Here is a 231343-nt window from a genome sequence, read left to right as displayed (position 1 = left end):
AGCTTCAGCATGCAGTAAACCAACACCGAATCATCCCTCCTGTACTGGAGGATGGTTGGGACAGAGGAAGTCCAAAGAACAACACCATGACCAATTTACATGGGTGGTCCATAGAGTGTGGTAATGGTACATGTGTTTGTAGACAAGGAAGACAGATGATGGTGATTACTTGGGACTTTTAAATCTGGGGCCTGAAAGGAGGACTTTCAGCTGGTCCCTCACCCCAGAAAGGAGGAGTTCAAATGGCTGGAGAAATCAGTGAGGGCATTGATTCAGCTTGCAGAAATAGGCTTTAGGCAGCAGAAGAAAAAAAGGATGTGGGGAAAAAAAGTTACAATTACCTTTTTTAAACATTTAATAGTGCACTTATTGGATATATTCTGTACAGACATCTATAGCAAGTTAAACATTTTCCTTTCTCTCACTTAGTTCATAATCGTGTAAAGCACATTTACAATAGAAAATATACTTGAGGTACAAAAACCCAAAAAGAATATCTGAGGTATAAATACAGGTATATTTTAAATAATCTTTACCATGCTTTATCTATGTTTGACAGTACACTGTGGGCAAGTATACATGTTTACAATAGAATGGTATGTACAACATACAATTTTACAAATTCAGAAGTGTTTGCTGTAGAAGAATATACAAGGTTTTCCTACTCATGAGGAACACTATTACTGGAAATACTACAATATTTGCCATAATTAATTAAAAAAAAACAAAAAAAAACTTCATCAGAAAGCTTAAAATAATACTGACAATGGTAACAAAGTCTCAGTCAAAATTCCATCTTGCCACTCATTCATACTCTTGCCACAAAATACATTTATCACTTAATACTGCACCTCACTTTTACAGTAAGACCTACTGAACAACACCTTTCTGGAGGACCTCAACACTTCCTACAGTTCATATACCTTGATCATTAGGGGTGTGTGTGTGTGGGGGGGGGAGGGTATCCCAAAGGAATTAAAAGCAAATAAAACCCAAGACAAAATCCCACCCTTCTCTCTGCCCACATCTGTACCCCTTTAAATTGCTCACATTCAAGTTCTGTTCATGTAAGCACGCAGACAAAGGGGAGAGAGAGAGAAAGGGAGAAAACTCTTACAGAAGTCTTCTACCCAACTCACTCCATCTGCTGTTGCAGAAGTCCTGTGACTCCAGTGTTTAATTTTTCCTCTTGAGCTCTTAGAAGATGGTAAAACATTTAACAGCTCATCAAAATACATACATATAATTAATGAGGGTAAAATCTACAAATATTTTTTGGCAATATAACAATTGACACGACCACCTCTCTTGCTTGTTAAGTAGGTGTTTCATTTCTAAGCTGCTACGTTGTTTCAAAGTATATTTATTTACTTAAAGTTGCTATAGAATTGCCTTCACTCCCAAAGATCATTTGGCTAAGGAGCGAACAGTAGCCAGAGCAAGCCTACTGTAACATCTGCATGGGGGATTTAACAGCATTAGAGCTCAGCAAAATGCAGAACTGACAAATGGGAAGGATGGCTACTCCTGGTCCACAGGAGAGGCAACTGTATCCAGTATACTAAAATCCATCCTGGCTACCTATCAGTGTGCCAGACACGTTTCAAGTTCAACTTTGCTATCCTTTCAACCATCAATACACTCATTCACTCTTTAATCTCTGTGCAGACCTTTCTCTGCTTATCTCAGTGAGAACACATTGAAGAGTACCAACTATTCCAGTGGATACATAAGTAAGTCCCTCAACGCACTACAAATAAAATGACACGGGTATGTACATAAAGCTAAGCATTTCACATGGGAATGATGAGCCTTCACCATATTTCATAATATATTTTGCATTTAAAGAATTTTGCTTCTCAGAAGCAACTCAAACCACCTAATAGTACAATACTTTTTTTTTTTTTTTGCACAGTCCTCCTATGTATTCCAGTCAAGGCCTACACTATAGACCTTAAACAGACAGGAAGCAGCTTTAAAGTGTATGGTATGGCCACAGTCAATGCTCACAGTCAAGTTCTCATGCTGTCATTCCTTCATGACATGACTTGCAGATGGTCTGCAGCAGATGAGCCTCTGTTTTGGGTAACATCTATGTTGCTGAGGTCTGGAGTGCACAGCTGTTCCTCTTCTTCAGTAGTCACCTGGATTTTATTTCCCTGCTCTCAAGACTCTGGTGAGTGAAAGAGTCTCGTATCTTAACTACTTCAGATGCACACAAGTGTCCAAAACACTTGGTGTACCAGTCTGGCATGTGACCCCTAATGGATGGGGAAAAAACAATGAAGAAAGTATCAGCAACATTGCATACCTTTTTCTTAGTCAGAATCAAATACAGATGTAGCTGGTTCAACACCTGACTGTGAAATCTCCATGCTATTGCTTACTTGCTGAGCTCAGCCTTGCTAATACATAGATTTGATCCAAAATGAATTCGCTGCAGCAAGCAAAAAGTTTTTTGAAGTTTTGTGAGAATTTGGTCTGGTTTGCTAACTTACTTAACATAAACATGTCCTTGCATTCAAATAAATACACCGGGCAAATAAAGTGGTGGGATTATATACCAACAGCTGTGTTGGAACACAAATCAGTGGCTTGTAATGTAACAAACCCTCCCTGCTGTTTAGACGCGTGCAAAAGATAATAATCTGTGACCTCTCAGAACCCTACGTGCAGGCACTACAGACTAAGCTGCAGGTGCTGCACTGTCTACATTTTGCACTGTAAAATACATGTTAGCAGCACAAAAGGACAAAGTAGAAATCCATACCTTAAATCAATTCTGCACATGTAGGTAAGTTTAGATTTTCCTGACCCGGAGGGCTCAATCAGATACCTAGACAGGAGCACATTGACTCTGACACCTGCCACTGGAGCACGGTCATGATCCACTGAAGTTGCTAAAAGCACACAGGCTCCTTTAGGGAAGTTTGTCCTCCACGTTCTATGAAAAGGATAAAAAAAAAATCTTGTCTTTGACAAACATCTAAAATACTTACTTCAAATTGTACATAAGCAGGTTTTTTTTTTTTTTTTTTTTTTTTTGTTTTTTTTTTTTTTTCCCACTATATAACATGCTTTCTACAGAAATTCTGTAGACAAAGTTTGTGTGTGTGGAATATTAAGGCTACAGCATAAAAATCTCTTACCTTAAGATGACAAAGTCCCTGGCTGGGTGAGGAGCCATGCTGTTCTGGACATATTGGTATATATCTGTCTGACTGTCCAAAGGTTCAATTACTTTCGAGTCTATAAGATCTTCATCCCAAAGATGCTGCTCTTTAAGTAAACGATTTAAAACTTCCTCTGGTGTAGCAGCAATTTCAATGGTAGTTTTCCATAACCGGAGTGGGGGACCTTCACATGCCTGGGGAAAATGAGCATAGTCCTCAGTTTTACATTTCCTTTTTATTTTACACTATTGAATAAATACAGCAAATTAAATATACACATACAAATGCACACATATCTTGTACTAAGACTGCTGTAATTTTAGTCTGAGGTTGTTTTCCTATGAGCAAAAGGCATTCCAAATGATTTTTAAGTTATAGTTATTTTCTCCCATACGAACTACTGTTAAATTGCGGTGCTACAAAAAAAAAAACCCTGATTTTCTCAGTTATTAAAAAATATCCTAGTTTAAATCTGATTGAAACACATGTCTGTCTGCTAGCTCTGAGCTGTGCAAGATCAGAGCAGAGAAACTTTTCTCCCACTGCCTGCATAACAAAAGTCAGTCTGTCAAGGCTTTGCGCAAGTGAGTGAGGGTGTGTAAACGCAATGCAGTGAACATTCCTGGGCTATATAAACACAAGAACTCTATTCAATGCATGCTCACTGACTACTGCTGAAAGACAACTTATCTTTAGATGGTGTGCAACTGTGTCAAAAGATTATTATTTTTTCCTCAAATCTATCCACAAAATAAAGGTGTGTACTGAACTGTCTGTTATATCTGTCCCCAGAGCTGGCTTGTACTAGAGATGATGCACTAAAAAGCAGAGTGGTGGAGCGAGTTAGTGTGCATACCTTCTTATAGGCCAGATCTGCTTGCTCTGAGGTGGAACAGCTGACCCAGCCCTTAAACTTCTCCTTCATTTCCTTCAGCAAGTCGTCCATGCAGTCCTGGAGGTAGCAGTGGTAGTCAGAGGGCTCCATGGTGCTGCTGCTGCCCCGGAGCTCTTCCAGGCTGAGGGGACGAAGGTCCTGCTCTGTGTATGAGTTCCGGCCCTGGCTCATTTCTTCAGGTATCTGAAGGATGAAAAGGACAAATAATCTTCCTGCAGCTCTCTCCCTAAATCCAAGAGTTAGTGCTGCAGCTTCACAGTCATCAAAGGATGGGTATGTATCATCTCCCATTGATGAGATGCTCGCTACTCCCTTCACCCTAAAGTTGGCAGTAGTCACACCCTGTGGTTGAGAGAGAGATGCCTGCAGAGGTTTTTGTGTAAGTATGTGTGTGGAATTATGTCTGCAAATTACCTGAGCTAGCATACCAGCTGTATTCTAAAAGATATATTTGTCAGGTCTATAAGTCAATATGAAGGAATAACCAAAGTTAAGTTTATGTCTCTGCGACCTTGATTTGATGCAAATTAGTCTCTGAATTACAGGGTGCCTCTTTCCTCTCTTCCCTCCCCTGCCAGTGGAGCATCCCTTCTTTGCTACACAACTCAGACTCAATCCCACAGCAAAGTTTACCCTGCAGACCAGCTGAAGGAGGGGCAATTGTCAGCTACAAGAGGAGAGACAGGCATGCCTTCAGTTGTGGGCTTTGAAAAGGTTTGATGACAGTGAGGAAAACCAGGATGCAGACTTGTCTAGTTCTCCATGCTGGGCCCCAGAGGGAACATGCCTTAGTTGTTACAGACCTTCCAACTGGTGGTCTGAGTGTTACGGTTCAGGATGCTTTTGTGGCCTAGACTTGCTCTCTCTTGGGAATTTAAATATAAAGCAAACACTGGAACTCTTGGAAATAGCTTTGTGCTTTGTAATTAGAGCCAAAGCTCAGATCCTCATGGCCACACAATAAAAACTGGAAGACATGGTTCAAATGAAGCCTTCATTTAACAAAAATGCCCCGGACCCCACAACCACCTTGTGTCTATTATGCACCTATGTCAGCAAAACAACTCCCCTGGTGATCCTTCAAATTTGTGCGTGCACTCAGACCAGGATGCAAAGTTTTATAAGAGGTTGTTTTTCACATACTAATCCTTATTAAAATGAAGAGACATTTGTAACTTTCCATTATACAGCAGACCTAATCCATATTGGCTGGTATTGCACCCATTGGTTTTGCAGATGTGTTTTACCTGGAAGAGCTTCTTGCATTCAGCAATCATATGGGCTAGCCCTTGGGTTGCAGCCAAGTTTTCATTTAGGTCTTTTTGATCAGGTTTTCCCAGACTCGGTTTTCTTTGCATCACCCTTCACAGGAAATAGAACACACACACACAAATCCAGTTATTTAATGCAGAGCAAGAGAGATATTTGATAAGAAAATAGCCAGATTCCAGAATTTTCAGGGCTGCTTGGGACTAGATTTTGGCATGCTGTTATTGACTTCTCTTGCTATTCCCACTAAACTTTGCCTTTGGCATCAACCCCATTACTACCCTTTTGTGAATTTCCTAGTATTTCAGTACATCTGTTAAAAAAGTAGGGTCACAAGAATGTTCAACATCTGATGACTTCTGAGGTGTTCAAGATAATCAAAAGGGTCAACGGGACTGGCAGCAATGAGCTGTGTTCTCCAGAGACGTACCTTGGCGAGGAATTCTCTCTTTTGAGAGTGTTTAAATGGAAGAGGGAAGGTGCTAAGCACACTGCCAGGTTTGTTGGTGTCATCTGGTTCTCCTTCACAGCAGCTGTGACATCACTCAGGAAATAGAGAAGAATCTGGAGGACCTCCCTGTTCTCATCAGGTAAAAGCATAATGGCAGCCTTGATAGCCTGGAGACGCTGATCCTTTGGCACATCTGCAGAATATTAGTATTTCTCTCATCAGCCCATTGATTTTCCACACACACAGCATGAATGCATCCCAAACCAAACTCCAGCTTCAAATATTTAACTCAAGTTTGAAGCGATTTCCTTCAGGATGCATACCATTCATAGGAAACATGAAGGAATTTTTTTTAACCCACTAGTTTAACTACCCTCAGTTATTTCCTGTCTCACAAAAAAATGCAAGCAAGAAGAAGTTGTGCCTAGGCCAGAGTTAATTTTAGATTTAATTTCAACAGCTACTTGCTCCCACAGATGCACTAAAATGACAGAATCCTGGACTCAGGCAGTGAACAAGCAAACACAGTTCAGCTGATTTAGAAATTCTTTGGCTTTTAAAGAAATTAAAAGCATTAATGCATTTAAAAAAAAAAAGTGAATTAATTGAATAAATTGGCTAGTAAACCTTTTTAACAATGATGTCATAAAATAGCCTGAAAGTACTTTACCAAACACACTGGGTTGCTTTATCGAGCAAATCATTCAAAGTCATGCAGTGGAAAAAGAAAGTCAATGCTGTGAAGCCCCATACTATTAAACAGCTCCTTGGTTACTAACAACAAACATTCATTGGAAAAATTTGACGCGTGTCTTTATATAAGGCCTTCTCCTCCAAACCTGAAGGGAACAAATAGTGAAATAACCCAGACCAGATCTGCTTCTTATAAAGGGATTTCCAACAAGCCATCCATTCCTGAAGACAACATGAGAATCTGAGTCCCGAAGCACTCGTATCGTCATTAGCACCACACTGCCCTGACTGCACGCCCCATAATACATGCGTTGCTAACCAGATATTTAATTGGCATATGCTTTGGGCTTCAGCAATTTCATAAGGCTGGCAATTGAGTTTAGAAAGCAATTTTAAGCAAAAATTGACTGTTCTCTATGCTGTCTCGTAAATTAGCTCAAAACACATTTAAGCCATGTATGGGCAATTCCAGAGCACAGCCTGGCATGCAACTCTAAAGCAAAGAGAAAAACTGTCCTCTGTAGGGAAGCAAAATTTACAGTTGCTTTAAGGCATTTTGATTTGCATAGCAAGAACACTTCCCGACCACCTCTGGAGACTGCTCAGACCTACTGTCTGTGAAAGGAAAGGAACAGATACTTCTGAGATTCTGTGTCCAGCTTTTTCTGGCACTAACCAGAAAGAGCTGCTGCTTAATATGCACGGAAGTGGAGAGTCTGATTCAACTTTTCCACAAACTTTCCTGGGAGTTGAAAGAACACCAACACAAAAGTGTGCTCTGAAATAACAGTATGTATGTTTTTATTTTAAACTGTCACCTCCACCTCTGGAGGTCTGAGGGAAGTTCCTGGATGATATAAACCATTTGCACCATCATCACAGAGGAAGGCACAAAATACTGTAATGGCTCAAGGAAAGTGTTTTTGCAGTGAGCTGTGTCGTAGCTAGGCTACCATGGGAAGAATACATGAGCAGACAGCTGGGTTGGCCTTAGAAAAAGAAACAGGATCAGCAAAGTGCCTGCACTGCATCAGATTGGATCTCCATGAATATTTCAAGAAGCTCTGGGGTCCTGGTCAGCAAAACTAATTCATCTCTGGCAATTTTATAAAATGTTTTATAAAACACATTTAAAGCATTCCAAGTAACAACTTTGAAAGAGCATTTGAAGGGCAATGTGTTGTTTGGAAAGCACAAAACAGCCATCTGTACAGAACCTGATTTATTTCAGTCACAATACAGAATGTCTCCTTTGCTGGAGCTGGATCTGTCATCCCAGAAAGATGAATAATTTCTTTTCAGGTGTGCTGATAAATACTTGTTTTGATGCTATTTATTTTAAGAACATTCTGTTTATTGTACCTATCGGTAAAGTAGCTAGAAATTCATAACAGAAAAGCTTTCAATTTAAAAGATTGCTTTCAAAAATGATGATGAAGAACAGAATATGAATTAAAAGAAAACAGAACTACTATGGCAATCTCGTTCTTAGAAAAATAACAAAAACAACTCAGTTAGTTGGTGAATTTTGATCCCCTTGAAAGCTCCAAATTATATTAATGTACTCTTTGCACATCTCTACTTACTCACATCACATACAGCTTGAAAATATATTGTAATATCAAGGAAACAGCAAGCAATGGAGAAGGTATTTGTTCACCAAAGAAAGATGAAATTGAAAGAACTACTGCAATAAATCAGTTCCTTATGTGGTAGTCTGTAATACAACAGTTACTACACAAAGACAAGATCGGCATACACAGCATGTGTCAGGCCCAGAAATTTCTGGCCTTTCTACAGAAATGACAATTTGTTATCTAGCTTTAGAAATCTCAGTACTTACACTGGTATATCTGTAAGAAGGTCTCAGAGAGTTTGTTGGTCATGAGAGGCTCGGGCAGGTCACGGAAGAATTGCTTTAACATGTCTGCTACATCGTAGGCAGACTGGCCTTCATAGTTGACACTGTCTGTTGAACTCTCATTCATTTGACGCAAAGCCTGAATTCTTGATTTTACTCCAGATTTCCTAAATAGTCCAACCTAAACATATTTGTATATGGAAAAGTAAATACATTTACATCGCGTCTGGCAAATTTGAAATTTAAGTACATTTTTTAACCTCTTATGTATGCGTTGTCATTTCATGGAAAGCTTTTTCTTGAATTGCCCATTTTATTCTGAGCCTACTTTTTCAGTCTAGCCAAGGAACTACAAAAAACTAACAGAAAACTAGGAATGGGTGCTGAACATGTACAGGAGGGAGCAGAGCAAAACCCACCTGATCCAGGCAGTGGTTACGGAGGTACCGCATGGCTTGCTGAATGCTCTGTGGAAGAGGCTGCCCAGTGCGCTGGACATTGACTTGTAGCGGTACTCCAAATACATTTCGGTCTCTATAGTCTGGCACCTTTATCCTTTTCATAAATTTTGGTACTGCCCTATTAAGTAAAAGAAATTACAAAATTAAATGAAACCTCTGTCAACCATTTATCTCATAGATTTCCAGTAATGCAGAAAGTGAATGAAATAAGTGAAACATTTTAGTATGCTGAATAATATGAAAAGTATTGAGAATATAAGTGAGCTAATTCATTCAGGTACAGGAATAGGGGAAGAACAGAAAACATAGTTTCTCTAAGAGAAAGGATCAAAATTCAGGGCAATATGTTGTCTGTAAGTATTAATGTGGAACTACTCTATCAATATCAGTAGGACAAAAGCTACAGGGTAAAACAGCAGGGGCCGGACTGAACTGCAAAGGAGTCAAAATAAATCCTGTGGTCAGTGACCCCTTATAACACTGCTTCTTTAGGTTTCAAGAAAGATGGACATTTGTACAATGCGCTTTTGTATGTCAGCTACTTGTTCTGCAAAGTCCTCAAACAGGGTCCACCACCCACCAGAGTGCATAACAGCAGGAAACTGATGTAATACATCTGAGTTTGTTAGCTAAAAACTTCAGTTCTGTAAACAACCCATTTGAGGGACCTCCCTCCTTGTCAGGGAGTAGTAACTGTTGTTACTCCTACCTCCTACTCCAGTTTCAATTACAGGCTTTTCCATTTGCTTTTGACTCCAAGGAAAAGGTTAGTAAGTACAAAAGAATGATTTATCCCTAAGTTCCCAAGTGTTGCTTTCATGAAGGCAAAAAAACCCCAAACTATTAAAATGTGAGAATATTTAATTCATTTTCCTAAACATGGAGAAAACTTAATATATGGTACAACACCTAATAGGACATGGTACCAGTGGTGAATAGGGAGACCTATTTAACATTTCAAAACACAGTACGGCTATACAAACACTGCATTATATTTACAGCTGACTAATCAGTTATATAGGAAAACAGAACCAATTTGTATTGCCATACAGTTAAGTTTAGGGCATTATTGATATATGTATGAATAATACTTGCTTTGTCAAAAAACATGCCAAAGGAATGTGAAAAAACACATTGCGATCTCCACTGAGAATCTGAAGCATGCAGGGATAACTGGTCAATACTTATTTCTGTCTTTCAGAACAAACAACTTCTGTATTTAGAAAGGCTGACATAATAACAGCCTTTGAACAGGAGGTACTTTGATGCTGAAGCTAAATACTCTCTATGACTCCTGGGGAAGGGAGGAGGCTTGCCTGTGGTAGGGAGAAGAAAAATTTTATTGCGTCTTTTGCAGCCTGAAGGTTACATAGGCTGTATGGCGGATAGAATAATAAAAGAGCTTTCTATTTCATTCTTTCAACACACAAAACCCAAAAACCCACACTCAACTTGGTTACAAACACCTAGACACAGCAGACAGGGCTGGCTAAAAAAAACAAACCCCTTAATGATTCTCCCAAACTTTCTTTTTTTCTCTCTCAGCTTTTTTTTTTTTTTTTTTTTTTTTTTTTTTTGCAAGTTAATGGGATTATTAGGACCCAATTTATTGTGCTTTGAAGAAAATAGATAGTTGTTGGATAATGAGATAACAAGGCTCCCACTAAGTGCCTCAATACACCATCAGCAATTCTTTTTGTATGGAAAGCAGATATCTTCCTGCACAGAAAGCTGGCCAATGCTTGACTGCTATTATTTTTGCATATGCTCCTATGAACATGGTTCTCAGTCCTAATGAGATTATCCCTAACTAACGGGTTAAGGATGTTAGTACTGTCTAAGGAAACTATAAATCACTGTCAGCATAGTCTGGATGAAGACAAGCAAATATGGAAAAAGTGGGACAGAGGGGCTTGTTGTATGTTTCTAGAAGTTGCCTAGGACTAGCAAAACTGTTGTGCTTAGACAGATGGCCTGTCTACACATGGCACTGTGCCCTTACCAGCTGAAGCCGTGCTTGTTGGAAGGTGTGTACTTCTCCAGGAGAGCAGTTAACTTCAGCAGTGAGTACTTCTGCAGCAGGTTCATCTGCGCCACAGACTGGCAATTGATCTGCAGTGAGGCTGAACTGAAGCTGGGCCGGTGAGAGCTCTGGAAGCTGTGCCACCTCAGCCTGTGCCTGTGGAGATGATGGAGAGCAGATTAAGGACTAGCCATCAGGATATCCTTTTCACCCACTGTGACGCATGTGAATGAGAACATGTGTGCTGAGCTATCCTACATGAACTGTCCCTATCAGATATCCTCAAAGGGCTCAATGTTGACTTTTTTTTCCCCCCCCTCGGAAGACCTTTCAGCATAAAGAGTCAGAATCAAACAACTCCGTAAAGAATAAAAGGCCCCAAATTTCAAGACAAATCAAATGGAAAACCAAAGCTCTTTTAAAAGTCTCATTAAATTTATACATGCAACTACAGGTGACTAAATGACAGCAGAAGCCATGCCCTAAATTATTTGCACCAGCTTTAAAGAAAAACTGGAAACAGAGCTAGACAAAGTTCAGCCCCTTGCTCTATTCACAGTACAGCCTTCCATCCCATGGTGAAGATCCCAACAGGAGCTGAGGGGGGCCCTGGAGCTTCCTCAAACCCCCACAGTGCTGCAGCAATAAAAGGAAAGTAAACATTATCCATCTTCCCCACAGATTTAATGCCCAGGCAAGTTATTAGGAAACAGCCTGCTACTGAAAAGTGCAATTTTTTAGTTAGTTTAAAGCTTTTTACTATACGTTGACAAGAAACAGATCATAATTCCATTGGCTCTCCTAGACAATTTAAAAAGCAAATAATCCTACTTGAGATCCCTTACCTTCCCACAAGCCATTTCAGTTTGAAGAATTATCATTCCCCAAAACTGCCTTAACACTGACTTGCTGAGCAAGCTGTTTTTCAAGGATGACTCAAACTGAACATAAAAACATATAGCTATGAAGTGTGGGAATCACTTATCTAGAAGTGTTGAACAAATACCTTCAATGGCTCTAATTGTTTTTGGAAGCAAGGGGAACAGCACACGTATGCTTCAGTGGCCTCAAATGGTATTGCACGAAGGCCTTAAATGAGCACAGTGCAGCAACTACCGAAGCATCTGGTCTAAGAAGGACCTCACTGGGGCCACCCCAAGTCCCACAAGCTTACCTGCTGGACCGTGTCAGTGATGCACCCACTCCAGAGTCCCTTCTGTCCTGCATCCCCGAGGGCTCTTCTGTTTCATTAAGTGAATTCCCCGTGCTGTCAAGGTCACTTGGTGTTGTTCGATCATTGTCTACATCAAGGTGGATCTGCTTTGGGGAGGAAGGACATGGGGAGATGGAGTCGAGTGCTGAGTCAGAGTCCCCTTCATCTGAGAACTTCTCTGACCACTGGTTTACTATTCTCTGCATCCCTTTTACATGGTACAAGATGTCATCTAGTTCTGGGAATATGTCTTCATTTTCAAGATCGGCCAGGTCACTTGTACTGGAATACAGGATCGAGCCTGGCACATTGTCATAAATGCTCAGGCGGCTGCTCAATGAGCTAGCAGAGTTGCGCCTTTTCCCCATGCTCAGTTCTTTGGAGCTATCTCCACTGTTTTCCCTCTGAAGAGTGAGATGGCCGTGCCCATGGAAACTCCCTGTCCTCCAATTCACAGAAGCATTGCTTTCTGTTGGGGAGAAGTTGCCATTGGAGAGTGCTTTGGGAAAAGTGCCAGGCTTATGATCTTCTGGGATAAAAAAAACAGTGTCTTCTGCAAAGCTTCCCCTGTTCTTGAAATTCTGCTCCATCACATCGCTGAATGTTGACTGGTTGAAGGGGTCAAAGCCTTCCAGGTACATACCCACCCTTTTATTGTATGCACTGAGACTACGTGTGCGCGTGACGGGGCTGGGTGTGCTGACAGCACTGCTCGTCTCTGACTGACTGCTGCTGCTACTTGTCTGGGTGGAATTGGAGACACTCCTTTTTCGTACCATGGGAAGGCTGATGTGATTGCCATTGAGGGCAGAAATCTCCACACAGTTAAGTTGTTTCAGTTTATCTTCATCCATACCTTCCTGCAGGATGGGCCCACTAATAATAAGGCCAAGCTTTGAAGGAGCTTTGTTCTTTCCATGGTGAGAGCTCTTGATTTTCAGACTCTCCATCCTCTTGAGCAGACTCTTAGTTTTAGATTTTGTGTTCTTCTCATTTGCCTTTGTGTTGAAACTGAAACTATTCAACTCCCTGGGCAAAGGCAGGCTGCTGAACGAGTCATCGTTTGCGATGAAATTGCTGGATGAACAAATGCTCACAACTGAGTTTGTCCTTGTGCTAGAGGCCTCGCTCTGCAGGGTTGGCTGGTGGCTGCTAGTGCTGCTGGTGCTGAGAATAGAGGCCACCTCCTGCCGCTCGCTGAGATCAGTGAGCACACTCTCACGGCTGGCTGCATTTGGGAGGAGAGGAGCCTCTGGGGAGGAGGAGGTGTTAACATCTGGCTTTGGAGGGAACACATCAAACTCTTCAAGCCTCGACCACCTCTTGCTGTCCCTCTGAAAAGTCCATTTACCGCTTATTGCACATGGTTCATCTTCATCTGAATCTTCACTCTGCAAGGAATAACAGCTCTGAAAGTGCTGCTTGCAAACTTACAAACAGCACATTGCATTTAAATACAATGCCCACTAAACTGATTTAAGCATGACCTTGTTCTCACGAAATTTAAAGCAAAAACAGTCTCTTGCTTCAGGGAGAAGAAGATTAGACCATAAAGTCCATTACAGGAAAAGATTACATGAGACAGACAATATATCTTAACAGTTTTTAAAATACAAAGGATTTATGCTTTATAAAAAGAAACAAACAAGGCAATCTGCTTTAACTTGCTCTTTTCTGAAAACCTTAGTATCCACAGGCTTTTAATTAATTGGTCACAGTGGATAGCCTTCAGATCAATGGAAATTCCTGGCATACATAAAATTTTAAACTGGAGTCAGTCCGGGGTTGGGGTCCCCCTGGACTCTCTCCAGTTACAGTCTGCTGATAGCGGCTTTGTGTTTATACTCCTTTTTGCAATTAAGAGATGTTTCTCATCTGTTGTGAATTGTAGTAGCTTAACTCTTTACCTATTTGGGAAGTTTAAAGTCTCCGCACTGTGACTAATGAGACAGCAAAGGAAACTCTTGCTCTGCTACAGTTTGATGCCTCCAGGCTCTACCTGGTCCACTCTTCCTCCCACAGGCTAGCAGCTAACATTTTAAGAATGTCTTGCAAAGTTTCTTTCTACTTCAGTCTTGCTCCAGGCAGACTTTAACACTCACAGATAGCAAGCAGAAAAAGCTCACTTGCTGCATAGCACGTAAGTAAATTGTAAATAGCATCTCCAATGATTATGTTTGATGTACGAGTAATGCCTGAGGGCACACTTACACGCACATCACTTATGCCTCAATCTTTTCATCTAAATCCTGAAAGGGAGTGATTCTGGGACTGACATATTTGGTCTTCTAAGTATCTGGAAAATTTTAAGTTGCATGCAGTCAGAAGAATAAAACCAATGTGAGATATTTTAATGTGACACCATGAAACCACAAAATAACCTTTGGTGTAAAGAGTAGGCAAGACTAATTGCCACACAGCTCCATGACTGCTGAAGTTTCACATGATTTGTTTAGACTGTTTTAATTTAAAAACAAATATACAAGCATGGCCCAAACTGTAACTATTTGTGTGCCAGGTATGTAAACATTTATAGTCTGAAAAACAAGTAAATTACTCATATTTCTAGTATTTTACTTCTGAATACTTCAGCTCCTGATTCTTTTCTAGTGTTTTGGGTTTTCTTTTTTGTTGTTGTTATTGTGTTTTTTTGTTTGTTTCTTTCTTCCATTGCACATTTCATCAGCTCAGGAAAGTAAGTGAAACACCATATTTATAACAAAAAACATAAGGGAAACTGAGAAGTGTCATTCTCTTTGCTTCCCAATTACTACAACCAGTGTTTCTGTCCATGGCTCATGACAAAAACCTGAGAAGACTGAACTGCTTAAAGCTTTCAAGAGGAAAAATGTCTCCTAAAACTGTCAGTGGATAATAAGGATGGTTTGATGGTGAATGTGGTTTGACTGGAAAACAGGAGAAGTAAAGCAACCATAATTTGCAAGGAGGTGAGTGCAAACATAAAGAATCACATATTTCTGTTGGCACAATTTTTTCCTTAGTGTTAAAAAGTTTTAATGTAAGAAATAATGAAATGGAACAGAAATCTGCCAGAAAACAAGAGGTGAATGAAAATCAGAAGCACCCAGACTCTGGAATATCTGGGGTCTGGACCTGAAGTCAGGTCTGGTCCAACCTCTAATAGCAATACTGATCATTCCATTGTTAACAACATTCAGAAAGAAGGAGGAGAATTCTTCTGCTGGTTATAAAGAACAAGCCAATGGTCTACCCCCTCTTTTAAGGAGTTCCTATATATGCTGCCTTAGAGTGTTATCTTCTGGAGCTTGAGTGCTGTTTCCAGCATACCACAAACAGATAGGGAAAGAGGGGATTAATTCCTGGTAAACAATCCCAGAGCATTTGTATGCATTCTTGTTAAGGGCAGGGCAGCATTGTATAGCCTTAGTTTAGTCATCTTTATCTGCAGTTGGAATATCCCAGAGGATGGTATCAACTACTGATTCTTCCTAGGACACACAGTTTTAAGACAGCTCTCAAGTGGTACCTTACCAGCAAAATCCAGCAAATCAGCTTTGTGTCAGCACTGCCTTGCTGAAGTTACAGGATGTGCTCTCTTCTTTTTCACCGTGCTCCAAAAGGATCATGAAGATCCAAGAAACCCTTTAAACTCCTTCTAAACTCCATGGAGACATGCAAACTTCTAAAATAGGTGTTCAATGCATTTTGTAAACATTTTGCTTTAATTCTGAGCTATGACTCTGTGCAGCCCAAGCTCAGACAAATTGATTCTGCCTACACTATGAGAAACACTATGAGAAAAGAATACAATTCCAGTGTGATGGCAAAGAACCAGAACTGTGAAGATTATATCAAGGACGATGTTCTAACATTCAGGCCAGCTCGTTGTGGCTGATGAGGATCCCATCCATCATGCCTACTCCACAATCCTGCCTGATAATAAGCTACAACACAAACAGTCTTGCTGGCAGGCAGAAAAGCCCAGTGCCTTTCAAACTGAGAACAGCATCCCATGGAAGAGCTAGTTAGACAAATAACCTTTATCTGTGGGCAAGCCCTTCAGTTCTCACTAAGTGACAACACAAAATCAAATGTAAGCAGAGTTTTGACTATGTGTCACTGGCAGGTTCCACTCAGCCAAAATTTTACACTACAGCTAAACAATCTTCTAGTTTTTTGTTTTCTGGGTTTTGTTTTGTTTTTTGTTTGTTTGTTTGTTTGATTGCTTTTAAGTTTTATTAATACACAATGCCGTAACAGAAAATGTCAAAGTACTTACCCTTTTCCTGTGGGGACTGATTTCTAGCTTCATCACTGCACATTTGTTTAAAGTGTTTAAGCGCCTGCAAAACAAAGGAAACCATATTAAGAGAAAACTCCTGTGTTTTGGCACAAGCTATTACAGTTCAAAAGCTTTTGTGAAGTCTGTCCCTAAACTGCTTTGCATACAAATAGCCAACAGCAGGGTTTCAATTAGAGCCCTAATTATACTTAATCATTAACCCATTATATTTGGCTGTATTCTAACTTCAGAGGAGGGAGGAACTGATGACTATTTGTCACTATTACCTGAGTCAAAGTCAATAGAAGTAAACAGAAACTTAGAGTACTTGAGAATTGTGCTGTGACGGATGAATTGTAATAATTACATTTATTTAAATATGAAATGTTCAAACCCTGAAACAATCTCGACTGGCTGCAAATACAGGAAAAGTCTTCTTATTGACCCTGCACATAGGTATCTCTGTGAAACAGTGTGTCACTTTAAAATTGCACTTTACAGTCTGAAAGCTCAAACAGGAAAACTTAATTTCCCACTTACTAGGGGCCCATTTTGATTGTGAGAAGTGTGTAATTATTTTCACTGTAGTCCTGGGACCATAGTTTTTCAAAACCCCTGTGCCTGATTTTTCTCTCCTAAACTGAAAGTTTATTTTATATGTAAGAATATTTTACTCTAGGACTAAAATTAAAACAACAAAAATAAACTGCTGCAGCAGCAAGAGTTAACCACCCTCCCTGTGATATGTGAGAGCAGTCTGCATTCGCATCTTAAAGTGCTGCATGAATGTACATAAGCATCCCTTTATTCTCTGATGAGCTAACAATCCAACATCCCCCAAACAAAATAAGCTCGCTTTCTTATCCAGTCCCCCAGAACACCAGTGTGGCTTGGCAGTCGTGAGAGGCATCACGTCCTCCTTGCCCTCCTCCTGCCTCCCTCATAGTAACCCTCTGCTTGCAAGGCTGCACTGTGAAATAGGAGAGCTGCAAACTCATCTTTCATTCCTCAGTGGGTTGGATTTCACCCATGATAGCATGTGCTGAAGAGAGATAGAGGAGCAGAACCACCTCATTCATGCAAATTCAACAGGGCTAAGGCTGAGCTTTAAAAAGCCTGCTTCATTCTGAAGGAAGTGGTAGAATTTACACCTAATTCCTTCCAGCAAACTGTAAGGAAGAACTTTAACTGGAAGCTTTGCAAAACTTGGAAAAAAAAAACCCTAAAAATGCTGACTTGTCACGTTGCTTCAGATGAGTCTTTTCAGATTCCTGAAACTTGTAACTTGAATCTAGAAAATGTGTGCACAGGAAGGATTACTAGTTTCCTCTTTCCTCTCCCCTTTTATGAGCAGGATTGGTTGCAGATGGTATTTACACAGAGCTTGATCCTGAGGCCATCAAAGAAAATGGAAAAGCTCCTACTGGTGCTTTTGCTGCAGTCATGGGGTAAAAAAGGACAGTTTGATCTATAATTAGACCCAGCCACAACACAGCAGAAAAGAAGAGAAACAGGAAGAATAGCCATGGGTCAGATGCTAGGCCAGTGGCAGGTTAGGAAAGTTGTCCAGATCTCTCAGTTTCCATCTTTGCTCTGACCTAACCCAGCAGGCACAGCTCTTCCCACTGTGGAGCGGGTATGTGACCTTACAGCAGCTGTATTTACGGCATCAATGCCTATCTCACCTACATGTGTGCAAAGATTTTGTTTCTCTTCTCTTTCTGTATCATTGTTCTCTTTCCAAACTCCAGGACCTCAATACTAGGTAGTACTGAGTTGGTTTCAAGTCCTATACTATGTAATAATTTACAAATTTCACAGCATGACAACTTTTGCCTTGTGTGGGAAGAGACTACCACTGAATCCCCACATCAGGCTTTATCTAGCTCTGGCCTCTCTAATAGCTGATAAAGACCATCTCTGATTTCACAAAGATTGCATCCACAGACTTCCCCCCTACTCAAATTAAAATCCTGAAATAGGTAAAAAAAGAGGACAGATCTCCAGTTCCAGAGTATTTGAAGAAAAAAAACAAAACCAAAATAAGCCCCAGTACACACCTCACAAAAATGTCTATGAGGGCAAGATTAGGTAACCCCCAGTGAGCAGGGTTAAGCACAAAAGCAGTGAGGCAAACAAAGGCTCTGTTACACACCTGACATGATTTCATCACAAAACCAGTTTCCCTTTTAAAACCTAAACAATCTGTAGTGATTGCCTCAGGTCTGTGAGTTTTGCTATATACATCCCACAAACTGCTTTAGCTTTTGCTTGAGTTCAACAGCACTCAGTTCTTTGAGCTACACTACACCAAAATCACAGTATGTGATGCAGAACCAGAATCACAGAACCATAGAATTAAAATCACAGAATTGGAAGGGATCTCAAAGATCATCCAGTTTCAGCACCTCTGCCACTGGTGACAAGCCACTGAGTCTGTGAGTCACTCAGCAGGCATGAGAGTTATCTATGTAACTTCTATTAACATTCACTGTGCATAATGAAATACTTCTTAAATACTTCTTAAGAGCACATTCATTTTCTGCAGATCTCACCAAACTGATGCTGGGTAATGAACCTCAGTTATCTCTTCTGAATCCGGACATTCTCTCTCAGTAAGTCCACTCCCAGGCACAAATCTTATCACTTCTCCACTGACAGGCAACAGGTCATGTCTCATTATTTACATCCATCTTATTTTGACCTAATCTATCTCAGTGGCATCTTCATATGGACTCCATGGTGACTGCGGACAGAGCAGGACAGTGGCTACAGCCAGTTACACCATCTTGCTATCTCAACATCGATCACTACAAGGCCTCCTACCCCCAGCTACTGTCTCTCTGGATGACAAGATAATATTCTTTCCCATTGTTTAGGTAATTGCCTTTGGGTCAGCATTCTCTATGCAGGTCTTCATGTCCAGAGAGAGTTCACTGCAGGAGAGAGCTCCGTATCTACTCAGTCCCTTTTCCTCACCCAACAGAATGCAGAACCCTTACCCGGGCTTGCAGCCTCCTTCATCTCTGCTCTGTAAAGCCATTCTTCCTAACTAAGACCAACATGACAATGCCTGCCTTTCAGTCCCAGTCCTTGTACTGGCTGGACCCAAAACACACGGTACTGGAGCTTCCCTAGGACACAACATGCTCTTCCCAGTCATCCTATCAAAAATGGCCAAGCTAGCTTATCTTGAACTTCTTTTAAGAAAGGAATCCCAAATACGGAACACACTATCAAAAGTGTCAACTTGCATGACTAACCTATACATTAAAATGTGATCTCATAATAGAAAGCCTTCATAACCTATATACCAGTCAGTTCTACATCAGCTCTAATCACTGCTACTTCATTCTTCTCTCCTCAAATGGAGAAAATTCTAATCCCATACAGTCAAGGAAAGTGAAAGTAACACAGTGCAGGGGATACAAGCATTTTAAACTAGAATTTTCCAGCTCAATAAATGTATGATCTAGCTGTATGCTTCAGTTTAAAATATTTTCTTAATGGATTTAAATACTTTGTTCCTCATTGCAGGGCAAATTCCAGCTCAATTATACCTGCAGCTAACTGATGACACAGGAGCTTTACTGTCTCGCCTCATCGGACAGTCCATACCTTGTCCCCAGAGCTCATCTGCATGTTATAGCCTGCAATAGATGCCAGCTCTCCACCAATCAGACTGCACAAGCAGCAAGAGCTGCTCACTCTAATCCATTGCAATCAATTTCTTGGATGAGAAATCCGGCTGGTAAAAGATTTACGAAACCTCCTGCGCAGATAGTGTGGCAGTTTTCTGGTTACGTGTAAGGAGATTAAATAGGATTTCCATCATAGCTTGCTATGTAATTCGTGCTTAGCAACCACAGCCTTTAGGACAAGCATGTTTCAGTACTTAGTTTCATGAGCGCATTATGAGGGCAGTTATCCTCTGAAGATAAATTCCCAATCATTAATCTACATAGAGTCTTACAAAACCATGGCCAACAGTGCAATCACTACATGAAGCATCCTAGCAAATCAAAGCAGAATCATGACTCCTGGATTTTTAACCCTACATTCATGATAAATTCACTAAATGACATTTACTGACCATTTATCTTCTACTGTTACCAAGTACCATAAGCTATCTCTGTAATTCAAGCCTCAACTCACTTTTCACTTAGAGATTTTCAAGAAAATTATTAATGGGGTGGCTATTGAAACCTATTCCTTTCAGAAAGGAATTTTAAGGAATTTTACAAAATATTAGCAAGCTGTTATTAAAGTTATATTATTTTTTCATACTTAAATTAATAAGGTTATTAAACAACAACTGACAGTACAGTTTAGATGTAAACTATAATTTAAAATGCTACAAGCTTAAGAAATACACAGCATTTATTTATCTCTGTGCTGAAAATGCAAATAATTCCAGAATTGCTCTGATTTTCAGTAAAGAAACAGTGATAAACTTATGGCTGTGAAACAGGTCTAAGTTTTTTACTGAGTAAGATCCTTTACTGTTTTCACACTGGCATGAGTCAAAATAAAGCTGGGTCTGAGGAAGAGACAGCATTCCAAATTATGTACCTTCCCCATGCTTTAGAAAATTAAACAGGGAGATCACCCAAACCAAACCAAACCAAACCAAACCAAAATAAAAAAAAAAACAACCAACCAAGCAAACAAACAAAAGAAAAAGCAAAAATCCCCACAAAAAAAACACCAAAACTCAAAGGTAGAAATGGTGTGATTATGGACTGCTTTTGCCTTTTTCAGGGGGGTTGGAACTACATGATCCTTGAGGTCTCTTCCAACCTGTGTCATTCTGTGATTCTGTGTGATTCTGCCTAACACACATTACAAAGGGTCAAATTCAGTCGTCCAAAGTGGTTAACTGAATTACTTCAGTTTTATTTTAAATTGGGATTTGAAAGCTTTTGCAAAAAAATGTTAGCTTCAGTTTTAAAGCTATTTTGCAAAAGATCATGGAATCATAGAATCACCAAGGTTGGAAAAGACCTAAAAGATCATCCAGTCCAACCGTTCACCTAAAACCAATAGCTCCCAGATAACTGTGATATGTAAATCAGAGGCTTCAGAATGATGTGGCTCAGCCTTTAAAATCAGTCTCAAGCTGCAGAAACACCTTTAGGCTCTTATTCCCATTATACATTTGAAGATGGAAGCAAACAGGCTATTTTACAATTAGCAGACTTGTGAAGGACTGTCTTGTTTCACAAGATATATGTTTACTCACATCATTCTGGCTCAAGAAATAAGATGTCATTCTTAAGACAGAGAACTTTTGCTGGTCTCTAAGTTTGGAAGAAGTGGTAAGTGCCTTTGTTGTTTAAGTTTGCAGCAAGTCTCAAAGAGATATAGAACATGCATTCTTACTTTTAAAAGTGAGAAACAACCTGCTGCCTTTTCCTTTACATCTAAATAAATAACCCCAGGTTAAAAAGTATTCTTGCAGGAAAACAGTAGATCCAAAATATGCTGGCTTGACTATATTTTGTTTTCCTGGCAAGGGAAGACCATGCTTCTGGGAAACAGCATTTATTCACATTGCTGTACTTTCTGTTCAATCACTTCACAAGTTCCAGAGCACAAAAATAAGCAGACTGATGCATCACATTTTAATATTGATGGAAGTCGTGCCTTCCCCTGCATCCTCAGTTTGAATTTAACATTAGTGAAACGTTTCCCTTCCCAGTGACTGGACAAATCTGTTTTCTTAGTTGGAAAATCCTGTAGATATTTCTGAGCATTTTCAAAATTCCAGTTTCTCTCTTTCCCTTCCAAGTATGGCAACGATGGCAAAAGAACACTATAAATGTAAAGCCTTTCTTAAAAGGGTTTTGCAATTCATTAGAGTTACTGACATTTAGAGCTGTGGCCATCGTGCATACAGAATTCAAAAGTATTAATTCTGAAGACAATTTGGAAAGCTTCCAGAACTGATGCAATAACTGCACTCACAGATGGCTGTTGCATGAACAATTCTGCTTGCCCGTGGCTTCCTAACTTGAGAATAATAAGAGCAAGTAAAGAATAACAGTAGAAGATATACCTATGAAATAGGTGCAAAGACTGTTATCACAAATACTCTTGCCATTTTCCTCCCAGCATGGTTTTAAATAAGATTTCCAAACATTTCTTAGCTCAATATACTATTTCAATCAAAAACGCATACAGATAATAGATAATAAAAAAGTCTCACAATGATGGCTATGCCAATAATACACACTTGACTTGTGGTTATGCATTTCCCATAATATACCTCCATTTATACAGGAAGAGTTTAGTTTCAAAATGCAGTGTGATTTCTTTCCACCTACCTGCAAAGGGCCTCAATGGCATCTCTGTCCAGGAAGTCATGCTCTCGCTTGACAAGAGCGATGTCAATTGGAAAGAGGAGATCTGTAGAAATAGAGACAGATGAGAAATCACTTCTTTCCAGTGGTATTTCAAGATCACCAGCTGCCTCTAGATGAGCTAACCAAGATGCAATTGATTCTCAGATAAATAAAAATCAGCTCAAATGCCAGAGACGCTCACTGTCCATGTACTAGCTTTTATGTGCAGCTTTGGTAACTGAAAGCTGATACATACAGAGGAAAAAAAATGAGCAAAGCAAAGATGAAACAACAGAAAGGGAAATGAGGCAAACGTGAGCTCCCTATCCAATAACAAAAGCTGAAACTAGTTCAGGATAACTTCATTTAAAATAAATATACAAGTGATGCTCTAAAAGTAATGACTTCTATTTTGTTATCTTCGCCCACAATGTCAGAGGTGGATGGTATGTAGAGGTGGTGTGACAGTAGAGGTTGACTCTCTCAGCAAATATCCCATTACATTTTGTTGCCATGTGACAGATGGCAGCAGAGGTTGTGATAAAATTGCACCTGACATGGAAGTGCGTATGATGCAAAGATGTGCCACTGAATTCCTCCATGGAGAAAAAAATTGCACTGACATTCATCAACAGCTGTTGAGCACTTATGGAGATCAACCAGTGGACGCAAGAAGAGTGAGGTGGTGGGTGGTGTGTTTCAGCAGTGGTAGCAGTGACATGAAGGACAAGCCATGTTCTGGATGGTCATGCATGTACAGAGCTGAATAGCACCTTCCATGCACTGGAAATGATGGTGGCAACACTGAAATATTGCAAAGTTTGTGCCAGGTGTGTTCACAGAGTCAAACAGGAGCCAGGTCCAGGTGGCTCAAATAGGAACCAGAAAGAACATGCATGCAAGCTTGTCAGGTCTTGTAGAACCAAAATGAGGCTGAAGGTGACAGTTTCCTGGACCGCATTATTACAGGTGATGAGATGTGGCATCACCACTCTAAGCCAGAGTCAAAACGGCAGTCCATAGAGCAGTAACACATGAATTCCTGATGAAAAAAATGTTTAAGATGCAGCCTTCAGCAGAGAAAACAATATGCACTGTCTTTTGGGATAGGAAAGGGGTGATCCTTCTGGATTTCCTGGAACCTGGACAAACTATCAACTCTGACCACTACATCATGATGCTGACTAAGCTGAAGGCTCAAACTTCCAGAGTCAGGCTGGAGAAGAAAGAAAACAATCTTTCTCTTGCAACAGGATAACACCAATCCTGATAGCAGTCTGAAGACTGCAGAGCACATTGCTAATCTTGGCTGGATTGTCCTACCATTTCCACCATATGGTCCAGATTTGGCACCTTCTGATACTCATTTGTTCAGGTCAATGAAGGATGGACTTTATGACTTTCTGGACTTCCCAGAAGTGATGCTGTCACAGAAGCTGTGAAACAGTGGGTCACTTCCACTGGTGCAGATGAGTGTTGTATGCTGGCTCTTGTTCATTACTGGCAATAATGCACAGTTAATGGTAATGACTATGTTGCAAAATAGTTTTTTGAGAATTTGTTCTGAAACAGTGTTACTGTGTTTTCTGTATGTGTTGCAGTTTCCATGGAAATAAGGAGGAGGCATTGCTTTAGGATCAACCTCCATTTAAGTACTAGTATCTTATAGGAAAAAGATCAGTAAAAACCAAATCTCTGGAATGCAAAACAGAATCTCCTTGGCTGTACATCAAGCAGTTTCAGTGTTTGTTACAACATTAATGAGATAGAGACTGAAAAGAAAGAATGTCAAGCTGCGTAGAGCCCATGCTGCATCCTTTTCTTAAAAGATTATTTAGATAAACAACTGGGACAGTGAGGGGGAGGAAACAATGCTGTCAGAAAGCCATAAATTTACTACAGCTCTCAAGCAGCAACAAGATATATATTACTTACTGTCCTCCACAGATTCCTGACTGTCATTTAGGTCCTGATTTGGCATTCCTTGTACAGCCATGCCTTTCACCAAAGCCACTGGGTGTTAAATACATGCAATAATACAAGGACAAACTCTAAGGTGCTGCTGCAGTTGCAAACAGGTTTGTGTGCCCACAAGAAAACGTGGCAGAACAAAAGATAGAGGGGTGGCTAGAAGTTGATGGTCTTCCTAAGTCCTTTTTTTTTGTTACACCTAACTTACACCCATGCTATTTTTGTTGGTGTTGCTGTTAACAAAGGGGCCTGCAAAGGACAATGGCATATTGTTTCCACAAGTCTTTTCAATGGGTATTGCTGGCCTTGCTTTCACATCTTGCTCTCACTCTCTGCAGTCCCTTTAATGTTGGGCAAGAAACGGATCCTAAATTAGAAACTGTATATAAGCTTGGAGTCTCTAAAGTGGACAACTGTAGCCATGGGTAGGTCATGCTTTCTGAATGCAGGTTATTTTTTTAAGAGATTTACAGCTCATTTCATCATGAAACCCACAAGTCCATATATTCAGTTTGGAGTCCTGTCCCCACTTTTAAAAAAGATTGGAATTAAAATCTCAGATCTGCATCCCAAGAAAATCCTGACATCTCCATCAGTACCAATAGCAACCAACCAAATAAATAAATAAATGGAAGAGCATTAAGTAAGAAAAGGAAATTTAACTTCTGAACAGGCAAAGGAAATTTTTGCCAAGTGCTACTTTTGAAAGTGCTATTATCATCTCATATTGCTAATACAGCTGCAAATGAAAGTTCAGCTAGATCATTTTTCAAGGTCAGCTGAGCATTTGCTGTAATTTCCAACAGTTACTTGATATAAATAATGGACTTTCTAAGCTCATTCTTACAAGCTGGAATTTGCTTTATAAAAATGGAGATGGATAAGAAAGTGCAGAATAGTTCTGCAACAATGAAAGTAATTTGATGGGATAGAGTAGGGAGTGGAAACAACTCTGAATAATAATACATGTTAAGAAGGATATTTAAGATGTCCCTCTTTAAAACAGATTTATGTAGGTCATTCTGCATCAGAGCAGGAAATGTAAAACGGTCAGGTAAAACTGCAAGTTTCTACCATGTCAGCATGTCAGAGAGACATGAAAGACACGAGTGCTCTACTTGCAGAAAACCTTTGCACAAATATATATATATATATATATATAATTAAAAAGAAAAAAAAAACAACCAACCAACCAAAAAAAAAAACTAAAGCAGGAATTTGAAACAAATTTAAAACTCCAAGAGTGTTTCAGGGTCTCATTGGATTTGGTATGTCTATGTGTGTGGAGTGTATCAGAAAGCAACCAGGTCTCTAAGATTTCTATGGACTGGCACATCAGTCAACACTGACCCTCCTGTAATGGTGGATATAACACCAATGTAATAATGTTCCAAAACAAAGCTACATGCTTGCTCTGTATCAAAGCCACGAAGTTACCCAACAAGCCCAGGTGCCTACCTTCATATAGCTGTGCATACTGTGGGAAGCCAGCAGCTCGCAGCCAGTCACAAGCTTCCTTGGCCTCAATTTCTGGAAGAGGACAGAAACAAAGCACCCTCCCATTAGTTACAGAATCACAGAGTCATTAAAGTTGGAAAAGACCACTAAGATAATCTAGCCCAACCATCATCACCACACTCACTAAACCATGTCATCTGCAGAGCAAAAACCTCCTCCCTAGCACTTTCATTGTCCCTGTCACAAAGTAAGTGTGAAGACACATTCACCATTCAGTAACTTTCAGCTGAAACTCAAGTCTGTTTATCTGAGCTTGCTTCTCTTTACACTACCAAACATATCCTAGCATTCACCTACAGTTTATCAAAAGGTCATAATTCTGGCAGTTAGAGAAACAGGCACTGATGAAAAACTATAGGAATTACATATTAATCTGCACAAGTTTTGTAAATACTAGAGACAGCGGCATTACAATCAAAACAAGGTTTTATTGAACAGATCTTGTGATCCTCTTGGTGTAATTATTCTGTCTTGATAGAAATTCCTCACAGAGCCTTGTGCTTTAACATGTACTGGCAGTCCAGGAACAACTGACTCACTGTACTGCAGCAGATATTTACTGCCCAGCAAGAACTAAGTTTCACTGGAGGTCTTCAAGGCATTTGTGAGTGCCTTGGTCTACTACAGGAAATTCAGTGACACTTTCCCTTTCACTGCCCAAAACAGCATGCTGCAAAATGAAATTATTCACACACATAACACCAAAAGAAACATTCTGAATATAGGCTATATCAGGCTATGAATAAATTGTACACTAATTTATTTGTTACCCAATGGACACATAAATAAAGAAAATGTTATCTCATTAGCTCACAAACCAGGAAAACATACAGGGCATTTAGGGTATTTGCCAGATGTTGAGGAAAGTGATTGGGTTAATTCTGTTCTAAAAATTCAAGGAAGTGCTCCTAGGAATTTAGTTCCCTGCTTAGATCTAGCAGACAGCAAACAATCAGAAACTCTTTATGTTCGTCTGGCTTTGATTATATTCACTCTTCCTGATGAACCAAGAAAGAAAAGCTTCATTATGTCCAACTGAGTAGACAATTTTGCCACCTACTTGGAGAGGTTACCATTGCTACCTGCTGCAGAAACTGCACAAAGTTCAGTACAATTACTCAGAATACATGCTACTGCATATAGGTAAGGAGTCAAACACAACAAAAGCAAAACAACTTGACTTCTTGGCATGTTATGAAATATTCACTGTGAGATACAGGTATACTAAATTAAAATCAGATGAAAGAGCAGACACATTTTAGAGTCTTCAAAAAGATGGCAGTGCCACCTGATTTTCCATACAGTTACAACAGGGTTAAAATATTTCTACTTTGCCAGACTGCTTTGCTAAGATACAAATCCAAATCAAGGGGTTAAAGTGAGCCAAAGCAAAACATTCTATATAAATAAACAGTTAAAAACCTACTCTCGCTGGAGTCAGGACAAGCAGGCATTTGTGTAACTTGTGTTTGCTTCACCTTTAGGTTATAGAACCACATGAGAACAAGCACGTACAGACATATTGACTTAGCTACTCATTAAGAAAAAGCATTCTTCAGCTCCAGTTGCAAGGAATTGTAAAGCTTTGCTTGAAGTTGTGTTTTAATTTTGGCATCTTTGGGAAGTACATGGGAAAGATAGCAAAGGTAAAAAAAATATATATCTAAAATTGATTTAAAACATGTACAGTAAGGACAGATAACAGAATATTGCTGTATCAGATGAAATGAAAACATTAAAGTTAAAAAAAAAAAAAAAGGATTATTTTTTAAGACTACTTTTACTTCACAGGTCACATCCTGCAGAAGAGACTAGATTGAAAGAGAATTTCACTTGATTAAAAACGCATTAAATGATCTCCAACATCCAATATTTGTCTAAAAAATGCAGCTATATATAGCTATATACATACATTAAATGCTGCTACTGTAGTGCTATTGAAAGAAGTGTCAGATTCCTTACTACTACAGCATCTCTTTCATGTCTTTAAATATTTGTTCATAGGCCCTTTAACAAGCACCTCAGGAATATAGTTTGGAAAGAATATCAAAGCTAAAAAGTTAAGAATATGCATTTCCCAGAATTTATTATTATTATTTTTTAATGGAACTTTGTAGAAAGTCTATCTGTTCTCCAAATACATATGCAAGTATGGTGGAAGTCATATTTTATGGTCACCCAAGTACCAGGTGCCTTTGGGATTTTCGAAGTGTATTTGCTTCCAAATGCCTTTGAGAATCCCCCAAGAAATCTATCTAGTCAAATAAATACACAGGTTCCCCCTGTCTGGCCACAAGAACTGCAGAGCAATAAAGCACCAGTGCATGTGTCCATCAGCTAGGCTAGGTAAACATAATTTCCCTTGACAAGCATACTTCTTGAGCACATGTCACTGTCTGACAGTGACAGTGTCTGTGACTGTGATAGCTAGGACAAAGGGGAATGATTTTAAACTAAAAGATGGGAGAATATGCGACAGATGTTAGGAGGAAAGTCTTTACTCAGAGGCTGGTGAGGCACTAGCACAGGATGCCCAGAGAAGATGTGGATGTCCCATTCCTGGAGCTGTTCAAGACCAGGTTGGATGGGGCCCTGGGCAGCCCAGTCTAAGTAGACAGCAACCCTAAACATGGCTGGGGAGCTGGAATTAGATTGTCTTGAAGGTCCCTCCCAACCTAAACCATTCTATGATTCAGATGAAGACATGGCAGTTTTCATCTGAAGATGTAAATTGACATAGCTTGCTATGGGCAAGAGCCTGGTCTCACTCCCTCCTCTACAGCCTGGCAGGGCCACTTCCTGTCTGCTGCTAGCCATGACAACAAAATCAAACACCCAAGTAATTTAAAACCTTTACAATAACCTACAATTAGAGTATACTTTCCACACAAGAAATGTCCATGCAGCTTTTCAGACTTATATCCTGTCCTGCCTTCTGACTCCAACAGGAGATTCTTGTCAAGAAAGAAACTGCAGTATTTCTAAATGTTCTGATACACAAGAAATTCTCTTAGAAAGTAAAGCAAAACAACAAAAAGAGGAATACAATGAAGTCTTTATTCTTGGTGTTGTGTAAGCAAACAGCAGGCAAATGTGTTAAAGAGGAAACAGGAAATTTTTATTGGAAACAGCTTTATTTGCTAGTCCACTTCACAAAAGCTGGCCTCCATGTTCAAATCAAGGGTCGGAGTTCCTTTTGTATATAGTGGGGAACCATCAGTCCTTATTTACCCACTTTCTGGGGGATTAGGATGATGCAGTTCTTCCCCAAAGCATGAAAACGGGAACTTCAGACTTCTTTTGGTTAATTTTGGTTCCTGACACTGCAAATGTGCAGTTTCAAAGCTTTATAGCAAAAATAACTCAATCTAAACCAGGTTTTATACAGCAACTGTAGAAGAGAAAAATCTAAGACATGTATCATCTTTCACCAGATGATACCTCTCTCATCACTGAAAATTAAAAAAAAAAAAAAAAAAAAAGCATAGTTTAATGGAACCATATCATTTCAGGAGAAAAAAAATGAGAGAAAAAAAAATCACAGCTGTATAGCTAGGACTGGGAAGATCAAGACCCAAGTTATAAGGGTGTTTTGTTTTCCTGTTCTTCCTCACTTTTTGCTTCAATGAATCAACATGCAGCTTAAGCAGAAGATTAAGGGTCTTGAAGAAAAGGTGCAAACCAGATGCATCTTTGTACAGTCATGAATGGGCTTCATTTTCACCTAAGTGCTAAACATCATATGAACAGTTCTTTCAAGCAGATGGTTTCCTCTTGGCTCAACTCAGACACCTTTATGGCTACATTAACACCTCCACAAATCAGTTCTACTCACCTCACCTTTTGGCTCGTTTAAGAGACTGGATTGTAAAAGTCTCTAGTTAGATCGGTCAAATCAACACTGCTAAAATAAAATCTAAGCTAAAATGGACTTCCACTGCTGAAGGTCCCTCTCCAATGCCATACCTAAGAACCAGTTTGTCTGGGATTCTTCTTGGTCTTAAATTTTGATCTGGTCATTCTATCTGAAATTCACTTTGTCCATATACATATATATATATAAATTGATGTTAGATTCTGAAACACTATCTTGAGTGAGATATCAATATGCCCAGGACCACCCACTATCATATTTAAGGCCAACTATAGCTCAGATGAAAGAAATTTTCTTCTTTGGGCAGAATTCCACTGCTCAAATACAAGCAATAATTTTTCCAAGTGCTTGATCTGCATCCCTGACATGCAAACTGCATTTCCAGCACCAGACTTGATCAAACTATTCCAGCCACTCAGTCAACATGAACTGAGTGACACATGAACTCAGATGCAAAATCTGAGTCAAACCTGGAACAAACACTGTGGCAACTATCTACAAACAAAAGTGGTTTAATTTGTCACATGCCTGCAGCTCTTTAAAATGGGGACAGTATGACTTCTGAAGACTTAGCCTGTTATGAATCCATGATCCCAGAGGACTTTCATTTTGAAGATGCACTGCTGTAGCTTGATAATAATTAAATGCTTTTTCACAAGTCTGTTTCTTCCCAGAGCTATATAGTTAAATATTCCTTAGGCAGTATTATTAAGTTACTGCTCCACACCTTTCTTTTAGGAAAGTAGCACTTCATTAAAGAAAGCGAACATTTAATTAATGAAACACAACATTTTATAAGGATAATGCCCTTAAACACTGTAATTTAGTAAGTTAGTCAATAAATATTCATCATTTGAAAGCTAGAGAATTCTGAGAATCCCATTAAAAAGTTTTGGCCAAGTTTCTAACACATTTGGCATCTCCTTATTCTACATGATTACTTACATCACTATTCTAAAATATTATTCAGACACATTCAGTCCATGAAGGATTCATCTCTTGAAGAACCAGAAAGTCATAGAAAATACATAACAAGCATGGATTTTGTAGTGATGATGAACCTGCAGGTTTTGAATCGCAAACTAACCAACTTCCTAAGAGGGCCCCTTTCTTCTTTTCACCTTTAAAGCTCAAGAGGCCACTTTGCAATATTGGCCAACTATTCTGGTGTGCTTCCATAATCTCCATTTTACCTCCAATAATCAATTCAAGTGAATATGGATGCACACAATTAAAATAAAATATTTCTTACCAAGAAGTTTCTGGGAGGAAAAAAACAACTTCTTGAAAGAAACCATATATGGGCACCAAGTATTTGTACTGCTTTCTAGTCATGGAAGCCCTGGAGAGAAGTGGTTGTGAGGAATGTTACTCAAATATCCCTCAGCTGTGATGATCATTGAAGAAACACTCTCCTTGTTCTACTGCTGGATTTGGGTTAAACATGGGAATGGCTTTTTCAAGTTAGGGAGCCTTGCAGCAGAACAGTAACTATGCTGCTGATGTTATGCATAAACCACAGGACACTGGGAGAAGAAACAGAATATGTTTGGAATTTGTGTGGGAACAGATGAAGAAGGAGTAAGGAAACAGATGTTTAAGATCATATATTGATATTTTCTTTGAAAAATAAAAAAAAAAAATCAGGAAGCTTGAAAAATTTTTTTCAGCTAAGCCTTCTGAAAGAGCAAATGATTTAACTTTCCTTAAGGAGTTTAAAGTTTGTTTATTCACTTAAACTAACTTAAATACGCACACACACACATATATATATATGTATATGTATATCTGTGTGACTGGTTTCCAAAATATCTGCATAGGTTGGCTGCATTTAATTTTCCTTCTTACCAACTGCAGCAGGTTATATAACATAGTAGCTTTTGTTGCACATCAATCTTCTTGGCAAGCCCAGGAAACACAATGCCGCTTTTGTGAGTCAAAACCTAATTAACTTGAATCTCCTTTTCATAGTCTTCAGCATATTGAAATCAGGTTCACAGTCCTTTTAATTGTTTTCAACAATAACTAAATATCTAAAATGAGACTTCTTCCTCAAAGTCTCATCAGTTAACCCCAGCCCAAGGAGGTCTTCATTGCAACAAGAGGAATTGCAGGACCTCATGGCACTTACCATCAAGTACACTGTAAATCAGAACTGTACACAGTAAACCAGGATCACCGTTTATTTTAAATGATTTTTACATATAAAGAAAGATTAAAAAATAACCTTGTTTAAACAAAACAAAAACTTTCCTGCCAAAGAACATTTGTTTTTATACACTAAAGATGGACTGCTCCCATTCATTTTTAAAAGGCACAGAAATGGAGAGAAATAAGATGTTAAGTAACTTAAAAAAAAAAAAAAAAGAAGAAGAAGAAAAACTCTTAAGAAATAATTGGGCACGTGGGTTATTTATCTGGCCTGATTAACACAGGGTGGTCTTGGAGGAGGATTATTTGGGGCAGAGAAAGCATTTAGCCAAATCCTCCGAAGGAGGTCATGTTGACAGATTCCAGAGTGAGAAAAGAATCCTCCTCCAAAGATTGGGAAACAGTAGATGACTTTAAACTCCTCCTCCTTCAGAGATGACTTTGTGAGAATAGCCTTTAGAGGGATAGAAGGGTAGACATTAACCACTGTGACTCCTAAGCACAGCACCAGTAGCCTCCCAGAGACTGGGCCACCTGTCCATATCTAGGAAAAAATAGTGGGTATAAGGGCAGATATGTGATGCCCAATGGCTCACAGTAGGCTTTCTTCAGTTACTTTCAGATTGCTAAGACTCAATCTTAAAATCATCAGCATGCATAAGAAGGACCATCTGGGAAAAGGACCTCCTTTGCACCATAAGGATTCAGTGCTCACTCCAACAATGACCCTATACAAGCCCTGTGTGGATGGTACTAGATATCAAGGTCAGAAGCTCTAGTGGCAGTGACACAGACAAGCTAAAAGCTCGTAGGTTTTCAGCTGAACGCTCATTTCCCTTAATCAACATGAAAGGTACAAAACTGGATTTTCCCAAAACAATTATAACTATTACAGTTACAATTATAATCCAACACTTACAAGAACCTAGAGCTGCCGGTTCACAGGATCACAGAAAGAACTTCCCCAAAACACAGGAATGCAGAGGATATACTTTTCTTAATTTCAAGTCTTCCATAAGGAGCATGAATAGGTTTGGGAAGGTCAAACCATGCCCATCTCTGGCTTAAGTGAATGTCCTTCATGCATCTCATCACAAAGATCTTTGCATAGACTGAGAAGTGCACATGAACTGAGAGGTTTATATATAGATATATATAACATAAACCTATTTAAAACCAAACCTAAGGAATTCTGTACCATCTTGGACTTAAAAAAAAAAAAAAAAAATTCACTGCCAACAATAATTGGTCATCACATTATGTCATTATTAAGAGACAGACTGTTGTTCCTGATTGTGCCCAGTCTAGCCCAGCACTTCTCAAGGGAAACAAATGCCAGTATTTGAAACAATTTCCCCCTTGTGAACAGCAGGGCTCAGCATGATCTCCCTAAGAAGAGGTGCTTCAGAAAAGTGTACAGTATTACCAGTAAATGACAGATAATGAAAGCCAGAGTTACAGCTAACTGGTTAACTCAAGAATGACTTTTCCCAGTTACGTCAAGTGGCATCTTATTTTGTTAACAAAACCATGGATTTCAAAAGTTTGCTGTGCAGGAAAGGGTATCAGCAAGCACAGCCAAGTGAGAGTCCCGTGAAAAGAACCAGAAAGTTCTAGCCATGCTCCTTTAATGGACTTGCTCGTGGTGGTTATTCTTTTCCTTTAAACCAGGAAGGAGGGAAACAAAAGAAAAAAGAAAAAGGAAAAGAAGGAAAAATTTAGAAATATGCCTGGAGCTGCTGAAATTACCAGAATTACTGAAGATCAGCACTCGCTGCACAGCAAGAGATGATACAGTGTTCTGTAATTCATGAAATACTGAGAATTGCAAAGTATCCCAAACAGTAATGATACCCAGCAAAGGTGTATGAATTACATGGGGGTATCACCTCCTTACTTAGTGGATATCAAACCAGCAAGTTTTCCGTGAACTGCAGATCATTTGATTGCTGTATTTCTGAAATATGCACAGGAAGGAAAGGGAAACATCTGAAGTTATTTTTATTTCCCCAGGTCTTCTGGTTATAGTGTATGAATGTGAGGGTGGGTCTGGCATTGTCTGAAACATGTCAGGGTCCTTTTGCATAGCCTCATTTCCTTCTTCCTGTTGCTAGGAAGGATAGTTAAGCATGAAAAGTGCTTGTTTACAGTACAAGACCATCCTGTTAAGCACATGAGCTCTCCTCCTCCATCTCCTTTTCACCAGACAAGGGTGCAGTTGTGTTTATACTGAAACCAGTAGCAAAATTCCAGTCTAAGGGGATTTATAAAAGCAATTTGAATCCCTGAAGAAACCCAAATATAACACACTGAGGAATTCTGTCGAGAAAAGGAAAAACCACCAAAGCAACAAAAAATGTTATCATGCAAACTGCATCTCTAAATATTTGCAGAACTCAAATTCTCATGCCTGAAACAAATCATTGCCTAGAATGTAATGGATTAGAAAAACCAGAACAGTAAAACCAAATCACCTCTCATCCCCTAAGAACCCCAACATAAACAGATGAGATTAGTCCAGAAGGACAACCTCAGGTCTTCCTTCCCACTCTCACAAAGCACACAAGGTCCCTGGGGGGTTCTGTGCCCAGTATTTGTCCTTCCTTGGGCCCAGCAGCAAGGGCTGGGGAGATCCTGGCTTGAGAATTAACAAATCCTAGACTGCATCTGTGCAACAGATTCAGAAAAACAAAAAAGATGGCAAGATATCCTTGCTTTTAAATACTATTTAGAAACAGAATTTAACAGCAGCGCCATTCAGTTAAAAAAGAAAAAAGAAAAAAGTAGCTTCATTTCCCTTTCATAATAAGTTGATTAACAAACCAAGTTACTTTAAAGGAAGATAAAGAGATCAGAGGTCCCAGAGGTTACAAAGGTAGCGCCAAATGCTTTGATTCCTTGACCTTGTAGATGAAAGGAGTTCTCCCAAACAGCATCTACATCTTCCTTTGACTCTGCTCTGCTCCACAATCAAAGAGCCTCAGCCCTAATCAGGATTTCGCAGGCAAACTGGAGCAGTAACCCGAACCCGTATGTTACAGGGACACAGCCTTACTTCCTGGCCACCTGGATCCCTTTGGGCACAGCAGGATGCTGCCAAAGGCACATGGAGAGGAGGCAGTGTGGCACCAACACCATGTGCCCCAATGGGTGCTTCATCATCTGACACGGACCTGATCCACGCTCAAGGGCTGATGGGGACTGTGACAGAACATTGCCTCCCTTCAGATCACTAAGAAAACCATGTAACCTGACCAGAGTAGTGCCACTGGTCTGATCCTGAGAACTTTTTCAAACGTGTCACGTTTACCATCCCCGACTGACGAGTAAGATAGAAATACATTCCTTGGTCTTTTAATTCACATTCCCTATTCAGTATGACACATCAGACAGACACTTCTGACCCAGCCACAGTCATTGCTCTCATGCAGTTATTTCTTCAACACTTTTATTTTCCCAAGGAGAACAGAGGGGTGGGGGAATGGCAGGGAGGAGAGGGGAGAATGAACTGTAATACCATGCACACATCTATAGCTAAGTGCCCTTGACTGGAAAAAACACTCAATGGCCTAATGGCAACCCATCGCTCAACAGCTTCAGAGAGGCAGTGGAAATCAAGTCACTGTCCGCTGAGGTGGGGGTGACGCTGTAGCAGCCCCCGGCTCGGGTTTTCTGCTGCCCGGGTGGTGGGAGGTGATGCTTCCCCGGGTATCGAAGCCCCGGCTGACTGTGGGACGGGCTGCGGGAGGCCACCGGGCTTCTGGCGGCCACGGGGCTCGTGTGACGCACGGCTTCAAAGGCAGCGCAGCGCTTTCCGGATCGTAAGCACGTCCGGAGAGTAAAGTTTTTTTTTTGTTTTTTTTTTTAGAAAAAAAAAAAGAAAAAGAAAAAAAAATGGAAAAAAAAAGGAGGGGGAGGGGGGCTAAGGCAAAATAAAGAAAAAGCATCAAAGGGGAGAGAGAAGCATAGAAAGCGAGACTTCGATACCACTGCGCTGCCTTGAGAGGGGACGCCCCTCAGTCCCAAACCTCACCGCATCGCTCCAACCCAACCCAGCCCAGTCCCGACAGCACCCCATCACCCCTCCAAGCTTACGAGTGAGGATCATGGTGTCCCGCCCGCCGCGGAACCTCCACGGGCACCGACCTCCTTCGCTGCTGCCTCCGCGGCGGCTGGCAGCTGGCAACGCCGCCCGGCCCCGCACCGCCCCAGCCCCCGCCCCGCTCCGCCCCTCTCCGCCCCGTCCCGCTCCTCGGGGGCTGCCCCACCGCTGCTGTCGTGATCGATGCTCGCGGCAGAAAGCAAATGCAAATCTGCGCTGCGACTTCTGAGCTCCTGAGAAACTATCAGCGTGGAGAAGAGTGCCGTGAGATTTTTGGAAATAGCTGCGTCCCGTCAAGACAACTGCGTATTTTACACTGTCTGCTTTTGTTCCAAGTTTCAGTTATTCTTTCTGTACTATGATCTGTCTGATATTGAGTATGTATGGTGTGGTGCCTAAGCAGGCAATTTTCCTGAGAACAACCATCTCCCCCTCCTATGTGCTGTGAGCGGAGGCCAGTTGGCCATAGCAGTGTTGTTTCTGGAAACCCCTACGCGGCTCCAGGTCATTAATTTACTTTAATAGCCCTGAAGAAGATGGAGCTGCACTGTATCTTCAAGCCTGACTTTACATACTTTACCCACTCAATCCATCACCTCTTCATATCTGAGCTTCAGCTCCTTTTGGCACCACCAAGCTTACCTGAGTGCCTGCTGTAGGCAACAGTTAAGCGCAGACAAGGTTGGTGGGGTCTGTTCAATGGGAATTCTTGGCTAACAGGGAGGGCGGGCACACGCTGAGCCCCAGCTGTCTAACAGACAGGGTAATCCCACCTAATTGGCTTTGAGGCTGCACTCATTGTCTCTGCTCTTTGGCACTGGGTAGACTGGGAAGTGACAGAATAGTAATGCAAGGGATGGAGAAGGCTTGTTGTGGATTGTGTGTGGAGTATGCACTTCAGAAAAGAGAGGAATTTGTGTGTTCCTCCTATAATCATCCTCAAAAGGAAAACAAAAAACAAAAAACAGACCACCACCAAACTGCCCAAAACATGGGAAAGCAATGCAGTTGCAGAGGTGCTTCCATTGCAGTGCTAGAAGCAGAAGCAGAAGCCCAGTTAATTAAGCAGAAGCAGAAGTAGAGTTAATACCCATGGTAAAAAGCAGAGCTGTTGCTGTAAACACTGCTTCCTGGCCCAAGTCTGCATCCTTGCATGGGAGGGTGCTGCACAGGACCCACAGGAAGCTTTTGAAGAAGGAAAGAATGGACATTTACTCTGCAGCAAAAGTAAAGGGCATTGTTCAAGGGAACTGAAAACTGGAAGCAGGAGAGTTTTGTGTGAGGATGAGCACACAGATTGTGAGTAAAGGCAAATATGGTGTAGGCACTGGGAGAAGGGAAGCTATCAGGAGTTCAGCCCAGGGTTATCAGCCTCAACTCCACTGCTTTGTGAAGTTGCAGATGAATGATGATGATGCTGGAACACCATATGCTTTCCTGTTCTGCATGTGGAGCTAAGCAGCTCCCCCGGCTAAAGGGGAACTTCCATCCTAGTGCGGAGTCTATGGATGTTCTCAGCACTGCTGGAGCCAGGGATCCCTCTGATGGAGTGATATCTGTGGGATATGGCTCGATAGACTCTGGAGGATTATCAGTGACCCGGATTAGATTCTTGCTGCTAATCTGAAAGAGAAATGCTTTGATTCTAGTTCGTTATCAACCCCTGAAGACATGCAGTCTCTCTGGCTTGCATTTTAACTTGGAATTCTATGGGGCTGCTTAAGCAGGCATGTTCTCAACTGCAAAGCAAGGCACCGGTCTGGCATTCACTGTAAAGTGTACTCAGAGGAGCATTCCACCTGAGGCATGGGTGTCAGCGGGTAGCAGCCACCCCAATCACTCACTGGGCTGCAAGGAGCATTGTGAAATCAGCACAGCTTTGGTCTGTAATTTTTTTAGTTCTCAAACTCAGCAGCCAGCAGGCAGCTTCCTGACGAAGATGGGAGCCTATAGGCAGCCAGCATAGGAGGGTTGTTTCTGTGCAGCACTGTGATCCTTAGTACAATCAATGAGCTCGTGCTGGATGCTAAAGCAATTGTAAAGGTTTGCCTGACAGGCACAGTTATTCACTGTAAAAGGTGAATTCTCCTTCTGTAGTAACTGCATAAGGGAATGATTGGCAGGACAGCATCTCATAAGAAGGGTCTGATTGTCCTTTTTTTTCCCTTTCAAGGCCCAGATGCATCAACAATTGACTGTGCCCTCCTCTTGATGCTCCCCAGCAGCTGGCACACAGTGGGCAGCCCTGGTACAAGTGTGGGATTGTCAGACAGGCTGTGGCCATTCCAAGCTGCTTTGAATGTCCTCTGAGCAGCAGCATGATGGATTACAGCACGGTTCTGGTTTCCAGGCCTCTGGCTCTGGACTGGGATTCACTGGGGTTCTTGTGTGCAGCATTTCTGCAGCCCCAAGGATGTCTGTTTCAGTTATTGTCAAGGAAATAATTAAGTTTGCATTTTGTAGCACTTGATGTTAGTGAAAAGTAATTATTTAAAGGAGTTGTTAATTGTTCAGACCTCTTGACAATGAGTGTTTACGCTATCACTTCTTAGAGATAAGCAGTGTTACTGTTCCTTGCTCTCCATAGAAGAAAACTATTGTTTCACACAGGAGTGAATCACAAAATCAAAGAAAGCATCTTCCCAAAGTACTTGTTAACAAAATACTCAGGAAAGTGCACATTACATACATAGGGCTCAAACATAGGTGCTGCTCTACTGCCTGCAACAGATGGGCCCACTGTTCCAGAAATCTTTCACTAGAAATAACGAGAATTAGAATTATTCCCAGCTCATAATGTATGGAGAGCTGTTACTTGTACTGATCCCAGAAAACAACTCTTTTTTTTCTTCATTTTACCAGTAAATAATGAACAGCCTTGTCTTACCATTTATGATACATGTAACTGACTATTCATAGATAGTGATAAGTGAACTTTGTATTTTTATCTCTTCTGAGTGCTCTAGAATAACACAAGTTCAACAGTTCAGGCTGAAAATGAAATTAGCAGGTTCACACAGTACTGAAGAAAGGCTCTATTATATGGATGCACAAAAGGATAAGAAGTAAAAATTACACCAATGATGTAATTCAACAAAAAGATATAATTTGGTAAAGTATACAGAGAAACTGAAAAATGAGGAAGAGAGAAAATAAATACATTCATTTCAATTAAAATATGGAGGCTAAACTCAGCTTACATGGAATACTGCTGGTTTATGTGAATTAGTAGAGATGAGGGTTATCTTTTCCATATTGTTTTTAAGAAACTTCTGATGGTGATTAATTTTTGAAGTCTAAAGGATTTTCTAGTGTTGATAAGTCTGTCTTCAATTAAAGATAAGTTTAAAAGTAAAAGACTGTTAATTTAAATAAAGGTAGTATTCATAATTGATCACTGCTTAACCTGAATTAATCAGGACTTAAACCTAAGGAATAAAATCCTGATTTCCAACCACTTTTATATGCATGTGGTGGAAGTAGTCATACCAGCAAGTCCTGGTGGGCATGCAGGTCACAGGGAACCGTCCCTAACAAATGGCTGTAACACAACTTTCTTTCTGCCTATGTGGCATTCTCCCTATGTGGCATTTGCCTTGGTGACCCCATGGCAGCAGAGCTCCATACCACCAGGAGTTCTCCGTGACATTTTAATGGTAAGAATCATTTATTCTACTTAGTTCTGTGTTCATGCGTGACATCCAGCCTGGTGAAAAAAAAAAGGTAAACTTTCACAGAGATAACAGCGCCTTCTATGAAAACCAGATGTACGATGCAAGTTGCCCACTAAAATAGTTGAAAACAGAAAGACCATTGTTTTAAATATGTCAATTTAAAAAAAAAATGTAGTAATCTTTTTCTTTTTCTTTTTTTTTCTTTTTTTTTTTTTTCCCCACAATAACTAAAAACATTATAAACAATGAAAAATTTCCTTTCTAGAATGCTTTTCTTTCTTCCATCTTGAGCGATCCAAGTCTTTTTAGCTAAATGAACTTAATATTAATTAAACTTATTTCCTCTGGAGGAAATAGGCATATGCATCCACCTGGACCAGTTGATCCATTATGTGAAAGACTGCCGCTGTTTTAGCCTTGGGGAATCTCCAGGACTCAGGAAATCATTTTAAACCCATGACTCAATAAAGCACGATAACTATGGCAACTGGAACACATACACTGAGATGCCTAATTGCTCCTCAGTGTTTGTCAGGGGAGGTACTGGGTTGATACTATAGCCTAGAGAGTGGCTATTGTTAATGTAATGTGAAGCTACTGAGACAGGGAAGAGGGAAGAAGCATGTTACAAAGACCAGTGAACAACCTTGGGCCTGGTGTAAGTCAAGACAGATCGTAATCCTTTTCAGTCCTGCTCAAAGCATCTGCAGTCTTGTCCTGTTTTAACTTATGGAGCAAAATTGGTCACTCCATTTGCTTTCTCATAATTAATTTTTCTTGTAGACAAATTGGGAAAATAATGTGTTTCTTTCGCAAAGCCCTTGAGTTGTAGTGTGGAAAGTGCTGTATGAGATTATTATGTTGATACTGTGCTTAATAAAAATTGTCTTGCAGATTGCCAGTTTGACGATTTCTTTCATTGTGTGTGCTCAAGTTCTTGCTTATTGTAACTGAAAAACAGCTTACAGCAGCAATTACCTTGAGTTTTACTGGGAGTGAGGTAGATGCACACATGCAGACAGTTACTTAAGGGCACCTTAAGTAACTCACTGGAGTGTCAACACCCATAATGATATCTGAGGAAAGACGAGAGAAGTGGAGGGGGAAGCTAGCTGTCTTGCCAGTAAGAACAAACTGAGTTGGACAAGATTTATTAGGTGTATATTACCCAGATGAATGTGATCCTGACTTGAATAAGAGCCAGCAATAGCAAGGGGAGAGGGTCAGGCAGAAAGAAGTGGCTGGTTGGCCTTCATCAACAGACTGGAGACCTGGCAGGGATTAGGAGGAGGAGTAGAATTGTTGGGGTGTTCATTCTTCACTCCAAAATTTAGCATTATGAACTCTAAATGGATGGCCAGGTCAGCTGAAAAATGCTTCTTCCTCTCTCTCCATGCTACATTTCTCTTTCTATGCCAGTGTGTTACAGAGAGTATGGTATTACTTGTGAACATGATATGATGCACAGAAGTGACTCACAGGCTAATAGGAGCCTGCACGTTTTTAAAAAAAGACACATTCTGTTACATGACCACAAGAAAAAGAAACATGGAAGGCATTTAGTTTGCTTTAAAATTTCAGCAATGTCGAAGTATGAAGGGCTACAGTTTTTTAGCTTGCTTATTTATGAGGTTTTAGTTTTGCCTTCATATAATTTTATAAAGAGACATGGTAAATGAGTTTGTTCCTGAGAGAGCAATCTCTTTATATCTAACTCTACCCAGAACAAATTTTAAATATCTAATGTCCAAAAAAAGTCTTAAAAAAATAAATAAATACTAAAGAGCCTAATTTTTACTAAAACAAAACAACAAGGTTAGAGTCCTTTAGTATTCTGAAATGCCATGTTTCTTTTTTCATTGGACTTCAAATTGCAAAAACAGGTAGTGGTGACTGGAGGATGCTTCCATTCTTTGCCCAGTACATCTGACAATTTGAACTTTATTGTAGCAATCTTCACGAGCCAAGAATCTGATTTGTAACTCTTTAAAATACAATTTATTCCATAATGCAGGCTCACTCATACTATGACAACCTACCCAGCTTCACATAGAACCTTCATTACATCAACAAATGCTCTCCAAATAATCCACTTCTCTCTCCATCACCAAATGTCCAGCTGCCCTGTGAATAGAAGTGACCCCTTGGGATCTGGCATGCAGCACACAGGGAATAGATACAGCTCTGATGTTTTCCAAACCAAGTTGTAATTGGATTCCTTGAATCTTTTGTTTCTGACAGCTTGACTGAAATTTTATTAACATATAAAATGCATAGTACAAAACATAGAGTGTGCCTTATGGTCAGCTTTTAATTGATATAGAACTTAATGAATCCCACCTAAAGGTATGAACAGCTTTATTTATAGGACATGATGCCAGAAAGTGTATGGATCCTTTCTGGCCATGTGCTTCTAACATGACAGACTTCTCAGATTAACACAGCTGATTCAGCTAACCTGCTTTTTGTTTGATCACAGTTTCAGAGAGTTCATGTCAGCTGGGGCATATCTGCACTACGATCAATGAGGCAAGTGATTAACAGTGAGAGGACATTGCACCTTTCATGCTCAAACCAGGACCTTCTGTCCTTTGAAACAAGAACCTTTACATCACTCAGTAGAATTACAGTTCTTGTGAGCAGCACTAGAGTGTAGAAATATTGTTGAATTTCTTTGTGACAAATCAGTATTTTTTTCCAGATACAGAAGGTCTATTAAATCTCAAGATTACCAATACTTCTGGCATCTGATTTTTAGTCAGGAAGTATAAACAATGACTTGAAAGGTGTATGTGCAGAATTTTCTATCTGATTTACCAGTAGCTCATTAGAATCTGTCATGCATGTCATATTGACCTTACAAACTTAATTACCTAAGCTCTAAGAAACCATATGCTTCCCTCTCAGCTCCTTAATGTAAATCACTGACAGCACTAAGAAGAAACCCCACAAGATAATGCAAAACACTCTGAAAATTTAGGTCAGAATATGGAACTTCTCATCTGATAAATTGACTAGCATTATTTGCAAACAGTTTGGAAGTAAATGCCTTATTCCACTTGGGCCAGGGTGCAAATAACATCCGGATACTGTGAATCTCATTTTGAAAACTATGAGCCAGGTACTCCAAAAGTATATAGGCTATACCTTGAAAACAGTACGTTTTGAGCAATTTTTATTTACTAGTTTTGAATCAAAGACATGAATTTCATGTGATTGCCAATATGAAAAAAAAAAAAGAAAAAAAAAAAAGAATGAAACCCAAAAACTGCTGTTCTTAGGCAGGTCTCTGAGAAGTTCAGTAGCTCTTATTACTATTTCCACCACATTTCAGGAAGTGAACTGACTTTATTATGGGATTTGAGCCACATAATTCAGCTGCAAACTTGCTCTGGAGGCAGGAAGATATTTCCCACTAAGGCAGGCTTTTAGCTAACTAGGGTTCTAGGGTGCTCCCTCTGTTCCTTCTTATAGCACCTGTTTTTCCCGTAAGCCATTTAGAGAGTCATGAACATGTAGTAATAGGAGTTTCTAATCTTTATAGCATTTGTGTTGGGTATTTATTTCACAGTTTCTTCCATACATTTTTCCTTCTTTCTTGTTCCCTCTCCACATACCTGGGTGCTACCATTAACAATTGCAAGGGGTAGAAGTGCCCTCCTTAGTTTCTTTTTCTCATCTTCCTTTGCTCAGTGTATGTAAAGAGCAGGTTGAACACTAGATCAAGGGCTGTTGAACAGGGTTCTCTAAAGAAAGAAGAAGGAAAAGCACATGGACCAAAAGAAAAATGTAGGTAGTTCTTAGGAGTAACTGGAAATCAATGACTTAGAAGAGAAATATCAGAAAATACCGAGGGATGTGAGGTCACTGGTAGACTAAATGAACTGGGACTCAGTGATCCATGTCTGCAATTGTACAGCTAATGTGAACTCAACAATTAACAATTAATTTAATTGTTCCACAGAGCCAGTTGATACCCAGTGCTCAAAATCTTTGGATAGGAGCAGACATTGAAACAGGAAAGAGAGTGGGCTCCTAGCAACCTGCTGAATCTCTGCTAGAACTGCTTTATGAAGCAATTAGTTATTTTAGTGGAAATTGTCAGAGAACAGAAAGCATAGTGTAAAGAAATTTGAGAACCATTTTGTAGCTACTCCATAATGTAATGCAGAGCAAAATGGAAAGCTCAGAAAATTAAGATGGTTTACTTGTCTTAAAATAGTATTTCTCATCTTGCACAACCCTGTTTCTAGATTAGAAAAGGTTTTGTTTACTTTAGGATAAAATGGAATTTAACCCTTGTTCCTACAAATTAATGTATGCAATTCTTTTAGGGTTGAAGGGTACACAGAAATTTGAGTACATAAATGCTTTCAGGAACATGGTTTTATTTTTTTGATGATGGATTTTCAGGCTCTTTCACAGATCATTTTTATGATCTCCACCACACTCCATTTGAAACTCTTATACCTATTCCGTTAAGAATAGCTTCACAAGAATGAAAAGCTGATGCTTTATCCTCTGGCCACTCTTACCTACTATTTCTGATGTGGCTAACAATGCCAGAAATCAAAGTACAGATTCTCAGAACAGCAAGGCTTTTCATAATGGTCCCTCTGCATGAAAAGTCCATGTGTCAGCTAAGAAAATGAATTTCTAATAATACTTGGCACTGAATGAGTTGCTTGTCTCAAAGGAGTACACCAAGCACAGTTTATTTGATCTTTGTGAGACTGAAATAGGTTTAGCCTATTTGAATTATCTTTGTCTTAGCCATCTTCATATCAAGAAGCTTATACTGGATATGATAATCTCAAAATCAACACAGTGATTATTCTTTTTAATTAAAGAAATAAAAACACTAGTGAAATCAGGATTGGTTTTCTAAGTAGTTTCTCTTTGTTACACAGTGAACAAAATTTTCAGCACCTTTTATAAATTCTGGAGAATTTTGTTCTAGTAAAGGTAATTAAGAATTGCTTTCTCAAGGCAGATAAATGTTATGGAATGTTTTCTTTGCACAAAGTTAGCGTATGTTTGTGAAGATGTTCTCTAAAAGCATGATGTCCTTTCCTTTCTAAATTTAATTACCTGGTATCATTTTAGGAATGTGCTACCATGCAAACTCTATGTGATCTTTCAGCATGAACTGTTAATTTGCAATTTGCAGTATTAACAAATAAAGGGTCTCAGTTAGATTTCCTTGCAGTAGTAAGACACAGACTGTAAAGAAACAAATATCTACAATAAGATCAATTTAGAAATGAGTATCTGTATTTTACTTTAGATTTGAAATTGCAATCTTAAAAAATAAATGCGTGCATTGAAAAGCTAATTCATTTTTCTTGGTTCATATGGCAGCAGTTTTAAAAGTCAAGCACTCCTTCACAGGCTGAAGATGAATCAAAGTTCCCTGATTACTGTAAAAATGTGTGCCTTTACCCTCACAGTTTTCTCTGGATCAGTTCCAGTGCATTGTGACTGTGGGAGCTAGAAAGGAAAACTCAAGGGAGTATTTTTAATCACTTTTACCTCTATTAACAATGTGATGCTATTTCCATTGTTCCTGTTATAAAAATAAGTAGCTGACATGTTCCCCAGAATTGATTACTGTGTTTCAGTCAACAGATCAGCAGGCAAGAAATTGCAGCCTATCAGGAAAGGGAGTGGAAAGGAGCAGACAGAGAAACCTCAAAGGAAAGGACAAGACACTGTGTCTTTTGTCCTTTGTTCCAAGATGGAAATAAACTGTCTCCACTTTTGATAAGCTCGTCTTTTGATCTTTGCTTGCAATAATTAAGGTTAGACACTAAGTTATTTTATGAACTCTTTAAGATTTAGGCTTCTCTAAGTTAACATGAATAAAGAATCATAGAGTCATAAATTATTTGTCCTCTGCAAACAATTAGCTTAAAAATTAGTTTTAAGGGATTATAAGTAATATGCAAATGAACTAAATATGATTGGACTTGGAGATGAGAAGAAATTTCTTTCTGTATAATTCATTTTGCTTCATTTTATAAATATGTGAATACATAAAAATAAATACATACAAAATATATTGGTCTATACATCCATGACCACGTTAGAAACAGACTGTGTCACTCTGCAACAGCTACCCTTTTCTTGAAAGGCCCACCCCCACATCACTACAATCTCCTTTCAGGTAGTTGTAGAGAGAAACAAGGTTTCCCCTGAGCTTCCTCTTCTGCAGACTGAACAATCCCAGTTCCCTCAGAAACTCTTCATAACACTTATGCTCCAGATCCTTCACAGCTTCCTTGCCATTCTATGAATATGCACCAGTGCCTCAGGAAGTTTCTTGTAGTGAGGGTCTCAAAACTGAGCAATGTTCATGAAGTGCATCCTCACTAGTGCTCAGTGCAGAGGGATGATCTCCTTCTGGCTCCTGCTGGCTGCACTACTTCTGTTACAGTCCATGACACCATTGGGATTCCACATAGTCACACTGCTGGGTAGTGTACGGCCAGCAGACAGCTAACGCCCCCAGGTCCTTTTTCTCTGTGCAGCTTGCCATTCACTCTGCCCAACGCCTGTAGAGCTGCCTGGGGTTTTATGTCTGAAATGTACAACTGAGCACTTGGTCTTGTTAAAGCTCATACAGTTGGCTTCAGCCCATCAATCTATCCTATCCAGATCCCTCTTCTTACCCAGCAAGGAGTACCTGTCCAAGCCATGGGCTGCTAGCTTCCCCAGGAATATGCTGTGGGAGACAGTGCCAAAGTCTTTGCTGAAGTGTAGGTAGACCACATCAACAGCCTTTCCCTCATCTATCAGTAAAGCCACTAGATCATAGAAAGAGATCAGATTGGTCAAGCAGGACCTGCCTTTCATGAACCCGTGCTGGCTGGGCTTGATACCCTAGATATCCTGTGTATGCTATATGATCTCATTCAAGATGATCTGCTCCATTACCTTTCCTGGCACTGAGGTCAGGCTGACTGGACTGTAGTTCCCTGGATCCTCCTTCCAACTATTCCTTTAGATGGGAATCACTGAATCACAGATTCATAGAATTACTGAATGGCTTAGGTTGGAAAGGTCCTTAAAGACCACCTAGTTCCAGCTAAATCAACTGTTCCATCTAGTACAAGCTGTGACCCAGCTTGAAAGTGCAGGAGCTGATAGCAGTCAGCTATTTTTTTTTTATTTTTATTTTTAAAGTGTCCTTAAGATCATGATGAAGCTGGCATTATAATAAGAATTACGAGATTAAGAGCTTCAACATACACCCTACTGCCATGGACAAAATATTACCCTTGATTTGTTGAGATGCATCTTTTTTTGTAGTGGCATACTTTTTTGCCTGTAGATTTGAAAAATGTAATTCCTAGTAACTTCCTGGAGAATGTAAAGGTACAATCATTTATTAGAAAATACAGAATTCTCCTTTAAGTGATCTAAATTTCAGAATCCTTGCATCTCCAATGGAATATACTCTGTTTTTATCAGCTGAATAAGTGATGCAGTCTAAACAAAGGGTAATAATGTTCAACTGGAATTCCAGGAAAGGAAGCTTAATGAGAACTTCCTGATTTAATCTTGCAAAAATAGAAAGGTTGATAGGATAAATGAATCACTCAGAAGAACAGATCTTGCTTCACTTAATTAAAACAGAACATAAAAATGTCACAGTAACCTTTTGTTATATTTAACAGCAAAACTCACAAAACTGTGTAGAGCATCATTTTCATGCATAAGATTGCAAAGAGTCCAAGAAACAACACATTTTTTTTTTGAAAACTTATATGAAGTTCCTTTTCATTTTCTGGCGCGGAAGTCACAGTGACAGCTATATGGACATTTCTCATGCAATTTCCTGTATCTTCTGCTTTTGGTGGACCAGGAAAAGAGTATTTTCAGAAGTAAATTTGGAACTTCTGCTCCTGGAAGACATCAGCAAGTCAGAGATGCGTGGGAATTACAGAAAAACAAAATAAATGAACTATTTTGAGCCCTAAGAAAACATTTGGTTCAATTTGAGTTCACTTTGACTTCCTGACAGGAATAGTCACTTAAGTGTGAATAAACCCACAGAGAAAGTGGAACTTACTTCTTGGGTAAGATACCTGGTAAGTTAGTTGTAAGTGAGCAAGAGAGATGATCCTGTGCCACTGGGAGGATGGAAAGGAAAATATCAGAAGTCTTTTCTGTATATAGTTTCTACAAGTTTGTCACCCATAAACATTTCTGAATATAGTCAATATGAAAAGTAGCCTAACTGCAAGTCAGACAATTGACACATATAGCCTCATTCTTTCCTCCTAACAAGACAGCAGGAAAATGCGTTAAAAATGTGCGTGTGCTACCATAGCCTTAATAGCAGCAGCAAACAGAGTATCCACAGGGCTGCCAGAGGCCATCCCTACCAGAGGAACAACTGCTATGCATTTCCCAAGGGCCTGGCATATGCCCTATCCATCAGATACCTTTGCCTTATGTACAATATGTTTATTTTACATTTGAACATAGACATTTCATCTTCTTAGAATCAACTTTTTTGCACCAGTCTGGTAATTTGTATCTTCTAAGTAGTTCCAGAATAATAGAGCTCTGTTCCATGGTAAAATGGTGGATGGGAGCCTTTATGCTGTCGTGCTGAGGTCTGGCATAATTACTGGCATTTTCTTCTGGTTGTTGTTTTTTTTTGTTTTTTTGTTTTTTTTTTTAATCCCAGGTTTTTGGTTGGTTTCCTAGTTTGTTTTTATGTTTTTTTACTATCTTCTGGTTTGTTAATTTCTTTTATTTTCTTTGTGCAGTTGTAGATTTTTCAGTTTTTCTTTAGAAGGATATGAAGTTGCTAACAATGGGGAAGCAGATAGATAGGCACTTCAGGGAATAGGACTGCTGTGTGCTTTTGTGATTGAACTGAGTGATGACGCCAGAGGAAAAGAAGAGGCAGAGCTTGTAAAGTATCACATCTGTACATGTAAAAGAGCCTATGAAACTGTCTAGGGGTGGCCACAGATGATTGATAGCATCTGCACTTGGAAGACGAGCAGCTCCAGTTAATACTTCATTAGCTAACATTCACCTCTATTTTACTCATTACTGATCCCACAGACAGCTCCAAGACAGAATTAACCAGCTTACTGTAAACATTTGATTTTTCACAATACCAATAAGTAGTGAATAATGTGGTGAAGATGGAAGAAATGAAAAGTAGCATAAGAGAATTCCAGACCACGCTGATGATCTTCTCTTGTTTTGTACAGATTCTGAGACAGTGAAAGTGAAAGATTACCTCTCACATTTTAAAAGCAATAATCCTGAATAACACTAGAAATTAGGTCAGTACAAGTGAAAATAGGAAACATATCAACAGAAGCAAACTTATAGTGATCAGCAAAGAATGTGACCTCATCACTCCCCACTGTGTCTGAAATATCTGGGTGTTTCAGACAGCTGTGAGAGATGAGACACCCATCTGTGATGAGCTAAAGATGAGATGAGATCCTTAGAGTTGAAATGGAATTGCCTACATTGGACCAAAATGTCCTTTATGGGAGGGTGTGCTTTGACTGCCAACTATCTGTTTTGCTTTGGTACTTGAAATTGGTCTTAGATACATCCCTTCAGAGGTTTAGCTTCAATTGCAGATATGTTTCAAAAGATTCTTCCATTTCATGAGAAGAAAAAAAAAAAAAAAAAAGATGAAAAATAAAAGGATCATATTCATCATGTACACATTTGCAAGATATATTTTTCATACATACTTAGTAGTTTGGGTAACAATTTTCTTAATGTGGAGACTTGCAGAAACACATTACAGTGTCTTCACATCACCACTGTTTTTCCCATCAGTTTTTGATTACTAATTATAAAATACAGGAAAAACATTCACTTTTAATTATTGCAAGTAATTTCTCAAAAGTCATGAACTGTCAAACTACTATAATCTACCCAAGTATTTTACAGCTTTCCTAGGAAAATTTCAAACTAAAAACCTATTTTGGTTTATAGCTATAATTTGAGATCAGAAAATGGAGGAGATCTGTATTTGAATGTATGAATTCAAAGCTAAGCACAATGAAAAAGGCCACATCTATCTGTGCTATTACTGGATTACAGAGCCTACAAATCTGTATAAGGAAACACATTTGTTTGCATTACTGTGATACCTTTCAGTAGAGGTTTGCATAGCACACCACAAACAATGTATTTGGTCTCCAAGTAATTTTAATGCACAGGCTTTCACTTCACAGTAAGAGAAACTGAAGCAAATGGGGAGGACAGGCATTTTAACAGCTACATTCTGAACTGGCTGAGAAAACTGAACAAAACGTGGAAGCCATTTTCCTTTTCTTGGAATTTACCTTTAGGCACCACCCACAGTGCCCCATAACTCCAAGACACACCTGGTACATGCCTTGTTTTCATTCAATTGTCACAAGAGGAAAAAGAACAAAAAGTCCCAGCACAGATTGCATTTGATGTATGAACTTGTATTTGGTGTATGGTATGTACTCAGGTATGCATCCCATGTAGTTTACTTTTGCCTTATCACTTATCACCTTATTCACTTTTGTGGTTATGTTATTTGAAGGTCTTGGCGCAGGGTGCAATCTTGCCAGTGCAGCTATACCATTCTGTACCACATTACCAAAGTAATTTTAAGTATTCAAGTATATTTATTTCATTGTCATTCTAATGCTATAATTATCTGCAGCTTGCATGCACTGCTAACAGATGTTTTGGTCCTTGTGTCCAACATTATGCAATAAGACAGTGAGTCCCCAGAACTCCATGTGTCAGGAACACAAAGTACTCTAAGATAGTTCACTTTTATATTTTCTGGCATTTAGTGATGAGTAAACCTCCAAAGGGTTTATAGGTCCACTAAGCTTAGGCTAACTATCCAAAAATCTGATTCCTAGAACTCAGTTTGCTCAAACGACAAAGCCAGGCTAGTTACATAATTAGAGTAGTGGTACCACTGAGAAAGAGAGAGAAAAAGCTTTTTCATGTTTTCCAGAACTGTCCTCATTCAGTTTGAAATCAACAGAAAATTTCCCTTATTTTTCCTTTAATTTTTCCTTTTCCTTTCACTAGCTGGTATTTCACCCCTTGTATTTGCTATTGTTTTCATATTTGGGATGAAGTTTTATCTCAGCTAATTCCACAACTCTGACTACACCTGAAAGATGGCTCTTTTGTTTATATATACCTGCATAAGTACTTTGATGTAAAAGTTTGTTTGGAAATTAAATAAGGATTGTCTGAAATGAACAGATTTCAAATGTATCCTGAACAGAATATTTCTTGATATGGCAATTGAATAGGAGGGACTTCATTTGGAGTCTGTTTAAAGAAGCATTTGAAGTCACAAATAATCTTCCTGTGATGTACTGCTTACTGATATCAACTGGGAGGAACATAGTCTGCAAAAGCAGATTCTTTTTTCTCACAACTTCAGCAGTATCAAATATTAGGAAAACTAAGTTTTGCAAGGGTGGGACAGCAAAACAATTTAATCTGTTTTAAATGACTTTATCCCCTTTGCACATTATACTGCACCTTTTTGAAGGATTAAGCATAGGTAAGTTGTTACTTTAGCACAGGTGTATGAATGTACAATAACATTTTGATGCTCAAAAAAATTCCTTATTGGGGTGATTGAAATGCTTCATAGCAGATTTATTTATTTATTTATTTATTTATTTATTTATTTTCTCCTAGTGGGAGATAATTGAACACTATTAAATTACTATTTATTCATAATTTTGCAATGGTAACATTTTGCAGCCAGTGTCATTTGCTTTTTGCAGCTGTTATTTTGTTCAAGGAGTCTGTGTATGACTTGATTTTCTGTGAGGTTTCCAGAAAGAACCACTTTTATTTCCTTCAGAGCTCCAAGATTTGGCAGGACCAGTCTCATGAGAATAAATCAGTGAAGAAATTGCATAAATTTTACTGGAGTCACAAATAAGTAATTTTTCTTGGACTTGATCTCATAGGAAAAAAAACCACACAAAAACAACACAAAAAAACCAATCAAGAAACATGGAGAAACAAATGAAAGTAACAGCATAACGTGGTGCTGAAACATAAATACAGTAATCAGAGCAAACACTGCAGAAACTCTGCCGGCTAAAGACATGAAAGAAGCAACAGATGGCATTTTAGATGAGAGTTCATAAGATGTTAGGAAGCTCACATAGCACTTCCTGTAGCATGAGCAGAGGCTTCCTATCTCAGTTGCTCTGCCTGTGGAGACTGCTTATGTGGGGCATCCATGAAATCAGTCACACACATTGCCTTCACAGTACTTTCCTGGGGCAGATGCCTGCACCAAAATCATTCAGGTGGCATATAGAAGAAATAGCCACTGGGGAGATTACAAGCAGTGTCTGTTTTCTCCTGTTATTGTTAGGTGTACACACAGTGTAAGCTCAGATAGAGAGGAGTTTCTTTGCTAACCCTTTCATTCCATCTCCAAATTCTGGAGGGATTAAGCAGCTCTGCCCCCATTACCTCCACCATCATCCACTGAGGACTTCAGATCCTAACTTTTAATTGCTCCAAACTCAAGCTCCCCTGCCTCTTAGGCTATGCCTGCCACCTGCTTAGAAAGTCTTCTGTACTTATTTCTTTCTGGATTTCTCCTTTGTCAGAGGTAGAATGACCGACTCACACTTTCCCAAGCAGATTTATTGACAAACTACAGTTCCCAGGGAGGGGCTTGTAGCATTGCTGTGGGTCCTGTGAGCCATGCAGCTGGCTGAGTGCTCAGGTAACAAATCTGTGGCCAGCAGGCTGCAGATCAAGGAGGGAAAGATGCTGCACAGCTGACTGATTTACTGGGCCTGGCCTTACTGGTCTTGGAGCCATACATTCTAACCTTCACTCTTCATCCTCCCAGAACTTGGCTTGTAGAAGGAATGCTTTTCTCCTTCACTGTGTATGTGCTCAAGGTTATATTTGAGGCCATGCAGTTTCCATGAAGTCATTTCATGGAACATAGCTAAATACTTTTTAAAAAGGCTGCCTCCTGCTTAAGGAGAGAACAAAATTAAGAACTCTCTCCTGGGACTGGTACACAGCTGGGCTTGTGTGGAAGCTGATCCATGAAAATCAATACATCTGCATCTGTTCTGCAATTGGATTTAGCAGCAGAAGGCATATGCATAACAAGAAAAGGCACAATGAATATATTACATGCTGCTATTACTCAGCTGTTCAGTGCAGCACTTGGTGTTATGCCTCTGAATGGTTCTACTCCACTCATTCCTAAGTACAATTGAAATTAGAGGGGAGTGGGGGAGGGCTACTGAACTCTTGTTCAGTAGGGTAGGGAGATGGCCAAAAGTTAGGAACTGAAAGGCAGTGGATCAAGGAAGGAGTAAAAACCTACTGCAGCCAGTTTTGTTGCTGAATCACACTGCTGTGGGTGTCTGGTGGGTAAAGCAAATGCATGTGGGATTGTTAATAGTTGTAATTTATCTTAATGAATCCAGAAGTAAGGGATTTAGATTTACTTCTCTTTATTTTTCACTGGATTGGAAGAGGATCTAGCTCATGCTGTTTTTACTTGCCTCAGAAAGAGAGGAATTCATCCTATTGCTAATGGAAAAGGTTGACCTTAATATTATGCTGTAGCTTATGCTCAGTTTTACTATTTTTACAAGACCAAACAGAAATATTTAGCAGGAACAGACAAACAAACATTTATTTATTTTTCTGGAATAAAGATTCCAGAGAGAAAACAAGGAAACTGTTTTAGTGAAGAACTGAGATGGGAAGTGCTTCAGCACATATCCCTTTTCCACAGCACTGCTTTCTTATCTTATTAAACAGACAGATGCTGGAAAAAGTGAAATGAAAATGAGTTACTGAAGAGATGTGCCAGGCTATTCTTTGCAGATATATTGGTAAGTGCTCCAAAGGAAGCAGAGCCCAGTTTTCCTGTTTTTACAGCCAAATTATTGCAGAAAAGCCAATGACTCCTTTTACATACTGGGAAAAATAAGTAGGCTGTGAGTATTTTCCAGACAAGCTCTAGCCATGAACACATACAATTTAGAGAAGCTGAAAAGAGTACGCTTGCAAATGCATATGCAAGTTGTCAATATACCCTTTGGAAAATCTGCTGCAGCTGGCTGATATTCTTACAAATAAGTGTGGGGTTATTATTTCACTGTGTTTAAGTCACTTTTGGACACAACATACTGAAAAGGCAAACATTAGCCATATTATACTAAGCAATGAACTTTCCATATGTTGGATATAGCGTCATGAAAAGAAAGAGGGAGTGCTTAGTTCATCACCAGTGATCTTGCCTAGCAGAGATTCTCAGACTTGGCCTGTCACCATTCTGCCTGGTCTCAAAAAGGAGAGGGATGTTATTTCTCTCAAAGAAATAAAAAATAAAAATAGAACATCCATCAACTAAAACCAAGACAAGTATTTCTTTCTCACAGTTGAAATGGGATATTATTATTCCCATGGGGATTAATCAGCGTAGCTGGAGGAGTCTGGCTCTTCAGGAGGTCAGTGGAGGAATGCCTATGATTAATATTTTGGTCCATGGTCTATCTCTATGCTAAGTTAATAAAGATATGTATGTCATTTTTACTCTCTTTCATTAACATAACATTAAAATTCTACTAACAATGATGTTGCAGATCGCCCTTGGCTCAGAGAAGTAAAATAATACTTTATGGAAAAGATTTTACTGTACACAAATTTAACATCTCAGTTTGTTCCCAGCTCTCAGATGTCAGCATTGCCTGTAATTAGCTGTGAGCTGGAATGTGAGTTGTCATGCAGTAACCACACCAAGCATCTTCCTTCACATTTTGATTTCCTATTTCAAATATCCCTTTCAAGTTTAGAAAATGAGTTGTTGAATCAAAGGAGAGGAGAGTCTGGACCAGTGCTTGCAACATAGAATCAGCCTGTTAAACAAATACTTAAAAGAAAATAAATAAATGTAGCTTTAAAAAAATAGAAAACTTTGTAGGAAAGCATTTCTTAAACAAATAGATGTCTTGAAGAAAATAACCACAGGTATTCTGAAGTTAAAATTATGTTTCAAAGGACAGTTTCCATTACAAAATTCAAAGCTCTCAAAATGAATGACTAGAGATTACAGTGGCACATTTGCAGGTGCTTTGATTTTTTTGTAATCAAGATTAGAGGTGTGTGAAAAGCAAATGCCTCCTAAGTCCACACAAAGCCCTGTTTCCTCCCGACAGGTATGGGAAGGGTGTGTTAACCTACCCAGAAAATGCAGTCCTAACCAGTCATTATCATGAGGCTGCCAGAAATAGATTATGCTATTTGAAGCAAATGTAGGCTGCCATCACTCTACTGACTTCCACTAAGGTGCTCCATTTTGGCTTTTGAGCAGAACCATCCTCCCTCCAACATTTTGATGCTAGCAACAAAAATGTCAGCTACTGAGGTCTGTAAACATGAGAAATCTGCTGTTTTAAGTCTTATTCTGCCACAGCTTTATTTGCTGCAAAATAAATGTATTTGCTGCCTATAGAGAACTGTGAACAGTACTGTGTTGTGGCTTTCATTAGTTTCTGGTTTTGTTTTCCAAGTGGCAGAACTGTATTCCACAAATTTCAACTAGCTTGGAGAGTGGCCCTGTGGTTTCCAAGTGATTTCTATGTGCAATTGGAAGTGTACATTTAACCTCTGACATTTTAATTGCTGTGATACTGGATATCCCAAACACTAGCACTTCTGTTAGATAGAACTGCTACTTTTTACAGAAATTGAGATACACTAATATCCATTGCATTTAGTCATATGGGAGCTGTAGGGAGAGAGCTTTCCATAAAGGTGTCTTTCTTTCCTGGCTGTAAAGCTTGGACACCTTTTGAGATATTTCTGCAAAACCCATGGGTTCTTCCAGACTTTGGAGGGAGATTTAAAGAGAGGGTGAAGGGGAGGGGAGAATTTTCTCTGAACTCCCCGTTCATTTGGACCAATACATCCTCAGATGGCTGAAAAGCATATATTTACTTAAATAGAAATACATCATAAAGTAAAATCATTAGCGTTGCATCCTTAAGATACTCCTACAAACATCCAATAACGCAAATCATTTGGGAGAAAAAGAAAAAGGCAACCAAGACACAACTAGTAAGATTACAAATGCCATGATGTTAAATACTAAAGCAAGCAACTCTGGGATAAAAGTTGCAGACATGTTCAGAATGTATTGGGAAAGACATGTCTTTTCCATAATGATTTAGGGGTTACAAGCCAAGCATCCAGTTACTTTCTCAGGAAAAATCACTGTTTGAGGGGTTCCTGCTTTTGCAATCCCAAAGAACTTCCCCCAACAAAAGCTGCATTAGATGTGGTTGACTAAACGTGGGATATAAATACATGATTGTGAATTGTCTACTTGCTTTCGGACAGCTCTCCCTTGACTGTGATGTGAAAGCAACACTTTGCATTCTCATGCAGATTGCTCAGCCTGACAGCAGTGCTCAGTCCCAGGGCAGCCATGGAGCTGTTTCACCCTGCCTTACAGGGCTGGAGTGAAGCCAGCGTTTCTCCTCATGGTTCTCAGATTCTGAGTCAACACACCTGCTTCTGAGAATCTGGAGCAGCCAGCAGCCAGCGATGTCATCTTTGGCTCGGGTGCTAGAACTTGATCTGAATTATGTTCTTTAATTCAGGTTTTAACACTTCTAATGCAAGATACTAGAGGAATTTTCATGACCTAAAGCTTTTTCTTTTCCCAAAAGATGTACAGAAAGAAAGTAAAACCACTTCTTGATTTAAGTAAACCTTCAATCTTTCTCATGAAAAATGTAGTGATTGCTACTTTTAAAATACAAATAAACTATTTTACTTTGAGAGACAAGAAACAGCCTTTAAACTTTTTATTTAACAGTATTTTCTCAACAATAGTATAGTCATTTTCTGTGAATGAGTTCACATGAGTAATTCAGTAAAGGTAAGGAAGGAACTCGTGAATAATGGCTTGAAGGGCTATGGGATTTTTTGAATGACTTCTTAATAGATGTAAAGCAAAAAGAGATTTTTAATTGAGGAACTTATTTTTACTCCACAACAAAGAATCAAAATGACCACACCATTGTGTAGGTTTTCTGACTTTAAAATAAAATTGCTGCCAACCTCTACAGAAGTAGAATGGCACAGTAACACTAGCAAAGTTAGTACATGGGAAATATAAACTCATCTGAAACCTTTGTTGCAATGTCTGGGAATGGACAGCATCATACATGTGTAAATCATCACAGCCCACTGCAGAGCTATGATCTAGTTACTACCAGCAGATATTTCACTTGCAGGCTTGTTTGGAACTGGTGAGTTCCATGTGCTTCCACAGCCAACCAAAATAAACTTTAGTTTATTGGCATACTTCTTCCAAGATTTTCCAACTTTCTCCTCATTCAAAGAGAAAGGATGCCAAATAAGCTTTGCTCAGTGCCTGAAGGAAACTGCTCAAGGAATCTCCATGTCTTCCTGCTGTGTTTCCTCCCACTTATTTGGTCACAATAGGAACTAGATCAATATGCTGATGGAGGTCTCCAGATTGCAAAGCCAATAGAGAATTCAGAGCCTTTCATAGAATCATAGAATGGTTTGAGTTGGAAGGGACCTTTAAGGTCATCTAGTTCTAATGACCCTGCTGTATGCAGGGACACCTCCTTGTAGACTAGGCTGCTGAAAGCTCAATCCAGCCTGGCCTTGAATGTATCCAGAGAGGGGGGTGGGGGGGAATTCACAACTTCTCTGGGCAACCTTTTCCCATGTCTCACCATCCTCAGAGTAAATAATTTCTTCCTAAAAAGAATTTCTATCCAAATCTACCCTCTTCCTTTTCAAAGACATTTCCCCTCATCTTGTCATGACATGACCTCATAAGAAGTCCCTTCCCAGCTTTTCTGTAGGTCCACTTCAGGTTCTGGAAGGCCACTATAAGGTCCCCCTGGAGTCTTCTCTTCTTTAGGCTGAAAAGCCTCAACTCTCTCAGTGTGTCCCCATAGGGTAGGAGGTCTATCCCTCTGATCCTTTTTGTGGCCCTCCTCTGGACTCACTCCAACAGTTCAATGACCTTCTTGTGTTGGGGGCCCCAGAACTAGACATAGTACTCCAGATGGTGTCTCATGACAGCAGAGTAGAGAGGCAGAAACACCACCCTTGACCTGTTAGCCATGCTTATCTTGATGCAATCCAGGATACGCTGGCCTTCTGGGCTGCAAGTGCACGTGGCTGGCTCATGTTGAGATTTTCATCAACCAACAATTCCAAATCCTTCTCCTTGAGGCTGCTTTCAAACTATTCTCCACCCAATCTGTGTTTATACTTGGGATTGCCCTGACCCATGTGCAGGACCCTGCACTTGGTCTTGTCGAACTTCATGAGACTGACATGGACCCACCTCTCAAGCCTTTCCAGGTACCTCTGGATAGCATCCCTTCCCCTCTAGCATGTCAGATGTAGCACTCAGCTTCATGTCATCTGCAAACTTGCTGAGGATGCACTCAATCCCTCTGTCCATGTCGTTTACAAAGATGTTAAATAACATTGGTCCTAGCACCAATCCCTGAGAAATACCACTCATCATCAGTCTCTTTTGGACATTGAGCCATTGACCACAACTCTCAGAGTGCAACTCTCTTCATGAATGCCATCTATTATTTAATGCTGCAAAACAGAAATAATTTAAAAACAGAGCAAACTGATATAAGAAATATAAGAAGAGAATCACTTACTTATAAAAAATAATACAATGCAGCTCCTTTAAATAAAGAATTCTAACTTTGCTTCAGATTTCTAGACAAACCTCCCACAGCTGGGTTTTATTCAAAGGCAGTATTGGCCATGCTATTTCCTATGAAACATTTTAAACAAGCTGATAAGGATTTCTAATTCTCTGAGACTATTACATATCTGGTGTGTTATCATACAAAAAATTAGAAAGCTGTGCTGTGAAAGTCCTCTAGCATACTATTAGTTAGGCTTGAATTCAATATATCATTGAGGAATATGGATTCCGTGGTACTCCAGGGATGGTTTTATCTAGAATAATATTTAAATATATAACATGCAAGTGCAGATATGTTTAAATTGAAGTCACTATAGTGGTTGTGACTCATGTGGGTATTATTAAGTAAGCTTTAAAGTAGTGAGCTTAGGCATTTCAAGCTATGTAGTCATGCAGCACCAAAGGAGAACTGAAAATTCCAAGAAGAAAATTTAGGTTCAGACAGAGGCCAAAGATATTCTCATTTCTTACCTTTTCTGGACACAGCAAAAGATTGAGAAAAAATGAGGAAGGGAGAAAAACTGACACAGGAGGATGAAGGAAGGTAGAAATTGAAAGATAGAGAGACTAAATGACAGCAGTGTCCACAGTAATGTGAACTTTGGCTTCTCTTTCTATCTCACTTCTGGAATAATGTGTAACTTTGAGAGAGTCATGATGTTGCATCATTTCTCTTTTCCATTGTCTTGCACAGCATAAGCGTCTTGGAACAGGAAACATTTCTTAATGTTTGTAAATAACCTACCAAAATAGACTATAATTTTCAGTGGATGCCACAACAAAGAGTAGAAGACTAATATATAGAGTGAAGGCACATCTGAAAATAAAATTCAAACACTGTCTTCTTAAATATGGAAAACAATGGACATACAAAATGAATGTAAGCTGTGAGCTTAATATGCTATAAGTTAAAATATAGTTGCACGCCTCCTAATCACTGTGTGAAGATTTTCTTTGTATCTTGTTTAAAACTCCCCTGTGATCTTGCCCTGTCTTTGGTTCACTATGCACTAAACCCACACACTCCTTGCAGAATAGTTCATGTATGTTCTGGAAGCCTTTCATCCAAGTGCTGGCCCTAAACCTGAGCGTATCCCTGTATGAACGTGCATGGTAAATGCAAACAGATAATTCAGAGATATCATGTGAACCTACAGTGGAAAATCTTTGGCAGTGCTTCTCCCAGACTGGCCAAGGAAGAGGTCCAAAATTCTTAACTCAGCCTAGAGTTCTTAGCCAAATTCCTCATTTAGCCCTTCTAATCCTCTAGGGAGACATCAGTAAAGAAATTGTATGCGTGTATGCAATAAAGAGAAAGAAAAGGAAAGGATGCAGAATAAAGCAGGGACAGTTTCTGAAACCTTATCTTTGAAAGTATTTTGCTCTTTTCTTTAATCAATGCTTACCTTGTTAAGCTTGATACCAACACTAATGTACCTGCATATGAAGACCTGTCCTTGATATACAAATGCAACTAGACCAAATTAATTGCTATTTGTGGCAATAAGCATCTTTAAAGAACAATGTATTTCATGTCAACTAACACAAACCCACTGAAGCACCTTCTTCCTCTCTATTTCCATTTACCTCAGTTTACTCCTAACCACCCAGGGAACAGACAGCACCCATTTTGGCCAGCCATCAAGCCAAGGTTACTGCTCAACTCATGCTGTTGATTTTTCATTCATGGATACTTGTTTGAGACTCCTCCATATAAAACTGGTTTCTTCCCTCCCTTCCCCCCACCTTATTTTTTTATTTATTTTTTTAAAAAGCTCAAGAGTCTCCTCTAGTATCTCAGAAATATCTGACCCATAATACAGTTCTGTTAAATATGGGAGGAAAGGGTGCAGATGAATAAATTAAGGGACAGTGTTAAGTCATTTGCTTCATTCCTTTAAAGAACTGGATTGAAAAATTATATGCCTAGTATTTCCATGTACAATCACAAACTTCTGTCCAAATAACTGGTTGACTAAATTTTAATGGTTCTTTGCTGCCATGACATACCAGAGAATTCATGCTCATTTCTGTGGCCAGATCAATTGGTTTCATTTAGTATATTTTGTATAAGAAGCATGTAAAATAAGATTGACAACATTTCAAGATTGCTATTATTGTTTGAAGGGAATACATTTAGTATTAAAATTTACATAACTGAGACAAAACCTTTCAAAATTTCATCTCATTCTTTCAAGCCACATAGTAAACGAACAAATAAACTGAACACAAATCTCAACCACTTGTCTTTTCTTTATTTAATACTGATTAGCAGCTGGTTTGGGCTTTTGTCAATATTGTGGGAATGAGTTAAGTTTAAAACAAGCGTTTCCATGGCTGATTTGCAGTGTAAGTTGTTCTCTGTAATTTAACAGCCGCGTCAACAAAATGAACACTAGCAAAACAGCATTAGAAAATGCATTCTTTCTCAGACTCTTGGAGCAGGGAATCTTCAGGTCAAGGGTTCTAGGAGAAATCCAAGCCAAATTAACAGTGATTCCAAGTGAATCACAAGCATGTTCTTCTCTGAACAGAGAATCAAGCTTTTTCAGAGTAAAAGTAAACCTCATAAAAGTTCTTGTTTCACAAATAATTATATCATTATGTATCAGTAGGAATTAAAACAGAAAAAAAAAAAAGTTGAATAAAATAAATGTAGTGAGGTTGTTTAGAAATTTCAGATTTTGCTCCACGGCTTCAAAGGTCTCCCCAAGTATCAAACCCTTCCTTGCCTTCATCATTTCTGTCAGCCACTTCCTGTTTTGGTCAGAAGTCAACATGAATGTTGCATGTATGAGAAGCACAGAGATGCTGTTGTACATTACGCACTGTCATCAGCAGCTAATGCTAGCTGGGGGATTGCTACAATGAGTGAGGTTTATAGGATGTTATGGGTGATTAGAAACAGGACATTGTACTCTTAAACTAGGCCTAATGCATTCAGAAAAGTTCATGCTGCAGCTGAGAGGCTTATGGAAATGACAGTAGGGCTCTGAAAAAAGACTTGAAAATGACAAAAATAGTTTATGTGTCCAGGACTAATGAGAATTTTTTATTTTATTCTGCCTCTGATAGATTTTGCTTCCTTTAAAGAAAAGAAAGAAATATTTTCTTTCATTTCTCTGTTTTTTTCTTTATTAATTCTAGGGTTTAAAATTTTGCAAATAGTTAAGTGTATTACACAGGTGCTGACCATTTGTTAGAAAAGTACTCATTAGGAAGAATCAGTACATTCTATGTATTTCTCAAGTAAAGAATCAGTCTTACAGTCCTCACTAATTTGTACCCCAATTCTGAAATCCTTGCCCTTAATTTTTCACCCAGTTGCATAATGCATGAATATGAACTCATTCTTTATCAAGATAACCACAATTTTGGAGGATTTCCTTCTTCCAGTCATTACTGGATTTTGATAGCAAATCTACATTGAACATAATGAGCAGCAAGACTGGGACCAAATAGTTCTGTATGGTTGAGTCTGCTAGCTTGGGTATTCTGTACTTTTCCCCACATCTGTAGCTCAATTGAAAATAAATAGCTCACAAGACTAGTCCATAAATTGGCAAGAGAAGCAGATGGACAACATATCTAACATTTAGACTTTAAGCAGCAAACAACTCCAGGACATTTGCTCACTGTTTAGATTTCCCTCTCTCTCTCTCTTTTTTTTTTTTTTTTTAATGCGTGTCATGAAAAAATTCCCACAGAAACTAACATGATGCAGAGCTCATTGCTGAATGAGTGGTCAATTAATTAGATATCTTTAGAAAAAAGGCTGCCCCATAATCATCAGATTAAGCTGAGCCCTTCAGATATTTGAAGTTTGTTCTGTCACTATCAGATAAATACAACAGAACATGCTGACCTGCAGAGGTTCATGACTAAACTGTTTGCAAGGTTAAAAAGAAAGGGAGAGGAAAAGCCTTGTTAATCTTCTTCATTCCTAATTTTAATAAAAAGTAAATATTTTTGTAAAAACATTTCAAAGGTTTCCACTTTCAGCTATGTGGCAGGTCGAGATTAGGGAAAACCCAAGCAGCTCCTAAGGTTAAACACACTATTTGTCTCTGTCTTTCAAATTACATCTGAGTATATTTTGCAGATAAGTTTAGATAGGGTAGAGATCAAACTCCTTTCCTTTGACTTTTTACCCAGTAAGTTCAGGGAAATATTTTCCTCTCATTGCAGATACTCAGCTCAGTTCTTAGAAGCAATAAAATATTTTATTACAAAAAGGGTGTAATGATTTGAAGGTCCTATTCCATTATTAATAGAATATTTTGCAACTAAAATAAATATTCTAGTAAATGGCATTTTAGAAGACTGAGAAGACTTCAAAGTGCTATTACTTTTGCTTTGTGGATTCTATATTGTTTATCACATCAAATCATTCAGATATTAACTTGTTCATCAGCCTCAGTGAAAAGTGACTTCTGGTAGAATATTTGCTTAGTGTACTTTTATTCTGAGATAGGTAAACTACTATGATGATTTGAAATATATTATGGAAATTCAGCTTTTTGGCTTTGACTGGGAACACAGCATTGTAATGAAGGAAAAGGTCATCTATTCAAAGACTGAAGATAACTGTTTTCACTTTTCGATCTTGTGCTTGAATGGTTCCCCTAAGGCAGATATGGTGACAGTGGAATTAAATTTCATTTTCCTTAATAGCACTGAATTTATTTATCAGGCAGGAAGAATCTATAATGCCACACAAGAAAAATAGTATTTACAATTTCTACAGATCATTCTCTTCCAGACAACAGAGGACTAACTCCCCACAACGCCTCTCTCCCACTCACATTTTAACATATTCAGAACTCATAATTTTGTATTTTAAAATCTTGGCCTGGGAAAAGACTGTGTAAACATTTGTATTTGTCTTGAGTAGTAGGTTCACATCTCAGCTGCTGTGAACTGACAAAATGCCAACATCATAAAAGAAAACACATTTATTTATAATGATTGACTTTCTGAACCAGAAAATCTATGATTTCCTCCACCAGCAAAAGAAACTGAGTACAAGTGAGGATGGGCAGGTAAACAAATTTTCCTCTTAACAATATAGAAAGATGTGCTAGGAAGAGAAGATTCCAACAGGGGCTTCTTCCATGCAAAGTTGCAAGGCTGATGGCCAGCTGTCCCCTCTTCCTGGGGGCCATGAGTAAACCACCCAGCCAGAGACTCTCCTGGTATGGTCATTGCCACCACATCAAAGTGGACTTTAGACGACAAAATAGAAAACAACACCAACTATCAAAGACAGCGTTTCCCTGTGATGTGAAGGGAATAAATATCTTCTGCTGCCTCCCAGCTCCAAGAAGACCAGCAGCATTTGCTGTCCTTTCTATCTGCAAGGAAAGGCAGAACAGCCAGCTGGTGGACTTCAGGAAATGATCTGGCCATGCAACCCAGGAATGTGGTTAGCAGATGCTGGGGCGTTGAGTGCCCCACAGATGGTTCACACATGTTTTCCACTTCCATGCCCTAGTGCTGTGCTTTAGCTGACTTGCCACTGCATTGTCTGAGCAAACTGAATGAGAAGAGGTTTAAGAAGAAGAAAAAAGAAGGAAATATTGCACTTTACAGGTGCGAACTCTACAGCAAGTTTAAGATTTGAGAAGATTACCAGAGAAATTTTGTCAGTTCATTTGGGCAGGGTATACGCTGCCATAAAGACTACTCTCTGCAAGGACTGTTGTCTGGCCCTGCCATCCCTTTATCCAGAGAAGTGTTTCCACTGACATTATCTAAGCCTAGACTTTGTGAGAAAGTGTTTGCTACTAATCCCTGGCAGGAAGATATACAACTAATTTCCAGTCTTTGCAGAAATCTTTTTTTCTTTCCTATTGTACCACTTCTGGGAAGTGGTATCTTTTTTTTCCACTTTGTGCTCACAGATGGAAATCTCAGGTTCAGAAATGCAGTTAATCCCAACTGTAGGAGAAAGCAGATTCCATGGCTTGTTTTATTCAGTAGGTAGCTGAGGGTGTATGTGGTTCTCAACTCATGGGATGTACTTTCATCCTGCCACAGTGTGGTCAGAAAAGATGTCTATTCCTTTCATCTAAAAGTTTAAAATTAAAAGCTATTTGTCACCAACATGACATCTGTATCTCTTTCTGAATGGAAAATAAAAGTTGAGTCTGCATTTCTTAAAACTTCATATAAGTCTATATGAACTCCTGGCAGGGAAAATAATCCTGTATGTATGTCAGCATTCCACAGCAGGGTTTTAACAAAGATCACATGTTGTACATTGGAAAGCCAAAACACAGAAATGCTACAGTTAAAAACAAAAAGCCCTGCACATCTGAAGAACGCAGCCTAAGAACTATTGACCTAAACAGCTGTCCTGGGCTTGACAGGCAGTAAGGAACAAGCTCACTCAAACAAAGCAAAAAATACAAAACCTGCTACAAGAAAGTTTTATTAAACAGATCTTCTTTTTTGCACAGTGTACACTGTTCCTGATCATTGCATATAGATTATTCCATAACTGTAACTTTTTTACAAGTGCTTAATACAGTGCACCCCAAACACTCAACTGCATTATCACAAATGACAAAATTACCTACTAAATTTGATTATGGAGAATTTTAGTCCAGTCATTATTTGATTATGTTGTACCAGAATTATAGAACATACTTGCCAGAGCATATCACTGTGTTCCCATTATCGCATGTGTAAGAAATGCTATTATTGATTGAATGACAGTATTTTCATTCGTAATGGCAAGGAACTTTTTGAAAGATCAGATGACATGCTATGGGGAGGCATGAAGAGAACAATAATTAAAACCATGTTGTCTTTAAAAATTAAATAAATTACTGATTGTGAAATTTCTAGAGAGCTTTGGTATCTAAATTTCTGTATTTGTTGACAGGAGAGGAAAAGCAGAGACAATAGCTATGCATATTTGTTCAAAATGCCCTGCAAATACCTTGTTTTTGATGAGTTTTGGCAGTAATTCAGTTTACCAATTCATACCTCTTCAGCCAATTAGTGACTGTTCTGGCAGTAGGTAGATGTTGCAATGTGCATACCAAACTGTTAGAATGGAATCTGACAACATAGATATTAAGAAAGCAAATTCACAGCCACAATCGAAATCTAATTCATTCTGTATTGCAGTCTTTCATTATAATACATTTGCCCATAAAACACAAAAAGCTGAAAGCATTCAAAATACTTAATCTCCCTCCTCAGGATAAAAGATACAAGTCCACTAATAGACTGGATGATCTGGCAAAGCAAGTGACCCACATACTGGAATTTGGCACATTTATGCCTTGTGGCTGTGAACTTCAAGTTTGTGAAAAGACCTTGGCTTTCATTTCACCGCTTTTAGGAGACTGTTTATAATTTGTGTCTTTTCTGGTGTAATTCTATATAGAAGTACAACAATTTGCAAAGTTTGATTTAAAAAAAAAAAAAAAAAAAGCCGTTATGTAAATAAATAGTTATTTCTGAAAGCTTTACTCAATGCTTAACCTCAATTAATTAAGAGAGAGTTCTAATTGAATAAAATCTGCATAAGGATTTGGGGATTTAGGTTCTTAGTGTTTTCCCTCAAATTTCTCTGAATATCTTTTGTTCATGTTTGGATATTTAGTGAACATCTGTGTTTGGAGGTTTGTTTTGGTCAAAAGAGGAGTTCTGTGTGTTTTTTTTAAAACACAGTTAAACGTAAGTAGTGCAGAGATAAATAACATTCCTGCTCAGTTAAAATACTCTTCTATTGCTTCTGTACGTGACTTGGCCCAGGGCTGGTAATTATTCCCTCTGCATCACAGAAGTGTGTAGCAGATATTTTATGGCTGCTTAGAACTGGCAAAAAAAAAGGAAAAGGGTTGGGAAGGAAGGACAGCAACAGCTTTCTGTGACTTGGTCCTTGAGGGTTTGCCCTGACTTGGATGTCCTCTGAGGGGATCCACAGAACACATTCATATGAAAAAACCCTGTGCTAGTTAGTCATTTAGTGGAGTTAGTGCCACACTTAAGCCTGAAAGCAATGCTACTCAAAAGAACAGAGGTTTTATAAGGAGCTAAGTATAGGATGAGACTTGCAACAGATTGGGAACCAAGATTTAGGTAGAGCCTGATTTTAGATTTGCCTGTTTGTGAGACATGGAACAAACCTAGAGATTGCTACTTGCCCAATATCCATTTTGAAAGAAAAATAGCTAGCCTTAACATAAAACAGTGAAGTTACAGCAGTTACAGCTGCTATTCAGAATCTCTGAAAACAAAAGTCATAGACCCCCTGTGAAGTTACTGAGTTGAAAAAAAAAAAAAGAAGAGCAGTGTTTTAGTCCTCCACATTTCAGGAGAGATATTTAATCCATACTTTGCACTGAGATATATTAACAAAATGCAACTGGGCAATACTCATCTGCAACCATCTGCACCGTTACAGTGGATATGGCTTGGCCACATATCAGCTCACTCATTCATACCTTCCTCTGTGCCACCTGAAAGGGTTTGAAAATACACCTTTCAGGATTAATACTGACTGAGCTTGAATTTTCCCACTGAAGATTTCCCACACGAAGACCAAGCCTGCAGAAATCATGTAAAAGCTTGCTGGCTCTGAAGTGCCACGATGCATCTATGCACTACCCAATAGGTTGCAAATCCAGTGAAGTGCAACTGGAAGGGAGGTGGCCCAGAGGTCCTGAGCAGTGCTGTCCTGCACTACTTTAGTTATGTGGTACAGTGCTAGAAATAGTATGCTTGTCTGAATTATCTTGGATTCATAGCATAATTGCTTGGCTACTCTGAGGTAACACCACTGCTGTCTCCTGTTCTGCTTTCTCCTTAGAACTGATGACTAAGAAGATGGTTTGCTAGCATGATTTAAAAAGTCTACACTAGAAGTAAAAAATATTTCCTGATTCAAAGTGAATAAGGAATTTCTGTTTTAGTGTAAAATAGATATTTCTCCACAGACTCTTACTTTGCTTCATTCAAAATCCATTCCCTTGCTGCTTTGTTTTGATGGTTAAAGACTATACAAGTCTTCAGGACTGTGGGAAACCCTGAAAAAATCGGTGTGGGATGGTTTTAGGCCAGGCATGAGAAGAACAGTGTGGAGAGAAAGACTTTACAATGGAATATGCTACTTTTTAGCATTTATCTGGGGGTAAAACAAAATCCTGCACTGGTTACAGGACGAGTTCCACCATGGTGTCACTCCCATACTTAGAAGAAATGAATTTGAGAAATTTTGATTATCATATCTTTTCTACCCCTCTGAGTCAGAGCTTCATTCCTAGCCAGAGCACGCAGCTGACATTCCCATGTGAAATCAATTTAAACTCCTAAATGTTTTATAGTATCCAATGAACAAAACCAAATGCTGACATTTTATTTTGGCTAATCTCTTCACGTAGTTCAGAACTCTGTGTAGCAGCACAGATGGAAACAGGCAAATTGTTCAGGTAATCAAACAAAAATCCTATTAGAAACAAAAAGAAAAGCTGAAATATTTCCTACTCACTTCTCTTGGATACGTGTGCAAATAGATGAGAAATAGGTGAATTTGATAATTTGGTAACACTTTGCTAATAAAAATCATGGTTTAGTTTTTATCTAACTAAATAAGCCTTAGAGAATAAAAAGACAAACTCTGCAAGCTAAATGAAGCCAGCTCTCATTTTCCTGAAGTCTGCAGTGCAACTCTGTGGCTTGGTTGTATCTTTTAGCCAAAAATATCTTAATAGAATGTCTTTCCATAGTGAAACAGGCCAGCACATATTCAAGATGCATACAAAAACAGGGATTGCCATTAACATTTATTTTATACTGCATCTTCTGGAATAAACGCTGTTTCTGATATTCATTCCTTTACTCACTGAGCTTTAAAGTGGAATATGTTCTCTTTGAATGAGATCCTCAGTCATCATCTTTATGGTCATTTTCTTATTTCATGCTTGACTCTTCCTAGCCACAAAGCTGAAGTCTTTTTTTTTTTTTTTTTTTTTTAACAGAGAACAGAAGATGTGGGGCAAAATTCTTTCCTAACTTCAAAGTAGTCAACTATGTTTTTGAGGGCTACAAACCTGGACAGAATTCTAGCCAGAACTCTTCAGAGCAAGGAAACAAAGCAGCCATTCATGCCCCGAAAAACCTTTTGTCCCACCACCAGGAAGAAACAGACAGACCATACAGACAAATGATGGAGGCATGATCTGGGCTTGCATGACAGCAGTAAAACTGTGAAAGTAATGCAGGAAACCAGAAGCCCACAGAAGGGAAATGGTTTGCACTCGTCTTATAGTAATTAGTGGAAACCCTGCACTGCTCAGATGATCGGTGCAGATGATCTCTTCTGGCTCCAGCCAGAGAGGCAGTGCTTATAGGGAAGCTGTATTTGGCCACCAAACCTCAAACCAGTGCTGCAAGGAGGGAAATGACAACTCAGGAGGTTGTTTCTGGGACCTCCTCTCACTAATGTGGAAGACAGCTCAGACAGGACTCGCTCTTGTGCTGGTGAACTGACCCTCTGCTAGCAGAGTCTTCCTCAGAACATTCCTGTGGCATGCTGAGCTGCACGAGCAGAGAAGAATAAATCATTTCAGAAGGAGTCTCTGTGGCCTGATGGAGAAGCTGATAAACAAATCCCATTCAGTTCAGCAGCTTAGTGTGCAGACATACTTTTTGTATGCCTCAGGCTATGGAACGCATTGTTAATAATCACTTCAAAGTCCTCTATGGACATCTCAAATCGCATCCACTTCTTTGGTCTTCTGGACACTTTTGAAGTGCTGGCCCGTGGTATGCCAGCTCAGCCAGCAATACAATCTATGCTATTGTTACATGGTACTGCCACCATGTGTCAAATACTCCTGCCTCCTGTCTTGGCATATCAAGTGCATTTGTTTGTGTGTGTTTACTTAATCAAAAGTTCCCTCTGCTGTTTGGTGTGCCTTGGAAGAACATCTTTGGCAGCAGTTTCTCTAATATAAGCACAGAATGCTTGTGTACCAGACAACTGATTAATGGCTACTTTTGGGAGGTGGGGATTGTAATTATGAGTACTTTGTTTTGTATCTAATTACATCATCCTTTTTGCCTGGCAAATTATCTTAAAAATGGCTTATGAGGAGTCTCAAAGGGAAAGGAGTTACTTATTTTGTTTATTTGAGAAAGAACATTTTGAAGCATAGATCATATTAAAAAAATCCTAGGTTCATCTGACTGGACTTATAGCTGCCTGACAGTAGGTCTCAGATATTATAGTACATTACAAAATCAGTTGTGAAGAGCTTTGCAATAGAACTACCCACATAAAATTCAAATATTTTAACTGTGAGGCAGAGTAATTGTGGATCAGCCTGCAGTGCAAAATTTACTTTGTATAACAGAGGGTGCTAAGTAATGTATTTAAACAGACAACAATAAGAATGAAGAAAATGGCATGAAGAATGGAGCATAACAAATACTGCTGCAGATCCACTGGCAGCAATAGGCCAGAGAAGGGAGGAGATACTTCCTTTGTACTTCTGACCAGATGCTTTAACATCTCAGTAGTGCTCATGTCCTGAGCATTTTTTTTTTCCTACCTGTGTAGAGGCGGATGTAGTTTCTTGGCCATTTAAAGCTGATATAAATGAGATCTGGGACCAAAATGTTGCCTCCTTCCTCTGCTTTCCATCCCCACCTATGTACTCCCATTCCTGCCTTTGTTCTTCCACAGAAGTTCACAAGGCCACACAATAACTTGGATCAGGAATCACCGGGGCTGAAAACTAATCTGCTAACAAACAAACAAAAAAACAAATCAACTCTGTCTCCAAAAACTTGCACCATTTTTCAGTGAACTCATTTTCCTGCTCCAGCTCAGCACTTGGCAGCATGAACGCTGCAGAAGCACAAAGGCAGGGATGGGAAGGATGCAGTCTTTGATTTACCACTATTACTAATCTTCCAAGTCAATGGACTCTGAAGAAACAGAGCATGTCAACTTTGGGGTGACTTATAGGCCATTTCTTCACTTTCCTGCTCCTCCAGCTAATATTAGCCAAGAAAGCATGTGAATTTGCAACAGTAAAACTACTCTGGATTAGGTTTATCAGTTAAGATCTTCTTTAACAACTTCTGTTCACTGGTAAAGTGATCTACTTATCCCCACAACACTGTCTTAGACTTCACGCTGGTTTGGAAACATATCTTTCCTCATTCTATCATGAAAGGTTTCTTGGTGGACATAGGGATATAAGATTCTCCTTTCTCTTCCCTCCTTATCTAAGCTAGCATCTCTCCTGCTGTTACAAAATCTATCACCATATGACAGTGGTCTTTAGAATATATTAGGATGTAATTCAGTAGACTGTCATTGTGTTTCCTTTTTGCTTAAAGATACTTGTTTAATAATTTTAATTAATCTGCACATCTATCCTTGACTTTCTAGTTCATTTTATGTCCTCATACAGAAGTAGTCATTAAACGGTGTAATTCCTTCAAAACCCTGTAATTTTGTAATCTATTAGGTTTCTCAAAGAGCCATACTTAAATAAAGCACAGAATATCATATCTTACAGGAGTGCTCACCATCATTATGGTATTTATTGTAGGAGTAACAAAATAAGTATCTGTTGATATTGTGAAAGCCTCTGTCATTAAATACATAAACATATGCCTCTGTTTCAGGTCAACATCTTTCAAGATTAAGCAGCCTGATTTCATACCAGGTGCTTCCACTATTATCTCCTCTCACCCACAGATGGGACCAGGAAGTGTCTTGGCTGCAGGTCAGGCAGATACCTGTGCAAAAACACATGTGCACTGGTGTGCCATTTTCAGCTGCCAGATCTGGCCTTATCATCAAAGTTCATTCAGCAGAAATAACAATTTCTAATCTGTGCTGAAGGGAGGAGAATATAAATACCCAGGCAGGCTTTTAGTAAGAGAAGCCTGAAGAAATATTAGGCAAGAGGGGTAATTCTGTCTAGTGAGCTGAAGTAGTTGGTACTCATTAAAGGAAATATTTTAAAGGAGAAGTCAAAATCTGGTTATGTGAAAGAAAACAAAAGTAGCAGAAATAATAAACAGGGGAAAATGCACAGCTGCATTTGCTCGATTACTTTTGAGCACACATTTGACAACCTGATAGGATTTTTAGTAAATTTTGGTGTGAAGTGTTCTAATTCTTCCTGGAATTATGAGCTAAAATTCAGAGAAAAACAGAGAATTAATAATAGCATGATAGTGAAAATAAAAACATATATTACCAAAAGAGTTTTTGAGAACAGAAACTGCACAGCAGTGAGGAAAACAGATAAATAAGATAGCCATAGTTGCAATAGGAAGAGTGGGTGGGTTTGGGAACAGGCATTTGGTAACTTAGAGATGTTGGATGCTAATGAATAGAGTTGACTCCAAGTCCTAGGAGGCAAACCTCACAATGGGGAAGCAGAGGAGCCTTTGTAGGAGTGTCTCTGCCTCTTCACTCAGTAAGGGGCACTGACAGTATCAGCTTTGTAAGTTAACTGATTGAACAGTTGTATGAGGTGAACAAGCTTCTTACACAGAAGATCCAAAAACCAAGTCCTTGCTCTCTACTGCCCCAGTTATTTGTGTTTTATGTGCATTCTTTTCTCATATGAAACCTCTAAAGACAAATAATAATACCAGGATTCAAGTAATATTGCACTTCAACTTATAACATCTCATTTCTTCTATTTGTGATAAAATTATCAAATATAGTAAATAGAGAGATTTGCAGTCATGCATTGGCCATTTCTAGGCACCTCCAAAATCAGAAGCATGTCTCAGTACCATTGTAAAGAATTTTTGAGGTTTCAGTATTCTTCACTTCTTTCTCCCCATAGCAATGATACAGGAAAGGCATCCTGCATTCTTTAAATAGGCTATTTAATTTATGAGCAATTCAATATGAACATGGCATGCAGGTATGAGTTTTCTGATTGACTTCCAATTGACTAAATTACTAATTGTCTTTAAAAAATGCAGAAAGGCTTAAATAATAATAAAAAAGAAGACAGACAGTGGTGTCTGTTAGTACATCTCAAACTGATCAGTGAGGCTAGGATGTGTGAGAGAATGCAGCTGCTGACTGACATTCAAGTGACTGCAAGGAAGGTTTGCTGGAGGGTGTCAACAAGACCAAAAGGAAGTTGAGTGATGAAATGCAGAAACGTGGGAAGGTGATTACAGTGTAAGCCTAATAGAGAGCTCTGTATGAGGGGAGAAATGTCACAGAAGAAACTGGAATGAGGGTCTTTTGTTTTTTCAGTCCCACACATGAAGAACACACACAGAAGGTGTTTCAAAATAGCTTAAATATTCAGCATCCTGACATAAAGAAAGGCCCCTAGAGCACAGGTCTTTGTAAAGCTATTAATTTTTCTTGTAAGGCATTGTGAAGAATAAAAGTATATCTTGTAAGTCCTGTGATGGTGTAGGTAGGGTCAAATCTGGTCAAAATAAGAGCATGGTGAAAAGAGGATCTCCTCATGAGAAGCAGCTGAAGAGCTGGGGTTGTTTAGTCTGGAAAAGAGGAGGACATTATTGTGGTGACAATATTGCTCTTTACAACTACATAACTACCAACTACAACTACCTCTGGTGAGGTGGGGTTGGTCTTTTCTCCCATTTAACTGGCAATAGGACTGGAAGAAATGGCTTCAAGTTGCATCAGGGGAGATTAAGTTTAGATGTTAGGAAGTACTTATCCAAGGGAGTGGTCAGGTGCTGGAACAGGCTGTCTGAGGAGGTGATGGAATCATCAGCTGTGGAGGTATTCAATAAATATTCAGATGTACTGAGGGACATGGTTTAGTGGAAAATAGTGATAATATGTGGACGGTTGATCTGGATGATCTTGGAGGTCTTTTCCAACCTTGGTGCTTCTTCGAATCTGTGATTCCATTTTATGATTCATACAGTTACAGCTGAGGAGTGTTCTGGCATTTCTTTCAGATTAGGCAAATCTCTGCCTACACTATGGAAAACAATAGTATTACAGCTAAACACATGACCAGTATATAGTGTGATTTGGCTCAGCCTGTTTTCAGAGAAATATATTAAAATTTCTGGAAAGCATTCAGATTTTCCAAGCACTAATTTCAAGAAGATCATGCACTAATCATATAATCATATGTTTAACCTACAGGAGAGTGCAGTTTCTCTGAAAAAAAAAAAAAAAAAAGAAAGAAATCACCTTACCAAACACCTATATAAACTGACACCTTGAGCATCCATTCTGACCTTTTTAAAACCTTTTAAAAGTGTTTGGTAAATCACATTGAAAAAACCTTTTCTAACTTGTTCTTTCCATAAGAATCCAAATCATTGAAAATGATGTTATGCACTTGTAGTTTCTGTAACAAATAAAGATATTGAATATTTACTGTAGTTAGAAGGTTGATACTCATGCAAAATCTGTAATTTTTTAAACTTTTCTGACCATTTCAGAATATTTCAGATTACGTCTGTTCTTTTTGTAGTCATAGCCTGTTCTTTACTATACAATACAATGGGCAGCAAATGGAAAGAACTCCTATAAAATCTTGAGACTGTCTGAAGAAATCAACCCTTCTAAGAAGATGCTCTTCATGCAGTTTGATCAAGAAGAAAATTTCTTTTATTTTCACTGTTTTATCTTGAACTTCCATGATCTGATTGAGTGTTGTTCTGGACTGGCTGCAGGCTGTAAAGGATATGAATTCTTTGATACATGAAAACTACCTTATGTTACAAATATATTGGGAAGGGTGAAGGCTGACCATTCACAGAGACCAAGGAAAGTGTTACTTTCAGAAACTGTTTAAATCTACTAAAACAAAATTTTTATAAAATTATCATATTTTTATAGAGGAGAGATTTAAAATGCAGAAGCATTTTTGCCTTAGAAGACAAGAAGCTAACTAAGTAAATCAGTTTTTCTTCCCAGGCTGAGGCATCTTTGCCTAGATCTCCTCATCGTGTTTAGAAAAAGCTGCCCATGAAGCCGTCATTTACAATCCCAAGGGTATGGAATATTTTTTTCTTGTTGAGGAATGTGACATTCTTTGCAAAGTAGAAACAAATGGTGCAGATTCATCTGCTTAATATGGGCTGGGAATCTGAAGGGAGTCTGAGAATGTCTCAAATGCCAGTGCATTTTAGAAATATATTTTTAGTGCAAGCTGAGGGGTGCTTGTTGTGTTTTGTTGTGTGATACTGGTAGTGTGATGGTATCATGACGTAGTCTAGGTTAATTCTAAACTTGGAATTCTTTTGGTTTGTTTTCCGCATTCACTTGCTTCCTTCCTCAGCAAAGCTATTTCCTTCCAAACTGTGTTTAAATTAGTATAGGCCAGCCAGAGCACAGTCTGGGCTGGTTATCAGCAGGCCTCACAACTGGAACGAGTGTCTCTAGATTTCCTTATCCACCTCCCCAGCAGTTACTGTCATCAAAGCAACTGATCCTAGGACACAGATGAATAGTTGCTCTTAGAATAGAAGTCTGCAGCAAGGTCAATGGTGTTCAAAACAATCTGACCAACAGCAGGAAATTCCCTCCAAGATTGCTAAATCTTGTTTACAAGAGATGTCTTTCTGCAGGATATACCCGACCCAACACTCAGCTAAGAATGTCATGTGACATGGCACATTTTCATGGGTAGTCTCAGAAAGCAGATAGGATGAAGTCCTGGCAAAAGTCCCACTTACTTCAATGCAACAGAGTTTCACACAAAGTGTTTCATTAGAGAAAGGGAAAAAAAAATTCAGTATTGAAAATCAGTCCTGTCAGGTGTTGTCGAGGCTGGCAGATGTGCAGAAGCAGAAGGTGGCTTACAAAGTTTCCCTTCATGAGAATGGGTTGTAGCTAAACCACACTGGGCAAACAGATATAAAATAAATCCTGAACTAAACTATCTTGGAATAATATTCCCTGGAGAAGGCTGAGTGAGGACTAGAGCTCAGGAGCAGCCACATCCCACTACTCAGGCTTTTGTAGGAAGGCCAGCACAATGGTTAATCACTCATTTGTTGTTGGAAAGAAATTACTTATTTACAAGGTATGAGCCCAACAAACCTGGAGGATACCTCTGTCAAAAGCCTTCCGGAAGTAATTATGGTTCAGAAAGTCATTATTTGGTCATGACTATTTTACAAATTAAAACAAAGGCAAAAATCAACATATGATTTATCAGTTATACATAACCACTCTATACTATATACTGGCAATAATTTTCACTTACAAAAAAAGGAATTATGTTTTGAGACAGCGAATAAAACCTTTTATTGCTTTTATTTTCTATACATTCAGTACATAGAATCATATTTCATCTCTCCAAAATTTAATCAATAGTTCTGAATTCCCACAGCTCAGTCACCTACTTTTCGTGTTCTCAAGAGCCACTGAAATGCCTAGAAGACAGCACAGACAGGCATGTTCTCTATAAAACCACCAACACACACCTTAAGAAGTCATAAATGCTTAACACACTTTTCTCATTGCCTGAATTTTGAAAGGCCTATATGTTCACATCCATTTAATGTAGGCGTTACAGCTCTAAATGTTAGTGTGACAGTGTAAAATGCTCTAAATGTTAGTGCGAGCATTTTAGTTAGTTATAATGTTAGTGGTTAGTCTAAATGTACAGCTCTAAATGTTAGTGCGACAGAATAAAACATAGTCAAATTCTTCTCTGCCATAACCACTGCATATACTCAATGTTTGGTTTATGTTCTCAGCAAAAAGCCTGTAAGAAAAGGATAGAAAAGGATTGAGGTTCAATGAATCAAGTGGAAAGAGGACCACAGGTGATGGACTGCTAAGCTGATACTTTTTCACAACTCTTTCTCAAAACATTCACACGATTACCAAATTTATAAGTACATGGCTTAGGATCCTCATTAGATTTGATTCTTGTTTTGCATCTACATCAGTATCATAACAAGAAAAGAAATCTCTAGAACAGGAGTTCCCAGGCTGTGCCCTAAGTGCCAACACAGGAATTCAAACTCTTTAGAGTACCATTCAAGTTCTACCCCAGAAAGCTGCACACATCTTGCACACATGGCTCTGCAGGATGGTTTTAGGAAAAATCAACTTGGTGGCATTTGCACCAAGAGTAGAGTCCTACTCTATCATGAACATGTGGCTTTCTTTTTATTTGGAATATCAAAAGACATAAGATAGTATTTATATATTACAGCTTGCATCTAACAGAAGAGTTGTGAGTTGCCAAAGGTCAGTCTGACTTCACCTTTTGTTTCTCATTTATGATTACATTGCTCTCCAGCACATACTGCTAATCTGTCATGGAGATTAGCAGTCTAAATTGCATAAAAAACGATGATATCAAAACCCTCATGACAAGAATATCTTGGTATTTGTTAGTTTAAGGACAAAATGTCCATTGGTGCCATTTTCTGAATTTAAACAAGAATAATCATTTTTGAAGGAAAAAAAAAAAAAGCAGATTACAGCAATATTATGGATTTAATGAAATACTCATTATATATCTGAAAAGAAACAGCTTGGGTGAAATAGATTGTTAAGTGTATACTTTCAACATAGAGATGACCAATTTACTTCATTTCATGCCTTCAATTTCTGGACTGATTCTGCCAACAAATTTAATTTCACTGGTTATGATCAGTGTTTACATGTAGGGCATTCACAAATTTATTTGTAGGACAAGTTTTGTGCTTGTAAGAAATTACCCTAAATTTTATATTCAGATTCACATAGCCATGCCCTTCTGTACTCATTAAAAGACATAGATAAAATAAGGTACAGTTAGAGACACTGCTTGCAAAATGTAAGCTTTCATACTTGCAGCTTCAATTCTTGAATTGTGTTGTGAGGAATAGATCCTGCAAGAATTAGTTTTCCTTTAGGAAGGTCTTTGGCTGATATTTCTGTCTTTGGAAGGAAAATTCAACTTGATGTATACACAATTACTCTGCTAACCAAAGTCAGCATTAATTGAATGATTGCAATTTTCTTGAATGTATGAAACAATGCATATATGAACAAAAGAGAGCAAAATAAACAAATGGGCATTCTTCATGCATCTATTTCCCTTGAACATTTTAACATGTGTTTATGCTATTTCTGTGCTGTCCACAGGTTGTAGTTATGGCAGACAATATGTAACATTTGCTATTGGTTCAAGCCCTTAGCTTGTCTCCTGTACTTTGTCACTGAATTGGATGACCTGACCTTCATAAATAAGAACGAATAAGGATATCTTTCAAACAAGGACAGGGTGGAGAACACTTTGGGGAGTGATATGAACAAGAGGAAACAAGGAGACCTATTTAAAGTCACTGCTTGTCCTCTATATTTGAAGAAATATATTAGGTTACAAACAGAAACACTAGAATTAAAATAATCTGTTTTCCTTCCTGAGTAGAAAGAAAGGTTTCTTGACATGTTTTACATAGAGATTTATTTTTCTCAAGATATGAAGATTTTTCCTGTATTCTGAGAAATAAATGTTTGTTGTTGTTGTTGTTGTTGTTGTTGTTTTGTGAGTGCTGCAATTATTCAGAAATAAATACAATGCACAGCCTCACCATGAGATCCTGAAGCAGTGCTGACTCAGAGATGTGCAGCATTTCACCATCCTGTATGTACTGCTGAACCCATCATTTCGACTGCAGCAGGCACAGGGTGATACCAGCATAAGGCACTAAGTACCATCATTAATCACAAATGTGCAGAGCTACGTAAAAATATGTAGCACTTTTCTTTGCATTTCATTTACTGCCTCAGTTCTGTATACCAGATGGGAGGTGAGGAAAGCATTCAAAGTAATCCTGTTATTGTCCTCTCAGGCACACTTTTGTTTAATGCATTGTGAGCTGAGCTGCTCTCTCATTTCCCATCACTGCTCATTCCTATCATTGCTCATTAAAACCAGAAATGGTCTTACAGTTCTGATGGGCTACTCAGTCAAAGGCATGCAGCCACTTTCAGTACTAAGAGATTTGCCCACAGAATATCTTCTGGTACCTTGCCTAGTAACCAGCCTGTTACCTTATGGCAGACTGTGCTAATGGCATATGGGCAGTAAGTGCCGAGGGAAAGATTCCTCCTGTGCTTGAAACATCTGCTCACTCTTGTTTCTCCCTGTTGATACCCATGGCAGTGCTGTATCTATCTAGACAGATATATGAGACCCTGATTTCTTAGCTTTTCAAAACTTGTTCGAAGAAAAGTTGGAAGAAAAAAAAAAGTCAGTGTTTAAATTGGATGTTTTGATTACAGACAGCAGAAATTAATCATTTGGTCCCAGTTAATGATGATCTCACCAAATGATAATTTCATTTAATTATTTCTAACTGCACAAAAATTATATCCTTTACAATTTAGTTTTCTTTTTTAAAAGTGAGAGCAAGAGCAAGCCTACTGTTCTAATAGCAGATCCACTCCTGGGCTTGTTTGTAGCTGGGCACAATTGTGAAACACACCAGCTTTTGGTGTTATTTTGAAGGAAAGCTAACTCTAGTGCAGTACTATCTGATCTTTTTATTTACATCTAGTATAGGCAGATAAGGAGCATTGCATCTCTCAACATCCTGGTTAAACTTAGACACAGTTTTTATCAATCAGACTGGTAACTGCATGTTAAAAGCCTTTAAATGTTTTTAGACAAAGGTTGAAAACTGAAGTCAGCATTTATTAGAAAAATAATACTAGTAGCAAAAAGCTTGATTGTTGTTAACCAGACAGCATAATCGTGCATTCGATATAAAGAAAACAGATGTGCAGACACTGCTCAAGGAAACGGGGCACCTTTGATCTGCTGCCTTCTGCTGCTCACTCACAAAGGACAGTTGCTTCCATTAATGAGGCTTTTCTAGTTTATTAGGTTCACTGATTTCATGTGCCCAGAGCAGGAGGGAAATAGCGGTACTCCATAAGAAACCACTTTGATATCTTGTAAATAGAGCCATAAAGCACTCAAGTCACTTAATGCCATAAGTAGAACACATTTGTAAATAGCTGGTATGAATGCTTGGTGGTATTTAAAGCCTGTGAATGATGAGATGGAACAAAGGTAATGAGTTGTTTGATGAGCTGATATTTGTTTATCTGTAAGGAATGAACTCAGGTGAAAGAAGAAAGAAAGAACTCTTCTGAATTAGTCCAGGTTCATCAGAATAATTCTGCAGAAAACTAAGCTTAATTCTACCTAAGTCTGTATGATTTAAATAATTATAAAAGAAAAGATGGTTAAATGATGATGTCTTATTTGAAGAAGTCAGGAAGTTCCTATACACTCCTAGTACACTTATCAGTATAGCATGCATTTACCTCACCTGGTTATACAGTTCAAGAACTGTACTGTTTGCACACAGTGTCTCATTTTTGTGAGAGTCCCAACATGCACAAAAAATGCTTTTTGGAGAAAAAAAGTGCCTAAAACCAGAATTCAGAAAGAAGTTTGCAGAGCTTTAAAGGCCAGTTTCTCATGTGTGTTATTTACTGCAGCAGATGGTAAGAAACTATGAACAGGTGTGCCAAAAACAGGTAAGATAAAACTAATTTGCATTGCTGTTTACCTAATTTGTTAGCTACTGCTGAAATACTGTATTTAGATTTTCAGTTTTATTGTTAAATCATATGGCTTTACAAAAATTAAGAATTTTAAAAGTGAGCTCTTTTCATTGTCCTCCAATAAATGCCAGACTTTACCAATTTGTCAATGTGCCTTGCGTACCTGTGCATGCCGTTTTAGGCTTCTCCCCTTAATTTCCCTCTATATTCCCATGTACCTGTCTGCTAAATACACACACAGTTTGTATGTTTGTTTATTTACCTCTAGTGACATTTCATTTTGCTATAATTTCTCTAACACAGCAGAAATGTCTAAAGCACACCTTTAGTTCAAATTAATTCACAAGAGGCAAAGAGAATATATAAGTCAAGAAACTGATCTTAAATCTCCAGGAAGTTCATTGTGTTGACACATCATAACAGAATTCAGACTTGATCTTCAACACTGCTCTACTTTTTTATGCAAGATTGTTTCCCACCCTTAATTTCTCATTTTTTACTCACAACCAGTAGAATGTGAGTGTACGCATTTGGGTCTAAGAAATTCAGTGCTCTACATTTAGTTTGTAGAGTAAACCAGGAAAACTCCACCTTCAAAAAGATGTAAACCAAAAAATCAGAGCTGTTTCCTTTTGCTGCTAGCTCAGCAAAACTATGGATGGCTAGGCAGGCCTCACAGTTGCTCTCTTTCTGAAAGCAAACACCCTGTCCAAAGTGTGGTGGTTAGCAGCATGTCTCTGCCCACTGCTACCACTGCAGAACTTGATACCACCTTGGGCAAGGTGGTTTCTAGAGCAACATGGAGTTTTACTGATATTTATATCATCCCACTGAAGTTAAAGGGACATCAAATGAGATGAATTTTACCAAGGCAAGTGAGAATAATGTCAGAAAACTTTCATTATCATAAACTCACACATAAATATGCATATATAACATGAAAAAACTTCTCAGAATTAGCTTGTGTAACTGCCACTGACTAAGGATTTAGTTAGAGAGAGGTATTAAGAAAATTTCCTCTACCCCCATCCAAGACCATGCTCAGAAACTGCACCTCCACAGGGAGCTGGGAGAACTTTCCTTAGACAACATTACTGCGCATATGTGTTACTGAAAATCAGGAAGAAAGAAGATCCTACTGTCCTATGTGAGCAGCATGGTGACTACAAGTAAGGCTTTTCTGAAAAGGGCAGTTTGATGTTAGCTTTAGAAGTCAAAACTGCTGGCTGCACAGATTTTTCTCGTATGCCTTTCCACGGACAGCTGCATATCAAAGTTGGGATTATTTTTTCTGTGCACATATGCAGAGTACTGGAACAGCAGCAGAAAAACACATGGAGCTTCAAACATGAAAGGATATTCTATTTTTGATTCTGAAACAGAGACAAGAAGAACTTCTCATGCACTTCCTAACTTTATTATCTCTTTACCAATGAACATTTGGTGCAACTCCACTAAAATGATGCTCTCTTTCCTGAAAATTTCAGTTCATTCAGTACGGCACACGGCACAATCCAGACTGTGTGTGAGAGAAAAAGAAAAATATTGTGGAGTAAGATATATCTGCAACACCCAATACAATATTAGGATGCTTGGTGTTCTCCCCCTCAGTTCAATTGTGAATTATACTAGTATCTCCTTATTTTTGAAGAAAATTTTAACATGATTGAAATTTTTGTCTTGTTTATTGTGTTAATCCTATTTTCTGCCTACTATAATTCACCAGTTTCAGGCACTCATTGTCCTATATCCATAAAATTGCTACCTTGGTATAATGTATCAGGCCTTTGCATAGAAAAAAATGTATCTAGTAAACAAAGTCAACACTGGAAAGAGAGGAGAAAAAATAAGTGGGAATACTTTCTGGTTAAGAATTAGTTCCAGTACACTACTTTGGTTTGGTCAGAAGCAAGGTTTACAGAGTCACCTGTATTCCTCTATGACCATAGTTTTTTGAGAGGTTGCAAATGCTTCATGAGAATTGTTTTGAAAAGTTTTGGTTAAATGCAAGCATATATCTTACACAGACAGATGAGTTTTCAGTGTAGAAATTTTATTTTCTTTATCCTTTCTCTGAGTCAGTCCTTGGTCTTATGTTGTTGTTCTGCCTTCCTTCACAAAGCTGTGCTGGGGCACCTTCCCTCTAAAGCATCAAGCTTTTGCAACAGCACAGCAGTTTTTCATGATGAAGACATTTAATACACAGTAAGAGACAATGATGGAAAAAAAAACCAAAACAAACCAACAAAAAAAACCCCCTGTAATTTGCAAATACAGTTTTATGGGACTTCCTGTAAGAGTGATCACAAGTTTTCTCACTTTCTGCTTCAAGAGCAAGTGCCATAAAGTGTGTGTTTTCATTTTGCTTTTAAATTAATTATATGCCAGTGTTCACACAAATGCATAGAAAATGAGAACAAATCCACATGGACACTTAATTTCTGTTCCCTAATGTATGGGAGAAGACAAAAACCAGCGCTGCTGATGATTTACAAATGCAGAAAAAATTGAAACAGAAGATGAAACACTTACTTACTGGGTGTAAAATGTAGGCTGATCTTCAAGAACAGGAATAAATTTGTTCTGGCTTCATGAAACAATTCCTGTTTGGTTTTGTTTGTTTGTTTGTTTATTTGCTTGCTTTTCTATTTTACTCCTATTTCTCCTGAATAATATCTTATTATAGTGCTCCATGCTTTCTACTAAGCATTTAAGATGAAACTAGAGGATAAGTATTCTAGCCTAATCTGCTTTGAAAATACAGGAAGATATCAGTGGAAACTGATATACTCCCACAGGCACTTAGACAGATATCTCTGCTTCCCTTTGTTCCCATCTAAGCCCTTTTAATTCAATGAACTGTGACCAGTAAAACAAGTAAGAGAAAAATAAATAATAGAGAAGTACAAGATGTGCAGTATACCCATACAAGTACAATGTACTAAATACCATTGTTGATAGCATTTTTACAAAGATAATCTGCTTAAAAATACTTTTTTTCAAGATAGATTTTCCTGCTGGTGATTCTTACATCTTGCTGACAATACACTGCACAGTGTAAAACATTTCTCCCATTCAGGAAAAAAGTTATCTTTGCTCATTTATATGAATCCTCTTTCCTCAAATAAGTAAGTCCTCATCCATAGCACTGTCATTGCATGCAGAGCCGCATTAGAGGTTGCTCAGCACCTGTTCCAGGCACTGCACAAAGACAGGGCTGTTGCCAGTCCTTGTCTTGAATAATTTTATGCCTAATGCTGTGAATAGGCTGCTGGCAGAAAACAAAAATGATAGGAATGAAATGGTGCAAAGCACCAAGAACAAGAGGAGCAATGGAGTGAATGATCTTAAATGCATGGGGCAGAGAAGAGTTAAATCCCTGTGGAGATTTCCCCAGGTGGTGGATACTGAAACCTCATGTTTGAAATTACATCTTGCTGTGGTAGCTCCAAAGAAATGGAACCAGATGTGATCATCATTACCCATCAGGCCACCATGGTAAGCTAATTTTGCCAAATAGCCCAAATATACACAAAGCTGTAATGACCTTTAATTCCTAACAGCTTCAATACATCTTATTAAAAGCAGTGGTGGGCTCAGGGATCAGAAACTACCGGTTTCAACTTTCAAATGGGCTGTCTGAGGATGCTAACCCCAGTGACATTAAAATATAAGATGACTTATAAGTAAAATAAGTATTATAAATAGTACCAATTAAAATATGGAAAACTATAAACTTATGTAAAGAGAATTAGAGCTTCTTGTTAATCATTTTTGCTTTTTATAGTTCAAGGAAAAAATGGTGAAGGGAGATTGTTGTTATTTCTGTATTTAAACACAGAGATCTGATGGAATGATAGTGTGAACAATACAGGAATTCAGATGATGGGATACCAGGAAAAGAATTAGATTTAATGGTCACCCATAAACTTCACAGTGACAGTTCAGTGCAAGGGTACAAGTTACAAGCTTTTTATGTAGGCCTGTTGAATTATTTCTACTTCTCATGGTAGTTGCACAGGCTACGAAATGTGAACTATCTTTTTATTGATTTCTGAAATCTCATGAAAATGCCTATCTTGTTCAGAAACAGAACCATGCATATACTTTGTGACACTTCTTTCTTATAGACACTAAGGACATTTTCTTTTGTAATGAGAAAGAGAAGATATTTAATGTTTTTCTATGTCAAGTTGCAGATCAAACCTTTAAAGCACACAGATGACAAAATATGGTCATAACAAATGGAACAGATTTTACCAAGTACTTTCAAAGAAATCAAATTGAGAAGTGGCTTCAAGTTCTCTTTAAACTGCCATGACTGGGAAATAAGCCAAGGAGTCTGTGTTTCTATAATACTTGTGCTGATGCCAGTTATAAATATTTGTGCAGTCCTGCTTGAAATATCTCAGTGCTTGCTTGAGGGTCCCAGCTGACCACGGAAAATTTTATCTCCCAATGAACAAAATACTTCAAAAAAATCAGATTATAAAAGCTATTACTGGTGTATAAAGATTCAGAAAACAGATATCTGAACTCTTTAAACAAAAATCAAATATACAGATTTCTCAAAAAATGTGCAAGTCATTGTGTGAGTTTTTAGGACATTTAAAATGCAGAAGGCTAAAGTTGATTATAATTATCTTTCTGGCATTAGGAAAGTAACCACAGTTGTTCCATTAAATCTGAGAGGCAAAAAGATGAATTTGCAGTCCACCAATGAATAGCTCTCAGTGGACTCTGGACTGACCTCCAAATTAAATCTAAAGACAAAGGCAGAAGCATCAGTAGAGAATCTTAAAAGTTCCAACAACAGGATTACTTTTGCTTAAGAATACGTCTTATTGCATTCACTTCAACTTTTTTTCAAAACCAAAAGTCTGATCAACAGAGCATACATATATTTGTGTAAGCTTATTGTATATACTAGTATGTATTATATATGACAATATATATTAGATTGGGGAAAAAAATCACACAGAAAAATTACCTTCCCTTTCTGAATCAATACAACTTTAAGAAAAATCTCTACAAGACTGAATGTCAGGACTTTATCAATAGTGTAAATCTCACTGGGTTCTTAGGTTTCTAAAATATGTGGTGTATAGCTGTAAAGAACTAAAACCTCAATATGTCAATTCAGCAAATTTGTAAAGCACAAAAACAAACAAGTTCATTAATGTAAATGCCTGATTGCAATCTGGTTCCTTCTCGTTCTGCAGAAAAAGAGACTGTTAGGAACAAGTTCACAGTTTTTCTTCTTCAGATTTGTTACATGAATCTCAATTACTGCCGTACTGGTCAGAAGCCGATGACAAAATAAGTGTTCTGCCTTACATCTGCAACTGACTCAAAATCTCTGTCAGAGGCTTCTTTACTGTTTCTGAAACCAGAAAAATTTCATTTGAGTCTGTTCCCTATTCCTTTCCACAAGACCACTCAAAATTCTTCATGTTTTTTGTTGTTCTGGTTGTTTGTTTGTTTTCAAATTACTGATTACTCTTCAACAACTTAGTTGAGGGTAAAACAAATCACTCCCTGTCACCATGCTCAGGAAAAAAAGATGTTTTTATTTGAAAATCATCGTGCTACCTAGCCACTTTAGAACATGGTTGTGTATACCAGGACTCACTGGGGTCCAACTCTGGTGCTCAACAGAAACCAGAAATATTTACTGAATATTTATCAGCAGCAACATCATGGCAGATGAATCTCACATGTTTGAAGCTGTACTTTATCATATTTTAATGAAAAAATTCAGGATGAACAGAAGGAGGCATGGCTTGAGCTGTTATATTACAGCAAACACAATGTATCAGGAAGCTGTGTGCATGTCAGAGGGCAGAGTGTTTGATAAATTATAGATATGCAGAGTAAATGAAGACTGAGGCCAGGTTTCTTTTGCAAATACTTCACACTCATGTCTCTGTCCCCTCTGAACAATGACTGCAAAGATGTGCAAATAGCATAGAATGGCACAGGTGTGTAGAAGAAAACACATCAAGTAAAAATGATGACTGGAGAAAACTCCTTGACCTAGCCTTTCAAAGTGAAACTCTCTTTCACAAATAACAAGGATTCAGTTGCCCTGAAGAACATCTGATTAATGAAGCAAGTAAAAGCCAAAAGGAGTATATCGTACATTTAATGTTATACAAAGTATACACTGGGTGACAAAAATTTCCACTCTCCTCAGTCCTACAGACCAGAGCTGATTCAATGCCTGCAGATTTTCTGCTGTGATTGGCAGCAACATACAATGATATGTGCCAAACCCTTCTTGTCTGTGGCTTACCAAGGCAGGCCAGTTGTTACTTCAGCATGGGTGGCGGGTACTTGGCCTCCTTAGGGTAGCTGCCGATGTTCAGCTTCAGAGCATCAAGTAGCAAGAATAATATGTCACAAACTCTGAAAGGATGCTGTGACATTTTGACATGAGCTTCTCAGATAGTGACTAGAAGGCTTTTGGAGCACCCTCTGAGTGAAAGAGACAACCTAAGCTAAACATATGGAGTATGGGGTTGATTCTCTTACCTGCTCTGCCAAATGAAGCTGCACTGGTACCCAACAGAGACTTTAAAAAGTGAAAGCATAAAAGAAACACAGAATGTAGATTTTCCTTAGTCTCTATACATTTTCACTGGGTAAGTTCCTTCAAAGGTATGTGCAAAACTCTCATCCCTTCCTGTATGAAACTACAAAATATAAAACGCTCTAGTTTATATTACATTGCTATTCAAAAGCTTCAACAGTGGATGGGCTCTATACCATTATCATGCAGGAGAACATTAGATGCAACTGAAGTCAAACCGCATGAGAGATAAGGAGTGAAGAAGTAGGATAAGCTCAGAAAAGTAATATCTTGCAGCCTGTATGCATGTTTGCTGCCACCTTTTAACATATTACATTGCAAATTACTTCTCAGATCTTACTACCAACTACTGCTAGTCTAGCATATTTTCTGCTAACTAACGGTCTAGGTGCTTTCCATTACTTACTTTGTTCATTCCATTTTGGATGTTTGATTTAACATTTGGAAGCAGAATCTGCCTAAACATTCCTCTCCCATTATTTTTAATAGAGGCCTTTGTGTAAGACTGACACAGGTATGTGCACATTGAGCACACTCAAACACAGCCATAATTCAAAAACAAGCTATACTTGCTAAATGAACTTCTCACACTCTGGAGATACTGACAACAACAAGCAGTCTTCGGGAGATGTTTGCTGCATAGGGAGAATTTGGCCCATTTTGTCTCTATTCCTACTAGAGCCCCAGTCAAAATGATAAACTGGGCACTTGGTGGAACTTGAGGACTGGCAAGTTCTCTGCCTGTGCTGATCTGAGTAACCATGGCATGTTTCATGTAAATAATACATACATTTTTATAGGTTCTGAATTTATCTCCTCCCACTGAGACCTGGCACTGATTGTTTCACAGATTATATTCCCTTCAAAACAGGACTTTTACGATCTTGCTTTCTTACACACTGCTGAATATGCTGCAAAGTTTAATGCATAATAGTGTCAATCAATGTGCTTTGATACATCTCTCACTTTCACCCCTTCCACCAGTCTTGAACTGTGCAGCTACATAAAATGCAAAATGTATGTTTAGTCACAAGTTTTATAAATCTGATTCAGCCTCTTAATGAGATGTGGAAACAGGAAAGCTGTTCTGCCAGCAAGAAGTCAAGTTTTTCAGTGGGAAAAAGCTGATGGAACTAACCTTTGAAAATTGTCGAAATTCTTGAAAGTGGAATTCCATCATATAAAATTAGCAAGCATATAAAACATTTATTGCCATAGAGATGCTATACAGATGGTTGGATGTGTACTTTTTTTGTACTCTGTTTATTGACAGCATTTCAATACTACTGCAACAGTGGCATTCCTTCTGACTAATATATATTCTCTACATGGCAATTAGGTTTGGGCATGACTGTAAATGCAAAGTTCAGGAGGTTGCTGTTAATATTATCTTATGTTCTTATTTCCTGTTGTCTTCATAGCTTAACATGTTTACTGCTAAATTGGAACATAATTAGCAAATCATATAGCTCATTTTTTACTGAAAATAGCAACTCGGCAAAATGTTTCCTATCGTCTGGGGCTGACCTTCTCACAGGCTGCATATCCTGGAACAGCACATGGTAATAAGAGAAATCAGTTACCTTGGGTCTCTGCCAAGCACTAATTTCATTTCTCTGGCTGCTCCCCTCCTTTCTAGCTCTTCTCCCTGCTCTCCCCCCAGTAACGCTCACATATGTGAGTTGGAGTCAAGAAGTTGCAGTTGGTAAACAAAACAAAGACAAAACTGCTAAGAAGTTAATGAAAACATCAGTAAGTCATGGCATCTGGATCTCATCATCCCCCTCTGACGTCAGGAAGATGTCCAGATGCTAACAGAACTGGAGCAGTTGAAATATTTTTTGAGCAAGGCTCTTCCAAACAGTCAGATGCAAAGCAGTTCAGCACTTTCAGCAGTTTTTAAGGAATGTTTCAAAAGTATAACGACCTTTCAGATGTGCAAAATGTCTGCCTTGTGCTGAAATCAGAGTTTGGGGAGCTGTGTCTGGGACTCAGAAGCCCCACTTTTGGAAGCTGGAAAGCAGGCGGCTGTTTGATTGTCTATCACCAGAAGTCACTTCTAGCAGGGACACAGTGCTTGTCACATAGCACACAGTGTTTAACAGAAGAGCTTAACAGTATCCACGGTGATGAATTATGGAACAGGGCCCTGAGAGAGCAAGTCATAATTTTCATCTTTCTCACTCATTTTTAATCCCTGTCTGACAATCTATACCTCATGCAAGCCTTGCACGCTGAAAGGTATAAATGATGAGGCTGATCTACTAACAGGTGGCTGCCAGGTGTATTGCTTTTTGCTGTCCCCCATGTTCAAGCAGACTGCTAACATTTTCCATATTTGGATACTCCTTCTTTGCTTACGGAGCAATATTGCTGCTCAGTTCCTCTCAGTCATGTTTTGTGGGCTGCTAAGGCTGTGTTTTCTGCTCCTTGGTCAGTGCTTATAGAGAATTCACTAGAAGTTCCTGTGAAAGTAGTAAGGTTATTTCTAAAAATTCCTAATTGCTGAAGTGTCCTGGGACTGAATTCTTCCCTTACACATCCCTAACGTCTCAAGCACAGGACAGGATACAGAGTTGCTGTCTGTCCACAGCCGTCCTAGAAATAGCAAAGAGGATTGTGGAAAAGCAGAATGCTGAGAAAGGGTTTATTTCCACAATCCCCTCCAGCTGTTGCAACATTAATGCAAGAGGATCTTGTAGCAACCACTTTCGCAATAAGCTTAGCATACTGTATACTTTTTATTGTAAACTTGGACAAAATAGTGCCGCTGTCGCATTCTGATTCCAGAAATGACAGTGGAAGTCCATGAAATAAATGTTTTCAGTTTCACTCCTGGAAGTGAAACGTGAAAGTCAAAAAAAACCCTCTTTCTGATTGCTCAGTCTGCCACTACTGTAACTGAATTATGCCATAAGGAAACATTCATTAAAAATACAAAACAATAGACAAATGTATGCTATATATTAAGGTTAATATTTCTGATTATATTTCCATGTCTTTATATGAAAGATCATAGAATCAGAGAATCACCAAGGTTGGAAAAAACCTAAAAGATCATCCAGTCTAACCATTCACCTATTACCAATAGCTCCCACTAAACCATGTCCTTCAGTACAACATCCAATCATTCCTTGATGTAAAGATGTAAAGAATCATAAATGACATCAATGAAACTGATATTTTCTCCGAAACTTGCTTATACTACACACTTGTTATACAATTCCATGGATAACAACATTTTTGAGTACTATCAAAAGGAAGAAATTTTACCATGATAAAAATTATTTAACCATTTAATCAAATATTTGCTGTGTTTTGCACTGAATGTGCTATGCCTATTATTATAAAGATGACTTCTTCTGTTGTGACTCCTGTATGTTCACTTTCTGTAAATTACAGCCTATTTACAAGAAATCACATTGATATTCAATCATTGCTTATTTCCTGGTGAGTGGCAGTTTTGAATATTAATACAATAACCCCAGCAAAACATCAGACCTATAGGAAGTTATTCAGATTAATATCAGTCTTTTCCTAAAAACGTTCATATAGCCATAGTATCTTATCTAAGGCTACATATCAAGTGGTCTCAGGTTTTGCAATGTATAAATCTTTTACAAGTTTATTTCACCTACACACACTGTAAATCAGTTTCTCCATTCTTAGAACAAAACAAACACTTAAGGCAGTAATTTGTCTTCTCCATGAGTAGCAATTTTACAGGTACATGAAATGTAGTGCAGAAATTTTTTCTTCAGTCTGGGGTTTTAATAGGTTCCCTCAGATGAACCCTCCTTTATTTATTTCCTTTACATTCTATATACATCTGCAAATCTACGTATCTATATCCATATAACTGTGAACATATATCTATCTATATCTATATCTCTCTCTCTCTATACACATATATATGTGTGTAAATCTGGAAGTATAAACAATAGTTGGGAATTTGTTAAGAATGATGGAAGTTCTATTTTCATAGATTTTGCAACCCAGAAAAGGGTGTATTTTAAGGTATCAAAGTTAACATGAAAGTATAAATGAAAGCAGTAGGTACTGAACAAATGTAAGTACAGAAATACTTGTAATAAAGAGCAAATTATGTAATGGAGAGAAAGAGAAGATAGTGTATCAGGTGATGCCAATGCACGTAAACAAGATGCACATAGAATGCTATGGCCAGTAACAGGAAAAACTATATAATGATATAATGCTAAGCAATTATCATAAATTAAAAAATGAAAGGCCAGCTCAAAGGAGCCTGCCAACAAGATCTTCATAAGTAGACTCAAAAGTAAGCCAGTCTTTATTAAATGCATGAAGCTCAGATGAAAGCTGTCTGATTGCCTTCTGAAAGGAATCTTGAAAGGAAAATGTCAAGTAAGTGATTTTTTAGGGGGACTTTGATTGACTAAACTAATGCAGCAAATCCGGCAATAATTCATGACAATATTTTTGTCTGTAACAGATATTTCAGAAGACAACTTAGCTTTCTCATCAAGAAAAGTATAGAAATAATCGGTTGTACTCAGCAGCTGATTGTGGTTGCTAAAAAATGCTAGTGAAAAGGCAAAAAACCCATTATGATAGGCATAACAGGTCTTAGTAAAGTGCGGACCTACAATCTACCATGCAGATAATTCAGCCAACAGTAGAGGCACTGGCAGAAGTCTGACTACAACATTTTGAAGCTATGTATGATCCTGAGATGAGAGCTCTGGGGAAGCCCACCCAATGCTGCTTTCCTCCTTGTACATCCAGCCCTGGTCTGTACTGGGAGGTCTGTCTAATAAATGAACCAGTGTGCTTCTCTTCCCTGCTGAGAATGTGGTCTGACATTATGAAGGGGAATAAGCTGCATTTGGAATTCCCAAGGACATGTTTCTATTTCTCACATAAGTAGTAACAGGAAATGCTGTGATTTTTGTATCGCCCATTCAGAGATCCTAGCAACTTGAGTCTTGTTCTGTCCTCTTATTCATTGCTGCTTATTTCTTTGCCCCAAATTATATCCCATCTCTATTGGGCATCTTTTATGTCCCTGCAATTAAATTGCTTCCATTGTGTTTAGTGATTTATTTAACATTCGTTTTCCACATTTTAATATCACCAGACATGACTGTAAACATGTGTATAGATTCTTGTCTGCTCAAACTAAGAGAGAGAACAAAAGACACCAAGTGGGAAACCATGAACTCTCATTAAAAGATTGACCATGATGTGACCACACTGAACTGCAACTTACTGTTGCTCAGGAGAGGTATTTTGCATGCTGCTCCACTACAACACTTTACATTTATGCATGTGTTATTGGTTGGCCCTGTGTTGCTGAGCCAGAGGCCATTTTGCCACCTAAAGAGAGGAACATGCAGCTTCTCAGCCATTATATTAGGGCTCAGAGCCAATGTGAGAGTGTTGCACTTCATTACTCCATCATGGTCATGGTGGGACAGCATGCAGAGAGGACTTGAAAAGACAGTCACTGTTCATTTGCATTCCTTTATCACATCAGCTCAAAACCAAGAGGTCTTCAGCTACAGTCTTCTGGTTTCATGCAACATTAATAGCCTTTTGAATATTTTTTGTCCAATTATAATGTTCTTCCATTTTGTTGTTCAGACTACATGATCTAATGGAAATAAAGACATATAAGAAAAATTTTGATGATGTTTTTTCCAGAGTACATGTAGAGACTAGATGTCTCTATATAGATAATCAAACAGCCTGTTTGATGATTATATCAGAGTATATTGCATGATTTGCTATCATTCTGTGCAGACTAACAGCTTGTTTTTAAAGGCAAAACATTTTTAAAAATTATTTTTACTTGAATATTCTACAAAGAATGCATACTTCACATTTTCTTATTTCTTCTGCTCATATCGAGTTCTTTATTTGAAGGTGTGTCCTGATAACACAAATTGCTGATCTAAGTCGATTTCTTAATTCAGAGTCATGACACTTTGCCATTTTTTGGCTGTCAGCATTTTAAACTGCTGATATTCTGGAGAGTAAACAGAACAGCAACATGGTTTATTGCTGTTTTGTTTCCCTTCCTGAATCTCTGTTGTTTATGAAGTATTTTCAGGAATACACCCTGATATCTGCACTCTAATTGCCTACTGCACTGCTTATTGGGTGTTCAGCAAGATTTTCTGACTTTCTGACTAACAGCAGCCCAAATACACTAAGGGCCTGACAACCCTACATCACTGGCAGAGTCTGGAAAATGGAACTGTCACTACTCTAAGAGTCCTCTAACATCTAGGCCTTGTTTTGATAAAAACTGTGACGGCTCATAACCATCTGCCAAGCAGAATAAAAACATGCCAACCCTTATCAGCACAGTTAAGGAGGCTAAAGGGTTCATGTTCACTCCTCGTTTCTAGGAATGTGACAGTCTCAAGAAATATAATTAGCTGTTGTCTATCCCCCAAATACTGAAGGTTAAATATATATGTTTATCAAGGACTTTTATACCATGATAAAACTTATGCATTTCCATATATGGGTCACACATAGTGGGTCCAAATTACATATCACTGTATTCTTTTGTATGTGAGCCAACGAGAGGTAAACAAATTTATAGAAGACAGTTGGTGGTAGTAGTTGCCTTCTGTGGACATAGGCCAGAGGCGTGTGGAATCCATTTATGTCAATGCCATCCTGAACTTAACCATAAATTTAAAAAATTTATTTCAAAGCACTCACATAAACACCTCAAGCAGGTGGAATGGAAGCACATACCAGGGCAAACAAGTGTCCGGCTGACCAGGCAACACACAGATTGATCAAGAGCTCAAGTGCCCCTACAAGCTTCCCTTTTATATTTCTGTGACATTCATACCTTCTTATAAAGACTTTCTTCTCATTCCACTGAAGGTTCAGCAGCATCCCAAATATAAGGGCCTGCGCTATGACTGCTGCTCCATGTCCTGCCTGCAGTCTTTGAACTATCAAAGAGAACCATTTTTTAACTTTAACACACTTCTGAGATACAACATATCTGCCCAGTCCAGTTTGTCATGGAAGAGGTTAATGTCTGGCACTTTCACAGCACTTGCACCTTGGTGATGAACTGCAGAGCACTAAAGTAAATGGGTTGTCCTCATCTCTGACACATGTCCATGAAGTCTTACTGTAAGAGCACGAGGCCTTACTGTCAGAGCAGCAAAGCTGAGGTCCTCAGTCCAGCAAAGTCATTATCCCCAATTGGGAACAAAAAGCACCATGCCATTAGCACACTGAGCAGAACAAATGCCATTGTTTCACAGCATGTTACTGACCCTGTTTCACTTTATTGGTTATGGCCACTAACTCTCTAACTACCTCCTGTGACCGGTTCTGTAATCAGCACACCAGCACCAGCACCTGTGACATACCGAGCTGCTCTCATTCCTCCTAAACATAAAGCGCAAGAGGATGATGTAAAAGTTGAGTTTACATTTGTGAGCCACAAAATCTGCTCTCGGTCATCTCATCCTGATCTTATAATTGCTCACATTTCTCCTCCCTCCTCCCCCGCTGTAAGTACACAAACAAACCACAGCAGTCCCTCTGGCAGGTCACACCCATTGTGCAGCTCCACTGCCCTGCTCAGAATCCTCCCAATGCCATGACAATAAAAGTAACAGCCCCAGCAGTGTGAATGAGAAGCAGTTGATCTAACAGACAGACAACAACAGCAGAGGAAATCAAACGAGTTAAATTATCCTCTCCTCCAGCCCTCTGCTATAGTTTGCCTCAGGCTTTTGGGTCAAAATAAAAATGTGAACTGTGACAGTGTAGTTGGTGCTTAATTTCTGTCTCAGAAGTCTGTCTCTGGCATATCTGAAGCTCACTTGGAGCTTGCAGCACTAGCAGCCCTGCCAGAGGAAATACCAGCCATGGCTCAGTGCGTGGCCCCGCTACTCTGACTGACACACTGCTTGGCTCGGGAATGGAACGCGCTGAGGTACAGCACAGTCTCAGAGCGCTGTCTCTGACCTAGCAGCAAAATAAAATCCTTCGGCATTCTTCAGGTCTGGGGACCGCAACAGCAGACCCATATTCTTTTCTTTTAGCTGCTCTTTATCTTGCCTAGATAGAGCAGTGCACACAGCTTTCACTGTAGGCGTAGCACGGAGTTAACATGACACAGAAGCAAAACACTGGAGAAATACTTAGAAGCGACACCAATTCATTATGCAAATTATACAGCTAATTACCATTATTGATTACAGTCCCTTGTGAATCTTAAAGCATGCTTATTTCAATGCCCTTCTCACCTGCAAGACGTCTGTCTCGTGTGTTTTTCCAGATAACATCCAAGGCTCTAGCAGTGGAGTCCCTGATATGATCACTGAATGATCTTCTCAGAGGGGCTTTCGCGGGGTGATTCATAATGCAGATCGATCACTCAGCCGCAGGTGAACAGCTGCAGCTTGGCCCCAGGAGAAAGGGCATCCTTTGCCCTGGGCTCTGTCTGAATTTCTCTCCAGCAGGCAGGCAGGTTACTTCATGGAATTTGTCGTCAGCCCTACAGAGCTTTCCCTTGAAGAGTCAGGCATTGCAGTTCTCACTGCGGATGCAGGAAAGCTTAGACTGCAGCCAGCCTACTGGAAAGCTGCCAAAATCTTACATCTGGAACAGTTTACAAATGAGCTAACGATACAGTCATTTAGATTTGGAGCTTTATTTGTGGATATCTATAGGATTCTAGCTTCCTGTTTAATCAAATAACTTACTGGACACATACTTGCATGCTCATTTATTAGGATAATATTTCTCTGCTTAACTGATATTTCAGGTAATCTTTCATGTTTTGACATGAAAAAGGTAAATTATAGGAAAGAGCTACAGTTATGTTAAATATCTGTGGTTCGGGTACGTTATATTTTATTCACATTTTTTCCAGCATATCACCCTATTTGTGGCACAAAATTGGGCCTGATTCTGATTATGTAGCTAGCACTTTATGCAGTAATGAAGGGACAGAAATTAAAATCCAGAGGAAAAGTGTGAAGGCAAAAAGGAAGAGGGAACTAGGCATCTGCATCTCTGCAAAGATAAGATCCTGTTTGTAAGTTTATGCATGTAAATCAGATCAACAGTTACAGTGAAAAGCCATTTGCCCTTGCTTATTTTGACCTTTTTAATTGATTACTGTCCTGTGACTTCCCTGGGGGAAGAAGAAAGGAATAAGAGGGTAGATGAGATTCTTTTTTTCCTTCCTAATATGTATGAGATGCCTGTCCTAACATGTGAAGAGGTGAGAGATCCCACCCTGAAAACCTAATTCCATTTGACATCAATGAGAGAAAAGACTGTAGAATAAAGACGTCCTCATGTTAATTCAAGGTGGAGTCCTTTATTTTTACAGCAGCAACTGCATTTTAAAGTTGGATACCATTATTTTCTTGCAAAGGACCATGTTTTCATTAAATTGATTGATTAACTTCTCACAAGGTTGGCAAACACAGATTAAAGTTCAGAATAGCGAGTTCCAGCCTGTGGATTTACATTCCCTATCAACTCATTCTTAATAACAAAAGTATTTTTCTTCTAATTCTGTAATAGGTAATTTATTTCACATTTTCTTACTTATTGCAGCTTTTCCTGTGCCTTCTCAATTCCTTGTGTTTTTGCTAGTTCTCATTTCCTCTAAGACAAATAATGATCTCATTTTGCAAGTGCAAAGACTGCACATGATTTGAAACAATGTAACTGAGGGAAGAACCCTCTCACCATCTGATCAATGCAGATCATAATTTCTTCCCATCTAGGCCTTTGTTTTTCATCTTTGCAGAGTATCTGCAAACATTAATGTCAGGAGCACATCTTTGAACAAAACCAATAGTATTGAGGGATCTCCAGAGTTTGCAATTACTTTCTCCATTATACCCCTCCTACTTTTCAAGGCCTAATGGGAAAGAAGCAGCCAACTCTGGAGAAATTAAACACTCTTGAAATACATTTTTCTTTCTTTCTTTTTTTTTTTTTTTTTTTTTTTTTTTTTTTTTTTTTTTTTTTTTTTTTTTCCTGTCTGTTGCTACTTCAAATGCTAATGGATAGTCTAAGAATTTAATTATACGTCAGAAAATTCTAATGAACCATATAAATGAAAACAATTAGATATAAACAGGCTAAAGTTATAGGTAGAAAATAAAAGGGCATTCATTTTAGAGAAGGGTAGACTGATAGATATAGCAGGGAAAATAGCTAAAATGATATTTGTACAATAAAACAAGGAAATTTGAGATGCATGACAGTCATTATGGCCATAAAATAAGCTGAGAGATTGCTGTACAATATGAAAGCCTAAAATGGCTTTTAAATTTTGTTAGAAGGATGCATCAGAGAAGAGCTGCATCTTAGTCTGTATTATTGCATTATTTAAGGAAAATCTCTTGTGGAACAATGCACTCAGTTTTTGTCTGTACCTCTTAATACCCAAAAGATGCTGAAATGAGATCCACAAAACTATATACTCCTGGGTACCAGCAGTTGGCAGCAGCATTGACATGATGGTAGGGAGTCTTAGTTCTGCACTGGGAAACATGTGTATGTAAAGTAAAGCTGACAAGTTACCCCTGATGCTGTGCGGTTATCCAACTAGATCCTCCACACTGCTTTCCCAAATGTGGCTCTGACTTTAGAGAAAACTGCACAATGCCAGATCCTGTCCAAATAATACTGCCTATGTAGAAATACTTTCCCCTTCAGCTCAGAAATATTCCCTCTCTCCTCACAAATACAGCTGTTTGTAGGCAGACATCTGCCCAAATCACATGCCTGCAATAAACTTAGGCCTGTTTGGGTGGAAAAGCTTATCCCATCACTCTTGTAATCTTGCACTACCAGCCTGAACTGAGAATGCCCCTGGTGCCAAGTATATGTGTACAGAACTTGGCTAGTTAATCTCTTATGGAGGTCAACATCAACGTATTAGATTAATTTATGATGAAAACTGTTAATCCAAGCAGTTAAACTGAAGCATTGGGAATGATATGAAAGAAGAAAGGTTTTAATGGTGAAACTGACAGAGTGGCAAAGAAAAAGTTTACAGAGGAAATGGCAAAAAGTTTGGCTGTTATATTCAAGAATGTACTGGGGAATATCTAGAAAACAAATATCCTTGTTTAGCTGGGAAATGGTTTATGCACCCTGCTGTATGTCACATCCACAATTCAATTATCTACACACAAGTACTACAACAAAATGAATGCAAAAATAAACAAGGTATTAATCCTACAACCAGAATCCATGTAAAATGTATGATACAGCTCTACCTTTTTGTCTGGAAATTCAAGACCAACAGCAGGCACTGATTTTTTAATTGAGTAGTACTCATGGTGATCATAGTACAGACAGTACTCCAACTATCCTATGGAATTACTTTTACTTGATGAAATAAAATGTAAAATATAAAGGAACAGTTAACAGTCAAAAGGTAAACTGGATGGACCAGAAAAGGTATGCGCTGAATTGAAAATAATATGAAGGGAATCTGAAGGAGAGTGGTCTGTTGCTGACAAGAGAGGAATGTGTTAGACAGTGTTTGGGGGAGGAAGGCCTGGTGGAGGGATATGGCAGAACCCATGAGCAGAGAAGCATGCATGCCTGCGAACAGCTTCTGTAGAATTTCATAGGCAAATATTTATACAGACAAAACCCTACCAACTTTCTGGCTCTCCAGTACAGCATCCTCTTCTCACCCAGCTCAGTCTGCCTCTAGACTGCAGCCACCAGGCTGCTTCCACTTTTCAGGAATCTCTTTGGAAATGGTTTTCATACTAAAGGCAAAGTTGTGCCTCTCTAATTTTGTTCTTGAGGCTGGATCTAAGTTGTAAAAAGCTGCTCATTGTTTTTAAACACATCATCCATAAACCAACAGAGGTCACAAGGCAGAAGTTAATATCTTACAACTTAACCTTAACACCTTAACAGTTCAAGCTGAAGGATCTTAGCTTTCCAAACAAATTTATTTTTTTTTTAATTTTTTCTTTTATTTTTCTCCTTTAGTGGCTCTGACCTTACTTTAGTCTGCAAAAATAATATTAAAAATCCTTTCTACTTCCTAGGGCAAAGAGCAGATGAAGATGCATCAGGTATTGGGGGTAGACTGGGATGATGATCTCATTTTTTAGTTTTGGCAGCATTCAGTTTCTAGGAAGTTGTGCAAGCCTCACTCTCCTCAGGTTTGTTCAGAGTGTATCAACTTCCCCTTCTGTGTGTTTATGAATGGGCAGATTCTTATGTTTATCTCTGGTTCACCTATGCAATTCTGGCCTATTGAGTCTGGAAGGATGTATGCTTCCAAAATATGCATAGTCAGAGACATGCCATTTTTTAAGCATGTTGCCAGTTTGAGCTTTTCTGTAACCTCTGTACTGCCTGCAACAAATGATATGGCAAATTCAGACCATCTTCCTTGGGTGGTCTGTGCAGCTTCCCTGAACTGAAGCATGAATCCAGCTTTTCTCATGTTACAGAATCAAAAACATAAAGGCATTACTCTCTAAAAGTATTACAAAACAAAGGAGTGATCAAGAATCCAAACTTTGGGTCTAATAAAAACGCCTGCTGGGCACATGTCATTATTTTAGTTCTCAGCAGATGTCTCCAAATGTTATCTAGAAGATCAGATTGGGAAAGAAGCCCTCTGAATTCAGGCTTTTACACATACTGCTTTTCAAAAGAAAATCTAGTACTGCAACATATGCAATATCTAGGAGATCTGATACAAATTAGACCTTTGGACAAGCAGCAGTTACCCATCAGAGCAGACTATATAAAGACTTAGAGAAATTCCTACGGAAAGATATGCAAATAAAATATACTTTCTTGAAACAGAAAAGTTTCTTTCAAGAGAAGTTTGACAGATCTCAACAAAGTGCTCCATATGGTGTGTACCTTTGCTCAGTTTCCTCTACTTTTTTTTCTTTTTTTTTTTCTTTAGATTCTTTTCTTCAATCAGAGAAGGCAAAAATATTTAGAAGTTTCTTTTAGCATACAGACATCTTTTTGTAAGGATGGAAATTGCTGGGCAACTTATCTGTCTCATGGGCAGCTTGTCTGCGCTCAGCTTTCCTCATGGCTTCCTAGGGAGCAAAGCAGCAGGCCACACGTGGGAGCATGTCATCCTAATTTCCTCCCTCCCATCACTGGTAGGAGTGGGGAAGTATGCAATATTATGGTATTTCCAAACAGAGATTTTAATGAAATGATCCATTAAAATGTCAGAAGGACATTATTTTCATCATTCCTTGATCTAGGAGTGAAAATCAGCACGTTAAGGAAACCCAGGCCTCCAGACATGGATGGAAGGGCAGAAGAGGAGAAGAAAGGAAGAGACAGAGAGCAAGGAACTGAGTTTAGGGATTATAGTGAGTAACATTCTTCCCTCCTCCCATGCTTCTACTTCCTACTTCCATTGTACTGATGGAGAACACTAGGATTCTTTCTTGCATCAAGAGACACTGCATGTTATAAGTAAAATAAAGTTAAAATGAAGTTTAGTTCTTGAAGGAAAAAAAGTGCTGAACATTGCACAAACCTTTCTACTCAAGACACTTGATTTTTTCTTCTTTGCACCTTCTACATTTCTTTTCCTCCTTTCCAAGTACCCATACAAGATAGTCCTCACTGCTGTTTTCCTCTTTTGGTTTATAAATCCTTCTCTGCCACGATTTGTACATCCCTGTCCTGGCAATAGCCCTCTCCATCATTTGACTTCTGGTTCCTATTAATGGCTGCTCTACTCTGTGTTGCTCCCTCCACTCTTTGGTGGGATGGTTGAGCGTTTCCTACCAGTGGGAACATTGCTGTACTAGGTGTGACAGGTGGGAGTTGCAAAATGCCTTGAGCTCACATGGAGCTTCACCTGAGATAATAGCAAATGTTTGGGTGGTGCTTACTGCAAAGGTGCTGACTATGGGAGAACTCAGCTCACCCTCATACTATCGCTTGTCCAGCTCATATTTGGCTCTCAGAACAGTGCTCTGTGCCATACGTCAACACCCTGCAGTTAACCTTTGAGCAGCCTGGGAGCTAAATGGATGCTGTCTGGAGAAGAGATACTAAACCACACAGCTGTTAAAGCTTCCTGAGCTGCCTCCCTGGACAGGACCTCACACTTCTTGCCTCTCCAGAGCAGCACAGTCATGGGGAAGCCCTCAGGCAACTTGCCCTTCTCCAGGTGGCAGTCATCTGTATGCACTGCTTTTGTAAGCCATACATGTGTTGCACCCACATACCATGACCCAGACCTGCCTTTTTGAACAACAGATATGTTGTTTTTGGGAAGGAAGTAACCCAAACCCACCAACAGCAGTTCATAAGGCTGATCATGACTATCATCAGTCTTGCCATCATGGATTTTTCAGCGTCAAAACAGTTAGACTTTTGTTGAAACACTGAGATCTTGTCAAAACATCCACCATCACTGTCTTCTGGTGTCCTACAGGTACATGCTGGTAGTTCTATGAAAACTTGATTGAGTAGCTTAAGTTTTCTATTATACTTCTTTGAGTTTCAAATTGAATATAATCCCAAATAAACACTATTTAAGAGAGCCGCTCTATTAAACAGTGTTATTGTGCTTTTTGTTGTAGTTTCCATGGAAAGAAACTTAAGGAGTTACTTTCAGAGTGAAACTACATAGTAAACTTAATAGTGTGATCAGGGCCCTACTTCACAAACAACCTCAAAAGCTTAATTAGACTTCTCTGCACTTCAAAGTGTATGCTTATCTGACCATTTCTGGACTGCGGTTTCACTATCACTGTATGATCCAAAAATAGTAAATATTCCAATGGAGGAAAACAGAAAACATTTCTAACCACAGCAATAAATACAAAATAATATGAAATTACAGAGTAACATGAAAGCAGATACACATATACATTGTACATAGTTCCATATTAATCTGCTATGTTTTAAATGTAACTAGTTATAACCTACCCTTATTTTACCAGAAAATCCAGCCCTGTCCCCGGTGCCAACTGTTTTTTTTTTTAATACTGCATATTATTGAGAAAAAAAACAGTACATTTAATGACTACTGGTTCCATAGTTTAAGATTCAGATCAGAAAGGAAGAGTTAAAGCCTCACTATGTGAGGCATCTGCCTTGGGACATTCACAGGAGTATTACTCTATAGGGGTGTCCAAACACCTCCAGTTACCTGATTGTAGATGGCAATAGGCTGTGAATGAGGACAAGTTTTCAGCATTAACCATGCCTTACCAAAGCAAAATAGTATCAAAAATCACAGATCCCACAATAGTAAAGGGGGAAAAAAATGAATAAACAAAAGAGCCCAAACAGCTCAATACTTCCCAAACAAATCTTTACTGTTGTTCCCTGTTATATAGCTGGTCCCTATAATCTTTTTTCACAATTAGCTGTTATTATTCCTGGTCGTGTGTTTTTGTTTCTCTTTCCTGTTCACATCTGCTGTGTCATACAAAGTAGGTGAGCTCCCTGGTTTAAATGATTTCCTGTCTAGAGATTCCTTGCATAAAATGATCCAATATAAAAAAGATGCAAAAGCAATAAAATCAATGAGCTGGTCTGCAGTAACCAACACAAACACTGATTGTGAATAAAGCCAATTTTCTTGTAAAACACAGTTCAATAAATTTAAAATGCTGTAGCAGCAGCTGGCTGGTGTCTGGGTGCATAGCACGTGGAGTGTTACACGAGCCAGATTCATCTCAGCCAGAGGGTAAACAGGGAGGCAATTCAGGCTGCAGATGGAGATCATCCTGAACAGAGAGATCAAAGAGCAGCAAGAAACTTTAAACTAATGAAAAAGTCCCAGTGCTTGCAGGATAAGGCTCATTCTTGAGAAGATTTAGTAAAGTTTATGGGACTCATGTAAGTCTTCTTCCTTAGTACTGCCCTGTGTAATGTGCGATTTGTTAAGTAATGGAAAGAAGCTGAACTGTCCTCGCTTCTCATTCCTGCTGCTGCTGCCACTGTGGCACTGTGAAACATGATCTCTGCAGAAGCTCTGTTTGTCACGTGAAGACAGGCAGAATGTAACTCTGCTTGAATGTTTGTGGATTCTAGGATGGAGAAAATGGGAGAAAAGTCTGAGTTCTCTGTAGGAAGTGATGACATTTGCATGAGGAAGTAGGATCCCAACTGAATCCAAGCTGTATGATATGCACCCATGCAGACTCTCAGTATGAGATTTCACTAATTAAAGCACTGAGTTTGTGAATGGTAATTTTGCTCAAATTTTTATGTGAGATAGTTGATTTATTTTTGACATTGTCTCAGTTCCTCAGGCTCCTTAGTTCAGCTACTTCGATGCCATGCTTTGTTTGTGACATAACTTCTTTGACATCTTTTATTTGTGTGTTTATTTTAAATCCAGTTCTTAGAGGAAAACAAAAGGAAAAAAAAATGCTATTTCCCAGTAAGTATCATAGTATGATTTGGTACAGGAATTTCCTCTTTTGCAGAGGTAGTCCTTTTTCCTCTTATCTGAAAGTCTATTTGGCATAGCTATTGACAAGCCACTGAGAAACTATTTCACAGCAGCTCAGCAGCATTGGATGCTGGCTGCCAACAAAGCAGAAGATCTTCTCACCTGGGATACGTGCAGACTGGGAGCTCTTTGCAAGCACAGTCCTGAGCTGCTGCCAGCTCTGCACTGGGTGTTACAAGTAAGAAAACTCATCTCATCTGGGCTTTTACCAACTCCAGTGCTTCATCTCACTGCTGGGTGAAAGATGATCTCTCATCAAATTTAATATGGCCCAAGAAAGTTGTGCTAGGATTGTTATACACAGATTTGTGAAGCAGAAGCAGGAAGAGGTAGAGAGAGACAATGGGACAAGAGGGTATCTGTTATCTATTGTAATTCTACTTGCATGACTCCATTTGACAATTAAAATTCTGCTACCACATAGCTGATGAGAGCTTTTCTTATGTACTGCTCTAGTGGATTCAAACAGTCTACTTTAAATGGTTGCCCTCTTTGCTCTGAACAGATCACACATTCTGGGGGTCTTTTCTACTGTAGATTTTCTTCTCAGGGTATAGGCTACTATTTTATTATTATTTAAAAATGAATAGATATCTCTATGTCTATACCAAAATGAAAATGTTGCATGTTACTTTGTTGGACATTTTTCTTCTGGGGTTTGTTATTTCAACTGATGTCTTGCAGTAACTGCTGATTGCACGTTCTAATACCTAATCTTTCAGAGATAAAGAATCTAGTGTTTCACTTCACCTTTTGTAAGCTTAATGTATCACAGACACAAGTTAAAGCTTTGTGGTTAGTGTCAAACATAATTATCCTGAAGATTAAAGCAGTCATCATATCTATAGAAAGATATATTTTGTGATCCATAATAAAGCTTTTGTGAATAATGAATGTACACAGTATACCTCAAACAGTTACAGAGGAAATCTAAAACTGCAGCTAATGTTCTTATTAGATATGAATGTTTCCTATTTAGTCCATGAGGTTAACAACACTTAAATGAGATTTTAATGACATGGTCTGGTTTGCTATTCTAGGAATTGGATTTCTTCATAGCTTTCCTTAATTTACTTCACAGCTAATCAGCTAAATTTGCTGCTGTGTACACTTTGTTTTTCCTGCTGGCATCTGGTTTCAGACAAGGCACATCTACACTCCGGAGCATCACAAATGCTCCATGAAAAATCCTCACTAAGGTGAAAGTTACTGCACTGGCACTGTGGGTTGTCTAAAGAAGAATAGCAAGCCATGTAAGGTATTTGTATTTCTTCTTCATTATTCCTGATATTTTAATAATAATTTTTTTGTTGTTGTTCATTTATTAATAGAAAGAACAACAATTTACAATCTCAGTATGTCCATAAGGAACAAGTAGATATATTCCATTTGGTACAAATGAATCCTTTCACAAATGCAGCATGTAGTTTTAGCCTTTCCAGTACCATGAAGATGTCAACAATTTTTGAAGGAATTCAGATAACAGCAACATAAATGATTAAGGGGCTGGAGAGTTTGATTTATGAAGAAAGATTAAAACATCTTCTGCTTAGCCAAATGACAGTTATAATGCAGGGCGAGAGTAATGATAACAGCCTACAAATATTTGAAGCGTGAGCACACCAAGAAAAAGGTGGAAGTGGTAAAGTTTCAAAATACTGAATTTACACTGAAGATTGTTGTGGTTTATTTTCCTCCAAAGTAGGACTAACCCATTTGTGGAGCTTATAGAAAGCTCCACAAAATAAAATACATTACTACAAAATCAAGGGGGGGAAAAAAAGGCAAAAGTGAAACAGAAGCTACGGCACAAGTCTTCAACACAGACAGTATTTAAACATTCAAGTATCAAGATTAAAATTGAAAGACAAAGATATAATATGTTAAACAAGCAGAAAATAGTACTATAGAAAGCATGTATCAGTTAATTCTACCTTTAGAAAGAACTGACCCTGAAAGTAAGCTTGCTTTGTTCAGTATGTTTCACAACTTCTTGATGACCTCCTACCACTTTACCCCTTTATATAATATTCCAGCCTGTCATATTGAAACATCAGAAGAACAACTGAAATAGGGTTAGATAGGGTAACCTCTAACCCCAAATCTCAGTACTCATATAGCAGTGTGTTTATGGGCCGGTTTATGGTTAAACACAGATATCATTCCTTATGCAAAATAAACCACAGAAAAAGACAGCAGCTACCCACTGCATGTTTATCGTGGACTGAATGAGCTCAGCTCTATTTGCACAGGTTGGTAGCTTTCTGAAGGCACTACAATGGAATGAACATGTATTTAGGTGACATCTGCAGGAAAAGCCGGGAGATTTTTCCTTAGTCAGAGATGCGTTTCAACGATTCTGTGTAAGGATCCAAATTAAAGGGAAATATTAAACTTCTTTTAAAAGGATGGTATTGATACAAGGATAATGACAAGTTTTTCCACTACAAGCATATTTTTAGTCAAATGCTAGAAAAAATTACATACATAAGCCAAAATAAAATACTTCTTTAAGTTCATTGAAAATTTCCACCACAGTTTATATGAGACAATGCACTCTCATGCAATCATATTCCTGTCCTCTTGTACAAACTGCTACAAACTACAAAATGCTTATTTGCACTTTGTACAGATAATGAATCAGAGCTTAGATAACTGATCAGAAAATTCATAAATGAAATGGAAATATATTTTTAAAGGTCAAAACTTAAATCTAAATTGTATAAGAAAACATATATGGAAAACCAGGCTTTAATGTAAGTTCTTTGACATTAAAAATGATTTGAAATTCTCTGTCCCCACAAAGTCATGACAGCTCTGAGTTTCAATTAATGGGATTAGAGTCAGCTACATAATTAACCTCATTTCCGCTGGAATAATCTAATTCTTTGATGTTGAAAACTAAAAAAATATATAGCAAAACCATTCATCTCTCTGGAAAGTTTCAGAATCTGGACAATAACAAGAGTAACGACTAAATTTTGGTAGACAGAATTAATAATGATGTTGAATTTTAATTGAACTTTCAAATAAAATACCAGTTATGGTCTTGTAAGATACTGAAGATTAACTTAGAAACACATGAGCTAGATCAAGGGTTTTCATTAGTCTTCACCTAGGGAATACAACCCCCTTTCTAAAGCTTACCAAGTGTTGGAAGTAAGACAACTACTGAAAAAATCTTTGTACTTTCAGTCTGAGGTCTTTATGGGAACCCATGCACATGTTCCTGCTATGCTTTCTTGAGTAAAGTACTACAAATTACCAGCCAAAACACAGAATATATGTATTGTTCTCAAATATATACCTGTGAAATATTAAACACGTCTCAAAATAATTCTATATTTTGATCCTCAGTAGTCACATATATATATATATATATATATTTCTAAGAGGCAATGCAAAGTAAAATTAAATATATCTCACATTATACCTTCATTGAGTCTGTAAATGGGTTGTCTGTAACAGTCTCAGTCTCTGTAGGGAGTCCATAGTTGCTCTTAAATTTCAAAAACTGTTATAGCAGCTTCTGAATAGCTGTATAACTACCTGAAGACTTAATTCTAGGTCAGTTAGAACTACACCTTCTTAGCATTCAAGCACATTTACTATGTCAAATTTTCTATGCCTCTCTGCATGTTGTGCAGTCTTCATAAGGGATTTATTTCTTAAGACAGTAGGAGCAGAAAGCTGCTGCATGTTGTGTCTTGCTTTTTTCTTCGTAGTTATTTTTGGCTGTGTCCCTTATTGCACTCCACTCTTGTTTTGTAATGAGGCAACCATTTGCACAGTTCATTGAAAGCGAGCATGCTAAAACAACACAGGTTAAAAAATAGATGGACTTGGTTGAATAATTTCAGTGATAGAGTTTACAGCAAACCCTTAGATTCCTGAACTTGGAAGGCAGTTAATAGCATCTTGAAAGGCTTAATGCAGCAACACAAAAGCTCACCTTCAACACAAGGCAATTCTAGTCTTCAAATTATTTGGGCAAATATGAATCACAAGCTGGCCAACAGAATGCATAAGGAAAGAGACTTTTTGCAAGCATAGCAGATTCATGCATAATGAAAAACGGGAATTATTACCTGTAACCTAGGGTATAAATAACCTTTAAAAACTGATATAATGTATTTGAACATAAATCTACCCCAAGGTCTCCACCTAAACAATCTCTAAAATTTCTAGGGATACACATTGCTCTCTCAATATTTCAGGCAGAAAGATGTCATAACAGGTGGCTGAGCATACTACAGCTGACTGCTGTAATGCTAGGAAATAGAAAATGAAGTATAGACACAATAAGAATGTGGTGAAAGCACTCAATTCCCACTGAAGGCCTGCTTTTTTCTGCAATTGGATAGCTTTTCTTTACAAAATATGAGACAATTGACGACTTACCCTGGTTAAATGTGAACAAACATTTTTAAAGAAGAAGTAAAAAATGCTGTACAAGCATGCAAATGAGAAAGACAAGGGCTGCAAGTATATAGCACTAAGATACACAGTTTACAAGAAACAGTATAATCTTCTAGCTGTTATATATGCTAACTGAAGAATATGCACATGGCTTGTGGGTCCTGTAGCTGCTACTGAATGAGGCAGTTTGATGGCAGGCTCTGGTTCAGATTGTAATTGCTTTTTGGTCAGCCCCTGAGGTGTGGATAGCTTTGCAAACTAGATTTCCTTCCTATTTATGAGAAAAAGGCTTAAGAAATAAAATTTATCTTAAATGAACAATGAAGGGAATTAATTATTGAATAGGAGTCAAGGAAGTTTTAGGAGGAGATGGTAGCAATGGATTTGTTGTGGACGCTAATGAATTGGAAAATGCTGGATAGACTCCCCCGTTCATGTAATATAAAATAACGTACAGTAAGAAGTGTTTGACATTCAAGACCAAAATGGCAAAACTTGAGGCAGAACTATATACTAGAACAGCGAGGAAACCAATGCATAAAAAAGAGTGCTGTAAGTTATTTTTGTGTTTGTTATGCAACTAAGCAAAAAGAAATATTTTAAAAACTGCACACTATATAAAAGTGCCTTAGAAGAATTAAACTGTATCTTAGAACAAAGGCAAGATTTGATGGCCAGTTTCTTTAGCATGAAGACCAGAACGCACCTTTCTAAATGCTGTCTAATTCCTTAAAATGCTAAAACGCAAACTGTAAAGGAAGGTGCATGTGAGGAAAAATGATGTTCTACATTTCTGTGATAAAAGTGTATTCTGAAGATTGTGCTGTTTATACCATAAACCAGAGCTGCTCAGTACCACACTTTCCTCATTTCAAGTGCTTTTTTTACTGATCAGTAAGTGTCTAATGGTTGCAGGTTCAGGAAAGCATTAGGCCTTTGAGTTCACTTGATTGAATCAGTGAAATCTGTTGCTCTTTATCAGCCCAATATGCAGTTCAAAGTCCATTGGGAATAAAAGCAAATCTTGTCCCCTGACATGCCCTACATCAGTAGGGCAATGCTTGCTCACCGTGGATAGGTTTGGGATGCTAATTTAAGAGAAAACCATTCCTGCTTAGTGTGGAATCTAGCTCCTGAGGTTCTCTATTCCGTCACATAAGTGTGAGATTTTGTTCAGTTCCATCAGTTTGTAGTTAATTTGCCTATAAAGTGAGCACAAATATATATAACTTGGTGTTCATACTACAGTTACAGCTACAGTGACTTCCATTTACCCTTACTAACAAGTCAGCAGACCACCCACAATACATTTGTTCTTGATACATTAGCAGCAAAATGTTAGCAGTGGCTTAGCATTGTTCTGCTGACACCAAAGGCTGGACCCAGAAAAGAAGGAGCTCAGAGGAAGTGACATCTGGTACAAACAGCTGCTATACCAAGCACAAGGAGCTGCTTCTCAGGCAGTATGAGCTGGGCCCAGACCTTCTTGTCTAACAGAGCATGATCTGCCACAACTCTGCTCTATAGCTATGCTCAGAGTCTGCCTAGCTGTGGAATTTAAGGAAGCATCAAAGCATGTGAAAATTGTTGATATCTCACGCCCCAACTATATGCATAATAGAGTAGCTGGACAGCTAATTTTTTTGTCTGTTTTTCCCTTTTCCTGCTGCATTAATTACCGTTGAATGATGACTAAGTAACCAATTGAAAAAAAGTGCAAAGTCACTGGGCCCATTTGTTTATATTCAAAATAATTAGTTTTTTAAATCTCCTTATTAGCAAAACTTGAAATAATTTGGAAGACTGTCATAAAGAAGAAAAGCGGAGGAAAGAGTTAGGTGAAGACATTACAAATAGTTGTGCTAGAACATTTAGTAGGCCAATTAGCCATGTATGACAGGGTATATTGCTTTTCCCAAACCTATGTCTGGAAGAAACTAGGCTAAAGTTGTTACTACCAAGAAAGTAATTTGCTTTATAATTTCACATTTGAGTCCTTCCGGCAAGGATGAACACTGAAGACAACAGTGATAGACAAAGGATATAATAATGAAGTAATGTGATTGATCTTTTTGATCAAGATTATGCAATAATAGTAACTTATTACAACTTCTTCCACTGCTGGTTTCCAATGGTCCCTCACCCATGCCATCTCCCAGAGCATTCAGAGGGTTTGTCTAGAGAAGTGCTGGATGACCTGGGCTAAAACTACAGCAGCATGTCTGCACTTAAGCCCATGTTCTACCTTATTCAGATGCTGCTGTCTGACATAATAATGGCATCTTCAATCAGATGTTCTTTTGTCTTTGTTACTGACTGCTGTATGCATGCACTCCAAGTTAAACCATTACTTTAATCATACGTTCCTCAGGCAATCCAAATGAAATGGATCCATATGACTCAAACTAGCACTTTTATGTTTACGAAGGGAAATTCCCAGTTTTAGGAAGTACCTTGGCCATCAATCTCCTGGATTTCCAAATGGAGAACGAAAGAGCATTAGTAAGCTATTGCTTAGCACTATATAGGAAGCAAATACAAAGGAACATTGGAGGCCAGCCTTGCCTGGTTGTCTTCACAGCTCTATGTACACACTATATTAGTTTGGCTGAAACAGTTAAGATTTCAAGAAATGCTGCTCCTGCACAAGTGGGAACTTTGATGCTGGAGTTTCTCCCTCACCCAGCAGCACTGTACTGCTCATTGAACACAGCTCCAACTCTACAATAACAATATATTTGCCTGCCTGTTATCTTTTACAATTACAGTTCTCCATCTCACTTTAACTTATTGAAACCTTTGTCCCTGTGGCAGAATACTATGCGGAAACTTACTTTGTCTTATTTTATGTTACTTTATTTTGAGGGTGCTTTGTTAAAGGAACACAGGTAAGAAAGCTTAAATAAGCTTTCCCCCCCACACCCAGGAGAAGAAACGATCATTATGTCTTTCGTTGAACTGGAATGCACTCGCACAAGACAGTTGTCTGAGGTTTAAGTTCATGAGAACTGGTGAATAAAGCACCAACAAGCACGAAAAAAGCATGAAACCCCAACAGAGATGTAGCAAAGGCTTTTCAGATCTGAAACATTTTCTATGGATTGGTAGTTAGCTAAATTTACACAAGCTATAAAGATTATTCCAGGAAAAAAACAAAACAAAACAAAAAAACCTGTTTTTTTTTTTTTTTCCCCCTTTAAATCCATCAGCCTTTTAAAATAACTTTTTAAAATAACTTTTTAACTATAAAAACTATTTAAAATAACTTTTAAATAATTTACTTTGCTGAAGATTTTAATCTAGATTTGTTTTATGAAAAAACTGTTTCTTATTCCTCTTAATTTATCTATAGCAGCATACATTCCCTCTCTAGAAGTTTGAAATGTACTGCAAAAGTTATGTAGCAGCTTCAGGGATTGGAAACTTTATTTCCCATGATTCTCATTCAACTTCCTAATCATTTTCCAGACACACATGCTTTGATAATGACAAAATGATATATGATAAAATTAAACATGATAGAAACTTCTGTGTTTTGCCAGATCAGGTATGATTACGAGATAGAATCAGGCTAAACATACACTTGTGCAGAAACAAAAATAGTTTCTTTGGAAGAGAGGTCTTACTCCACTCAAAGAGCCAGTACAATCCATGCTGCCAACATAAATCCTTGGCATTATGGAACATTACAGAATTTCATCTGTTTGAGACCCTCCCATTGTAACTACAAGAGCAAAATCTTTTAAATATAGATATGGGCTTTGCTCTGTAAACAGTGCTATGCTCAAATAAAATGACAGAGATAAAGCCTCAACAAAAATCTTAGTCTTTTTTTGTAACATGTAACACTGTAAATTAGGCAACATAACTTGAGGAATCAGGGGTCTGTTTATTTATTTCCTTTTCCATTAGCATATTACTTGACTACTGTTCTTGAATTCCATGCCTGTATTTCTGTATGCATTAAAAACCCTGATAACTTTCCACTTAACCTTTCAATTCTGTTTACATTTGGCCACTAAGGGATGGTGCACCATGCTAGCACTTTCTTTTTTTTTTTTTTTTTTTAAACCAATTATCTTCTTTTAGGCACATATACTTATTTGCAACAGTGATGGGAATACCTAAATTTTATTACGAGATGCCATAAAGTATTTCAAAATCTACAAGATAATGGAAACACTTTTAATGAGATGTGTGGTGTCTTTGAGATTATAGACCACAGATGATCTAGTTTCTTAGGCTGGCCATGCTACTACATCTGCATAAAGTAATTCCCACAGGCATCACTTGTACTACTAGAAACCATTCAGAGCACAAATCAACAGCTCTTAAGAAAAAACAGCCTGTGCTGCTGCAGTTGCATACAGCCATATATACCACTGTACTACTCAGGATGGTTTCACATCAAGAAAACACTTTGTCCCCAGGCATGCCTAATCCAAAGTGCACTTTTTGGTGTTTCTCACTGGAGTTTTCAGCATGTCTGAGGAATGTAAATAAGCATGACTTCTCATCTAGCATCAAAGAGCTCTTTCTTTTCCCTAAGGACTTGTGAAATTGGGCTTTTTATTCTAATAATACAAGAGTTCAAGTGTGCATGTAAATCCCAAAAATATAAACAACAAAACTCAATGCTGGATTTATGGAGTAAATAAAGCTCTTGTTCCAAGTGGTGTGGGACTGAAAATTGTTTCTTGTTTTTCAGCTTCTACGGATGCTAGAAGGGAAAATTACCTTGTTGAGCTCCTTTAAGTGCTTTAAGTTCTTCATATTAAAGATGATCCAAAATTGTCCAACTCTCTGATTCATCTTCAACAACTCTAAAAACAACTCAGAATTTTGACTCCTATTTCCAAAAGGGAACACAATAAGATTTGAGGAATGTTTTTATTGTTATCTAGGAACCCAGAGAGCTAAATAAAAGCTTATTAATCTTTCAGAAATTACAGGCTATCTTCTATAATACTGTGCTGTGTGCAGATTTTATTATCCACAGGTAACTTCTACAGTGAATCAGTGTCCAATAACAGATGTCATAACAGAAAGCTTGTTTTTCATCTTCATGTGCCTAAATAACTATGAAAATTTAGCCAGTGGTTCATCTTAAAATTTGCTTCTGGGCATCTCAGCTGCTCAGAACAATAGTTTTGGACACTGAAAAAAATCAAGCTGATCATTTGATTCCCAAATCACCAGTCACATCTCTGTTTCGGAAACAATGACCTAATGATTACCTGTCAGTATCAGTTAGGTTGCAGTGAACTAGTTTATGTTTCATATGAATCAACACAACTGAGTCAGAAAAAAAAAAAAAAGACCAGAAATAACTTGATTAGCTAGTTATTACATTTCTCTGTTATTCTTAACAGTAGTGAAAAAAAGGAAAGGAAGAACAAATTGTTCCTGTTTTGTTTGACTATTTAGTCAAGGACTCTCTCAGTGTTCAATACAATATAATAAGAAACCATAATTTGAGCTGGATAACAAAATTAAACAACCATGCAGTGGATAACTAATTCTATGCAGAAAAGTTACTTAATTAGGATCAAAGACACTACATTAACCAAAATACAGTATATATCAGTTTGCAGTCTGCATGATGCTGCCCATGTTGTAATGTGCTCAGATTTTATTTTAAAATAAAACTAAAGTGAATTTGCTGAAGGCAGCAAATTCATAATTCTTCTGTTTTATTTTCTACTGTGACAACAGATCTCAATCATGAAACACTGTTTCTCCCAGTATTTTTGCTTGCAAGTTGGAATTTTACAGTTTGGAAGGATTAATAAGCAAGTGATAAAAAAACTGCTGGAAAGCAGCTCTGTGGAAAAGGCCCTGAAGTCTTGGCAGACTGTAAGCTGAATGTAAACCAGCAGTATGCCGTGGCAGCAGAAAGAGGCAGTAGTATCCTGGGCTGTATCAAAAGGAACAGGGCCTGCAAACAGAAGGAAGAGATCATTTCCATAATTGCTTGTTAAACCATATCTGCAATTCTGAGTCTGGTTTGGGAATCTCCCTAAAATAAGAGAGTCATCATTAAAAGGGAACAAGATCAGGGACACCATATGCTGGTCAGTGGCTGAGTGCCTTTGCTAGTGAACTGAGGCTGCATGTGTCCAGGATAAGGAGAGCTACAGGAACCTATCAGCAGCCCCCAGAACCTCACAGGAAGGAAAATTCAAACCAGGACTTTGTGCATGTAAAGAGTATCAGAGACAACAGGAACAAACTGACACCAGAGAGGATCAGATCAGACTTAAAGTGAATCTCCATGTCAGCAGTGGAGCAGATTGCCTACAGAGAATAAGGAGACTCCATCCTTTGAGGCTTTCAAGACCAGACTGGACAAGGATCTGAGCAGCCTGGTCCCACCTCACAGCTGGTCCTGTGGTCATGTTGGATGACAGACATCCAAAGGTCCCTTTCATTAGATTTGCCCTGGGTTATCCCTTGTTCATCTCTGTTTAAGTAACAGGCAGTGAAGTGTTATGACATTCTGATGGGCTACCAATGTGATGAAACCTGTATTCATGAATAAATATTCATAAAAGTCTCCAACGTCAATGCTTGGTCTTTTTTTTTTTTTTTTACCCCCCCTAATTACATAACTTCTAGCTAAAAATAACACCACGACAAGGAATGCATGCATTCAACATATACACTGAATTGGACAGCAAAAGGACAGCTAGAAGATTTAGCACAGTAGCTGACTGCAGTGATCACTCAGCTAGGGATCACTCACTATTCTTCTTTACTCTTAGTGGGGAAATATCTTGATTGGAATAAGACAATTATATGATAAAGCTTAAAAAACAAAACAAAACATAAAAACCCACAACCCCAATCGAAAATTCCCAACAAAAATAAAAATCGACAAGAATACAAGGCACCGAGGCACTACTGGCTCCCCCTTAAAGTACCATCATGCCACCTGAGCCTTACACTGCACCCCTTGTGCTTCAAGAAAATAATATGGGACAGGCAACCCTGAGAACCTTTAGGGCTCACACTGCTTCCATTGCCTTTAGCATGGTTTTAAATGACTTTTAGAGGAAAGACATATTCCCAGATCTACCATTACCTCCAAAACACGATGAAATTGTCATGGTACCTTAACATTAATGAGTTCTTGGTTTCAGGGACACTAGTACATGCACTTTATATGCTTATATCCACATGCATACCCTGAACAGGGCATGCATGATTTAAAAGTGAAGTAACTGATTCAGCATAACTGTAGTAGCATGCAGCTGTTATAAACAACTAAAAATCAACTTCAAAAGATTATGACACTAGCTATTTTGCTGTAAATAGAGAAATAAAGAAAATCCAACAAATAAACTTGATCAAGAATCTGTGACGGAAATGCTGATTTTCTGTATCCGTTAGTATTGTTAACCTTTTTCTAATAATGAAATAAAGGACAGTGGAATAGAAATTTATCTATTGGCATCTGTTGGAGTTTGGCATACATCTATGCATATTCTGGCAGCATTTCTATAGCTGTTTTTCAGTATGACAGATTGAAGTGTGAGTGCTCACCTGACATTTTTATTTAGAAACCAAACATTCAGCTAAAACAATTCATATAACTGTTTCAACATCAGCAATAAAAGAACAATCACCTACCTGAGAACAGGTACTTCATATTAAGGTCTCAGAAAAACATTAATTAATAAAAGACTATTCTACTAAAACCAGATACAAAAAGGAAAAACAATTCTGCACATTTTATTCTAAGAATATTGGCTGGAGATACTGTAAAGTAGTTAGAAGACTAATAACTGTGACAGCTGACTTGTGTTTTTCTCCTGTTTATATGGAAACGGATATCCCATGGCCAATAAGTTTGATCTAGGTTTGAAGTAAGTTATGTAAAGATGAACCTTAATGACTTTATGAAAATAGAGCATTCAGTGGGTCCTGCTGATAAGTGAGAATTTTGTGCACCTTAGGAAAAAATAACAATACTGTTAAAAACTTCATCTGTGGTTAGGAGAAGGCAAAAAAATAAATAATAAAATTGTACTCAATCACAGCCAGCTGCGAGTGGGTAAAACCAGTCTCTGAATAAAGAGCATGTTTATAAGATCTAGTGGAGATTTTAGTTTTTTCCATTTTCATTAGAGCTGTAGTTAAATTAAATATCTCTACTAGCGTGCCAAACAGTTGGTCCTTTACATGCTTTGTTTACTGACAGCGAACCTGTCACTGCTGAATTTTCCAGGTCTTCCTGCTGCAAGTTCTCACAGACAGGCCCAAGCTGTCTTGTCATCACTCCATCATGCTGTGCTCTGCAGCACTGCTCACTATGTGGTCAACACCAAGTGTCCTCTGCTGCTTGACACCAAGAGTTAGAGTCTGCCAGAGGAAACACCCTGAAGTTAAAGGTCCTTTTATTATTTCTGTATTTTTCTTCCTTGCAAATCAAAGGCAACAAGGGAAATGAACACCAAAAGACACTGGATCTATACTTCATTAAATAGGGTCATCACCAGGAGATGCAGAACACCAATAAAATTTCAAACTCTTCGCATCAGCCAGAGATTTGATGTGGCTGCTTGTCTTTGGTGGTGGTTAATACTTTGTCCTCTTGTTTGCCTGTTGACCACGGAATGGACTGTCAAATCTGCTCTAGGTAACCTCAATGACTGACAAAAATAAAAGTGTCAAAGTAGACCTCTCAACATTGGAAGTGCTGAAGTGAAGGGGCCACATGGTGAGATTCACCTGAACAGCCTTTGCACTTTTTCCAGAATACATCTTAAAAGAAAGAGGGAATACATTGGTAGGGTCAGTTAAACTCCTAAGAGTCTCTTTCAGTTCAGCTATGGACTTTTACTGCTACAAATGAGTAGAGTCAATTGCACTTTTATGAAATTTACATATTCTGCATTCTTACACTGATCTATTTTGTATTTAAGAGCTAAAACCTTAATGATATCAAAGAGCTTGTTTTGTTTTAATCTGCTAAAAATCTGTTCCACCAGAATACCACAGGGCACTTGTATTCTGCACAGAAAAAACTTGTTATAATAGTGAGTATTATGGACCTATGTTAATATTTATTTAGGGCTAGACTAAACCTTCTACCTTATTTATGTGATAGTATGTAGTTTTACCACCTCAAGAAAAATAAGCTGTGTTAAGTCTCTAACCAGATGTGTATACTCACCCTGTCCATCCTGATGGCTTCGTTAGAACAGTAATGTTTGTAAGTCACAACAGAGTTCATTATTCTCTTCAAATATTTGGGCAGAAATTGGGAAATCATGAGGTAAGTCCACAAAGAGACACAGACAAAGCAACATGTATAGTCAATTTGCCTTTGTTTGTGAACATGGCTCTAGAAAGTGAAGTTAGCCCTTAATAGGGCCTCACAATGGATTAATTGTAAATGCATACTTGTATCTGTTTTCGGACCCATCCCGACTATCCACCAACAGACACCATTCACGTAGTCTAAGGTGTGAGTCACATCAGTGCTGACATTCAGCCAGATGAACCAAAGGTTTCTATGCTGATTACTTTTATAGGCTACAAATCAAGCCAAGACCGCTACCACTGACACAGACACCTCAATTATAGACAGGTGAAATGAAGCCTCCATCTCTCAAAATTTATCATAGCTCATGGGCAGAATTTGAGAATAAAAATTACAACAGTAATTTGTAAACAAGGTAAGGAAAGGTACAAGAATACATCAATTTTCCAAAAATAAAGAGAAGGATCAAAAAGAAGCAGTGTTTTGAACCTTGTTGCTGGCCTGCAGTTTTGATTTAGGTGCTAATAGTCCTAGCCCTGAGTCATCTTTTGGCTTGAACCATCATTTTCCCTGACTGTGCTTGTTGCTTGATCTTAACTTCTACTTTAAAAGAGTTGTTTTGAAAGATTTATTTTTTTCCACCGTTGCCAGAGGTGTTATAATATTGATGCTTTTTTTATGAAGTCTTTCTGAAAAATATCTGATGTACATCATTTGCAATGCCCTAATTCACACAACTTGGAGCAATAACGTCAGGCATGACTGATGTTCAGCTCAATACTCTAGTCATTTATAGATTTTTGCCAAGGGGATTCTGCAATTGCAGGTTTTACTGCACTTTCCATGGGGGAAAAAAATGCCAGTTAAGTCATGCAATTCTTGAATTACTGATTGACAAAAGTAGCAAAGTTTTTGAGGTTGTTTTTTTTTTTTTCCCCCCTGAAAATCTGCATTTGATATAGCCTAAATTTAGTACAGGGTGGAAAATACATAGTACTGAGAAAAAACTTTATTTCAAGGATTAAAAATTACTATAAAACAGTCAATAATGTGTGAAGTAAGTTGCTTAAGCAGCTTGGTCCACTTAAGGGTCTAATGGTTGGGTGCCTATTGGAAAAGCATTCAAAACCACCTGGAATTTATAGAATAGGAAGCCTTGTGAAAACAGGTTTTCATTTATATGTCTAGAATTTTGGAACCAGAAACACTGAGATAACAGCCCTTCTCATTCCAGTCCTAGATGAAACCAAACAGTACTAGGTAGGAAAGAAGAAACAAGTAATTGCTAACTACATCAAATTCTCAAAATCAGAGGATATGTTCAACTTGACATTTTGAGTGCATTTTAAAACAAATAATAATAAAACACAATCCAATTTTGTTACCTTTGAGGTCTTTGCATTGTCAAATAGTAAAACAAACCAGCCTTTTCTTTTTGTTCTGTAATTTTCTTTGCTTAGTTTATAACAATATAAACTAAATAGAATTCAATTGCTCATGTTTCCAAATATCAAAATAAATACTTGTTTTTTTCACTTACAGGAGAATTGCAAATATGTCATTTTGTGAATGCCCACACACCTTACTTATGGCTTGGTCTTTCGTGAGTTCTGTGTAATGTCATTTATCTGGTGCACTATAGGCAGCAGTGATCAAAGGCTATTTAGACCACAGAACACAAAACATGAACATTTAAATCTTGATCTGATTGCATTTGACAAAAATAGTATAAGAGCTACCACTAGACGTAATTTCAGTCAATAGATCCGATCTAAATAATTACTTCCCTTATGCATATTCAATATTTCCAAAAAACATCATAATTTCATAACTCCTGAGCTACAAAGGGTCAGCAGGGGTGGGAGGAAAAGCCAAAACTGATTTTTAAAAAAAGGCAATGACATTTCCATTCAAAGTCCAGTTTGTGCTCAAGTAAGTAGCAAATATCAGCAAGCTGATTCCACATGACATGATGCTCTATTTAATGTCTTAAATATTCAATAAAAGAAAAATGTTTTATCAGTGAAGTAAAAAATAATACCATCAGTGAAATCTACATGGAAAATGGTTCCTAAGCATGGACCGTGGTTTGGAAACTGTTTATGAAATTCAACAGCTAAAATAGCAGCTTCCCAACCAGACAGCTTCATAGCATTTAAAGTAAAATTGTCTCCAAAATTTTTTTTAACCTATTCCTTCCATTTTACAAGCCAAAGAAAATAATCCGGACCAAGATAACACAAGAACACATAATTAACAACAACAACAACAATAATAATAATAAAAACAAGAATGCCGGGTGATATTTGAATATTTTGAGTTAATGCTGAGACTCCAATAGCAAACTGTCAATTAAAATTCATGGTAAAGAAACCAACAGAAGCTACAAAGGTTCATAGAACTCTGAGCCGGAGCATTCTCGAGCATTCATCACAGCATCACAACCATTCAACAATACCTGCTTATATTTTTTACTAGGCTCATTAATATATTTCACATATAAACACCAAAATACAGTGTTCACAGAACACACATAACATACAAGAACAGAAAATCAGTCTTTCAATACTGTGAAAAATTTTGCCAAAACAAAAAGTATTAATTCCAGCGCAGTACTTCAGAAAAATAGAACATCACGCCATACTTGCAGACAGATAGCAAAGTTCAAACTAAACCATCCAATCCCACTAATCTGAACCAACACACTAGCATCTGTGTTTCCTAGTCAAGACACCAAATAAGTCACAATAGCTTCTGGAGGATTACTGACATGTAAGTTACAGCTGCAATTCAGTAAGGTGCATTGCAGGATAGCATCAAACACAGATGATATCTCTGTGACATCTCACAGAAATCTGAACACTTTTCAGAAAGAGAAATGTCCTATTCAGGAAATAATAAATAACATTTACACATTTATAAACCTCTAAACCTGTACATTCAAAATCCCATTGTTAAAAAAATGCTGTATTTCAGAAAGCAAATACAAGGATATTAAGAAAAGGAATTGCAAACATTTACTCACCAGCCTTCTCCTTTTCTGAGATAACTGGCATAGCCTGGAGAGAAAAAAAAAGAAAAAAAAAAAAAAAAAGAAAAAGAAAAAAATGCTAACGTTAAAAAAAATAAGGATTTTAATGAAAACATAAAATATTAATGTAGAATTTATGAGTGTCCAGAAAGTCTGAAAAGAACAGAGGCCTCAGTGTCAGATACATTTAGAAACATACAGTTGCCATTTGAATGACTTTCCATTATGAAACTAATTACTGCTTACAAAATAAATAAATAAACAGATGAGGACAGAAGGGAGGAGATGGAGTTAATGTGATATTCCAGTGATTTCACTGAGCAGTAATCATGCTAGAAAACACGCCTACAAAATTCCAGAGGGAACTTACTGAGTAATTCTGAAGGAGTAAAGATAGAAAACTTTAGCTGAAGATGAGATAAAACACAACAGATTCCTACCAAAGAAGTCTAGAATAATTCTACCATTGAGTTCATGAAATCAGAGCTTGGGCAAAAAAATTCTTGCATACCATACAGATTCTTTATCTTTTATTTATTTATATTTTTTTTCTTTTATTTATTTATCTTTTATATATTTTTTCAAAGGAAAGTAACAGAAATTTTTTCACATTGCTGTAATTGTTTTTGGCATTATACCGTCTTCATGTTAATACCTTCCTCATGTTAAAAGAAAAGCATGCCATATTTTTCTTAAAGTAAGTAGTTTATAGGCTGAATTAATAGCTCAATGAACTTTATATGGTACACATAAACAATTAAAGGATGCACAGCTGTGATAAAGTAAGAAAGACCAGGTGAAATATGGGATTGGGTGTGCAGTGTATATGGAATTGCTGTGGGAATTAAGGTATTATGAAGGTTGCTCTGAACTTAATGCCTCCTAGTTTGCTATGTTGGCTCACAATGTCAGAGGTGGGTGCTAGTGGTAGTAGAGGCTGAATCTTCCTCCAATATTCTGTTACATCTTATTGCTATTTGACAAATGGCAGCCGAAGGGCAGCCTGATGAAATGGAGTCTGATCTGGAAGTGCTTATGGAGTAAAGATGCATCATGGAATTCCTACATGTGGAAAAAAAAACAGCACCCATTGACATTCACCGATGCTTACTAAATGGTCATGGAGAACAAACAGTGGATGTCAACATAGTGAGACTGAGGACTTCAGAAGAGATGACAGTGATGTGAAAGACAAGTCACATTGCAGATGGCCACGCAGATTTTTATGAGTGTGACACATGGGCTCTTTCATTGCTAGTGAAATCACATAGCTAGTGGTGGTATCTATGTTAAAAAATAACACTTTGTAAACGAGAATTTGCTCTATCAAATAATGTTATTTTATTCGTTGTTGAATTTTCTATGGAAATAATACAAGGCATTACTTTCAAGGAGACCCGTGTATTTTTACAACCATTTTGCTGATGGCATTTTATTCAGTAAAATTTTCCTACTTTGGACTCAAGAGGAACAGAAAAAGGGCAGCAATGGACAGAAATCAAAAGACAGTCAGTTTCAGACTTCTTGAAATAGTTTTTGAAAAATTTCATTTTAAGATCTGTTATGTCCTGCTCAATAGACTGCTTTAAAACATTTAGAAAAAAGAATCATAAAGAATAACACTAATAAATAGTTCACAGAGAGACATGATGTGGCAATAAGAAGTGTCAGCACTGAAACCATAAGCTGTGTCATGGAGAGGCAACAGACTGACTGCGGAGGCCTAAGTTCAAGGTCAGGATGAAAGGCTTTAATTTGATGGACTTAAGTGAAGCAGTACTCAATGAGGATATGAAAGAGTGATGAATAAGAAAGGTAATTTTTCTGGTAGCTTTTCAACAGATTTCTTGGATTGTAATAATGTTGCCTTTAGCCATAATGCAAATCACTGGCAATGTCTTTGCTATGAATGAGCACAGGTATGAATTGCTATAGCCACAAAAAAAAAAAAAAAAAAAAAAAAAGTAGATAAAGTAATAATCTCCATTATTATTCATATTATCACTTCATATATATTATACTTCAATTTTAAAACACTGTTAACATTGTCAGTTATTGCTTTTCCCCCAAATGTTTTTTTAATGATGATTGCCAAAAATTACTGATTTACAGCCAAAAACAAATTATAGTAAATTTGTTAGATGGTAGGCCAAAGAGTTGATAAAGATTTTATGTGGGTGTAGCCCAGGTAAGTAGAAGCTGGAAACATACAGAATTGTCATGCCTTAGGACAGTAGTGTCAGTCACAAAATTAGTATTTCTGCTACTAGGAATGAAGAAACACTTAAGTTGCATGTAATGTAAAATCTGATTAAGGTTTGCACATGAAAGTAATTCCTATGCTAACTACAGTAAACTTGTCGCAATCTATTAAAACTGATGGTACGGAGACATAACAAAAGCAGGAATTTTAAAATGGAGTCACATGGATGGATAGAAAAAAAATACTATAGCACTTATATGAAGAAATATATTCAAAATGACAGCATTGTAAAGTATGTTTCCATAAACTAAGAAGAAGGACTCATGGAGTGGAGATAACTTCTAACTTCCATTTTTCACTACTTCAGGTACACAACAATGCATTACTTACACAAACATGTATTATTGCCTCATTTTTCTTCTTTGTATCAGATTCAGCCCAGTTTTTTTTTTGTTTTTTTTTTTGTTTGTTTTAGTTTTTGTTTTTGTTTGTTTTTTTTCCAGCCAAACATAATCCCAATTCCTTTATGTGCTTTTAAAGTCAGAACTCATAGAATGGTTTGGGATGGAAGCAATCATCAAGTTCCAACCTCCCTGCCACAGGTATTGTTGCCAAGCACAAGATATATACTAGATCAGATCCAACCTGGTGCTGAACGCCTCCAGGGATGGGGCATCCACAGCCTCTCTGGGCAGCCTGTCCCAGCACCACACCATGCTTTCAGTGAAAAACTTCCCCCTAACACCTAATCTAAATCTTTCCGCCTTTAGTTTAAACCCCTTCTATCACTATCTACAATTGAAAAAGTTTATTTCCTTCCTGTTTACCATCTCCCTTTAAATACTGGAAGGTCAGCAAAACTTGTTTTCCCTGATTTAGTCTTATTGACCAAAGAAGTGATTTACTTATTTGTACACAGCACATAATGCAATATTTTCCAGGGTCCAAATCAAATTCTTGTGAATATCAATAAGAAAAAAAAACCCAACCAAATGAGAAAACTACCACAACCATTAACAAAAAAAGCCTCTCAAAAAATTTACTGCAGCAGCAAAAGTAATGAAAGTAGAACATTTTCTTTGAAATGGAATAGAAATCAATTTCTCAAAAGAATATCAACATCCATAAAGCCTGCAAAAGGATTGCTTGACTTAGAACATGGTGCAGTGGTAAACTTATGAATTCTGAATCCATTAAAGCAGTTGTGAAAGATGAAAAAAATTCTCCTCAAGTGAGGATTATAAATAAGCAAGTTTTGCTCATTAATTCTGTAGAATTTAAGAACTTATGTGTCATTGTTTTAGTCAAGGGTTAGGTTTTTTTTTTTTTTTTTTTTTTTAGTCAAAGTTTTAGATTGCTTAGCTTAGAGAAAAATTGTAACTCTTCCTATTTTATTAAAATGTATAGTAAAAAATAAAGGCCCAGATTTTTAATCTTTATCCACACTGAATCAAGATGCTTTGCTTTTTACTTTTTTTATTTTTTTTGGCAAAGAAATGAGCTAAAAATTGTCAGAATGTTCTTTTGTTACTTAAAAGCTGAGAATAAAACTCTAAATGAACATTGCATTTCTTGAAACTTTTAAATAATGTAAACAGTAAGGAGAGCTTGTTCAACATCATCACAGGCAGTACTATCATTGGTATGATTTTTTTTGTTAGTACAGCTACGTATACTGCTTACATGCTGTCCAGTGGGAAAATGAGGTTGTTACTTATGAGAAGTACTCTCATCTCCAGTACAGTTTAGAATTCATTTGGGACCTTCTTCCAACAAGTTCCATATGGTCCAAATGAATTGCATTCCCGGGAAGTGATTTAACATTTCTGGCAATAGAACAACTAAGCCAGATTTTCTTGCTTGGCCAGATGGGTTCACTATAACTTCACGTTTTTTCTCACTCCTCACACAGTTGAAGAACTTGACTAACAATTTCTACATGATTGGGTCATTAAAAACAAAAAAACAAAACAAACAAAAAAAACGCCCAAACCAACAACAAAACCCAAAGAAAGAAAAGAAGAAACAAACCAAACAAAAACACAATAAAGCCCTTTCCCACCCACAACCAAAAGCCCTGGCTTATAATCTTTTTACACCCCTCAAAGGTACTAATACTCAGACTGGCAGAATTTTTAACAGTATGGGCCCTTAGCAGCTGGGGGAAGAAATCCCTCTGGAAAGGTAACCAGGCATGACTTGCCTATCAGATCATTACTGAAACATACTATAATATAGATATATCTATCTATATTACACTAAAAAGCAGGATTTTATTCTAGGAAGAGATTACTTCAAATGTCATATCTAACGTTTCTGTATTCACACTTGCTGTTTTGCAACTGATCCCCTTTAAATACACTGTCTGCAAATATGAATGTAAAGTACACAGAAACCACTATATTGATGAGACATCTTTATTTTAAGTTGCAGTTGCTCTGCTCAGATATAACTACACACAATACTGAATTAGATAACCATTTCCTTTGATTTTAATTAGAAGTTAGGTGAAGGACTGTCTTCTGATTAGGAATAAAATAGTGGAAATTGCTGGTAAATCAAAACTTAAAGTTAATGATCAAATGGAAAGTTTCATTTGACTGAAGCTGGAATATCTAAATATTTGAAGCTTTTAAGAATATTTTAACAGGAAAGAAATATAAATAATGAAAAAAGAAGAAAAAAAAAAGCCCAAAATTTCAAATGGCAACCATGAGAGATTCATTATGGACATGTTGACACAAAATGCCCTTTCTGTGTGCTTTCCAAGTGTGGGAGGGCAGACCAGAGATACTGGATACTTGAGCAAATAGTTCTGTGTAGTAACACAGACTGCATCTAATATACATTTACTGAAAAAGGGAAATAATAATAATAATCCCTGCCACATTAGCTTTCTTCTATAACATAGTCAAAGTTCAGATATTTTTGTCTTTGAGTTGGGCAAAATAATTAGCACTGTAGCTTTTCTGAACAGGAGCAGTGCAGCTATATACTAAATGAGTACAGTGCCTTGGTTATTAATGAGGAACACATTATCAACAAAGAGTGAGCATACTTAGAAGCAGCTCAGATGTCATTTATTCAGCTAATATTTATCTTATAATAAATAACAAAAACATTAACAAACACTGAAACATAGGCAAATCTGAACTATTTAGTAACCAAATGGCACCAGCATAAGATAATTAAAATCTCACGTTTCTTATTTGTTCCCACACCATGTAACGCATATAAATGTGATTTTGCCCTAAAGCTCTATAGTAAATCTGGGTACTGCTTCTGTATAGCTGACAGAAATCCCATGTGATCTCAGTCTTCTCATCTTTTTACACGCAAAACTTGCAACCATAGATTCACTCCATGTTTCATATAAATAAAAAAATGCTTTCAATCATGTGATGATAGAAAATCAAATATTATGTGACAACTATAAGTTACCTTATAACTTTGAGACTCTTCTACCAGAGTAAAAGGGGAAAATTAAAAGCAACACTATCATTTCTGGCCCCTATCCAAGGAAACAAAAAGGCAATTCCTACCCTTTATCCCAAGAAAAGCAAGTCATTCTTACTAACTTTGAAGGCCGAAGATGTGAAAAATCAGGAAGCTTGTCTCATTCCTGCAAGTGTCAGCCTACTAGAATGCAGAAGCTGAGAAAGATTAGCAATACAAATCATCACATACGTAAAGAGGCCATCTGATTCTAATGCTCTTTCCATGATGTCAGCCCAAATCTAATAATCGATTGCTATCTACAGTTTTAAATTTTGCTAGTATTCATCTCCTGGATCTTTCTGGGGTTAGAAGAAATAAAGTCATATTCAAATTTCTTGATTACTAGATATACAGGGCTGGAATTTATACTACTTGAGGAAGATCATACCGTGTCCAGCTTTATATCATAAAAAAAACAAATCAGATATAGAACACTGCAATAACGGACTGATACTGAGAGAGAAGCAAGCTATTGACTCCTACTCCCACTCCTCCTGAATAAATTTACCCACAAATCTCTGCGGGTAATTTTCCTAGAGAAGACTAAAATTCTTCACGCAAGGAGATGAAGAGTCACTAATAATTACACTAATAACAGAGCGAAGGAGAAATGAGAGGGATAGCATGCCAGGCAGAATCAGTGGGAGGTTTGGAAGAATCACTGGAGCGTTTTATTGTCAAGTAAAGATCATCTTATTTTTACAGGTGTCAGAGGAGATCAGAAGATTGTAAGTGCAAAATTAATACACTTCAGTTAATTATCACTGAGTCAGATTTATGTGATAGTTATCATATGTGTTCCTGGTTTACTAAAGTGAAACAGATTAATACGAATGACCCTATTCAATTCTAAAAGGAGAAAATAAATGAAGAAGAGGAAGTTGAAGGAAGAAAGTAAATACTGAAATATGCTGTCTGGCTAACTTGCCTATTTGACCATATCCATGGTATCTGTTTGTTTTGTGCTCCAACTCATTAGTGCGAGTGAATTTAAAAATAAATAAATAAATAGCCAAACAACACTACTGTGACTTTGCAGTATTTCTCTAGTTCATACAAGAGAAGAAAAGATGGAATGTATGATTTTTTGGGCACTGCACAGGTAACATGCAAGCTTTTAAGCATTTGTAAAGGTTGTAGGTTGCAGAGAGTAATTAAAAAAAAAAAAAAAAAAGGTGAGAATGAAAAACTTACTTTTAATCCATTCAAGGACTTTCAAAAGAATTTATTATTGCCTTTTTTTTATTATTTTTTTTTTAAGTAGGAATATTTTTTTTTTTTTAGTAGGAAGTGCATTGTTTATATGAAGAAAACTCCTCCACTTTTTCCATTAAGAGAGGCAGGAAAAAAAAAAGTAGAAATATGTAACAAGGAAAGATGAGTTGTTCGTTATCACTGAAAAAAGAAACAGGAGCTTTGCCTCCTAAAAGGGCCTAAGGAGATGACGTGCAGAAGTATTTTTAATCCAAATATAACAATGTAATTCTAAGAAGTACCCAAGGCCCTTGAAGAACCTCTTTGGAAAACAAAACATTCATCTGCACAGCTGTTTTATGCTAAAATGCTTATAACCGATTTCCCATTTTCTATTTCAGAAAATGGGAAAATTTCTACTTTAATACCTAAAGTCTGGTCAAACTGAGTGTCAAACTTCTTTTGCTCACGTAGCCAAAAGTTTGGTACCCAAATTAATAAACCAGACAAATATATATTACATCTGCCATATAGTTTATTCATCTGGAAGTATTGCCAGTATGAGTACTACTCCAGGCCTGTTGTAAATTTCCACTCCCATTACACTTTACTATCTTTCAAATCCTTGCTTAAATTGGTATTGCTTAAGCTAATGTTTTGTGGTATATGCCACACAAATAGACACAGTGAACAAGCACACTACATGATTTCCACCTTTGTGCAGTAACACCATCTTATTCCCAGGTACCGTCTGTCAAGCCAGAATCTTTGATGTCAGAAAAATCCACAAACAACCAGAAATACTGATGTATCTGTCAAGTTTCTCATGCTCCTGACATAGTTTACACTCAAGAAGTGTTTTGCAGTTGACTTCAGTGAACTCTAGCTTCCATTCACAACCTTAAGCTTCACCCATAAGAGTGACACCTTTTTCTTTTTCTTTTTTTTCTTTTTTTTATTCCTATTCAGACAACATTTATCAACAGCTTGTGAAGGAAATATTCTGTGTAAATCTTTTATTTTATAAATTTGTATTGGATACTTTAAAGCTGGGGTATTCAATAATGGAATTAATTTATATATGTTCCAAACATTGTAATTTCCCATAGAATTTCCATTTTGAAGACATATTTCTAATTGGTGGGGGGAAAAAAATAAATGGTACTGATACTAAGCAGAATTTTGCTGAAATCAGTGGGATGTTTGCCAAGTACTCCAGAAAGGAAAGGTTCAATTTGAAACTGTCTGATTCAGAACATTCCCATTTGTGGTGTGCCCATTTCCTTCTAAGAGACACAGTTCTGTATATGCTTATTCTATGTACTATCATTAAAAGAAATTTCAAAACTTTTCCTAATTGCTACTTGTACGATTAATACAGTCTTCATAAGATAATTCTTTTTCCAGAAGTCTCAACATTGTTGTTTTTGTTCTTGTTCTTTTTAAATTTTGTTTTGAATTTTATTTTTATTCTCTGCAGGTATGAAGAAAAGAAGCATCTCCTCAACATTTGTGTTCCCATGCCATTCCCATAAAAACCTTGTCTAGGCTTGGAAACAGATGTACCACAGATCCTGAAAGTAGTAAGTAGGTCCAATCCTGTGAAGTGCTGGGCATTTGTTGTACTTCCCCAGGATGGTGCCCTATTAGAAGAGTTTCTTTCTGAATTGCTATAACCTTCCCAAACTTTGTGTGGAATATTACAAAAGTACAGTTCATGATTTCTAAGCTTTCAAAAGGTTCCTGTGGGAAACAGCACGCAAGAGTCCAAGTACACTCTTGGCTTTCATACCAATACCAGTCTCCTGGGGAGAGTTTGACTTATTCCATATTTTAGTTAAGAGAGACTCAACACAAGTATGAAACGTTTTCTGAAACAACACTTCTGACCAAATCTCATGTTCACACTCAACTCTCCTAGAACCAATATTTCACAAGCATTTAAAAATATTCCTCTCCATGAAGAATTGTGCAAAGTACTCTAGAAAGCCACAAATCCTACAAAAATAGGCTTTTTAAAAAAAAAAAGAAAAAAAAAAGCAGATATTCTGTAGACTGGCAAAGCAGATTTTTGACAAAATAGCTGAAGTTTGAATGAAAAAAGCATCTGTGGATCTAATAATATGAGTATGATAAAGTTTAAATTCATCCACATTTCATCCCAGTTTCATATGGAAGTTTTTTATATTGCAATTACAAAGTTGCCACGGGAAGGGTAGATTTATTTATTTATTTGATGAATTAGTTTCTTGTGTCTTGGAAGCTAAGCAAACAGAAATAGGGCTCAGTGAAAATCAACAAACAAAATAACAACCCTGTAGCAATACTTCTACCAGGAAACTGGCGCCTGTTTTTCATTGGAAAGAATACAACTTTTTTTTTTTTTTTTTTTTTTTCATTGGAAACAACACAACAACCCTTGACCACCCAAGCACTTCAGACTTTCTAAATGCAATGACTGTATGCTGAACTTGACGAGGAAAGAATATATTGTGTTACCAGAAAGCTACAAAAAATTCTCCCATGACAGAAGTTTAGAATTGAAGTTCTATTTTACATTTGCCTGTGTTTTGACTGGAGAATAAAAGTGATGATAGTCATTACCTCGTGGCCACTGAAAGAGAAAACATTTACTAGCTGGTGCTAAGGCAAGAGAGCAAAGGAAAGAAATAAGACAAACTAGAAATAGCTTAGATCAAGACTTTTCAATCTGCCTGATTATGTTCCTTTCTTTATTATTTTGCACCTCTAAGCTCATCAAAAATTAACATCATTTGATTCACTTTGATAGGCAAATCCTATTCCTCATCATCTGAGTTTAGCATGAGAAGGGAATGGAGAAGCGGGGACTCAACAGGCTGGAGACTATTAATAGAAGCTGGATATTTTCCAACCAGTGAGGCTAAATGAAATCTGCCCAACCATGCTGAATGAGATGACTGATGTGACAGCAAGGCAAGTAACATCTGTGGAAAAAAAAAAAAAAATCAGGACACTGATGGCTGTCGACATACCTCATGTTCAAAAGAGGCAAAGATAAAAAAAAAAAAAAAAAAAATTAAAAAAAAAAAATTAAGCTTTCCAGCTCACCTATGTCCAAGAAAGATCATGGAGCACACCTTGGAATCAGTATCCAAACACAAGTAACAGGAAGGCAACACTTCCTGTTTTTATAGCTTCTTATTTGAACCTATATAAAATCTGATTGAACAACAATTTCAAGCTGCTGTTGAAAATCTCAATGTTATAATAACAAATTACACAACACTGAAAAATATTTCTTGCTCTTTTTCCTATTGCAGGTTGTCTAACATACTTAAATACTCCAAGAGTTAAAGAAAAATCAATCAAACAAACAAACAAACAAAAAAACTAATGTAGTCATCTTTCCTTCTACACTGTCATTTTCTTTTTAGTGTGTTTTCTTTTTATTTTAAAATGAAAACACTAAAAATCACAATTTCCACCTGAGTATTTTTCGTCTTTTGTGTGAATAAACCTAATATCACAGAAATTTCATAGAACAAAATAAAATAAAACAGCTAATGTGATTTCTGTTTTTTTATAGGCCACTACCTATCAGCTACTTCAAATAAGTGATCTTCAGGAGACTAAACCATTCAGGAGAGAATCAAACTATAGGTGATAGGTGTTCTGGAAGTAATTCAAATTAATAAATTAATTGAAATAACCCAGGTAGAAAAAAATATATTTTCTGCGGCACCTTGTGATGAAGGGAAAAAATATCAGTATTTTTGCTCATTGTGTCTAGAGATTTCCCCTTAAAATTGGTTTAGCATAGTAATAAATGGTAAACAGTACAGGAAAAGAGGTGCCATGCCACCATTGGTCATCTGTACTCTGCATGTTATCTCCATTTGCGATGAATGCTTCAGGAAAATATATTGCAGGTCCCTGGTTCTCAAAGTATCCACTGCTAGTCACTCTGTTCTGATGCTAGGGCTGATCAAATGAAATGTGAAGTTTTATTTTATTATATTTCTTGTTTTGCTGAGGAACTAAACCAGGAACGTTTCAGGCAACCTGCTTGAGGGCAAGTGATATTCCCATAGCCCAGTAAAAAATTGATTGTGCAAGGAGACTACTGGAGTGAGAGAGACCTCTGCAACCATGTCACACCTTTCCAAGGATGAGAAGGAGGAATGGATACAACCTTTTTAACTAGGCATTAACTTAAGTAGCTCTGAAGACTTAATTCAAATCAATGTCATCTAGTAATACACATCAACAATTAACTATCCTTTAACCACATTAACTTTCACAGTAAACGTTAACTTCAATTGTATTCTGTTGCAAATGAATCCACTTCTGTCTTTGCTGGCAAGACTTAAAAGCCATCCACTCTTTGGTATCTTTTCCACATTCCTATTTAGAGCAATCAAACCACTCATTACCCTTTGGGCTGATTTCTAAGTGCTTACCAGGAACTGAAGATATGATATACTATCAAAGTACTCACTTCTCCTGAAGTGTCAGACTTGGCTATAAGTGACAAAGTTAACCCCAGTTCCATATTTGTGTATTTAATTTGAATTACATGCAGATAAACGATGTTTTGCTGGAGTAAGCACTAAACATGATCCCAGAAAACCATTACAGCTCCACTACAAGAAATTTGGTAAAAACAAACACCAATTAAACATGCAAGAGATCAATGGGAAACCTTTCTGAACACTGGCAAGCACTGAATTGCATCCTGTATCAATCAAGACTATACTTTCACCTGACTTCTTCTGACTTCAAACACTAAGACAGTCAATATTGCTTTGGCCAATTCAATCTCATCTTCATGAGATATTTTACCTGCCTTCTCAGCTTTGCAATCTACAGCTGAGAGAAAGCTTGAGAGAACTGCTACCCAGGAACCAACTGATCACACCCTCTTACAGGTGATACCACTGTAGCTATGCCATGTGGTATTGCCCATAGTAAGGCGGGGAGCTGTTGAGTTACCTCACTCTAAGCAGGTCTTCTGTCACCTAGTTCATAGATCAACTGATAACACAGAGCCCATGTCTCTCTGTGAACTACAAAAAGGACTGAGAAAACAATTACCCTCTACTACTCTCCAGGTACTAAACACAAAATATCAAGACTGCTGACTTATCCTGTAGTGTTTAGTTAGAGAAGACATGTAAAAGAGAATACTGAAATTTTGTTTAAAATGTCTTCTAACATGATTCAGACACCCAAAATCTGATGGTTGGAGCAGATCTACCTGATACAGTGGTAGAAATACAAATGCTATGAAAACACCAGAATTCCCAGTGATGAATGCAATGGTTGAATTGCACTGATGCTTTCAACAATGGGAAATTCATGCACACACAGGCAGAACCTATAAGACACAAACATACAAACAGCGTAATTACTAGTTTGAGGAGCTGAGCTACTAGAACTTTGGTGAAAACAAGGACAGCTAGAACTGCTTCTGTAGGAACTTCAGATAACCACATGGAATTCAGTGGGAAATAAGGAAGAATTTTCCGTGCATTTTATGGAAAAAGTTATACATTCCACGTGGGTTCAGACAGTATGGTGACTAACTGCTTGGAAGAACTGAGTTCCTTTCTCATTTTGAAGAGTGATACTGACAATGATATATAACTTGGGGTTAGAATTGGCTGATAACACTGTCAGATTACAAGAAGGCAGGGAAAGTAAAAACAGCCAATATTTTGCACTAAATCTTAAAGATTATTGACCAGTACACAACAGTGATGTGAAACAGAAGCAGTACATAAGAATAACAGACAAAAAAAGGCAATAGCAACAATCCAGTCGTTAGTATTTAAGAGAAAGAAAAATCTTTACAAAGAAAGATCAAATTAGACAAGAAATATATACAAATTTTTATTTTTAAATTCCCTGTCTGTTTTGTATCAATAATAACAGTCTTTTATTTGAATTTCCTACTTGATTCCTCAGTTAAGCTTCCTTTCTACAGTATCCCCTATTTTTTCCTGGCCTAGAATAACACTTCCACTAAGCATTTTTCATATTTCAAAAACAACTTACTCATTGCATTTTCCACCTGAAACTGTTTTCAGCTTTATCTGTAAAGACAGTCAAGACTCATGAAACTCAGATGGAAATTATTGTTTATCATTACCAGATTCTACACAGTACTGTCCAAAGCACTATTTTCATTCCTACTCTTTCATTCCTTGCTTCTGAACCATACTCTGATAGTTATTTTGATCCCATCAATTTGTTACTTTCTCCCAGCATGTTTTCTTCCCTGCATGACTGCAACACTATGGAAAGCACAGCAATGATAGGGTAGCAGCAAAGTCATAGGCTGCAGTAAGTGATGATATGCACAAATGAGGCATCCACAGAATCAGAAGAATCTGCTTACCCTTAAAAGGCGTCAGATACACAGGAATCTCCAGGAAGATATCCTTGGCTCCACTGCCACCCTTTGAATGAGATCTGGGAAGGGGTGAATTCTGACTCCACCCCTTCTGGTCACTCAGGTGCACTGCATACACCTGTGCTCCCCTGCCTTCTAATCAGGTGCTTAATCACTGTTTCAAGCAGTGACTTAATATTTCTGCTACAAAAATAAAAATGATTACAATACTTTGTCCAGGAGCTTTTTTTATGTCTTCCTCTGTTGATACAGAATCAAGTATGAATCCTGGTTTGTCAATTATTCAGATTTCTCTGAATTGCTCTTTTCCCCCCCAACACTTATAAGTTTCCCTTCAAATACTGTCTCCAGTTCAATGTTGTTTGAAATAAGGCAATCAGGAAATGTTTTACTTGCTAATCATTCTTTAAAAAGATTAATGGCAATGGTGGTAACTTGTTAGTATCTTTGCTTTCATTCTCATAAGGTTAGCCAGCTTACAATTCACAAACCTATTTTTAAGTGGTGACAGCATTATTTGTATTACTAAAGCACTGAAAACCCACAGACTTGGACCACAACCTCATTGTGCAAGATCCTGTACAAACAGGGCAAAAGAATTACCCATACACCAAAAAGAACACAGCTAGTCTAAAGCAAGAATTCTTATGCAGACTGCTGTGGGAGTACGAGTGTTTTGAGTAGTCCGAGAACACTCTGGTCTTGACTGATTTCAAACTTTTTCAGAAACCCGAGCAAAAGAGTACACTAAAGAAAGCACTGGACTAGTCAAGCTTTGTTGATGTATGTGAGAAGAGTCACTAGAAGGACAAATCTGAAGGTATCCAGTCTCCTGAAATTGCAAATTTTATCCTATAAGAATTTTTCTGAAGCACTTAAAATCTCATAATCATAAATACCTATGGAATTTAGAATATTTTTGTATTTTTTAGGTTTTCCAAAGAAAGATTTTTTTTAAAAAAATCTGCAGTGACCATGTTATTTTCTTTGTGAAAAGTTTTCCCATTTGCCACAAAGCACAAGCTGTCTTGATCCTTTCCATTCCTTCTACTTCCAGTTTCCTGTCCATGTAGATCATCCAGTTCTGAAGGTTCCCAAATGCTCAGCCCCTGTGGTACACAGCTGCTCCAGAGGCCAATATGCTCTTATGACTCCTCTTCCCTTTGCCTTTCAAGGCTAGGAGGATTATGGGAAACAGTGATAATTCTGAAACTTCTGAAGACTGTTCAAGAATTCACAAAATACATTAATGTATTTCACGTGCTGGAAGGGCTATATTCAAATGCCTCTAAAGCGTGTAAGGATGAGATAATTGCTAAATCTCTATCATTCCCATAAACCGACATATCAGAATTTGTGAGCTGCCCAGATCTATGACACAGCACATAAAAATATGCATTAAAGATTTTATTACACCACAAATGGCATCACCTCTAAATTAATGTTCCTTAATAGCTACTAGTCTTTATGAGTCATGAATCACATGACTGAAGCATGTTTATGTCAGTGCGTGCTTACATTTTGAATTTGTTGCCAGATTAGAGTCTGGAATGCTATTTATTTCCTCACACCAATCTTTCTCACTACAACTTCACAGCAGTCGAGCATACTTATAGCAGCTAGGTCATTAAAGATAATACTAATAGTCAAAGGAGACTTCACAAGAAAAAGGAATTTCTTGAAAACGTTATCACTGTGACAACAACAACAACAACAAAACTATTTGAAACTTAAACCACAAAAACAAACTTATATTGTATAACGGCATAACACAGCACTAAAAGTGTAAAAAGTGTCCTAACTTGAAGGAATCTTCTTCACATGCTGTCACAAACTCCACCTTCTCCATTTACAAGGCATTAAGGAAGTCTGGAATTAGTAAGTGCAGGCATTACACAAGTATGGCAGCCCAAAAGAGCATGCTGATGGGCAGGCAACCCCAAAACACTGCTTTGGAATCCTTGTTTCACTGCTCTCACTACTGCTGGCAGACTGGGAGCAGCAGGGGAGATCTGATCAAACTCACGTTCTGCAGGGCCCTGTAGCAGAACCACTGATGACCTCAAGTGATTAGAGGTCAGCAAACTTCAGCCTGAAGCAACCATGCTCTGAACTTTGGCACATTCTGAGTTGACTCCTGCTGGTTTGTTGCCTTTGGCTCTTATCTTGTAGTTTAGCAAGGATTGTGAAATTCTGAATAAAGTTACAAGACAGATTGGTTCTGGCTCTATGACTCAAGGTCTCTCCCTTCAAATGTCCCCAGTCTTCAAAATTCCTTTGGCAAACCGTCTCATCTATCAGCTAGCATTTTCCAATAGGTGTGTCAAGGGGCCCAACAGCAAAAAAATTCTGTAAATGTTAAATGCTGTACAGAAACACTATCAGAGATTCTTTAAGGCAGCACTTGCAGTTGGACAAAACTACCTGCGTTCTAACAGTCTTTGCAAATACACGCTTTAACCTGTAACTGAGAAAACTCTGCTTTGAATCCAGTACTGTCTGATGCTTTCAGGTGAGAATAAAGGAATAAACATTTCAGAAAAGTGCATCATTGGAATTTATGAATAAATGTAAGAGAGGAGCTTTTTGCAAAAGTTAGTTAGACTTATAAGTCTAACCTCACTGACTCCCAGATATCCAAGTTGCCCATGAAATAGGGCTTTATGTTAAAGTTACTTAGACTTCTGAAAACTTTTTAAATAAATTTTACTTTTGAGGATGAACTCAGAACCTTGACAGGAGTCATAACTTCTTCACCCTCGAAAGCACAATTGAAGAATATATTAACTCATTGGACTTCTTTTTCTTGTCAGTTTTTTCCCACCACTGAGATGGTCTCAGAGTGCTGTAAAGGAATACTTAATGAAATAAAATAAGACTTCACTGATAAAGTGGGAAGTGTACATGGGAAAATTTGTAACTTATAATTAAAGTAATACATAAAAATGTTAAGCTTGTGCATGGTTCTTGGAAAAAAGCAATTTTTTTTTTCCAATGAGAAAAAAAATCTCAAAAATACTGGCTATGAGACTCATTTCATCTTTAAGCATACTTTGAGAAGTAAATCAGATTCAGCTAAATAGTCTAATACTTCTCTGCTGATCTTTACCTGCAAGAAGGTAGTTCCTACTCCTACTGTGTATTTCAACATCCATTCTCGCCTCCCTCTTTTTCTATCCCTTTTCTGAGCTCTCAGGATCAGGTAAGAAAATGATTACAGAAATTTAATTCTTTTGCCTTCTTGCTTCATTAGTCGAAGCACTTACAGGAGAACTTCTTATGCTAGAAAGGAGCTTTGAACTGCTCTCAGTCTAAGATTTTTAGCACCTACAGTTGGATTGCGGATAATCAAGGCATTATCAAATGTAGTTCAGGAACAGAAAATCACAGAGTTCAGCTACAGAGGTAACAGAAACAGACAGCAAGAGTCTCCTTCCTGAAAATCAGCATAGTCCTTGAGGTCACATAAGAAGCAATTTACAGTATTCAATGGCACGTAGGTCTCTCATTTTTGTTCAGCTCAGCAGATGTCTACTTGAACCTTTAGCCATCTAGATGCTTTTAAAAATATCCGCCTTTCAGGTAGTTTTCAGAAGTTGTAAAATAATGGCTCAATTAATAAAAAAAATCTCAATAATTCAGGACCTCCTGAATGCCTTCTTCATCATGAAGGAAGGATGGTTTCTCAGTAACCAGAATTTCTGACTTTTAAAAATATTTCTTCTCTTTCCCTCTCTCTCCCTTTTATTTTTCTTTAAAAAATGCAGTCTAACATGTCACATGCTCTGATTTTTCTATCTTACCACTTCTGTAATTCCAAAAAACTATTTGCAGGACATACTAAACAATACGAGATACTGTGTATTCTCCTAAGAATAGAGAGGTCTCAAAACACTCTGAAATCCCTACCCATGTTGAAACACCACTCAGTGTTTGCAACTGCAAACTGGATCTTTCTTGAATAAGTTGTTGGCAAAGTAGCAAAAGAAAAATTAGAAAGAAAAATTGCATGTGACTGTGCAGCAAAGCTTCACAATGAGCCAGCATAGTTCAGTTTTAACAGTTTGTAAGCTTGAAATAAAATTGGCTGTATTACTCCTTGTCATATTTTTGCTATCTGCCTTATTTCTATCACACATTTAATTAGCCATGGAAATTAGGAATTCCTGATTTTTTGTTCACTCTACATATTAACCATGTAAATCTGTGAAAATAAATTCACTGCTCCTGTTCAGATGAAAGCCCTATGTTTAATTTTACTTCTTCTAGACAAACCCGTGTCATTTCCAAAAAATACTGGATTTTAAATACTGATAGCTTCAGGTTTTCAAGAGGTACCTTTAGCAGTCGTCTGAGGGTCTTTGAAACTCAGACATTTTAAAGAAGCAGACTACTAGTCTCACATTTGTCTAATTTTGTTTCTACTTATCAATATTCATAAGGTGTCTTGAACACTCCTAAGAACATAGAACTACAATATAAAATATTGAGAACTAAAGGTTTATAAAGACAGTGCTCACACTCTGCACTCTGGGTTCCTGAGAGATTGTCATCTGCTCCTCTCCCTTCTCTTAAGTGGAATCCTACTTCAGTCTCAATGGGTCGAAATTCCTCAATGGCTGCTTCTCATGTGCAGTGTTTGTTCGCCTAGCAAACACTACAGAGCAATAAGCTCAGCCGAGGGCTGAATACTGTCTACTCAGAGCAGGAACCAGAAACTTCAGAATGACTCTGGAAGACTGGAGAATCTCTTCTCTGTCACTTCTGAGCAGCATCTGACATCCTGTATTGCAATGCAATACATTCTATGCATTAATCTGTATGTAATGCACACAATTTTATTTAATATAATCATATTATTTCAGTATTTATTGCAAGGTAGCATACAGGAGATTCCTATGGAGGTCTAATGATATTGGTTTTTTTTTTATTTTTCTTTTAAAATAATGATAATAGCAAAACCACAATATAGACTTCTGAGTAAATGAAGGTATGTAGAACAAAAGTTCAGAGTGTAAGCCATACTTCAGGTGAAAGAAAAAACTCCAAAATTTTGCTAATCTTAACAGTAGCACACAGATATTTTTTAAAACATGGTAGAAAATCAGAAGGAAAAAAAAAAAAAAGAAAAGAAAAAAAGTGGCAGCAGACTGGAATGTATGGTTTCTATATACAGAAAGCACAAGAAAATAGAACTCCATGCCATTCAATTAACAATTTACAACACTTTCCTTGTATAGTGCTCCGCAGAAAATGGCAGGCTGTTTCATTTCTGTATTTCCAGACGCGTGTCATTTCCAACCCCATATTTAATAGTGTGTAACTGCCTGAAGGGGAGAGATCAGAATGTGTGGCATGTCTCACTGAGAGGAATTTTGTGCATTAAAAAACCCCAAACCAAACTCTTTCAACTATTAAACAGAGATGCTAACCAACTCCCTTGCTTCCACCCTGGCTTTGAAGAAAAAAAAAAGAAAAGAAAGAAAAAAAAAGAGGAGAGAGAGAGAAGAAAGAAAAAAGAGACAGCACAAAGCAGGACATAGAAGAGGGAATGACAGAGAGGAAAAGAGACAGAGAGAAAAAAAGCACAGGAGTAAGCAAATTCCTTATGAGAAAGGTGTATGTAAAGGGCAAAAAGAAATGGTTTTCCATGATGTCACTCACAGTGTGTCTGTGTCTGGAAAAGTGCTTGAAATGGCAGACATGGATTTCTTCCATCCCAGTAATGCAAACTATTCCTGCCACGTTTTCAAACCATGTTCCAGGAGTAAAGAATACTTGTGTGCGCAGCAAGAAAGAAGATAACCTAGATATTTACTCACTACCACGAACCAGATTTGAGCAAGTTTATGTTCTACCATTTCCTCTTTACCTTTTAAAAGTCAGTTTTTCCAATTTCCTCCCACTTGCTTTTTTCCTCCTCACTGCTTTCAAGAAGGCGATGCAAAGTTCTTTTCCTATGTCTTCACTGGCATGATACTACTTTCCTGCACTCTCCCTCTACTCCTGTGAAATCAAGCTGTTGTCGCTACTGTTTCAGCTCAAATTCTGTTCCTTTGTCCCCTCATTCTATGCTCCTTTGCTTGTCTTGGATCCAAGCCTGAAATTCTTTCTTAGATAAAACTCACAGGAAATTCTCACCAAAAGGCTTATTTACATATGACGTTTTTTGTTGTTTTTTTTTTTTCCCCCATTTTGGACTGTTTTTCTTTCTCGGGATTTTGCATATTCTCTCTTCAGCTCAATGAATATTATATAAGAAATCACGAATAAAAAAAAGTAATAATAATAAAACAGTCCAAAACAATGCTAAACTGATAATGCACATAAATAACCACAGCTATAAGTAGAGAAACAGATTCATGGGGCCTGAATTCAATCTTAACAAGATTTTACTGCAGATTTTACTTTGTCGTAAAAGCCACAGGTCTTTGGTACACAGCCTACTAATATTTATATTTGCTAAAAATGCAGACAATTCTTGCACTTTGTGCATGGCACAGGCAACCATGTTATCCGGAGGAAGAGAAGTAATTTGAAAGCTTAGAGGGAAAGGCAAAACTATATCTGCACAACCATGCCAGTCATGTCGCTGGGGCTGCTGGAAGAGCTACAGACCATGGGGAAAACATAATGTACTGGAGGGCAGTGTGCCATGATTTGGTGTTAATAACTCTACAGACTTTAATGCAAAACACAGATCCACAATAAAAGGAGAGTGGGCAAGTCAAAGGAAAAAGAAAAAGACAAAAGAAAAAAGAAAAGGATATTAAAAAAAAAGACGCACAAAGTACAAAAAAATTGAACAAAAAAGAAACCAAAAATGAAAAAACTTAGAAAAAGAAAAGCAACCAAAAAAAAAAAAGAAAGGAAAAGAAAAAAAAACCTGAAAGGCCACTTCAAAGATTCATAGCTAAGCTAAAGCAATGCAGCATTTTAAAAGTCATCCTGTTCTTTCCTGTTTTTCAATACATGGTGCAACCAAAGCATTCAATTCTCATAACATCCCAACATGGGTCATGTCTCATCAACCACTGAACTTCAGCATATGTATATAAGGAGATTAGCTGAAAACAGATTTGCATTATGTAACACAACTGTACAATAAATAGGGCACTCCCAATCATCCTGTGTGACTTTCTGTAGGGAAACCGCTTTAGTGGCAGGGTATACTCACCTTCCAACTACAGTTCTACAATTCTATGTAAAGGAAAGGGTCTTGCAGGAATGTCCACAGGATGATTTTCAGTTTATGCAGTTACATTACACTAATTCCTTGCAAGGTATAAGCATGCACAGTTGATCCTAGCTACAGGTCTTGTGCTGCACTGTTGGAATAAATAAAATTGCAGCCTTTATCAGCTATTGGCCTTCTACTAGCAAAAGTTACAAGTTCTTTCACAGATTTGGAGCTCTTTAGTCTCTATTCCCAGAAAATCTGCTACCCATTTTTCTGCATCAAGTCTCCAAGTAGCTCTCTCCCTTTCCACTGCATCATACTGTCTAGGAATTAAGACCTCCTCAGCACGTCTGGAACCCTCTCTTCTGTTCTGGACATTTTGAACTATATCGTTACTATTGGACAGGATTGAATCAGTCATCAGTCTATGAATATTTCTATTTTAAAGCTGTTTACTATGCTTTTATGGAGAACGTATTCTGCTCAAATCAGTGCTTTAAGAGCTTGCTCAGAGTTACTCTAAGGATTGACATTATTAAAAATCCTTATGCTCCTACTCCACATGTGGTAGATTTTTTCCTCCAACATGGTCTCCAGTTAATTCCTTTCATGACAGTATTCTAAAAATGGTGAGATGTATAAAAGCAGTAGCTCATGCAATACATCTCTCATTTTAACAAGAGATTTCAGATTCCATCTTCTCAGCAGTTTCCCAGTAAAGTTTGCTATTTATTACTTGTTCTGAAATCATACATAAAGCAGAGATGGCATGTTTCACTAGGACAAGTTATACTGAGATAAAGAGCTAGACGAGAAATAGCTACCACATAAGAGAAAGAACTCATGTCACGGCTTTCACCCAGACTATGCTTATGGTTGTACTAGATCAGTCTAGATTAGATTTTTCAACCTGACTGACACTTGCAGTAGATTACAGAATGGCATTCCCAATGGCAGCTGAAGGGAATGCACGTTGTACAAATGCTAGGCCATGGGTGTCTAACTATTACTGCGAGCAGTTGAATCCCCCAAAATCTGCTAAATCTGTGAGTCATTTTTAATTTTCACATACTGACACAAATTTTCCTTTGGATTCCATAAAGAACTTGATTTCACTTTACTATTATCTATTTAGCATTTTATCCCAAGTTAGGAACCTTCCTTCAGAAAAGTAAATGACGACTCCTTAATCAGCATCCATACTTTCAAGGTACTCCTAGAACTGCAGACGATTCCATCCCCTGGACTTCATTAAATTCACACATTTGATGATGATTTGCATGATATAATCCATTTTTAAAACTTTCATACATGGATTTTCTTGATGTCCAGTGCAGTGATATTTCATCAAATATGAGTTAATGGTGCGTTTTTTCAGTTTCTCTATTTTATCTTTGCAAAGCATTCCCTGATGCGCACCAAATTTGACAGCATGTTTCTGCACATAATGTCTTTTTAAACTGCAATCTTTGAAAACTGACATGATAAAATCTGTCCTTTACTATGTTGTGAAATTTCCTTTGTCTCTTTATCTCAAGTTTATGGGAGTTTCAGCTCTTCCGTAAATGACCACCTATTTCTGCATTGATTATCCAACCACTGATTCCAGCACCACAATGTTTAAGCCAACTTTTAAACCTAATGGTGACAAATAGATTTAAGATGAAATAAGTCATTAATTTATAATGTTCAGCTAGAAGTTTCTAGCAAATCAGAGAGCACATCCATATCCACAAACCACCAGAAGAAGAGAGTATGACTTCATGGGAGGTTGTAAATAACAAGATGATTTGTCAATAATGGGTAGACCAACACTTTTTCCTCAATGATAATCACTTGCAAATTGATGTCTGTGTATTTCTTCCCTTTCACAATATAAACAACAACTTAGGGAAAACAGCAGGTTTAGGGAATTTAGGGAATCAGCAGGTAATATAAATGTTCATTTACACTTTTTTTTTTTTTTTTCTTTTCCTACTGAGAACATCTGGCTATCAAAGTCTCACTGTGCTACTTCTATATACCAACTGAGAAACAGACTAACAACTAATTAAAGCTAATTTATGCATATCAATCTTTTTGTTAAATATTTCATAGAACAGACATTCTCCTAAAATCAGTCAGTAATCTGTCACCTGAATCTTCATTGGTACCAGTTTTTAAATAACTAAGATTAAATTGTTATTCAGAATACAATCATATAGTCACAAATGCTTTTTGCAATAATTATCTTAAATACTTAATTTTGCATCAAAATGTATATTCCTCATTAGAAAGAGCAGTGAATTTATCTAAAAGTGATATTAAAGTGTCATATTTTTTTCCTCGTTCTCTGTTTCTTTCTCTCTCTCTCTCTTTTTTTTTTTTTTTTTTTTTTTTAGATTCTTTGTATCTAACATTTACCTGTTCCTGTAACCAGCCTCAGCTGTTTCCTACACACTCCTGGAAATCAGAACAGGAAGTTAGATGCAGCATGTTAAGTTGGGGAAGTGGGATTTTATTTTGGCCATCATAATTATTAATTTTGAAAAATTACTGAAATAAAAAAGGAATTTTCTGAGTAATTTATTCTTTATTACTTGTATGTTTTTCCAGGACATCTCTATTCATCAGCTAAATAGAGATTGACCTTTTTCACACCAGTTTCACAGTAATTTAGAGTATCAATCTGAACTCTTATATTTCACATTCCAGCCCTAATGATATTCCTGTTTTCCAGACTAATCCTCCCCTGAAATTCAACATATTTTTGTTTTTATGCAGAAACCTGACATGTTTTTGGGTCATGGTACTTGGCAGTACTGTGAAGTCATCTTACAGGCACATTATGGTAGTAAAATAATTGAAGTATAGACCTGGCTCTCAAATTCTGTGAGATAGAATACCAGTAAAGCTTCTGGGCATAAGGTATTCATTTGGAACAGAAGAACATACAGCTGACATTTATATCATGAGCTTGAATGCAAACTCAAGCTGTGCTGTGTAAAATATCTGTATAACAATACTTATTAATCAATGGGCCATGAGTTAATGTTTTGAAAATAGTTATAGCAGGCATGAGAAATGCCCCTGTGCATGGGAAAAGTGACAGTACATGGTATCTAAAAGGAGTATTCTTTGTCCTTGTGTTAATTCGTTCTAATCAGTAAACATTTTAGTTCTGACACAGGCCTAAAATCTGCAAAAATACATTCATGTATACATTTGTGTGTCATTTCTGACATACATGGTTTTGTTGACTTAAGCAAGCTTAATTCTGTAAGAAAACACACAACTGATTGTAGAGTGAGGTTAAAAGACACAAACTGAGTCTGAAATTTTAAATTGTATGACTTTGTGTGATTCACATGATTGAAGTTCAAGTTATTTGCTCCTAGGGAACCTAGAAAGCTTTTCTTTTCATATGCTTATAATCATCTAACAACATACATGACTTTGTGCTTTAAACCTTGAATATTCAAGTTTAAGCATCAAAGATGATCATTTTCTTCCTTAGTGTACATTTTTTCTTAGAGAAGAGTAGGTTTCCTATTCTCAAACACACGAGGTTTGAATAAAATGAGAAAAATGAAAAACATTCAGGATTTTGCAGAGCAAATAGAGACTATCTTCTGGAAAGGCTGTGCAATGCTCAGTATTTTTCCTTCACAGTTGGGTGTGCTTTAAGCAATAGCAATGTGCCAAAGAACCATAGCACTCTAGCGTAATGGGCTTAACACTGTCAAACCCACATCCCTCCTATGGTGATACACATGCAGCTGTGATATTACATCGTGTCAGTTATTATGCAGCAAGCCTAAAACATGACATGATTTTTTTTAATGGATACTGGCACTTAATGTACAAATAAATGACTGCATGTGTGAATATAAAATGAAGAATTCCTAATGTGAAATTTAAAGTTCATCTAAAAAGCTCCTCAACATCTTATGCCCATTAAAATATTATTTTTTCCTCTCTAACTGTAAATTCAATTCTCATGATATGTTTCTAAAAGTATCTCTACACACTATAACATCTGTTAAAATTTCCCTCCCAAAGGAAAAGCATCCACCTTTATTTCATGATGTAATTGTAACTATAGGTAGTTAGATTACTTCTGTACAAGATGAAAAGTTTATGAAACTTGTCCCAGGCGATATGCTCAGTCGTGCATTATTCTGTTCACTCTGATTGCTTGTAATGGAGTGGGTTAGCAACTGATGTCCCCATTGTAGCGCATTTACAAGATGTAGGCAGCAGATGGCAGCATACAGTGAAAAATATTAAAAAGTTGTAAGAACAATACAATTAATAAAGTTACTGCTTAAGTCATAAACTTTTCCTTACATTTATGGAGAGAAACCAAACAAAGCAAAACAAAAAAAATTTCCCAAACCAACAACCCAAACAGTTATTGTGCGTAACCAGACACAGACACTGTTGAAAACAGCGTCAGCAGTACTCCTGAAAGGAGGAAGATGTGAGGGAAAAAAACCTGTGTATAAACATAGCTTCTACAAACGGGTTGCAAAAAGAGACAGAAATGCATCCTGATATCTTGGGAAGAACTCAGAAGTAATAAGGCTTAGCAACTCACAAGATGGGTATTTAGTTAAGATTCCCAGTGTTGTGTTGGAATTGTACTTGGAAACAAAAGCTTACAGCCTAATGCATATCTGGGTCATACCATAACTACATAAGGAAAACAAATGTTTCACTGTGGTTACAAGTTCCCATACACTTTGGTCACTCAGGAGTCAGTACGGAGAAGCGGTGAGAGAAGCTATCCCTGACCAATGCAACATTGTAGAAGATACCATAACTGGAGTCAGTATTTTTGATTTAAAGTCTGGGAACATTCTAGGAGCATCTAACTCACACTGCAAAAAGTGTTAATTCAGCTTTTAAGACTTGTAGCTTTTAGAAAGCTTCGTAGTAAAAAGAGCAGCTCTGCCATTCACAATTTACTTCTTAAAAAAAAAAAAAAAGTATAATACATTTGGAGTCAACATAGGAAGCTTTACAAATACAGGATACAGATTATTTGGGGATCAACCTGGAGTCAAATAAAAAGTTTTAAGAGGTTAACGCAAGAAACAACATAATCCTGTTATCTACAACAATGGCAAATATAGATTCATGGTAATATGTATATAGAGTAAACACTTCATGGGATCAAAAACAAGGATGTTAGAATCCAAAAGTAAATATGATCACTTTAAAATTCCTAGTTCATTGTCAAACCCTGTATTCTAAAGCACTTTTAACATAGGAATGAAAGCTGACAAGTAGTACTAACTTAATAAACGTGAACAGATCTTGAAATGTTTTCCCGTAATCAGTTGATGAAAACTCACTATGTTTAAAGGAATAATATTTTAACTAAAGTTGCAGAGTAAGAAGCTCTCTAACAAACATCTACAAGAATGAATTCTAGTTTTGTCTTAAGGAGTAAATGAAGAACACAGGCAGCAGCACAGTTAAAAGTTAAATCTACTTAAAACAAGAATATGATTCAGTGGGACCAATATCTACCACTTTTCATGCAGCATGACCTACTGTGAAAAAATTCTATGCATGATTTCATTGAAATATTCTAGATGCTGTTACTTAACTATAATTCACTGAATTTAGCAAAAAACAAAACAAAAACAAACAAACAAAAAACCCCACAAAAAACCTGGAAGATGTAAACATTTCAAGCAGTGGCTGCCCTAATAATTCTTTAAGAACATGTAATTCTTAAATCAAGGTTTCCTAGCACTTACCATAGATTTGAGCTTAATTTCTTAAGTTATAAAGCAGTGCAGTAAATTAGCAAGATACTTGAACTCTATTTTTCAAATTTATAAAACTATTAAACTATTATTCACAGAATGAATGAATGGTCTTCCCCTAAATAACTGAGTTTTTAAAATATAACACAAATCAAAAGCATATGTGAAAAGCAAAATTATTTTGGTACATATAAATGATCAGTTTGCAATACTGTCACCTAAGTAACAGAAGCTGCTTTCTCAGTCTCAAAAATCTCAAAAATAAGACTTTTGAGAATGGATTTATGAGGTCATCCAAGCCTCCAATGAAATCAGTGGCTGTGCCTGAATCCCATTCTAGTGCTTGAGCCAGACCAGGTCATTTTGTACTTGTGGGCATAACTGGTGCCTAAAATAATTTTGAGAAATGAACGCATTTTAAGTGAGCCATTACAGCTAATCTGAAAAACCATCTCTGAGACACCAGCTATTCTGGGGATAATAGATTTCTGATTACTGTTGCGTGGCATGATTAAGGCTGGGTTGGCAACTGTTGAAGTAAGAGAGATAGGATAGCTAAATAAAGCAGCAGGAAATAATCAAAGCTTTACAGCTGTTTTTTGGTTGTTGGTTCTTTTTCCTCCACCTGAACAGCAAAAGAGATTGGCTCTGATGAGCAGATGTTCAAGGACAAAAAACTAACCACAACTTCTAGGCTTCATTCAATTTTTTATATTTTTTTATATCTAGGAAACAAAAAAATAAAATTATGATTGACTCAAGCTTTCTTTAAGTAGTTACGTTCTAACTGCACACTGGAAAAGGCTATGATAGCTTATTTCTTGTTATTAAAATATTTTCAAGTTTCCTAGTTACACATTGTTTTCATAATAATCAAGAGATTCAAAATTCAGTCATTTCTGGCCTTAATTGCTGAACAATGTTATTAAGTATCCAGATGTGTGGCATTAGTTGTAGAAGGCAACAACACAGATATTTGCATTCCTTCATCTCCAAATCCAGACCAGACACTCCCACTTTTCAGTGTTTCTCATGACCGCTGGGGTAACACCATGTTGATAAGCCTACTTTTTATTTTTTTTTAGAGGTGATTTACAACTGCCATGTGACACATAATTGCTGAATCTAAAGTTAATATGGAATTGTTTATTTTGGAGTCTGGTGAATAAAAACCCAGAGCTTAGCAATATGCTAATTATAGAAATATTAACATTCTTTACTATGCAAATATAAGTAGTGTAAAGACGGCACTAATGTTTCTTAATGTCCTAAATTATGTGGCAGTCTACCTATGGATCTATATTTCTGGATCCAGGACTACCCACTTGTACACTTTCTCAGATGCTGTTTTATACTGTTGACCACTCTCTATTGACCACACCAAACCCTTACCATGAAATACAATAGATCAGATTCTTAAACTAAGGTTGAATGACATTCAAAAATATATTTCTCATATGTACAGTAATGGCATTCATGCTATATCCTGCAGAATTATAGAAATACCTTCCCATAGAAATAACACTTCTAAAATGCTGTGGGGAGAATCCTGGTCTTCCTTGTCATACCTCTGTATAAGAAATAAAGAACACTGTGTGTATTCCCACATATATACGCTTATATGTTTCCGTGTTATGTATACACATACAGAGACAAGCATGGATTTGACTAGTTGCCAGTGAATTTTTATGAAGCATCAAATAACTTATGCATGTGTACACACATACAGACATGTTTCCTTAAAAAGAATATTTACTAATTTACTAATTCATTTTCAAAGAAACTTTTAATTCATATTGAATTTTAAATCCTGGAAATGTTGCTGAATATTTCATAAAATCTGACAATGAAAATTTAAAGTTTCCTGGTTTTCCATTAATTAATGAATGAATAATTTCCACCAGGATTATCACATCAAATTCCAGAATAGCACGGCATTATTAGATTTATTTTTAAATACATATGGATCTTAATCTTGAATCCATATAGTTAATCTTTAAACAATTTTCCTAACTATTAAAGTCTTGTGAGGTTAATACCTTCTGAGTTCTTCAGCAAGAAATAGACTTGAATCCATATCTGTCTTATTACTCCCATCCTTACCACCCTCAGTCTGCACAAGAAGCTTTGCTTTAACTGTACATTCTGCTTTTGATGCAGTCATGAGTTTGATAATATTTATTTAAAAATACCACAGATTATTTCATTAAATAACTAATTACAGTTGTTCTCTTGATTACATATTAATACACACACAAAACAAGTTGTCATTGGAAGCTGAGCATCTGGAATACTTGAAGATCTGCAGTTGCACACAGCAAAAAGGAAGTGAAAATCATCAAAACAGTCCCTCAGGATTATAAATTAAATTGCTGAGTTTCCTGTGTAAAGGAAAACTATGACAAGAGCCTTCCTAACAGAGAAAACACCACATCTGATGATTTTCATGTGTGATCTCTGCATGGAAATCAACAGGTATCAGAGGTAACCCTGGTATCTTTTCTGGGCAGTGTTCCACAGCGATACTATTTATCCTTTTTAAAAGACAGTCCCAAGCAGAGCCCAATGCTAAACAAGACTAGGAGAGTATGAGAGCCCCTTTGCTACCAGCATGGGATTGCAGTCTAGCACCAAACAGCAGGCTGTATAGCTGCACGGGCCAGATGAACAACAGCAATGGTAATGCCGAAGGTTAAGGACTGAGAATTATTTTCTCCTAGCGTATTTAAAGGAAGCATATGCTTTCAAATATAGTCTGCAGGTACAAAGGCAGCTAACGCTTCACACACCTCAATTCACAACACACATTAGCTCTCAGTTTTTGGATCTGAAGGGTACAGAGCCAAAATAATCCGAAAGGAACAGAAGATAGCAGAACACAGTCTTTACCCAGTTTTCAGGAGAGATACACTCAAGTAACAATGATATAAATTTTTGCACTCAATCTTGCTGTGACAAAAATGAGAACATGGTCTTTTTCTGAACACACTTGGTAAATAGAGTCCATCTCCAAATTCCACTGTAGAGTGTGGTAAAATGCAGCAAGCAAAACTTTAGGAAAGGAAGTTGCTTGGAGGAAATTTAGATTCACTTATCATAAACATTAACAAAACAGGACTCTGGTTTGTAGCTCCACAACCCACACTATATTTAGAGTTACTCTACAAAGGCAAAAATAAGTGATTTCTTCAAAATCACATACATGAAAATATATATCGTAAAATAATACTCTTGTATATCTTCAGCACAATATATTCAGCACAAAAATCAAAGAATAAATAGTTATTTAAAAAGTATTAACACATACTGTCCAACTTCAAGGAAAATAGGAAAATAATCCACACCTCTGCAAAGCCAGGAAATGAGTTTCCCCAAATATCCATAGAGACACCCAAATTTAAAAAGTGATGTTTAATACCTCAGAGAATGTCTTCTCCCTTCTCAGGATCTGGCGAAATGGGATATCACCTTCCAGCATGACATATGTACTTATTTGAGAATTTGTGCTGCATTGTATGCAGTGACAGAGTGCAGAGCACTCTATTTGCTACAGTTATGCACTGATGATGAATTACAAGTGAATTTATTTTTGTACAAGTGAACAACCCTAAATGTAAATGTTTATTAGAACTTTTGTTACTGCCTCTGTCAAAGGCATTCATTAACTTGCTATTATTGCAATGTAGTGACAGTTTGCCTCCATTTTACTTTCTATAAACTTGCTATAAACATATTTTTATGTTAATCACACTTTATATTTTAATATTTTATCCTAGAGTTTCTGCTGGTCCAGTTACCAGCAGTAGTAATGATGACTAACTGTGCTTTGTGAGATAGTGGAAAGAATAAGCACAAGTGGGAGCAGAAAGTTCACCAGGAGTTTCTGCAATAGTCAAGATTTTCTGTGCAAGGGTATGTTATGAAGAAGGATTTTTCAGTAGATGGACAATTGCAAAAGACAGAACCATCCTTCTGAGAGCTATGAATGGATACAGAAGACTGAGAACTCCATTGCTTACAATCTGAGGAGTAAACTAAACAGCAGTGCCTGAGAAATCAGCAAACCCTCCCTTATGTGAGTAGTGTGAAATACAGGAAAACACATTAAATATGTGTTAAATTTCTCTTAAAAGTTTGAAGTAGTGCCTGGACCTGTCTGTGTACTATACAACAGGAATAACTCCTTTTGAGTATATTGCTCAAAGCTGGCATAAGTCCCTACAAATGGGTGCTCTAGCACTTTTGAAACTGCTTGACAAAAGTTCTTTGTCATCTAAACACCCAGATTTGTAGCTCAGGAATTGTGATTCCAGCTTGTGTGCACTGGCACCTGCAGGAAAGCTTCTCCCTGCTCAGAAGCTTCCCTCTGATCCCAAATGTATGCAAGTGCTCACCAAATTCGTCTTTGGAATGACTTTTTCCCTTCAGCAGGGTAATACCTTTTCCTGCACTGCACAACAATTTAGCCTTTCAAGAGGACTATGAGGACAGTTTTGGCATCATAAATCAAACTATATGATTCAGTGGCCTTTTTTCCTCTGCCTCCATTCTTCAAGAGATTTCAGAACTGTTCCAAGTGACTCCACTACAGGAAACATTATCTTCCAAAGTAAAATAGAATAGCTCTATTAAGCTAATTTCTCAAAGAAAAAATCAGCTTATAATAAACACCTGATAACAGCATGTTCTTACATGTCAAACTTCTAATTTACCTAAGGATTCTCTGCCACTCAGAAAGCACCTTGGAACAACTGGCATTAGTAGTCCTTTCTCTTCAGTGTCACATGCATAGCTCTGTATGACCAATGTAGGGAATAGTATAAAATTACTCTATTTCATTTCCAGCTAAAGACTGTGTGTGATGTCAAAAACAATTTGTACTCACCCCAGCCTTTGGTTTAGCTCCAGAAGTGGCTGCTGAACAGGATGATGTTTGATCAGGAGTATGGATGTTAGGAGACAAGCTTGTTTGAGAATGTCTTACATCTGCTCCAATTTCAGAACCAGATTCACCATCCTGGTAAAAATTACAACTGTCTTTAGTAATATGAATATGAAAAAAAAAAAATTTTTTTCTTTTAAATAATGTTTACATTTATATAGAATCACTCAAACTTATATGCTTAATTCCCTGTATAACTGTAATTCCACACATTCTTTTCAATTGCTTACACATTCTCTTGCTTTTCTATTCAATGTGGTAGTTCGCATTAACTGCTGTTATGAAATTGTAAATCACCACTAACATCAAAGCTAAAGCTTCCCTAAACAGTAGAATGCAGGGTAAGAAATTCAAACTTCTGCAGCCCTGAACTGACATTTTCCTCTGATGTTCAGCATTTCCTGTGTGCTCCCATCTTCTGTCTCCCACAGCACTGAAAGCTCAGTAAACATCTGTAAGCCATTACACAGCTGAAATGACATCACTCTGCAGCAGTTTATACAATTCAGAGGTACAGCTCCCTAGTTTTCTGGGCTCAGTAAGAACTTACCAGCTACATGTAAGAGCATTTTTAGTAGAAGTAACTTTTAATGACACTGGTTACATTGCTTTTATTTGTTTGTTTGTTTTTTAAAAAGAAAAAGAAAAAAAGTGTAATGTTTTATTCCTGAAGTAAAAAGAAGAGCATGTTTGATTCAGTGTACAGAATGAAGACTGGAGCTTGTATTGCTTGCAGATATATTGCAACACTTACCCGACACTGAGCTGGCTGTGTCAAGGAACTGCCCTATACTGGCCAGATTATTAGCTGAGGTGCAGCCAGTGAATGCAGTGATTGCAAAAAAGCCTGAACTATTAACCCCAGCCAACACTGTACAGATAAAGCCTCAGTTTCCAAATATCATGTTCCTAGAGTAGCTGAAACAAGGAGCAGGGATATCACAGGGGCTCCTGAACTGGAAATAAATGATGATCCTTCTAGTCATTAATTCCAGTTAAGTGCCTGCCAGAAAGAAGTTGCTGATTAGACAGATGTCTCTGCACCTTCTTCTGGTGGACTTCTCTGCAGCTTGGAAACAGGTCCCACCTCTGATTGTCCTGCAGGCTTACTCACACAGACTCCCTATTTTGTTGTATGAAATTATGTAAAATGCTGACATCCGTTAGCAAGATCTGTCATATTTAAGCTTTCCTCTTCCATTAGTGCCCAAGGAGATGATGTGAATACAATGAAATCCAAAGGGAATATTTTAACTGTTAAAAATATATTTATGTAGTATTCTATAAAAATGATTATTTTTATCTTCCACCACCACTGTAACCTAAATACAGCTTTCCTCATCTATAGACAACTCACTAGATTATATTGCAGTAAGGAAGTCTGGCTCTAATAGGAAAAACCTCTCATATTTTAGAAGAAAATATCACCAATAAAAACAAACAATATGAATATTAGCCTAGACATTTTGAGGCAGTACTTCTCAGGTTTCTTAAATTGAAATACAGCTGCTACACATGTGGATAAAATTAACAGCATGAGAACACCTTGGGTCAGTCATTTCAGATTCTTCACAGCTACACGTGTAAATGTTTTTCAGGACAAAAGAATACATCCATCATGTCTGTGTCCTGTATAGTCTCTTCTGCCTACTCTTAGCAAGGAATTTTATTTAAGTCATTTAAATATATCACTGAAATGAAGAAAATAATTTTAAACATTTAAATAATTTGTGTGACTTTGACCAGATTCCCATTTTAAATGATAGAGGATTTCATAAGTATATTTCCACCAAAAGTTCCCAGTATCATCCAATGAGCAGAAAAAATAGGCCTGTAGCTCATAATTACTTTCAAATCAGACTACTTAATGTCAAGTGACACAAACATGTGCTCAAAGACTGGAGGGGATCCTGACTCTGTGTTGACTCTGCATATATAACAAGTGATAAAAAGAGAGCCAGACATTTCCTGAATCTGTGGTCCTTACTTTTCATCTGGGGAACTTTCACAATGTTCCTTAATGAAAACATGCTAAAAGAAAAATTTGGATGCCATTACTGCTGCCTTCAAAACATATGTACAAAAAAAGCCCAACCAAACAACAAAAAAACAAAGACAAATTACTTACAAACACAGATTTAGTTCTGAAACCAGGGAGTTGCTAAATGTTAGGAGTAAAATAATATATATAAATATATATATATATATATATAATATAAAGTTACAAAAGATTTTACTTAGAAAAATAATAAAGATACCAGCTTACAGGTATATGCCTTCGTTTGTATGTTGGAGTGCTGGATGGGGAAGAACCTGCACTGAGAGCATTTTCAATATCCTGATCCAGCTGGTCCAGTTTCATAATTAACAGCACCATTGAATCTAGCCGTGATCGGTCCCGATCTTCTGTTATTTCCTAAGGAAAAAAGCAAAAAAATTGCTAAATCTGAAATAGTTTTTTTTGCTTATTATTTAACATATTTTCATGTCAAATTAAGAAACAGCTCTTTTTTATGTTTGTTTCAAGTAATAAATGTTCATTCTTTTCAGTTAATATTATCTTTTTTTGGGGGGGGAGGGGGGGGAGGGAGGGGTGGAGGGAGGAACTCCATTGTATTATAAATTCACTGAGAATTGATGTACTGTTGGGAAAACAATAGATATATATATTTAATATATATTCGGCAAATAAATTTAACAGATGTGTACACTTAATACAAATCTATTGTTATTTCCTTAGTACAACTACTCTTTAAAGAGCTACTGATTCTAAACAGTACTCCAAAAAACCACCCAAGTTAATTAATTTGATTGTACAAATTTGAAGGATAAAGGTTAATGTATAATTGAAATAGGGAAGAAGGAAGTTAAAAGCATTTTACAGCTGAGGATAACTGCAAGTATTCCTTGTGGATCTCATCAGCATAAGAATATTTCAGTTCTTGCCGTTTTCGGTCCTGGTTGGAAATTTTTGATACAGATGAGATACATTAACAATATGATAAACATAGCATAGTAGGTACTCTGGAAAGAGAGACGGTTGAAGGATGTTAAATGAGAGCCTTTTATACAGTTTATACAATTTATTTCCCTGCATTCATTTGCAGCAAATGGAGGCAAAGATGATCGTTAAAAGAACAACTCAAAGTAAGATCTTCAAATAGATTAAGTAAATAATGCTCTCAAGGGCATATTATCTCAGACAGTTCTTTTTCTTGCTTTATATAGCATACTATCACAAAAGTTGTCCAGCTAACAGGCTTCAGAGTCCAGGTATACAAAAACTTCCATTGATACATGTAGGTATTTCCACAATAGGAAATTGCAGAATAGGAAGTTCTACTTACTTATTTGAAGTAATATTTTTAAATTTCCCTTCCTCTCCCCAAGAAACAGAAAAAAAAAAAAAAAAAAAAGATGGCAAGATGGTACAATTGCTTCGTTGTTCCTAAGGAATAGGGAACCTAAATGTCCAGATTAGCCAATTCTGACAGTCACCTAACTATTTTTCAGCCTTTTTTACTCTTAAATTGGTTTATCAGAATTTTTATTATCTTCATGAAAGTTTAAAAAGTGAAGATTTTCCTAAGATTTCAGTTTCCGTAGTATTAGAGATTAAGTTCTTCAGTTTGTCCTTTTCTCAGAAACTATGAATTAAGACTATTTAACTGTCAGAAATATTTGAAGGAAAAAGTGCAAAAGTGTACAGGATAAAATGTCAACTTAATCATTATGGATATTTGTTCATCAATGTGAGTGTGCTTTCAGTGAATGAAAAAAAAGGTGATTAAAACAAATGAACAAACACAACACAATCCCATTGCTAACAATGGACAGAACAAATATGGTATTACATTTGTGTGTGACGGTGAAGTTTCCATTCAGTGCACATAGTTCTAGCAACATAACTGGCTGTAGAATATTTTCCGTATTTGTTTTTATTTCTTGAGTAAAATGCACTAGAAGGTACTATGAAAGAAATATGCTCTTATATTAAAAGCAATAACAAATTATCATATAAGAGGAGCAGGTTTAGCTATTTACTTTATCTTGTAAATTTTGCCATAAGGGCTTGCTTGAAGAAATCCAAGTGGTTTTGTTGTTTTTTTTTTGTTTGTTTGTTTGTTTGTTTGTTTGTTTTGGGGGGGAATGTAAATATTTAACTGCTTCTGACTTTTATTTTAGTTTCTTGTTACTCATCCCTTGGGTCTATTTATGTATTTCTGTATACAGTCATATAAACACACATGCACTCATGTATACTCTCTGATTTGAACAGCAAAGAAACTTTGTGCATTGATGACAAGATTAAATTTGGAATTCACTTCTAAATATAGAAACAAATAGTATAAATATTTACATGGAGAGGCTATTAAAAACCATAGATTGCATTTGCTTATTATATCAAATTTGCCAAAGAATTTTTATAACCTGAATGACAAAACATACGCACATTTTGTAATAACCTACAGCTCACTGAAACGAGCCCAGTACTTATGGCATCTGAGTATCCAGTCATTTATTTAGAAATCTAAATAGAGACGGAATAGTCTGCATTTATCATTCTCCTTGTAATCTTCCTCATGTTAGCAATTTACTTGGGAAATCCACTAGTCCTGTCTTCAAAATACAGTTTGCAATCCTTTTTATTTCTGAAGAAGACCACTAGGAGAGAAGCAATCGAGGAAAACAAAGATAAGGTGCATTCAGCAACAAATACTTTCTTCCCTTGTATCCAGGAGCATGACTAGATTGTGGAGACTTCTGAAGAGCTTCAAAGATAACAGGAAAGTTCAGAGCTGAGGGTGGAAAGACTAAGGTGAAGGAATCATTGTGGAGAGACCAGCTCAGCCTCTTGCACAGAAATCTCTAAGATGTAGACAGGTATTCACCACAGTGATTCTCAGGGAGTTCAGGAAACCCTCTGTCTGAAAAAACACCCAGGACCAAGGCACAGAAAGTGTGAAACTAAATGCACAAGATAGACTTTAAATAGATCATTAGATATTCTGCTGTGATGCAAAATGGATTTTATTTATCCAACAGTATCACAGCATCACAAAGCAATCAAATCCCATAAGCCACATTCTACTCCCACCTTCTTTCAGGTGAAAAATAAAAATGCCTTAGATAATTTAAACGCTGATGTATTACAAGAATTTTAAGGATGCCAATTGAACCGAGTGATATGACTAGTGTTATTCAGTCTGAAAAGACCATCTTACACTCCTATAGCCAAGATGGGCAAAACCAAAGACATTAAAAATTAGTATCACTGGAGTGAGAAAAGTTTTAAAAATGTAAGGCAACGAGTAAAAGACCAGGAAATTATAATGCTTTTTCTAAAAGGATACTTGTATTACAGAAAACAAAACAAACCAAAAAAAAAAAAAAAAAAAAAAAAGTTAAGGTAGAGTTCTGCAAACGTAGAAGAGCAAACATCACAGAAGTTTTGCAATATACAAAACCTTTCCTGTGCTGTTAATATTTCATCTTTGTTAATATCTCTTCTATGCAAAGTTGTTTGGATCTCTCTTTGAAATATTTCATTGTTGCTTCTTGTTCATTTCATCAGAAAAAAAAAAAAAAAAAAAAGTACTGACTGATGATTTTGAAAGACATGCAAGTGACCTGAAAGAATTGTTTAAAGATATCCTTAGGCTTATGTTTAAGGAAGATACAGAAGTAGAACAAAGTTCCAGAAGTTGTATCAGTCATGTTTTTCTAGTGCAGGAAATTCATGACAAGTAGAAGAGGGAAGCTAAGAATTTAAACTCTTATCCAGTAAAATTGTATTTGTTTAGGAATACTGAACTTCGAAATATCACTGTTTCTTTTAGAGGCAACAAAAACAATAGAACAGATTCTCAGAATGCTACTTATGGTTGCACGTGACATGCATGACAGAATTGATTTAGTCATCAGTATATAGAGAAAAACATGTAAAATTCAATAAACTATTAGCTACAGGGCTTAAGCAATGTGAAATTCCATATAATCATTATAACAATGAGAGTATTATTATGAGACATGTATCTGCCAAAATTGTCTCTTCCTACAATTAAGAACCATGTTAAAAAATCAATAAATAAAGATTTGTGGTCAAAAACTATTTGAAAGCCCCAAAAGTCAAAGATCTGCTTGCCTGTCTCTGATTTTTGCCTTTACTCAGTGCTGCAAGACAGGTGCTTTACTGTAAATCCATTTGCACCACTTAGCTTCTCTATATTTTTCATCTGAGCACTACTCCTATGTTGAACTACATACATGCATTTGATCTTGACTCTAGCAATGAGATGGCTGTAAATCATCCTTCCTGTGAATCACAGAGACTATTCATCTCTTTCTTTTTTTTAATTTTTATTCTGAAGTAATCCTTAAGGGTTCCTGTGAGTACCAAAACAAACTAATGGATTTTTACTATTAAATCCACTGCTAAACCTTGAAATAGTCAATAATATAAAATATTTCTGTTCTATATGATATTTCACCTTACATGACATTAATAACAGTTCAGTATTTCAAGATTCAGAAATATGTGCACTAAGAACTTAAGTACTTTTATTCTGTTTGTTGCTCTGACCCAGCTTAGTTTTACAAAACCAGTGTCTAAATGACAATCTGCTATACAGCATGGTTGTTTTTAATTTTTTCCAAAATTCATGATTTTACAAGTTGCAGTTTCCCCATTTCTTCTCCCTGGCCCCCCTCACCTCATGCCAGCACAAGTTTCCAGTGGTGAGCCTGACCGCAGCCCCTAGAAAATGGACAGTTCTGAGCAGGATCCATTCATAACTGTGGATCCCTGTATCATCATGCAAATTCAATGTCACTGCTTGCCAAAGAATCAGGAGAAAAAGCCATATAAATTTATTTTATTTTATTTTTAATTTTATTTTTATTTTTCAACAGTCTGGATGTGGTGCAAAGCAACCACATTACTGTAGCCTTGTTTTTATGGATAGGGTTATGCTGATTCAAAGGCATTGTAGGAACTGTTTTTCTTCAGGACACCACTACAAAGAACTTATGGGAATCTAAACATTTCTGGGATAGCTGAGAGAGTGTCTGAAATAGTGGAGTACTGTCAAAAAAGAGCAGTTAGCTGCTGTCCCCTACCCCTCCTTGTACACATGCATCCTTCTTCAGTTTTGCCAATCTATACAGATAATGATACTAGAGATACTTCTTTTAACGGGCAAGTCTGTAAGAAAATATGATAGCATGAGAAAATCCATTGTTATTATTATTATTTTTTTTAATACTCACTGAAAGGGTTTTAAGTGTTTTGTTTCCTTGGAAAAGACTTCATTCTTTCCCATGTGAAACTTGGACTCTCTTGATAACAATTTCTTTGTCATTAAATTACTTCTGCATAATAACATTTGAATTAAGGGTACTTCTTTGTCACAATCTGCTGCAAATATTTAAGAACTACAATTGGTAATTGAAGAGCTGTAGATAGAAATCTTGATCTTTAAGACAGGTACATTTTGTAAATAAAACAGAACAAAGTTAGAGTTTAGGTTTGGTTAATACCCAACACTTTTGAATATTCAGAACTTCAGCAAAACCATTTCAATGAAAAGAATACAAAATCAGGTGTTGATATCAGATTTCATGTTTTAACCATATGAAACCCCAGTGATATGTAAATCAAGCCCCCTAAACTATCACTGGGATCAAATATTTGGGGAGAGGAAACTTCATTAAAGGAACAGTTATTCCTTGTCAGTCATATTAAGAAATATTCTAGACAACTCTAAAAGAATTTATCTTGCATACTTTCTCTTAAAATTTGAGTTCTTAGAAAACATTAATGAATGGTAATCAGAGGTTTTGAAAAGTTACAGAATTAAGGGAAGCTGGGCCAAACATGTTTTACAATTAAGATATCTCCTGCATTAAATATCCAAGTTGCTGCAGTCAAGTTTCTCTGAAATTCTACAGCAATTAGGAGATTCTGTCTGCAGGGCTCCCAATTGAGTTAAAACAACCCAAAAAACCTTTGTTTACCTCAGACATCACTGAATAGCATCTGCCTTCTGCACATTGTCATCTGAAATTCATCAAAGATAAATGCCTGATCATGTGGTTGACTGGAATTTTGTAGAAGTCTGTGGTTCAGACAAGTTATTCGGCTTTTCTTTATAACATATTCAGCTATTTCGTGTATGCCTTTGAAATACGTTTATGCACACTAGAATTATTCTAGCTGTTAAATATTTCTTGATGGGATTGATGTGTGGACAGTGCATAGCATTGAAAACCTGCTTAGACACGCACACTGGACTGTAAACCAGCCCCTAGGGTGGGATGTCCATTCACATCAAAGCATGTAAGCCATGTAACACAATCAGAAGACAAAATTACTCTGAACAATCTAATTCTTCCTCAACTGTTTTTTGTTTGTTTGTTTGAATTTAAATCCTTCAATTTATTTCCCCTTGGAAGTTTCTTAGAATTTTTTCTGCCATCCACATTAAGTACTTGTTTTCTCTCAGAACTTTGATAGAAAATCTTAAAAAGTACACCCAAAGTTGAAGCTCATAATAGCTGCTAAAACAATTTTCCATAAACATTTAAATGAATAAGTTCTGCATACTTGGATTTAAACATTTACTGCTTTTTTTGACACTAAGTTCAGCTTCCCAATTCTAGTGATTATTTTTTATCTGAAGCCATCAACAAAATTGATTCCAAATACATTAAATATTACACCACATTAAATATTACAAATTCATATACACTACTAATGAGCTAACAATAGACAGTCACAAATTCATTAAAAAAAGAAAACTTGATCTTGAAACGTCATGTCATCTGTCTGCCTCTCAATGACAGCACTGTCATACCTGACAGATGGTTATTGAGCTCCTCTTACAAATCACAACTGCCCCCAAGCAAAAAAAAGGTTTTATTAGAGTGATACCTTCCTCAGCACTAAAATTAAAAAAAAAAAAAAAAAAAAAAGAGTTCTAATGTAGAATCACTACCTTTTTTTAGCTTGAACTCATTAATTCTTATTTTTGCCAATTTTCACTCGTCATGACAGATTTTTATTTATTTATTTATATATAAATAGATATATAGAGAGAGATGGTATGACATTCTTCCTGGTCTCTTGTTTATGCTGATTACTCACCTGTCACTTAGGAATGGTAGAAGCTGCTTCTCCCATTTCTTACCACTCTGACATCTCCCTTCTGCTTCTTTGGGACCCTCCTTCTGATGAGTAACTTGCAAAACTATCTGCCTTCTAGATATATTTCACCTGTAGTGAAAATACACCACAGGGAATGGAAAAGACAAACATGCTCAAGGGCACAGTATTCAGGGCATCCCTCTGCTGTTGCAAATAAATGTCATTTGAAGCCATTCCAACTATCCAGCACTTGTGAGGTGAAAAAATATTGGCAGCAGACTGAGATTTCCAGGTAAGAAGAAGCAGGTGAGATGTACACTTGTCAGTAACAACTGAAATACAGTTAATCTCCAAGGCTGTGGGCCTAGCAGGAAAACGTCAATACCCAGAGTGCTGCTAGTCCTCAGATTATTCCAACCAATTCTTAAGGCTGCCCCTATTTTTTCCATTGCTATGTGGGAACTAATTAAAATATCATCTACAAAAATCACTGGTAATGCAAGACTAGATAGAAAGTTTTGTTATTATTAGTGGATATAGCTAAGCATCATGTTCAATTATTTGCCTCTTTACTGTATTTCACTTACCTTTCATACTGCTATTTGATATGTATTCCCACTGTTCTTTATAGCCTCTTGTAAAATGCTTGCTAGTAATATCCTGGAATCACGTCCACCCCCAAATTAATTACTAGGTGTCACCTGATAACTTTTCTTTTTTAGGAAGTAAGACAAATAGCTTTGAAACTAAGTAGCCCTTTTTAAGAAACACCTGTAATTTATTGCAACTGAAGTGAAATTTCAGCTCCAATAGTATTCTACTATAATTCAATAGGTATTGTTTGACCTATACCATACCTGGCTCAGGACTTTTGCTTTCACTTTATTCCTAAATTACGTGCAAAGGTATTCAATGGAAAAACAGATCTAGATTTTATTCTTCTGTGGTGCTTATTTATCTACTTCAGATATGCTTTTACAGTGAGAAACTGAAGAAATAAGCTGCTAAAAGCATCTAAGTCTTTCTTACTATAAAGTGTGAAAACATAATGTTAAGAGAAAGGAAACTCCTTAGAAACACTGATGTGACTGTTTACTACACCAGTATGATATCTGAATTTTTACTATATTTATCTAAAAAATACAGGCTGTGTTTGTGCTGAAAATCAAGACAGTAGTAAGCAGTAAATGAGCCAAAACTGGAGCCTCCTGATACCCAGTAAGGAGGTAATAAACAGTGCATTAGCTGGGCTGGATTTAATGGAAGGAGCTGCTTCTTTTGTTTCTCAGAGTTCCAGCTAGGCTGCAGCAGGTAACAACATCAGTGTAGAGCTCTGACAGTCAGGATCAAGAGGAAGGAACAGCATGATGCTCTGTGCTGGTCCCAGCAGAAAGACAAGCTCTTACCTCCCAGCTCAGCCCGTGGTGTAATTACATGTCTGCATATCTCTGTTTTGGGAAGCTCATGACTGACAGCTTTCTTTTGCAGCTGCTGTCTCCCAGGAAGAGAAGAGCTTATCTCTCAGAAACAACTGATGCTGCTCAAATCAAATTCAGCTGGTCAGCCATTGTCAGCATATACATCCACAAAATGTCCAGGTAGACAGCAGTCAGGAACCTGGCAGTCTCTGAGATGGGTGAAGTCTCAGATTTAACCGAGTCTCGATGTATCTACATCGTAAATATGAGCATAGTGATGCATGTTATCCAGAGGGACCTGGACAGGCTTGAGAGGTGGGCCCATGCCAACCTCATGAAGTTCAACAAGGCAAAAACATGGGACAGCACTCACAGATGTGGCATAAGGCTTAAGCAAAATAAGTGTAACCAACTCCTGTAGGACTCAGGGGAGGCCTTCCTGGCTCTTCTGCAAAGCAGGCCACACATAGCTTCTCTGACTACCTCCCTATAGCAGCAGCAGCATGCACTGTAGCAATTAAGTCACAGTATTAGCAGAGACCAGATGCTAGAGGAGCGTAAATGCAGCACAGAGACCAGTGTCAAGTGCAATCCTCTCTCAGTTGGACTGAGACCTGCCCACACCATGCACACTGACATCTGGACTGTCATACACCGGGTTGTATTACCCTCCCTAACAATACCTAAAGACCTCCCTTTTAGCCTGGGGATATTGATTATGGCCCTCTCAAGGAATCTGGTCTAATACTATGCTGTGGGGGAATCAGCAGACTCCATTACCTGGCAATTAATGGAGTATGGCATGCATTTTTGGAGTTCCCATGAGTTACCTAATGGTTTCGTGGGCAGCCTGGGATGTGCATCACATTCTGCATGTTCCTCTTTAATAAGTTATTTATTGTCTGTTTTGCCAAGACCATTTGTTTATTAGTGTCTGTTTGGAATTGTTATCTGTTGAGTATTTGCTAACTGAGATTGTAATTGCTTAAGGACATTGTATTAAATAAATGTATAGTTAACCACCTGATCTATGGTCAGTGAAGTATATTAACCGAACACTGTGCAACACCACTGACTTTAATGCAGGGAACGGTGTGCAATCCTGTGTGACTGCTGACCACAGTGAGTGACAGCCCTATATTATGGTATCATTCAATAACGATGGTGCTGTAGAAATTCAATGCATTTAGAGAATAGTGCTAACAGAAATTGGTGAAACTTGTGATTCTTGGGTTTATCAATAAGATTAAGGATTGTGCCTTTTGGACACTTGATTATTTATATCAAGAGTCTGATGCACTAATTTAATTTATGAGATTGGAGTATAAAGAGAAAGCCCAGAAATCAGCTTGACCTAATTTTCACAAATCCTCACTTTTGTTTAGGATGCATTTTCAATAGATCAAGCTTTCAAGTTAATAGAGCAAAATAATTAATTTTCCTTTCTACTCAATTGGTGTTACTGAATCTCCGAATGTTGTATGGTAAATTAAGACTGGTGGAATCCAGCACTTAGGAAGCAAGATGGCAGGTACCAAGATGTTGTTCTGCATATATATAGAGTTGCAGAATGTTTTGGGCTGGGAGGGACTGTAAAGAATTTCTAGTTCCATCCCATCCTGTCATGGACAGGGACACCTCTTTCACTGGATCAGGTTACCCAAAGCCCCATCCAATGGTGAGGTCATGGTTGGACTTATGATCTTTAAGATCTTTTCCAACCTAAGTGAATCTATGATTCTACGATTCTAGTTCCAGGGATCAGGTATCTGCAACTCATCTGGGCAACCTGTTCCATGGCCTCATTTTCTTGACATGAAAGAGTTCCTTTATACTCTCTAATGTAAATCTAACTATTAGTTTAAAGCCATTATCACTAATTGTCCTGTTATCACATTTCCTAATCATATAATCATAGAATTACCCAGGTTGGAAAAAACCTTGAAGATCATCAAGTCCAACCACAGCCTAACCATAGCCTAACCACTAGCCTACCCTAACTCTAGCAACCGTCTGCTAAATCATATCCCTGAGCACCACATCCAAACACCTCTTAAACACATCCAGGGACGGCGACAAAGATAAAGAGCCCCTTCTCATTTTTTCCTGTACACCCCCTTATATACAACACTTTTATATAGGGCAGGAGAAAAAAAAATAAAAAGGCAAAAATGTCAAGTTTCAATGAGTGCTGATGAACTGGATAACCAATGAATAATTAAGAATTAGAAAGTGATAGAAAACAGACTTTGCATCAATGTTTCCCGTGCAGACGTCTGCATATTTCAGTTTATCTGGATTCCAGTAAAGCACAATTTAAATGCTAAATCTTTAAAGCAAAATGTTATTCATATAAATAAATAAATCCCAAATTATAGTTACTGTTTTGTATGGAAATATCTAATTAGCCTAGGTTTTTCAGTCCATGCTGTTATAATTATCAGCCTTTTTTTTTTTTTTTTTTTTTTTTTTTTCCTATTTCTTTTTTTCCTCTTACAATAATAATAATAATGTTTGCACACTCTTATTTCATCTGGACTGCCTCCACAGTTTCCAGCTGGGCAGGCTTGTATTCCAGGTGACTCATTCCCCTTTGCGACTATGCAATGCATATCCTATGGTATGTTACTAAGAATCATTTGCTTACATATACAGAAAAGAAGCTTAATTAATCATGAAACAATGATGTAGTAACAATAGCATGTCCTCAAGCAAAAGGTATAAAACCACCAAAGAATTGAGTAAACATGTTTCTTTCAAAACCTGCCCTAAATGAAAGCATTAGTATATTTTTTACTCTTAAATTTCTCTTTCACAAATTAAGGTGGTGGGCTTTTTGTTTTTTGTTTTTTTGTGGTTTGTTTGTTTGTTTGTTTTTATTTTTGCTAGCAACAAAATGAAATGCAAATCCTCAATCCTTTGCTTTTCAGGTTTAAAATCTGACTACTTTTACTATGATTCACACTTCAGAAATTATTCATCCTGGAAGATGCAACATAGTGACTTTTGGTAATGGGATATTTCTTGAAAAAATCTTTTCCCCCTGTATGTGTGTATGACTGTATGTCTACATACACCCCATACTTAAAAACATTGCCTTGCTCTCACACAGCAGTGTACGCAGTATGAATTATTAGCTGGAAATCCAACCACAAAGTTTCTAAAACTCAGGTTATTTACTTGTGCAAAAGCACATTAAAAAAACAAAAATGGTACAGTAAACACAGTACATTTACGAGAATACAATCTTTGGGAAAATAATGTTTGTTGAATTTATCAACAGTTGTGTAAGGCAATAGGGCAACATGCTTCCATGCTTGTTATATCTATGCACTTTCTAAGAAAAACAATAAACATCCTCTCCAGTTAGCAGGCAAAGATGGCAAGGAGTTAAATGAATGAAGACATTACTGATTGAAGTTTTACTATGATCTTCAATAGCTGATCTCTATGGTGAAACAGTAATAACAATAGACCTTCCTCTCTATGTCTTAGAATAACCATAGAACTACACAATTATTTAAATACATAAGGAAGGGAATAAGATGTTTTGCTACACTTTTAAAAAACTTTTAAATGTTGGTTTTCCTAATATCAAAATAAATAAACACTGTCACTACATCTTGTGACAAAAGCCTAAACCATCCTTAAAGGTCAGCATAGCTTTTGCATGAAATATGTCTGCAGAGGAAAAAAAAAAATGCTTGAGGAGGGAGAATGAGACTTTTGGAAGAGTTAACTACAGAGCAGCTGGCACAGATTAGCCTATGTCCTCATACAATCAAAATGTTTCTATTAGAGAACTTGAGATAGCTAGCTTGAGAACATTTAAGAGTTTAGAGTACTCCACTATTTTATTTTTTTTTCAATTTAATCAAGCATTATCTCTTGAGATATGACTGCATTATCCCCACAGAACTGAAGAAATACCAAGCCTACACAATTATATACATGTATTTAATATCAGGATGTTGGGCTTGATTTTTAATCAGAGGTGTATGCCAACTTCTCTTGGTTCAATAGAAGACACAGCATGATGGAATCAGGAAAGAAAGTACCATCACATGAAAGCTTTAGCTACTACTTAATGGGTGAGGGCAAAAGTATGAAACTACAGCCTCAAGCAAAGAATGTGGGGAAAGAACTTGATCCAATCTATAGCCAGTGCCAAGGAAAGCTGTAGTGAATTTATTGTCAGCACCAGCTGTCCTCCCCAAGCAAGAAGAGCACCAAGAACACTTCATAACTGAAGAGCATTTGGGTATGCTATGCAAGCAGTGCTGGGTTTAGGTTTGTCCAGAATGTCCAAGAATAGGACATTTGGAATCCCAGTTTTTCTTACAGCGTTGAAATTTAGTGTTAAGATGAACATTACTGATATAAAACATCTCTGTGTGTGAAAGGAAGAGAAATGCATAGCTGTTCTAAAAATTTTCTGTAAAATATCTATAAATTCTAGTCCCATTGTTATTTGATTTGAATCCTGTTTCTTCTGTCTCATCAGTGGGACACAGAAATACCAATATGTCTGATTCACTAAGTTTGTTTATTAATAAGAGTGAAATACTATTTGGCTCTTCTTCATTTGGAAAAAAAAAAAAAAAAAAAAAAAAAAAAAGTTAATATAGTTTATCATCAGGCCCAGATTAGTAGAAGACTGGAGATGAAATCTGAGGCCTTTTTAAGTGGCTGGGAATTTTCTAGCCACCCCAGGATTCTGTCGGCTATGCATATCATACATGGCAAGCATGCCCAGGATAGGCTTTTAAATTCTGAGATTTTCTGTTTTTCCAGGGTTCATTTTCCCATTCGAAAGGAATGTTTCTGGCTCTGCTACCACTAGAAATGTTTATACCTAGGAAGATAAACACCTCTAAATAAGAGGTTCTGTTCAATCATCATATAGGTACTTACATAGCCTCAGAAATTGCTGGACTTTTAGGAAATTCCTGAAAAGAGATTAATAGAGATAAGAGTAACATTGACTTATGGTGAAGAATGACAGAAAAAGGCATTGGGAAAAGTGTCATGAATTTTCCTCAAACTACTGTTTGGAGACCTTGAGAAGCGCGTAGTAATGAGCAAAAGCACACCTAAATGTTGCCTTGTGTGGGGCTGTGCAAGCATCAGAAATTCATCTAAATACAATCTGATGTGCAGCAGCTGAAAAACAACAACAAAAAAACCCCACACAACAACAACAACAAAAAAACAAACCAACACACACACACACAAAACACAAAACCCAACAAAACAACAAACAAACAGATAGTGAAAGGCTGGCTGTTTCTCTCGAAACCAAAGCAGGACTTGAAGCTAAGCAACTGGACTAAGCTTCCCTCTGTTTTTAACTCCAGGTCTCTGATGCGTCCCTGGAGTGTTAACATTTGGAAGTGTATTGAATGCTCTGGTTAGTGTGGTAATGACCATGTTTGCTATGATTGTGTCTGCTGGGGTATGTTTCATTGCTGGTTCTTATGTTTCAGGCTGAGTTCTGACAGCCATAATCAAACTGGAAAAAATGTAAATCAGAGTGTTCGTGATATTTGTTGAATGCACACACTGTCTTGCTGCATTTAACAAGAGGATTTATTTATTTATTTTAAATGTTCCACCCCCACCCCCTTTCATCTCCAGAGATTTCCAAAGTAGCTCTGTGTAGTTTTATGTTTATCATAATTTCTTACTCTTTTCCTCTTGGAGACAGGAAGCTGAGGGTTTTGACCTCATCTGGATCTTTCCCAGCGTCAGGAGGTGGTCTGTTCAAAAAGATTCCACAACACTGATCTCTTCCTGATTTATCAGATAGCTAGGTCAATTAATAAGGTCTCTACTGTTTTTTCCACAGCTGTAAAACAACCAATGGACTCCTCTGAGAGCTAATTATCAAATCTTTTGAATTTTTCTTTCAAGGAACAAGCAGTATCTTTCCGGTTAGTAAATTCCACTGCAGCATTAACTAAGCAAAGACTGTCTAATTGTAGGAGCCCTGGCTCACATAAAGCAGTTCATGTAAGTTAATGTCAGAGACCTGTTTCTTGCTTATCATCCTCTTTCCTGCTAACAGTATATTTTCTCTTAGTCACTAAACTCTTTGTTTATAAGAGGATGATAGGTCAACTGTTACGCACAAACAGTCCTGCACATGATTGTATAACTGCTGTGGGCATGGGTAGAGAGGGTATAGTAGTGACATATAATTTGGCAACATTCCTGATTTGTCATTTTCTCTGTCAGTATCAGCCCTGTCAATATTCCCAACCTTTTAGCTACTGTTACCTCCCCATTGGACTGCCCATATCTTGTCCCAGGTAAGGCTGTTCATTTCACAGTAAATACAACTCAGCAAAAATGTCTCATTGCTAGTAAGAAAGCATCTTTTCTGACATTCAGTGAAATCAAATAAACGCGGGTGGCTCTGGTGACTACCAAAATAATTCCCTTAAAGCATTAACAGAAGTAAAAGTAACCAGAGCATTCTTCAAAGATTGTGTGTCCCAGTATGAACTGAGTACTTCTATTTTATTCCAGAAGAAACTTTTTTTTTTTTTTTTAAATGTAATTAAATGGTTATTTCTTAACAGATTTCATTGACATTTCAGAATTTCTGGCTACCAGAGGTCAGTCAATAGGCTGAAGCATGATACTTTTTCTACTGTCTTTCTTTTTCTTTGATTCAATACATTATGTTATTAAACTAGGATATTCCTTTCATAGATTTTTTATTTAATAGGATTCTATTAGTTACTGAAAACATGCCTAATGAATTGCTCATTTTACCTGCATGATATATCCTTACAGTCTAATGATGCATTGGGATTCAAGGAACTCTCCAGCTCTGCCTTCAACTCAGAATAAATAACTTCTCTGTTTTGATTTATTCATGCTTGCTCTGATGTTACTATCATTAACTCTTCCCACACTGTGCTGACTTTGAGTTAGAACCTCTAAACAATAACTCAACAAGGCAAGATTTTTACTGTAAATTATGCAATGAATATTATATATATATATATTTTTTAAACAGAAAGCTTGAATAATGAATATTTCTAGAAATTCTCATACTCCCTTTTGAAGCACAAGAAGTACACAGATGGAGATCATTTCTAGAGAACAAAACGAACTAGAACAAATGAATGCTTATCTTATTTCCCTAAAGAGCATGCAAAGTGATATAATCACAAAGCAACTGTTCTACACTCTACCAAAAATTATCAAAACTACTGCCATGTAATACATCTGCATGCAACATGAAGCCTCCCAGAGAAAGGTAGAAAAATTTATGGTCATGGTGGAGAAGAAAAAATCTCACTATTTCTCATGGAGTAATGGAAACCATTCACACACACAATGACCAACAATGTCATGAAGTAGATGCCACACATTCCTCCCTACATTGAGCTTCCTTGTGTGTTACAGTCAACCTTTTCTGTGCTTGCTGGTATAATGATCTGGGTGTAAATCAACTGTAGTGTTAAATAAAGCTCAAATCCAAAATATTCACTATAAGTTGTACTTGCTGTTACACAATTCTATGCAAAGAATTCTATTTCCCCCCTATCTGTATAAAATTATATTTCAAACTGTACCCAACCACTGTATATAACTGCATCAAATGTCAGAATTCACAACAAACAGAAGTGTTTTAAAGTAAATTATAGACAAATGTTTGGTTTTTTTTTTTATATATATATATATATATATTTGCATTATTTATACTAACTGTAAAGAAAGCCAAGGGATGGCCATGAGAGAGTAATAATCTCTACCTACTGAATTTCTCATTTGTCTTGAAAATCCTGAGATAATACCAGAGGAAAAGCCATCCTTAATTGCAGTTCCCTTAATACTTGTTTATATATGTGATTAATAATTCATAAGCTTTTATTTATTTATTTTAAAGTGTGTTCCAAGAACATCAGGGAACAATTCAACAATCCCTTGTACAACCAAGCCTCACCTTTGTAGCAAAGAATTCTTTCCTTACCAACGATTGGAGCTAGTGTTAATGGCTACAGTGGGGGGTGTTAACTACTTTACTACAGGGTCCTACTTCTTAAGGCCAACAGAATAGTAATAGACAATCAAATAGTTTCCTTCTGCTAGATGCAGTAATTAAGAAAGTAAAAGAAAGCTAATTATGTCAGAGAGGAAAAAAAAAAATTCCTAGTATAAAAGATATAACCTCACTTTATTTTCATTTCAGACACACATTAAGAATAGTAGTCTTTACACTATGTAATATTTGTTACTTCTCTCATCACTTTTACAGACTGAAGTTTGATTATGCTTGCATTATGTCTCCTGTCTAGATCTCCACCATATATGGCTTAGTTTTCAAAAAAATTTCAAGTTGAAGTGGAATAGGACACTGTCTTGTAATGCTCTGGGAAACATGCATCAGAAAGATGCATTCATGAAGAGCTGAACAGCTGGCCAACAGAATGAACAAATTACCACAAAACTATTGGGAATTAGTGAGAAAACTAGAAAGCACTAGTATGGGAGGAAAATGTTCTCTGGTTTTATATTTTGATGTACAAACAGTCTGATGTATCTCAGGCAGCTGAAACAAACAAACAACAACAACAAAACAGTCTAAAAATTTCAAGAGACTGTCAAGTTTGCTCAGGAGCTAAATTTTGATCTTAAGACAGGAATCCATATTTTCCTATCAGGGAAGATTTCTCAAATACACCTAACAGGAAACTCCAGCATCGTGACTTTTACAAATCTGTCTTGAGAAGGTTTGTTGGTAGTTATTTTTGTTCAGTCATAACATGTACATGTCTTGCAGTCAGTTTTGTCAGGGTTAGAAGACAGTTTGGAAAGCCTTTCTGCGTCCTCACATTGCAAATGATTGAGTTGTACAATGCTATGACCTCTGATGAGAATGGAGCAGAGCTTTCAGATTTCCTTCTTTCAAGCCACACCTCCTGAAGTGAGCAGAGATGAATCCACTTCTTTCTGAAGCTCTTCATTACAATCTACCAGCCATGAAGTTAAAGGAAAATGCAGACAACCAAAAAGAATCCAGTCTGCACACTTGGTCTCTGTTCCACAATATCAATTTTCACCCTTTATATTAAATTAATCAGAAACTCACTTCAAACAAACAAACAAACAAACAACCCCACACTCCTTGCCTAATGTAAAATACAACGATAGATAAGTCTTAACCCACCAGCATAAACATTGCAGAAAACAATGGAAAAAAATGCTGATTCTCTGGGAACTGCAAATCACGCTTCAAGATTGTAGTTGCTGAATAGTACGCGCTGTTGCATGATGAGAATATAGATTTTCATTTCCTCATTTTGGTATGGTAGATTACTTATCAGCAAGAAGAAAGAACACAGAATGGCTTACAATTCACCCATGTACATTTTCACAATTGTATGATGAATTTTCCCATATATAACATACCTTACTATGTGCAGACAAATAGAAATGTTATACAAACATCCAAAAATAGAATGCAGTTTAAAATACAGATAAAAACTCTCAGATTATAGGGTTCTACAACACATATCATGAAAGCAATGTCACATCTCATACACTTTTACTAGTTCAAAGACTCAGAATAACGAGACCAAAAGCATCTGTCATGGACCAGTACAGGATAAGCCCCTTCAGCCAGACATAATGAGCACTGGGGAAGGTAAAAATAGATAAGGGAGAAAAAAGCGTGCTAATAATAAGAATGGCAGATAGTTTATTCTTTAGCAAATCAGCATGCCGGACTTCAAAGAGGAAGGTTTGACACCTGCCTTTCACACCACGCTTGCTCTTCACACATTATTTCAGCAGATGGGATCAAAAAAGACATCTGAGCCATAAATAAGAATCAGTCACTGTGGTTCTTGTGGATCCTCTGTGTGCATGAAAGAAAAAGTATATCCACAAGAATACATGAAGGGGGAAAACAAACCAACACACAAACAAAAAAAACAAACCTCATCAAAATAAAAACCCCCAAACTGCAAACAAAAGCAGCACTTACCTACTCTTACTCTCCTATATTTTTCTCTCATAGAAATTGCTTGTGTTGTTTTCTGGCTTGTGTATTAATGTGATTACTTAGAAGTAATATGCTGAGTCCAAAACAGACTGGCTTCTCCCCATTTTAAAGGATGGGTAACTTCTGGGTTCATTATTTGTTTTTATCTTTTCTTTCTCCTTCTGTAGTTGCAGAGCTATGAAATTAAGGAAGTGTATATGTACTCAAGTGAAAACAATTCATTTCACAAATGACTTTTTTATTATTATTAGGAGTCAGTATTGTAACTAATTAAAGTAGCAGCAACAGTAATTAAAACAAGAACATACTTTCAGCTACTGGCTCTGTGAAATCCTCCTTTCCCACCTCCAGGTGCCATGCTTCAGAAACAGTGAGGTGACATCTATAGAGGTCACAAGTAGAAGCTCAGAATTTGACAGATTGGTTATAATTGTGTTATCCCATTTTGGTCAAAACAAAATTTTCATAAGTTTTTAAGGCAGCACTCTTAAAGCAGAGGTTTGTGGAAAGCATAGGGGTGGAAAATCTGTTTCTATTTCAGTTGTGTATCTGGTAAGATGGAAATTTTTTCAAGTCTACACAGATGGTAAATACATTTCTACTACATGAGGCAGTTCCTGGAATAAAGAAATTTTCTCAAATAATAAGTGCCAATTTATTTATTTATTTATTTATTTATTTAAAAGTTAAGGCTTATTTTTAACTTTCCCAGGGACATGTTGAGAGAACTGCAGAAGTGTCCTTTCACCTTCAGAATTCTGGTCTAAATCCAGAAATAGCCTCTAACGCTGCTCACAGCATAGCTGAGTTTTCTTTACACTTTAAAAGATGATTCAAAGCAAAGATCAAAGCTCCACAATTACACTTTGCTGCTGGTAAGCATTCCTACTGAATGTCACAGTTAGAAATTAAAAAACATCTTTTTAAATACTGGGACAATCATCAATGACTAACTCTGCTGACATTTAAGCTGTCATTATTATGCTCCATGAGGCAGTGCTGTTGCTTCACAGAGCATAGACTTTCTTTGTTGTTTTCTCAAGGTTCAAACTTAGAAAGTGAAATGAAAGGGACTAAGAGAGGAAGTCCAGAATGAGGGACCAAGCCACTGCATGTTACACCAGCTATTTCATTTTATATACACACATACACACGCGTATTTTGTCAGATAGTCTTTTAAAAGGATTTGAGCAGAGGTTTTACCCAACTGCAGAAATGAAGGCTGGGTAGCGGGACTATGAATCTTCTCTTGGTGTTTAAAAAAGATCTCTCTTGTCACAACAAGGTTTAGTACAAATCATTGAAACCTCTCACCCTTTCTCCAACAACTTCATATTTCCTTCTTAACCTGTTCATTGAGTGTATGGCTCTGTGTGGCTTCTGCATTAAGGCTGAACTGAAATCCTATGAAATGATGACACTCAAGCAGGAAAATTCACAGCGCTCTTAGATCACTGAGTGATCTTCCCTGTACATACACATGAGAATAAATAAGTGTAAGAACTTTAATACTGTCACACTGAACTTTATGCATGAAATAAGGAAAAAATTATCACATAATTTCTGGAAAGTTAGGAGTGAAGGAGAAGAACTAGTAATTTTCAAACAAGCTCACAGTACCTGCAGTAAGCAATGCAATATAATTTTTCCAAAAGCTTAATAGAATGTAATTTAGTGAATTTCCCAAACAATTCCTGCATAATATCATCCACAAGAATGTTAATCAAGGAACAGCTATGGAGGAATGTCTCCCAAAATTGTCCTTGAATTTTCCCTCAGTAGTGAGGAATGCTTGGTAACAATTCATTTAGGAGTTGTTTCTGAGAGCTGAGAAAGCTTTGTGTGATTTAGAGTTGAATAATCACTCTATGTGGAAAATAAACAGATTTTCACCAATTTATTTTCCAGTTTTCTCCTACCTATAAGACAGCCTCTCAAGATTTCTGTCCTGTTTGTCCTATTTCATTCTCTTATCTATTTCCTTGCTGTTTTACCTCCTATATCAGCTATATAAAGTGTACAGCCTAAACAGGGTACTGCTCTTCTACCACATCAAATTATCTTCTACCAAATAGTAAAGTAAACAGATGAGTTTACGGTACAGGAATAAATTCAGTGGATGCAGTGAAGTGTCATGCAGGGATACTGTCACTACTGAATTTCCAGAAGACAAATATAGCTCAGCATTTATGTGAATAAACGAGAGCATTTCAGAAAATCTGGATGTAGGAAAGTAGCATAGTTTGTGATCCCAAATTTTTTCTCTTTCAGCACAGTGAAAGATAACAGCTTGCAACATATTTTGGAACAAAAATTTTGTGCTTCACAAGTGGTAACAACCTTTGTTTAATTGAACCTGTTTTGTGCAAAAATATTTGGGAAGGAGGCATCTCACAGGAAAGGATAAACAAGTTGACATTTCACATAAATGTTTTATATACTGCATTTGCTATTTTAAGTCTTACGTAAGTTGAGACTGCAAAAACAATATGAAACTTAAGAAACAAAAGTTATTACTGTAATCAGGCACATTATCAAAGGACATCCTCAGGTTATGGAGAGCCAATTTTTCATTAACAAAGCATGCATAAGCCAAATTCCTTGTATTCTACTGTTGCAGAAGCGCCAGACATTAGCTATAAGAGACTTATGAAGGAGACCAAGGATCTGGTTTACATTTGTCATACATTTACCCCAGCACATGTACATGCATACATACAGAGACTTGCACTGTTGCTCAGATTTTTTTCCTTGGGGAAAGAATATCCTTCTAAATTTGAATTCATAACCATTTTAGGCCTTATCCTCTGGAGTTTGGAATGCCTTTTGGCAGCAGAAGCAGTATTATTTTATTTTGCAAGGCTATATTCAATACACCCTATCTGTGACATAGGCCGTCACGTCACCACAAACCTCTTACATTGCCACTGTGAGAGAAAGCTGCACAAGGACACGAGCATGAGCAACAAATTTTTAGGCAGCTTTCAGCAAGTACTACCATGTTGGGAAGAAAACATAAGAAAAGCTGAGAAAAACATTCTGCAGATTCCTCCCACCCTGCTGCAGTTAAGCTCTTTGGGGGCTCATTATTTTCTATACTTTTCATTATTGGAATTGGTCAGACACCTGAGGATTTACCCAACACTGTACTACTATGGCCAAACACTCCTTGACAGAAGTGGTACAGCTTTTACTACTGCAAAGTCTTAGCCACAAAAACACAGTGCATTTACTACTCTTACACCATTTTAGATATTCAGTCATTGGTCAACTTACCATGACCTAGAAATAGCAGTTTATAGACTACAAACAGCAAAAAAAAAATCATCCTTTACCAATCAGAACTTCCTAAAGATTTGTTTAAAAGCAGCCAAAAATGTTTTACAAGTTTCATTTCTATCTATTACTTCAAACTCAGGCAAAATCAGATTTTTCTCAGTATTAACTGTGTGAATCTGGATTGATTTGCTTTGGTGGAATGATCATGTGCGACTATGAACCATGTATAAATACAAATACTTTCATGACCATTTTAGGTAGCTGAAATCCAACTAATGCACAACTTGATGTGCAACAGTCTCTCAGTTTGCAGTCTAGACAACCCTGGCAGCCTCTAAAATTTATTGCTGAGCACTGTCACAAAAATGTGCCAAAGTAAAATTTGCATAAAGGTTAAACTGTAATGGCCTGGCAATCATCCCATCCTGTTCTGAGCTTGTTTTAAATAGTTTTCAGATTGTTTGAAATACATCATACTTCAGTCCAAACACAAAGGAAGTCTGTGGGAAAGCATTCTTTAGCTTCCCAGATGGAGACAATATTTATAATACCTATTTTTGTGAGAGTGATAGAGAAAACTCATAGTCATCCAATCACATTAATAGGAATGTTTTATGATCACTACTTCCACTCATTAACAGAGCTAACATGTACAATTAAAAAAAAATAAAACCAGTAGTTTTAGAGTATTTATATTTTTGTATTACATCTTCATTATTAAATGGTAAATTTAGGAAGTAAATTTTTAGTGCAGAAGAGATATATGATGATATGATGATAAACCTAGATGGTTTAAGTTTTTCTTTTGTTTTTGTTTGATTGGTTTTGTTATTAAAGAAATCATACTACTCATTTTGCTTTACTTGCAGCTCTTGCCAGATTCCTCCTGGTGCCTTTAAAATTATGACCATTTAGTAGCAATGTGCAAATGCAGCAAATTCTTTGTGGTGAAGCAACTGTTGATCTCAGTAGCCCACTGTACTAATACTACAGACTAGCTCTGAGACATGGGTTGCAACTAATCTTTCTAAAGCTGTTGTGGCTTCAGATCTCTCATCAGTTTTAGATCGTGTTCATATTAACGTTATGAGTTTAGAAAAACAGATCTATATTCTTTTCTAAAATGTTTAGAAACTGAGTCTGAAAATGAAAAGAAATGCAGATGCAGAACAAAAGCATCAGAAAACATTCAAACTTAGTTTGAATGGCCATCTTTTAAAAGAGATTATCAGATTTCCAATATTTGTGTTTGCTGTCATCTTTCACAAAACCATTCCCTAGATGCCAAGATGATATTATTCATTCTTGTGTATGAAAACAAAGCAATTCTGGCATAAGAGCTGGCCTGAATTATGCAGGAAATAGAGTACAAGAACCATATGATTCAAATGCAATTTTGCTGTGATGTGTGCTTCTACAGTTACTAGCTTCTGTTCCAAGGTTATAACACCCAAGTTCAGCAAGGCACTTACTCATACTTGAAAAAAACCACAGCCATTCCACTGACTGCATTAATTCTTTTCTAATGTCTGTATTTAAGCAGTGAAGCCCTGGTCTCCTATGACCACTGTTGTTAATATTTTTGGAATTTCTGATAGCCCTCATAATCTTAACATAGGAAATCCCATTCTGCTTGTTGAATTGATGCACTAGAATATTTTAAGATAATTATTTTTTAGAAGATACACAATAGAAAATCAAATTACAAAATGCACACCTTCTTCTTCTTCTTATTGTAGGGGATGGAAACAAAGATACAATTAAAGAAAATCACTGACTTTTACAACTATAGAATCATAGAATCCTTAGAGTTGGAAGGGTCTCTGAAGACCACCTAGTCCAACTCCCCTGCAATGAATAAGAACAGCACAGCTTGATCAAGTTGCCCAGGGCTTTATCACCTTGAAAGTCTCCACAGATGGGGCACCAACCACATCCCTAGGCAACCTGTTTCAGTGCCTCACCAACCTCACTGTAAAAGATTTTTTCCTTATATCCAACCTAAATCTATTCTCCTCAAGCTTGAAAGCATTTCCCTTTTTTTCTATTACCTCAGACTCCGCTAAAGAATCTGTCCTGTTCTTTCCTGTAGCTCCATTTTAAATCATAGTGCTCTATCTAAACTGCATTTGCAAACTGAACCTTAGGATACAGTAAATTCAATTTCCTATAGCCAAATCACAACATAGCAAGATTCACACTCCAATTTTTAATTGTTCCTTCATTTTTTTGTTATTTATTTTTGTACTTTCGTCTTCTGTGCTGTCACGTTTTCAAGCCAGGACAAGTGCTTAAGTAGACTTGATTTGTTAGAAAGCAACTCCAGCTAGTTCGCATCCTTAGCAAGTCCACATCAGCCATTATTACTTATGTAGCAATAATTTAACCTAGAACATCAATAAAACAATTTCTATACAAAAATGCACTCTAATAGCTATGCTAAGTTATAATTTAAAAACTAAAGTGAAAATGTAAGTACCATTAAATTATCCCAGTTCAACAAAGACAGTATTGTGGTAAATGGAGATTAAGAATTTAGAAAGATACTTTGTGACAATTCTGGAAACCTCATCTTTGGTATTTTTATAGCAATAAAATAAGAAATAGATTTAAAATGTTGGATATTATTCTTCACAATCAGTTCACATTACTTTTAAAAGAAGAATCGGATGCATTCTAACTCATCATAAGAAGCAACACGTTAGTCTTATGAAACAGAATTTACTGCAGATTATAACAGAAGAGAATCTGTCTTCACACGTCACAAACTTAAGTAGCAAATATGGACAGAAAGGTTTGAATTAAATTAAGAAAACTTTACTCTCAAATAGCAGTAATTGATGAAATAATAGAACAAAACATATTGCATCAGTTAAGAAAATGCAAAACCATACTTCAGAGCTCACAGTTTTAGCATGGGGAAAAGGCACTGCTTTTCTATATTGCCATTCTTTATCTTTTTCTTAAATTAATTTGCATCTTATTGACATTGTCTTATATTGGCCATTGGGATTCCTGTCAGTTAAAAACATTACAGAGCAGTCATTAGTTTCAAAGATCATTCCATCTCATGGAAAATAAGAACTTACAATTACAACTTTTCTAAATCTAAAATGTGTTTAAGCAAGAACAGCATACAGTACAGACTAACTGCTGTAACCACATTTAACTAATTCCTTTGTGTTTTTGCTATTCTGTGCTATTAATAACAGTTTTATGTTGTGGATAAACAGAATTGATTTTCAGTCAAGACAGAAGGTGGAAAGCTTGATTATTGATATATCTTTTATTTAGACCTAACAACATTTTCTTCTTGTCATGGTTCCTGTGACTTATCCCTGACCGTGATGTTCTTTGGGATATGTAGTCTTCTTCTGTGAACTGCACATTCAGCAAAATCATCTATGCTTTACATGATGTTATGATGTGGAATACTGATAGCAAAATTACAAAACCATGACATTTCTCACAATTAAATTTATGCCCTTCCTACTCTAGAAACTTAGGAAGTTTTCTTCAGAAAGCAAAGAAGAGGGTACTGTGCATCAACCATATGAATGCTGGCAACTTGAAAGAATGCTGTAACAGCTGGACCTGTTTACAAAAAGCATCTGCAGTGTCAGTACATCCATCAAGACAAAAGCAATCTACAGCAGCAGAGCCAGTGTTGGTCAAAGGTACTAAACTTTAAGACCTTAAGCACTCAAAATGACATTCATCTGCAAAGCAAACTCCACAGATCCAAGCTATCTCACCTCAGCTTTAGTCTGAAAGCAGCAGATCTAAAGATAAGAGGAGAGGTCATGCTCTGTTTCCACAATTAAAAGTGGCTTAAAATATGTTAACGAGGAACAGGTTTTCAGAAGAATTTAGTACCAGGAATAGCCGAATGATCTCTACTTAGAGGTCCTAAGATCTTGGCTGTCATTGAGGTACTTGATAGCCAGCACTTTTTCTGTGATCCCGCAGGGCTCCATCTCAAGGTGTGGGTGCCCAAATATCTCCAGCAATTTATCTCCATGTCCTTCTTATATTATTCTGACCTTTATGAATACGTATTTAGGTGTAACAATAATTGATGCTGAGCATTAATCAGACAGTGGTACGTTTTAGGCCTTGACCATACTGTTTGAACTGTTGACCTTGAGAGAAAAGGTTTTATATATCATTCCCAGTTCCTTAAGTCTCCCTGTCACTGCAAAGCAAATACTTGACTTTTATGGATGGATTCAGTTTAAAGCCAGTTGTTTTTCTAATGTCTTGTTAAAGTTACAAAAGTGGCTTTCAGGGAGCATTTGTAAACATAGGCACATTTTTCATTACAGATCATTACCAGCACAGACAGGCCCTTTTGTAATATAACATATTATTAGCTATAAGTGATAAAGTCCCACAAGCAGGAACATTGTTTACAGAAGTGTCCTGCAGACTGAGAGATAAATAACACCAAAAGCAACAGCATACCACAGCTTTCCTCTTTTTGGTAGAGTTCTTTAACCAAATTGTTACAAGAAAAATCCTCCAGATCTCTAGGCTCTGTGCCCCTTGAACGTGAGCACAGCTTTGGAATTACTGCAGCCACGCAACTCTCATTCTTTCGCAAAGAAACAACTCATTTTGCATCTTTCTATGGTTACTTTACTTTCTTAGCTACTCTCATTGGAACCTTTACATTCTATATAAATACTTAAAGGCACAAATACAAATAGCAAATATATTCTCAGTTTTAAAGAACAGAGTAAGTACCATTTTCAAAGATAATGAAAAATACATTACAATGGAAGTTATTGTGGACAGAGTAATGATGTAACTGCGCATAATAAAAAGAAGTTAAACCCATATTTTCATATAATAGGAGTTTGAAACTACATTATAAAAATGAAACCTGCTAACAATAGGAGAAGTATGCCTGAATGTGAACAAATACACCCAGTGAAAAAGACAAATAAATGCAGAGGGACCAGTTGAGAATATGGTTATATAGTTAATTAGTTCTCAAATATGGTATAAATTGGAATTGTTTTCTACCCATTGGTTAAGTTCAGCATTTCCTTCTAGGTGGATCACCCTGTTTTATAATTGTAACTCAGTCACAGCTGCTTCAGAGTCAGTTGAAGAACTACTGCACTAATAGATTGCATGAACTACTAAAGGAAAACTGGCATTCTGAGCTTCTGAAGTTTTTGTTTTTTTTTTTTTGCAAATGCTACAGCTTTCAGACATGTAACTTGAGTGTTAGTTTTACCACAGGGGAGCAGAGGCCAGCAACTTATGATACTGTGTTGGCATACAGTGCTTTAGATATGTGAGTTTGTGCTCTAAAAGTTACAGTTATACTGAGGTGCTACAGCTGATGGGAAAAAAAACCAAACAGAATTAATAGAAACGAGAACTACAAAAAAACAAACAAACAAACAAAAAAAAACAAACAGTCAAAAAAGGCTGAATGATGTCAAATTAAACAATAATAATAATAATAATAATAATAACAATAATAGTAATAATAATAATAAAATTAGACACTGGTTATTAGCAGCATAACTGGAAAAGTCATACTTCAGGATGAATCTTGTAGTGCCACAGCCAGCAAAACTCCTTCCCCAAAAGCCAGTGGAAGTTTTATTACTGGAGAATCTGTTCATTAAAAGTTTTGGAATGATGTTCCTTTTTACTTTGTGTGAAAAAGGAAACTCTCTGTCTGCTTTAAAATTACAAAACATTGTTTTGTACTTCTTTTTGTAAGAATATTTTCTCTCAGGGCTGAGCTGAAAACCAAAAAATTTCAATTTTTTTTCTTCCCCCACCCACCCCATTTCTTTTTTTCCTTTTAAAGTTTAGTTCCACTTTTTTTACTGTCCCTCCTCCTCCTTTACTAAAACAAGGCTTCCATGCCACTGGATGCAATTTCTTTTGTAAGACGACTAATGACACCTGATAGTAGCAGAAAAAAAACAGCCTTGTAAGAAATTGAGAGGAAACATTAGAAACAACTTCTGTACTTCATGAACATCCTACCTTTTTTTTGCGCAGTTTCACTTGACTGTCTGAATATTCTTGTGTGGTCAAATCAATCCTTAAATGTAAACAATGAGTGTCTTCTGTTGAACTGACATTTGAAAGGCATTTGTTTTCAGGGGCCACTTGAGGTTCAGTGAAACCACTTTCATCCAGACCATTTTCCAATGCCAGAACATGAGAGCAAGGAGAAGATTGCATAAGGCACTCGCTGGATTCCACTGCTGAGCATGGCTGACTATCACTGCTGGGGCATGAATCAGAAGAAATCCCACTCTGTACCACATTACATTCAGACTTTCCAAGGCTGTCTTTAAAAGCATCAGATTTCCTGCGCTGTTGTGCAATTACAGCAGTATGAAGCAGCTGTTTCCCAGGCATAATAATTTCTTTCACATTTGGAGAATTAAAAAGATTTTCTTTCTCTACTTCTACTACCTCATTTAAGGCTTCATAACTACAAAGCTCCAGGCTTTGGCCAATACTGCCACAAATATCTCCTTCCATCTTCTCTTTAGGAACTGTGTCACCATCTCCAATTATGCCAGATGTTTCGGCTTCCTCATTACACTCCATTTTTTCTACAGCCTGTCTTAAGGAGCCTGCTCCATTTAAACTCACTTCTTCATCTGTTAGTTCCCTTCCGACAGCAGTGATGTGGTGATTAACACCGTTCAGGTTAAGTGCAGGATAGTCATCATCATCATCATCAGACACATGGACCAGAGTTTCTGTGCTGGCCTCCAGAAAATGCTCTTCTTCGTGGTTTTCATTTTCATCCAATTCCTTTGACACATTTCCAAGCTGCTTTGCAGGGAAGCCAGTTGGCTCTCCGCCATGACAACACTCTGGAAATGAAGCACATTTTTCTTTCCGATCCGCACTCAAAATTTCATCTTTTTCCATACTTATCTGCAAGTTATCAGCTACGAGTCCATGACAACATGCTGTATTATACTCCACAGTCTCCAAAGCCAATCCCATCCACTGGGTCACATGCTCTTCCCAGCTTTTCTTTCTGATTGCTAGAGACATGTCATAACAGTTCAGCAGTGGGCTGCAGCATACCTTCCACAGTGGAGCAGAGGTGTCATGGCTGCTGTGTGCTGCTCCAGTGGGAGAGAGTGCTTCATCATTTTAACATCTGCAAAAAATTTTTAAAAAAGGACAGGGTTATTGAATCAACTCCAAACATTAAAAAGAAGAGAGTGAGAAGAAGAAACAGTTTAAACAAAAGTGTAAAAGCAAGATAAGGACGTGGGACCAGAAGAACAGGAATTCAGAAGACTGTTTTGTTTAAAGTTTTAATAGTTTTCATACAGAACTTGACAGTTCTCATAATTCAGTAGAAGGAGTTGTTTTTTTTTTTAATTATTCTCCATTATCATGTAAACAAAAATGTTATAAATAAGCACATGGATAGCCAAGTAGCTCAAGAGCCAAAATTTGACAATGAGTCTCTCTTCACTGTGTCTGTCATAAGATATTTATTTCAACGGGTATAAATTCCATTATGTCTTATGACTTCTTTGCACACACAGTTATTTTGTATTTCTTCTTCACCCAGAGATTCCCCTGAGCAGAACACTTAGACAGTTTCTCAAAGAAGTAAAGCAGAACTTGAGGTTTATTCTGAATCTTGCCAAAGTTATAGACCATTTCTCTTACAAGTAGATTTGATCTAGACTTTTTGCCATTCAGTGGCTCTTATTTTCTGTGATTGCTTTCTTCTCACTGGGGCTAGTTACAATTACAAACATTGTATGAAAATGCAGGGAGAATCAGTTGTTGTGTAGTATAAAAAAATACAGTAATAAAAAAATTACGTTTTTGGTGTATTTCTTACCAAAAAAGCATCATAAAACTTGAACCCCCAAAGTAAACAAACAAACAACAACAAAAAACCACACCCCAAGACTTTGGTGAATATATTTGAAATATAGTAATGTAAGAAAGGGAAAAAGCCTTTGCTTAGGGCTCTCCAGAAGGGTAATTTGTCAGCAATAACTGCATGTGTCATCTGAATTGCCAGGATCTGCCTCATCCCTCTGTCACCCCCTACTTATCCATACAGGTTTATTTCACTGGTGGTTGTTATTAGGCCTTCTGTGTAATAACATTTGAGATACATTAATCACACTATGCTGCTTGTATGGAATCAGCACAAAGAAAATACCTCATAAAGATTTGCTCATTATAATCAACAGGTTCTTCATCAAATGCCAAAACAGAACTTCTGGCCCAAAAAAAAATCAGAGGTTGAAGGACCAGGTGCTTCACGTTTTACTCCCTACATAAAAACTGTCAGCACTTAGCATGGATCTACGTATTGATTTCATCAATAAAGATTAAACACTAAGTTTCTTCTAGGTCACTTAAATCCACAAAGACAAATCCTCATTGCCCAACAGGGCAAATGTAAAACAAACAAACAAACAAACAAATAAATAAATAAATAGGATTCATCTTTAAGGAAATACAGAACCATGCCACGCAACCAAACCTCAGTAAATTAGGTCGTGACAAAGTGACTTTTAGAATAGAGTTGTACACCTCCTAGATCTTTAACCTTCTTAGAAGACTGCAAGCATCATTTCACATTCACATTTTCCACCTCCATGGGGACTGTGCTTAAAAAGAAAATATGTTCGTAGGGTAAGAGAATTCCATGCAGAAGTCATTAGCGTGTGGGAGGCAGAGGAAAATGGAAAATAAGACATACAGTCAGGCCAAAAATAATGATCTGCTTCCAGAGGCAAAATTTGGTAGTAAGAAGTTAATTCAACTTTAAGTTTCCCTTCTAAGTGTGCACACTTCAAAATTACAATGGGATGGAAATCAATAAAGACAGTACTATTACTGTCTGTTGCATCTTTCACTGAGGAATCCTTAAAGTATTTTGGAAAAAGCTGAATTAGTATTACAACACCACAACACTTTTTTTTTTTTTTTTTTTTTTAACTTCTGAATAGGGGAAGCTTTATTAAAAGGGGCTCTTTGGTTTCTGCTGCCCTGAATCACCACTGCTGGAGGTTGCAGCAGGGTGTAATTCAGAGCATTCTCTCTGTCCCCCTCTTAGAAAACCCTGTTTAAGCTCTAGCTTCTTTACAAAATGTTAAATGATTGCTGCAGCCATACATGAGAATTTCAAGAAGAAAAAGATGACAAAAAGAAAGAAAAAAGAGTCACGTGAAAAGTTAAAAATATAAGCTTCCAAACAGAAGTTGTGCATTCCTCTATCTCAGCCTTAGGCTGCTGGTAGCATGCAGCATGCAAGCATTCAAGGAGTTAATATCCGTTAATCTTGCTGCTGTTAAATGGAGTTACACGTGTGCCGAAAGGGGAGAACAGATCCCTTACTGTTTTTCATTTTTTTGAATGTGGAGAGTTATATTTCATGGGGGATGAAAAACAAATAAATTTTACTTGAGGAACCCTTCTGTTTTACTGGCACTATCACTAGTTTTGGCTGCTTAGTAGACTGCAGAAAAAAAACAAAAAAAACCAAAAAATACAAAAAAAAACATACAGAAATATTAAACAGGTGAATATCAAATACTTTGCTTGAGGTACAACACAAATAAATACACAACAAGGGAGCTTTCATTGTTTTCTAAAATACAAACTTGCATTAGCACTGAGTATGAAATATTTACCTTACAGATACTTGCTGTCTGGGCAGCCCCAGTTTCCTGAAGTCCCCTCTGGCATTGGAAGCCTTCCATCAACCTGCCTGAAGCTTCCATTTTTCTTCCTCTTCCTCTCCCCAAAGGCTGAATTATCTTCTACAATTCAGTTCAGAAGTTCGTTCCCTGCTACAACTATGTGATAGTTGTAGGGCAATAAGAATCTTTCCTCTCTTTCCCACCTCCACATGCAGGGTCACTTACTTACTTTGCACTCATATTTTCGGTGCTTGGAAAAATCCCTTGCCCCAAACCTCTGAGGAGGACACATAACCATGCTCGTTTGTCCTCCAGGGATAAAAGTGCACTGCAACTTTTTTCTGCTATTTCTGCCTTCCTTTTTCTTGATGTGCAGCATTTACTGCCACCTGAGAAATGCAGCTCTCAAGTCCATTTGTTTTCCACCAAGAGATGACACAATCCCTTTCTCTCATTTATTACCATACCCCATACCATAACTAGATAACTTTTAACCAGATACATATATACTATCTATCTATCTATCTATCTATCTATCTATCTATCTATCTATCTATCTATCTATCTATCTATCTATCTATATCTCTATCTATCTATCTATCTTTAAGTCAAGCAGGGGAAGTCTAGTAGTCAAGTTCACTTAATTTCTTTAATCAGAGTTAGGTTTAACTAATTTTCAGTCACAAACCAGCTCTATGGCCTTTCAGATCCAGAGAGTGACAAGCGGCAGTGAATTTAGATTTTCTTTTGCTAGTAAGAGTCAGCGTTACTATGTTTTCAAACAGACCAGAAGAATAAAAGGAGCATCAGTGGGGAAACAATTCTGAAAAGACTGATTTTGTTCATTTTATTTCAATAGACCTTTAAGTATTCATTCAGTGCCTGTCTGTCATGAGGAATTTTGCAAAACTTAAAAATATTCAATAGAACTGTTGTTCTGACAACTAAAAAATATCATCTTTTTCACCGCAATTCCACAGTTTCCAAATTTTAATAAAATGTACTCATTTTCTAATAAGTATTTATGTACACTTTTATAAGTATTTATTTGATTACTCATGAAACTTAAAGTCTTCCTTGAAACGTTTTATAGAGTGAAAATACCTTTTCTTCTGGTCAAAGCATACCGTTGGGGTACAGATACAATATTTCTGATATTACTACAATAATTCATGCTAATGTTTGGGTTTTATTTTTCTGTATCACTGTTTTATACTGCTTAGTACTATTAAATTCCCGAATAATAAAGTTTTGAAATAAAAGTTAAAGACTTCTGGACAAAGTTTTTTGTTCTGGGATATGATTTACAGAAGATTCATAACATCGATGCAGTAGGCAATGTTTGACTAAAGAAAATGGCAAGGAGTGCTGACACTGCAGCAGAATCCCCCTTGAGCACCCTTTGAGACTGTTTGCAGCGCTTACAAAACAAGATGCTATTTTTGACAGATTTTCTAATAAATTACTGTTCACTGTGAGCCATAATGGAAATGAAAAATAGGACAAGCCTTTATGCTTGTTTATGTTTGGAAGTTTTGCATATAGTCTCATGGAACAAATAGTTACTTTGCAATAGAAAACCTGTATGAGATGAACTGGCAGAGTATCCTATAATTAGATTGTCTAACACTTTCCTTAAAGGAGGATTCCTGTGATTTTTCCTCAGCAGCTCAAATTAAAGAGTTTCAAGGAGGCTTTCAAAATTCAGACAGAAAAGTATCCTCTCTTTGTCCCATGAAATACCACTTGCATTCATGTGCACTGATCATTTTTTAAAATGGCATTTTTTAAATGCCTTTTCCTTTCCTTTCTCAAGGAAGCCTACGAGAAGTATCTTTAAAAAAACAGCCACAAAACGTAGACTTGATAGCCTGCTGCAGCAGCAAGACCTAGAAGGTAGAGCTGGAGTGAAAATGGGAAGGAAGTAAAAGTCTGTAAAAAGTCTCCAAAAGTCTGCATCTGAATGCAATAAGAGCTGTCAGAGTCCCAGCTCTCCTTCTTGGGACCACAATGGGGCACTGAAACCTCCTGGTTTCAAGAGTGGGGCACAAAACCAGGGCTGTCTGGTCCACACAGGAGTGGAGCACACCCTGGTTTTTCCATGGTGGATAAAGAGGTGAGAGAAGTGTGGAATCTAGCAGCTGCAGCCACCCCACATATGGGGCAGCAAACCCAACAGAGCCACAGGACATAGGGAGTGATACAGTGAGAGCAGGCACAGTGAGTCATGTCCATGCACAGAGCACCCCAGCAGCATCTCCAGCAGTACAACCCTTACCATCCCAAATTCAGTTTTTGCTAATACTTTGCATAGGATGCAAATCTTATTTGAAAAAGAATAAGGCGAAGCATTCACTGATGAAGTTACTCTGAGATGAAAGAATGTTAAATTACATTTTTTATGTAGCAGACATACGTAAGCAACTGAGATCAAGAAGAAATATTTGTTATAATTTTTTTATCTTTGTTGGTCCCTGACCCTAGTCAGCAAGCTTTGTTTAAGGAAGTCTTGAGAGAATGGGATCTGTTTCTAATAAACTCATCTCACATCTTCCTGGTCTGGCTTACATTCAACTCTTTCAGTAATTCCATACTAAGCTCTGAGACAGAATGTTGTTTACAAATAATTTGAGATAAAACATAAGCCTCTAGGTCTTTGCTCAGCTAGTTATTTTAAATTGCCTACTTTGGAGTTTGCAGTCCTTCCTTCTCTTATTTCCCAGGCACATACCACTCTTTGTATTTAAGTGAAGTAGAGGCTCACCTTGTCTGCAGTTTTTATATAAACAGGTTTCTACAGTACATTTGTAAGGATCATTCTAAACCCTGATGTTTAGGAACAGAAAAATAAGAAATATCTGCTGTACGACTGGGTACCTGATATGCTTTCCCTAATTTCTTTTAAATGTAAAAGATAATTATATAGTGGCAAATATTGTTCATTTTCATCCAGGAATTGGTGAACAGTAATAGAAGGAGCTTTTGTGTACCAGTGAAAGGTGCTAAGGAATACTCAACTAGAATCTAAAGCCTGCATCCTGTTGGCTAAAACAAAAAACTCTGGGCTTTTGAGAAGGTGTGTGATGCAGACTTGATAGTCTCTCTCTCTCTTTTTTTTATTTTTTTTCCCCCTAAGATATCTTGCCTAGACTACAATAAACAATAAACAAGGATATTAATACTAACTCAGGTACACTACCTGTACATCCCCAAATCAGTGCAATGTATATGAGTCTAGAGAAAGTATAGCCTATTAGGCACTGTCCACCTAATATTTTCCCTTTCTGCATCATTTAGCAGATTTTTTTTTTAAACAAAAGCTATTAAAAATGCCAAAAAAAAAAAAATTCTAATTTTCCTCTTTCCTTTAGTTTTCCCCCCATATATTTTTGTTTAAATAAACTAGTAGTAGCAGCAATGTTGCAGACATAACATTTAGAACCACAGCTTGTCTCAGAAACCTTTAAGAGGTTGCTGTCACCTGCAATATAACAGATATGAATTCTGTTAAGAAAAAGTTTGTCTTGACAAGAATAATCTGTATGGAAATTTTACAATGGATTTGATGCATTTAAAGCCAGAAAGACAAGAAAAGATTCTGATGTATTTATAATACAGTGGTTGGCACATATGTACTGACTGATTGCATTCCTAAGGATTACTAAAAGCCATAGTAATAGCAATAACATATTTTAATCATATAACAAATGTAAATCTTAAAATATTTCTAAAATAGTGAAAATTCTTGTTCCCCACTTGCTGACAAAATGCTTGAAGATAACAACAGGTAATATTTAAAAAAACAAAACAAAAAACAATCTCAAACACTAATATTGGAATTATATTGCATTGTGCTTCTAATACTGAAAAGTATTGATATTTGTTACAGACATATAATGCAAGTGCAAGACGTGATTATTCCTACCAGCTCATACCTTATAATATAGTGTTTTAGAAGTAGGATGTTTCAATGCACCACCAACTTCTGGCTACCTTAAGATCAAACAAAAAAAAGAAGTGAAAACTGATCACAACCTTAAGATCAAAGATAACAAGACATCAGTAGAACATCAGTAAGAACATTTTTCAGAACAAGAATTCAAAGTGATCAGGAGTGAAATGGTTGGATTGAGTAATCACTCAAGTGAGAAATTGTGGAATTTGTAATTCTGATAGTTGCCCACTATGTATATGGGAATTGTATGGGGATAGAAATGATGCCTGAAAGACACAAGGGGTTAAAGTGAGAAACTACAAGAGAGATATCCCTCCATACTAAAGGCAAATGAGTTTGAAAGCAGATATATGTTTTAAGTGAGGAGGGGAATGAACGGAGCCAAAAGGGATCCTGACTGGTGCTCAGGTATGAGAGGTACAGCCTTTCTGGGGCACTCTTGTTCCACTCTTTTTCTTTCTGATCTTGAAGAGAAAAGGGAAGCAGAGGGAGATTGGGCCCAGGAGTCTCCAACTCCTGGGGTTATCTCCTCAAAATGAGAAAATTGAAGGAATAGGAGGAATTTCCCAGCATATTCACTGTTGGGCTGCTGGGAACAATGGTGGGGTTTGCCAAAACCTCTTTTCAAAATTCAATGAAATCCATTTGGTCCTGAGCTATAGATTTATAAGTCTTTCTATTCTTTGTACACAGTAAATTGGCTGAAAATCTAATGATGAAGCAAAAAGAAGAAAAAAACAAAAACCTCACAGACATCCAAAAGTGAGATTAAATAGATGAGCTTTGTTTGCCTTGTTTTAAATAAGGAAGGAAATTATTAATAGATTTGTGAAGATTGCTATTAGAATATTTTCTATTCATTTTATTCAGAAGGAGAAAAGAGATGACAGTTCATTACTTTAACGTTTAATTGGAAATCTAACTGAAGATTTACAGAGGGATACAACTGCAGCAACCATCTAGGAGATAAAATTGTGTGTAAACTTCTCTTTCAGTAAATACAATGGAATGCAGATAGGAAAAAATAACTCCAACCATAAATGAATGATAATACCCTCCAAGGTATCTGTTAGTAATCAGAATAAAAGAACTAAACATGGATGTGGCTGGTAAAATAGAACCAAATTTCAAGATCAGCCAAAATAAGAAAGTACGCAGAACTGTAGGAGGTTGCATTTAAGACTTTTTTAAATGCTTGATGTATGTGATATTTAGGATATTACAGAAACTGTTCTACTGTCAAGCAGTATAGTAAGAACTCAATAATACATTAGATGCCTCAAACTATAACATAAGATTGACAAGTTGCTCATTCAGACACTTCCAAAGTCTTACTTGTTTAGTGCAAATATAATTGACGCATAAGATCTGAACCCAGGATTTGCCAATGTGCCTTAATTTGTTGTTGGAAAATGTAAAAGAGCATTAGCTATTTTCCATTTTATTGCTTCTCTAAAAAGTGCTCATCATCTTTACAAAGAAGGGCTTTTACTTGTAGCCAGCATATGATTACACTGAGCTTCAGCCTGGCTATATTTGGTTGATTTCCAGTATTTAGCCTCAGATCAGCTGATCCTCTTCCTCAACGATGAGATAGAGGAAATGACAGGATCCAAACTGATCCACAGTTATCCAGGCTTACTTACGATCTATATTATTTACAGCCAATTTAACTGTCAAATCAAACCCAAATTACATAACAATATACACATCCAACTTTATATTTTTGACATTGATGAGTAGTCAAGGAAACAGAGCAATAGTATTTTTTAAAGTATAATGGTGCAATTATTCTTCTTGAACATAATCTTTAATGATATTTTATTATATTAAGAATGAACTTTGAATTCCTACTAGCTGATATGATAATGGAATGTTCTCCATCACCTTCACCACAGCATCATTTCAGAATGACAACAGCCATCAAGTATAAAACCATCCAATAGAGAAATAGGAGGCCTTAACACAGAAATTCCTTTTTCAAGAAGAATACCTCTTAGAAGGGAATTTTATTTTTGTGCTTTTATGTCTGTCCCACCAATCCTGCCCCCAAACTCTTTCTGCTCTCCACTTCTGGAGAACAGAAAAAATAATTTCATTGTCGGATTATTTGCACTTTCCTTCCTCTTCTCCTTGACTGGGAGGAACTCAACAAGCAGACACAAAAGTAAAAAAGGCTGTCCCATAGGACTTATCCAACCAGAAAACTGTGACTATTACTTTTAGTCCTAAATTAGAATAACTTTTTCTTTCCCAAATCTCTCTCTCTTTCTCTCTATTTTTATTTATTTATTTATTTATTTTAATTTCTTATCATGAAAGAAATGCCATTTTCTAGCCAATTCTAGTAAAAAAATAATTTTCTAGCAAGAGGAAATTCCTTGGAAAACAATATAAACTAACCAGATCCTGCCTTTTATATTTTCAGTTCTAATAAAGTGTTTCCATTTAAAGAAGAGTTGCCGGAGCTTGTTATAGCCATGAACTGTGAAGCCCAAGGCTCTATGGGCTATGATTGCTGATATGCATTGACCTTACTGAGTAGACCACATACATGTATTCATTGCTGGTGAACACAGGACTAAAAAGTAATTTTGACCCTAGTATGTGTATACTTCACATGTAAGACACTGAAAATCATTTTACAGAGTGGCCTCAGTTCCAGACTCATCTGTTGATCTATCAGTTTTGTGATGCTTCTCTCTTATTCAGTTTCTGTAACCTGCTTGGGAATACACATTGAACTCTGCAAACTACTGTTTCTGTACACACACACAAAACAAACAAACAAACAAACAACAACAACAACAAAAAATATTACCCTCCCTCTATTTGGGAGGGTACTACTTGGATCAAATTTCTTTGCCACCTACCAGTTCATATGATAAGAAAAAAGCTTTTAAAAATCTTTTATATTCCCAATAGAGCTGATGCTCATTTTGGGTTTGGAAGTTGCCACACTGATGTCTCCTACAGACAGGTGTTTAATCCAACACTACAACTTTCAGTGGGTTGAACCTCTTGGGCCTCTCAGGGCTGATCAGAACTGGGGAGTTCACTGCTGCGGACTGAACCAATGAAACCAACGTAATTCCTCCCATGCCTATTTCACATTTGTGTCTTGCAAGAGAAAATGCAAGAAAGTAACTTTACATTTTGCAGTGTTCCTATTAAAGATTGCAACACAAACTTGAGGTTGTTTGATGTTTATTATGCCACAGTTATGCAGCTTTCAGCTTTACTAAAAATGTGCCAGTAGTTGGAATAGGTGGATATATTGCTGGCTTATCTTGCTTCTTCCATTATCATTTACTTCTCTATGCAGAATAATGCTGTTTAATAATCTTCTACTCTATCTCTTTCTCATCTCCTAGTATAATTACACTGTAATTTTCAATCTCTCTTACACAAAATAAAACTTTAGATTGCAGTGGAAACTTTCCTTAAGTATAGTTACATGCAACTTGGAAGATTTGTGCATTAAGGTACATTCATCACAGATGAGGTAAAGTGAATCAGACTACAGAATTCTTAGTAATGTGACATAGTAACTACCCTGGAAAGTTCAGAACTGATAGAAAGCTAGAGGGATGAAGGAGAACTTGCAATTCAGAGATAACAGAATTTTCCTGAAAATGCCTTCTCAAGGGCATTTAATCTAAGCCTACTGGAATTTGACACAAGACATAAAAAAAATACCAAACGGAAAAAAAGCACAAATCAGAGTGAAAATAGGAGAGTCCAGAGGAAAATGAAGACTAAAAGAATACATTGTGTGATTTAAATCAGTTTTCATGAAGATATGTAGAGCACAGGGCAGACCTCTCTATTCGGTAGATAACATACAACATGTTAGAGATAATGAAGGCATTTGTAATTCCAACATAAGAGATTTTCCTTATTCAACAGAAACAAGTAATTATGGTAATAGTGGATTTGAAATTCTCTACCAAAAGACTGCACTTAAAATCTAGAATCATCAACAAATACCAATGAGGAATGAAGAAACAGAAAAACATCCTGAAATGCAGCCAAGAGCCCAATAAAGCATTTAAATTCAATAGAGTTAATTATTTCAAAACATCACGATCACAGTCTTATTTACATAGTGTTTGCAGCAAAAATGTTTTATGCATTTGGTTCAGGAGATACTTTCATACATACCTGTACATATGTTTACCTGAACATATATACAAAGATTAAAAAAAAAAAAAAAAAAGAGCATACCTGTGTAGATAGCCATATTTAAAGTCCTTACTAAGTATTGACACAGATACATATTGGGAGATAATCAAAATTCAAGTAGCCAAAGCCCTGAGCAGCCTGTTTTAGCTGACCCTAATTTGAGTGAGAAGTAGAATCAGAAACCTCCAGAATCTACATCCAATCTCCAGATTTTAGGAAGGAGATCAAGGTGTAGCTCTTCTGGCCGTGCTATTTCAATTGCTCTTTTTCTTTTAATTCCTTTTTTTTTTTCTTCCTTTTCCTTTCGTCAAAGGAATTGGACACCAACATTAAAAAAGAAAACAACAACAACAACGAAAAGCAACAGAAAATAGAACCAGATGGCTACAAGAAAAAAAGAATGTTCAGAAGTATATATCCTAAGAAAGAAAGAAAGAAAGAAATTGTTCATAATTTTTCTTCCTGTTTCTGCTACTGTCCTCCTCAGGGAAGCTTTGCATCAAAGTTGGTAATTTTCAGTGACAAAACTCATTTTAAGAAAACAGAAAAATATGTTATAAAATTCAGCATAAAATTTCAGACAATTAAGAAAATAATAAAAAAAAAAAGAATTAAATGTTGACATTTATTAAAAAGAAGGCAAAATGGACATCCTTCTATTTTTCCACCACATTAAAGCAAAACTTAAAAATAGACTATAACCTCAGCAGTTCATAAGAATTACCATAAGTCTTGCCTACTCAAAAATTGCCTACTCAAACAGTCATTTTTGTTTTTCAGTTTATTTTCCAATGAGGTAAATTTTCCTTTGTGTCACAAAGATCTTCATGAATTAGGCCCAAATATTGCAGTTTATTTTGTTTAGGTGTTCTGATTACAGAATTTAACACTGAAGTCAACAGGTACATGATATAAGATAATTTGCAAGGTAATAAATTTATGCCAAAGTAGAGGTCTTTGAGTCTTTTCTATTGTAAGAACTTGATGCCTTGCATTAGTTTTGCTCAAGGCTAGAGATATAAGTTAATGTGCTTAAGTGTTCAAAGTAATCATCTCATGTATCTATTTTGGCTTTATGTGTGTTTCAAGTAAAAAGATATTAATATTTTCGGGTGAAAAGAATGGGTCAAAAGCTATAGATGCTCAGGACTAGACTGTACCCTATGTTTTCACTACTTTTTTTTTTTTTGTGGGGGGATGGTTTGTTTTTTAATAACAATATCCAAGGAAACAGTATAACACAAAACTTAGACTAAGTAGGACCAGGACCTGAATTGCAACAGGGATTTGTATTCAGAGCTATTCACTAAACATTCTAAATGAAAAAGTAGGGCACTTATGTGTGTTATATTTTCTTATGGCCTGTGGGAAACTTCAGAGTTAAATGAGAAAGGATTTTCTGGAGTTTATTCCATTGCCTACCCTACAGCTCAAGTGTCTCAGGTACTTTTACTTGCAAGTGAGGTCAAATGCGGTCATTCATCATATCCTTTAAAAGACAGCAGAAGATTCTATAGAAGATGTCCCTATATGTGGAGTAATTGTTTTAGTCATTTTATATTTTCTCCTCTGTTTAAGCACAGTGACTGAGTATGTACATACACACTTGCAGGGGCAAGTATGGTAACAGAGTGGACTGAAAGGTACTAATGCTAAATCCCTTGGCAAATTCAAGTGCCAGCATGAATTTCATGAGAGTGATACAGAGACTCAGGTGGTCAGATTATTTTCTGAACTTGATCTCAGCACAGACCTACCACAGCTCTCCCAGCTCAGGACAAAGGACTATGGAAGTTGTAACTACCACTCTGAAGTTCACTCTAGGGTATATCCAGGAGTAACTTGCTGCCTACCAGCTGTTTCCTACCCCATTCAGACCCATGCTCTTTACGGCCCAGAGCTTCTGAACAGCATGGAGGACATTCTTCAACATGGGTTGGGCAGTAAGGCACAGTTCTCAGTCTATTATTACAGAGATGAGACTGGACACCATTCCAGGGTTCCTATTGCTTCTTCCCTTCCCTTGCAGCCACAAAATCATTCCATTACTCACCAGTTATTTCAAAACAGTATTTAGTAAAAACACAACAAAAAAACTTCATAAAATTCTCTTCAGTGTATGTGAACAGATGACTCCTGTTACTGAACAAGCTAATAAATATATGTAGTCTTAACAATGCAAGAATCTCTTACATTACTTAAAATAACAGCTGTCCTTTTAGATATTTAGAATGACAAAGGATACTACATAGAAAACCACATATAAGATGCGAAAAACGCTTAAGTCACCACTTCAATAGCCGCAGCTCTGTTCACACGGTCAAAAATGATATCCTGAGCTTCCCCCTAAACACTCAAGCAGCAGATTCTTTTTACTTTTAATAGTTAAACCTTAAGTAGGTTGAAAAATAGAATTCATACATCTTCACTAAAGTTACGTAGCCTGCTGACATTCACTGAATCTTGCTTTCTTTCCAAAAGCTATCACAGTGCACCCCAAACTGCCTATCTAATTAAAGGTTACTAAAAATAACCTGCCTTAGCTAACAAGAAGAAGGATACCTTGAAATTGCATATTTAGAGTGTAGACATTTAAGAATGAATTATCATTTATACTGCAGACTTCATTTAGGACAAAGTAAATGCTAGACACCATGACAGATATATCTACCTAAGTCTCTTCTCATCGTCATTGCTAACAGAGGGGAAGGGAAGAAAAGGGAGGAGAAGGTGGGGAAAGAGAAAAAAAACATAGCCCTAAATGCCCTCCCTGTTGGCAAATGAGGTGAAAAAGGATATCATTCACACTTCTAGCTTTCTTATTTCATGCCTATTAAAAACATGCAGGCAAGACCATGCAGTTCTATTTATATATGAATGCAAATAAACAAAGTTCAGCATATCAAGCATATTTTTAAGAGATTAATAAAAATGAACAAGAAGATTTTGTTATAGCTCTGGCACATTTTGATTAAAAGAATTAGCAACATACAACTTAGTTTACATTTTCAATGATATTTATTTACCTCCAGTTTTAGTGCTGAGATCCTGAACGCTGAAAGCCCCAGTGCTGGATGCTGCTTGTTTCTTTCCTGTTTTTTCTTTTCTTTCTCCCACTTAAGGGAAAAAAAAAAAAAAAAAANNNAAAAAAAAAAAAGAAAAAAAAGAAGTATTTTGTCTGATTTTAAGGTATAGGAAGATTCTGAGACAGCTTTACGTAAATGAAGAGAAAGACAAACTTGGACATGACCTTCCTAAAATCTTTGGTAAAAAAAAAATAAGTAAAAAAAAAAAAGTAAAAAAAATAAATATATATATCCTTAAAAAAAGGGGATCAAAAAACCAACAAACAAAAGAACCCAGTCCCAGTTAGCTCCTGCTAGCATAAAAGTTCAGATTACACTTCTGAGATCCTTGCTCTATTCTAAGCAGTTTTCCTCAGTGTGTGATTCTAACAAAAACAACCTCTGCAGCTGGAGGGAGCCTTAGCTAAGCACGAGCCTGTCAAGCTTTTCCCAGTGACTTCTGTCTACTAAATTCAGACTGATGTTTTGTGAAAGGGGCCTCAACAACCAGGCCCAGATTGCCTGAAAAGTATTTCCTGCCTTTGAGAGAGGGAGAGAGAGACAGAGAGGGAGAGAGCGTGTGTGCGTGCGCAAGGCAGAGAGAAAGGGAGTGAGTGCGCAAGAGAGAGGGAAAGGGAAAAAGACGCCCAGACTGAAAATTTCAAGACATTCAGCTTAACACATTGCTGAGGTATTTCTATGAAACTGGAAGGTCCCTGCTACCGTTACACAATACAAACATGTTTTAAACCCCTCCCAGATGTTTTCTGTTCATTAAAAATATACATACATTTTGCACATCTCCAGGGTTCATGCAAAGATGCCAGTTAACCCGAACAACAGGGGAGTGTCTCCGAAACACCTCATCTTGGTACCAGGTAGTAGGAAAAAGGCAGACAACAACACAATTTAAATTCAGCTTACAGAAGCTCTGGTGCTATTCTGATCAGCACATACACACAGTTCGATAGATACCATGCACATGCTAATAAAATTGCATTCCTACTCAAGAGATTTATCTGGATCTGAGAAAATGAATGCTATGGTTTAAACGCAGTCATATAGCAGGCAACAGTATATGTTGCTTTACCTCTTCTGAGAATCCTCCGGAGTCACACAAATCCAGCTCTGTGAAAGCAAAAGGACAGACTCCATCTTGATCATATTAGGATTTTGCTGACATAAAACACTTGTAACTACTTCGTTCCAATTTGACTGAGTGCCTGAATCACGTCTTCAGAGTAACCCACAGCATCTACATCCTCTGCTCTGCACAAATTTAGTGAATATCATCTGTTTATCTTTTCTGCTTTCTTCTGCCTCCTCTGAATGACTTCCTCTTAGCTGTTCCAGCCTGAGAACTTGGATTACCATTTGGTTTTGATTAAAACCAGACGGACAGTTCTGGAGAAGTTTGAGTAAGCTAATGGAAATGACTAGTATGGCTTTAATTAGGGTAACAATTAATAGTAAATGCTAGCTATTCATGTAACAAAATCTACTAATAAAGACATAAAAATTACATATTTGGTCACTGGTCTCATATTTAGATGAAATAATTTAACAAAATTTTATTTAATTTAATCCAGTGTGAATCATAACGGTAATGACCATGCATAATTTACAAACTGCTGGGTGAAGCCAACAGTTTTTTTGCCTCTTTTTTAAAGAAAGAAGTGCTGTTGGTAACTTTGTCTTTCAGGGTGGGTTAGTCATGCATCCTTTACCTTCTGGCAACTCCTTCAGTTGTTGCAAAACCACTTTAATAATTATCAATCTGATTAATTTATTTTACTGTTTCTGTACAGATTATTGATTGCCAACTTTAGTCTTTGTCTGATCTTAAAATGGAGATGGAGATATGGTGGAAGACATCACACATACTCTCCACAAAATAGTACAAAGTGACAGGAAAGTCTCCATTCAGCAGGTCTATCAGAACTAGAACAGGATATTTATTCTGAAATGATAGGAAAACTTAATAATTACTGACTGCTGATATTTGAGTTTATTATCAGCCTCCAGCAACTGCCTTTTAACTGTTTATATAATACCTTCATTAGCTGAAAAGAGTCTTCTTGGGGGCATTTCTTCAGTTAAAAAGCCAGCTCTGTAAGGCTGTCTGCAGCTCTCACTAATATGGTCTAATATCTGGAGCTAATTTGTTAAGATTCATTTCCTCAGCATGTGGAACTTTGTGCTAAAGTCTGCTAAATTTGTTGAATGTGGTCTTCATTGTCATCCATGTAATTTTATATATGCATTTTTCAGCCTTAAAATTACAGTATTAACTTTAAAAGTTAGTTGCAAAGTTATGCAGGCCCAAATGGAAGTGGGTTTGATTTTTTTCCCAGTAGCTTTTATGTGTATGGATAGTGGAGGTAGACAGCCCTAAGTGGAATGGCTTACCAGTCTAACCTCTGCATCTTCAAAGAGAGAGGTCTTTGAAGTCCATACAAGGAAATGGCATATGTGGTGGTAAACTCAGATCTCGGTCATAAGTATGGCTAAAGGTAAATAACTCTGCAGACTGATTTTTAGCTATATTTAGCTAAATACAAATCTTTTATTCCACTCTAAATTGAGATTTATACTATTTTCCTGAAGGATTTCCAGATTGGAAGTCAATTCCAGTTGGAATTACAGGCTGTGAAGAGACACATTTTGTTTGTAATTATGCAGTTGCACAAATTGCACAGTTTTGAAATTTGTCTTCATGGGAATCAAAATGAAAACAAAAAAACTGTTGGTTTCCTTACAGTTAAAATTTACTCAGAATGCTCTTTCAGATCATAGCAAAATAGGGATTAACAATTGTAATGCAATATTCCAAAACAATAAAGATGCTTCAAGGCAAACAATCAAAATGTTTATTTTCTAATTATTTTTCTTAAGCCAAATATCACTTGACATTCCATCAGGAAGCTCTGTTTTCAAAAATTTGCTTCTGCATTTACAGAAGAATAATACGAAGAATAATTGGGGTATGAATATTTTGCTTAAGAAAAAAGTTTGTCTAAATTCAACCTGATACTGACGAATGTACAAGACAGATGCAGACAGCTCTATTATTAAACATTTTCAAAGTTTCAATATTTGCTTTCCCTTCACTGTAGAACCACCAGGTTTCATAAAATATTCCATACTTCTACATTTCATTCTGAATATACTGGTATCAGTTCATGAGTATCAGCTCCTTTCCATGTGTTGGAGCATTAATAAAAAGTCATGGACTTCTTCCAATTCAAGTAAAAAATCAACCTGTAGACTTTTTCCAAAGGAATTTCTAAATCAGGCAGAAATGCAAATATTTTCAGAAATAGAAAAGTAAGGATGAACAGTTTTATATGTGAATGTAGCCCTTAACCTGACCCTTGTCATATGGAAAACACAACACACTCTTCTAGATATTGCCAGTGAAACATGTAACTTAATGAAATATAAAACATTGAGAAATCAGGTTGTAATTGCAATTTCTAGGTTATTTAGTTATTTCATGCCTACTTGTGTATATCCAAAAAATATAATATGACATACAATACACACAAGTTTAGCTTTGACCAAGTCTGTGCGGTGGACATGATATGTGGAGTTCGCACTGCTCTGTACCCTCCCCTACACATCTTTCTGCAGTTGCCTGTGCAGTTCGCATTTGAACTATGTGCAATCAACTGATGAAAAATATCACTAAAAATCATATAAAAATGCTGAAACCTTATTTTCTCTTTGGGGCCACATTATTAAATGTTCATGTGATTTTCAGGCTGGACACATGCTGTATAGCATAAAATGACAAGGTCCTGTTTGTTTCGCATTTGGTTATGTATACCATGTTCAACATTCCTACTGAATCTGTAAAAGTTTGTGCAAACTCTGACTTTATTTTCTCTTGAAAAGATACCCTAAAAATTTACTGTTTAGTATCATGTTTCTTACCATTACTAATCCTTTTCATCTTCAGAATAAACAAAAAATACTTATAGTGATACTGTGTTTGTTCTTAAAACAAACTGAGCAAGGCTTTTTGTCTGTTTCCTGAGAAAATACTTGAGATACATAAATATAATTATCAGTGTTTTCTTGTAGAAACCAATGATTATTCAAAATAAATGCAGACTTCCATAACAATAGGGAATTATTGGATTATCTCAGATAGATTCCTTCCGTGTGTCATTTTATTTAGTATCATTAGCCATAGCTGTGCAGTACTGACTTAAAGCAGTTTGTGTAATCATCATAAAAAATACAATATTTGATAATTGGACAATGACATACCATCTTATATGACAACAGAACAATCAATTTGTACAAAACACAGCACTCATTCAGCTCAAAATTGAGTATAGCAAGAATCGTATGGGTACATTCAGTAAGACACAGTAATAGATAAACATACATTCCAGAAATACATTCAATTCAGGCCAAATACATTTATAGTTATATTTATAGCTTTTAATGCTATCCTTATGGAATCAGGTTTCACAGTTACTGTTTCAAATATGAAAATTTATGCTTTTTTGGAAACACACCAAAATGTGAGATTCTTAATCCGGTATTCAGCTGAGATTTGAGATTTTGACTTACTTTACAGAGTTCTGCATGTGCCGGAACATAGAAAATGTGAATATGATCTTTATTTTAATCATTAATACACTACAACTGGACAAATTAGCATTCAAAAGACAAAAAAAAAAAATAAAAAAAAAAATCTCCCAAGGTATCAGAAAATTTGTAGAGATCCAAAATAAATTTTGTGGAATACATTCACATAACACCAACAGTGTGGACTAGAAAGTGTCACAGAAATTTTCTGCCTAGTTTTAAAGTAGCTTAGAGCTAAGAGACAGAACATTTCTGGGAGGTTTCATGTATGCTGATGATCTTTCACTGCTGTTATATTTGACACACTCTTTAAATCACCTTCACTGCAACCAATTCCTTGACAACTTTAGAAGATAAAAGAAGAGTAAAGAATAATTTGATCATCTAGACTGTGATTCTGTCTTGCCCTGTTGTTATCCCCTTAGCCTTAGGCTCCCCAGAGAGCTCAGAAAAAACAGCTTTCCATCCTTCAGAGACTTGATTTGATTTTGGAAAATTTGGTGTAGATAAGAATATAAAAGAAACTGGCCAGTGATCTCAGAAAACAAAAATAAATTAGACATTTCAGCCATCAGTTTGGATAGCATTTTGGACTCCATGGTGTTTGCTTTCTAATCTTTAAGGTATGCTCAGTTTGCTCAATTATGGCTCTGGTGAGGGTTGGTCAATTCTTTGGTAACATTATTTATTTATTTATTTATTTATTTGTTTGTTTGTTTGTTTAAATGTGGGATTTTCTGCTTTAGAGCTTGCTTTAACATGAAACTTTGGTAAGCGCACAAGTATGGAAATTCCAGATGACATGTACAATGATGTCAGAAATGACATTTAATTCTCTATTGACAATTTTATTATTTGTTTTTATGAGTATTTTTACAGTACTCTAAAACTTAATACTTATGCTTTCCAAGAAAGAAAATCCAAATCAATAACCATATGAATCAGCACGAGTTTGTTTCCAAGAACTGCTATTCTTTATGGATTGGAATTTCCCAGCTCTCAGCACCATATTTAGTGTTGAGATCATACCAGTTACAAAACATAGAGAAACACTGACATTCTGCAAGACATGAGATAGATTTCTGACAGGAAATAGGATCTGGTATATTCAGAAAATTATTGAAAAAATAAGCTCAATGTAGGTGCATGCTTTTCATTTCTACTAGGAATTCCATGGGTGCAGATAAAATATAAAAACAAAACCAAAAGAAAACAAACAAAACCAAACAAAACCCTTAGGAAATAGTAGCTACAGAGCATCTATAAATGTATATATATTTTTCTCATAGAATCACTTTGGTTTAACATATTATTGACATTATACACAAACAAAATTTCAGGATGTAAGCAAGAGATAGTGAAGACACTTAAGGAAACTCAAGAGCTAAAGTAAACTACCTGAGGAATCCTTCCTGTGGAATGGTCCTGTTCTTAGGTTCTTTTCTGACTTGCCACTTACTGCTTGTGGCGAATGAGCATATTGAGACAGATGTCCTTGATCATATGTTCTTGTCTTACTACACAATACCACCATTCCTACATCAATTTTTCTTATGATTCCCCTATGTATGATGCCATACATTGCATACCAGTGCAACCATATTGCATGCATCTCATCATATGCTAAGCTATGTATTTCTTAGAAAAGCATTTTTAAAACAAACAAACAAACAAACAAACAAAAAGTTAAAACTGGAGAAATTGGTGGTTTCCATTATTACCTGCCCCTAGAAATCAGAATGAAAATAAAATGCAAATGCCTTAATAAGCCAAAATGAAATATCTGAGATGTAACTGCTGAAGAAAAGGTTGCTGATAATTTAGAATTAAATACTTCACTTCTGCATAGCTTTTGGCAAATTCACCAATTCTCATAAATGGCAAGTTGTTCACGAACAACTTAATTAAGCCTGATGTCCTGCTCTCAGCCCCCACCCTTTCTACCCCCCGTTTTCTTTATAGTTAGATTTTCAATGTGAAGTATTTCAGCTGCCGTAGAGTCCTCTATCTCAGTAGAGTTAATTCTTTCTCAATGTACTTTGAGCCTAGTATTTCCAAACTGATAGCTTCCAAAATGTATGGTTACTCAGATTTTTATACATCTTGTTTATTTAAGAAACACACCTTAAAAAGAAAAGAGATTGAAGAAAGAGTGAGGCTTCTAAAGATAGTTTTGAAAAACAATGAAGATTAAAGAACAGAAATGCACTGGAAAAAACAGCTGAAATAATGTTTTCTAAATGCTTTTCTAAAGTCAATGTTTTAAGTTCCTTTACTTATTTTTTCTAAAGCATCTTTCCTTATTACTTAACTGTGTTTTATTATTACTTAACTAAAAGTATTATAAACAGACAAGTCCTCAACCCTTTTTATTCTTTTTTTTTTTTTTTTTATTCTTTTTTTTTTTTAATAAAAATACTGCCACTGTGCTAAGACCAGCTATTCACTGAGTTTTTCATGCAACACTTGCTGTACCCCTGTCTACTTGATCTTGTGGTCTATTTAGTCTGATCTTGGACCACAGTACTTATGTCTACATTGGTAAGTAGTGCCAATGAATAAAAGTAAACCTGTCAACGAAAATAGCCGAGGAAGTGAGGTTTACATTATATGCATTTCAGAGGTTTGCTTCTAGGAACAAGTGCTGTTCAGGTGCCCTAAACTGAATGTATTAGTATGCTCCATGCAGTGGCATTTAGTGTCCAAGACAGAAGTTCTTTGAGGCTGCTCTGTAGTGCAACCCAAAATTTAGTAAATAGGGATGACTGGAAGATTTGCATCAAATTACATTGCTGCTTTGCACTTACTTGCTAATGCAGAAGCTCTATGGGCATTGGATACCTGGGAAGAAAGTTCAAAAAGCTTACTGAGGAAGTTTCTGAAACACGCCGTCTCAAGTGAAGTTTTTTGCTTGTTGGGGAAGAGATTAGCTATTGTTGATCTTGATTAGGCATTACAGTGATTTGCTGATCTGACGTTCAAGATGCAGCTTATTGAATCCATTATAATTACCATTATGACAGTTATTCCCCTAAAAGTGCATTGCTGCTTTTGTGTAGAAAATGAGATCACATACTGCTTTCATCTTGAAGGGTTTCTGTTTCTATTTTTGCAGAATAAATATTCTATTCATCGTTTGCTGATGCTTTCTTCCTCTTTCCTTTCTTGATATTTTCATTGGCAATATTTGATTCTTGCATGGCATTTTAAAATAGAGTACATTTCTCCAGATTTAGTTTAGTAAGACATTTATTTCCTTTCTCTCAGATTTCTTACTTTCCTTACTCTGACTACGATGATTGTTCAGAGCTTCCCAGCTGCTAGTCCTAGAAATGGCAAAACTGTCAATGATAGAGACTGTTTTTACAGCTTTTATTTTTAAGACCATATGTTTAGCTTAAGCAAAACAAGGATAAGCACAATAGCAGCCTTTGAGTTTCAGTGATATTTGAGAAAAAATAATTATTCCTCAAAAGTTTGATCTCAAAGTACAAGAAACAGAATTAATAAAACATAACACAGTAAATAATAGCATTATCTCCAATTTGTTTCTCATTATGAAATTCATAAAATCACAGAATGGCTTAGGTTGGAAGAGACCCCAAGGATCATCAACTTTCAACCCTCTTGCCACAAACAGGGCCACCAACCTCCAGATCTGGTACCAGGACAGGTATCCCAGGGACCCATCCAACCTGGTCTTGAGCACTTTCAGGGACAGAGCATCCACAACCTCTCTGGTCAGACTCTTACAGCACCTCATCACTCTGTAAGAAACTTCCTCCTGACATCCAATCTAAACTGCTCCTCCTTGAGCTTAAAGCCATATCCTCCCCCCCCCCCCCCATTCAGTCTCATGAGTCAGTCTTGGACTTGCTCTGCCTTTACAGCAGGGGGGAAATTTACTCCCTGAGATCCCACTTAGAGGCCCAGGGATACAAATTTCAGAGAATCCTGGCTGCCAGTGAAGACTAAGGCAAAAAAAAAAAAAAAAAAAAACCAACAAAAAACAAACAAACTCATTTAGTACCTCAGCCGTCTCCATACCTGTTGTAGAGAGTTATCCTTTCTCGTGTACTAAAGGAGGTATGCTCTCTTTGGCCTGCCTCTTCTGGCCAACATACCTATAGAATCCCTTCTTGTTTTTAACATCTCTCACCAAGTTCACTTCCATCTTTACCTTGGCTTTCCTAATCCCCTCTCTGCAAGTCTGGATAGCATACCTTTTTTCTCCCCAGGTGACACACCCTTGTTTCCACAGCTGGTACAATCTCTTCCTTTCCCTCAGTCTGACCAGCAGGTCCTTGCCAAGCCATGCTGGTTTCCTGCTTCCCCTCCCCCTTTTTCTTATTTTTAAAGCATCAGCAACAGATAAATGGGAACAAATGGTGTTTTATTTGTATTTCATCATTTATAAGAGCAACTCCAATTTGTTTTTCTATATAAACATGAATGGTTAACTTACAAGAAACCTCCCACCTGACCTAAATAGGTAATTGCAGAATATGGTCTTTCAGACAGCAATTTATGCTTATAAAACTGTCCAGAACAAAATTACATTGGCACAAAATACAGCTCAGCACTGCTTGTAAAATCCTATTTTATATAGCCTATAATTAGCATCTATAGTAATTAGATTTCTCCAATGGACAAAGGAGCAAGGCAACTATAGAAAAGGAAAAGGCATCAATAAGCCAAAGTCGGTTAATAATAAGAAAAGAATACTGTATCCTGTGGCTTGGGAGAAGATGCCTGAGAAATGATAAAGAACTGCTGATAACTTGAAGGCAGATCAAAGACTTGCAACACACTGGGATAAAGATACACAGTACATGTCTTTAAAAAGAAGCAAAACACTGGTTAAATGGAAAGAAAGGGAAATATAGTATATTCTGTATTAAGACCTGAGGTTTTCAGCAGGAGCCATGCCCACATGAAACTAGTCAGAAGCCAGCCTGAAGTTTTAACTGATGACCTATTAAAGGTAAAGCAAAGAAGCTGTTTTCATTCTGCCTCCCATAGCAAGCCGGGGAGAAGAGTTAAAAAAAAAAAAAAAAAAAAAAAAAAATTTAGAATTTTAGATAACAGTTTTTGTCAACCAAGTAGCTAACGAATCATGTAAGATCCTCAGTTTGATAGGAGCCCAGTTCCTTACTGTAATGAAAAAATAGCTAAAATTCATCTAAAAATAAAACTAAAGCACCCAATATGGATAAGTTTGTATACAACTAACATAATTCTTTATGTGATTTATAAGGTAATTCAAGTCTTGCAAATGACATAAATATTGAATCAACATATGAATGAACTGTTCAGTTAACTCTAAGCTGTCTTGGACATCCTTTTTATATTCCCATGCTTCCTTACTGAACTTCAAGGAAGAAAGGAAGAAAATTATAATTCTGAAAAACTGAAGGGAAGAGATGTAAACAATCATGGCAAAGTCTGACACAGAGCTGTCTCACTACCAAAACAGTGTTCCTACTGGAGAACAACCAGGAAAAAAAAAAAAAGGGTCCATTCTAGCTTAACAATTGAAATATTGCAGCTTCTTGCTGAACACAATCTACGTTTAATGCTTTACATATTGCTTTGTCTTCAACTCCAGAGTTTATCATAAAACTCAAACATTTTAATTTTAAATGTTTTCTAAAATATAAAATTGTGTAATTGAAAGAAAACTGACAAATCAAATACTTCCATTTTTTTGAGAGGTAAGCATTCTAAATAACACATTCCTCACTCTTATGACTTTAAGCTATATTTCTCAGTAAGGGAGAAACAGAAAAACCTTCATACAAGTTATGTGATTTTCATCGCAGATAGAAACCGATGCAGTGATTTACAGGGGCTACTAAAATGCTTAAAAATCCAAACTTTGTCCTCTGTGTAGTAGATCTATTCAGTTAACAACACACATAAATGATTTCCCCTTCTACACCTGCATTCAGTTCAGAATTTTCAACTCACAAAGAGATGGAAGCAGGTGCATATCACATTGGATCTAAGACAGCTTGAATGTTGAGCTTCTGTGAAGGATGAAAAATTTTGGAACTTATTTGTTACAAGCACCGTGTCCGAATCCAAACAGTTTCTCACTTCATGAGCTTTTACTTGCACTGCAGTAGAATTTTCTGATTCCAGCAGAATTCAAAACTGAAATCAGCATGTATAAAGGCACTGGAAACTTCTGGAAGACCTGGAGGTTAATTTTGGCAGATATATAAACATTTAAATAAACTCCTAATATTTTGCTGTGACAAATAGCAATTCTGGGGTTCCCAAACTGATCTCTCTTTCTTCGTAGATTTCCAGGTACAACTGTTCACATTTTGGAAGATTAAGTATCTGCTTCTAAGAATTTAACTTTATTCATGAAGTACTTTGCAGCTTTGCTTCCTTTATTCAGTTCAGATAAACCCCTACCCTCTCCTGCCTATCATAAGTCAAAGCTGTTTGTTAAAACCTCCTGGAGGTACCCTATTCTTGCTGTCCAACTTGTACATTCATGCTGAGACCAGAATAGACGGAGATCTTTTTCCATCAGTGAATGACTTCTATAGCCTGACAAAGCAAGACGCTGGGTCAACATAATGGTCAAGCATAGCAAGGGAGCAGTAATGAAGCTCTTCAAATTCTCAGACTTAATTGGCAATAAAGGGGCAGAGATAGAAGCTTTTCTCTTTTACAGACACTGCAAGGATTAATGAAAAACTCTAGAGGATAGGTCATGGGGGGCAGTCACCTATCAGATGAACCTGCAGGTTATAACGTTATGTAGTCATTTATACCATTTTATACAGCAGATAAAGGTGGGGAAGGAGAAAAGACATATGTTGCAACAGTAACATATACCAGGCCTATTTCCCCTCACTATGACTTTTTACCTATCTAACACAGTCATGCTTTGAAATTATTGATTTATTCCAAGATCCAAACTGCATATTAGTACAATGTGCATATTGGTACAACGTGCCCTTACCCTAAAACTTGGGTGCTGTAATTTCCTAGCAGGTCTTACAGATATTCAGAAATTATGTAGAGTTACAGTGGATTACTCCCAATAATAAATGCAATGGAATTTTTTTAATTAAGTGAGGTGAAAACCTGTGCCTAGGCTTTCAGCTGTGAATCAGTGCCTAGTTTGGTACAGTACAGCTGTAATGCTGGTTCAGTTTTACTGAAGAAATTGCTGTGAAAGTGCAAGTAAGTAGGCATTCTATGAGAAAATGCATAAATTGGAGACAAGCCAAAAGACAAAAATATAAACTCAGAAGCATAACTGTTATGCTACTTAGCAGCTTAAGGACTGAAGAGGAACAATACTGACCTAAAAATGAATAAAACCCTACAGGAAATAAAGAATCAGCAGATGATCATCTCAAGAACACAGAATCAATCTGTTAAATAAGCAGAAAACAACACTTCCTTATTGTTGCCTGATAACAGCCTTGTTTGAAAATAATCACTAGGTTTCTTATCTGGGATGTGACCATCAGACTAACAAAATTACTTATAGTGTACTGCCTACTTAATATGTCAATGGAAAAAAGCATTACATTATATTCTTGATTTGCAAATATTCTTATTGCAGGGTCTCTAGTGGCTAGCAAAGGATGAGTGAGTGACATCAATCAAGCACTGGCAGTGAGGCTTATGAATTGTTATGGAAACCTTTTGACAAACTGGGATATGCACATAGCAGCAGATATGGTGATGTAACATTGAATATAAATGAAACTACAGAAAAGAATGAGGTACAATAACTGAATAATATATTATACACTTTAACCTATCACTGCATGGCTCACACTTGTGTCACATCTTAAAATATATTTTCACAACATTTTAATAAAGCCTTTGGTTATGAACATAGATTAAAGTGTAAGACATTAATACCATTTTTCAGAGTGAAATTAGTATTGAATTAGTATTCGATGGGTTTCTTGGAGAAGACAGGAAGGTTTGCTGGTGACTGTAGGATACATTGCTTGCACTAAACTAGCATTGTGTAAGAGAGTTTTGATGCATCACCACCAACCTAAATGACTACAAAAGGATTAGTATGCCATTTACTAATTTTGTCCTCTCTAATTGAACATCTGAGTTGTGGTGCATGGCTAGTGATGAGATTTTAACATTACGATGAAAAGTAGCTTCTCTCAGGCACACACAGCTGATTAAAAAAAAAACAACAAAAACCTACACATGCAACAATACACACACAAAAATCCACTCACCACCTCCACTAGGACATTTATTCCAAGACGAGCTGAATATTAAATACCCACCCTTTCACCATGCCAGTGTGGTTTTGTGGTTTAATATACTACATACAGTATGTGAAAGGTAAAATAGAGCTATGGCAAATATTTGCCTGTATGCTCACAAAAAGTTAAACATACCTAAATATAACTGCTTCAGTAAGTCTTTCCAAAGCCCATCACTGAAAAATACTGGATGATGAGCTCACTCACAAATTAACTTTATATACATTCCTCTTCCCCTGCTAAAAAATAATTTGGACTACAGAAATACAGAAAGCTCTTGTACAAGCAAAATGTGGGTATAGTCACCATGAGGCAGCTCATACATCTGTGAGTAACATCCGGGTCACTCTGTTTGTTGGACCCAAGACAATAAAAATGGTAGGTGAAGTCTAAAAAATTTTGTTGTGGATTTGTGGGTGGCCAGTCAGTATGATTAATATACATGCAATTCCTAGCTCATTCAAAGAGATACTAACTGGTCAGAGTCTGAAGTGGTCAGCACAGAAAAAAATGGAGAAAAAAAATATTTTAAGCTTGTTGCTGACCCACAATGTCAGAGGCGGACGCTGATGTTATAGCTATGGAGGTTGAACCTTCCTGCCAATTCTCTGCTGCTACAAGACAGTGCAGCAGAGGGGCAGGCTGGCAAAATGGTGTCTCACATGAAAGAGTGTATGAAGCAAAGCTATGTCTGAACAGAAAAAATCTCTCAGTAAATAACTTTAAGAATCGTCAGATTAAAACCAAGTTACTGTGTATGGAGCCAAATATCAGGTTCATAGCAACTATGAAACAGTGCGTGACCTCCACAGGTGCAGATTTTTACAAGCATGGCATGCAGGCTCCTATTATTCACTGGTAAAAATACATATGTAATGGTGGTGACTGTTGAAATGTAGTGTTTTGTAGCTGAGAATTTGCTCTTATCAAATAGTATTGTTCTACTTCTTTATTTGCTGTAGTTTCCATGTAAATAAGTACAAGGCATTACTTTCAGAGCAACCTACATATTTTAGCATACTGTCTAAAAACTGTTAATAAGTTAAAGGGAATTGAGAGGGAAAAAAGAGCACTGGACATATAAAGAGAAAATAAGAGCTAAACATTTATCTTTGCTACATAACAACTGTATCAATAACATCGTCTATAAACACCAGCTACAAAAAGCTAAGAAAGCATATCATAAAGGATTATTGCACATTGATTTAGTTACTGAAAATCAATTTATTATTAAGGATGAGAAACTCGAGAAATTTGAAAGCCAGGAATAGAAAGGTAGACATTTATCATAAACATAAAACAGAAAAATCGAAGCTGCATCCTGAACCTAGATGGTCCATCACGACATGCCATAGTTAATACTACTGTAATGAAGCAATTTGCATTTGAAGGTGAGTTAACTTGAGATCAGCAAAAAGCTCAAACTGATTCTTTACTTGTATTTTACCACCACTAGAACACAAAATCACATGTGAAAAGCATTCTAATATTTTAAACAAACAAGAAGGTTTAAATATCTATATGCCACCCAGGTTACACTAATTTCAGGTATGACACAGTATTAATATCTATTAGTAAGTCTATTCAGCAAAGGAATTCCATTGCATGTGAAGTCAGCAGGCACTTATGTTTGTACCTACTGCTTCTGTCTTCCAGTAGCTCTTTACATTCCTTTGAAGTGGATTAATCTGTGTACCAACATAGTCTCTGCTGTTTGGGAAACATAATATTTGGATGTCACGTGTTTTTTCACATGTTTGTTTACAGTCAAGGAAAAAAATAAAGCAATTATTGTACCTCTAAAAGCAAGTATTAATGCTTCAGATTACTCTGCAAACGTACTTTGTATACTTAAGTGCAGATAAATTTCCACACAGTCTAAGAACAGCCAGATTCAGTAAGCTCCTGAAATGAAGCAGAACCACCAGAATAGTTTGAGAGAACTGTGAAAAGAATGGGTCACAACTAGGTTATAATTTTTTTGTCAAATCAAAAGCAATGATTTAAAGAAGGATGAGATTCTAGCCTTAAAAATGTTCACACAATCCACCCACATTAAGATTTTGCAGTGAGACACACCACAGGTTGAGGTTTGAGATATTACCAATTTAGGCAAAGGAAGAAAAGACAAAGACAACTTCTGCTGACTCTGAAGAAGAAAAATTGACTATGTGCCAATACTTGTTTTCTGTGCAAGAAGCTGTACCATACAGTCCAAAGTGGACTTGATTACCCCATTTCCTGGATGTGTCAGCTGGTAGCTATTTATCTTTTGCTTTAATAAATTTTACTGTAAGTAGGTGGCAGCCTCTGCTAAGGGAATGCCTCTTATTTACTTTTCCAGTTTATACTTTGGAAACAGCCACATCAGATTCCACAAGATAAAAATAGTAACCAGATTCTAGAATTTATATAGAAATGTGCTCTTCCTGTGCACACCAAGTTCTCTGCCTGAAACAAAACAGTCAGCTTTATAAAGCTCTCTAATCTTGTCACTTCTGCAGCAACTCACTACTCCTTTCCCACTTCCTCAAAATGACTAATTTCATACTAATAATTTATTAATGCATTTCATATCCTACCCATCCATTTGTCCTTATTCTGAAGCATATATGTTTTGTCTTGTCTTTGTTGTACCTACTCAGACTGAGGAACACAAAATATACTTTTCAGAGAACAAACCAATTTTATGAAGTAAGTTTGTAGACTAATGTTTGACAATATACTAAAAGCATAACAGAATATATTTAAACAATATATTGTCTGCATGTTATAATTTCAGCATTTCAGCTATAATATTCTCCCCACTGAGTATAGCAACTGCATCACATTATACCTCCAATAAAACACTGCTTAAAAAAGCTGTCTACAACAGATCTGATTGTACTAAATTCCAACCATCCGAACTAAGATGGTACATGTATTGCTCTCAGATGTCACCAATATAACTTTGTAATTGTTATAATGCATATAAACTTACGCACATAAACATAAAAAGCACAAAGAGTATGTTATAGAATACGTATTTTTTTAATTGCTTCAAAAATAGACTGTGATGCTGTCCTGAACACATAAACGATCCATTAGTAGAACCCACTGTCCACTTCAAAACTCTTGAAGACTTCTGTTAAAGCTGAACTACTTAGTGAAATAGTTCAGTTTCTTTTAACCTGAGTTTGCCAGTAAAAGTACAAAATCCATTCCCTATTTTCTTTTCCCAGGACAAAATCCTTGCCAATGAAAAGTTAGGCAATGTAGGCAAACTGGGACATATAGCCTACAAAGACAGCCAGACTATGCACAGAATTTACTGGATCAGAGATCGAAAGCACATGGAAAGCAACATAACGCCTTTAGTCTCTCTCACAGGTAGGAAATAAATGGCTGTGTGAAATCTTCAGGCTGAGGAGAAAATTATTAGACCAAGGATAATTCATGGTGATTATTTTATCACCTTACATCAGATCAGCACCAAGGTAGCTCTCTCTGCCTTAGCTTTCATCTTTATTTGGCAATGTAGAGCATCCTTACATAAAGCAGATGTTAAGAGAATTACTTTATCAAGGAACAGCCATCCATCATATCTACTATTGCTTCTCACATGGAAAGCATAGAACTCCCTGATAATTTCAAATTAGGAGACTCCATAGCTTCTGTCAGACCTCCTGCCCAAAAATGTTACCCCTCAACATACCAGCTACTTATATTTTTCAAGTGAGACCAAAAATAAAATAAAAAAAACCTCCTGGTGTGAATCTGGCTGAGAGTTGTTTTTTCTTCATAGCCATCTTTCTGTTGGTGCATTCTGGTTTTGTGACTAAAACTGAGTTAACAACACATTGTTTTGTTGTTGTTGTTTTTTTTTGTTGTTGCTGAGCAGTGCTTGCACAGCACTGCGGTTCTCTCTTTTTCCCACTCTGACTACTTGAAACTGATTTAGCTGAAGGTGCGCAAACACTTGGAAGGGGATACAGGTGGGACATCTGCCCTGGCCAAAGAGATATTCCATGCTATATGACATGCTCAGGAATAAAGACTTAGGGAAAGAAGAAAAAAGGGTGGACTTTTGTGGTTACGGCTTCCCCCCCCCCAAGTAACTCATACTTGTGCTGAGGCTCTGCTTTGTAGGAAGTGGCTGAACATCTGCCTACAGATGGGAATTAATAAGTGAATTCCCTATTTTGCTTTGCTTGTGCTTTCAGCCTTGCTTATTTATTTATTTATTTATTTTATCTCAGCTCACAAGTTTTCTCATTTTTGTCCTTCCAGTTATCTCCCCATGCTGCTGGGGAGCAAAATAGACCACTCCTATACTTCTGTGTTCCACACCCTCTATTGAGTGGCTTTTAACAGAGCAGAGGTAGACAGCAGAAATTATTTCCATGTTTTTTGGAGGGGTTTAAATTTAAGTTCAGAAGATACATTCATATATTTTAAGAAAGGTTTTGCTTGAATTCTTAGCTTGGTCATACAAATAAAGTGCTAATGGAGTAAGCAAAGCCTTCTTTATTTTGTTGTCCAACAAATGCTAATGCTGAAGTGACTTCAGTCAACCTCATCTCCTCAACTAGAATTTGTGCAGGCACAGTCAGAACTGCAGCATGCCAAATGTTCCATAGAATTATACTCTCCATGCATAGCAAGAAAGCACAGCAAAATACATGCAAAATATTGTTTTGAGTGCTTTGCTTTCTCCTGTGTTTTTTCCTCTAGGTTATTATACCAATCACCTGGAGCATAAATCTGTCATCTTCTCCATCTGTTCTTTCTTCTAAAGCAGCTCCCCATTGCCCTTGACTGTTTTTCTTGTATACAATTCTTTATCAAACCTAATTGGAAACAGCATTGAAACCAATACTCATCATTGTCCCAGGCATGCTGCTTAACCCTTCTGTATCCAGAACAGTGCTGAACACTGCATCAGATGGTGCAAAGGATTTTCCCCTCAAATGTTGAGCCAAATACCTTTTCATCATTGAGACGACAGTTATTTTTAAGCATACCATGATGAAAATAAAGTTAGAACTGCAAAGTTTCCAGGCTGCCAGCTATGAGCAGAGACAGAAACATGCTGTCATGTAAGATCTTGCAGAGATGAGAAGAGATAGAGCAGAATTTGGTCTCTTATACCACAGTATAATATTTACCATTATGACAAATGTAGCTGCTGAGAGAATGGTAGAAATACCTCTTCTCCCAGGCAACAAACAGGACCCAAGGAAATGGCCACAAGCTGTACCAGAAGAGGTTTAGATTAGACATAAGAATGAACTTTTTCTCTCATAGAGTGGTCAGGCACTGGAATGGCTGTCCAGGGAGGTGGTGGAGTCACCGTTCCTGGCAGGGTTCAAGAAGTGTCTGGATGAGGAGCTATGAGCTATGGTTTAGTGGCTTGTGGTAGCAATGGTAATGGGAGGATGGTTGGACTAGATGATCTTGTCGGTCCTTTCCAACCTTGTGATTCTATGACCTTGGAAATAGATATCTACATATTCAGCAAGTAGGGTTTCTAACAACAGAGGCTGATTCCAGTCCAGGCACAGCATCTCTCTTTTGTTTCTAACATTGTTAAGAATCTCAGTGTCACAGGGAAAAAATAAAGCATGCTTTAGAACAAATAAAAAGAACATAGTAAGAGAATATATTTTACACAAAATCTGGAGTTTATGCTTGGAAATCATGACTGATTCACCGGGTGCACTGCAGAGCACGAAGGAGGCATGAAGTCTTTCATTTCCAGGCATTACTAGTTTGTTTTCATTTGTGCTCTGTGATAATACATCTAAATCTTTTAAAACTTTGGATTTTGAACAGCTAAAGCACTAAACACTGCATTTAACGAAGTTTCACACACCTTTCAAGCAGATGATTTACTATAGGAACAGAATAAAGTGAGTTTCTGCACAGAACACAATCTTCATAAATGAAATAACAGAAACTGTTTAATTTCTTGATTATTTTAATGGTCTGACAGTATATTATCATAATGTTTTACTTCATTTGTTAGTGTATTTAATCAGCAGGTACAAAGAAATTCAACCTAATTTTATAATTAAAAAAGAAAAAACAACAAAAAACAGATGATTTAGGGCTACATAACACATTATCAATCCACAAAATAGTAAATAAGAATTGCTAAAGAAAGCAAGCTGTTCTCTTACATAGAAATCAGTCAGTAAAATTTAAATTCACTTTCATACAAATATGAAGTGCCCTAAAAATGACTCATAGAAACCAACTAGCTTTTTAAAGTCAACATTAGATGTATTTTTAAACCACAACTGTGGATAAGTCTATGACAATATCCTCCAGCAATTTATAATTTCCCTCAACTCATGCATTACATCAGCTTTAAGATATTCCTATAGGAGTTTAAAGCTCAACTAATAACCAGAAAAAGTTATTCACTTTCTCCAAATCATGCATTTCTGCTAGAATCCCAAATGCCAGATATTCTGAATGGCAAAAATATTCTGTCTCATATATTTGCTTTGAGTTAAGAACAGAACACAAATATGCAACTTCTTAGTTTATTGTTTGAACTGTTAAGCTGTTCCTAGGAATAGTAAGATTTTGCCTTCACCAGTTATACCTAAACCTAACTGTGATAGCTCCCCTTGAACAAATTTCTCAAACACCTTAAAAAACAGATATTTAATTATTTAACACCAGATCCTGGGTTCTGCTGACATACCCACAAGGTTACATCTTTTGGTCTCTGCTTATATCATAAAATAGAATTATTTGGGTTGGAAGGGACTCTTAAGATCATCTAGTTGCAGTCCACCCGCTACAGGTAGGGACACCTCCCTCTATACCAGGTCGCTTAAAGCCCCATCCAGCCTGGCCTTGAATGCTTCCAGGGAGGGGGCATTCACAGCCTCACTGGCAAACACGTACCAGCGTCTCACTATCCTCACGGGAAATAATTTCTTCCTAATATCTAGTCTACATCTATCCTCTTCCAGTTGGAAACCATTTCTCCTTGTTCTGTTGCTACAGGCCCTTCTAAAAAGTCACTCCACAGCTCCCTTTGTAGGCCCCCTTCAGGTAGTGAAAGGCTACTATAACATCTCCTCAGAGCCTTCTCTTCTCAAGGCTGAAGAGACCCAGTTTTTTCAGCTCATCTTCATAGGGGAGGTGGTCTAGCACTCTCTTTGGTATACTTGAAAATTTATTTCTACAACTCCAGTTAAAATTTAAGGAAACATAAAAAGTATGCAAGCAGCATGACATTAGTATATGTATACTCAGTTGCCTTATTTTTAATAGTGGTTTTTTTTCACATTTCTTCTTCAGTGTGTGGGTTGTTTAGGTTAAAAGCACTTTTGGACAATATTTTTGTCAGTTTCCTTGTTAGAACTTGTTATATCACTTTCTAAACTTGATAAATAATGCATAGCAAAGCAAGCTTATGGTGAGTGAATATTAATGGCAGGGATTAGAGCACAGAAACTAATCTACAGTCAAAGAACACTAAAGCACAGAGTACTAAGTGACATAAGTAGGCTAATTGGATGCTTTTTACAGGAACTGCTTTTCTGCAAACTTGAGATTTACCTGACAGAGATTTACTTGATGACTCTTGGCATGGGAAAGAAAAAAAATCTGTCCCTTTTTTTGTCAGATCTGTGTCTTGACATCAAGGGGAATAGACAAAGATCTACCCAGTACCTTACTGGCATATTATTTTCCTTCTTCATTTATTGCAGCAATCAAAATAATTCTCACTACTGTTTTACTCTTCTCAAAATCCATTTCCTACTATTGAAATGCACAACTCAGCTAAAAGTTATCTTCTTATTCCATCATACAAAAGAATAACTACAGAAGTTCCTCCCAGCTCTTTTTCAGTGGCTGAAGATGCTAGGTGCTCTTCAGTCTTGGAACAATTTAGATATCAAAAATTCCAAACTCAAAGGCTGGAATCTGCTTTTGACTTGAGGAATTATTAATATATGAATATTTCTTAATAAAATTGATAGTCATATCATTCAGCCGGAGATACTATAGAAGTACAGAACAGTACTAGTTACTAGTCTACTACACAGATTGCAGTCTCAGGATTCATAGGTGAGACAGGCACTTACAGGGTCAGAGCACTTGAAGTTCATGCTTAGGTAAGAGAAAGAAAATGGAAGTAGTGAGAGCAGACAGTCTACCAAAAATATTTCTTAGGTTATGGTCAGAAATGCCTATGTAAGACTGGAAATTTAGCTGCCTGCCCAAACTATCAGCCACTCAGCCTGATCAAAGTCCTGAACCAAACCGTGTCAGCAGAAAACCTTTGAAGGAACATCTGAGTACTAAAATGTCAATGTAAGAAAGTGCCAGCAGTAATCCTATACTTTGCTACAGATCTCTCAAACTAAAATCCAGCAACCGTGTTGGATAAAACTCATAAATTACATGGCTTAAAAATGCAAAATATATAAATTATTTATAAGTTATAACACAATATTTTAAAAGCACAAACTCCTATTCTTATACATAGCTATGTCTTTTGTAGAAGTCGAGGTTAGTGCTCTATAGTCAATGCCTATTACAGAGAGAATGGAAATTGTATCTTTACATTGATACTTTTGGAGGGTTTTCTTTTAAAAATACAACCTAAAACAGGAGACTGAGGTTGAGGTACAGCGCCACCTGAATTTTTGAACAAAGCTAGCAGATGTGTTCATTTACTGAAAACTTCTCATGGTTCCTTTGCTTACACCTAGGTATCTACTGCTCTTCTCAATGAAAAAAAGGAATCTGAAACTCTCCAGGAGATAAATATTCCTCCTGGGGCAGTGGTCTTTATAGACAGGCTGAGTGTCTGAGATAAATCTCCTTCACTGGTATTAAATTCAGGCACAAACTCACAATATCAGAGAGCTTGCTCAGATATACATATATTTGTGTGACTTCTGCTGATTTCAGTTGAACTCCCAGTTGAAACAATGTTAGCTCAGATAAAGCTGGGGTACTCTCAGTAGCTTTAAGGGATAACTAGGGAAGTCTAGATAGAATTAACAGCCTAAAAATATTATCCAGAATGATTCTGATATACTCAGTGTTAAAACTATTAGAATACTTTTCCAGAAGGAAGGCATAAGTAAATTAAAAACAAAGGTGAAACAGCAAATACATAAAATACATTATTACATACATAATGAATAGCTAGCTTAATGCAGGAGCATGCATCAATACAGACTGTGATACATTATTTAACTACCCTTTCAAAAGATCATCTTAATAAGGTTTCACCTAAGTAGAATGGCATTTCAGAGGTATCTTCACATTTCAAAAGACTACAGAATAATTCCTCCTTTATACAAACATATACCAATATTATCATATATGTATGTAGCTCTGAAAGTATTGTCTCCTATTTATTTCCATGAAAACTACAGATACAAAGAGCACAATAACACTGCTGGAAATAGATTTGATAGTTTGATAGAGCAAATTCTTAGCTACAAAACACTTTTCCAACAGAATCACCATCACGAGCTATGCATTTTTGCCAGCCATGAACAAAAGCCTGCATGCCATACTTGTAAAAATCTGCACCAGCAGAGGTGATCCACTGTTGCTGTTGCCACTGCTAAAACACACCACCCACTGCCTTACTATGTTGACATCCACTGGCTGGTCTCCAAAACCATTCAGCAAACATCAATGAATGTCAATGAGTGCCATTTATTCCACATGGTGGAATTCAATTCCACACCTTTTCTTCTGCAATTTCATGTCACATGCCATCTTGTCAGACTGCCCCATTGCTGCCATCTGTCACATGGCAGTAAAAAGAAGGGAATACTGTCGTGATGCTCTACTGCCATACCACCAACTTCCACCTCTGACAAAAGGTGCCAGCATAATAAAATATGAGACATTACATGTTAGTGAATCAGTTTTCCACGGAAGTATATATTGATATCTGAATCCCAGAATGGCTAGGACTGGAAATGACCTTAAAGACCATCAAGTTCCTAACCTCCTACCAGCGGCAGAATTGTTAGTCAATAGATCAGGCTGCCCAGGGTCCCATTCAACCTGGCCTTGAATGCCTTAAAAAAGATATCTGAAGTTCATAGCTTTACAATTTGCTAAGCTAATATGTGCACTGTGAAAACAAACTAGAAATCTCCTTACATTTGTGTGTTTTTATAGCATACAACTGATTCTAAGCCTGCAAGGGCAAGTCAATTTATACATCTGTATTACCTACAAGGATTAATCAAACATGGGATGTAAGTACCTTTTTCGCTTGCAGATGATTATTAAGAAAATCAAATTTTAAATCTTGTTGCAAATCACATTTTCCTGGTCAATTAGTTTTCAGTGAAAATAAATCCATAGGTAATAGAAGATTTAGCCATTCCCTCTCAGGGTAAGAAAAGATTTTCTTTGGTTGTAGTTGTTAGACTCTAAGCAATATGTTGAGCCTCAATCCTTCTATAGGAGAAAATTTGGTGAAATCCCTTTTGTGTTGTTGTTTTTCTCCCCACTGCTACTTCCTGCCCATTTATGGTTCTACATGCAATAGTAAATTACATAAGAATATTTTATTGCAAATTTTCACGTTCAAAAAAAAAGGAGGATTCTTCAAATTATGCTTTAACTACATGTTATGCTACTATCCCTTGCTCTTCTTTGTTACAACCCATATTATAGCATTATGAGACATTTTCTATTTGAGAAATTTCTTTGCATTTCAAAGGTAGAATCTTTTTTAAACATAAAAGACAGTCAGGCATGAGAAATCAAACAAATAAAAAAAAAGAAAAAAAAAAACACTACACGCTGAAATGGCAACAATAGAGTAAATGCAGCTTGTGCAGATTTACTTGACGTTAGCTACCAGTTGGCTAGAGACTTCCAGACCAAATTATTGTGTTTTCAGGTTATACCACTTGTAATATATGCAATTGCATTATATTCTACCTAAAGATAAATCAAGTGAAGGATGACAATAATGCGGCAAACAATAAATTGGAACAAGATGATGTTCCAATTGTTTCTTACATATATAAATACACACACACACACATACATATATATACACACACATACATACACACATATATAAGAACTTAATACCATGATAATCCTAATTTAATTTCCTTACAACAGTTGAGACCTGGGAAAAGCTTGTACAGCAATATCAGAAATATAAAGGGCAATTCAGAACATTCAGGAAAACAAACTGATTTTTTTTCTGGTAGTCTGAAATAAACACATTTTGCCAGGCTAAATATCAGTCTCAGAGTTCTCTCATTCACTGAGCTGCCTTTGTCAGTGTCAGGAAGTTAAAAGCCTTATTAGCCATCAGCTAACAATTTTGGTAACAATAGGTAGAAATGCATTAAGAAGATACTATCGATATAATTCACAAAGACTGCCTGCCCTCAGGACACAGTTACATTCAAATATCAATAAAATCTGTATTCCTGTAATTTCCCTATCACCTCTGCTTTTCATCAAATGAGACTAGCGATATGTTCTTTACTGCCAAGCATGGAAAGAGTGAAATGATTTCTCTCTCCCCATACACAGTGTCTGCAATCTGCATAACTCTCACGAAGTTACAGAACTCTTGCTATACAGCAAGACTACTTTTTGGCTGGGGCAAAGGATAGGGGAGTATGTGGAAGAACACGTAGGAAATGAGGTTTTAACTGCAAAAAATAAGTATTAATATGTCAGATAACTTCATATGCAGATGCAAAAGACTCTTCCTTTGGCTTCTGTTTTTTCTCCTCTTCTGTTCCCTGCTCCAAAAATGCCCTTCTTGTTCAAATCGTGCAAGGCACTGCACTTGTGTATAGTCTGTTTTGTTCCACAGGGAAGAGTGAAAAAAAGTAAGAAAACAAAGCAAACAATCTGGAGACTTCTCACAACATTTGGATATGGATGACATTCAAGTATGGAAAGTAAAGAATGGGTCATTGTTCATTGTCATCTTTCCAGGGAAGCAATTTTCATTGCTCTACATTGTCATGAGATAAATATTAACGCTTTTTTCCCCCAAGAAATGGGAACAGAAAACCTGTTCAATTCACAGCAAAATGTGCTATAGGGCCTGTGGAGGAGAAGCTCTTTGAAAAATAAAACATTTTTTGCAATGGACAAAGCACGTGGGATAAAGTCTGCTAAAGCTATCAGACAGCCGTATAAGTGTTGAATATATCAAAAACTATATAACTAAGAAACCAAATGAACCACTTGTTTAATATACTAAGAGATAGCCCAGTTAGTGTCAAATACCATAAGAGAATATGGTACATACGACTGTGAGATTCAGTGCCTCTAAAACTAAGTAGCTCAAACACAACAGGACCCTGATCATTCACTAATTTGTGAATGAACAGGGTTAGCAGCTGAAAATACTCCTAATCACTGCCCTCAGAAAAAGAGCAGTTGGAGAAGCACAGGAAAGGCAGTTGTCCTTCCAAACTTTTTGGTGACAAGGAACACTTAAACATTAATGATTGCTATGACAATTTACACGTATAAGTCAATTTTATTATTATGACTCAGACATTTCATTACATAGACTTCTCTGTGTATCTGTTAATGAAGTAATTTATGCTGTAGCTGATTATGTACATAAAACAACCAGTCTAACAAAGATAAATTATTATATTTCCTTTCACAAGCAGTACCCAAAGCAGGGAATACATTTAATAGACTTGAGATTTCCTAGCACTCTCTAATTTGGGTTTCAGAATTTTTCAGTAGGGGAACATTTTAAGAGCAGGTTAAAATGATTTTTTATTCACTTACAGTTACAAGTAGGTGCTCTATACATCACACTGACAACGTAAACCTCCAAAGTATAAAAGTCAAAGACCCTTGCCCTACCTAAAAGCAAACTGATAGATAAAACCGAGGAATTTCAATTAAGAATGAATGTGCAATTACTTTAAGGAAGAATAAAACCAAGCTATCCATTAGGAATATACAAGCAGCTGTTTAAAAAAAAAAAAAAAAAAAAGGCTGTGTGATCATTCAATTAGCTCTCAACCTTGAAGGCCACAGATCATTTCATTTGTCACCACATCGATTAGGCAGCTCTACATTTTGAGGGCTGCTTGCCATTAGGTCATTAAATCCAGATAATTTATTTTCTTAGATTTGCATGAATACATCCTACATTAGCTAATTAAGAAAGTCAGAAAATTTGTATCAAGCCCTTTTTATGTGTATAACAAATTACTATTCTGAAAACGCAGACATATTATATGTATTTCTTCAAGGTAAATTACAAGCAAGGACTTACTTAAAACTGAAAATTGTCATATCCATTCTGTTAACTATGAAACTACAAGATAAAAATAAATACTGAAGAAATAAATAGAAATACTATTTATTTAAAAATATTTAATTTAGAAATAGTAAACATCTTAAGTAAGAATCTTAAGTATTCTCTCAAAATCATAAAAATCAACATATGAAGTACAAGAGCCATTTCTAGAATTTTTACATGCTTTTGAACCCTCCTTTTTCCAATGATAAAACAACATCCACATTTATCAGGAGCTTGAATTGAAAATATACTAACTCTAACAAGTAAAGGCAGTTATACAGTTTTTAAAACACTTTTTTTTTTTTTTTCATAGAAGCTGAACTGATACTGTAGTATCTGAAGTAATTTTATTTAAAGAAAAATTACTTAGAAATGCTTTCTTGTTTTGTTTCAAGGTGTATCAAAGATCATTCTCCTACCTTAGTTAAAGATGCCTGCTTCTGACTGGAGCAGTTTTACTTGCATGCTTGTAAACTCTTGAGCAGTAATCCTGTTATGTGTCTACAGCAGTTTCATAGGGGTGGGACTTCTATCTAATAATGAATTCACCAGGGAATCTTCCTGTTCAAAGAACACTGCTGCAGAAAAGGCACTCTACATTTACCGTCACAAGGTTTTAGATGATTAGGTTGACACAGGGAGTAAGTACACTTACATATATTTAGTGATGTGGAATAAAATATTTTCTATATGGTAACATTTGGACAAAAAGACTGAAAATTGCATTATGCTTTACAGGAGAATTTTAAATGTGTGTGTGTATACAGAGATTAAAGAAAATAAATATGAGAAAATCACTTATCTAGTGTGGGTGTAGCATACCGACATGACTGGTAAGGTTAGTAATTTTAAACATTTAATCTGAGAAGCAGAAACTCAAAATCATATTTTAAAATGTGTATTAATACATTCAAAATTGTACTTTAAAGTACCGATTCATACTTTAAAAGTTATATTTTATTGTATCATCATAAATGATGAGCTGCCTAAAAAGCAGATGCACATCCACACACTGGCAACCACTAATTTCCCCTGTCCAGTGGCAGCACAGATCTAATGAAGGAGCCCTGTAATATGTTAACTAACTCAATAACATCAAAACTAGCTTCCTACAAGCTCTGTGAATGTGAGTGGTGATACTTTTGGCCACTATTAAGATGTACGAGCAAAAAAATACTGGAGAAGACTTACATGGTTATCGAAAGAGACATTTCTGACAAGGCTACAGCACCGAGCATGAAAAAGGCTGAGAAAGTGTTCCGCTGTTCAATCAACCACATTAGTGAAGCTAAATCATCCAGCGTTTTTCTCATCTTGTTTGTAAATTATGAAAAGCAAAATAAAGCACATCTAGACCTAAAGTTAACAAAACCAAGTTAAAAATAGAACTTGAAGGATTTTAAGATACCCAAATTTAAAATAATCGAGATCCTCAATTTTTGCTAATGTCTAAATCAGGAAAACCTCTAAAGGAATCTACATAATATAAATAGAACTAAGATTCCTATCTGCCTCTAGAATTGCATGTTTAGTTATTCGCAGATGTCCATTTGAAGACAGGGTTGAGAATGTTTGTAGCTAGCTCTTTCAAAATGTGAAATTGGGCCAAGTAAACAGATGGTTCATTCCCTAAAATACTTAAAAAGCACCACCCTACCTTTCTGCTTCTGCTTGATGCCTCTGATACATTGACGCCTCAATACAGGTACTGAGAGTCACACCTTTCTCTGAATTGCTCTGATTCAGCATTGATTCAGTGTAAGGAAGACAAATCAACTCCCCTGCCTTTGATTTCATTTCCCAACTGTATTCAAGTGCCCTTGTTGATGCAAGTCACAAAGTGGTCTATGTGCTTACTACACCTTCTTTTGAAACTTTTTCAATAAGGACAGAACACCAGAATTTGAGGTACTTAAAAGACAAACCAAAAGAATAAACAGCATACTAGAATATTCAAACGTGAACATAACCTGAAGAGCAGGTAACGACCTTTACCTGTAGTAGAATGTTAGGATTTTATTTCAAGAGAAGTAGAAAGAATGTACAGTTCCTTAAAGGGCAGAAGCAATAGCAGAGGGATGAGAACATAATAAGCTAGTCAAAAGCCAGAACAGAAAAAAAGGAATAATCTGTTCTCATCATTAGACTACACAACAGTTTATAATTTTACTTTTACTTTAAAACAGCCCAAAAACTACAAGCTGTTTACCTAAATTAAACTTGTTCTTTTCACAATTATACATAGAAATTTTAAGACTACTACCCATAGCTCTGAGAACAAAATCTTCACGTCAGTACTTTAATTCTGCTCTATTTCTATAAAGTAATTGCACCCCAGTAGATCTAAGAACTTAATTATTCTGACTTCACAAATTGATTTTACTTAAGACCTTCTTTTATTGATTTACTATGCAGTTGAAATACTATTTCACCTTCTGGCTTGTGCATCGCTTGTATTAAATTACTAACCATTTTTCATCTACTTTACACAGGTATTGTTTTTTAGGGAAAAAATTGCATGCAGCTCCCCTGTTGCTGTTGGATAGCCAGTCTTTCAGTAACACCCTTGATCTTTGATAGCTAGCAAGTAAGGGATACAAGTCTCCTTGTATAGATGTCCTTTAATCACATTAAGTCGTAGCACTTTGTAAATTGAATGTATTCTTTGATAGAGAAAATTAAATTTTATAGAATATTTTTCTGTGAATGTTGGTTGGATTTACAGGTATTGTGTTGCTGAAACATAACCCATGTTGAACAATATCTGTAACAGCATGAAAAAAATGAATGCTTCAGTTAATGACAAAAAAAATACTGAACTTATTGGCAAGTACATTTCATCAACAAGCTGTAAACAGAGACAAACTCTGTCAAACAAATTTAATCAGAATCACTATTCTTTAGCATTTAACTATTCTCTTCCCCTTTCAGTCAGAAGAGGAGCTGACTAAGCATCTATATAAGAACATACAAATTGTTTGACAGTTTTCTTTAGTTTCCGAGCTGAAATACACCAGACAGCATGGAAGGCTTGAATCCTACATGGAACTGCCACAAACATTATTTCAATAGAATGTCGATGGCATATTGTCTGTCACTCTGTTTTAGTGGTGTATAGGTTGTGAAGGGTTGGCACTCCTGCCTCTCTAGGGAAGAAAGCACTGGTGTTCTTAAGGAGCCCACTTCAGATTTTTGTATTTTTTTTTTGTATGAAGGGCCTTAAAAAAGAAGCATGGAGGGTCTGCCCAACCACCTTGTATTTATAATTTAAGAGTTTACAGAATCACACATAAGAGACTTTTTCTGAGAAAGTTTATTCAATAAATATTATTCTGTTCCATAGTATAAGTATCTTTAACAATATGCATATTTTAATTGAAGAAAGATATTTTAATTTCAGCAAGTTAAAGATTTGAAGGGAAGAAAATGAAAAACTGCAGGACAGAGGTACTCACTACAACTGCAATTGAATACATCAAAGACAGAATAAAAATATTATGCAGGGAAACAGTGAACAGTATCACTGTGCATTCTTATTCCTTGAAGGGTTCAGAGTCTTTGTAATCTCCTCAGAATTAAAAATAAACTCTAGAGATGTATTCTGACAACATTTGAGTTTAAGTAATAGAAAGCTGCAGTGAGAAAAGCTGTTGCAGAGAAGGCTGGCAAAGTCTTCAGTACTTTACAGATGACTTTCACAAAAGACTGTACATAATTATTAGTTAGCCTAAGATTCTAGTCAGCCTAGAACACTTCAAGTTTAGGATTTACTTTCTACAGTTTTCTTCTGGAGATAAATCAATACACTAGTATATTACTTCAAACAATCTACATCGATCACTTCTACTCTACACACAGTTTTAAGCCCCAGAATTTGAAGAGTTTATGGCAATACAATTCTTAATGCATTCCTGTTGCTATGATCATTTTGTTTATAGCTTGCAGATGAAGTCTCTCATTCATATTTTTGAGAATATTCTGTGATTTTTCACTGACTAAATAGTAACTTTTAACCTTCTTGCCCTACATGCGTGGGCAGCGCTTCCTCTCTGTGCACCATGTATAGTACTTGAACGGCAGCATCAGCTTTTGCCAGCATCAAAAGCATTATACTGTCATTCTATCTGTACTGCAAGCAAAATTAATAATTGTGCCCATTCATACTCTTCTGAAGGCTAGGCACTGATATGGAAGGCACTGAATACACTTTACTGAAATTTCTTTGTATAAATGAGGAGAATCTAATGTGTCAGATAATTCAGAACAACATTCCCTATGTCTAATTAACAGGTGTAATATGGTTCAGTAGTCAGGAAAATGAAGAGGACAGATTTTCTGCAAGTGTGAATTTCCACTTTCCATTCTTACCAAAAGGAAAGCATCTTATTACTAGTGTGAAATCAAAGAGAAAACACCACTAAGTATCATAGTGCAAAAATCTAATAGATAAAGTGTTGAAAATAATGCAGTAGATAAAAATATTGGAAAATATGATATTTGCTGGTTCAGTTGCATACGTTATTTTTTTGCATTGTTTTCTTAAAGAAACACCAAAAAATTACATAATCCCCCCCTTTATTTTCACCCACTTGTCACAAAAATCAACGCTTGGGGCACAGGTGAACAGAATAAATTTCTCATGGATTAAACTTAACCCCTAAGTGGCTGCTGTGGTAAAAGTGAGAGCAGATTACATTTTTGCTCTCTCACTTCAAAGACACTGGAAAGCATTCCTCACACTAGACAGTGCTATTTATTGCATTTCTCATGGATAACATGATTATAAATACTTTCAATTTGATATTCATAAACTGATATTAAAATACTGTAACATTTCCTGAATTTCCTGTTTCCCATGACTTCCATCTGTAATCTTTTTAGTGACCTTCAAGACAGAGATTTTGTTTGTTTTTCTCATGGTTTCTGTGAAAATGAATGTAGCCTAGAGTAGACTTAAGACCAACATTTAGAAACCATTTTGTTCTTCCATTTCTCACCCCCATTTTTTCCCCATGCTTATGAAAAAGACAACAAAAATAATTCACAAATATTTGTATGAACTTTGTCTTGTTTAGAAGTCAAGCTTTTACAAGTATTTGGAGAAATTCATAATAAAAAGAGTAATTACAATGGCCTAGATTACCCGTTTTTAGCTGTCTTCATCTATTAAATTGAAAGATATGACTTGGCTGGAAACACGAGTGCATTTCTCATGTGGAGAAGAGGATAAAGGATATTTCACATGGTTATTCAAAGAACGGGGAGATCCTCCTGAATATAGCCATACAAAGTTGACATAGAACACCAAAATCACTGAACATTAGTTAAATAATGCATGTAAACTAATTGGCAACGTAATACTTTCCTGGTGTTTTTTGTTTTCTTCTATGTAACAGTAACATGTCATCAGAAATATATATATATGTATAAAGAAATATTTTGAAAAACCTAAATCACGCTTCTACCAGATATTTCAGACATGACAAAGCTCTAACTGATGATGCCTATTTGATATACAAGATGCCAACTTGATCTCAAAGGAAACACAAAAATTAGACTGAAAAACAGTAGGGAAATGTAGAATAAGCTTATATATTCAATGATGCAGTATCTGAAGGGTAAAGTTAAAGGGACTGAAAGAAGCCTGATCTATTTACCTACAGCAAGAGAAGGCCAGGATAACTTCTTCACAGTCAAGTATACTTCAGAAGTACTCTGCAAGTACTCTGAATGGATTGCAGATTTTGCTTTTCATAAAATAAATAAAAATATCAACCACTCTGGTGGAGGTGGGGGAGAGGGGGACAACTATTGTGTCCCATAGCCTCAAGCATTAGAAGTTAATAATTCAATCCCTTTAAACTCAAAAAGGATAGTCAGCCTGTGCTCCACCTGAGGCTCTCATTTGCCACATAGGTGGGCTCTACTACCTGCAGACTCCCTCTTCTTGCCTTGAGGAGAATGCAACATGTCAGAAGCCAGGATCAGCAGTAAAGGCAAGAGTACCACAGAAGTATTTCAACATTTCTTCCCCTTGTAAATATCTTAGGTTAAAAGAAAAAAAGAAAAAAAGAAAAAAAGAAAAAAAGAAAAAAAGAAAAAAAGAAAAAAAGAAAAAAAGAAAAAAAGAAAAAAAGAAAAAAAGAAAAAAGAAAAAAAGAAAAAAAGAAAAATAGAAAAAAAGAAAAATAGAAAAAAAGAAAAATAGAAAAATAGAAAAATAGAAAAAAAGAAAAAAAGAAAAAAAGAAAAAAGAAAACTACAGAAGTATTTTAAAATGAGATTTTATGCTTGTTTTCAAAAGCTGCTGCCCTTTCTACAATTTCCCTTGAGTTAGACCTTCCCTTTACAACCTGCTCTTTTAAGCAGGAACATCTTGGACTTCTTAAACAATAAGGTTATTTGCATAGAACAAATCTCCCAGGCAGTGTCTCTGAGATATGTACTGTGTCAAATAAACCAACAGACATATATAAGAACTACTTCAGAAAGACTTTTTATGCTGAGTGGTTCTCTCAAAGAGAAAGAATGCTCAGGTTTTCAGAAACAGCAACCATTATGAAGTTTAACAATTGACAATTGCTTCTACACAACATTCCTTATCTTGACACCCTACTAAGAACCATCTTACTGGTTCCTGATGTCAGACTAGAAAAATTCCACCCCGTTTATATATACCAGGATCAGAGAAGTCTCCATAACATGTAGGATTCACTTCTACTTTAAAGTGGATGTGGGAGAACAAAAATTCCATTAGACACTTAGAGGTGAGATTTAGTAAACAATATGATTTTAGCTGACATTGGTAGGTCACTTCCAGTGGTTTCACTGGTAAAAATGTAATAAAGCTTCCATTGCTTGTCACAGAGAGAGGACTGAAGAATTACTGATTTTGTTTGGCAACTGACAATATTAATAAATTTAATTAGTATTTTTAATCAAACATGCGTCACCAAGACTTTCCTTGTAAGGCACTAAGAGCAACATAGGGATAGTATTGGTATAACTACTTTGAAATAAACAAACATGCAACAGGTAGAGCTTGTAATTTACCCTTTACAAGAAGAAAATAAAAATCTAGGACCCAACTTAGTCCTTACGTAGATAATAAAACTGGAGATAATGTCATAAGAGATATTCATGCTACACACATTCACCAGTCAAGACAGAAGTGTTAATGGGTTTTCACCACACTGTCGTTCATAGTTAAAAGAAACAAACATTCCAGAAAGAAATAAACTCAATAACTAGAGAGAAAAATATATTGCTATGGCAGAGACGCATGGCAAGCAACCACTTCTATCTTTAACTTCTGGGGAGAGATAAAATGGAGGAAGAGGCCAGAAACTTCATACATATTTGTCCAATCACAAATATTATTTTTAAAAAATCTAAAAAACTAAAATATCAACTTGGTATTCCTGAGAGAGGGAAGGGGAGAAGAGGACGCAAGGAAGTTATACCCACAGAAACAGAAGTTTCATCATGAAATCTTGCATCTCAAATAACAAGAATATACATTAGAAACAATGTACGCATGGCCAGTTTATTTTCATCTATTCTCCCCTCCACACACACTTGCAGACATGGAAACTTTATGAATTTTAGTTCTGTCTTTGAACTCCATTACATAAATAAAACAATATTGTGTTTTTTCCCTTAAACTAAGAAGAAACAAACAAAAAAGAACAACAAAATTATATCTCTCTAGGCTGATATACAGGATCATGTCTTTTGCTATTTCTTATCGTGCTGAGAGGCTGAACAGAGGCTTTGTGCCTCCACATGCAGGGATATGAAAGATCCTGACATATCCACTCCTGTTCCAAAGCTGCAAAGAGCACATGAGAGAATGTGAAAAAGCACCTCACAGAAAGGAAATTTGCAGTTTCTTCCTTATTCACTGATCATTTTGCAAATGGGAAGACATACTCATAGCTATAACACTCTGACACATTAGTTACAGCTAACTACAAAAAGATAGCTCATAAGTATAGGACTCCATATCACTTTCACTATTCCTCCTGTTATCAGTTCACATTGAAAGGTACAGTTTCAAGTGCTAAAAGGTGAGTTCTATGAAAAGGCAACATAACTTCAGAGCTTGTGAGACTGAAACAATAGATGAAGCAAGATGAATAGCATAAGCAAATGCATAGAAAGCATAGGAAACAATTTTATCTAGTGACAAGAATGGTAATAAGCTCGACTCAGCATTTATTTGGCCTACATATTCTAATTATAATTTACTCAGATTCCTATTGCAAATGCACATCTGGACTTTGTCCATTCAACTACATTGTTATTTTTCCTGCTATTTATTCCAAATATATTTTCACATAACTCTACAGAGAGCTTCCTTTTCCTGGGGGATTTTCTTCTACCAGATGGTATTCACGTGTACACATAATGTTTAGATTTCAGTAGTTTTTCCACAACTCTGTCTTCAAGTAACAAGAAGCATCACCACACAGTTATGTCTCTGTTAGAGAATTCTAAAGGAAGTTACTACAGTGTAATGGATTTGGTAACAGGAGAAATAAATGTTAAAGTGGAAAGATTTGTTCTGTTTCATGTGCTCCTTGTGATAATACTTCTAGGTATTTTCAGTTTTCATCCAAGACATTGTATCCCACCTTTTTTCTTAGAAAAGATCTTGCAGTGTATTATTGCATTATGCCTCCCAAGACCAGAACTAAACATCAGAAGTATATGGTCTTCCAAATCTGTAAACATTCACACACAGGCTGAAAAAAAGCTGTTTCAAAACAAACAAAGCCCCCAAAACTATGAAAGTCAGAATAAATTAAAAGACTACTAATTAATTTTGTTAATACATCTGAAATTTAGCTTCCTTAAAATTTAACTACTGTAAACATGCTATCCTGGACGAGAGAGGTTTGTTGTCAGAACAAATGCAAAAAGCATTTTTAGCAGTAATTTTAAGATAATTCAGCTGTTGGAATTTTTATTTATTTAATGTTATATGCATCCTGTCAAGCACCTACGATTTATCTTGCATAATTTTCATGTATCAGTACAAGGATATTAATTTATGGTTGCATTGAATATTAGTGAAAATCATCCATATTGGATGCAATTTAATAGGACTCAAATCTTCAGCTCGCTTGGTAGCACAATATTCCAACATATAGCATTTTAATGCTAAGCTTCACTTTGAGGCAACTATTTCCTTTATTCTATCAG

General features: G+C 36.9%; 1 protein-coding gene across 6 annotated transcripts; it reads right to left on the bottom strand.

Moving 5' to 3' along the window:
- Positions 1-331: 331 nt before the first annotated feature.
- On the bottom strand, positions 332-222651 carry DLC1 (DLC1 Rho GTPase activating protein). 6 transcript variants are annotated; one of them, XM_015862300.2, is made up of 20 exons: positions 197058-197216; positions 196758-196834; positions 195929-196018; positions 181098-182241; positions 153486-153635; positions 151163-151294; positions 120041-120074; positions 26077-26148; positions 22630-22711; positions 16301-16364; positions 12001-13430; positions 10806-10982; positions 8762-8921; positions 8325-8523; positions 5768-5981; positions 5316-5430; positions 4030-4251; positions 3150-3367; positions 2771-2944; positions 332-2261 (listed from the first exon to the last, which is right to left on the bottom strand). In XM_015862300.2, the coding sequence occupies exons 4-20, from the start codon at positions 182130-182132 to the stop codon at positions 2141-2143; spliced, it is 4599 nt and encodes a 1532-aa protein (XP_015717786.1). In that variant the 5' UTR covers positions 182133-182241; positions 195929-196018; positions 196758-196834; positions 197058-197216; the 3' UTR covers positions 332-2140. The 6 variants fall into 6 exon arrangements, with proteins under 6 accessions (XP_015717786.1, XP_015717787.1, XP_015717788.1 ...); XM_015862301.2 differs by lacking the exons at positions 195929-196018; positions 196758-196834; positions 197058-197216 and adding an exon at positions 222556-222651; XM_015862302.2 differs by lacking the exons at positions 195929-196018; positions 196758-196834.
- Between the last annotated feature and the right edge of the window lie 8692 nt (positions 222652-231343).

Source organism: Coturnix japonica, chromosome 4 (genome assembly GCF_001577835.2).
Source record: "Coturnix japonica isolate 7356 chromosome 4, Coturnix japonica 2.1, whole genome shotgun sequence".
NCBI lineage: Eukaryota > Metazoa > Chordata > Aves > Galliformes > Phasianidae > Coturnix > Coturnix japonica.
This window is presented reverse-complemented; position numbering and strand designations above follow the sequence as displayed.

What these genes read in the sequence shown, in the direction of transcription:
- DLC1 (XM_015862301.2), bottom strand. Translation starts at nt 182,132, where the DNA reads ATGTCTCTAGCAATCAGAAAGAAAAGCTGGGAAGAGCATGTGACCCAG. An exon ending in TCACTGACACGGTCCAGCAG is followed by an intron (nt 10,983 to 12,000) that starts GTAAGCTTGTGG and finishes TCATCTCCACAG; the next exon opens with GCACAGGCTGAGGTGGCACA. An exon ending in AGAGAGAATTCCTCGCCAAG is followed by an intron (nt 5,431 to 5,767) that starts GTACGTCTCTGG and finishes TTTCCTGTGAAG; the next exon opens with GGTGATGCAAAGAAAACCGA.